The sequence below is a fragment of the Caloenas nicobarica genome, chromosome 2 (genome assembly GCF_036013445.1).
Source record: "Caloenas nicobarica isolate bCalNic1 chromosome 2, bCalNic1.hap1, whole genome shotgun sequence".
Classification (NCBI taxonomy): domain Eukaryota; kingdom Metazoa; phylum Chordata; class Aves; order Columbiformes; family Columbidae; genus Caloenas; species Caloenas nicobarica.
The window spans coordinates 140,436,961-140,725,318 of record NC_088246.1 but is presented as its reverse complement, the minus strand read 5'-3'; the positions used below and the strand labels follow the sequence as shown (position 1 = coordinate 140,725,318).

Sequence of the window (288,358 nt, the reverse complement as noted above, 5' to 3'; positions counted from 1 at the left end):
GTTATAAGCTATATTTACTGCTACATTATAAGTTTGAAAAGACTGCTAAGTGTTCAGTGTGGGAATGCAGGGAATTTCTCTTAGGTTAGTTTTATGGAGAAATGTGTTGTTAAACTGTAGGAAAGGTTACGGTCCTTTCAAGTCCTCCAGAGCAGAATGCCTATTAGGTGTTTTTAGAGTATTTATAAAATACCCAAACCACTCCCTCAGTATCATTCATTGAAATTCAAATTCGGGACCTTTACTCTGTTCAAGTCCCTTTGGTTTTAACACTGTAAACTAACCTGAGTGAGAACACTATCAAAAATCAAAGTGGGAGAATTTTCTTTTTAACTCTTGCCCACCTGTACTTTTTTAACTTTACAAGTGTTTCTCAGTGAACCACATAAATATAGTGCAGCCCAGTGAGTGTATAACATACTAAGCTGAGACTTCATCAACAGGAGAGAAAGGAGTGCTCTTAGTACTTCTGTCCTGATTTTGCCTGATGAGCCCAGGCAGGATACAGCTTCCTGGGTGCCTCACTTTCCCCACCTGTAAAACTACAATGATGGTACTGACTTCCAAACATGCTGAATCCTCTTGTGACCTGCCAAAGAACAAATGCTAAACAAGAAAAAGTACTGTCGCTCCACACACCGCTCAGCCCGCCCTCCTTCCCTCAATCCCTCGCTGCCTCTTCCAAGGCACGTGCCCACTCAGTTTGCAGGGTGGCTACACAATAAGCTGGACTGCCTGCAGACAGAGACCTAACAGGGTGCCTGTGTTGTGGAGCCAACCTGATCCTGTACAGTAAATCTAGTGCTTCCAGCAAGTGGAATGGCACTACTGTTATGGGACAGGACAGGCCACTTCATCTGCCCTGTGTAGTAGCTACATCCCTGCCTGTCCCCTGGATGTGCTCCTGGTCTGCAATGTGGGGGCTGCAGGGCTTGGGGCAGAGACAGCAGGAAAGACAGAAACCTGGCACTGAAGGCTATGCACTGCCCATGGGTACCTGGGCACCCCGTAGCTTCTGGTTTGAAACAGAGCACACCCCTGACTTTTTAAAAATCTCCTTTCTTATATCCACTTTTTGAAATTACATTTGTCATTCACATCTACAACATAAGATGAAGTTTTTCTCTTCTCCTTGTTGCTCACATCATTTTTACTGTAATTCTGCATTTCATTTTTATAGGGAACAGTTTATCATTTTTTACAGAATGTCAAAGAGGATCTCAGCCTGAAACAAGCCTTTGCAATTCAGCTTACAGCGTCATTTAAAACAGGAAAAGAAATTGTGTGAAAGAGACACTGACAAACAAATGTTTTCTCTTCCAGGCATTAGGGCTTTTAGGAGTGCAAGAAAAACTTCATTTTAGCTTTCAACCACAGAGTTTGCTAGCAGCATCTTTTGGTTTTAAATGACTGATAATCTACTCTCCCAGTGAAGATCATTAAAATAAATTTTAGACTAGTCAAGGAACCCCTTGAAGTTCAGTTTACCTTCTGCCAGATTGTCCTAAAAACCAGTAATTTCACCCTGCAATGCCCTCTGCTGGGAGGCACGACGTGGAGCTGGAAGGAGAGCTACCAGTTCGTGTTCTCAGGCAAGGGACACTTGCAAGGAGATGGACTGGATTTTCACCTTCTGTGTGAAATCCTGACCCCGCTGAAATCAGTGGGGTTCTAGCTTTTAATTTTCACTTTGCCCTTAATCATTCCCCTTTTCAAAAACTGCACTGGTATTGAACACATTAGAAGAAAACTGTTTATTTCAAGTCCAAATGAAAACCTCATTACTGACTTACAGAGATGAAGATCTCCTTTTAGCATTTATTGAGAACCTAGAGAGAGGTTTTCTAAAGAAGCTTTCAGCTGCAAAATACATTGTTCTTCTTGACATTCTTCTAAGTCACTTTAACTATAAAAGCCTGTACAAAATCACACATGCAAACAGCATTCATGTACCACAGGTGTGATTCTGCCTAACACACATCTTCACTGAACAGGATTCTTGTACTGAGAAAAGGATGTCAGGTAAATGCTATGCAGTAAAAGAAAGGAGTATACCTGGAACCTGATGCATGACAACACCAACCCTGTCAACTGCCACCTCCAGCTCCTGAGATGCAGCATCCCTGGGCCTGAGGAAGAAAAATCTGAATCAGCCCTGCCAAGGAGTTGGATACCAGCGTGGAGTTCACACAAACAGCAATCTCCTCCCACACATGCATACTGGTGCCACAACCCCAAGGCTTACAAGCTGGTTATTCCCAGCTCACAACTCATCTGGAGAAATCATCCCTGAAAAATATTTTCCAGCCTTGGCAAGGGAGATGTAACACTATCGCTGCTTTGGTTTCAGCTCCCGTGTCCCTTGACTAGGATGGTCTTGTGTGCTCTTTGTCTCTCACCGCAGCTGTGCAATGGGCAGCAAGTAGGAAGGATTTTTGCACAATAGCTCCCAGTCCGCTCTGCAGGGCACTTGCTCTCTACTACTCATGTTCCACAGCTTAGGTCCTTCCTGGCAGCCCAACTATTTTATATTTACTACCAATTATTATTTCTATCTTTCAAATGGAAACATTTTTCCCTTGTGATGAAATGTTTCCTCTGCATTAACCTGCTTTATCACCATGTGCCTCCCTCTACCCTGCTTTAGAGGGAGAGACAACCTTGGTGCCAGAGAATGCAGGTGCAGCAAAGCCACACAGTGCTTGGCAACACCATTTTTATTTGAAGTTACACATAATTATCGTTGATTTGGAAGTGTGACCTTCTTGATACACAGCCTTACAAACTAACAGATTTTTTTCCAGAAACTACTTTACAATGTTTGTTATGCCCTCATGGAGACCAAAATGTCATGCTTATAAGCAGTTTTCAGGACTATGCCAGGTTCATTAAAAGGCCCCCCAGACAAGTATTTCTTTTCTTTGTTTTCTCTCCTCAAAAACTTCTTCTTCCCTTGGTAAGCACCACACTGTCACGCTCCTTTGAAAACAGGCATGTGTGGCTACAAACACCCAAAAGTATGTTTATCCCTGACAGCAAGGGCTCAGATTGTCACTCTGGACACTTACTCACTCTTCTCAGAAAGATCTTCCTTTGCAAGAGAACTGGGTGGCCCAGGGACCAGATGGCAGGTGCTCACATACCCTAACCTCGAAATTATTAATTCAAGGGAAGGCTGGAAGTAACTGAAAGTTGTTCCAGTCCTGATGCCAGTCTGGTCCCTCACAGGTGAGGAAGCTGTGCCAGAAAACCAAACTGGCACCTCTAATGAAAGGATTGGCAGTGAATTCCAAGACTGCATTGGCCTCCAGCTTAAACTGTCCCCTGATCCAAGGCTGTCTCTCAACATCACAAACGAGTAACATTATAGGACGAATCTTGCACACACTGCTATTTTTGCTGCCAAGTGGTCTTTCAAGTAGTCTCCCAATCTGATATCTTTATACAGAATAATTTCATCCACAGAAATGCTTGCTAGTGGTTAAATTATGGCCAAGAATCTATACTCGGCCTGAATTTGCTCACGTTGATGCACTATACCACTACTGGAAACTAAGTGTGGTGTCACTCAAAATGGCATTATACTGGAGTGTGACCAGGAACAGGATTAAAGCAATATCATGTGACTGGGAGCAAGGAATTGAACTGGTTCTGCATTTGCTGGAGGCATCAGAACACCTTGGTGAGAGGTATCCACTGTGCTACCTTCATCCCAGTTTCTGGGACAAGAGACAAGAAGGCAGAAAGGGCTGCGACACGCCGTCACCACCATCAAAAAGAAGAGTGCCTCTCTGCAATCACTTCCCTCCAGGCTGGCAGCAGGTAGCACTGACGAAATGACAGCTTTGGTATTCCCTGGTTCTACTGACCTCTGGAGAGTTCATCATTCAAACAAGAGGGCTGAGGAAAGCTCTGCTCAACCTTAATTAAGGCTCTCTTTGATTCACAGAGATAACAGAGGAGGCAAATTAATATCCTGCCCTGGGAAGTTTTTTTGTCCTCATCACTGCAGTGGCAAAATCCAGTTTTATCAACACTGCTGAGAAAGCAAGCTTGCAGTGGCTTAAGGATTAGACAATACGATGGCTTCTGCCCAGGACAGCCTTCCAGCTTTCTGTCCTTTCTTCCTAAGGATACACTAAGAAAGTATAAAAGAACAAAAAAAGCATAATCATCAGACAAAGCCGTCATTCTGTACTTCTCCAACCCTCAGCAGTCAGTAACCTTGCTGTTTGCACCAATATAAGCCCCAAGCTGTCAGTGAGAGACACGATTTGCACAAGCAAATTCACTCATTTCCTAAGAGAGGGCAAAATTCAGGGTATGACCTCAATTCCTTTCTCCTGGCCACAGCTTAGCTGAAGGTCCAATATGCCAGATTCACCTCAGTGTGATTCCAGGGACTGGTCTGGAATCAATTTGACCCAGGAAGTCTCTTTGATTGCATCAGGCCCTTCAGAAGTTTTGAACAACAAGGATCTAAACAGCAGGCAGCAATCTGCACAAAAACAATCCTTGCAGTTCAAGGAATTTTTAAAGGTCTGTGCCTCTTTTTTTTTTTTTTTTTCTTTTTGGTTTCACATGCTTTCCAACTGAGCAAATGCTGCAGCGGGTTCATGGGAGAAGGCCTTGAGGCACCCCTGACTTTGGCACTGTTATCCCATAGACACTCCATACATTTTTGGCACCTTGCGGCAGACACATTGACAGCCTCAGGATTGATGGAAAGGGAAAAAAGCTGTTTTGCAGTCATAAGAGAATGTACTCGGATTTCTAAGGCCATTTGAAAGAATGCCAGAATGATACTGGATTTCGGCCTTCTTAAGCTCCTTTAAGATGATGCAGCAAGTGGTCTTATCCACATGCGATGATGTATTTCAGGACAAGAGTTTGTTCAAGATTTTCCAAGCCTGTGGGCTCCTGATCCTTTTTCAAATTACAGAGATGATAGCATACCGGGGAGAATTGTGATTAGTTTAAACTCTCCACAGCTGCGAGAGATGAATGTAAAAATTCCACCAAAAAATCCACTTCTTCTGGATTGAATTTACCTACATGACACCGAGTCCCAACCAAGGGACCACTTAAAAGAGCTGGAGCAGCATCAACACTATTTAGTTTCTTCCATCACATCAACCCAGGGAAGGCTCACGACTGTTCTACCCAACACATCTCTCCCAGCAGCACTGCCATCATATGGGCTGGGGTATTAATGAAGCCCCAGGATGCATGGGGAGGAAAATGGAACGATGAAATAAAAGCCGAAGTACGAGGGAATTCAAACACGGCTTGCAACTCATTACTTGGAGTACCAAGAGAATTGTAAAACACCTTGTAACCGAGAGGCTTTGCTTGGAACTGTTAAGGACTGCAGCCCCCACTTCATCACGGGCTGACAAATTTTGAACAGCCTTGGCAACGGGGGAGTGTGAGCGCTGAGTGTTCTGTCTCCGCTGACCTGAGGAGACGGCAATGCTTTGTTTTGCTTCACAGGCCCCCTCTCTCTCTCTTAATTGCCTCCTTGGGTTTCTAATCAAATATTATAATATATAGCATTCACCTCCATCGTTTGTCTCCAAGCATCAGCACTGACAATGCCAGCAGCGCGTCCACCTCAAGACATTGAACTCCCGTTTGTCTCTGAAGACAGAAGAGACCAGAGCACACATTGGCAGACCAGTCACTGAGACCCCCTACATTTGTCTGGATTTATTAGCACGGCAATAGGCGAGACCCTGTTTTATGTTTTATGGGACTTCCCTCAAAAATGCTAAATAAAGCACACAAAAAAAGAAAAAACAAACAAACCAAAAAAAACCACACACACACACACCAAAAAAAAAAAACCAAAACGCTTGCTTAAGTTATCTTTTTGTCAAAGAAAGGGAAGCCTGTGGCTCAACTGCACAAAGTCACAAAAACCCCATGGCCGGGCGGCAGGTGGCAGAGACTTCCCTCAGTGCCCGGGCTGAAACCGGCTGGAACCAGCCAGAACCGGCTGGAACCACCGCGTCATCCCCTCACCCAGCACCTGGCCAGCTCTGCTCGTGTGTCCCCGGCCGTGCCACAGGCTGTGGGGAACGTCTGCTGGTAATTGGGCTGAGGGCATTCTCTTGACATTACGCATAAACCCGATTTTATGTCTTTCATGCCACCCGGTGAAGAGATATGCCCGAAATACCAAAATGTGATCCTCACAGTTGTATCAGGTAACGTTACCCCGAAACGTTCCCGGCGCGGCTAGGCCGGGACCCTGCGACCCGTCCTGAGGCGGCCAGCCGAGGCGGAGTGGCCCGATTCAGCCCGGTGTGAGGCGGCGCGGCCCGGCCCGGTTCAGCCGGTTGTGAGGCGGAGCGCCCCGGCCCGGTTCAGCCCGATGTGAGGCGGAGCGCCCCGGCCCGGTTCAGCCCGTTGTGAGGGGGCGCGGCCCGGCTCGGTTCAGCCCGGTGTGAGGCGGCGCGGCCCGGCCCGGTTCAGCCTGTTGTGAGGCGGAGCGCCCCGGCCCGGTTCAGCCGGTTGTAAGGCGGGGCGCCCCGGCCCGGTTCAGCCCGGTGTGAGGCGGCGCGGCCCGGCCCGGTTCAGCCGGTTGTAAGGCGGCGCGGCCCGGCCCGGTTCAGCCCGGTGTGAGGCGGAGCGCCCCGGCCCGGTTCAGCCGGTTGTGAGGCGGGGCGCCCCGGCCCGGTTCAGCCCGGTGTGAGGCGGCGCGGCCTGGCCCGGTTCAGCCCAGCTCCGCCCGGTTCGGCGCGGGCTGTTAGAGGTAGCATGGCGGGAAAACAGTTACTAGCATGCGTAGTCGTGGCCGAGTGGTTAAGGCGATGGACTAGAAATCCATTGGGGTCTCCCCGCGCAGGTTCGAATCCTGCCGACTACGACAGAGCCTCACAGCTCTGTATCGATTTTTTTTTTTTTTTTTTTCGCTCACTCCCTTGTCCCGGGGGTAGCGGGGCGGCAGGCGGCGCTGCCCGAGGGCCAGACCGCCGACGAGCTCCGCACGCACCCCACAGGCACCCCCAGACCCCGGCGGGCACGGAGACTCCACCCCTGCCGGCGCCGCCGTGGCAACCGCTGGCGGCGGCAAGATGGCGGACGACTTGGACCAGTTACTGGATGAAGTGGAGCGGCGGCTCTGCCGCCTGCCGGGGAGCGGGACGGCAGCCGGCCCGCGGCACGGCGGTGGCGAGGAGGAGAAGAAGTCGGCGGCGAAGGAGGGCAGGTCAGCTGTCCTGCGTCGGTCCCGGCGCCCTCACCCCGCTCCCCGCCGAGCGGGCGGCCGCAGGGGCGGCGCGGCCCGGCCCTCCCCCGCACTGTGGGGCCGGAGGGGTCGGCGTCCGGCGAGACCCCTCGGGAACCGAAAATACCGAGGTTCGGGAACCGAAACGGTGGCCGGAGGTCATCCGCTGGCCCCTGTCTTACTTGTTTTTAAACCACCAAGTCGTGTGCCGATGAGCCGAGTTGGTTCAGATGGCCTTTGTCTCTCGGGAGTGTCCCAACCTCGGATTAAATATGGCGTTAAAAGCTGCGCTAATGTGCTTGTGAGTTAGGATCAGGGGTTACTTAGCTCCATAACCGACCTCATGATACATAAAGTAGCTATAAATTTTGTGATTTATGGCAGGAAGAACTTTAGCAATGGTATTATAGAACATTTTATTCTGTTGATACTTAAGTCATTTGTGTATTCTGTTCATACTTTTTCTACTAACCATATCTTCCGCAGTAAGCACATAACTTACACCCTACGCTTTCATGTATCCAATTCCAATTTCACAATTTTCCAAATGACGGTCTGAGTACCAACAGTTTCAGTCATGACAGGGTCGGTGCTGACAGGACTGCCAAGGCACTGCCACGTTGCTGCCATCCCTGCCCTCACAGGTGTCTTTGCTGCCCTCAGGTTTCCATCCCAGCCCTCACAGGTGTCTTTGCTGCCCTCAGGTTTCCATCCCAGCCCTCACAGGTGTCCCAGGTTCCGGTTGGGAGGTCTGTGGACCAGGGAGGCTTGGCCCGATGTCTCCACAGGTGAGCTGCTGAGCGCTTACCCAGTGGACATCTCAGAGTCCCAGGCAAGGATCCTAAGGAGCCAAATGACTAATAGAAGACCAATCCCCCTACCTTTGGGCACATTACTGGACTTACCTGTTGTTTGCATAATGGTTAGATGAGCACCTAAATTTAGTCAGTCTATTTACAGTATTTTTTAAAAATCGCAGTTTTCTTCTTTCTCAGGAGTAGACTTGTTCTTGACTGGTTGATGCAGCAGTACTACATTCCTCCCTTTCTTTGACAAAGAGCTAGCAAACAGCAGACTTGAGTGACAAGACTCCTCACTTGAGTGAAAGCAAAGTGCAGGTGATCTCTCTAAATGCGTACAGTTTGGCAGGGATTCCTCAGAACCCTTGCAGTTGTATAACATGAGGAGAGAACTCCCTCTAACCTTTTTATATTCCCACTGCTGAAGATTAATGTGAAAAATCAGGGCTGTCCAATTTGTTGCTCAGTAAGTGCAGCGTGGGTTATATTATTGTAGCTTTATTCAGGGTTGGAAGCGGTTGGAAATAAAAGAAGCAAGCAAAAGTTAGACCTATGATGGGACAGTTCAACAAGGCATCATCCTGCAGTTTACATCTGTCCAGTCATGATTTGGATGGCCTACCTTAGATACTACAGAAATATTAGAGGAAAAAGGCTGCAACTAATTTTATGTTTTAACTTAAAATTCTTAGAACTGCTCTGATCATGCTACAAAATGAAGGCTGATTTGTTTGTTTTTCAGGTCAGCTAAACTGTTGATGAGTGCTGGCAGCAGTGAAGAAGATATAGATGACATTATTGATGAGATCTGTAATGACAGCAGCTTTGCCAAAACACCTCTGGTGAGTAGGAGTCGGGGAGAATGCAGAACGGATGAGAAACTAAAACTGTTTTAAAGCAAAAAATGAACTAAAACAAGCTGTAGGATAACTTGGAAATAAAGCAGAAAGGAAAATGCAACATTCCTATAGTGAGGAACAGGAGAGATATATAGAGATGGCCTTACCCAGGCAGTAAGAGACAATTAAAGGAAATGTTAATTCAAGGTAGAGCATACTGTCAAATATCATAGAATCACAGAATGGTTAGGGTTGGTAGGGATCTCTGGACGTCATCTGGTCCAGCCCCCTGCTCAAGCAGGGCTACCTAGAGCTGGTTGGCCAGGACCATGTGCTGGTGGCTTTGGAATATCTCCAAGGATGGAGACTCTACAGCTTCTCTAAGTAACCTGTTCCAGTGTTCGACCACCCTCACAAGAAGTAAAGAAGTTTTTTCTTATGTTTAACTGGAATTTCTTGAATTTCAGTTTGTACCCATTGCCTCTCCTCCTGTCAGTGGGCCCCAGTGAGAAGAGTCTGGCTGTGTCTATTCTTCCCCATCACGTATTCTTATACATTGATAAGATTCTACTGACCCTTGTCTTCTCCAGGTTAAACAATTCCAGCTCCCTTAGCCTCCACCTGTATCTCAGATGGTCTTAAGTCCTCAATCACTTTCGTGGTCCTTTGCTGGACCCACTCCATTATGTCCATGTCTCTTTTGTACTGGACACATCACTCCAGACGTGTCTATGAGGCCATATCTGGAGTACTGTGTCCAGTTCTGGGCCCTCCAGTACAAGAGAGAGATGGAGCTGGAGGGCCTCCAGCAAAGGGCCATGGAGAAGATCAAGAGACTGGAGTATCTTTCATGTGAGGAGAGGCTGACAGAGCTGGGACTGTTCAGCCTGGAAAAGAGAAGGCAGCAGGGAGACCTTATCGATGTGTGTAAATACCTGATGGGAGGAGTAAAGAAGGGGCCCGCCGCTCCTCTGTAGTGCCCAGTGACAGGACAAGAGGCAATTAAATTCCATCTGTACACAAGAAAACACTGTCTTACTGCAAGGGTGGTCAAATACCGGGACAGGCTGCCCAGAGAGGTTGTGGAGTCTCCATCTGTGGAAATTTTCAAAATGCAGCTGGCCACAGTCCTGGGCAAGCTGCTGAAGCTGACCCTGCTTTGAGCAGGAGGATTGGCCTAGATGATCCCAAGAGGTCCTTTCCAACCAAAATGATTCCATGACTCTGGCTCACCAGTGCTGACTAGAGAAGAAGGATCATCTCCCTCAACCTACTGGCAATGTCCCTCCTAATGGGAGGGTGCTGTTGCCTTCTGTGCTGCAAAGGTACCCTGCTGGCTCGTGGTCAGCTTATCACTGACCGCATTCCCTGTGGCCTTCTCTGCAAAGCTGCTTTCCAGCTGGTCAGCCCCCAGTGTGTTCTGGCGCATGAGTTACAGGGGCAGGAGTTTGCATTTCCCCTTAGTTGAACTTCCAGGGATTCCCCTCAGCCCATTTTTGCAGTGTGTCGAGGTCCCTTTGAATAGCAGTGCAGTTGTCTGGCACACAAACCACTGCTCCCTATTTTGTATCATCTGCAAATGACTTCGGTTGTTTGACAGCAGGAGACAGAGATGAAACCACAAATTTACGTTGTCAAGACAGAGTGAGAGAAAACATTGAAAATAGATATTCCTTTAGGTATCATCGGAAGAAAATTGTGTTATTCATGCTTCATAACCCCCTGTGCAGATCCTCTTATTTTCATGAGTGACATTAGTTTTGGTTTTTTTGTCTTTGATTTCTTAGGTGAGTAAAGGTGAACCAACAAAAGACACTTGTATACCACTATATATATGTCTGAGTCAGAAAGAATTATGTCAGTAAATTTGTATAATTTTATCATTTATATCCCAAGGACTTCCCATTTAGGATCTAGAATTCTAGCATTCAAGATTTCAAATAACCTGTTTTATGCACTGCAAATAGCAAACTTCAAAAACACTTCAACGTTCTGAATAATAGAAGTTCTTGATATGTTTTCAGTAAAACAAAAGCTCAAAAACACCAAGGGAGAAAGTTCCTAATTTAAAACTGGTTTTAAAAGCATAATTATTAAAAAGAGGGCATGAAATACTAAGTCTTGATTGTAAAGTCGAAGTGATCATGTGGTGTTGAATTCCATCAGGCAGAGTTGGGAATTTGGTATGGGAAGAGAGGCCTCATTCCCCATTTATTTGTTACTTCGTCAGCTTTTGTCTTAAAGAGCCTCAGAGAAACACAAGCAAGATAATTCCCAAATTCTTAGTCCCCTTCTTCTGTAAGTGAGATTTTCTGGCTCCTGCTTTTTAAGTAAAACAGAATATTGTTACCTTCCTGTAATGGTGCCTTTTATTCTTTGGTTGTTTCTAAATAGAAATTGAAGTCTAATTCTGCAAGTTTCACACCAGAAAGCAATAGTGCTGTTGTACAGGCTTATAGGAAAAGGTAAGTGAAAAATGTCTTGGCTAGTTGAACATAGCTTGATTATAGCTTGTTGTCCACCTAATAATATTGCCGTTGTTTAATTTGTGTTGACAATAACTAAGAAAGAAACTGAGTACTTAGGGAAGCATTCATTTTAAAGAAAAAGATAAATACAAAGATAATTTTGAAGAATTACTAATGTGCTTTCATGTGGCAAAACCTATTTATTATAAATTTATTAATTATTTAAGTTATTGAATAACAGCTTCCTTTGCCTTATGGAAATACACATTTATCAAATGCTGCAATATATAGTCCCGTATATATTTAGTATAGAGAGATGTTGTCGTAGTGTTTTTCTTTGAACGTGTTGGTAATGAAATTTTAAAATTCTATAGCGTTTGGATGCTTTGCCTACATTTAATAAATATTGGTTTAGAAATACCATTCTCTTAAACCAGGAGAATCATTGTAGTACTATCTCCAAAAGGTCATGGTATAATTTAATATTTTTTCATGAAATCCATATAGGTGCTGTCCAGTGTACCTAGGTGGAAGCTCTTCACCATATGGCATAGGAACGAATATTTCAAAAAGGTATGAAACGTAAAAAAAATAGTTCTACTTTCTTTATCATTATTTTTATTCATACACATGTTTCTGGAGTTTTGCATTTGAACTCAACAGGACAGCCCTACATTGATCTAAACATGTGGCTGCCTGTAACTGCAGTTGGAGTCAGCTAGTTCCTTCCAGTCCTCTGTTGTTGACCACGAGATCTTTTGTTTGTTTGAGGAGTTGAAAGATGTAGGCAAATGAGACATGAGACTCCAAAAATCAAAACCATGTAGTTAAGGAAATTGCCGCTGTATTGTTATTTTTCCCTGCCTCTCTCCAGCTTTCTGTGTGATGCCGAGTATGTCACTTATCTAAGTGGGCTGGTTTAAATCATCCCGGAGCCTGAACTGAAAATAGCCAGAGTGCTTTGCAGCTGCAGCTGAACTTAGTAGGAGAGGTATAACACTTTAGAGATTTATCCCCAGCACCCTGTAGAACATTATTACATTTCCATATGGGATTTTTTTTGGTAAGTACTTATGCACTTGATGCATATTTGGATGCCGGTCAGATGCCATACCAGTGAGGAAGACCAAAGAGAATATATCCAGAGAATATCCGTTTATTTATGTGTTCAAGTGAGGTTAGGAACCCATAAAAATAATACATGATCATATCGTTAAAACATGTACCATAATGAATGAACCAGAGATGTAAAAAAACATAAGGTTACAGGGCAACCTTGCTTCTAGTATATGTGAGCAAGTGCTGTACTTTAAAACCGTTACGGTCTGTGTAGCTTCTGTGATTGTAATAAGCTCTTGGAACTTTCTGTTCTTTTTTGACCAGAACGTGTGATCAACTACGTTGCACTGCTTGTGACTTCCGTGTGTCACTTTTCAATGATTACATCTGGGATCAGTCCTGTGATTATCTTTTTTTCAGGTATGTCTGAGGTAGGTTTGGTAGTAGTATCATGTTACTGTGTTTTGGGGCTTGATAGGAACTGGAAAGATGAAAAGTCCTGAGCACTCCTGTGTTACCTAAAAAGGAGAATACATGCAACCTGTTTGGTGATCAGGTAGGAAAGTCTGGAGGGATGAAACACGTCCTATAATCTGTTTTCATACCTTTCCATTTACCCCATCACTCTTCCTCTCTGCTTTTAAAAAGTTTCATTAATCAAAAGGCAACTTCACTACTGAAATAAGCAGACAGTCTGTGTGATGGGTTGGCCTCTGGTGTGCCATTCCAGCATGCCTACAAAATGAATGCAGACTGTTCGGCATGAACTTCTCACCATACCTTCAGTCACACAGACTGTGATTGCTTCAATCAGATTTTCTTTTTTCCAATATCAAGTATTAAATCAAATACATTTGTTTCTTAACAGACTTCTTTTTGAAGCAAAGTATGATTAAATGAAGGGTGGGACTTCTTTTTTCTTCTTATATTGTCATGTCTTTGACTTTAATTATTTCAATTTTTTTGAAGACTTAAGGAGTTCTTACTTCCAGTTTCTCTAAAACTGTATCTAATGCCAAGACTTAGTGAAGGGTAGTGTAGTAGGCATGCTCCTAATACAGACATCAAATTTCAATTCCTCTTATTTTAGTGCAGTCTGAATGTGCCCATTAACTGATGGAGGTAGTGGTTGTACTCAGATTGTGTTTGGCCACCAGAGGTGTGACAGCTGTAGTAGAACAGTAATGGATACATCATCTCCTTTTCCATTATTTTTCTTGTATTACATGTTAGGTTTTTCCTGTATTTTCCTTCCAGTTTCAAAATTTGTGTTTTTCTTTGAATGAAAATCTTATGTTCATTGCAGGGGGTTTGGACTAGATGACCTTTGAAGATCCCTTCCAATCCAAACTATTCTATGATTTTCCCAATGTTTAAAGCAGCATTAAATATACAGTGCTGCACTAGTCTTCTGAGATGAGTTTGGTAGCTGGAAATGTTAAATAAAAATATGCTTCTTTTATTTGCTTAAAGTCTAAATTATTCTGCTTCTGAGATCTTGAAATTAATAAATTTTTTTTTAGAAAGACTTGAAAGGCATCACTACCAGATACTTGGAACATTGGTTAAAATCTGTAATCTTTAGCAAGATATCTAGCTATTTATTTAGAATAATCTGAATTTTTAAAAGCAAACTTGAAGATGAAACATTTGCTTTCCATGAATAAGTGTCTGACCTCTTTTTCTAAAAATTCTTCCTTCCATGTGTGTTTTGGGTTTTCTTTCTTTATCTGGGCTTGTTAATGTTGTTTCTGAGCAATTCAGTGGCCAGTAACTGGTGGTCAGGGGGAGGTCATGAGAACAGGGATAGTTAAAATGCTAAATTTTCTTCACTTGTTTTTTGAAACAACTTGGTTTTGTAATAGCCAGCCATGCTGATTTTTCATTTGTTGTGATTGATGCTTGCACGGGAGTTATTTGTGGTTTGATCTAGGTTTTGTTATGGCCATTTCATTTCAGTCACTTAAACAACCATCCTGGGTAACAGTTCCTGATGAAAAGTTTAACTCTCTAATTGTTCCCATTCTGCATAGGGATTTTAACAGTAAATTTGATAAAACACTTTTGGTAATTTCTTAACACAAGAATTAGCTCTACCTGGTTTTCTTCCCCGCTCTTCCTCTGGAGTCTCACACAGGGTCTCTAAATCTGACAGAGAACATTGTTTACAAAAGCATCAGTCTCCAGTTGATCTGAGACTACAGCAACTATGTACCAAGACTGGTCTCAGGAAAGGATTGTGTTCAAAACAGAATTTAAACATATCCCTAAACTCATTCATAACAGTGGTACTCAGAAATGTTCTTAAGAGCTTTTCTGAATTGAAATGGCCTCATGAATCTTTTTTCTTTAAAAAAAAAATGCGTGATCCTCAACTGAGTTCACTCCATTGACAGGAATAATATGCCTGAGCTCAGTAAACTAAGAGCGAAGATGATCAAGAAGAAAGGAGCACGAGCATACGCTTGTCAGTGCAGCTGGAGATCCATTAATGAATTAACCGACCTCCAAACAGACCAGCAGCTTCGGTGGGTTTGCGGTAAACATGCAGAATGAAGTCATCTTGCGTGTGGTACCTGCTTGTGTGGAAACAGGTTGTAGATGCAATTGTTTCCCACACAGTTTTCTGAGAACAGATGGAAACCTGAATACTTATATCTAGAAACAGATCATAACACCCAGACTTCAACCCAAAACCTTTTTTTTTTTCAACTCAACTGTCTTGCAAGCAGTAGGGGGAGTTGAATTATTAGAAGGCACAACCAGTTTGGAGGCTTGCTGGAAGGTAAATGAGGTTAAAGCTCATACTCAGTTAAAGGAAGAGGAAATTGACAGATTTAGCCATGGGGCAAAGCACCTTGAGGCTGTTCCCCATACCTAGCAGAGCACCTTATTTCCCGTGTCTGCAAAATCTTGGGTCTCCCAAGTGGTGGGTTGGGATGCAGCCGTGATACACAAGCATATGAATTTCTGCATAGAAATTAATACTGCTGTTCTGCGTTATTCGTAGCTGTTAATGAGCAAGTGGGTGTAGATCTCTTTAAAAAATTACTGCAAGATCAGCTCTCACCTTGAAGGTTTCAGCATACCCCAAAACTTTATTTTACCCACCAGTAGCCAAAAACTGCAGGTGCTGGAAATTTCCTTCCAGTTCCTACTGCTTTCTTCAAAGCACTTTCTGCTGACTCAGGACCTTTACCACAGTGAATTTCTTGGACTTCCATTCAGCCTTCACTGCAAGAGGTGAACAAGTTATTGTACCATTATTAAATATTGTGCAATTTTAAAGAGATTCTGAAGAGTATATGGCTCTTCTGTCATTTTTTCAAGGGAAATAAGGCTCAGGCTTTAAAGAGTGAGAAAATGTATATCCCCACTGGCGTTCAAGTTTGCATTTTTTCAGTTTCACTTAGCTTTCACTTCAGCTTCACTTCAAAATACTACATATTCAGAAAGCGTAACTGTCCTGTTTCAACACACTCCATTCTTCCAGTAACATCATAAAACTACTTCCAGTATCATGTTACTCGGTGAATTTTCTTGATTACTGTTAATGTCACTGTAGTTTACGAGCTCTTTCTTTTCATTATGTATAAATAACACAGGAGATGGATTTGAGTTTTGGGCAGGCAGAGAGGAAGGAAGGGATTACCAGTCCTGGCAATTGCTACATTGAAAAGTGTGTCAAATTGGGAAGTCTGTCAGTATTTTTTGCTATGCAGAATGTGATACTGTACAGATAAATTCAAATTAATTACTTTGTGCAATTCTATACAGAGCCATTTCTGTTTTTTTGAAGTTTTGCTCATGGCCCTAAATCTATATATTGTCAATCTGTTCTTTTTCTGAGCTTTTCCAAAAACTTAAGTGGTCTTTCTTATAGAAGTCATCTCTTGAATCTGTCGCTTTGTCTGTACCCCTCTGAAAGAGCAGATCCCTGTAGTGACCAGAGGCATAATGTCCTCCGCATCCCGCTCACCTTGCCTCTCTGCGAGTGTTTTTTTAGAACTGCAGAGGAGCAGCAGCATGGCTGCAGGCCTGGCAGCGCTCGTGTACGCAGTGCTGTGCCACTGCTCTGGAGTGCATGTTCCAGCGCCCCGTGCCACCTTGCTCGTAGGTTCAGAGGTGAGCTGGCTGTGGAGAGGTACTACCTGGCATAATGGTATAGACATATTTAGGGTCATGTACTGTTTTCAGTGCAACTGGTGTTTCAGGCTGAAGTTTCAACTGCTTGAGTCTAAAACTGCAGGTTCAGGAGACAGAGGGACCAGTTGATTGATGCTCCATCAGTACTGGAAGAGGTCTGCTTGTCTTTCTGTCCTCTGTGCAGAGATACCCTGTGTGGACTCTAAGCAGTAAGTGTTCCTGGGTTTTCTTCAGGTGGGCCTGGGTGATTTCCATTCCCAGAGAAACATCCGTGTTGAAATGGTAGGAGAAGAACCCCCAACAATAGGATGTAATTTATTAACAAGCTCCAGAGAAGAATAAACCTATTTTCCATTCCTTTTCTTGAAGAAGGATGCATTTCAAAAAGTGCTAAGCTGCCTTGACTTGCCTGTTCCAAGGCCATTTGAAACTCATGACCAAGTAGCCCCACAGGATGCTCTTTTGGCCTGGATTTGCACTGAACTTGTGCCACAATGTCAGGAACAAGTTAGGCTTGTGACTTGTGAGCAGGAAGCAGGGAAAATACTAAGACCCGTCTCAGTTCATGAGACAGAGTCTTATGTGACTTGGAGAAGGAGCATGTCTCCTGCACCCTGTTTTAAACAAACCAGCAAAAATAGTCACCCCTGCTGGAGCAGTTTGCGTTACCAAGTGTGTGGAGCAAATCGTGCAGAAACGAAAGTTCAAGACATCCGTTCTAGTGATTTTTGTGGCAAGAAGACAGCCTGGAGCACTTGGAAAGTGGAGACTAGGAAGGAATTGAGACGAAAGAATGTAGGAGAAGTAAAAAAGGATTAACACGAATATCTATTGACATTAGTCAGCATTTCTCCTAGGTCACCTCATCCCTCACTCTTCTGTTAGCCTGAAGAGCTGTACAAAGAGAGCTCGCTTTCTGGACAGAGATTGTTGTCAGGTGATTGTATCACTAACGACATTAAGACTGCACTCCAAGCACTGGAAATGTTCAAAGATAATCTTTATTGGTAAATATATATGGGAACCTGAGCATTCCCGTGAAATCATCATGTTTATTCAAGTGTAGTTATTTGTTTCTGGCCTTGGTCAGAATGGTGGGATAGGACAGCTCTTTGCCCAAGTGGAGTTTTAAATGTGCAGAAATAGTGCTTGTTGTATTGGTTTTCAGTACAGAATTTATCGTATTTTTAGATGTGAAAATAGTTACTATGTCATTAAATAAAATTATTTTGTTGGAAAGAGCAGTGGTATTAAGTATTTGATTTCCCTTCCTATGGTTTCTTCAGTTGCATGTTACACACCACTCTGAAGTCATAAAATTAAAATAATGTGAAGTAAGGTAAAATTTGAGCTTGAATGTTCATTTGATGAAGGTATTGTAAGATGGCACAAAGTTTTCAACTTGTAGCCCAGACCCTAAGTGATACTTCCATGTCAGTTATCTGAGACAGCAGGGATTGTATAAATAATTCTATTCAAAAATGCCATTCAGCTGTTGTCAGAGGGAACTACTTGAAACAGTTTTGCTAAGTGCATATGTGACCGCGGTTTTCCTCCATTATTTTGCTTTGGAAGTTTATAATACTATTTCTGTTTGTGAAATGGGCAAGGCAAGAACTTCAGACTTTCATTTTGCTTGGATGATATGCCTGGAAATTTTCTAGCCCGCAGCATTAGTCTGCAGCAGATCCCTCACCAAAACAAAAGCCAGGAAGGACGGCAAAATGAGAATCCACGCAAAAGCATTCACTTGGAAATGTACCCAGTGGTTTAATGTCATACCAGCTTTTCTAAATCTATGTTCCATCAGTACTTCTGGATAGGAATCCAAATGAGATGTACATCATACATTTTGATAGCTTTCCTTTGTCGCATTTTAATGTGCTGTTCTAACTATATCTCACTTGTTCTACCTACAAACTGTGGAGGGTGTCTAACCCAGATGGTGAATATATAGCTCAGAAGAGTCATTATTAAGGTTCTTGCCCTGCCATAAAATTTAACTTACAGAAGCCTAATAGCATTACATATTGCAAGCTCTACACTGTATAAAATTGAATAATTTTTTTTTTTTCTGAACACCCATTTCAGTTTTGTACTGAAGGTATTCTGCAAATGCCAAGTGCTGGAAGCTGCCACTTGTTGAAAGACTGCTCACTTCTCTTGTTTCCTGACATGTGAGTCTTCGGGTCATGTAACCAGCACTTGCGGTAGTCACACAATAGAGGAGAGACTGGGCTGGGAGCTATGCAGGCAAATTTTTCTTCCTTCCAGGCTCTTTTTGCACAAGATTTGACCAGTTTTGTCTGTTGCGTGACACCTGATAGCTGTAGACAGGCCAAGCTGTAGGGGATGTAGTAAAGGAGTATCAGGTGCTGCACATCTGTGAGGGCCGCACACGATGTCTGGGACTTGGCAGGTGTGCTTGGATAAAAGTATTCTTCAAATGTCAATACTTTAATAAAAAGTTGGAACAAATCTGTATTGTGTGTTGCGGAAATTCTACTGTGTTGTTCCTACCCAAGAGAAGCCTTATGAAAATGGTGTAGGACCATGTTTTCTCTGTCAGAAGGGTTATGAAATGCCCTTAACACAAAAGCATTGTCCAGCTCATGAGAAACAATAAGTACTGTTGTGTTTTCTCACATCAGAGAGGATGTAGCACATACCTGAAAAGGAAATGAGCTTTAACATTCTTTACCAGATAACATGAGGAGAGCACATTAAATTGGAAAGACCTCATAAAGGTAAATGCATTTACCACATACTTTGGATATTTACTTAGAAGAAAAGGTGGAGCCACCTGCTGTGGGAGGGGGCAAATAGCTGAAGTTCTTGCAGAGTGGGATGCTGGTACCTTGGTGTGTCAGTCAAGGCAGGTATCACTGGCATCATACTGGTGCTTTAGAAGTGGGAAATCAGTCAGGGAATCGCAGCATTTGCTGTCCCATGGATCTTGCTGTAGAAAACCTTTCTTTGTACAAAGAAGTTGCTCTACAATGATCCTCGTTCTCCATGATGGTGAAACGCTGCTTGGCACACATTAGAGTAACAGACACAAGTATCTCCTATACTCTGTTCTGAATTTGGACTCTAGGTGTCAGTGCTCTTCAGGCAGTAATTACTTCCCAGACTTAGTGTGGACTCAGTGAGAACACACAGAAAACGCTCACTGCCTCAGTACTCCTGACTTACCCTTGCAGTGTCACAGAGCACCCTCAGAAGGTAGTGTCCAGATATGTTTAATTCACATGGACAACTTTTATTCTGTTGGGTTTTAGAAGTGATTTGGGGTAAAATGTGATTATACAATCTAGTCTGCAGAGGGCAGAGCAACACCGCTGAGTGTTACAGCTCAGGCTTCTGCTTCACTAATACAAGCTCATACTTTTTTTTTTTTGAATAATGAATGTTTATATTCAACGGACCGAGGCTTCTTGCATTTGTTTTCTAATGCTGTAATTATAAGTGGGGTAGCCAGATCTGTGGCAACTCCACTTGATTTTTGTGTGACTTCATCCAAACAGTCCTTAAGTGTCCATGGCCAATACTGGAGCAGATTAACTTGTTTAGCTGTCAGCTAATGAAGCATAAAAAAAAAATCTGTGTGTATATATATACATGTAAGTGTATGTATGTTTATCCTCTAACAACATCAGTGAAGAACTAAATTGCCTTTGGGATTTGCCTTTTACCCAGTCCAAGTTAATTTTCCCTGAAATTGTTAAGTGGTTTTGGCGAGTAGAGGTTGTATACTTTAGAATGTCATAACGTTCAAAACAAAATTTATATAGCACATCATCCAAGATGTGAAAAGATGACAAATTTTAAAAAGAAAATGGTAAAAGGCCGAGATTTAAAAATACCAAAAAATTGTTTCTATGTCAGAACGGAACGCAGAAGCCCAGAGATACTGCAGCGCAGTCTGAGCCATGCAAGTGAGAATTGCCCAAGACCTGCACCCTGCCGTTTGTCCGCCCTGAGTCCTGACGTGCAAATGCCCACAATTTGCCCAAAGCAAGGACAGAACTTCATATGGGAGGTGTCCTTTTTAGGAGTCCTTTAGAATTGCAATTCTAGGGGCTGGCCCAGAAGCCGGGGGTGAATCCACCACCCCCCCATCCACTGCCCTTCAGTCACTTCCATCCCAGGAAGCTGAGCTGCAGAGGGAAGCGAAGTGCAGGAGAGACTCGTCCTCTGAGGGTACCTGCTTGCTTCCCCAGGAGGATGCTGTGGAACACGTTGAGCTGAGTATGATTCATTTGGGTTTGGGGGGTTGTCCTCTAAAATGTGTGAGGAGGGTTTCCTGCAGCATTTTGAAACCTGTTTCTTGGTGATAGGTTTTAGATACAAGAGCTAAGATAGTCACATATTTTATTTAGATATTATAGTCAGATATTACACTTAGATATAAGAGCTAAGACATTCAGGGCTGCTAAAATCCTCTTAGCCAGTGGTTTATAACTGTTACTCAAACATAAGCAAATAGTCTTGAAGTTTTTCATAAGAGTTTAGTGAAACTGAAACCCTTACAGCCTCAGAGCTTGCACCAAAGCACTGAGAGGCAGAGAGGAGGAAGACGTTTTCATAGTGGTCAAACAATATTCTAGCTCCAAGGACCTTAAATACATCTATTGAAAAATGGCATGGCTTACAGAGCGGAAAAAATGTTAACTAGCTCTTGAATGGCAGTGGGATATCTAATAAGTAGCCATAGAATTTTTCAATCTCTACTTAAAGGCAAGCGATATGGCCTTACCTAAGATAATGAAATGTATGTGATAGTAATTAAATAGAGCGAGCGCAAATCTTTCAGCTAAGGCAAAGAAGCTTTGGGCCAGTCAGCAATCTGACAGTTCTCGGCAGCCCGTGTCCTGCCCGCCCTGGTGTAAACAGCATTCACAGGAAGGGGGGAAGCAGCTACCAGAGACAGGAAGGTTGAATTTAGCATCAAACTCCTTATCTGGGAGAGCGGGCTGCTCAGGATGCTGGTAGGAAAAAGTGTACAAATTGCTCCAGCAGGCTCTGACAGCTGCCTGGCCCTTCCTGGGGAGACCATTCATAGCCATGTAATCAGGGTACAATCTTGCGCGTGCAGATGGATTTAGGAAGAGATTATATCCTGGGGACGGTTATCCAAAATAATGCTTAACATGGCATATTATGGTTTCACTAAGTCTCAGTTACCGACACTTGCAGGAAGAGACTGATCTGCAGGCTGAAGTAAGAGGCAGGGTGTCTTTTAAAAATCAAAGCTTTATCATAATAAGAGTTATTAGTTTTTAGCCCTAAAGAAATATAAGCTTTTCGTGAATCTTAACATGAACTGCAATATCTGGTTCATATCAGAGCTGGCACAGCTCTGGTTCCAGCACTTTAGAGATAAAAGTTGTCGCAGCATTCGTTTATGTGCTTTGAATCAGTGAGGTATCTTGTTTACAAGTAGAAGATAAATGGCTTCAAAACATTCCTTACAGAGTAATCGGTTGCTCATTAACATATGATGCCCAGTTTCCTTTTGATTTCTGTGTAGATCTTGGGAAATCCATCTGCCCTGAGCTTACAGCACAGCAAGGCCCCATTCAATCAATACATGCTCCTCAGTGGCTGAACAGTTAACACAAAATTGTAGTGTCCTCTGTATTGATCTTCCTATGAATGATGACACTTTTTCTCCAGTCTTCCCTGAAGTATACCGCAAAATTATTTCAGATTTTCTCAAAACTTTTTTCAAGCTAAGACTGAGAACTGGAAACACTTTAAAGCGGTCTTCTAGTTGCATCTTCCCACATATGTCAAACACCTCTTTTCACTCTTTTTTTTTTCCATCCTAGATATATATTTAGTTCAATTGCAGTAAGGAAGGCTGGAAACAAACTGTGAAAAAGGAGAGTGGTATAAAGGAGTCTACCCATGTCCCAAAGAGCAATAAAATATATCTGCCCTGGATAACTTCAAAAAGAACATTCTGGATTTGAATTGCTAAAACAATTTAAGCCAAGAAGAAAGATATCAAGGTCCATCTGTTCTGCCAGCTGAACGTGGGTACCGCACATCAGCAGTTTCCTGAGCGCAGGAGGATACGGTGACACAGCCGTCAGCAGTCTGGGCACCCAGAGTACCCAGCCAGGTGCTTCTCGCCGGGTTTGCTAGTGTAAGCTAAAATCCTTAATCGCTCTGTTTTTGCAAAAGATTTTTTTTTTCCCCCATGGTATATTGGAAATCCCTCCTAAAACCTGGAGAGTATTACTTCTTTATAAAGAATATGTTTGTAAAGCGGATAATTTCCAGATGTCAAATGGTTTCTCAGACCTTGCAATAACAATTCACTACTCGGGGTTCTCAGCCAGTGCTGGGCATGTGGTTACGCTGGGTATTTTCAGGATCCATCGTCAGGCAAATGACACCTTTAAATAGGGGAAAAACAAACAGCCTAATAGGCACCTCACGGCAGAGAGCACCTCATCAGGTTTGTCCCAACCCATTCTTACGTCATTGTTCCATAGGGTAACAGGCCATAAAAGAACAAAGCAGCTACTTTCCTTTTCTGTCAGATGTTGCAAGCCACTCATATTTCCTGTTCTGCTATTTAAAGGACTAAGGGTTGAAAATGGGAGTTCATTAACTTGTCTGAAATGAAGTATTTTTATTCTACAGCTGCTTTTGAATGAATGACGTAAGCGGCACAGGCCTGGAAGGCAGCTCGGCGGAGCGGGTTGCGCCTCCTGCCCTGGACAGGCCTGCCCCTCCTGGGAGCGCAGGCTGGCCCTTGCTGCCAGTTGCCACCAGAAATTTCCCTCCAGTCTGCAGGGGAGCTGGGTATAGCACAGGTCAAAGAAAGAGAGACCAGGAGGTTCCATGCCGGCTGTGGGTCCCAGGAGGGGCAGGAGGAACACCCCTCTCCCTGCGCGTTGGTGGGTTGGGCTGTATTTTAGCCAAGAAGTACGCGGGAGAACACAGGAAAATTCCAATAAACTTGCACCACTGCTATCTGGGCACCAAATCCCTCTGTATTTTTGACAGTCTCTCCTTAACTGAGCACATTCACACTTCAAACATTTACAAAGAAAACATTGCTTCCCACTCTTTTCTTTTCTTTCCTGATGGCTGTTGTTTTCTTTATGGACTTGAAACTATGCTTGTTCATCCTTCAGAAAAAAATCTTGTCAGTCTGGGAAAAGCTCAGGGCACGCTTGCAATGCAGGCTTTGAGGAAGTAAATTTAGTTTCTCAATGAGTCGAACCACTTCAACAGTCACAATTGGCAACCACCCTTCTAAACTTGGAGAAAGAGCTTGCTGCCCTGGGACGTGCAGCCTAGTGCTGCAAGCCCTAACGTAGCTTTGCACCCCGGGAGGTCACAGGCCACATCCGAGGGGCCCAACAAGGGTAACTAAGAAAAGCAAGTCTGTTGTCAGCAGCCTTAAATTTGCTGTGCTGGAGTCTGTACTGCTGAGAAAAAAAAAAAAATGTAAGGGTTTGGAGATTGAAATAAAGGTCTGAGAGCGAGGCCACAAGTCAGGCACCTGCAGCTGTTGTTTTTTTCAAAAGGCAAAATCTTCCTAAAATGCAAAAATGTTTGCAGGAAGATCTTTTCACTCTCATATACTCTGACTCAGCACCAGTATGTAAACTATAGACCATGAATATACTTGTGTATAATTGTCCTCATGTGAGTTTCTGCCATCCAGGTAGGTGTGGGTGAGCTCTGAGGAGTCTGCTCACTGGATAAACACACCTGAGGAGCTCCCTTTGCTCTCCTAATTATACTCTAGGAAGCCTCGATGTACAGCACCAACCCATCCTGCAAGCTACTGGGCTACATTTTTTAATTTGTGCACCTTAAATGCAAAGAAAGGGGGTCCCAGCAGGCACTCCTCCATGGTTGCTGCCAAAAGAGTAGCAATGGGTTTGAAAGGGGAAGGAGATGGAGGATGCTCTCTGGGAGATGAGAGCCAGCAGAGATCCTTCCACACATCCCCCTGTCCTAAATCGCACACAGGGAGCAGGGACTTGAGGCTCCACCTTGTAAGAAGAAGGAGCCTGTCAAGCCAGGAGTGCGCTGAGCCCAGGGAAGGCAGGCACCGTCAGCCGGAGACAGGGGGAAAAGGAGAGGGAGGAGGCAGGCTGCACTTCTGTAAAAGCCTGGGGAGTTCAGACAATGAATAGTCACATGCACTACTTACCTTTTAAAATCTCTCCATATACTGCTAGCCATTAAAAAAAAAAAAAAAAAAAAGGAAAAAATTAACGGTCACAGCTCTTAGTGAGGAAAGCAAACAAAAGATAAAGAACATAAGAATTAGAATAAGGTGCAGAGCCACAGCCTTAAATCAGCATAAACAGAATGTGCTCCTGACCCAGAGATTTTTATGTCTTATAGCCTTGAGAAATTATCTTCATTTGATTCATAAAATAAATCAACACGATGCGAACAGCGTCAGGAACTTAATAGTTCTGAGAGGAGCTGATACTAAAATAAGGTATGTGGGTGCTGAAGCGCCTCCCAGCAGGACAGCCCGACGTCTGGTTGTGTAATGGGGATAAGTACAGCATTTCTTTGGAGCATTAACCTGAATTAAAGGATGAAATCACTAGGTGGCTGGGCAGGGATCAAGTGACGCTCCTTGTCACTGCTGAGGCCTTGACAGCTATTAGAGAAATTGCCAGACCATGATTTAAGTAGGGAAACTCTCACTAAGGAGTGCAGCAGTTTCCTTGCAAGGGATTTCTTCTGCCTGCAGCACCAGATTGGCTCTCGGGGCAGCCGCAGCTGGCGAGGAGGAGGAGGTTCAAGAAGGGGGTTCAAGGAAGGGTTCAGCATCCACACCCCATCACATCTGTCCCCAGCTTCTGAAGAGCACAGCTCTGGTCTGGTCCTGTTTACCCTGCGGGCTTCAGTGGCTCTCTGCAGAGCCGAACGGTGCTTTCCAGGGACAGCAGCTGGGTGAAATGTTAGGGACTGATGCAAAATCAGTTTATTGTGTCTATTATGCAGCTGCATTGGGAGTTACATACCTAAATCCCTGTGCAGCATGGCGGGGAGAATGCTCCCTGCGCAAGGCTGCTTGTTCTCAGTAATCCTCTCAACTCGCTGCTCAAAATACAGCATGTGGCAGTAGCTGCCGCGCCATGGAAAAAACGTGATATGCACCAAAGTCATGTAGAGCCTGATCTTCACCTGGGGTCAGGCTGTGTAAACCGAGGCGATGCCTGCCCCAGGCGGTCCATCCCGCTGGAGGCATTCCTTCCCCTGGGAGCAGAGGCAAGGCCACACACCGGCAGGAGGCAGCGCTTTAAATTCAGAGCCCTTCGACAGGATTATTCCAGATTTTCCTTGGGCAGATAAAATATTAATTTAGCCAACAGCACATGTACAAATGCCATTTGTTTGAGTTAAATCCACCAGCTTTGCTTCAGTTTGAGAGATGTTTCCAAGGAATAACCCTCTCCACATGCTTTGCTACTTGAAAATGGATTTTAAGGTGCTACTGACTGCGCAGGGCCTGTAACAAAGTGCATCCTTGCAGGACTGCCTTGTACCTGGCAAACAGCACAAACTTAAACCCTCTCATCTCCAGGTTTACACACTAGATAGGCTTACTGCAAAGGATGCCCACTGGGGTAGTATTAGCCTTCGGTGAAGGGAAGACTGGTCCCTGTGTAAGCGTATTATACTCTGGAGTTGAGAGGAGAATGACAGTCAAAGGCCTTGCCCACTAGATGAGGATTTTGAGGCTCCCAAGTGCTGGCTCACTCCGTTCCCTCCCTGCACCAGCAGCCCCCGGTCTGACAGCTTTCCTCTGCTGCTGAGGATCATGCAGCTCCATGGTTTTGTTGCAGTGACTTTCATGCATGTAAGTTCTTGATGGGATGAAGAGGGCTGGTGCACACATATCCCCTCAACCATCACCACTGTTAGCTTCTGGGGGGCTTCTGCTCCCAAAACCAGCTCCCAGAATTGCAAAAGAATACGGCCCGAGTCAAATGATATTAACATGTAATTGCACACCGAAAAAATCTTCCTTTGCCACTGATTAAAGGCAACATGAAGACATTTGGATGATATATTTCCCTAAACTGATCATGTGCCTGAGCACTAAAACATCCTGTGACTAGGAAAGGCAAGCTGGCTGTAGGACAGCTTCCCACCAAGACCGGTTTAACATGTGCTAGGGAGCAAGTGATGGTGCCTTCACTTGGTTTAGAGTGTAGGGTACATCAAACCAGCTGGGATGAGTTTGCATCATGCCTTTCAGCACTGTCTAGAGCTAGGAAGCCAGAAATAAGAACAGTCATCCAGACTTCGATACTCTACTTAGAAAACTAGTTTAAGAGTCATACCTCAGGAGCTTATCTAAATGTAGAATTGCGTTAATTCAACAAAAAAAAAATAAACTAATTGAAGCTTTTGCAAAATGTTATTCACATACTCCCCCTTGCATTTTAACTAGGTGTCTTTTGTAGCTGTCTCCACCATTGCTTGCTCCAGTGATTTTCAGTGTGTGCTTCCTCCACCTTCAGACAGGTCACAAAAAATAACTGAGAAAAGCAGTTTGGCAACAGGTTTGAATTCCTCTGGTGTAAGCACTGGAAAGTATCTGGGAGAACGAAAAAAATTTTAAAAATAGTAAAAAAATCAGCTTCTTTAGTTAGTTAAATGTACATATAGCTAAAGCCTGGGGATAAAACCCACTGCTCCCTTGGATGATGAGGCCTCGGGAATGACCTGGCCAGCTCACACCGCGGCACGGGGCAGGGGTGCCACAGAAGGACACAGACCGAAAAGCTGCGAAGTGGGATCCCACCCTGTCGCTTATTTTCCCCATGCTGAAGGCTTCAAAAATAAAAAAGTCACAGCCACTCATCTCACCTCTGCTAAGCCCAGCGCTGCTCAGGTCTGCTGTGATTTCCAGAGCATCGCTGACCAGCTGCAAGCCTGGTCGTTGCTCTTGGGCGACCAAGCCCCAGCACACACAGGGCACTACATGGCACTGCCCTTCCCACTGTCCCCTGCCAGGAGACCTTCTCCTACGCATAGGACCGCAGAGATGTCCCCGCAGCGCTGTGGTTCGGCATCACAGGGAGCCCTCAGCCTTGCTGGCAGGTGGCAAGTTGAACTGGGCTGGCTCTTTGGGGGAGATTTTGCATGTGTGATTTCTTGTTCAGTGCTTCACACAGCTAAAACACAACACACTGAGGCTGCAGGGTTTAGAATCTGGGTCCATGCTGAAATGCACTGATTATTTTATAGAATTACTACTCTATTGAAGGGTACAATCCAGATTCCCTCTAAGGCAAATTCTGAGGTAGTGACACGTGGTGGGAAGCAGAAAGGCTTACTGGGGTTTCGCCCCTTTTTATTCTTTAAATGACATTTTCAAATTATAGAAATCATATCATGCATCTGATCAGATCCCAGACTGGCAGAACCATTCCCAATAGAGCAGGTCTCCTTAAAGTGTTCAACGTTTAGAAATAAATAGGTATATTATAGATAACTTCTGCCCAGTGAAGTGTCTGTTCGTTTACTCTACACTCACCACTTTTTCAATTTGACAGTTTTTTAGGAACTACTTTTGCAGAAGCAAGAAAGTAGCATAAATAATCAAGAATTTCGTTGTCTTTACCTGCTCAAAAATTAGTAGTATTTAACTACATGTTTAACAACCATCACTCCTAGATACATCAGTTATAGCTGAACCCATTGATGTGCTTAAATGTAGCTAAGAAATATGAGAAATATAGAGGGGAAAATCTAGCAAGAAAGAGAAACTTTGGAGTGTTTGTGTACATACATGTCCTTTTACCAAACTGGGATTTAGATATCTCATAAAAGAGAGAGTCTGGAGCAAGGAGCTCACCCGTTCCTGCAGTTCTTTAACATTTGTTTAAAGCATTGTGCATTTCAAATGCAAGAGGATCACCTCTATAATAGCAAATATCAACCTGCAGATGTTTCCTCTGGTCAGTGAAAGTGCCTGAAGCTCTGTCCTGGTTTCGGCAGGGACAGAGCTCATTTTCTTTCTAGTAGCTGGTATAGTGCTGTGTTTTGGATTTAGTGTGAGAAGAATGTTGATAATACACTGATGTTGTGGTTGTTGCCACGTAGTCAAGGACTTTGTTTCATCTCCCCATGCTCTACCAGGTGCACAAGAATCTGGGAGGGAACAAAGCCAGGACAGCTGACCCAAGCTGGCCGAAAGGGCATTCCTTACCATATGATGTCAAGCTCAGTATATAAACTGTAGTTGGCCAGGGAGCAAATACCACTGCTCAGGAACAAACTCATTGAATGGCAAGCAATTGCATTGTGCATCACTGGTTTTGTACATTCTGTTATTATTATCATTATTTTCTCTTCCTTTGCTGTCCTATTAAACTGTCCTTATATCAACCCACGAGTGGTTTTTTCCTTTCCCATTCCACTTTGGGAGGGGGGATGAAGGAGTGGCCGTGTGGTCCTAGTTGCTGGCTGGGGTTAAACCCCAATAAGCTCACAAACTTTTCTCTTGCCATCAGAGCAGATGGGCATTAAGGCAGGTGAGAGACTGCTTATTCAACACAGAAATAATCTATCAGTGACTGTGCCATCACTACCACTCCCGTATCACCTGCAGGCACTTGGCAGGGGGAAACAAGAGATGCTGCAATGAGGAGAGGTGTCACTGAGGAGCGCGGAGCATGACTAGTAGCCAAGTGGTAGATGGGAGATGGAATATGACTGATGAAGAAGCTTGTGGAGGCAGCACATAGCAGAGAAGAGCTGAAGTGTGTATGGGAAGTGCAGGACTGATCCGCCTTTCCAGATGAAACACAGAGAGGGATGGGGCAGATATTTGTGCAAAGGAAACCACAAGGGACAGTGATGTATGCGGCACAGCAAAGGATGACATAAATGCTCTTGGAGAGGACCACTGCAACAGCAGCACTGACCAGAAGAGGAGCTGCTTCATGTCCACAACAGCAGCCCAAGAGGAGCAGGCGAAATACTGGAGAACAGACCCCTTGGGTGAGGGCTGGAGGTGGCACGGTACCTCCTCACCTCACTGAGGTCTCTCAGCCTTCGGCCAACATGTCCCTCTTCTTCTCCTGGGCAAGGCTCTCCATTTATAGGGTCAGGCTTTGACCTTATTACTACACTTCCTCTCATTTTTTAACTACCACAGTGCAGGAGATCAGCAGTAAGATCTGGAGGACTATCCCGGCCTCACTCAGGAGGGACAAGAGGAGACATGAGGGCTTGTTTGTGCACCACATGCTGTTTCCTCCTGCATTAGATGGGTAATTCTATTTCAGTGCTATCAGAAACTGGGAAGGGGTGTTGGCAACTGAGAGCGTAGCTGCTCTTCTCCAGCTCCCTGAAAGAACTTAGGAAAAGGAAGGGAAATGAAGCAAAATGAGGCACCTATTTCCAAGTCCCCCTCAGAGTTCTCTTCCCTCACTCCAGCAGCTGGAGACACACTGTGAGCGAAGAGCATTACCCCAGTGTGAGCAGGGTTGTGCTTTACCAGGGCGTTGCACAAGTCCAGAGGTGCTTCCCTCCCACATCCCACCCATCAAAAGGTTTGAGCTGCCTCCAGTTGTTGCTTGTGGAGCTGCAGAAGAGCAATGCACAAGCTCTTTCTATCCCACCGAACAGGGTTAAAAAAAAGATACTTTTAAACATTGCAGGTTTAAATTTGCAGAAATTTATTTTTCTTGCAAAGTAGGGAGGATGCATTTTTACTTCCTATGATCAGTGCCAGCTAAGTGGCCGCCTTGTCCTTTTCTCCTCTCTGGGGCCCCAGAAGTGATGCTGTTCCTCTTGGCACTTGGGTGCACCTCTCCTACTCTTGGTCCTTGGCTCAACAGCTTTCTCCAAACAGCGAATTTTCCATGAATCCTGTAGCCATGTGGCCTGCACTGAACTTGACTGCAAGCAAAGGGGCACTCAGGGCAGACAGCCCCTTTAGGGCACAGTGGGATGCATGGCCCATGGATGATGCTCTGCCCACCACTGCATACTTACACATTAACACTGCAGCAACTTTGGAAACAGTAGCTTTAAGAACATGCTAGATGAATTATGTACAGGTTTGAGCTATTTCCAGTTCCCACTGTGAATACTCAGCTTGCAGAAGAAAAGCCCAGGTATTTCAGGAATGAGAAAAGCCACAAACCCTAAGAAGCTACAGATCTTAATTCATGCCTTTGGTGCTCTAGCTGCATGGAGATCCCATCCCTGGTATAAGCAAAAGTGGGATGATCAAAAATGTGAGGTGAATATCCCACTAAATGAGAAAATAAAAGCCAGCACCTGGACCTTTAAACCCCACATCTGCCTCTGCCAGGAATGCCATAGCACTGCCAAACACCAGGAGCAGCAGGTAATACCATTGTCTGTATAACACCGCTTTCATTGCTTTTCTAAAAAATCTAATCAAACCCTAAGCTCTGTTCTGAAACATCAGACTGCTGACAAACACCCTCTATTCCCACAGGGTGCTCATAACCAGGCACACGGGTGTAAAATGGCACGTGGCATGGTGAGGCCCAAAGTGCCCCTCTCCAGTAGACACTGCCCATTTGCCAGACCAAAACCACCCCCTGACGAGGTGAAAACCACCTGCTGGGCTGGATCAGGCCCTGCTCCTGGCTGGGGATGCTCATCAATGCCCCTTTCAGAGCAGCAAGTTTAGCATGAGACACCTGAGCAAACATCCACATGTTTCCAGGCTATTTGCACGCCCCGGGGTTTCCAGATGTCGCTCCCTGGCCTCTGCGAGTGCCCCCAGTTTGGCAGCACCCCCCTTCACACACCACAGAAGTGGGACACACATCTTTACCCAAACCCGTGAGCTTTGGAGCGGTTTTGAAGCAAGTTTAGTCTCATGGGTACTGACTGTGCTGGTCATTGATGGTTCAGCTGCTCCAATCTGCTCAGAGACATGAGCACTGCTCTTTTTTTGTCAGGGAAATGGCTGCAGCAAAAGAAAAACAATCGTTCCTTTGGTTTTCCTCCCCTCTCAAGAAGACTTTAAACCAGTAGAGTTTCTGTGGCTTCAGCCTCAAACCCTTCTGAGCTTCAACCGCAGCTTCTGCAATGGATTGTGTGCACCACAGGCGCTTGGCAGGGTGGTGTTTGCTGCCAGGCACAGGGGGAATGTGAGGTGCTGTATTTAGATTACTGCTTTCTGCATAAGCAAAGACACGGTGAACAAGGGACTTTCCTCTGAGCTTACAGGACCTACCCTTCATCCCCACTGGCGAGCCACTCGCCCCATGCCCTGCGCTGCCCCAAAGCTTTTCGAAAGTTCATGCCTCTGTGGGTGTGGGGCAGCGCTAGTGTAAATGTTAAGAGAGATGCTTTGGCCTGCTCAGAGGCTCTGCAAAGCATCTGTACAGCAGAGCTGCCAGGGATAGGTTGCTCTTGAAGAGCTACAAAATTGATTTTTCTTGTGCTAATGTGACTTGGAGGGAGTAATTCTGGGGAGGAAAGTCCACGCGTTTGGAGACAAGTGTAAAATGTGACTGTGACACATGTCCAAAGTGAGGTCTGTCCAGAGAGGCCCAAGCATCCATATGGGCTGAGATGAGGGGTTTTATTTTCCCCACTGGAGAAACTCATTTGGGGTGGCAGAAGATGCCAGGGAGGGGCAGGAGGCTGCAGCCAGCCACTGCTCCCCATGCCATGAGTTTAATAACCCAGTTTTCTGTAAGCACCATGAAAGACCAAGGACTGAAGGTACATGCTTGCTGTGCAGCTGCACAGGTATTGCAAGCTCAGGGGGGCAAACTGCACCCTGGCTTGGCTCTCCTACCCATGGCCCACAGCAGTGGGCGCCTGGGGCTCAGCACCACCCCTGTGCCCCGTGGGGACAGGATGAAGATGGGGAGCTGGCACCGGCACCGTGCAGCTCTTCACCCCAAAATACGTGGAGGAGGGTGGCGTGGGCTGGCCCCAAGTCACCACACAACTGCCCAGGCAGCTCCAGCTCTCAACCATCCCGTGTCATACATGCCTGGCTTGATGACCGCAATATTTAAAATTACCACCACCTGAAGTGCCTGTACATCAATGCGCGCAGCATGGGGAATAGGCAGGAGGAGTTAGAATTCTGTGTTCGGTCAGGAGATTATGATCTAGTGGCAATTAGAGAGACATGGTGGGACAGCTCACATGACTGGAATGTGGTCATGGATGGCTATGTCCTTCTCAGGAAAGACAGGCCAGCAAGGCAAGGTGGTGGAGTTGCCCTTTACGTGAGAGAGCAGCTACAATGTATAGAGTACTGTCCAGGGGCGGTTGAGGAGCGAGTTGAGAGGCTGTGGGTGAGAATTAAGGGGCAGGCTGGCACGGTGACACTGTTGTGGGAGTCTATTACAGGCCACCAGATCAGAGTGAGGATGTTGATGAGGCCTTCTACGGGCAGCTGAGCGTGGCCTCACAGTCACAGGCTCTGGTTGTTATGGGGATTTTAACTTCCCTGATGTTTGCTGGAAGGACTACTCAGCCAGTCCAGGAGGTTCCTCCAGTGCATTGACGATAAGTTTCTGGTGCAAATGGTGGAGGAGCCGACTAGGAGAGGTGCGCTGCTGGATCTCGTCCTCGCTAACAAGGAGGGTCTGGTTGAAGCAGTAAAGGTGGGGGGCTGCCTTGGTTGCAGTGACCATGAGATGGTGGAGTTCAGAATCTCCTGTGGTGGGAGCAGAATACCGAGCAGAATTGCAACCCTGAGCTTCAGTAGGGCCAACTTTGGTCTTTTCAAGCAATTGCTAGGGGAAATCCCATGGGACAGGGTACTCAAAGGTAAAGTGGCCCAAGATAGTTGGTTAGCATTCAGGGACTGCTTCTACCAAGCTCAAGATCAGTGCATCCCGACATGTAGGAAGTCAAGGAAGGGAGCCAGGAGACCTGCGTGGTTAAACAGGGAACTGCTGGGCAAACTCAAGTGGAAGAGGAGAGTCTACAGACCATGGAAGGAGGGGCTGGCCACTTGGGAAGAGTATAAAGCTGTTGTCAGTGGATGTAGGGAAGCAACTAGGAAAGCTAAGGCCTCCTTAGAATTAAACCTTGAAGAGGGGTCAAGAACAACAGAAAGAGCTTCTTCAAATATGTTGCAGATAGAACTAACACTAAAGGCAATGTAGGCCCACTGATGAATGAGGTAGGTGCCCTGGTGACAGAAGGCAGAGTTACTGAATGCCTTCTTTGCCTCTGTCTACTCTGCCGGAGGCTGTCCTGAGGAGCCCCGTACCCCTGAGGCCCCAGGGGAAGTCAGGACAAAGGAGGAGTCTGCCTCAGTTGATGAGGACTGGGTTAGGGACGAATTAAGCAATCTGGACATCCATAAATCCATGGGTCCAGATGGGATGCACCCACGGGTGCTGAGGGAGCTGGCTGAAGTCATTGCTGGACCACTCTCCATCATCTTTGTCAAGTCTTGGGAAACAGGAGAGGTGCCTGAGGGCTGGAGGAAAGCAAATGTCACTCCGGTCTTCAAAAAGGTCAAGAAAGAGGACCCGGGCAACTATAGACCGGTCAGCCTCACCTCCATCCCTGGAAAGGTGATGGAACACCTTATCCTTGGTGCCATCTCAAGGCATATCAAGGATAACAGGATCATTAGGGGCAGTCAACATGGCTTCACCAAGGGGAAGTCATGCTTGACCAACCTCATAGCCTTTTATGAGGACATAACCAGGTGGATAGATGATGGTAAAGCAGTGAATGTGGTCTATCTTGACTTCAGTAAAGCATTTGACGCAGTCTCCCACAGCATCCTCACTGCTAAACTGAGGAAGTGTGGTCTGGACATTCGGTTAGTGAGGTGGACTGTGAACTGGCTGAAGGAAAGAAGCCAGAGAGTTGTGGTCAATGGGACAGACTCTAGTTAGAGGCCTGTATCCAGTGGAGTGCCTCAAGGTTTTGTACTGGGACCAGTACTATTCAATATATTCATCAATTACTTGGATGAGGGAATAGAGTGCACTGTCAGCAAGTTTGCTGATGACACCAAACTGAGAGGAGTGGCTGACACGCCAGAAGGCTGTGCTGCCATCCAGCGAGATCTGGACAGGCTGGAGAGTTTGGCGGGGAAAAATGTAATGAAATATAACAAGGGCAAGTGTAGAGTCTTGCATCTGGGCAGGAACAATCCCAGGTTCCAGTATAAGTTGGAGAATGAGCTGTTAGAGAGCAGTGTAGGGGAAAGGGACCTGGGGGTCCTGGTGGACAGCAGGATGACCATGAGCCAGCACTGTGCCCTTGTGGCCAAGAAGGCCAATGGCATCCTGGGGTGTATTAGAAGGGGGGTGGTTAGTAGGTCGAGAGAGGTTCTCCTCCTCCTCTACTCTGCCCTGGTGAGGCCTCATCTGGAATATTGTGTCCAGTTCTGGGCCCCTCAGTTCAAAAAGGACAGGGAACTGCTGGAGAGAGTCCAGTGCAGAGACATGAAGATGATTAAGGGAGTGGAGCATCTCCTGTATGAGGAAAGGCTGAGGGAGCTGGGTCTCTTTAGCTTGGAGGAGACTGAGGGGTGACCTCAGTAATGTTTATAAATATATAAAGGGTGGAAGTCACGAGGATGGAGCCAGGCTCTTCTTGGTGACAACCAATGATAAGACAAGGGGCAATAGGTACAAACAGGAACACAGAAGGTTCCACTTAAATATGAGAAGAAACTTCTTCTCAGTGAGGGTGACAGAGCACTGGAACAGGCTGCCCAGGGAGGTTGTGGAGTCTCCTTCTCTGGAGACATTCAAAACCCGCCTGGACGCCTCCTGTGTAACCTCATATGGGTGTTCCTGCTCCGGCGGGGGGATTGGGACTAGATGATCTTTCAAGGTCCCTTTCAATCCCTAACATTCTCTGATTCTGTGATTTGTAGGTCCAGCTGAATGTGAGTTCCATGAAGCACGTGCCATACCAATTAGTGCTAATCACTGTTTACTCCCTGCATCCCTTCCCGTCTGCCCACTTGTAGCAAGTTCAAATAAATGAATACTATTTAAATAAATAGTGCCTTTGTGATTCCTAGTAATTTCCCTTGAAGTAGTTATGACAACCGCATTAACTGGTACTAATTCAACATGCTGCTTGTAACTTGGCCAGGATTGAGATGGGAGAACCTGTTTTCATAGCAGCTAATAAAAGGTGGTTTATTGCTGCCCTGTCAGGTGTCCCGTAGCTGCAGCCTCTTTCCCAGCACAGGAGCCACAAGCATCTGCTTCTCTTGGCACATGCTTCTGGTTGGAGAGACGATACTGTACAAATAGGCCGCATTGGTTATGATGCAGCCCTAACCACCACAAACAGTCTTTCTGTTTCATCAAGGGAAAACTGGGTGGAGCAAACATCTACTCATCAGTTCCACCTAACGCCGCGCAGCTCGGGCACATTAAATAGCACCTGGAGCCTAGGGTTGTGTTCATAGGCCTTGCCCTAAGACTCAGCTCAGGCTTAGGAAACCAAATTACACCGTGACCTTGCTTATGCATCATGTTCACAGCCATTTCAGTTTATGCAGGTGCTCCTGGAGTTCCCGCTGAGATCAGACCTGTGGCGGTGACTGGCCCGGCAGCACCGTGAGCCCCAACCCAGCCCCAGGAGTCGATGGCAAAATGGGAAGTTGAGGGAAAAGGGCTGCAGGAGGTTGGCAGGATCCCCAGGTCCACATAAGTAGTCAGGCTCTGCACTTACCTCAGCAAGGCAGGAATTGAATTAAAACCTGGCTTATGAAGGCTGTGTGGGCTCTGCTGGCTCATGATGGTGTGTCAGATGAGGGGATTTGCCCTGTTAGCCAGGGAAATGGCCAGGCTGGGAGAGGAAGCCAAGGCTGAGACTTCTCTTGCCAGCACACCCAAATGCTGGAAGGGAATGTACTCACCTGGTGACTGAGCGAGAACTGCTTAAAGGGACATAGAGTGGGATTTGCTCAGCAATAAGCCCCTGTAATTTGAAACGGCTTGTCCTGGTGAGGACGAGGACAGAGGGCACGTACCCTAGGGGATGTAGGAGAGTTTGTCTAGTTCCTCCTTATGGCTAAAGATGCTAAGCTTCTGCTAAAACCATCAGTTAACAATAGCTAATAGGAAAAGAAAGAGTATTGGGTTTGGTCGTCCCGATCAAGTCCTTATCAAGACCTGATCAGTGGTGGACTCCGAGCCAGCGATACCCTGGGGTTGGTAGTAGCATCATGGAAAGCTGCAGTGGGTTTGCTTTGGGCCTGCCTGTGTCACTGCGCAGCAGCACGTCCCTGCCCCGCGAGGTGCTGGAGCATCCCTGTCCTACCCCTCCACCCAGAGCAGCCAACTGCGCTTCATGCCTTGATCTCCAGCTGTCAGGCTGGGGGAAAAGCAGTTCAGCAGCAGCAGGAGGCACCACAAGGTCCTTGGTCATGTCTGGCTCTCCTTCCCCACAGGAACAGTCTCCTCGATGTCAAGTGCTTCTGACTTGAGAAGTGCTTGGCTGTGAGAAGCAAGTCCTGGTCCATCTGCTTTCGCTCACTGCTGGTGATGGACCACACATGCAGCAATGGCAAATCTTGTGGGTGTCCAGCCATGGACTCAGAATTTTAAAAGTCTTGTGGCTGCATGGCTACAGCAGTGACCCTGTGTGCAGTCAGATGAGGAGATGCCACCACCAGCGAGCAGCACATGGGGACTGTGCTGGTGGAGCTGCTGTTTGCAGCAGTGCTGGCTCTTCGCTTTCCAGCATTTTGGAAGATGCTCCGTGAAAGAAGGTGTTATTTTTTGGATCCAGGCTTGTTTTAATCACTCAGTACTCCTCACCATTTCAGGAAGATTGCAACCAGGCAGAGGATTGCTGGGGCATTACAACACACATGTAGCTTTGCCTTGTAGAAGGAAAGTCACTCCATGGCCTCAAGCAGTTATTTTGCTTGATATCTCCCCACTCAAAACCTGGGCAAGCAGCAGTGCAAAACAGGCTGTGGACACTCAGAGGGATGCTGTGAGTTTATTTGGTGCTTAGCCAGGCACCAGCTTGCCCCTGATGGGTGATCCGTCACCCATCTAAGTCAGGCGTAAATGTTAGAAACTGCATTTTGATTTCCTGCATGCTTCACCACACCTTCAGTAACCATGTCTTTATTTATTAAAAAAAAAAAAAAGGCAAAAGCAAACCACAAATGCGACTGGTGTGTTTTAAAGTGGGTGGTGATGGTTTATCACACACTAATGCAGACTTAGATTCTTTCTCCAAGATGCAGTTAATTTCACATTCATTATACTTGGGCATCTCCCCTCTTTCCCAGGTGCAGGTCTCATCGAAATTCCAATTTTCAGCAGCATAGCATAGGACTAGGGCTCACCCTATGCTGAGGGATGAGAAGGGAAATTTTATAGTCTGAAAGGCTACAGAAACCAAAAGCCTCATGCATTTATTACCGCATTGTCCTGATTTTCTGCTGTAAACTCTGGAGAGACCTCACTCCTGAAACCTCTTCTGTAAGCCAAGTTGTTGCAGCAGATAGCTTGCCTGGCCAAATGACTAATCCTCACTTCAACTCTGCAGGTAACACCACAAAGCAATCCTGCACCTCTCCAAGGGGCAGGCAGCGTTTGCTCACCTTTCCAGCACCCTCCATCCCCACCCTCCCTCCTCCTACCCCTGGGGCTGTGCCCATCAGTAAGTCCATGCCCACAGCCACATCACCCGCCACCTCCCTCTCCCCAGTGCCCCAACCAGCAAAGGGCTGGTTGCAAGCAGCAGCTCCTGGCCCAAGGGTGGCCAGGCACTGGTACGCACCTCAAAATCATACATGATGAAGGGCTTAAAAACACTTGTCTCACCTTAGCAACGGGGTTCCCATTGGGGCAATGTAGGTTGCAGGAAGCCATGTCTAAGTGGCCAGCTGTCCACGTGGCTACAAGAAGAGCTGAAAAGTCCACGTTCTTACTGCTTTCAAAACAGAAAATCAGATCACAAAAAATTTCTGTTCCAATCAGCATGTTTAAATGGTTTTTAAGCTGTCCAGAGGGAAAAGGGTTCCTTTGAGCAGGGGTTTTGGCTTTTGATATGAGCTGTGCTGGTGCCAGGCTCCACTCAGGGTACGTGATGGGAAGCTGAAGGACAGGGACAGCACGGAAAGGAGACACTCACGCTTGTGCAGATCCTCGTGCACCCAGAGCAGCAGGCCCACAGCCAGTCCCCAAACACCAAACAGGGATGGGGGCTCGCAGGATTCAGCCGTCAGTCCTGATGGTGAGGGACCCCATGCTGCACCCACGCACCTGCAGCTGGAGCAGAAACCAACAGTGCAGGCAGGCAGGGACAGGGCAGGGACAGGGCAGGGACAGGGCAGCAACAGGGCAGGGACAGGGCAGGGACAGGGCAGGGAGCGCATCAGCACCATCCCCAGAGGAGCACCAGACCCTCTGCTGCATTAGAACAGACAAGCAAAAGTGTTCCTTAGTGGAGCCACTCCAGCATCCCTCTCAGATAGTGTATTGTATCAGGAAATTTTTACTAATTTTTACGTTATCATTTTCTAAAAAAGTATGAATTTGTTTCTCCTGCCTGGGCTAGAGACCAGCCCACCAAGAGAAATGTCCAGCAGGACAAGAGTCATCCTAGACCAGTTTGACCACATCTCAAATCCTGGGGTTTTTGTTGTTTTTGGGGGGTTTTTTTGGTTGGTTTTTTTTTTGGTTGTTGTTTGTTTGGGGTTTTTTGTTGGTTTTTTGTTTGTTTGTTTTGTTTTTTATCCATTTTGCCTTTTTTTTTTCATCTAATCTATTAATATCTTACCTTCCTCTTTCTTATCTCGCTTCCAGGCCCTTCTCTCCCTTTTTCTCCCTTTGGAGCCCCTTCCCTGGCTGTCCTCCCCTCCCTTTTCGCAGCATTGCAGCGAAAACTGTCACCCCTGAATGTGGCTACTGGTACTCAGCAGTGCAGATGATGGCCTCATGTGCCCCCTCTGCAACTCTCACCTTGCAGGCTCAGCAGCTGTATTTCAGGCTCATGGCATCTGCATCCACGTGGGCAGCAGTTGAAGAAACTTTCTTGACCTTGGCAGGAGCCCACGTGGTGCCACCAGCAGTGGTCACATCACCCAGGCCAGCCCCAGCCCTCCCCTGCCAGAGCTTCGGCAATGAAAGATGCTCCTAAATTGTTAAGCAAGAAGAGGGGACTGCCCTGCATAAAAGGTTTTTACTTTCAGGCCATTATGCTATTTGCCACAGAGGCCAAGGGCAAGGGGATGACCTAGGGAGGAGAACTATAGGCAAGGAGAGCAGAGATGCACCCCAGACAGCAGGATCAGGCTTTGGAAAGGGCTTCAAAACCATTAGCTACACCGTGGCTTAACCAGGAAAGATACTGAAGCTGCCAAATAAAAGAGAAGACAAAAAGCAGGAGTAGGGTTGCGCCTTGCACAGAGTTGCCACCTCTCAAGAATTCAAAGATCACAACTCTGTGCTTAAAAAGCCAGAATGTACATATAATACATTTCGAGTCTTTATTTCTCCTTCAGATTGGGAGCCCTTAGGGTTCTGTTTCAGTTTTCCTCCCAAACCACTTACTGCATAATGAAACCTGACATTTTGATGTACTTCATGTTACTCCAGGGAGGTGGAGCTTTAGAAAAACACCAAATATTAATATATCAAGAGGCAGCAGCACCATTTTCATGGCCCTCTGCAGCCGGCTGCGATGCTAATAGCCAGCAAGAGGGTTCCTCCTCTGCCGGCTGCCAGAGCAAATTAACCGTCCTGACTTCCCTGCCGAAGGGGAAAGCTCTGCAGTGTTACCAACACAAAAGAAATGACAGCAAAATGTGAGAGGGGCAGAATCTGGTTGGGAAGGAAATTAATGACCAGCTGCGTCATTTGCTCCCCGCTGCTTTGCGGAAGCATCACTGAAGCAGCGCGCTGCCCTCACGCCAGGTAACGTTGCAGCATCGTCCTGCCCACCGGCAGGCACGCACCAGCCTTGCTTTGCACTAGGAAAACAGCACCGTATTGCTACCCAAAAATGAATGCACAGTGCTGCCAGGGGAGTCCATACACACGGCCTCCAGCCAAACTCTTGACTTCTCCAAGAGCTCTTCGCAGTCTTGGTTTCTCATCCTGTTTGTGTTTTGAAACCCAGAGGTTTTAGCCAGGACTTCTGCGTAAAGCATCCCTGTTCTCTTACACTGCACACACACATGCCTCAACAGCTTTTGAATCTGCTCACCATATTTTAACATAATTTGATAAGGAAAAAAAAAGTAAAAGCCTTGAAGCCTACAGAAGTCTTGCAAAGACAGAGATAGCAAATAAAGATCTTCCTGTCACCCTCGTGGCAGGACAGGCTGATAAATGAAGCCAGCTGGCAGCAGGCATCATGGAGTCTCATGGCAGAGCATGCCCCCAGAAATGCATCTCTCCTGGCTCACACAGCTGCCTGTTTACAGCACTTCTGTAAAAATCTTGCAATGGACAGTTACAGCATTTCAGAAACGCATGCAACGTCTATCTCGTCCTACGTGGCAACAGCTTCGCCTTGCAAACAGCAGCTCTGGCACCACATGTCAGCTATACGGGTACCAGCGGGGCTGAAGGGTTCAGTGGTGAGAGGCCCCAGAGGATATGGTGACTCCGCACGATGATCAGCAGATGCCCTTTGCACCACAGAAAGCACAGCATTAGTGAGGTTATGGCAATGAGCAGTTTTCTCTGTGTGCAGCACGGTCTCCCTGTGATGTTGGCCGCATCTAGGTGTCTACTCAGTTTGAATCATGAGCCTCCTGTCTGATTTCCCTCCATGATAAGGCTTTTAATAACTAACGGCCTATACAACAAAGTAAATATTCAACCAGCTAAGAGCTAGATTGCAGATCAAACATCTTCAAATCTCTCTTCTTTCCCTTTTAAATACAAAAAACCCACACATGCAGCCTGCAGGGGAAAAGACTGCTCGCCTAGCACTTCCCTCAGCTCATCAGATAACTACGTTTTGTACTTTACAAAAAAAATAGGCGAGGCAGCTGCTCCACTGCATACCATGGTGATGTGATGGTGAAGAGCTAGATGCCTGCCGAAGTCTGGCTCCTCTCCTGCCCTTGCTCTTTAGCTCTGTCCTCCAAGCCAGCACACTGGTGTGACAGCAGCGGCTGCCCCAGCTGCCTCTGGCCAGGAGAGGTGGCAGCTGCCATCTCCTGTGTCCTTCCCCACCGAGTATGAAGGCCACTTTCAGACTGAGACTAAGAACTCTATAGAGAGACCACAGCTACAAAGTGCAGGCTCAGAACAGAGGGAAGAAAGAGGGAACAGGAGCCACACCTTCTTTCCTGATTCTGGATCCTGCAAAAGCAGGTGCCAGCCCGAGTGCAGGATGTCCCTAGGAGGACCAGCCAGAAGTTGATGTCCTCCTAGTTCTGTAAACCATCAGGGCTTGCCAGGAGCATCTGCTGCAAGGCAAGGCAGTGGCTCTTGGTAAGGGGGGGTAAACTCTCTATCCCCCCTTGCTGGGGTCATTTCACCTAAGGTGGGACGTGGTCCCTGTGTAAAACATCCGCACGGGAAATGGCAGAGAGGGTTTGTGTCCAGTCTCAGCCAGACATTCAACAAGTCACAACTTCATTTGTGTCGCCATTCTGAGGAGAAAAAAAAAAAAAAAAAAAAAAGCACACTCTGCAAAGCACTTTGGGACTGCTAGAAAATTGCTTTATAGTCCCTCTCACCCAGGTCAGAAAACTTTTATTTATAAGAGCTATCAAACTGGACCTATGAATGGCACATGCTTGGGGCTGAGCAGCGGCACCTGATTTAGAGAAGCGCTTTGTTGGAAGCAGCAAATCTAAGATGAGAACGAAGACTTAAAGCTTTTCATCTGTGAAGAGTTGAAACTTGAGACAGGAAAACCTAAAATTAACCCTGCACTGCTAAAGCACAGCTTTGACTGCCCAGAGAGTGTTAGTGAGGGCTGTGACTGTCCCTCTACCTCTCATTCCGGTGGGGTAACAGAGCTGGGTCTCACTAACAGCTCGGTATTTACTCTGGTAGCAACAGGTACTGAACACTTTCCCCACGGGGCAGGTAACGACTGACAGTCACTTACCTCCATGCATTTTTTTCATGGTGGGAGCTCATATTCATGAGTTCCAAGTAGATTGTGCACCTCTGTTCACATTAGTTGTACGGCTACATATGCTGTTGGGTCCACAAGAATAAGGATTCCCTTAAAGGGTTTTGACTGTTATATCTATTAAGAACTGTGTCGCAAAACCAACTCGCAGCACCTAAAAATTAAAGTTTTCCTCCTTGCCCTCAGCTTACGGGCAAACAGCAGAAACCGGCTGCCTTTCCCTTCCCCTCTGTGCCTTTCCTGCCTTCCACTGCAGCATCCTAGGGCGAGAGCAAGCAGTTTTCTTTCACAGGTGCTCCTCTATGAACGCCTTGGGAAACAGCCTCCATTTCCACACCAGATGCAAACATTCCCTTGTCTGCGTTTGCTCCTCAGGTTGAAAGAGTTGCCCTCTCTCACAGTTGCAAGGAGTTTCGTGCCATCGGCTCAGCGGAGTGCATCGAAGCGGAGCCATCGCGCAGCCCCCGCCTCAGCACGAGGGGAGGACAGGGAATGGCTGCACACCAGACACCAGGGAGCTCCTGCTTCACAGCCCCCGACCGCAGTGGCTCCTGCAGCCCCCACTACCCCATCTTGTTCTTTGGACAAGCTGCCTTGGAAATCTGTTAAGCCAGGCTCAAGTTCTTGACAGTGCCAAGTTAATTAGCGGGGCGGGGGGGGGGGGCGGGACTGCAGCATGTGCAAGGGGAAAGGGAGAATCAATGGCATCTTTCATAGGGTGAACGAATCTGAGTAAAGCACAGGACTTGAAGATTTGGGGGAGGGTTTCAAAGGCACTGAAGAGCTTGGCTGAAGGCTGCATCACAGGCTGAGCTGTGAACTAGGCCCCACTCGAGCCCAGTCACGTCCCTGGGAAGGGCCCGTGCTCAGCCCGGGGACATGGCTGCTGCCAGCGGGTGGCTGAACTGGGCAGATGTCATCTGGGGGCAGGCGGGCTCTGACGCAGCTGGGATTTAGACCATTTAGAGCTTTACAGAGCACAAACTGCACCTTACATCCTCCTGCTGTAAAAGCCCTGATGGCTGCTAGCAGCCAGTGCAGAAAGGACACGGGAGAGCAGGCACGGCCCAGCCCGCAAAATCATCTCTTTGCCCCCATGGTCTGTGCGACTCCCAGCACAAGCAGTTACACCGATCACAAGAGAAAAATCCTATCTGAAGCATTTCTTTACTCTTCAACCTTGGTCCAGCTACCCCCATGCCAGGGGTCTAGAGAAACATGCATGTAGTTCTGTTTTGGCATCATGCATAGAAAGAACCCCAGTTGCTTGGTCACCAAGAGGAGTTTGCTTTAAACTGTACATACACTGCCCTCTCCCCACATCCCAACACCCCTGAAATGCAGTTCTTAACATCCAGATAGCACCATCATATGGGTCAAGCACCCTGTACAGTGGAGGACTAACTCAAAGAGGAGCCTGGTGCAAATTTCCTGGAGCCACAGCAGTGCTGAGGGTGCTCCCGGTGCACAGGCATTGCACAAGGGGGGGTGGATTTGCATTTGGATCCACAGCACTGTCATATCCCCACCCCAAGATAGCTGAGGGTGCTGCTTCTGTGAGAAATGGAAGGTTGGGCCTTGTCACCAGATCACTGTGGTTGACTGGAGGAGAACGCAGCAAACAGCTGAGAAAGGGAGCCAGGAGGAAAGGAGCACACTGACAGCCCTGGGCTCCTCTTGCACTGCCCTGAACCAGTTGTTTCTCTGTGACTCATCTCTGCTTCTCCTTTATCTGCCCTTTTTTCTTCCAAACTTGTTAGAGAAGGCAGGTCTAGGCATTTATATGAGGTGAAGCAACAGAGGAGCTCTTATCTCAGCAGGGATGCCGGGCTGTTTCGGGGTGTTGCCCCGCAGAGGCGTTGCAGCGGAGCAGGAGCAGCACCCCTCCCTGCTCCCCAGCCTCCTGCCCGCAGCCGGGCGATGCCTGCACCGGCACACGCTTCTGCTCCAGGGCAGGCAAGAGGGCAAACGCCTATCCTGATGTGCTCCACAGTTCCCTGCTTCAAGTTCCACGCCTTTCCCCAGCTTCTGGGTGGAAGCGCAGCAGTGTTGTAAGCCATGCCGGGAGGGTTATGGTTACCACAACAAGCAGAGTATTCCTCTGCCCGCGTTAAACTGCTTTGGGCATTAAGGACAGACACATTCAGTTGAGGCAAGTCCTCTTCCCACTACCATAAGCTGTCATGGTACCAACGCCCGCAGATGTGGGTCTGTCTATGACTAAAATAGCACAAGTGGGGCATGATGCACCGCGGGCCATGTGTCATCTGAGACACAACCCAAATGCAGCAGGCTATGCCAAGATGTTTGACAAGCAAACCAAATCATCACACTGTGCTGGCAAGGCCACATCGAATCAATGTCAGCACTTCTGCTAGAAAAGAGAAAAGTATTTAAGAGGTTGGATAATAATTTTCCCACCTAGAAATAAATATGGTATGGGTGAGAATGCACGGCACAGCAAAGGGATGGTAACAGGGCAGGGGAAACATCCTTGTGTGAAAAACCTGGGTATAAATAAAGAAAATACCAGCAACTTCTAGAATCTCTTCCTCCATCTTTCCAAACCCATGAAATTATAAGATTCCTTTCTCTTTTTTGGGAGGGAAGGGAGAAATACAAAACACAGGCGGGACAAACAAAACTGAAATAAAGAATCAAGTTACCAAAAGTTTACAGATGTAAAGCAGCACCTTTATGATCCAACTTACATGAGGCAGATACATGCCCTTTCAGCAAAAGCAGCTAACAGTATCCCCAGCAGGTTAAGGGAGCAGATCCTGCCCCTCTGCTCAGCACTGGTGAGGCCACACCTGCAGTACTGGGTCCAGTTCTGGGCTTCCCAGTACAGGAGAGACATGGACATACTGGAAAGTCCAACAAAAGGGCAAGGAAGATGACAAACACACTGAAACACCTCTCCTGTGGGAAGAGGCTGACCGAGCTGGGGCTGTCCAGCCTGGAGAAGAGAAACCTCAAGGGGAACCTCATCAATGTGTGTAAATACCTGAATGGCAGGTGCAAAGAAGACAGAGCCAGGCCCTTCTCAGTGGTGCCCAGTGACAGAACCAGAGGTGAAGAGCACACACTGAAACACAGGAGGCTCTCTCTGAACGTCAGGAAACACCTTTTCACTGTGAGGGTGACCAAGCATTGGCACAGGTTGTCCAGGGAGGTGGTGGAGTCTCCAGCCATCAAAAACCTCCTGGATGTGGTCCTGGGCAACCAGCTCTAGGTGGCTCTGCTTGAACAGGGGTTTGGACCAGATGACCTCCAGAGGTCTGGACCAGATGACCTCCAGAGGTCCTGCCAGCCTCAGCTACTCCGTGACTTCACATAGGAGGCAAACAGGCACTGTCTTCCTCTCCATTTACACAAGTACAGTGAGACAGAGAGAACAGCTCAAATATTTTTCTACAGCCAAGGAGTCAGGTCAGTCCCAGCCTTGTGTGACTGGCCCAACAGCCCACAGGACAGAGGAGCAGAAGGGACCTGCATGGTTGGCACTGTTGGTTCCTTGCTACTGCAAGCAATCACATTATATGCATTCAATGGACCAATACCCTCCCTTTTATCCCTGCTTAGGTTGTCACTGTGTGCTGTGATGAATAGCATCAGCTACAAAACTGGCAGGGTCAGAAGCCGGCCTCGGGCACCAGTCACCTGTGCACAGGCACTGACGCTTGCACAAGCGGGAGGACAACGTGCACCTCTGGCGCTCTTCTGACACAACCAAAACAGCCTCTGAACACAGGTACCGCCAAAGAGCACTGGATCCAAGGCAGAAACTGCAGATAAAGCTTCTCAGGCAGCAGCTTCAGTGCCAGGTATTCATTGTGAGCCCCACCTACCCGACCACAGCCAGGCGACGCGCACGAGACATGCTGACGCTTGCCCCAGGAGCAGATCCAGTCTCTGTACTTGCTCCACCGACCGCAAACTTCGCCCAGACCCATCCATAGGCCACGGTGATCCTCCCTGCACTCCCTCACCAGCTCTGAGCCACCTGGCCCGCTCAGGTGGGGTTTGCAGAGGCACAGCCAGGCAGCAAAAGAGCTCCCAGCATTTTTGAAGAGCTGCTGTAAAGCAGCCAACAGTGCTGGGCACCCCGTTCCAGGGCAGACGGGCACAGGGCGTTCGAGACAAGGCACAGTTCCTTCCCCATGTGTGGTTACCTGTCTCCAAAAATACACCAAAGGAGCCTGTGGCATTTGCAGCCTCTAAGGATCACTCATTGCACTTCTTGACATTAATCTGTACATACTGACCAGTGACAGCAGTAATTGTTTTTCCTGCTCAAATTGTTCCTGTCCATTGGAACAAAGGGTGACCGGGACCATGAGAGCAATTGTACTTGTCTGCTGCTCAAGACCTGCTGTCATCACCTGTGAGCCTGAAGCCACCAGCTTCCACTGCACAGCACGTTCTAGCATGACTAGAACTGCACTGTGCTTGTTTGAATCATGTTAAGTATTTCCTGCAACAAGTAAAATGGGTTTATTCACAAAAAGAAGAACTTTTCCTCAGACCTACCACATTTAGTTTCTATTAAGGGAGGTAATAAACTCTTTTCATTATGTAGACTACAAACACTAAGAAGCAAGTACCCCAACAGGAGGTAACTTTGTCTGCTTCCAGAGATCTCATATGAGAGGAGATACATCCATCACTAAAAGCCAAAAGATAATTGTATTCAGAATGGGCTTTTTCATGCATTCCTTCTCCTGTACACTGCTGTTTCAGTGCTGTGAAAAACATTACACAACAAACAAGAGTGTTTAAAAGCCAGATTGATCCTTCCAACCTTTAAGACTCCTCTACTCAAAATGACAAGTTATACGTAACAAAGGTCAGGTCAGATGCACATAATGAGTAATACTATTACAGGCCTATTGCACTTTTTTTTTTTAAATAACAACTTTAGCTTCAGAAGAAAAGCCTCAGAGCAAACTACAGGCTCTCTATGGTCCATTCTCACTGAAGCTATTTCCCTTTCCTTCTGCATCTGGCAGCAAGCTCCACATCACTTTGCATGCTCACAACAGACTTAGGCACCAGGTCTTTCCTTCCAGACAACGTTAATTTACTAGCACGTTCATTTTCTCAGTGTAGCAATTAGCTTTGTCGTCTTCCTTATTCCCGGCACACACATACACATCCCACAGCCCATCATAACACAGGAACAATGCTCTCATCATCCCTGCCAGACAGGAGAGGCAGGCTCAGCCCTCTGTTATTCATCTTATCTTGCATGGTAATTCCCTGATAAGGCAGGTATAAAGCAAGCCAGGAGGGGAAGCAAGGAAATTACCTATATATGTATATAAGCAGGAGTGCCAGCTCATTTTGAAGCAGTCGATTCTGGAGACACAGCAGAGACCAAGATGGGGCAAACAGGTACCAGAAGGAACCGACTGCTATTTCAAGCAGGTGCCCTTCCTTCGCTGCTAAGGCAGCTTTCTCGGAGGCTGCTGATGTTACACAAACCTGTTACACGCTCGCAGGTTAAACATGCTCAACAACAGCATCAGGCTCTGTAAAAACCAGCCAAAGCCCTAACTCCTACTACAATGCAGACTATGATTAAATTTGCATACAGGCAACAACTTTTGGAGAGAAAAATCTAAGTGGTAAGTCTAGCCAGAAGCTAAAATGAATTGCTAGCAAGCTACTCACACCTGTAACAGAGCTGACCACATCTCCTTTTCATCAGCAAAAAAGACTACCTAAGAAAGGTCAACAGATGCTCTTGAACATCTGACTGTTGAAAGATTTAAGCCTTTGAACTCATTAGCATTATGCCTCAGAACATCTGAATAAAATGAGCTCTTGCTTTCCGACTGAACACCATTTAGGCTCGGGGAATCTTCTGTAAAAGGATTTCTAAAGAAGGTTTCTTTTAGATGTGTTCTTACTATTGAATCCAGTTACCCTCTGTGTAACTGAGCATAATCCAGAATAGGGGCGGGGGGTGGAATCAGGTCTCTTTGCATCACCTTAGGTTTGTGCTGCTGCTATTTGGTAGCATCTATGCTTGCAGAAAACAACCTGAGACAGAGTTGCTTAAAATACTAGATACAAGTATCTGCAAGTTTTATAAACGTAAAACTTAATCCAAATGGAAAGATTATTCCACTGAGGCAGGCTAAACAAAAGTTAGATGCACTAAGTGACCCTGAAATGACTCCTGCACCTTAGCAGATTATTTCACTGTCAATTCAGTCAATTTACATTGTTAGTTTTTACTCTGTGTCCAAGTGCAGTTGTGGTGGTGTGATTTTTACTCTGGGCACAGGTAGGATTTTACAAACAATTAAAATAATTTAGAAAACAACTGAACCTCCAGTCTGAAGATCAAAATTCAGACTTCTTATGCCTGACGGAGCCTAAGAACACTTCCAGATAGCTGCAGGAGAGCAGGGCCGTCCATCACTGCACAGCAGACCCACCGTGGCTGTGCTGCACTCCCCAGCAGCTCCAAGCTCACTCATGAGGGAACAGAGCAGAGATTCTTCGCGGCGAGCGCGCCGATGAGTCACGGGAGCCAGCGCTGGCAAGAGACCGGCTGCAGGCACAAACAAGTAGCTCAGATTTCATCAAACGAAAGGCAGTAAACAGTCAAGAGACTTTCTAATACATACAACAATAATTTGCTACTGAGGGAAAAAAAACACCACAATAAATCGGTAGTCTAACTCTACTCCAATTGTATCGCTAGCAGAACCAGACATTCTTCTAAGTTACAGTAAAAACACAAAAATCACAATAATGCGATTCATAATCTGCATCCACTTAAACATTAACCAGCAGCAATGATAACCACCGTTTCATTTGCATTAAGAGATTAGCTAAAGTGTATCCCCCAGGGGGAAAGCCCCACGTAAATACAAGGTTTCTGCATGTCATTTTCATAATCTGCCTGTTAGAAAAGAGAAGGTAAAAGCCCAGCTGCAAACTCAGCACTCATTGGTCCACTCGCCCATTTTTTTTAACTTTATTTTAAACTCAGTTACAGCACTTGACCCTCACATATTACTCATTAGCTACAGGAAGTTTAGCTGCAGCAAACCTGAAGGGAAAACAGTCAAATTTATCTTAAGATAACAGTGGTTTGGGTGTAGAGGCTAAAATTAGTAGGTTTCAATTAAAACCTTCAGAAGAGACACTCTTCCTTTTCCTTTCATATTTCCAGGGAACAAACCATGAAGTACCGGCAAAGAGTGTGCAAAACGTGAACTCAGCTAAAGCAAATAAACACCTGTTTTTTTCAAAATAGCATCTTCTACAAGGCAGCCGCTGACTGCAGAGCCTTGCAAGAGAGACACTGCAGGCACGGCTGTCACTTTCCTTCCCTGGGATTTCAAAAGCTCATCAAAAAAGAGCGGGTGAAGACTACCACAAACCAAAAAACTGCATAAAATATACAGAGACTGACCATATTTAATCACCATTTTAAGTCCTTAAGAGTGTAGAAACTCCAGGAAAGCACTAAGTTCCTCTCCAGTTTGACACCAGGAGAAGCCTCATCCCCAGCGGTGCCATGACGGGGGTAGAGCTGAGCCAGCACCCCCGCGCCCGGGGGTCCCTCCAGCCTCTTCCAGGGGTTCACCTGCCACCGCTCCAACAAAAGCCAACTTTGTCAGCCTACTTCTTGTCACGCTTGCAGTCTCAAAGGTAAAAAAAAAACACATAGGCTTGAAGCTACACCATGTATTTGTAAATAAAATAATTTGACAGAACAAGATTACAAAGTATGAAACGAGCCCTTTCTAAGTACAAGAGAAGTTGATGTTGAGTCCATTTTGTAAAGTTTTAAACAATACCACTGAGGGATAGGAGTATTACCATAAAACATCTCTTTTTTCCTTAATGTTTTCTCAAAAAGCTTGGACCATATACATCAATTCCAGATGAAAAATCTCCCCCCACACACATTGGTTTGGTTACAGCTTCAGGGATCAGTGCAGCACAGTGCAAGTTTCATTCACAGATTAAAAGATATTTGAAGTAGGTACAAGAACATTCTGCAAAATATAGGATGTGATCTGTCAGCAACCCCTTTCCCACCCCTTAAAAAGTGCTGAAAAGTAAGCACGATGTTTAGAAACACAGAGAAAAGCACACAAGGAGATGGACTCTTTAACAAGACAAGTTAATATTTGACAGCTTGAGGAAGAGGAAACAATCACATCAGAAAGAAAATGCTTATTAATCATTAGAAGGTATGTACAGGGGAGGTTTGTACTTTGATTCGGTAGAAAAGCTGAAGCTGACAAAGTCTCCATTCCTGAAACATCAATATTGATTAAGAGAGGTACAAAAAGTAAGCACTATTAAATGAAAGTGCCTTATCAGAATAGTCTATTTTCCCCTGCTGCATCATTCCCTCATCTTTCAACAAATAAGTATATGTAACTACTTATTTCAGCTAGTCTTTGAGTATATACAATTGTCTATTGCTATCTGGCAGTTTTACAGAATCTTCCTGGTCCCTTGTCTCCATGAGAAAGTGTTGTCCCCTCTTTATGTTCATTTCAAAGTAGATCAAATACTCTTCAGTGCTTTTTAAAAAAAAAAAAAAAAAAAACACACACCACAAACCCTTGTTTTTAGAAACTACCCAAGCTAAAAATATTAACGCAATGTTCACCTGAAGCAATGTATTGCAGACTATCAATGCAGAGTGCCTCCCTAAAGATGCTAAGTGCATCTTTAGCTACCAGAAATCTCACAGAGGGCTACGGCTTTGAAGTGCTCTGCTAATTTTTATTAAAAAAATATGACTGACATTTACAGCATACGGAATGGGAGACTAGTGCAATATGCAGCATTGATTGTTTATTCAATAAATATTTAACCCAATTATTGCCAACCAAGGCAAACAGTGCAGAAATTGTCACTTAAAGAGATACAAAAGTTTAATAACATTTTTTTCTATAAAGTCAGTTGCTACTATATTCATACAACTATTTCAAAAAGGTTTTTCTGCTTCAAAATTGATGCTACTGTTATAAAAATATAGAAATATAGAAACAGAATTTGGGGGCTTAACATGTCTTTGCAAGTCTAACTTTTACATTTATATAGGAACACGACATTTCTGTATTCAAGATATTATTAAAAGTAAAAATGAATGCTACGGTAGAGACATTTTCTGCACTGATGATTTCATTATAGTTCTTAAATACATATTTCTTGGTCCTGGATATACATTTAGAATGAAGTAACTTGCATCTCACATTTATCCTGAGGTCAGCTGTGTAAAAAGGAAAGCCAATTTTATACGGATACTTGCAGGCTTTTTGTTCAAAATACGAGGTTATTTTTAAACAAGCCAATACAACTCTAGGGGAAGGAAAAAAGAAGGAAAAAACCCCACCAACCCTCTCACCAATGTTTTAAGAAACAATCTAGTGTCATTTTGAAGATTTTTTTTTCCCAAAAATACATTGGCTGTAACATCCAAATGCTATATCACCCAACTAAAATTTCAGTGTGCATTTGCCAAATTTTAAACTTAGAAACCGTTCTGAAAACACATAAATCCCTGTGAAGAGCCATCTTAAGCTTCTCATCTCAAGGTCCCGACCCTCAAGGCAGCTCCTGCGAGAAGAATCCCGCTGAAGCCTCTGGGAATCCGCAGAGTCTTCAGGTCTCCATCACCCACCACGGGGCACAGGTATGACCTTGTCAAAGCTCCAGTTTGGACACAGCAGTTATTTTCAATAGCACCAACAATCTCTCCAATACCAGCATCAGGCAATTACAGACGACATAGGTTTGTTTCTTCCTGAATCAGCACAATTGGTACAAGGCACCGCTTGGCATAGGAAGTCATAAATAAGAGCAAAACAAGACAATTTCCAAGTTTTGTGACATTTAAGTTTGCAAGTTATGCCACATTTCAACTCATTATATACCGTGGTTAAAAAAAAAAAAAAAAGATGGTCTAAGGGATTAACCAAAACATCACTGTTTCATACTTGCTTACAGTTTTTCCTCCCCATATCTGAAAAAACCCACATAACAACATATCAGTATGAAACATTAGGAAGTATGGGTTGTTAAATTAAAGTACGTATTATTCGCCAATCTTCCACAAAAGTATAACCTAGACACAACTCAAGTATGAGAAGTTGGAAAATATTCTGATAACATTTGCAACAGTCTATCCCTGCAGAGGAGTGAAAAATAACTATTGTCTAGAGAATTCATAGATTGAGGCACATTGCAATTGAAGATATTCAGGCATATTTTATGGCTAGAACAGGATTTTTCTGAGGAACCACACTATAGACTTCCCCAAAAGCAGCTCCATACGGTTTGAAACGCAAATTGCAACACATGGGAAAAAAAACATTTGGTCCTTAATCACTACTGTCTTCTTCATCATCATCATCGGATACGTCATTTAAAGATGATTTAGGTGACTGGCTGTAGGAGTCTGATCTCGTGGACTGACAAGCAGTCATCTCCCCAGTAGAAAGAAGATCATAGCAGAAGTCGCAAATTCGCACGGGCTTGGAAGACTGGCTCGGGAGAAGAAACCTCTTTTCGGAGCAGGGCCCGCACACAACAAAGCCGCACTTGCGACAGTGGTGACGGCGGTTGACGGGCGTGAATTTTGCTTTCTGACAGCGCATGCACACAGTGGCCTCCGAGTCTGGAACCCAGACAGCTGCGTGTTCGTTGCTCGGAGTCTTCCCGCTTTTGGAAAGCAAATCGGAAACACACTTATTTATGTGGTTCATCCACTCAGACTTCTCTGTAGCGGTGGCAGCGTAAACTGCAAAAGACTTTGTTGGCGTCTTGATAAGCCACCCGTTCCGTAAGTCTCCCTCATCCTGGATGGAATCAATAGTGACATTTTCCAATGGGATTATGTGCTGTTTATTGTATTTCTTCTTCTGGATGACAATGTTACCGTAAACAAGAATGTCATTGAACAAGAAGAACTGCCTCGCTTTGGGCTTCTTCCTACACAGCTTTGTCAGTACTCCCTCTCCGATCAGAACACGGCCAGGAATAGTCAAAGGTTGACCAGCTGCTCCAAAGCAGTTTTCCACTATACTTATTCTTCTAGTATTTGCCTCACTGTTTGCCAAGCGATCCACCATCTTTCACAAGTATCCTAAAATTAGGAACAAAAAAAAAGTTTGTTGTTAAAACAGGACTAATTCGACAGCAGCCTTCCCCAAGGAAGGCACCAACCCCGCATTTCTTAAAATATCTAACAGAACCTGCTGGCTCAGAGGCGCCGACTTGGGCTACATTTAAATAAGTATTAACACCTAAGAATTTTTAGCAACCAATTAGTATTTTTTTCAAAAGCAAAAATGTTCCCTCCAGCTGACAGCTATCTTTATCACACAGACAGCACCCACAGCACTGCTCAAGAGAGCCTCTGGCAACAGACTAAGAGGCTTCCCCTCTGGTAAGGTTACTGCACCCTGGTTTAATGCTCATATCTTTCTGCAGACCCTCCTGCACCTACTCTCTGGATGGCAAAAGAAAGTATCCATTGTTCCAAATTCTAACATCGACAGAAACAACTACTTAACTGAGCAGATTGGAGACCCATGTTAGTGTTAACAGAATAAAAATTATGCAATTGACGTTCACATAGGAAACCACCATCTCTAAGCTCAGTATTCCCTTTTTTCAGTACGTAAACCTTAAATCATGGGCTAAAACCATGAATCTACCTACTAGAAACATTTTGTACAGGCCACAGATTGCATCCCCCACCACCTGGTTCCATGGCAAACTCTTGAGCCAGGAGCAGGGAGTGAGTCACAGCTGGTGGCTCATCCCCTGCTTGCTGTCGTCTTCTTTTTGCAGGGCCACCCCGGTCCCTCCTTCCTCATCTACTTGAACCACATCTGCATCCATCACTATCAGGCGACATGCACAGGCAGACGAGCAGAGGACAAGTCACACAGCTCGCACCTGCTCCCGAGAGACACCAAGTGACCTGCACCAGCTGAAACTTCAGGCATGAAGGCTTCGTATTGCAGGAGGTGCTAATTAACCACAAAGTTCATGTTCCAGTTATGGATTAAAACCACCTCTTGTCCTTTCCCAAGTAGCAAATAGGATTCTCTTGTAAGGGTGAGATTCCTGAGGCATCCAACAGGGAACTGAGAATAAGAAGTTAATATAGTGATTAATACCTCGGCAAACCACGTTTCAGCCCATAGGCTATTTACCCATAGCCCATTTACCCTAGAGCTTCCTGGGCAGAAGTCAGGAAAAGGAAACTCCTGCCCGTCTGATCCAGATCTGCTCCCCCCAAGCTCCCCCTGACTGTAGCCACAAAAGTGTTTGACAGAGCAGTGAGACAGCTGGCAGAGGAAAGAACTACAGACACACCTGGCTCTGGCCACGCAGGAGACACATCTCCTGGGATTTCCCTTCCAGCTACTGCAGGTGCTCATGACACCCTCTGGTAGAAACCACTGCTTTGAACAGGCCTGAAGAACAGCTGAGTAACAAATGCTCCAGTGCAAACTACTTGTGATTCCCAACACCATCCCAGTTTGGGAAGTCCTCTGTGTTCACCAGCCTTTTAAGTCTACACCGCTTGCCATCAATACGGCATCAGCCCATAACCAAGACAACACCGGGCTGATGGTGGCAGAGAAACCTCTCATCGGGCCTCATCTAACTAAGTATTTACCCATGATCACACAAATACTCATGCCCAATGTTAAGTGTGATTAAAAAAATAACCTATAAGTTACTGCTCTGAGATTTTAATTAGTTCCATGCTAAAGTAGTCTGACAAGTTGGCTTTCTCAGATATAACCAAACTGACCTTTTTTTAAGCTCTGCACACAACATCATCTTATATAAAAGTCTGACACTGAAGACAAAAGAATCTATTAAAGATATTACTCAGCACTTCTTTTGAATTTTCTTCATGTGCCTTGTAGCATCAGTTACAATATGGGAGTATCATGGTTGGTAGAATTACGAAGCCACCAAATTGGAAACTATTTTGATCTGCAGAAGGTCAAGACAAAACACAAACTGACTTATAAAAAGAGTTCAAGACATTTAATTGTGCCGCATCAAGGCACACAAGCAAGTACACCTATGCTATTTTCACCAGGTATCAGTCAAACCTTAAAAAAACCCCACACACCACACAAAAGCTGACCTTCTCCAGTACCCTGTCCAGTGGTTCCCCATTTGATCAGTTAGAGAGCATTTTCTTAACAGTAAGCTTAAGCCATCTTTGCAGCAAAACAAACAGTTCTTTTTGTTCCTCAATCAGAATAAGCATCACTACCTTCTTCATTAAACTTTCTGAGGACTGAAATGCTTGTCACTTATCTGTAGAGAGAAGACCAGGTGTCTGAGTGGGGAAAAAAAAAAAATATCAAAAAGAAAAACCCAGTTATTTGCATCTCCTTCACCAGCCCTACTTCTTTGAACCATTACTCTTGTCAAGGTTCTGGAAGCTTTCTCCATCATTCTCTTTATGAGATGCCCGTAAGCGGACACTGTACCAAACCCCAAAATCCTTCTGCAACACCAAACTTAGCTGATAAGTTCCTGCTTTGCTTCCTTCTGTGGCAATACCAATTTATGCCATCTGCCCACCTCCCTGCTCCCTTGTGCCATTGCAAAAGCTACAAAGTAAATTAGATGAGAGGTCTGATCAATTTGAGAACAAACCAGAGAATTGTAGGGCTCGGGTTAGCAGGACAGCTGCAGTGAAGGGAGACAGAGGGATGGGAAAGAAGGTGTTTAGACAGTGCCCTGCACAGAAAGTACATTCGCTTAAACTGATCAGCAAACAGAAGTCTTACAGTATTCATTTTCCTCTCAGAGAGCAGCAGAAGACTCCAATTACATCAGTGCAATTATTTTTTACATTAAACCATTTTTTTTAAATGCTATGACTATACAGGCATATCCCAAATATACCTTTTGATAGACATCTTATTTCTTTTGAGCATTCCAAGCACTAACTTATACACATGGGGACACGTAATACCCACCTCTACATGTTTTATTCAGCATTAAGGAAGAAAAAAAGTGGCTAGATTTTTTTTTTAAATATACACTTTTCAACCAGCTGCTAACACATGGCAAGGAGGTACCACACTTCACTTCTACTACAGCCTTGTCTAATGCAGAGGTCCCACCCTGCAGAAATGTTGTTGGCTTGTCCCCACTATTATCTCTCTATCTACCAAGGAAAAAGTACTACTGAAGAAACACAAAAGATAAGCTAGAAACTTTTTGATGAGTATTTCCTGTAGTCCTAGGCTCAAAAATCAAATTCAGGTGCCTGACTGCCAAAGCTCAGGACTTGGAATGAGGGTTAAATTGCCCAATAACCATTCCCACCTAACAACATACCAGCAATAAACAGCCTTTGCAAGAGCCAAAGCTGAACCAACAGACTTAGAAAAAGCAAAGAGTCAGTCACAGGGTCGGTCTAAAGTTATTTAGTAATCCCATGTTCCCTGTGAAGCAGGGAAGGGAAAAAAAAAAAAAGTCAGCAGAGCGCAAAGGGGACAGACCAAACAAATACACTTTTCTGCAGGTACAAATCAACACGCACCGCTTCTAAACTTACACTTCTATACAAATTACCTGCAAATTACAGCAAGCTAAATGCTTTTGCTAGTGCACATGGGGGAACACACTCATCCGCCCCAAGCCCCACGATCATACAGATGAGTTTCAGCAAAGCAAGCTCTTGGTGTGAAGTTGCGGCGACCTGTGGTAAGTACTCACCGCTTCACAACTCCAACTCAGCACCCTCCGCACTCCCTGCCAATGAACAGCAAACTCTGCTCAAGGTCACCATGAAAGCTTTCAAAATACAAGTCGCTGGGAGAAGAAAACGGGGAGAAAAGGCTAAAGGTTTTAATTAACTGTTCTCTAGGATGACCTAAGAGAAAACAACTCTAACCAGCATCATTTAATAATCATCCTGGCTCAAAACCAAGACACATGACTCCAGAACTTGTGCTGAAGACTGTACTTTCAGCTTGTTGTGAAAATAATGACCTACTGGACTTCAAGCAAGAATCTGGGGCAAGTTAAAGACCATTAAGGAAGACAAGATAATCACATCTCTTCTAGATTAAAACTTTATAACATTCAACGAATTCTCACCTACCAGTCTCAATTCAGGTAGTAAAAGCCACAGACTGCTGATGAATTATTCCACCTTTCCATGGCATGAATTGTATTTTCCCACACAAACAGATTAGACTTTTTAAAATTAGCAGTCTGACATTTTTAAGTTCGTAGAGAACTGAAAATCAAAAGCCCACCTGAAATCCTGCGCAGACTAATGCTCATTCACCTTCACTAGCCTTTTCAGAGAAAGGAAGTTCAGAAACACATAATGAGAAACTACTTGGAAAGTATCATGATTATAAATAATAATGAATCACGGAAAAAAATAGACCAGGAATACAAAAGAGAAGGCATCCCTAAGTTGTAAGAGCTAAAGTTCAGAGAAGAGGTGCACCTCTTCTTCTCAGGAGCACACAAACCAAGGAGAATATGTTAAAGACTGTACATACAAAGGAACTTTTAACCCCAAGACGTCAGAGTCCATAAGCTATGCAAGTTTATCAATTATCAGTCTTTTAAAATTACAACAATCTTTTCTTAAAGCGTATTCAGACACATTGTAGAAGATAACAGCTCATACTCTGGAAGTCGGTGGCAATTTCCTCCTCTCTGCCAGCTAAAAACTTTTTTTCAGAAGTTTCTGCTGTTAGCCACTACGAGAAGCGTATACTGGATGACTGTCCTCAAGATGAAGGATCTCAAAACCTGATCAAACAAAGCAATTCCGAAGTGATGGCAAATTGCTGAAAACATGCCCCAAAGCTTCCCTAAAGCAAGTGAGGAATAGACCAGAACCAGGGGTTTCAAAATGACAGGCCAGGCAGCTCCACTTAAGGGAAGAGTAGAGCATCTTATACATAGGCTCAGTTTATGGATGCTATGGAGTCAAAAACCTCAGATCTACTGTTCAGACTTTTATGTTTGACTCCAGTTTCACACTTTTTGCACACAAACTCCCAAGCGTCCCCAGGCCCTTATGCAAGAAGGACTCCATTTGCCTATAAGGACCATCAGTCCATCACGTCAGATTCACTATCTGTGTCCTGACTGCAGCGTAGTACTGGCTGCCAGGCTTAACATTGCAAAAACAAACAGACCACCTTGTAAGAAAAATTAGCTACACAGAGCTGCACCATGAGCAGGCTTTAGCAGCCTTTCTGAATAAATAAACCTCAACTCTCAAAATGCTGCAATGCCTTCAGTTTGTGCTCCTTCTCACACACATACTCTCAGTAAGCCCATTTCACGATGAGGGTGCTGGGCAAGGACTTTCATCTCCATAGCGTAATATGCTATTATGCTAAAAGTGACAAAATATTTCACGACACAGAAAGACCCAATTCCGCTACTATATGCGGAACTGTCTTTGACACTAAGTTATTTCTACTTTTACTCACCAGAAGCTTCTACAGAAATTACAATTCTGTTCAAGATATCAAGATCTTCTTGCTCCTCTATTTCACTGCAGTTTTATATTTGTATCCTGTTAGGGGGAAGAGTCACCTTCAAAGTGAGCAAACGTGGATGCTACTGAAGAATTAACAAGTTACCCACCTACCTAAAACACAACCCATGTTGAAGAAGTAATGTAGTTACTCCAGTTATTAACATTCCAGACTAATGCAGCAGGAAAACAATTCAGTTAGGGTTGCTGTGCACTGACAAGTCACTTCCCACATAATTGCTTCTTTCTGCCACTGTATCCTGGTGACCAAACCAACAACCTCCCAGGACTTAATGCTGCTACAGGTCTTATTTAAAATAGGAAAATGTTTATGTGCCAGCTCTGCTCTTGATAGAGGCCAGATTAAACTGCACAGAAGAATAACTCTCGTTGAGGACAGACATAAGGAGTCAACTAAAAAGAAAGCAATCATGACTGACACAGCTACACCTAATTCAACACTGCCAGGAAAGTCTTCTACTACTACATTACCACTGGTAGCAGTTGGTGTGATCGTCAGAGCAGAACCACAGATAACATAAGGGTGCTGGAGGGGAGAAACGTGATGAAAAAAGCTATTCTGGTGTAGTGGCGCAGACTGCACAGAGCTCAGCACAAAAACCTCTCCTCACTCCAGCTCAGCACATACTGTCGCAATGACCAGCGCTCCCTGCAGAGTGCAGGACAGGCGCAAAACGAGTGCAGGAGAGGGACACAACCTGGATTCCAGGTTTCTTCAGCGATACAGCAGATCCAGCAGCGCTCTGTTGCTTTCTGGCCTGGGCAAAAACAAGTCTTGTCCAGTATAAAGTCCCTGCTAACAAGCATTAATTAATAAGCATCTAATTTTTAGCATTATTTTTCTTCAACACGCCTTCAAGGGAGGGAAACGCTACTGGCTTTGCCACAATTGCCAGTTCATCTGTAATCATCTTTCCAATTAGGCTGTTAATGATTATATTTAACACATTGAGAAATCTCACCTGGCTGGTTTGTATTAATGCAGAGTCATAGTACAGGGCTCATCCATTACTACGTACATTCACAGTTAAGGTGAAGAAAAAAAAAAAGACAAAAAAATAAAGAAAAAAGTGTATTTAAGCTGCTGGGGGAAGTACAGGAGCTCAAAACCAAGCACACAGAGGCCCATCCAGTCCCAAAGCAGCAGCACATCCTGGATGTGTCCAAGCCAGACTCAGTAACACAAGTGCAATAAAAAAAAAAAGTCACTAACCACAGTATCTGATCGCACCATTAGGACAGATGAAATGAGATCTAGATATTGCTGCAGTGAAGCAGAGAGAAGATAAGAGAAAAAGACTCAAAAATGGAGAAATGCAAAAGGAATTAAGAAAGAAAAGGTACAAATAGCAGATCTAAATTAAGGCACACAACTCTTTGCCATCCAATAAACTTCTAACTAATTATCCAGTTGTCATACAGAGCCCTCGTTCTCACACATACAGACAACATCAGCAACTCTGTTCCACCAAGTACATTTGAACTAACCCATTTTCCTTCTTGCCTAAAAGTAACATATGTTTCATAATAAAAGTTTCTGTTTAGAGTCACTTAATAAAAGGCAAAAGTTAAAGGTTTTATCATGTCTGACTCTGCAACTCAAAGGCTCTGAATAGAGATTTCCAATAGAACTGTTGTTTTATTATACATATATAATATGTGAAAGGTACAGAATATCAATAAAACTTCTACAGGACAGAAACAAGTAAATTGTGAGCTTAAGACAGACAAGGACTACCTACAGACTAGATATCTAATGTGCTTTAAATGACTGGTTTGTAAGATGACTCATCTTTTGGATCTACAGAGGGAAGTATCATACTCTCCTTAAAGAGAGTTCATCTGGCAGAATCAGTCATTTAGTACATAGTTATGTATATTTTTAGTAATAAGTTTCAAATAATTGTTATACGTTATACTATCACATCAGACCAATTCAGTTTTCCTCTTGCACTTGGCCTATGCGAGGAAGACATACTAATTTGACTTACAGAACAACTTGACTTACTAACAATTAAGTTACCCAGGGTCCTCCTATATCCCCCCTCTGATTTAAAGCTGTCTGAAGTAGTAAAACCTCTACTCTCTGCGGACAAACTTTCAGCTATTAAGGCACCTCAGTACTCTAATACAGCACTCTAATCTCTAGTAATATTAAATGTCTTAATAACAACACTAGACTTTTTGCACCACTGCTAAGTAAAACACGATGTAAATTTCTGAAATGCAACCTGTTCAAGGGAACTTACATCTAAGGCTTTGAAAATAGCTTTAGTGTTGAAAATTGTTGAACTAAGCATGTGCACAGGAGACATTCAACGTTTCTGATACACATCGGAAGAGAAATCGGCATAAATCTTAAATCTTACTTTGGCTTCACCAGTTCCAACTCCTACGCAGCTCCTTCAATACATACAGAGACGGATGACACCATTGCTTGTCCTGAATGTTTCCCCGTCTCAACTTTGTTGGAAAAGTTAAGCTTTCTATGCACCTAGATCTGATTAGCTGTAATCAGAATCCAAGTGTTCATGCACAAGTCAGCACTAATCTGTCAAGTATCATAAAGGTAATAACAACAGCTGGATTAAAGATGATATAGAAATACCAGCAAGAGATATGGAATTAAACTTTATTTCTATTCTTAGGTATGTATAATAAATATTGAGGAAAATGAAGTTTTAAGTATCCATTAACCCCTTTATGAATTCGTTAATATTTCATTCTATATTTTAAAGTTACTTAAATACATCTATAACAATTAACTAAAGGGGGGGTTAATATTAATTTCATATTTCCATTATTCACCAATTGCTTTCTATAAAACAGCAAAAGGGCCAATTTGACCATAACATTAAGTAAAATTAAAAGAAATTTCACCCCCAAAAATGCTGAGAGCAGACCCAAGTATGACGAATGCTTTCTAAAGGTCTTTATCACTGCTGAAAGCTGACATGACAGCCACAACTAGACGCCTGTGCCGTGCTGGAGCTCGCTGTCCTGGATGCCATTTAAAACATCAGACAACACCTGTCACTTAAGGAGAAATACAGCCTTCTCACAAGCAGTTCTCTAGTAATTCCCTTCACAAAAGTATTCCCGAAAATGCTGTATTTAGCAAACTGTCCCACCATCGCTACTGTAATCAGCTGGTAAGGCTGCCGAGGATAACCTGGTAATATCTGAAATATATGACTATCAAGAATGACAAAAAGCTACATCACAATACTTCAAGGAAATAAGAAAGATCAAGAGATTGAAGAGATATATCAAGGTAGAGATGACAGCAGGAGACTGTAAAATCCTTCTGAACTTCTTCACCACAGTCTTTATCCAGAATCACTTTTGACTAATCTAGTTAATGACTGCAGCATTCAGAAAGGCAACAGTAGCAGAACAGAAACTTTGACTTGATTTACAAACAAAAACAAACAAACAAAATTTCCTTTTCCCTTAAGGTAATGTATGATGATGCTTCTTTGCACCATTTTCAGCCCCTTATTAATTATTGGCATTTAATAAAGCAGCAAGATAAAACACCAGAAAAGGATGATGGTGATACCAATGCTGCTTTGGGTTACTCTAACGAAGCAAAGACACTTGTGACATTTTCATCTAAACACTGTATCAAAAACATAGCGTAAGCATCAATCAACGCTACACTGGCAGGAAAGTGGAAGAGATGATATTGTGAACCTCTCCCAATTCTCATTTCTATGATTCTCAATGTAATGTTTTCTACATTGATGTGTTTGGGTTTTTTATTCTTCCCCCCTGTGAAGACATGGCTTCCTGCATTGCACAAGCCTGCAGAGCAATGGTTGCAGCGTGGGGAAACACCCAGGAGCTCACCCCACTCCCTTACTGGTATATCCAGTACAAACCAGCAGGTTTAACCTTTCATTTGTCTCAGCCTGTTGGCTGATGTTCTAGCATCAGCCACAGACTTGCACAAACCCTGCTGGAAATACATGAACAGCAACCACCTTCCTCCGTCCTGTGCGACCTGTGAATACTCGGCCTTGCCAATATTTTAGAAATCCTTAGATTATTTCTCAGTCCAGCATTCAGTCATGTCCAAAGCAAATCCATGCATTTGTCTAGTGGGATGTCATCATAAACCTGTAATTACCACAATAACACACACAGATCTGTTTGGTTTTTGCTTTTAAACTGCTGCAAATGACTGTGAAGAGTCTAGTGACACTAAAACTCTTCCTGAAGGTACACCGTAGAAATCCCTTTTTTTACTGCCTAACATCTTACAGTTTAGTCATTCTTTCAATACATTACAGTTTAGTATACTCTAATTTTCAACTTCCAAGGAAGGATTGCTGTTTCCCTTTAATTGACTGGTTGTGTAAAAATTGCTCATTGAACGTAAATTCTAAACGAAGAACAACAACAAAAAACAACTTTATTATCAAAACTACATGGCAAGTGCACTCCTCTTCCAATTTGCAATAGCCATTATCCAATTGAGCTACAAATGCCTAAAAAGGCCAATTCGATTTGGGGACAGAGATAATTTCTAGGTATATCTTGCAAGATGCATGACCTTATATTCCTCAACCCACTCTGAAGCTCGTTTGGGTACAGAAAGTGATTTTTAACAAAAGGCTATGAGTTCTGCCAAGCAGCATATGTACTAGCACAGCAAGAGCAGAGCAATGCTGTTGCACTATCCAAGCTACTCTGCTGAGCAGTCAGCGCCCTGCCGGAGCTGCTGCATGCAGGCAAAACCATCCTAGATCTGCACATGTACTTCTCACAAGGTTTGGTATTTAACACAATAAACCTCAGCCGTAAAGAGAACACCAATTCAACCTGCTTGTAAACAGAAAGACCAGCTCCCATGTCCTGAATGACTTATAATGCTAAATAATCATAGAGGAGACCAGAGGAAAATCAAGGCGAGCAGAGCGGGCTCCACTGCCCGACAAGTTCGGCCAGTCTTCAGCCCACCCCAGGCCAAGGGCCAGAGGAACCACCGTGGCCGTAACGCCACGTGCCGCAACACTGGCACTCCAGCTCCGAGCAAGAAACGTGGGGCACACACTTAAGAGACACAGAAATCCAGAATTGTCAAGTCCCAAAGCTGTTCCTGCTACCTCCTCCTGCTTGGTAGTAACAGAAAAGATAAAAGGTGGAAACCCAAACAGCATTGAAAGATTCAAGTACATGACCATGAGAGCCTCAGTCTACTCCTAGACCAACTGGAAGTGGTCGGATTTTCTGCCCACCACCAGCTTCCTTGGAAAAAGTCCCTGACTGCCTCTTAAGGGAGAAGAGACCTCACTGCATTAGTCCAGGAGCAACATTCTTGTAAGAGATCCAGCTTTTTAATGAAATCAGCTGCTTATTGCCACTGTCAGGCTTCTATTTATAATAAACCATGGTAGCCTGGCACAATAGAGACAGACCCGCTGCTGGAAAGAAATATGCAGATCTCCATCCCCCAGCTGGTAGTCAAGGGTTGGAGCAACATAGGGAGCAAATTCCTAAACTCGGTTCATCTCTGTGTCCTAATGCATCTGCTGACAAGCTGAGCACTCCCCAGGCACCGATACAGGCTTACCTGGCTCTGAACAGCACCTGAGAAACACGGCACTGCCATTTGGATGTGAAAATCCTTAAGGCCTTTCAAGAGGCAGAGGAGGTAGCCAGCACATGCATGCTGAAAACAGGCAATGGCTGGAATTAAAGGAATTTTAAAAAGAAAAAAACCTGACAGAACACAACGACAAAAGCTCGAGTTCTGCAAACAGAGGTGAACAGGCAGGCCTGACCCACCATGAAGAGTGTTTCCAACCTGACATCAAACTCATTTGTCAAAGCACAGAAAGCAAGATCCAGGCAACTATGGGCACGTCAAATGCTTGCAGCTGTCAGCATACTAAAATTGGTATATGTAAAAAGCTGAGTTTTTCTATGTTTACATAAACATACAATGTATTTATAAACTATATAGCACACATGTCCCCTTTTAAAGTTATGATCAAACAATTAACTGGAGAAAAAAACCTAACACACAATATTTAGATCAAATCTTTGCTGCCATGGGAAAATACCCTAGTATTTTAACTTTCCATTTGCATGCAATTGGGAGCACTAGCAGTGGTTAGCTTAGCTACCAAACTGCATCTTTCATCTTAACCAAATTGCTGGAAACATACAACAGAATACCATTTCAAAACCAGCTTCCACAGATCTTGAGGCCAAAAAAGTTCGAGCTCCTCCCAAAGTTCTCTGCAGCTCCAAGTAGCTAAAGGCCATCAGAAGAACAGCAAACAACAGACCAACACCTTAGAAATGTGCCCCAGAGTCAAGGGCCGAGGACAGGAGTGTGGGATCCTGCTCCAGCTTGAGAAGCTCCAGACGACACCAACCCCACATGCTGGGCCAGTGCTTAAAGGATCACTCGGCCAGGCTGCAACACCAAACACTGTAATATATTTTTCTGTTCACAATTTAATGTTTCCCTACTCCAACCGTTCGGCTGCCTGAAGAGTCTCTCCCAGCAAATGTTGTTTTCCAGTTTGGCAGCAGCGGCTCACCCCTCCCTTCCAGGCTGCCCTTCCCATCCGATACGCTGCCTCGGAAGGAACGGCTTAATTAACGACAGCCCGCTCACAGCGCCGCGGCACACATCTGCGACAGCAAATGACACGTACAAATACTACCACATCACACTAAACGGACATCGCATGAGGGATACGAAAACTCCATCAAAAGGATCTGACCAATTTCAGAGCAAGTTAGATCCTGCCTTAAGTTTCGCTAACCCAGCACGACTAAGAGAATCCACAGCGTCAACACAGCTTTTAAATCTTGAAATAGATGTATATAAATTCTTCTGCAGGGGGGGACACAGTATCATTAGTATAGAAAAAACAGATCCAGCTACAGCTGTTACACTAGAAGTGTTGCCAAATCCATCTTGCAAGCAGTTCCCTAAAACCAGGTTGGTTGTGTGGTTTGTTGTTGTTATGGATTATTGTATTTAGAGAACACATGGAGGCAACTTGCTAACGGCTAGTTAGGCCATTTCTCAGTCTATGTGAAAAAGGGGATTTCATCTTTGGTTACTGAAATAGATAGCATCTGCCAGCATGCTTCTTGTAGCATCTTTAACCTACAAGTAGGGAACATTTACAGAAGGATTTCCAATGTGTATCTCTCATACAGAAGCATACACTAAAAATAGCACCTCCTAGACTTCAGAGCACCTGCATGCTTTAGCACTTGAGAGCTACCAGAACATCTACAGCTGAAATGAGCTTCCTCGAGTTCCGAGATTTTTATTTCCCCTTTGTTCATGAATGCACACCTATGACACACCTGGCTGCTCACTGCCTTATGTCTTTTTACTATGTACGGGTACTTAAAACAGCCAGTGTAAAAAAAAAAAAAAAAACACACACAAAACGAAAACCTGTTTTAAGTTTTCTTTAGTTTACTTTTGTTACCATTATGAGAGAAGCTACTGAATTTTACTAACAGTCCAACAAGGATGAGATTATAGCATGCTCAAACTACAGAGAGTGTTACCAAGCCAGGCAAGAGCCATTAACTACCTACAAATTACTGCAACACAAAAGGGTTTTTGCCTTGAGCGAGCCATGTTTTAAAACAGAGTGAATTTCTCCCATGCAGTCTCACAATTTACAAGCACAGCAGTATAACCACATCATCACTATCTCATTTTTTATTATATCAATATTCATTATTTTCACATTCATGTGTCCTTTAGATTCAGATATCCTGTTACAGGAAAAGAAGCTGCACGATAAAGAGGTGTCTTTTACCAACTCAGCAATTCCAAGCATTTCCACAAAACTAAACAAGACATAAGCCAAGCAACACCAAACACTCCTCCTTCAACCAGGTGCAATCATCTCTTCTGCTGCTCTTGATCTAAGTGAAGAAATCTCCACTTTAGTAGGCAACCCTAATACTATACTACAGAAATACTTTCAGGAGGCCAGGCAGCTGGCTGCTGCCTAACACGGTAAAACGAAGTGCTACTGCAGCACATTGTCAACATTATACCAGAAAACCAGAATATTCAGACATACTTAGGTCCTTGCAATTCTTAACTTCTTAAAAAAAAAAAAAAAAGCCGAACAACTTTACTACTAGTTTACCAGCAAGAACAGACTAAGGGCAAGTATTTCTGGCCGCAGGGAACCTTTTTCCTACCATTGAAACCTTCTGAAAGCAGTTGCTCCAACTGGTACCACGAACGGCTCCAGCCCCAGCACTGATGTGCACAGCAGGGCTGTCACCAGGCTGCAAACCAGCAGCCCAGCCGAAACCAGGGGCACACGGGCAGCTGGACACAGCTTGGGATCAAACCACGTGTGATGATTTTCAGGAAGCTCCATGACACTGAAGTGCTGCAATCACGGACCTGTCACAGTCACCCCCGAGCAGTATTTAAAATGTATTTATCCGGCGATATTTTAAATACATAAGCCAAGCATTGAATTGATCCTCTGGAGCAAGTGACATAAGCCCTTTTTTAGGACTAGTGACATACGGGTGGACAGCAAAGACCCAGAAAACCAACATTTGACAGTTACTGACAAAAGCCAAAAGGAGAGCTTTAACAAGATCATAAATAGAACTTGTCAGTCTTCAGTGTAACCAGCTTTTCAGCCATAACCTGTGTGGTAAAAGGGCAGTTCACTTGCCTCCATGCTGCTAGCCTAGATCGGAATCAGGAAAGAGGAGGAAAAAAATATAAAAATTTTTTAAAAAGTCACTGTCACACACAGCTTTCAGAACAGAAGTACACTGAAAATCAGTCTCTGAAGTTTTACATTACCAAGTATTGACAGCTAAGTCAGGAGAAACGTAAAGGCGAAGAAGGGAAAAGCAGTCATTTCCTGCAAGAACCCCGTCACCGCAGCGACTGACTGCAGGTGGCTTTCCTGGGAAATGCACTCACTGGCCTTGCTCCCTTTTGCCGCTTGTCCGATGCGTTTGATGCATTTCGAAGTTATATGGAAAGCACTCTGACTACAGACATTAGAGCACTCAGCACAACCCAGCCCTTTGAGTGCAACAACAGCATCCAGAATACCGCAGGGCTCCTGCTCCTCGTGGTTCTCATCCAACGGGCCATTTTCCTTTGCTCTCACACCCTTATTGCTGCAGCAAAATGACACGATCTAGAGGAAACTGAAGAGCACACCAAGGTTTGCACTGAAGTTAACCTGCACAGCTCACTGTTCTGAGAAAGATGCTATCTGACAACATGAATGGCAGCAGGTGCTGTACACTCTTTAATATTAATTTGCATTAACAAATTACGCGTACACTTTAGAAATGCAAATGTCAAAGAACATGCAGTACTGTGTACTAAAAGGCAACACAGTTACATCTAAATTATATGTTTGAGGTACAAGAGGTATCTAGTGAAAGCTAAAGCTGCAGATAGAAAGATCAGATAAATTACTGTATAGTAACTCCCTGTATCTGTTTGAATCAGTACAACTTCCTAAGAGATTTCATTTGAACACAGTAACTGCTTGCATGTCACCTTATTACATTCAGGAATGCAGGAGGTGTAGATGGAATATTCCTGCATTTGAAATTCTTAAATTTCAACTGGGTTTTTTTGTCTTTTACACTTATAGAAAATGCCAAAATTCTGCTATATTACATACAGAATATGCTTAACACAGTTTTTTTGTAAAACATAATGATATAAAGAAAAAAAAGAAAGCCACTCTTCCAAATAATTTTAAAACCCTTAAATTATTTACAATCACTAGTAAGCTAAAAAAATAAAATAAAATTTAAAACTTCTGTTCAATAACACTTCTGCACGATAATATTTATTTTCATAAAAGGAGAATCTTCATCCTACAACTCTCAATCAAGCCACTTCTCATGAGAGCACACTCACTTATTTCGACACGACCACTCATGTGGGTCAGAGTTTGCAGGACTCTCTTGCTAACAGTTGTCATCACATCTTAGAGCTTATGACAACGCTAAAATAATCCTTAGTATGGCAAACATGTTCTACCACACCTATCTACAGAGTAGCTTTTCACTCCCTCAACTGTAAAAACAAGTCCTCCACTAAATCATTAAAACAAAAGTTATTCTACAACAGCAAACCTTGCGTTTGCTGCATAGTGAGAAACTTTTTAAATACACATTTCTATTTCAAAAGTCCATTTTTGCACCATACGTATTCTCTGTCAGAATAATCCCCAGCTCATCATTCTTCCATCAAATTACTGAATTAATAACTGAAAATAGAAAAATACACATATATGAGCTATCATTTTAAAAAATACATAAATTAAAAGGGAAAGCTTGAATATGAACAAAGTTTGGAATAAGTCACAAACATACCTTTAGAACTTAAAGTGGTACAGAATAAGGTTTAATTTCTTAATACAAAAATCAAGATGTTAACTCACTTTCTTACCTACCAACATCTAAAAAATGTAACCCTTGTTAATGCTGGGGTTTCCTTATTTGACATCACCCGCTAATAAATGGCCTTTAAGAACAAAAACTTTCATGCTCTTTGTGTGCTTGACCACCACATCCAACATTTTACCTAACAGACATATTTTCAGAAAATTACATCTGCAAGTATTTTTAAAAACTTCAACCCTCCCTCACCTGCACGTCCTTTGACCCTAAGCTTTCAGTTTTACACCTCCAGCCCTGTTTGGTGAAGACAAGTCACCAAAAACATTGCAAGTGTAACAGAACTGGTATTTGTACCCTGGCTTTATTGGCTCTTGGCAAGATAAATGAGATGTTTAAAGCTCCATCGTATCACGCCTCACCTGGAGCTGCAGTTCCACCTCTCTCTGCTGCTCTCAAACCCTGCCGCATCCACTAACCACAATGGTAAAAACCCAAAAGTCACAGTGCCATTTGAACATAACCATTTCACCAATGATCATTTCTGTAAACTGAAGGGCTTCATGATGTTACAGGTAGATGTTCTGTTAGTCCAGGGACACATGTAAATACTAGAGTTAAGCCTCAGTACATAATTTAAGGGACACAGAACACAGCTCTTGCTAAACAATGATTTCATCACTGCATCTAATGACAACTTGCTGCTAGGTGAAAAGACACTACTCTGCCACTCTCTAGAAGATACAAGAGGAAACCAATCCAGCTTCTCCAGCTCAAAATTTCTACTCACCAGTTTTCATTTAACATTTAAGGGACTTCATCTCTGGGGGCTTCTGTGCAAAACAATATTCACAGACACATCAGAAGGCACATGGCCCATTTGCATTCAGAAGGAAGAATTTGGGACTTACAACACTCCACTTTCACTGCTGTTTTGCACATAAGCAGCACGACACCTGGGAAAAATTTATTTAACAAACTCAGCTGATATAGGTGGCATTTACCTACAGAGAGATTCTTATTTGACACTTGATTAGTCAACAATATTTAGATTATATAGTTTAACAGCAAAAACATTGCCTTCTGGGGTAAAAAAAAATTCCTTTCTGCGTGTTGATGAGTGCATACAAAGCAAATAACCTGTAGGATCTCAGCACTGATTACATTGCTTTCTTTAAATATTTCCCTTCTTTCAGACAGCCATCCTTAAAATAATTCGAGTCTTAGAAGCTGAAAAATTTAAGTTCTCTTTATTTTGGGAGAGGAAGAGGAATTAGCAATGTCAGTTCTAGAACTGATTCCAGTGTTGTGGGTTTGATTTTAGACTTGCTTTGCCCACTGTATTAACCTGAACTGAAACTGCCAGGCACATCACAGCCTCCGATGTGGTGTGTGTCAAATAAGCATCAGTCCCTTCAGTAACCGGGCAGCCGGAGTCAGGGCGTAATGATCCTTCCGGAACCACTCACCAATTCAACCGAAAGACAGGCAACGGCGTCCTCGATCTTTGGTTAAAGATACAACAGTTCGCTTTGGTTATCAAAACCTTGCACCGACGCTTCATGCCACAACTTGAGCTATAACCTCCTCTCTTAGCGGGGACAAAGTCGATGCCAAGACGTGCTGCTCAGCAGACTCGCTCATCGCTTTCTTGCTGCGATGAGCAGATTTGCATTTATAAATACCGGCGTCTATGCACGCAGGATTTCAAACGAGGCGAGAGGAAAAAACACACGGCTGTCTTTTCCCGAACCGCTTTCAGACACCACCTTATGTGTCACACGTACCTTAAGCAGACCAGTCTCATTCCTCTCCAAAATACACGAATTTCACAGAAAAAACACAGTACCTCATGCTCACAGCCGCACCACTCGAGGTTCCGCCGCCTTTTTTTTTTTTTTTTTACCACAGCATCCAGACTTTTCAGGCGAGTCGCTCCGCGGACGAGGAGCCGTTTCCCCGCCGCTCCCGTCCCGTCCCGTCCCGCCCGGGCCCCGGCGCGGTCACGAGTTGGGGAGTTTCGGGCACTTATGTAACAGGCGCGGCCGGGGCCGCTGCTGTTCCCCCCGCTCCCGCAGCCGAGCCCGCTGCCGAGGCTCCGCAAGGCCCCCAGCGCCCCGGGACCCGCCGCCGCCCCGCTCCTCCCTGCCCAGGTCCCTCCCGCCGCGGCGGGAAGCGGCGGGAAGCGGCGGGGCGCCCACCCCCGGCCGGCAGCGCCCCGGCCCCGCGGCGGGACGGCCCCGCACGGCGGCCGCCAGCGGAGCCCGGCGCCGTCTCCCGCTGGGGGAAGCTCCTTCCCTGCCAGGCAGTCCCGGCTCCCAACATGGCCGCGGAAAAGCGGCCGGAGCCCCGGCGGGGAAAGGCTCCGCGAGGAAAGTTTCTTTTTCCCCTCTCTCTCTCTCTCCCCGGCCGGCCCAACCCCCCTCACCCAGGAGGCGGCCGGACCCACGCTGCTCACCGAACCCGCTCCGCTCCGGCTGCCGCCCCAGCGCCCGGCCGCCGCCAGCCCCGCACCGCCGCGGTCATACACCCCGCCGCCGGGGGACGGGCTCCGGGACACCGCCCGCGGGGCGGGGCCGCCGCCATCTTGGGAGGAGCCAGGCGGCGGGAAGCGCTGGGGCGGGGCCGCCCCTCCGCGGGCCGTTCGGCTCGGGCCGGGCGCGGCCCCGCGGAGCCGCCCTGCGTGGGGAGAGGGCGGGAGGGCCCGGCGCTCCTCAGCCCACGAGTGGCACCTCGTGGAGGAAGGGTTCTCAGGGCAGGGAACTGCTGGAGAGAGTCCAGCGCAGGGCCACAAAGATGATTAAGGGAGTGGAGCATCTCCCTTGTGAGGAAAGCCTGAGGGAGCTGGGTCTCTTTAGCTTGGAGAAGAGGAGACTGAGGGGTGACCTCGTCAATGTTTATAAATATATAAAGGGTGGAAGTCACGAGGATGGAGCCAGGCTCTTCTCAGTGACAACCAACAGTAAGACAAGGGGTAATGGGTTCAAGCTGGAACACAAGAGGTTCCACTTAAATTTGAGAAGAAACTTCTTCTCAGTGAGGGTGACAGAGCACTGGAACCGGCTGCCCAGGGGGGTTGTGGAGTCTCCTTCTCTGGAGACATTCAGAGCCCGCCTGGACGCCTCCTGTGTAACCTCATCTGGGTGTTCCTGCTCTGGCAGGGGGATTGGACTAGATGATCTTTGGAGGTCCCTTCCAATCCCTGACATTCTGTGATTCTGTGACACGGGAGCATTACCTCAGTTCATTTTTAAAAAACCCCACATTTCCATTCTTTGTGCACCGTCCCCAGGCCGTGTGTTATGCCCGTGGCTCCAAGCACGCTTTCCCAGAAGCCAATGAGGATGGTCACGTTTTTCATTACCTGTCTACATTATCACTTTTAGCATCTACACATCAAGTCATCCAGAGCAATATTTTCCAAATTTAGCTAGCTGATCAGCAGCTAACCCAGTCCACCCCAGACCTCCAGCCGCTGATGGGTGCTGCCAGCATGGGAGGGTGGCTGGGTGTTTTGGGGAGCTGTGGGGCAGGAGGGAAGGGGGCACGTCTCCCCCATTTCGGCGGTGGCGCCATGCACTGCCGCAGTGCCGCTCCGGTGCCAAAGTCAGTGCCCTGGAAAATGGCCCAAGGGGATTTTTTTTTTTAAGAAAGTTTCACTTACATGCAATACAGCGGGGTTTCACTTTCCAAATTTCACATTATTGGGCAATAACGCGGTTGGTTTTTCTGGGGAAATAAATAGACTAGTTAGGTGGTGGGGCTTTCCAGTGGCAATAATGAACCCACCATTCCTGGCATAGGAGGTTCCATCTGAATATAAGGAGAAACTTCTTCACAGTGAGGGTGCCAGAGCCCTGGGACAGGCTGCCCAGGGAGGCTGTGCAGTCTCCTTCTCTGGAGACATTCAAAACCCACTTTCCTGTGCGATCTGCTCTGGGTGAACCTGCTTTAGCAGGTGGGTTGGACTAGGTGATCTCCAGAGGTCCCCTCCAACCCCACCCATTCTGTGATTCTGTGAAGGTTCTGGATTTCATCTGCATTTTTTATCCCAGCTCAGACAGGGGCACAGGTAAGTGAGGGCCGCATCACCGAGCTGGGACTCTCCTGCTGTGGGAGAGGGACATGGGGACGGGAGCAGGACGTGGAGGGCTGAGCGCACGTGTCCTCCCACCCTACAGCATGGCAGCCTGGCCGTCTGCTGCTCCCCTCAAATCCAGCGAATGCTGCCCTAAGGGTTTGCTGAAAGACAGAGATGAAGGAATGGTGCTCTTTCGTTGTTGCAACAGACGTAGCTTCTGCATGTGGGGCACATTCAAGAGCTTCTGCGTGGGGATGTGACAAGTGACACGGACAGCTGTAAAAAACTCAAGTTCAGATATGCTCCCAGCTCCGGGAGTGAATTTCCTACATAACCAAAGCAAGCAGGGCTGCTGAACCCACATCCCTTCTGCAAGTAACAGATCTGAGCCCTCCCGATGGACCCTGATAAAGAGCCCATGAACTGTGCTAAGAAGAAAGCACCTGGTGAAGGAGAGAAATCTCCCACCGAAACAGGAAACCCATGGCAATCCACTTGAATTCCATGCAGAAAGCAAGCAATAGCTAGAAAACCGAGTGTGCATGAAAAACATCTTTTTATTAATGCTTTTTCTTTCTCTAAACAGTGTTGCGGTAGCTTTTTAAACCCTGATGTAGACTCATACGAGTTGCCTGTCAAAAAAATTATTGTTTTGGATCATTTCTGCAAAATACGTGAGTTTTCTTTATCACTCTTATCACTTCCTCATTCCTTTTTGGGATATGTTCATTTTTTTCTAGACGAAAAGAGAAGAAAAAGTTCTGTAATGCTCAAAAGACACCACTCTGTTCTTGAAACCCAAAAGCAGCCATAAGAAGTGGTGTTCGATGGCCGTTTGACTTTGTGCCCTGTCCCCAACAGTGACCACTAGTGGAGGCTTAAGAAAAAAAAACAGAGCAATTATGTACTTACCTCATTAACTGAGCATCTAATAAGTCTTCTTTTTGGGGGAGGAGGGAGGAATGTGGGCTTCATGTGACAGAGGATGTAATTAATAAGTTCCTTAGTAGACACCAGCTAATAATGAATGCCTAAATTTATCTAATTACTTTTTTCACCTTCATAACGTGTCAACTGATTAATTCTTTGAAAATTCATTATTCAATGATTGAATTAATCAATTATTTTTTTAAAATTTATATATATATAATCTAGAAATACACATCACTAAATTTTTACTGCCATCTATTTCTATTCATTCGATAGGATCCATCACACCTAAGTGTATAGTTTGTATTCAGAAAATTATGGCACTTGCTTGCTAACCTTTGAGCTGTTAGTTCTTGGCAAACCCACCACAGCCAACTAAGCAGCCAACTAGAGCCAAAGATGACCCGCGGAAACTTGCTGTTAATCATTTCTGAACATCTTGGTTCTCTAAACAGAACTCCAGCCGAGTGTTTTGGGTCATCTTCAGTTGGGTCAACGTGGGTTAGAATTTTACTTTCGGCACAGGAAAAAAAAAAAAAAATGTTAGTAGCAAACAGACCACAGTTGCAATGGAAATAGCCAAGTAAGAAATATTCTCAAACTGTTTTTATCAAATTGCATTTAATGCTCATGAAATTGATATATTGTGGTTCTTATTTTCCATATAACATTAATGAGAAAAGGCAGTCAAAAGAACATAATTTGGTAATTGGCTTTAAGCATTTGCCTTTTAAAATAAAAACATGTAAATGCATGGGCATATTTTTTTTTCCTGTAAAAAAAGCACATTCGTCTGTCTCATGTATTACAAACATGTCCCATAAAACAGGGCCATCTGTAATTTTATATCATTTAAAAATATTTTGTCAAGCTTATGTTAGTAACATGAATTTCTGGCTGTTAAATATCTTCTAAAAAATTGTTGCGAAGGTTTTGAGATTTGCATTAAAATGAAGAGCTTGCACAGATATATTATTGTGAGAGCCAGTATCTGTACATGTACAATAGAAACTAAACCTGAGGACTCAAATTCAAGACTACAGGCTGATTCCAAACTTCTCTGAGTTAAAATTGCTTAAATTTGTTCTGTAAACTTAGCCCCAAGCCATGAACTTTAATTCAGATGTGGATATCTGTACTTTTTGCCTCCGTTTTTGGCTGAACCCAGTCCATGTACCAATATTACCAGAGCTTAACATTTTAACCTGCCTTAAACACTAAACTGCAAATTGATACAGCTCATTTTCTGATGGATTGCTTCTCTCACACTGACAGAAATGGATCGCTGGTTTTGACACAGTAAGGATTTCTGCTCACCATCTGTATACTCAAAATCTCTTTGGAACTTGAGGGCAATTTCTGGTCGACCGAGGGAAAACTAACAAAATCCATCATTTGTGATCTGAGTTTTCGTATGACAAGAACTGATCATAACCAAGAGGCTGCACTCATTATACACCTAAGGTATGAAAGAATTTGGCAAAGAAACAATAACAACAAGCAAGGCCTGTCCCTAAAAATGTTTATAGTAGAAATTCATATAAACATAGAATGAGCTTTCATTCATTTGGTGTTCATCCCATTTTCATTGCAGAAACTCAGTTCTCTTCCAAATAGCATCCTTCTTCCTCAGTTTCCACAGCCAAACTGCTAGCTAACAGCCTGAGATGAAAGGGCTCAGAAGTTGAACCAGAAATCCCTCTTAGTTTCTGAGGGATCAGCGTGTCTCGTTCTGTCCTTGCAAATGTTCATGTCATTTTTAACTTTAGCTTTGATTAAATAATCTGTAATGCTGAATTATAAACTTGCACTGTTGAAAGCAAAAGATGATTCTCTACCCCTTATTAGAAATTAATCAGATAAAATCGATTTTTTTATTTTTAAGGCAAAAACTTCTTCAATAGGTGCTAAGCTTTGTACTTTTTGGCTTTCCAAGTGCCATAAAGGCATAGCATTTTTCCAGCTGAAACATGTTCTCTTTCTAAAAGTTTAGACTACAGGATTTGTTAAATATGCAAATCATATTAATCTGGCTTTGTGGAGGGTTCTACAAAATACTAAGGCAGTTCAGTCCCATGTGTTCATTTCTGAATAAACTGTTCACTGAAATTTGGAATTCCATCCTTGAACTGTCCTGGTCAGAGCTACGGTTTAAAGGGGGTGAACTGTATTCAGCTGGGGCAGTAACGAGCAATAGCTCAATTAAGAACATGTGGATGGACAAATCTTCAGGGTGCTTTTACACCCCCTGACGTTAGAAGATGACAAACAGATGTTAACACTGTATTTGGATCTCTGGGGGTTTCTGGGCAATTACAGTGTCTGCCCGTGGGCTGGCAGGGAAGGAGTTTCAGACCTCCATCCCTCCAGGAAGGGTTTGCAATGAAGCTTCCCAGCAGGCTGAGGCCCAAATCCAGATCTCAAAGCACGTAAACACCTAGTTCCCGGTCTCAGGAGCGGACACCAGAGCTCGTTGCTCTCCTCTCAGAGGTGACAAATACAGCCACTGTGCCCGGACGGTCACGGTCCCTCTCACCTCTTTCCAAATGAATCCTGTGCTGCATCATGGAATAACTCCTATGGAAAAAGCCGAGTCTCGCAGAGCAGCCTGTTTACATCTGTGATAGCTTCAGGTTAGCTGTCTCCTGGTGGACAAGGCACCTTCTGCATGATGAAGCCTTGAAAGTGCTACAGGCTAGAGGGAAGCTGGGTTGGGGTCTCCATTCCTGGGGTGCCCGTGAAGACCTGCAGCCACGTCGGTGTTCTGGGAAAGCCCAGCCATGATGTTATGCCCATGGCTTGCCAAGGGGTTTAGGAGGCCTCGGGAGAAGGACACTGTATATCCACAGCCTGTATGACGTGGCCATGAAAGAAACATCAAACTCCCCGTACTTGGCCAGCTTGGGGCCTGCCAGGAACAGCTGCAGGCGCCTCCAGAACTCAGAAGACAGGGCTCTGTAAAGATCAGTGGCAGCTGTTGGGCGGCAGTCACTTGCACTGCGATTTGAGATTTATGGGGTAAATTTCTCTTCTGCCTCACATTAGTTGCTTATGTCCTTCGCTTACACCACACAAAAAGCAGTATTTGCAGGCAGCCAGATTTCATGTGACTTCTGCAGCTACAGTTCAGACCTCTCATTCCCAAAAATGGCACCCATTATGAAGGCCCTTACATGTGTCCACCGTTGGCCCAGCCCTCCCATGGAGTTTGGTTTGGGAGTGGTGGGCAGGTGTTGGGTTGGTTTTTATGGGTTTGTTTGTTTTTGTTTGGGTTTTTGTTTGTTTGTTTTACTTAGAGTGAAAATATCTGTGGGAGTCTGACTGAATCTGGGAATTTCTAGATTTGTACCGACTGAAAACAGCAGCCAACCTTTGCTTGGGTTTTTTGGTTAGAACAGAGACAAGACTTCTAAACCAGAATGCCATATGAAAGACTTTGTTGAAGGAACCAGGGTCTTTCTGACAATGAAGAAGCCCAGGAGTTATATCTTAACTATTTTTCTTTCCTCTTCATTTAATTTCATGCTTATTTAAGCATGGCAATCTAAATAGGCATGAATGTCCTAGACCACAATGTTTTGCTCTGCCTGGGGTAACTAAAGAAGGTGTGAAATTACAAAATCTAAGCTTTCACGCTTCAGCCTTAACTGATTATATGCCGTAATACGTCAAGGACCAGCATTTAGATACACTCTGGCAAAACTAGACACACGCTCTGAATTTTTAAGCGTTTGAGGTTTGAGGTTTGGTTTTCTTTTTTTTAAACTATAGGCTGAGAGATGTCTAAAAAATCTCCCCAGCCTAGCCTCAACATTTTGGCTTTGATTCTCCAGAGCACTGTGGTTTTGATGTAGAAAACCATACAATCAGCATACAAAATTTCTCCTCCCTGTTACAGCCCCTCTCTCATTGGCACAGATTAAAGACCAAGAAGGAGCAAGCAGCAAACATGATGACAGTCACCATGTGACGAAGAGTCACCTGTGAATGTATTGCCCTCCTTGCTCCACTGGAAACCAAATTAGTTAAAATATTGTTTATGTTGCTTTAAAATAATCCTGAAGAATAGCTGAGAATCCTTAAATAACAACCCAAAAATTATTATGAGTCCTTTCTGTCATCTTCCTAAACTAGAATAAATTATAAATTCAAAATCTCTGACAATAAAAAAAATCATGTTATTTAATGCAGAGTATAATCAATTTATGCATAACATTTCGTCCATAAAATGGGTAACTGGATGCTATGGCTATAGCTGATTCTGCTTATAGATGGACTGGTACTTAATTACTTCCCAGGGTCCCTTTTGGCCCTCTTTTTATGATGCTGTACTGAATATCTGAGTGAAATCATCAAGATGTTTGCATAAGAGATCTGTATGCCAAATTGACCCTATTTGTTCCTGCTAAGATATTGCCTGCAGGGAAAAGCAAACAGAAGACATGCATTTGTGGCTATTTGGGAAAAGTAGATCTTTCAACCTATTAGAGCAAGTCGTCAGTGAATATGAAGGTTAAGTGGGCATGCCGATTCACTAGGTGCTTAAAGAAAAAAAGTATGTTTAGGCTGATGAACCACAACTGAGCTAATGTAATAAAACGACAAATCAATTAGAGCTGAACTGACTAACCTTGTCTTGTCACACGCTGCCTACCTGCAACTTGAAATATGCTGCGGATTTTGTGCATTATATACAACCACAACAAAAAAAGGGTTTCTGTTTTTAGGCAAGTTCCAGCCTTCTGGATAGTGTCTATAAAGACAAATAACAACCAAAGTATTGCCTGAAGCATAAAGGATTCTTGTATATTTTGTCCTGATTTATGTATCTGTGGATGTTATTTATCACAATTTTTTACTGGATCAACTTCAATGGATTCAAAGTGGTTGAGGGTCAGCCACATTTTAAAAAAATGTGTAGACTTAGAGCAAGATTCGTGAAAGCTGAAAAACAGATGGAGATGTTTTGAGATAGAAAGACAAATGTAGTTTTGAGAATGCACAACTGCCACCAGCAAATGCAATGGCCAACGGGTTCTGAGAACATTCAGCGTAACACTCCATCCCCTTCTAAATGCTTTTATAACTAAACATCTGTAGTTCTTAACCTGGCATCAGAGCAGTACGAAAAATAAATCCTCACTACTTTGGCAAACTGTTCATAATTGTCTAAAAGGTTCCTCTTGTATCTTCCTTTGAAAAACACAAAGACAAATGTGGGTTTGAAAAACACAAAAAGTGCACGGCCCTCAACTTCCCCAGTAGAGCAGTTCCTATGTTTATGGCTGGGAAGCATTTTCTGGTACTGTTGATAATTTTGACAATAGAGAGGACCAAAGTAAAATGCAGATATTCAGATGTTTAGCTGTGAGGGAAACTGGGACAATCTGCAGGATGCACTTCTCAAAAGTGATAACTGAGATTTTTCCTTGAAAATAAAATATCGTCTTTGGTTTGCTTTTACTAACACTGTTATATGGCTAAGTGGGAAACCAATTAACCTGCAAGATCACTGGGTAAGTGATGTCTGATGTGTTCCCATTCATTCAGGACTTTTGATCCCATAGCTGCTACCTACCATGGACGACATGCCATCTGTTACAGGACTAATGTAATTCTTATGCTTTGCTAGCTTAAACCTGCAAGTCTAAGTGGAAAGAGACTCTGGAACAGACTCCAGTGAACTGTTCTGAAGAGAAAGATGAGGATACAATTCTGTGTTTAAGCAAAAGCAAGACCATAAAATCAAAGACATATTAAAAATGTAAGGTCACTGAGGAGGATACCCGCTAGAATGCTGCTTTACATGGACCAGGCTAACTAGACATGGAAATTATTTTCAAACGTAATTAGCAGCTAGCAATAGATTTGCTAATTGCTTTTCTGATATCAATGACCAGTAGATTGGGCTCAATAAGAAAATATTTTGCCAGATTAAAAAACAAAGGAGAAATAGGACAAATTTTTGTCAGATGTAGAATTATAAATTATCAGGACTGATGAACAGAATTTCTTATATGGCGCCAATTGCTATTGAGAAATAAAAGGAGATAACACTAGTGAAAACAGACAAATTAAGACTACCTTGTTTGGCAGGTATTTAATGCCTCCATTTACAACATTGCCCCTAAGGGCAGAATCAGGCATAACCATCCAAGAGAGCCAGCTGCTCCCTGAAGGCTACAAAGGAGACATAGATTGCTTATTCCAGCAGCCTCCGAGCATTTGCAATTCAAAGTGCTGCTTCACTTTCTCAAAACTCTATTGCAACAATTTATTTATTCCAGATCCCGTTTACTAATTCACTGATAAGTCCCCTCTCACCATGCCAACCATTCAATGCATCGCATGGCTGCTTCTCTACACTAGAGCAAATCAGCCCTTGCATTGATGCATTGTAAGCACGTTGTCAAGATTTGTTCCACTTCAACACCGAAGCAAAGCACCGGCCTTGTGGCCTGGAAGCAAGATATCACTGTAGCCCCTCGATGTCCTGGTGATCCTGCATGGTTTCCCTTCTCTTCCTCCTCGCTGTGCTGCGCTCCTGCCAAAGTTAACTTCAGAGGAGAGCGGCTCCTCTGGAGGAGGCAGACAGGGCTGCCTCTGCTGTCCTGAGTCAGCACACTTGGGACAAAATGGGCACCAACTGCAGAAAGGGGCATTTGTAATGCTTTCTCCAGAACACAAAATAAAAGAGAGTGAATGCACAGCTGCCCCGGCAGGCGCGACTGAGCCTGAGCCGTTGCTCTTCGTCTGGCGGGCAGAGCTGCGGTGCCAGTGCAGGAAGGAAGTAACTTTTCACCAGACCTCTCTGCCACATTCAGCACCAAAATGGTAAGTTATAGCAACCGACTTGAGAACTAGACAGAACCTGTTAAGATTTAATTTTTACAAAATAGCCAGTATACTCCTGATCCAGCATACATGGATCTTTCTAGGTTTTATCAGTCTTGATTATGACACCTCTAGTAATACAGAAACCAAGATCCTGAGCTGAACACATTCAAAGAGAAATGTCTGACTCAGGATTAGGACACTGCAGAATTAACCAAGATCTGTATTGTGAACTGACTTCAAACATGTAAAATAAAATCACCAAATGAAGGATTTAACATTGGGTTCCTAAAATTTCTACCATGCTGACAGTTTCCGTGATCAAAAAGGCCATGAGTCTTGTTCTCAGAAATTCATTATATAGCATTGTCCACTAAAATATGGGATGCTGTTACACAATCAAACATCTGGGGAGATTAACCGTGATTAAAAAAAAAATCTCTGGGAAAAGCAGCTATTTAATAGAACAAGGATGACAGCAGAATAAACTACCAGATTTGTGCAATTGAATCAAGTTGGATGTTAAGAAGTATTATTCTACCAAACAACAAATAAACCAGAAATATTTACCTTGATCCTAAGAGATGCTGAGTACAAAGCTCCCAGTAACCTCCCACCAAAAAAACCAGAGCAGTCTATTTACAGAGAGGGAGGACTAAAATGACCTGGAACATTGAGGAATGTGTTTCTTCACAGGACCGAAGAACAGGAATTGAAGAAAGCCAGGCAGGAGGGTGTCCTGAGAGACGTGGTGAACATGAACGAAGGGGCAGTCGAAGCCACGTTGCAATCACAGCTGTGGGCACAGGCAGAGAGACGAGGGACCGGGGGGACACACAGCCCAGCTACGAGCGGAGTGAAAACGCCTCTGGCTGAGCTGAAGGTCAGGACTGTGTGAGGGTTCTCCTTCCTACGCTGTAAAGCTGTCCTCACCTGACCTAGAGTCACTTCAACGCTCCATCTCAACACGCAGTTCAATCATTTCTGTACTACAGCTCTGTTTCACCATTCTGAAATTCTACATAAGCACTACGTAACTGAAACAGCTAAAGCTTTTCCTGACAGTTTCTTGCATTCAAATATATGTGCTCATTCTTCCAACTATGAAGCATCACTAGTACTTGCAAGAAGTCTGCTCCTTGCACTAAAAAGAATTGCTTGGCTGATTTGTAAGGCATTTACTGTAACTGCACAAAGCAGTCTTTTTTGTTTTTGTCTTTTTTTTTTTTGTCTTTTTTTTTTTTTTCAGTAAAGTGTCAGAACTGTCAGAAGTATCCATTAGCACAGAATTTGTCCAAAAAGAATTCTATCATATGGCTGTTATTACAGGAAAGACAAGAAAAGTAATCTCAGACAAGCACAGATGACTTGGCAGGCATGTGAAGCAAAGATATCAGCCTAATATTCCAAGAACAAACTTAACTACTGCCAGCAAGCTGACAGCTACAGTTCATGCGCATCTGCTGTTTCTCATGAACTGCACTTTGCAGAAGTGTGAAGTTAGACACTTAACAATTATATCAAGTTAAGACATTAAAGAAAATCTCAGCACTCTGAGCCCATATTAAAAAAAAATTTAATATGTTTTTTTCCAAGATCTAATATATAAATGCAATGGTAATAAGGTATTCTTCTTTTGTAAGCTTGGATGAAATATATTGAAGTCCACTTTTCGCATATTACGTAAATAATCATCTAAAGCAACCTAGAAAAGAAGAAAAAAGTTTATTCCATATGGTGCACACAAATAACTGGGCATTAAATTTAAAAAGCAATACATGAAACTGAATGGGGAACTGCAAAAAAGGCTTGACAGCTTGCCTGGTTTATTAAGTGGTAGCATAACCATCACATTCAAAGGATATAAAAAAGGCATGTTTTGTGAAGAGAAGCATTTTTTACTAGACCAATCAGCATACAAGAAAATTAGACAGGATTTTGGGTTCTTGCATCAGAATGATGGTTTATGAATATCTTGGGTGAAATCATGTAGTTAAAGAAGAACGATTAGAAGTGTTGATCAAAATTATGAGGTTCCACAGTGAGACACACATTATGATATTCAAAAGTTTTAGGTATAACACCCTCCCAAAAGAGACACATGAAGCATTAGTTAATCATGCTTAATTTGGTACTCTACTCTTCACAAACATATTAGCACAGAAATGAATCCATCACTTAACGAGTGCATGATATCACACCCACCGTACAGAAAAAAGCAGGATATGCCTTCACAGGAACTTTCTTACTGAAAGATCTAGCCTGAAAGTAAATGGGGTAAGGTGGGAGAAAACAAACAAACAAACAACAACAAACAAAACAAACTTATTAAGAGAACATAACATTTGAGATTAAACATCAATTACTATATATAATGGTTAGAGCTAACAGACTGTATTACAACCTTCGTCCCTTTTTATTTTAACATCCTGAAACTATAATTTTACGTTATGTGCAAGCCAGCACCACCCCTCACTGTATGCAATAGTAATTACACAGAAAGTAGGTAATACTGGGAGAGACCTGCTAAAGTTCTTGTATGTTTTGACAGCCTTACAGTTTACAAATAATAATAAACCAATGTAAATTAGCATCTATTGTTCTGACAAAGTTCCAAGTTGCACCTGATTTAGTAAATACAGTGCAACACTTTTTCCCCCCACCAAATATCACTTCGCATCCCAAGCGACAGAAATGATGGAAGACCAGAAATGCATTTCTGAGTGCATCTTTTTAGTCCGGTGTTGTTTTCAGTCCCAGAAGTCCAGTTATGCTCCATTTACATTTATGAGACTCTGAAAGGATCTCAACACCTCACGTCCACAGTATCTAAGTATAAACAGAGTCTAAACCATGGCTGAATCAAATCTATAATTTAAACCCACGTACAACTCAGGCACACCTAATAGAGCTGAAGCAAATCTTCCTGTAATGCTTGTTTATAAATACAAAATCCCTCATTTTGCCTTATTTTTTTTACAAGTTAAAAACCAAACCAACCAACCAGCCAACCCCTTATGAATACTGATGAGCATGCATGAGTTTCTATTTGTTATCCACGGATCTTTCCAGACAACTGAGAAAATCAGGCTGAAACTTCAGTAGGGAAAAATACTGTATCTTTTCAGAGGGAAAATCTTGAGATGTAATAACATGTGCGTGTGTATGTCTATATATACACAAAGGAAAATCCTCCTCCCTGATCTAATGCTCTGCCTTACTATTATTAATTGCAAGATGAAAAAAGAAAGTAACCTTGCTTGACCTTCTTAACCCAGAATGCATTTTATCTCATTCAGAAAGCATTTTATCTTCCTTGGTAATTTGAGTCCCTAATGACCTGGCATTGAGATAAATGCAAAAAAGCCTAAAGGAGACCTTCTTTATAAACAGGAATGGGAGAGGGAATGCTTAAGAGAGGGACACGTAAATGTATTCACAGGCTTTCAAAAGGATCACCGTGGGACTGACAGAGCACATTTATTATATGCTTTTAGTCTAATAAAACACACAATTCCTAAAGAAAACTCCAGTCTCCATTACCTAATTTTGCCCTCTGCTGGTCATCAGTCGCAGTGTCAAGAAGAGCTGACCACACTTCAGAAACTTTTATCCCAAGATTAAGTGCCCCATTACTACAGTATGCTCCATATAATATCGCTGAGAATTTAGCATTTGAGGATAATGTTTCTTCTGACTGTGAAATGGGGCTGGTAACTGTTACCCTCGTGCTCCAAAATATGTGGTTTGTGGACCAAATGCTGAGATTGTTGAAACCTCTCTGCAGGGTTTAAACTTTACCCTACCCTGTAATTCCAACTAAGACAGAGGGCAGGTGGCTGTAAAGACCCTCAGGCAAAACAAGACTGATTTTATACAAGAGAACAGATGCATTTAAAGGCACCAGCCCATTACATACACCTGAAGTCTTGAAATACCGAGCAAATGTTGCCAGCGAAAGCCCATTTCATCCATTAGGGGAGAAAGTATCTTTACCCTTGCATTAGCAAAGACCATCTGATTATCAAGGAGGCTAATACTCTGTTATTACTGCCAGTTATTGACAGTTCAAGTGATTTGAACACTCTAGAGATCCTGCACTGTCAATTATTCTTCACTGATTATGATGGAGGCTGGAAGCAAGTATTCAGAGAGGATTTTTTAAATTTTAATTAAGGTGATATAACCCATGCATTTAAAAAAAAAAAGAGGGAGGGAGGGGAAGGATGTCAAGATCAAGCTTCAATTTAATAAAATGCTAATACTGCCCTAATCTGGTTTCCTTGTGTTTATACTTTTCTGTATATTCTCCAATTACATGATCACATTGCATATTTTCCATAGGACCCTCCCAGTGCATAACACAGGCAGGGCTCTAGGAATGGAGTGGGAAGGAAGGGGTTGGGAGGCAGGGGGGTCCAACACACTAAGAATTATCGGGTTATCTGAAAGGCTCTGAAGAACTGAATTCTCTCCCTGCTTCTGTCCCAAAGTTTCCATGCAACACCAGCAACCAAATTTTAAGCAGCTGGACAATAAATACATGTAGTTCATTTTCCATGCCTCCCATCCCTGATATGAGGCATTTCAGGCCAGGCACTTGGCATTTTTGTAAGCCACAAGTGCAACCAAAGCGAATGTGTTGTATATACTGTGCGTTATGGGTTGAAGGGTGGGGAATAGAAAAAGAAGAAAAATCAAGGTATTTCAGCTTGAGCGAAGACAGTGGACGGTTTTGACCTTGGATTTTTGTCTCTGTTCCCTGCTTCTAAATGGAATAAACCATCCCCCTGGGCATGTGACAACAAAAACTGAGACATCAGGTGAAATGACATGAACAGGAATGCATTAAGTGCAAATTACAGTCTGTATTAAAAATAAAGCCCAAGGCTAAAAATTATTAACAAAAAATAAAAACATTAATCAACTAACTAACCACTGACTGAACAAACCAGAGCTGCCTCATTTTACCTTCAGAAAAATGAAGAAGGGCTCTCCTGTCTCTACTGCATAAAAAACAGTGTGATCACAGGTCAATGCTGCAATTGAGGAATTATATTAATGGTGTAAATACAGAGATAAATCTGGCATTTCTTTCCTTTGAAGTGGTATCTTTTCAGACCACCTTGACTGGAAGTACTGGATGCAATACTCAAAGTATATGCATACACAACTTGTAGACATAAGAAATTCTTTACAGTGCTTCTTGCAAGGTTTTCCAGACAAAGGCAGACACAACATCGCTGACAAAAAATCTTTTTGCTTTTTTATTATGTACCAACAAGCAATTCAGAGTGTAGCTTTAAAAAAAAAAGAGTATAAGAGAAAAATAGAGTACGACTCTGCAGTTCTTCAGGATTCATTATCCACTGGTCCAATCAAATAAAGTCTTTCTTAATTCACTTGGCTGTGAGACAGGAAAGAAATAAACAGAAAGCACCTCTCCCAACATAGCTTTGAGCATGGCTGGTCACGTCAAGGAACGAATCCCCCCTCCCACACACAAAGCAGCAGTTAAAGGCAACACGCTCTGCTTGCCTGGCAGCTCTTCCACCATCCTGTGAAGTACCATATGCACAAGTGCTTTATATGGTGCTGATTCTACGCTGGCATAAAGTTGCATTTATAAAAGTCTGCTTGAAGTTTCTCTCCCAGTAATCAGGCTTTTAGGCAGTATTTACATATATGCAATTTGACCTGGCTGTCAGTAAACTGCCTCCTGTACATACAGATAAATATAATATTAACACAGAAGTAGTTGTAATATTTAAAGGTTTTGTGTGGCCGTGTTGTTTTGCTTTGTGTTTGTTTGGTTTTAATTTAAACTCTCAAAGTAATTAAAGGTAAAACATTTGAAATTAAGTACGCAGCTCTAGGTCTTCCTACAACACATGCACAATGCTTTGTGAAGATTAGAATCAATTATGTTTATTTAAATAAATAAAAGGGAAGGAATCTCACATGTTCTAGATGAATATGGGCCTGGCTGGCAATGTCGTATATTACATCTCTCACATTTTTCTCTTGCTTGCCTCTTATGAAATCCTCTTGTGAAACTCCATGCTAGACATAGGAAGGAAAATCAAAAAGAGAAAAAAACCTCAATAAATATCAAGTTTCCATTTTAGGTTCTCAAAAACCTGTCCCAACAACCAAACTAACGACACAAGACTGAACCAGCCTAAATGTTTTAGCATTGCCCCCTCCTTTTTTATTTCCCCCACTTGGAAAAAAAATCAAGAGAACAAAGAGAACAGTCGGTACATACTCTGTCTGCATGAATTTGATCCCCAAACACTTTGTGGTCAGTCAGATAACCGAGTCAGATTTTAAAGTTTTGGGAATTTAGATCAGTTTAGATGCCCAATTTCTAAAACCATACTCCAGGAATTGATATTAAGCAGCAGAAAGCCAGTAACGGCTAACACGGAAGCCATGCTGGCTGATGAAGTAAATAATTATCTTGAGGTTGGTGTGCACAATCAGCTTCACAATGAAAAAACCCAAAACCACTCTAAATAAACCCAACCAAAACATCTCAACAAAACCCCCCAAAAAACAACCTCAAACTTATTCTTTGACTGTAGTGACCAATATAAGACATAATATGGTATATTCAGAATTGCACCGGAGACAGGGACTTCAGTGGAACTGCGATACTTGCCAGCAGCCGAAATGCTTACAAGACACTCAGTCTGCACAGAAGGTACACAAGCTGTTTTTGCAGTTTCACTGTAGAACACCTTCCGTGGCAAGGAATGACTGTGATTTTTTAGGATATGTTTGAAAAGCTGAAAATTTGGAAGGCCTCCCGTACCATCCAGTCCCAGAAGGGCTGAAAGCAGGGTGCAGCTCCTCTCTGCAGTCTTATAACCCTGACCTATGTTAATATCTAAGTTTTTTGCAACTACCTAAATAACTAACTTCAAATCAAAACTTTCGATTGTATTGAAAAGATATCCAGAAAACACTTACACAACTGCCTTAAGCATCACCAGCACTGCAGACATTTTGGTTAAGTATAAAAAGAACAGCATTAACATTTAAAAATATAGATTGGAGATGAAGGAATAACAGCTGCGGTGCCTATAGATATAGACCGAGAACACTAATAAAAAAATCTGAGTTTTAATCCCATTTTATCCAAATTGCAAGATCTGCTAAATTCCAATGCAAAATAGGTGTACAGTTTAAATTGGAGGACTATACCATCTCCTACAGCAACATCTGGAAAGTATGCTTATAGCTATCAAATATGTAACCAAAAAAAACCAGAAAACCACAACCAAAAAAACCACCAGTACATTTATGAAAAGGGAGTAAAGAGAAATCCAAGCAGGTTGTTCAGAAGTAAAATTTCTCACAATGCTTCCTTTATGGGGATAGGGGGAAAAAAGACAAACCAAACCAAATCAAACCAACCCTCCAGACAAATGACACCATATGTGTATCTCTACACGTTAATGTAAAAATTCCTGAAAGGTAAAATATTACTACATTTAATAAAAAATAAAATAAAATAAAACTTAGAAACCCTAGAGTTCCATGAAGGTCACTCATCTCACCTCCCAAAGGATATAAAACCATGACAATGGTAGGCACAACAGAAAGAAGTAAAGAAAAAAGATGTTCTGTTTCTGGCCTAATAAATTATGACCTCATATCTAGCATTGAGAGACACAGTCAGAAACACTATATTGTTCAACTCCAGACAACTTGCTTCTCTTACCAACATACAAATGTCCATGGGAAGAAAGACCTTTTGTCTTGCGCTATGATATGGAGTTGCTCTCAAACAGGTAACTATGCCTTGTGCTTTCCCGATGTGACTGGCTGCATGGTCGGCATGGATGTCCCTCACACCTAAAATTGCAGAAATTACATGTTCAGAAAGATAATTTTAGGCCTTTTGAGGGGTATAGTCTTCCCTGATGTGTACCACAGTCATATTTAAGGAAAACTGTGTTGCTCCATGATAGAATTGTCTATGTTCATAAACTGCCTTGAGATCTCATCTCAGAGGTGCAAAGCAGGAGGCAAATTCATTGGTTTCCACATTTAGGAGCAAGATGCCTCTTGGCTTGTTGCAGTTTCTGCTGCAAAGGGTGGCACCTGTTCAGATACAATACATCAGTACACAAACTCATTTTCATTGGCATGTCCTGTCCCAGAATAACTGTATTCCAAGAACTGCTTTTCTTGCCAGAAAAATCATTCAAGTGTGAGATTCCTGACAAGCAGTAGTGCTTACAGCACGTTTTCAAGATTAGCTGCAGCTGATTCAGCAGCATACTGAAGCCAAAGAGAAGGGTCCTAAGCTTCCCCCCGAACCCGTATTTCTGCCACCTTGTGCTGTGACTGGCAATGAGGCAGCAGCCCGGCAAACCGAATCAGATCACCAAAGCAACTGAAAACTAACTTTAGTTACTGCATGGTCATGCAACAGTGCGAACTGTGAGAGGGAAATGAGAGGGACAAAGCAGCAGCATTGCTCTTCATGGCGAGACCATACAAGTTTGTCTTAGACTGATCATAAAGCCACAATGTTTTCACAGGATTGAGAAAAGTTAAAGGAAAATGGAAATTAAAATTAATAAAAGAGCTAACAGAAGCAGCGTTCTACAAAGGAAGGAGGATACAAGAATTGCAAACCAATGAGCCTGACACCCAAAAATCATTAATATACTGGGCGTACCAGATTCACTTCCTGAGCCTTAGAATCATAGAATCATTTTCATTGGAAGAGATGCTCAATATCGAGTCCAACCATTAACCCAATGGTGGCAATAAACCATGTCCCTAAGAACCTCATCTATATGGCTTTTAAACACCTTCAGGGATGGTGACTCCATCACTTCCCTGGGCAGCCTGTTCTAGTGCCCAACAACCCTTTCCATGAAGAAAGTTTTCCTAATATCCAATCTGAACCTTCCCTGGCACAACCTGAGGCCATTTTCTCTCATCCTATCACTTGCTACTTGGGAGAAGACACCAACACACTCCATGCTACTCCAAGTTGCTGTGATGGCAACTACATCATAGTTTTTCTGCAGCACGACCCTTGCATGGGTCTCAGAAACCCTTTCAAAACAGTGGCTATAAGACTACACGGACTTATTTTGGCAATGGCAGTAGAAAGCAGAGTGTGGCTAGGAGGAATCAATGGATATAACTTACTGATACTGACTGGGCAGCTCAGGCTTTACATATAAACTAAGAATAAAAATAAAATAAAATCTAAAAAATAAAAGAGCAGCTGAAAGAGTTACTATAGCAATGACTTGTGCTCAACCTGGAAATACGTCCCAGAAGTGAGGTTCTGAAAAAGTGTAACAAAATTATTAGTGGAACCAGACTCCTAACTACTCAGGCAAGGAATCAGAGACCACAATATTAATATTTTTAAACGACAGGAGCTAGGATGAAGTACCAGGATGTTGGACAAGATTATCAGTCAAAATGAGCTTGACAAAAGACATAAACGGAAATCATGAAGAATAAAGCAGCACTGCAACTAGGAGGGATACACACAAAATGGAGACAGGTCAGGAATAAAGAAGCTAAAAAGCAAAAGAAATTTAGCAAACATGACCTGTAGTGAAACCAGGTCCACTTACTCTACAAAAGACTGCTGATAGGAAACAGCCAGAAAAGGGCTGTGTTCAATTAATTTCTCCATTTGTGGAAAAAAACACAGAGTTAACTGTTTAATATGCAGTGAAGGACTTTTCCTTAGATATTTTGTAACATTGGTATATTTAAGAGAAGTTCAACATGACAATAGGGAAACTAGAAAATACAGAGCTCCCATAACAGATTTTCAAGAACAGGATCATCTGACTTGTATCATGACTAAACTTCTTCAGGATCGAAGACATTTCTCAGAATGGAAGACACTGGTATTTCTCATGCTCCTACATTTCTTCAGTCAGGAGTTCAGGACGACACTTGGAACATTTCACTGATTTCCTACTGAGGAAGTGAACATCAGATGTTAAGAGACTGGTTCCTCATTTCTTCCTAAGAAGAATGTGCTCACCGTATCTTTTTACTTCTCTCTCTTTTTTCTTTTTAAACTCTTTTAACCTCAGCATTGGCCTTTCATCAGACTAGCAAGAGGAAAATATCACTACTACAATACTAAATACTACTAAATAGTAGTAATTCTCACATTTCTTTTATGTCTGAGATCATACAGGGAATGCTTTCACAATGCAACAGACACCTAAAAGAAAGTTACCCTTTTCTTCACTGCAAATGAACATTTCTTTTCCAGTCTGTGACTCTTGTGTTAGACATGACACAGATACTAGCTCTTAACCACAGGGATCATATCAGGAGGAGGATTCAGACCCAAATTTAAATCACCAAAGGAAGTTCATAGGTTGGGAAGTAAGCTGTTTAAAAATAACCAGTGTACATCACACAATATAGAACAATGGCAGCAGAATAACTACAGCACTTTGTATTATGACAGGTGGGACAATCAGAAAATATAGTGAAGAGCTGAATTTACCACATGCTGAAACAGGAGCAAGAAAAGAGAAAACAAAGCAACAAAGAACAGAGCAGTAGGAAACCGTACTTCAATGAGCTTTCCGCTGAGCAGCTTCTAAGGAAAATACGTAGTTCTAGGACAGGTGCAGTATGAGTCCAGATTTATGGTTAAGCATTCAAAAGATATCTGAAGTATTACCTAAGACAACCTCTACTGAAAGTAAACTCCCGTGGAAAAAGAGTGGGCTTCTTGAAACATCAATAAACGTTCTACCTCCACTAATGAGTCATCAACAAAATCTAAAAAGGGGAAAACACCTACCCAGCATTTCCAAGGTGAGGTACAAGAGAGCACTCTGAGTGTTCTCAGCATACGTTTCAAGCTCCTGGATGTTATGGTATGCTCTGTCATCCAAATTCTTCTCCTGTAATATGAACAGAGAAGTTCAGTAAAACATAACTGCTATTTGTACAAATTTATTACTACAGTCATGTCAGCCTAATCCACTGTTAGAGGAAAAAAAAATATATAGAAAGACAGTATAAGCTCAAATAGGAGTTGTCATTAAAGCTTACAGCAAATGCAACATAGCCAAATAACTACATGCAACTGCAGCCAAGTCTGGTTGCAAATGTAATTTTTTGCAACAATAAGAAATCAGAATTCTTCATTAAAAAAGATACAGCCAAAACAAAACATCATATGGTATTCTTACACTATGGGGCTGCTAATTTTAATGCTTAATTTGCATATGAAGCACAGAGAAATTTAGATAAATAGGAATGTATTTAAAATATGCACAAAAATCAATCCATCTTGTATGCGCACAAGTTTCAGCCATATGCAAACACTCCCAAAAATATAACATCCTCCATCATTCTTTCTGTCCTCGTTGCTTTTGTGGTTGAAACATATCAGTCTTAAGATTGAAACCCATCCTAAGATTAAAAAACTCTTAAGTCTTCCACAGCAATGACACTATGGGAGTAACTGACCATCAATTTTCTCCAGGTGTAACTTCATGAGACACTAACTCCAGCAGCAAAGCTAGCTTAAGAAATTCCTGCCCTCGACTATTCATTCTTGCCCTTGTGTGAGAGTTAGTAGCAGCATCACTGTACCAGTGAAATTCTTCCTCTTGTTTTTTCCCAGAAAAAAGGGTGGATATTTTAAAATTCATGTGATTTGAATGCTCCGATTTACAGCACTGCTTAGAAAAATCTCTACAGCCATCATAAAGAGAAGCAGCAAAGTGTGGCAGAAAGGTTCAGATGGGTCATTTAATTTTTGAGATTTTATATCCATGACTAATCACAAGAGGCGGCTATTTAGGGGCAAAATTCACATGGTAAGAAAAAAGCTGAAGAGTAATAAGATTTGTGTGACTTTTTGCAATATGCAAATGCTCTTTCTCTTGGGGCAGGATTGGAATGGCACAAAAAGAGACCATGTATGAGTTTCTCTTCTTGCACATCTTCATTTCCATTTCTATTAAAATGTAGTTTTCCAGACTTGTTAACAGTTGCATATGGAGATCTTACTACTTAACCTCATAGGATGGAACATCCCTCACTTAAGTACAGAAAAGGTATTTAAATGTAACTCCTGATGGATTACCTCTAGGGGTAACAACTTCAAATCAGGAATAGAGACCAGGAACAGAAAACATGAGCACAAATACACTGGTTATCAGAGCAAGAAAGATGTGGATTCTCAAACTACATCTATTTAAAGCAAAAATAAACACAGGATTCTATTAGCCATTTTGGCCAGAAAGAGCAGAAATTATGAGCGGGAGCATCAAGGGAGAATTAAAAGGAACTATAGCAGTATCATTCTTAAAGAGAAATACTACTGTCTGGAAAAGATTAATTACTTGAGCTTCTGTTTTACACAGAAACACATAAAAATAAGGGGAAAAAAACAAATATGACTAAAACCAGAATCAGTCTTTGACTGGTAAATACTTACTCTTTCATCAATGATCTTCATGAACCACATCTTAGTCAAGTTATGCCTCTTGACAGCCTGAAAATTACAAAATAAAACATCCATGTTAATGTACACAAAGTGATAGTAGTACTGCATTCTGAAGGCTGAAATATATTTTAGATAATCCTTTTCTTACAAAGATTATATTCACTGAGTTAAATCAAGGTGGCGTGTCAGTAGAAAACAAGAATCTTCTTCAAATACAAAAATTTTCAACCAGCGTTTGTTACAAGTTGTTGCACACAAAAACCGAAATCCTGGACATCAAGCCAGTTAACTAAAAACATCTAATTAAAAACATTTTTGAGAGTAATTTATCCTTTCATGGAGTTACATGTTCCCACAAAATATTTGCAGATAACTATATTCACTCTCCAAATAGAACACAGCTTCCTCCAGAGTCAAGCAAAAAAAAAATATTTCCCCTGTAAACTTCCAAGAAAACGTCAGTACAACATACCAATATGTACTGTCAAGACAGCATCCTAAAAACAATATTATGAATATTATGGCTTTGTTTAAAAAAAGTATCCCACAGTATCTCATATGCACACATTCTTCTTTTTGGCACTTACCGTGTATTTGACACTGTTCAAGTACTAGTTCATTCTATCAAATTACCTTCAGTCCTCTTACATACACTAAGTTTTGCAGACTACACTGTAGGAAAGGCTACAATCACACATATAGGTATTTATAAACAAAATTTAACCTTACTGCTGAGCAGAGCTCACACAGTGTCACAGCCGTTTCTGCTCCTCACACTGCCCTGCCAGCAGGTGGGCTGGGGGTGCACGAAAAGCAGGGAGGTGACACAGTGGGGACAGCTGACCCCAGCTGACCAAATGGAGATTTCACACCATACGACATCGTGCTCAGCAATAAAGCAAGGGGGGAGGCTGGTGGGGCTGGGGGCCTGCTGCTCAGGAACTGCTTGGGCATCCATCAACTGGTGGTGAGCAATTGTTTTCATTTGCACCACTGTCCTGGGGTTTATTTTTCTATTCGTTATTTTTTATCTCTTTCCCTTTTCTCCTTTCCTTCCTTTCCAATTCTCTCCCACATTCCACCGGGGGAGGCTGAGCGAGTGGCTGTGTGGTGCTTATCTGCCAGTTGGAGTTAAACCACAACAATGTTTTGGGTTTTTTAAAAGTTAGTCTTCTGCTAATAAACATTTCCACCCCACCTTGATACACACACAAGCAGCCTGAAATTAAAAGTGGCTGAAAGAATAAATACAATCATACCTGACTCAATCAGACAACTAAATGAGAGACTACCTTCAGAAACAAAACAAATTAAGCTACGCTAAAGCAAGTACAGCTCCTTGGAAAGGAGAGAAAAGCATTTTGAGAGAAAACAGTCTTGTTCCTTGGAAGTTTACTATATGCTGGAAGAGAGACAGAAAGAAGGAAATAAAAAGCAGAGGCACAGACAGATTGACATGCAAAATGAGCAGTTCTGCATTTTAGTGTCTGCATTAAAATATCAACCTAGGTGCGTCTTTAACTGCCATAATCCCATAAAAAAGCTCACAACATCTGCTAGTCTTCCTTCTAACTGTACGAAGGCTTTGTTGTGGCTGAAGCACACACTTTATCTGAGCTGGAGACACCTATGAATAGCCTGGGTCCTCCTAAACGTGACTGTAACAGGTGTTTTTCTTTTATTTTACTTCTTAGGTTTACCTATATTTTCTCTTAGTTAAACAAACTGTATCTTGTTTAAATCCCGATTTTAATGTAAATGCAAGTGTTGATAGACAGGAACAAAAGCTCACCTATGCTTTATTTCACATTTAAAGGAGGAAGAGTCAGCGAGAGGCTGCAGTTTCAACATTGCCAAAAAACACTGGAAGAGGATTTGGGAAGGATTCGTTTTTGTGGTCCCAGAGGTGCAGCAAAGCGGATGCAAAGCAAAGACGGCAACAAGTGAAATGCTCTAATCCCGCAGGAATTGCATTGTTTTAACCCAGTGTTACAGCGAGTGTCCTGCTTTTCCCAGGATTTCAACACGAAGAATGCAGATGAATACTTGCATGAAGACTCCGTGTTTCACTGCCTATTTTTCAACAGGTCCATAAACCTAACTGGCTATGGGATCTATGTTAACTGTATTCAGCTACTGAGATCTAGACAAACTGCAGCTTTTCCTGTCCAGAAGCTCAGGGATCCTTAGTTTAAATGCAAGTTGTGATCTTACAGAGTAGATGCCTTACGGTAGCTGCTCTTTTGGAAGGTTCTAAGCCACTTGCTTTGGCCCATGGCCTTAAGATAAGTTAGTATGGAATTTCCATCCCCAAAGAAATTTAAAATTCAACTCAATGTGACCCTGACAACCTAATCTAGCTTTGATGTTAGACCTTCTTTGAGTGGCAAGTTGGACTAGATAAGAGCCAGAGATCCTGACCAACTAAATTATTCTGTGGTTCTATATCAGCATTAAGAAGAAATCCATTTATACTGCCTTCAGACCTCCAATCATCCATCAAACGTATCAACGACAGTCCTAACTAGAAATAAAAAAATGTTGCAAGAAAGCCTCTGTTTCTTTGGCCGTGTCCAGCAGAGGAACAGATTGGTAGGTGTACTTCATGTGTAATCTTCTAGTGCCTGCAGAACTCTGACATCTTAGTAAACTTTTAAACAGTTTATTTAAAAATAAACTGTTAAGTTCACAAGTACATTCCCTGTTACTCAATGCACACAAAAGGATTTGTGCAAAACATAATACATAAATAGAAGTCAGCAAGCAACTTGTGATGTGAGGAGAAGAATGTGTTAAGATTCTTCCTGTTATCCTAGGTATGAAGGTCTTGGGCTTTTCCTCATATCCTATCTGCTACTCTGTGCTTAGGCTCCTGTCTTTTTGTACAGCTTAATCTCTTCAGGTAGGACTAGCACTGGCTCAGGAAAGAACGCTTATGTGTTTCTCTTGCTATCAACTTACAGCTTACCAAAATTTCCTCTGTCCTTCATCTAAACAGAAGAGAAAAAAAGAGATGGTTCACAGAAGTCTGACCCTTCACATAGGTCCTACCTAAATATCCTCCTTTTCCAACTCTGTTCTTTCATTGTAGGTAACATAAAACACCAAACAGACACAAACGCAAGTTACATTACCTCTTTTTTAAAAAATAATGCTGTTAACTATGCAACATTAGTCACACAAAACGATGAAATTTTTCCACACAGTAATATTTTAGTTGAGTGAACTTTAGGACAATAAAGGTGTATTTTACCCTCCACAGTTCTGTAGCAACTGGCTGATGTGGTGGGTTATCACAGTATATATTTTCCACAGCCTCCCTCCAGAACTGCATTCGCATCAAACCTGTAGTCTTCTGAGTTATGGAGTCTTTAATCTGGAAAGGATACATCTGGAGTGAAATTCAGAGTGTCTTTAAGGCACATGGTTTATCTACACTGAAAAGACAGACACAGGACATAGCCAAACTCAGTAGAGGAAGCACTCAGTTCTGAATTTATATTTATTCCTCATAAAGCGTATGAACGTACAGAGAGTAAAACAAGTCTTCACCACAACCCAGGGAGATTGAGTCCTGGGTGACGATCACCTTGGCTTTGTCCCCAGCAGGACAAGCAGCAGTGGTGGCAGCAGCAAGAGAGGGCAGTGCCAGCAGCACAGCCCAGAGACTCTGACCTGGCATTTTGCTCGGCCAGCGCATTTCCTGAACTGTTCCTTTCTGGCAGGTGTTACCAACTTTCCCAGTTGCACCGGCAGCTTCTGGGCACCTGGCAAAGGGGAGAGACTGCAGCCACTCCCCTCCCACAACTCTCTAATTATTGTACACACTTCCCTCTCAGCAGCCTTTCCATTACCTGCCTTCTGCCAACAAAGACCTGGAACTGATTGTATCACCCAAGTTTCTGACAGACCTTCTACAGATAGGATTTGGCTGCACTTTATCAACTTGGTCACTGCATGAGAAGCCAGGACATAGATGCAATCACACAACGGTGTCAAGGACCACAGCCTGTTTGCTATAATTTAATTTTAAAATTCACAACAAAGAGGAAAGTCAGAAAAACTATATACCTAAACAAAATAAATTGGGAGAGGCTGGCTACTTTCAAAGGACCATTCAAAACTAAAGGTTTGTATTGCACTCCTCATAATAAAAAAGTTATTCTTGGCAGAACACCACCTGCTAGTGTAATTTAGGATATTGAAACTGTTGTTTTAAATTTCCAGAGTTCACAAATATATTTTAATACCTGCCTGAGCCAGTTCCACATTGAAGGCTCTCAAGGCAAAAGCAGAGGTTCGAGATTCCGCAGGCAACAGCAGAGAACACAGAAACCCTTCATAGTCACGCTTTCTATAAAAGGATGAAAAATACATTTATTATTTATAGCTCCATGTAAATTGGGCATGCTATTGCTTAGCAATGAATTCCTAAAATAGTAGCGACAAGTTGTAGCTCAAAATTCTGACTTTGCGAAAATAGCAGCTTATTTTAAAATAAGACATACTCCACAAGAGAAGGGATGCTGTCTGAACTTTCAGTGCACCTCTCAAATCCAAATCTCAAGATATTTGGCTAAAGGCATGGAACAAGGCCGTGGCAGAACTGCAAATAGAATCCAGATTGTCCAACTTCCAGACTTCTGTTCCAAACATGAAACCACATTTCTTTAAAAGATCGTGCTTTGGAGCTTGGCAGAAGAGCACTTGCTGGACCAGTAAGTTTTTGTAACTCCATTAAAAGCATAAAACCTCTGTGTCGTGGCAGCTTCAGCACAGGTAACTTGTTGCCAACCTAGAGTGATATGCCTTTGTTTGGCCACTTGGGTGTGCCACTCAATTTAAAAAAAAAATAAAACAAAAAACCACAGCACACAGAATCATCAGTTGAAAAATCGTACATAACTAGCTAACAAAAACACTTGGTCACCTCTGAAAAGCTAAATTGCTTGTTTTGAACAACATTTTTGTGTACTTTCTGATAAGCCTGTAACCTGATTCTTCATTAGAACAAGACTAGCAACTCCAAGTTTTGCTTCGAGAGTGGAAAAGCAGGTGTCCAGGAAAACACATTTACTCATTGTCATGAAGTCTGCTGTTCTTACATGTACTCATATTTCTTTGAATATGAGCTTAAAATAGCAAAGCCACACTAAAACCAAGGGTTATTAGGGTGGCTACTTTCAGCATTGAACAAAAAGTGTTTGATATTTAACAGAGGTTCTTACCCCTACGATACACAGCAGCTGCAGGGGTAAGAATTCTCAAGTTGCAAATGCTTATTTTCACAATAGTTGTGAAACTTGTTTTAGAGCTTGATGCAAATCTAGAAGCATCAACAAAAAAATTATATTTGCAAGTTTCAGCAGGCTTTAAAGGTCACCTTCGTATTAACAGATGCATCAAACTTCCCTCAAGACACTTTCTGAAAAGCTTTATCAGCTCAAAATGTGGTATTTTTTTCAAGGCTGACTGTAGTAATACCCAGTATTGCCCACCCTGGGCAGGGCTGCAAGGTTTACAGACACATTTTCCCAGTTCCAGTTACGCAGTTTGCCTGGGTTGTTCACACAACACAGAACCAGCTCTACTTCCAGAAAGGAAACAAAGAAACACGTTACACAAAGTAAACAGCAGCACAACAGAGAAATTTGTCTTCCCTCTAGTAATGGTGTTGGCATATTGGTGGGTTTTTTCCCCAATTATTCTAAGCTTAAAAATTAAGTGTAGCAAAAAATAGCTAAGGAAAAAAAAAATCACAAAGAAATGTGAATTTTATGCTGACAGTACACCCTTGGACATAACAGTAGAAAATCAAATCCATTAAGACTCAGCCTTTAAAATAAACTTGATATTGCTATAGCTCATGTTCCACCTCAACTCTCTTTGTGTATTAGGGTAAGGAATGAAGAAAAGAGGGATGACCTTAAGTCTGGTATTGAGTGTTTTTCATAGTTTTCCTCTCGAGTAAGTATAAGCTTACATATGAATCCACAGATGGAAGAAAAGTTGGTTATGACCATTACTGGACTTTCAGTATAATGAAAAATTTTATGTCTTAAAAATAATTTCTTCCACATTACAAAACTCCATAATACCACGAAGTCGCAAGCTTGTCTTCCAGAGCAGACATTATAAACAGCAAGAGATGGAAAACATACCTACCAGGGAAATATTTTTAATCAAATAGCTTAAAGCTACTTGTAAAAGAATTATTTAACATAAAATGGAAAACCCAAGAGAAAGGACATCTTGCACACTGCAAAAACTTGTACAAATCTACATTATTACGGCATAACTCAGTTGTTGTTGTTCTTCCTAATGTGTGGGAGACTCAAATTCAGTACCGGGGAGTTGCTGATGCTTGCATAGCCCCAAGTGTTTTATTTCTGTTTGAATAGTAACTCCTTCCTTTTCCTCTTATTTTTTATAAATTTTGATTTCCATGCAATATATTAGCTACTGTGAACAGCAGCTTCAATTAAATGATGCCAAAAGCATAACTACCTGTAATTTTATTATTTTGGATGCTATTATACTTTTATAACTAGTCTTTTTATAGTTTAACAAAAACAACAAGCTTAAATTAAACCATCTCAGCTTCTCTGCCCTGGAATCTAACTATTCTGTTCAGTTATTTGTTACTGAAAATACTAGTATTATGTTAAGTTTACTTGTATATTAACCGTGTATGCAGCCTCTGTTCTCCTGACTAACAGGCAGACAAATCCTGGGCAGAGTAAGCAGGACAACAAAGCTGTAATCTGAAGTTTTACAAAGGAAAATGCAACCTGGCTATGCATTCTGATGGGTCTATAAAGGTCTGCTGCTTGGTGCTGCACAGAAAATTTAAGATTGTCACATTTCTTTCCATTAGTTTTCCTACTTCAGACATTACTGCAGACCACGCACACCTTCGTATTTTTTTACAAGAAGTCACACAGAATCACAGAATGTTAGGGATTGGAAGGGACCTCAAAAGATCATCTAGTCCAATCCCCCTGGCAGAGCAGGAACACCCAGATGAGGTTACACAGGAGGCGTCCAGGCGGGTTTTGAATGTCTCCAGAGAAGGAGACTCCACAACCCCCCTGGGCAGCCTGTTCCAGTGTTCCGTCACCCTCACTGAGAAGAAGTTTCTTTCAAATTTAAGTGGAACCTCTTGTGTTCCAGCTTGAACCCATTACCCCTTGTCTTACTGTTGGTTGTCACTGAGAAGAGCCTGGCTCCATCCTCGTGACACTCACCCTTTACATATTTGTAAACATTGATGAGGTCACCCCTCAGTCTCCTCTTCTCCAAGCTAAAGAGACCCAGCTCCCTCAGCCTTTCTTCATAAGGGAGATGCTCCACTCCATCATCTTTGTGGCCCTGGAGAAGATGATCCTGTTTCACTCTTTCCACACTCATTTGGAAGCCTTCTCCCTGCTTTTGTCAATCATCTAGGACAACTATATCCAAAGAAAAATTAAGTCTTTACAAAGAGACTTGTTTCATTTTTTACTTTGTATCTCTGAACTTCTGCGGACCAGAAAGCAGCTAAGGGGCCCTGCATGCTGGTTATGGCCCAGAAGCCAAGCAGGGAACGCTGTCTGGGCTGCAAGTGTCTGAGCTGCGCTCCTGCTTCTCCTGGAGCATTCTGGATTTGACCAAAAATCCATACTTTTGAAAACCAGACTTCCTCGTCCTGCTGCAGTTAGGTCAGAGAAGCTACTTGAGCTGTCTGCCCAGCTGTCAGATTTCCTCAGCTTTTGCTTGTTTTCCAAGGAGCACTGGCGAGGCTTGGCCATTTCTCACTAGCCAGGAGCATCCGAAAACAGCCATTATCTTCAAACACCCACTTCGGTGATCTTTCTCTTCAAAAAAGCCCAGGAAAAATGAAATGGCAATGCTTTTTCAGAAGAAAAGCAGCTGTGAAAGATGCGGGGGAGAGAAATTGCCGTTTACAGCTTAAATCGTCCACGCAGCTTCAACATTTATGGAGTTTCCGCCGCTCCCACCGGCCCCGCTCGCCTCAGGCCCGCCGGGGTGGCGTTCGGGGCCAGGCGAGGCCGAGGGCGGCCTGGGCAGGAGGGGACAGCCCTGTCACCTTTCCGGGGCGGCTCAGCAGCCGTTCCATCAGGAGGGAAGCGCTCGCCAGCGTTCCTCTGACAGCCCCCCCGAGCCCTGAGGAGAGGAAAACCTCGGCAGCCCCCCCCCCGCCCCGGCACTCACCGCACCAGCTCGGCGCAGTACTGCACCTCTCCTCCGGGCGCCGGGCGGCTCCAGCCCGCCGCCGCCGCCCTCCCGCCGACAAGCCCCGGCAGCCCGCCCCTCGGCGTGCGGCGGCAGAGGCGCTGCCGCAGCCCGGCCCGCGCCACGGCGGCCGCCATGCTGCCCGCCATGCTGCCCGCGCCGCGCCGCGCCGCGCTCCGCCCCGCCCGGCAGCCACCCCGGCCCCGCGGGGCCGCGCCGCTGCGGGCGTCTGGCGGAGACACGACCGGTAGGTGGCACCCGAGAACGCGCGGCTTCGGCCCCGGGGTTTGGTGAGGGCCGCACAGCCTATTGTTGCCGTGAAAATGGCGCCCGCTGTGCCGCCCGTGCCTCAGTTTCCCCCGGTTGCCGCGGCGCGCGGTTTGAGGTGAATTCCTCTGCTCCCTGCGGAACCAGGGACTTGCGGCTTTAAACCTAAAGCCGCCCCCCCCACCATGAGGAGGCTGAACTGTAAAAGTGTCCAAGCTGCGGGCAGTGTGGTGTAGGAGTCTCACAGGAGCAGCCGTAGGATGCGGAAAAGCCTCTGGGCTGTTTGTGTGTGAGGGAGCAGAGCTGGGCAGCCGACCCTGGGCTCAGGCCTCTGTGAAATGTGTTCTAAGTTTTGCAACAGAGGCCATGGTTCCTCCTCTTGGCTGGGAGAGGGACTCCATACTGTACGGCATGGCTGGAGTTTATTTGGAGACAAAATGGTTCTGTTAATCCTGTGCTCATGGACAGAGTAGCTGTGCTCCCTCGGAGTTTAGCCTATGTGTGGATAAGCCAGCAAATACATACAGAAGTGCCACCATGCTTAAAAACAGTTAAAACAAAACAATACCAGCCCAACCTAGTTATTATGACAAGCGACAGCAGTCCGGCTTTTCCTTCTGTCCCCAGCCTTGCCATCCTCTTCCCTGGTGCCAGCTTCGACTTTCATCTTACAGCACAGCCAGTTGGTTGAAGCAGCAGAAGCACACACGTCCACTGCTCCCTTTTGGTTTTCCTGAGTTCGTTTTTCTGCCAGTTCGGTTCCTTGAATCAGTTCACTTCATGGGCAGCTGAGCATCAGCGGCAGCAAAGGGGCGTTAGCGTGAGCGAGGGGCTGTGGGGTGGAGAGGGTGTCTATCTCCCTGTGTGTGGACAGTAATACACACGTTCATTAGCTTAGCTGTAAAGTGAAGCCATGCAGTAAACACAGGGAGAATTTTGAGTGGGCAGCGACGTTCTAGTGACAAGGTATCTCTTTGGAAATGAGGGCAACCCTTTATTTTGTGTCACAGAGATGAGGAGGACACTGACGTTGGGGATCTCACTTAAGCATTATTTAATTTATTGATTAGTGCCTCCTGTGAGTTTACCCTGAGCCTTTCTTCTTCCCTTCCCCTTGTCTCTAAAGTTCTCTTTGTCTTGAAACTCTGGACCTTGTTTTAAACCCTTGCTGTGCTTTGAGCAGGATTTATTGTTTGTCAGGGCACCCAAAGGAGGTCATTTAGCTTTGGGTGGAGGCTGAAACTGCTGTTGTTTAAGTTTTCAGAGAGAACTCCTAGATAAATGAATCCAGCTCTTTCAGCTGCTGCCAATTCCTGGCAGAAGGGTTACATAAACATACTCTAAACCTCAAGGGTATTATAAATAAATCGTATAAAATATTAACTTTCATTAATCTCTGGATGAACCAAAATGGAGCTAAACTGATTTGAACCCATAGTAAGAGAATAATAAACCAGGTGTTGTATAAAAAACGATAATCCCAACCTCTTTCTCAGTGTGCTGAGATTTGTTTCTTATTGTTCCATACCTTTACCGTTCTCAGTAAATTACAATTTTTTTCCTCTAAGCAAATATTTCATGTGTCATGTATAGTTATTGAAAAACTTCTTCAGGTCTGTATAGATTCTAGTAAGTTAGCCTTTTGTTCTGCCAGCACAGTGGGAATAATGACTTGGCTTAATGTTTTAGTGAGTTTTTAACACTGTATATGAAAATTTAAGCTTAATAAGGGGTGTCTACAAACTTTTTTAAATGATCTCATTGTGTTAAAGAGCACATTTCATTACCTTTTGCATATTTCTCTCAGAAGCTGAAAGATGACTGCCTGTTTCTCTGATGCATACTTCTTACTGAATTATTTTATCCCGCTCACCACCTCAGATAAAACTCTTGAAATCCTTGGGCAGCAATGCTAGTGACAGCAACAGCTGGTTTAGGTAGAGATAATTCTGTTATTGCTCCAACCTGGAATTTCTGGAAAAAAATAAAAGTTTTGTATCAGGAAATACCGATCTGTTATAGCCAACCCTTGTTAAAAGAACATCCAGATATTATGTGTCAACATATAACTGAGAAAAAGAGATCCTCAGCTGTCCCATGATGGCCAAACAGAGGCTGAAGTTTAGGAGGTTTACATATATTCACATAAAAAATCTTAATGTAGAGGTGATTGAAGGGAGAGAGACCTGTCTGAGAACATCTGGTGAACGGAGGGTGAGGTGTTCACTGGGGTATGGGAGACTGGCACTGGGAACCCTCTCTGTAGTGACGACAGCAGGAATATGAGCAGTGATCTGACAGGTCTGTTCTCTACACTCGCATGGACAAGGATATACTCTCTGTCTCATTTTCCTCTTCTGAATAATCGTGGATTCATTCCAGTCCCAGAGTTGAGGAAAAATCAGTGTGTAGTAACAGTACTGTTTTCTTCCAGTTCCATGCCACAGTGAGCAGGTGTATGCAGTTATTTTTACCTCAGCTGCTAAAAATATTAAACCAAAAATCTTTGTTTAATGGAGTACACTAAGAAAACATGTCTAACTGCAGTTCTTTCAGTCCTGGCCACAGAATAATTCTTTAATGCATGCGGTAGCAAGCACTGGGCCACTTTAAAACACAGTTTTCCCATTTTCCATGGTTTAAGCATCTAAGTCTTTGATTACAAAGTAGACGGAAAGTTCCAAAAGGATCTTGCAGTGAAGGGGTTTCATCTTTGTTGCTGCTGCATTTGTTTATTTTTTTTAGGTTTGTGTGTAGGTGAGTTGCAGGTAAACTTTCATTTATTTCTTGTTACCATTGTGCTCTTTCACTCCCCACTTTCAAGCACAAATAAAGTTGGTAAAAGTTGCTATGCTGACAGCAGTGGAAGACAAAGGTCTCAGGGATTTACGGACTATGGGACCATTGCGTGCTCCTGGGCTGTGTGCTGCAGGACTGAGCTGGAGCGACTGTCCTTCAGAATGAAACAGCAATTTTTCCTCATCCACCGGCACCTTTGTCAGCCGTGGCCATAATCCGCTGCGCTCAGTAGGAATTGCTGCTCATCTGATATTCTCAAACCTCCTGTGGTTTTTACCTGAGATTCAGTTTTACTCCCATGAAACGGATGGATTTGTCAATGCACTTTTCATACACCATCAAGTAAAGGCCAGATATTGCCAATTTTCAATTACTCCTGATTCAGACTGCAGACTTGTGAGTGAAACAGTGGGTATTCAGGTCATGCAACTTTGTTTACATGATACTTTTTGATACCCATCTTTTGTTAGGATAGTCTCATGTCTTTTTAGCCAGTGAGAGAGTAATTCTGCATAAGGACATAGCTTCAGCACTCAGATCGTGCTAATTAACCTTAGTCTCTCTACTGGTTGTAGGTTACTGTAGGTTACTGATCTTCTCTGACCAGGAGCCCCTCCACAGCTGTGCCACCTTCTTTGAACACACAAACAGGCAGAGGAAGAAACTGGGGCCAAGTTTTCAAGGGCTTAGCGCATCTTAACAGCTCAGTTTCCACTTTGACATCAAAATAAGACCTTCAGAATTAAGAAGCCTTTGCTATTAACCTAACAAGTTCCTTTTAAAATCCTGCTCTCTGTGGGGGCAAGGCACTCTCTTCAGAATTTTGTCTCTAGTTTTTCAAAAGCCATCCTAAAACCTCTGTACTGTCATGGGAAGAGGTGACTTATCTGGCTGCCCTTGCACAGAAGCGCAGGCCCACGCAAACACAGTTTGGTTCCGTGTTGTTGCCTGGGGTGACACGCATACAATATCAGATGCAAATAAAGTGAGTATTTGAATGGAATTCACAAAGCGTATGGTTTTAAGATAAAGTAGAGCCAAGTCCTCCTCCTGCTGCTTTGGATGCAGATGTATTTGTAATGAACTCTTGTTTTTGTATGTATCCCTTATCTTGCACCTGTTATCATCTTTGTTGTAAAAACCTTAGACATAAGCTTGCCAAATGATACGCCCCATCTGTGCTACCTGGATAAACAGCAAGAAAGATGCAAACTGAAAAGCCATAAGTTCTTGACGGACAGGTACCAGCGCTTTTTGTCTGGCTAGCAAAGACAAGGTCTTTGTGTTCTTTCAACAAGCTGCCAACCCTTTCTTGTTTGAAATTCTTGTGAAGTTGTTGGGAGGGAGATGAGACAGAGAGGAAGCTGGAGGTGTGCAAACTAATTTTTGGCATGCACATGAAGTCAACTGCAAATATAGCAAGGATTTCAATAGAATCCACCAAGTGAATGTTTTTTTACCAGAGACAAAATAGAGCTAAATGTTGTGTCTGCTGTGGTGGAGGCAAATGTATTTGTTGTGAATTCTGCTCTTGTTTATATCTGTTTGCTTGGACCCCTGCAAACCAGACTAGAACTCAGAGGGAAGGTGAATAGTGGGAAACTGCATCTCTGGGACTTGTCCCTGACAGGTCTGGAAAGAAACGACAGCAGATGTAGCAAGGTGAGAGCCCACAGGCATTTTGGTAAAGAGACTACTTGTTCTAGAACCTTTATCATGTTCTACTGAGATCTCTACATTTTCCTATTTGTTCTTTCTTTGGGAACTTATAGGAGGGAGCGTTATTGAGTAATTAAAGCACAAAGCTGGCAGCTTGGCTTCTGAAGTCCTGTCATTGAGTTCCTGTGGCAACACAGGTCCTGCCTGCAATGGTCACTTCTGAGAGTGACTGGTCCCTGGGCCAAGTCATTGTAACTGATTTGCGTCTTTAGTGTTCACATCTCAAGGCCTTTTGGGTGCACAGGACAGATCACTGCCACATATTAGCAGGGACACAGGGTGGTATGAGACCTGTCCCACAGGGAAAACATCCACAGGCCTGTTTCCAGCTTTGCTACCGGAGATGGGGGATGAGACCAGCAGCCCCTGCTGTGCTGGGTATGGACCGCTCCTTCTTCTACCATTCACCTTCTGCCTTGCTCTCCCTGCACAGGCATGCTGGTGCTTGCTGCTTTTGTGTGTTAGAAGTAAAGAGTAGAACTTTGCATCATGAGTGCCTGTCCTAGACCCTGAACTGTAGGGGAGTTTGCCCAATGCCATTTCACCAAAACAAGAGACAGAAGTAGGACCCACATTCCTATGGCTGCCTGCTGCATGGGGTCTATATCACCAAGAACTAGGAACAGTACGGCACTCTGATTTGCCCAAGCCTTGTCAGCCAACGAGGATTATTCATATCAGCTGGTTACCCTGGCAGAGTCAAAGATGTCGGCGTCTTTTGGCACTCGGATACATTCCACCAGACACAAGCCAGGAACCTCTGCCTTCTGCTATTTAAAAAAATGGTGGCCTGAGGGATCTCTCTTCATTATGGTCAATTGAGCCTGGCCCCTGACCTGTCCGGGACCTTCAACCAAGCTCCAAACTCTGGCAGGGTTGAGTGTGCTGCCAGGCAGCTGAGCAAAACATTACAGATTTACTGGCAGTGCTACAGCAGCCCAGGCACCCTGGCTGCCTCCAGGGCCATTGTAACAGCTTGTAAAGGGCCTCCGAGAAAACTTTCCATGCAGAACAGGCACTCCTGGGGTGTTGCAGGCGAGGCAGTGTGCCAGTCTCTGGGGATGAGACTGCATTGGGAAGCTCACCTGTAACCTACGGCTGCCAGCAACATGTCCAAAAGTTATAAAGCTGCAAGAATGCAAACATGGGTTCATTCCACCCTGACTTTTGCTCTCTGCCTCCCGGTGCCAGCCTCCTTCCCTGCTCCTGATATTAAGCTAGCATCATCTCCTCTCTCCTGTCAGCCCTGCCCCTCATGGCAGGTGCCCAGTGGTGCAGTGAGGGCAGGCCATTAGCTCAGCTGCTTAGCAGGAGCATGCCCCAAACCCTGCAAAGCTTCTTTTTGAAAAAAGTTTCTTTTTGAAACCCATTGTGCAAGGGCGCAAGCCTGCCAACCCAACCAAAATACCCTTAAACGCTTTGACGATTTTATACAGTGCAGACCATAGGGAACAATTGTAGGGACAGAACTGCAGAATACAGTGTAGAGACACTGGCGTAGGCTCCTGAGACACTGCAGCGCTTGTTCTATTTATGCTCATTTTAAAACAATTGTTGAGAGGATACAGGATTTCCTGGGATTGGTCCGTGAGGTGAGTAAGAGAAGCTGACGTGCAAGAGATGCTATGATGGCTGGCTCTAGCAACATAATGGCACTGACAGCCATGTGCAGAAACAGGATCTTGGGTGGCTATGTATTTTTCTTGTCAAAATCTTAGGCACTTACAGCTCTTCAGATCAGCAAGCAGGGCCTGAATGTCCATTCAAACTGCTTTCTGCTTAGTCTTTACTTAGCCAACCATGTCCCCTCTGAGACTCAGCCTAGTTCCTCAGAGGTCATACAGAGTGCTTCTGCCCAGTCACATTGGTCTGCTTCATCTCACATTGCAGTCCTACTCTTTCAACGATCCACATGGGCACTCATGTTTGCGCATTTTCCCCTTACATAACAAAAGGAAGACCAAGTATGGGGCAGAAAATAGCTCTAGTTGGCTCTGATTTGGGCAGGGGGGGTGAACTAGACAATCTCCAGAGGCATCTTCCAGCCTCTGAACTGAATCCATTGATTTTGTCATTCTGTGACTGTGAAAAATGTCCTCACTGGGTCAACAGAAAGCACTCAAGTATCCCTGGGCAGAGGACGTACAATGTTGTAGAAATTGAAAGTACTGAAGAAACCTGCAGAGGAAACAAGGAAGCTGACATTTTGTTTGCGGACACCAAACTGAAGTAACTTACAAAATGCTTCAGAGAAGTGAACAGATAGTAAAATATCCATGTAGCTAGGGTGTAATGCTGAATTTATTGTCAAGGTTTGGTTTGGTTTGGTTTTTTCCATCCCCTGGCCCTGAGCATGCAAGGAAGCTGCAAAGCAGAGACTTCACAGGTATGGAAACGTCACATCGTTCCTCAGTTAGCATCCTTGCTGGTTTACAGGCGGCATTCCTACTCCTCAGAGAGAATCTCTCCCAACTCTGCTTGGCCAAAGTGATTTGCCAGATCCAGGCAGCCTAGGAGGGGGGACACACTTGGGCAGGAGCTGGGAAGATCTTCTGTGGAGGACTTCAGGGCCCAAACATACATGGGATTTGTAATACTGAAATCTGCAGTAGCAGGTAGAAACGTTGTCCCCCAGAGGTGCCCCTTATCAGCCAGGCATAATAACTAGCTAAGTACAGCAGTGGCTGGAAAAATGAGATGCCTAGCTACTGCCCTGCTTTTCACTTCCCCACGTCTGTCTGGTGATGTGGGATCTGAAAGCATTTCTAAAACACCTTTTAAAACCCAACTGTTTTCAAATCCACAAACAGTCCAGAGCTCAGTTCTGAGCATTATAAATGGTCGTGCTAATTAAATGCAGCTAGAATAATGAAAAGAGTTGGAGGGCAGACGAGATCAATGACAAAACACCCTTAGAGAGCACAGAAGGGGAAAAAGTGCTGATGTAGAAAGGTGATTTATGGTGATTCTCTGGTTGCTGAAACAGAAGAATTATTGAGAACCTTAAGGAGAAAGGAGCTTTAGGTTGGAAGATTGACGACTAAAAACCATGGGGAAGTAATCCTTTCTGCATCAGTATGGCAAAGCTTCAGTTCTGGAAGGCAGGTCAATACAGGTCAGCGCTTGCACTGGAAATGCTAAGCTGGGGAACTTCTCTGATCGCCTCCTTCCTCCACATTGCCTCCTCCCCACCCCCTGTTTGACAAAGGGAAGCCAGTGCGTGTCAGTGTTGTGATTTCACATACTGAGCATTCAGCTCCAGGGTCTAATTCCTAACCAAAGACTCCAGTGCAGGGCAGCCTGATGCAAAGATAAAAGAAGTTGCTCGGAGTATGGTGACTCTTATTTTAGCCCAGAGTTGGCAAGTTAATAAATGTGGCTGGCATTGGGATTTGGCATCTGTGATGGCAGGGAGTCCTTTTCTTGCCTTTTATCCTATGTAGGCCACTGAAATCTTTTAACATAAAAAACATTTCAAGATCAATCTCATATACATATCCAGTTGTGAGTTATTCATACACAACTGTGAGTCACTTTGTAGCCTCACAGTAATGGTGTTAAAAACAAAGCAAGGATAAACCCTTATTCAAAGTGTCTTTTTTACACTGTCCTATAACCTGAAAACATTGTGTGGAAAGACCATCACTCCATATTCTACACAATAACTAGTATTCCAGCATGGTCTGTAATTCCATTGCAACACAGGATGAGAATCTGGGAAGAGTTAGCATGTTGATTTTTGAAACTTTTACATTTCTTTTGGATGGAACGGAGTTACATATCTGAACAATCATACTGTTATGTTTGGACAGTTATATTATTTTATGACCACCACAGACTGTAATTAGACATAGTTGTCTCACTTTAAAGATACCATTTTCTTTGTTTCAGGAAGTTTCAGCCAGCAATTGTTGCAATTGGACGGCATTTCAATAGGCAGTCTCCAGCAGACTCCTATGGTGAGTCACAGCATTGGCAAAACACGGCAAGTGTGGTGGTGTAATGTCAGGTAACAGCAAGTCAGTGTCTTCTGCTAATATTTTAATGACAACTGTCTCAAGTAGACCAAGTTTTCAGAAAGTGTTATTCACACATAATGATCTGGGTTGCAAAAATGCCCTTGGAGGATAGAGCTAATAAAATAACCAGCTAGTTAGTACAAACTTCTTCATTTAATTTTATTGTGTGGAAAGTGGCATAGTTTTCTTGCATGAGAAAGGCACTGCTGTTGTCTGGAAAGTTTCCATATGGCCCTGGAGCTTTCAGATTGCTCCAGTCAAATATGTCAATCAGACATTTGCTGCGCTTTGACTGTTTTTGACTTGTATGTCTGTATGTATTTCAGAGACTGGCTTTCTTTGAAAAGTAATGTATAGCTGTAAAGTATTAGTCATTAATCTGGCATGATTTAGCTGCAAAGTATTAATCAATAATCTGGCATTGTTACATGCTGGTTTTGCATTCTAATTTCCCTTGTCTTGATTATAAAATAATGTCATTGCAAACAAAATGCAAGATCACTTTTTGTTCCAGAGATGCATTTCAGAAGCCACCCGTTGTATGCCTTTGCATTGGAGAAGCAAGAAAACCTGCCCAGCTCCATGAGCCCCTGTGCTGCTACCTGCTTGCCATGACTAACACAATTACACCAGAAGGAAGTTTAAACTAATGTCATTAGTGTTTGGAGATGAGGTTCATCTTGAGCCAGACCTCAGACTGTGCTCTCCACAGTGTTTGGATCACTGAAATACTCTTATATAAGCCTAATTGACACAATTAGAAGAATGACTCCTTACAGATGTGTGTGTTGCTGTAGCAACCTGGGAGCAGGGCAGCCTAAGTGCCCTCCATATTTAGCAAAATAATATTAATCATAATAGGGAGAAGCACTTTATCCTTTTTATAAGGCACTTGCTTAGGAGCCAGGTGCCTTAGCGTGTTGCAACAAGGATCACTGTAATGGAGTTGAAATAATTTGAAGGCAAGCTAAAATTCTCTCAGTAATAACCAAAATTACATGGAGACAGAAACATAGTCAAATGTTGCCCAAATCTCCCAGGATATAGGCAGGAGGATTAGCTGTTCAAGGCTTTGATTCTGCTGCCATAGGAACACTGGGGGAAGAAAAACACTGAAGGCAGCCATGGATGCGAGAGGAGGCCTAAATTACTGAGCTTGTCTCAGGTTTATCCTACCGAAAGGCCCAGTTGTCCAGTGGGAGCACTGTGGCCGGATTTCAAATCCATCTGCCACCTCCTTTGTGTTGGAGGGACTCCAAGGCACTCCGTATTGCTGGCCATGGATATGGATATGGATATGGATATGCATACAAGTGTTGATAGGCACCAGCAGCGTGGTGGGATGGGAACAGGTCTCCTGCTTTCCCTGCGGCACACCAGAGCGGGAACAGCTGCTTTGCAGAGGGCATCCACATGGTTTTGTTCATGACTTCATCTTGCCCATCCCTGGAAACGTGGCATATTGCATCCAAACAGCATGGTCTCTTTGAAGTGTCAAAGGGACCACGCAAATTACATGAGATTCATGTCTTAGGACTTGTTTTCAGGAATCTTTTGATTTGAAGCCAATGAGAAGTATTTTGACTAGTATGATTGTCACTTCAAAGTTGTTTTAACTAACACCATTTTAAACTTTGTCTTGATGTCTTTGTAACTTGAACAGTCACATTGTGTTGCTACAGAGTACAAGAAAAACCTGAAGTCAGTGCTGACTGGGACTGAATAATGGCATTTCCATTTTCAAGATGAAGCAGCAAGTGAATAGCATGAATAAACAAGGAAGTCTGAAAAAAAACAAGCACTCCTCTTTTGGATGATCATGGAAAATACAGATGAAAAGGGATCTCAAGAAGTCATCTATACCATCCCACTCTCTACAGATGTATTAATTTTATCTCTTGTCATTCCCGACTAAGTTTTATCTGATCTGTTTTTAAAAAGATTTACAATCCCCAGGCAATCTAGCTTAATGGATCACTAGCCTTATTTTTAGAAAGTTTTTCATAATGTCTAACCAAAGTCTATTTCTGCTGCAATGGAATGTCTTATTAATCTGCAATATCTTTATTTTTGAAGACTGCTTTCATATTTTTGTCAGTTTCCTCTTCACTAGAGCCAGCACCCCATGTTTCTTTGATCTTCCCATGTAAGTTGTGTGTTTCTAGGGCGCTGATCATACACATTGCTCTCCTCTGTGGCCTGATGAGTGTTTTATCTCTCCCAAGCATGGTGCCCCAAGCCAGGCTTGCTGAGCTTTGCCAATACTGAGAAAAGTGGAAGAATTACTACATGTATTTTATAGCCTCTATTTATATTTGTACTGCTCAGTATGTAGTTTGCTTTTTTTGAAAGAGTATGCAACCTCCAGAATATTTCTGCAGGGCTGCTCTCTACTCATTTGCCCTTCAGCCTGTGTTTTTGCAGTGGATTACTCTTGACCAGACATAAAATCTTGGATTTCCTGTTCTTAAATAGCATCTTTTTTTTTTCACCAACAATCCCAGCTATGCAGTTAATTAATGTGACATTGCTCTGTTGAATAGTAGACTTACATTTCTTCCAACTTAATTTTAATTTTTTTAAAGCATTATCATGCTGGGGTTTTTTGCCTGGGTTCTATAAACCTTCAGCTTTGCTCTAATTATGGTTCCAGAGCCCAGGTACAGTGTGTTCCTGTCCAGCCTGCACGTGGCCCCTTCACATACCCTATTCCAGGTACGGTGGTACGATTACAGCTGTTTGACCTGTTGCACCATTAGAAGCTCAGCTTGTCCTGATAATAGTGCAGTTATGTTTACTGTCCTTGCAGCTCTGGCAATTACAACTCATTACACCACCTTAATTATTCAAGTACTGACATTTGAGTGATAATTTGTCTAAAATTCAGGCACAGAGAAAAAGCATTCCTTCAACTTTAGTGTATTTTATTTAGCACTGCTCTTGGACTGCCTGTTATAACACCTTTCTCACTCTGTCACAACCAGTCATGATGTTTTTCCAAAAACCCTGGAAGATACTCTAAGGCCCTGCTTCTGCCAGAAGTTTTTTATAAAAAGCATTTCTAATACTTGAGCACTTCTGCCACAGTGGAAGGAAAGAGATATATTTAAAATACATACAGTAGCATGTTTTGAAGCATTGTCACAGGTAAGGCAAATGGATCTTAGCACATCAGCATTTGGGGTTGAGCCCAGGTGCTTGGAGAGTGAGGGCAACATCACTGTCAAGTTGTGACATTCTGTCACACTGTCACTCATAGCCAAGGAAGTGCCATTTTGGGGTATATGTTTAAGAACTGAACCATAATAACTTTCTCTAGGTTTTGGACCTCACACTGGCTGAATCATCAGCTGGAAGAATACTCCAGGAGCAGCTCTACTTCACCTTATCCAAGAACCTCTCCAAGAACTTACAGCTATTTGAAAAGTTCTTAGACGGCCTATAGAGAAAAGAGTTAAGTGCAAACAATTCTCTTGCATCATCCCGATGGAGTGCCTGGCCACCTGACCACATCCTCGTATGAGGAACTTAGGCGGAGTTACAACGTCTGCTCAAAGCCACGCAACAGGTTAACAGCTAAATCTGGAACTACAGGTCTCTTGCTGTGATGGCTGGACAAGATGATCTTGCTGGCAAGTTTTACTAAAATCTTTGCTGTCATCTGTGGAGTTAGATTGTTATGTGGAGAAGCTATACCTTGCTGTGAACACTAACTTTTCCAAACTGGAAAGGCATGTGGCAGGATCTGTCTCTTGCCTGGAGGCTTCATTAGCACAAATCTTGCAGAGACTGAGACCTCATTAATTTGTTATTGTGCAGAGCCAGTTTTAAAATGTTATCTGAAAAGAGCTCTTCAGATGGCTGTAATACCAGATTCTGAGTTGCAGTGATTCAGTATGCAAAGATGACTCTTGCACCTGGCTTCTATGAAATGCTTAGCCATACAGACAAGACCTCCCACGCTATTTATTCATCCCGCAGAGCTCAGCTGGCACAGAGCACTGGTGTTCATCATGTCTGACCTAAGCAAGAAAGGGAACCTGTCAATAAGTGCTTGGGATCCCAAGTCGATTGCTCCATGTCTCAACTACATATACATACATATATACTGTAATACACTGTATAAATAATTTGTGAAATATAGAGACACACTTATATATTTGTATATATACCATGTTAAAATTAGGTTTGAGCATATGAGTGAAGTATGTTGTGAAGTATTGATTGTCTTTGTTACCAATGCAGTGCTTGAGACCTGGGATCAGGGAAGGTCACATCTTTTTTTATCCACTGTGATCACCTCAGGCTCCATTGCAATAGACATTATTTGATCTTCTCTCAGAAGTATTTGACCTTTTTTTTTTTTTTTTTTTTTGCTGTTGAGGCCAGTCTGAGCTATCTTGTGAAATGTTGGACTCAGTATTTGCAAAAAACATCCATGGCTGGAAAAAAATAACAATGGAGAATCATGGTGTGTGGCTTTGTACCCTGCAAAGATTAAGAGACCATTCAAAAATAATGGTAATTTGCAATTGGATGAAATCTTATCAAGCACAAATCCAAGCACATCCAAGCATATGATGTGATTCGTATTACTTCGTGCTAAACTGATGTTGCTAATTTTGTAACTCGTCACAACAGAACAAAGATAGTGCCCACTATTTTAGGAAGCATATGAGTCAGTGGGAGAGCCGAAAGGAAACAAATGGATCGCTGGTGATACTAAAAATGCCTCAAAGATGTGAACAGTGTGTGTCTGCTGACTCTACAGTTGTACAGAAAAAATCAAGGAAGGGTTTTAAGCATGGCTAGCCACAGGACAAAGCACGCTTTGGGCTGACCGTTTAAGGAGGAAGCTCTCTTGCACACTGTCTGTCATTCCCACATGATTTAAAACACAGATATGCTACAGACAGAGAAACCTCACTGAACATTAACTGACGATCATTACAAAGATGGATGATGGATCCAGCATAAGAAAATAAATTGTGGCACCAAAGTTCCTCTGAAACTCAACCTGTAGTAGTTGATCCAGCAGACTTGCATATACATTGACTGTGGGATGCCCATCATCCTAACATCACCACTGAAATAAAGAACAAAAAAATGAAAGGTTGATAACCATAGTAATAACCCATCAAACATCTGAATCGTGTAAGAATTTCACAAATGTAACAAACGCATGTTCAGTGCCATAGTCAAAAATTCACGGGTCATTTATCCTTTGGATGATAAGAACACTTTACTTGATTGTCTTAGGTGGGAGTTGTGCTTCTGGAAAGCCTCTCTAACCACAGGGCAAAGAAGAAAACAGTAGAAGACCATGATTCCTGGTTGTACCCAGAGATACAATATGATCTTTTAGTACCGAGTGCTGAAGGAGAGGACAGATTCAGGCAGGAGCAGTGAAAATATGCTGGACTTCTGCTAGTACGAGAGACAAATATGAAAGAGGACAGACAATCCCCATGGAAAACGTTTGCTGAATGCCTCTGGGCTCAGGAGAGAAATCATTCACACAGTAACACAGTCCGAGGCACCTGCCCCTCACTCTGTGTGGCTGGCACCGCGTTTGGCACTGTCTGCTGAGACACCGACATGCTCCCAGGTAATGATTCCAGTGCTGTCACTGAAGGTGCTCTAGAAAAAAGCAGAGTTATTCAGACCGTGGAAATCTATGCTGACTTCTGAGAGGATTTTTATTTTGATGGAATGGAGGACAAGAGTTCAATGTGTGGCTAAAGCTTACTGTTATTTTTTTAATCTGGCTATGATTTACAATGGCTTCCTGCCAATGGCAATTTGAAGACAGAGTTATACCTGTTTTTTCTCCGGAACAATATGAAAAGCAGGAATTGCATTTTGACAGTTTCTAAGGGAAAAGGTTTTTTTCTAACCAAGGACTCTTTTCTGAAAAAGATGACAGGTTTAATGTTTTAAGATAGTAGTTCTTACACAGAAAACTGAATCCCCCAACTTTTTCAGTCTGATTTGGAGGATCGTATCCAGTAATTTCTGCCTCCTTGGATCTCGCTCAGCCAAATCATGAGACTCCTAGTCATGTCAAAATTGGATTCTTGAATTTGCTGACTTCATGCTCTAGAAGTACAGAATCAGGTCTCTAACACCTGTTTCGCATAAAAGTCTGGAAAGGCCTGCTCTTACTCAAAATTTTAACTTGCTGTTTGGGAAAATGACATTAGAAACTTGTGGCTTACAGCAGGAACAATCCCTCTGGTCTCTTTAAGCCAATGTTGCAGAAACCTCTGCACTAACAAGGAAGAAGAGCAGAAAAGGAAGTACGCGTTTTCATTGAGACTGATGTTTAAATCTAGAAGTCCACTTTCAAAAAAGGGATTGACATTTGTGCAAGGACACAAATGTCAGGCTGTGCTTTTTTGAGCTTGGATCTGTTCTGACCGCTTGTGCTTTAAACAACGGGTTTGAAATGTTTGTACCTAAATTTGGACAGAAAAGCTTGAACTTTTTGAGCAGCAGCTAGTATTGTTTCCATAGGGAACAAATAAATTTTAAAAGGTATTTCATTGTGTTAATCATAAACTTGTGATATTTTTAAGATTATAAATGCCTGCTATTTCTGCATATTGCATTCAGCAGGACAGACCAAGACCTATCTTACAGCAGTGATCTTGCAGACTCATGCAGAATCTCTTCCTATACAGCACAGGACTTTCTGCCCCAGCCAGATGGAAGCTATCTTCCATGGAGCAGAAGACATTAGACTTGGTTTTAATCATTATTAGGTTCAAGGCATCAGTTTTTAACTGAGCATTAAACTGAAAGTTTGGTTTTGGTAACTGTGCTGCACTGGCCTTAAACCAATGACACACGTCAGCAAAGGTGAACAGTGTGGAGGTTCCTGTACAGGTATTGCCAGGTTTGTGCTGCATGGGAACGATGGATTTGTTCATGCAAGCCACTCAGAGTGATATAAAGTGGTTTGTTACACATCGTTTGGCAAGAATTTTTATTTCTCTTTGTCTGGAGGATATATCCTCTCCAAAGTTTAGAGGGAGTTTCTTTTTTTAGTCTGTGCAATCTCTATTTGGCGTAGTTCTCCCTCCTGCTACTTAATGTTTCTAACACAGAGATAGATCTGCATGCTCACCTACCATGTTAGCAGGCACGCCTGCAGAGCAGGGCCTCTCCAAGAGGCACCACACATGGCCGTGCTTTGTTACAACCTCAATGTGCTCATTGTACCTCGCAGGTCTTGTGGTAGGAAGGTCAGTGGTTCTGTACTCCATGGCCAGACATGCATTGTGCCTGCTAAATACTGCTGGAGTATTTCATCGCAGTGGGAACCCAGACAACAGATCATGCCTTGCATTAATGCCCAGGATCTGGAAAAATCAATACAGTTCGAATAGCAGGGGACCGCTGCCCAGGCGTTTACAATTCCTGTGACACACAAAGCACTCTGGATGCACAGGGAAAATTTTGCAGCCATGGCTGTGCCATTGAGCTGCTGCTGAGCACACAGAAGATACAATAGACTCTCTCTTAACTCCCACCAATAACTCAGAATCATGCAAGGGCACCTATGATTGGGAATAAGACTGGTGCCCCTGCTCCAGAGATCGCTTCAGAATTTTTTTCTGTAATACAAATACAAATACAATAGAAGTAAACTTCCTCAAGGGAAGACCAGTCTCTGAGTCAACTTTTGTGTCCAGCAAGCCCCAGGCGAAAGTGACTATATTTCTTTTGCTGTCTGGGGGACAGATCTAACAACCATTAGAGTCAATAGAAAGGCTAATTGACTTGAAAGACTTTGGATAAAGCATCTAAGGCCACAACCTGCACCATTGAAGTCACCAGAAAATTTGTCATTGACCTCTGTGAGTGCAGGATGAAATACCCAGGCCCTCGGTCAGCAGGTATTTAAGTCCACACATGTAATTTATTTCATTTGAAACCATTCATATGCCTAAGTACTTGCCAGGTCTGGAACAAAAGTGTGCTGGCTGCCAGGTTGAGAAGAGGGGTGGCTTTCAGATCTGCCTCTCTCCTGCCAACAGCAATGCAATTTGGAGGAAAGAATAAGCAAGCCCAGTGTTTCCACCATTTTGTGACAATAGGAAATTAAGAGATAAATGAAATGAAGAGGAAAGAACTTAAGAGCAACACTACAGAAAGAGAAGAGCTTCTATCCCTTTAATTACTTCTCAGGGGACTTCAAGAAATACAAACACTGACCTTTTAACTTCATTAGGAGTTTGTGTCTGAAATACAACCCAAACCTATCTGGAGCTTGCCTACACTGGAAAAATACATAATGTTAATTGATTAACACTTAATGCTTAATATAACAGCCAGTATAAACAAAGACTACTATGTTTAACATTTGTTGTTGACCCCAGGTAACTCAGCTGCCAAACATGACAGTTCTTGTCTACACTAGGTGCTTTGTATCGCCTTAATTAACATGTTCTAACACAATGTAATTTTGCAATACAGATAAATCCTTTAGGACATTTATTCTGTAAATTTAATTTTCTGTCTTGCCTATCTCGAATTCACAGACATGCGCTGCTTCTGCCATCTCCCCTCCCCCTTTTCTCCCTTCAATCTTGGAGCCCCTATCACTGAAAATATCGTTGATTTTGTGGGCTTTTTATGAGTTGCTTCCATTTATAAACCGAAAGTTCAATCAAACATACAGTTTACACCCTTTGATAGTTCTGATGTTATAAAAATAAAGTTGATCTCATAATTCAGGAAGGGTTACTTCAGCCCAGAAAAGTGTTTTCAAATACCAGACATTTGAAGTTTTTGCAAAAATATTGCAAATCGTACAGCTACGCAGTTTGTCAGTCAAATTACACAGCCTATTCCAAGCCACAGGAAGACACTTTACAGCATTTTTCCAAAATTTACTTTCTCCATTTTGTTTCACATAGAAAAGCTTTGTCCATACAAGGGAAAAAAAAAAAAAAAAAGTACAAAAAAGATATTATTGAACACTGAGGTTAAAAGATCAAGAAGTTTATCTGGGCTCCAGCAACTGTAACACAATCATGTTGCACACCTTGTGTTTCAGTAGAAAATGTTGTTATTGCTTGCTACAAATCAAGTTACGCAACAGTACTGAAACCACAAAAAATCCTAAATTGTTAAGATGTATTGCTTGTAAAATGCTGTTTGGCCGCACATCACCCGTTTATTTCATTATCTTCCGAAGGACGCAGATACTTGCCTGGCCTGCAGTCTGAAGTGACTATTAACACTCAGATATATTCAGAGTTGTATTAAGCGACCGAAGGTGTGCAGCACGGCTCTGCCAGCTCTCCTGGACCATAACCCCACCGCCTGGAAATTCCTTTCCTTTTAGCTGCTCCTCTCTCAGAATAGCACTGCATTTGTGTTCATCTTCTTTTCCTTAAGGAGGGAGTGAATGGGGTAAGTGACCTAATGCACAAGTTTTCTAAGGCTTCAGATGTGTGACTTGGGAACTGTGCAACCCAGATAACATGCTTCAGCCTAATAATTGTTAAGGGAGGTGGTTCTACCCCTCTGTTCCGCTCTGGTCAGAGCCCACCTGGAGTCCTGTGTCCAGCTCTGGAGCCCTCACTGCAGGAAAGACATGGGCCTGCTGGAGAGGGGCCAGAGGAGGCCACAAAAATGATCAGGGGGCTGGAACAGCTCTGCTGTGAGGACAGGCTGAGAGAGTTGGGGCTGTTCAGCCTGGAGAAGAGAAGGCTCCGGGGAGACCTTATTGCAGCCTACTTAAACGGGGCTTAGAAGAAAGATGGGGACAGACTTTTTACCAAGTAACAGTAGTGACAGGACAAGGGGCAATGTTTTTTAACTGAAAGAGGGTAGATTTAGATTGGATATAAGGAAGATGTTTTTCGTGATGAGGGTGGTGAGCCCCTGGACCAGCTTGCCCCAACCAGCTGTGGATGCCCCATCCTGGGAAGAGTTCAAGGCCAAGCTGGGCGGGGCTCTGAGCAACCTGACCTAGTACAAGATGTCCCTCCTTGCAACAGGGAGGTTGGACTAGATGCTCTTTGAAGACCCCTCTCGACCCAAACCACTCTATAGCTCAAGACTGTGCATATTTAATTACTAATCAAATACGCATGTTCAATTAACTTGCATATTTTGTTGCATTGTTAATGAATATTTTGTACACTTAACTACCTCTGCTCCTAACCACCTGCTTTCCAAGTTAACCATATAACTACCACCTTGATGGAATTTCACAAGCAGCCTCCCACACCGTGTCCAGCATTTTATTTCCCCAAATTTCGCAAATTTATTCGCAGCCGACAGCCACCGTGGGGGCGGGGCGAGGGCGGGGCGGAGGCGTGGCCAGGCGGCTCGGCCCCGCCCCCGCCCCGCCGCTCCCCCAGCCGCGTCCCTGCCCGCCCGTCACGTGCGTTAGCGACAGGCGGCAGCGGCGCCCATTGGCGGAGGGGCGGGGAGGGGCGGGGCCGGGGCGGCCGGTCCGTCAGCTGCGCTCCGCGGCTATAACAACAAAGGGCTCCGCGGGGCGCGGGAGTTTGCGCGGCCGCGGAGCCGGGAGTAGCGCGGCCCAGGTGAGTTCGCTTAGCGGGGCTGGGGCCGGGCTCGCTGCCGGTGTCCCGGCTCACGCACGGCGGGGCGTAACGGTGTTCTGTGGTCTGAGCGCCCGGGCCAGGCGCTGAAAAGCAGCAGCGGAGCTCCCGTCTCCCCGTGCGCCCATCCCGGCTTCTCTCTCCTCGGGAGACACCGAGGCCGGGAGCGTTTTGCCGTTTTCGCGGCTGTCGAGCAGCCGGTAGCCCCGTCCCCAGGCCCAGCGGCGGGCTGGGCTCGGGGCGCCGCCGGGAAGGTGCGCAGCTGCCGCGGGCTCTGCCGGGTCACCCCCGGCTCCGCGGAAAGCGGCTTGTTGGAGCCTCCTGCTGGTAACCGAGCGGCTGCGGAGCTGAGGGCGCGGGGGGTCAGCAGCCAGCGGCGAGCACAGAGCTGGCTGCAGAACGGATTTGGGAACGGTGTCTTTTTTTCCTTTTCTTTTTTTTTTTTTTTTTTTTCTGTGTGTACTTAGAATGCACTCTATCTCTGCTAGGATAGAATGAAAAAAAAAATAACGCAGCAATGCAATGTTGTTGGCATGCATTGGATGTGTTATCTGTAACAGCCCTTTATCGCTACTGTAGCTGAGTCAGCTGTTCCTGGTCTTGTCCTTTCTTGCAGCTGGTAGGTCCTGTCTGAGACGGGAGCACCCCGTCCCTCTCTTTCAGCCGCTGTCTCATTTGCTTCCCCTAACGATGGCCCGTGATAACAGTGTCACTTCTTGGTCCCCGTCTGACTTACACAATAGCATGGAAGTGTGGCATTTTTAAAAGCACTTGTCCAAAAGGATGTGAAGACATCAGCTAGTTTCTAAATGATTCAAATGTGTGGGTTTTTTCAGTCCTCCTTGGGGTGGGGGAAGGGGAAAATGGGACAGCCTGCTTTTGATCTACAGGAAGATATTTATGGGTCAAAAGCTGTAGTTTGTTTAGCTTGTGTTCTCAGGAACAGTGATCTCCCTTTTCTTTGTTAGGGGTTAATTATTTAATGTTGCTGTGATGGCTATGGAGCCTTAATGTAGGAGTGAGAGCTCTCATCTTGCTCCACTGTACGCACAGAACAAAAAGACAGCCCTTGCCTGAAGGTACTTCCAGGCTAGATCTAGGAAAGCAGCAACGCATGCGTGCGGCAGTGGGAGTACAGGGAAAGCCAGTGCTGACCAGCAATTATGCTATGGCTTGCTAGTTTGCCTAAAGAAAAAACCAAACTCTTATGTTAATAGGCCTTGTGCTGGAAGAGGGTTAGGGATGGATGTGGAAGATAACTGGAAAGCTACAGACTTCAAGCTTTCACTTAGAGTCTGCTTCTTTATCCATGGCAAGCTCAGTCTATATCTGAAGTGCTCAAACCTTCTCAAGAAGATGCTTAGGAGCATTGTGGGCATTTGGCATTTCCTTAGGTAACCCATCTAGGGCTTAGCAACCTTAATGGTTAAAAGTGTTTCCTGCTAGTAACCACTGAAAACTGAACTTTATTGCAGTTAAAAGCCACTTCTGCTTGCTGTGAATGTAGAGGGGAATAAATGTTTGCCTCTTTCTTCACATAATTGACTCCTGTTGTCATTTTTTCCCTTCCCTCTGTTAAGCCTTTCCATTTTAAAAATGTTATCACTTTTCTTTAAACTTCTGATCATTCTTGTAGTTCTCTTAAAGAGAGACAAGATGCTTCATTTTCAGGTGTGGTCCTGAGGAACAGTCTTTTATCACTACTGCAGCTGAACCAGTTGTTCCTAGTCTTGTGTTTTCCTGCAACTGATAGTTCCTGTTGAAGAACTAGAGTGAATAACAACTCTTGAGTTAGCCTGCACCTTTCCATATTGCTTCTGAAGTCTACTTTAAATTCTAATCTTATCGTTTTGTGCTGCTTGAGTAAAGAGGTAGCTGCATAAATGTTTCTAGGAGCAGTATTGTATGGAGCAGGTGCTTGTCTTTGCATTGAAGAAGGTGGCAATGGGGTCTGCGGTCCTGGGGTAGAATGATTTATTAGGCTAAAATGACTCTTCAGTGAGAGTTATAAGGTGAAGCAAGGTATGCTGGCCTTAAATAATATTCATTATGGGTTGTAGTCTGGATTTGTCTGGTGTACTGTGTCTTATTCTCTTTCTCTTTCTGAATGCAGGCACTCATACCCTCTAGCATGCATATCTTCTTCCCTATTTAATTATTAAGCAGGTATTTCATCTGTAATAATTCTGACATGCTATGATAATTCAAATATTACTATGGTGGAATTAATTTGTAGTTCAATTGATAAATATTTTTCATATATGAGTCTTTACTTATTCAGCTACTTTAATGGCTCTGTTTATTGGCTGATACATAAATATTCAAAGGCTGTAAGCATGCTGATCTGAGGCAGTTGAACACTCAGCTTCTCAGCAGTGATGGGATTTTTCATCTTAACTACCAAATGTAGAATTTGGGCTTATGGTGACTAATTACATGTAGATTTAGGGAAGTGTATTGAGAAATAAACATCAGTTTTAATTAAGCATACAAATTACTCTTCCTTGTTACTCATACTTACCATAGATGACTAGTTGGGCACTTGCTGTGAAAATGATCCCACCATTGACTATGTAGTGCGCTTTGAACCCGAAGAGGGGACGTGCCTTCCTATGGTGTTCAGGGCAGCGGCCATGAACTGTGTGTGATGGGGGAGCGAAGATGCGCTGCCCTGGGCACCCCCGGGAGCCCTTGCAGGAGTCTCTGGGGGAGCTGTGAGGCTGTGTCAACAGGGGAGATGCCATGTCTGGAGCAGACAATGTGCACTTGCCCTTCACACCTCTCTGTGACCAGGAGGAAGACAGGTGGGGAGCTGGGGGAGCATCTCCGTGCGTGTAGGTGCAAGACTCCTGTACAAAAGTTCTCTCCTCCCATAGGAGAAGGTGGGGATCGACAGCCGAACAGACCTTTGCACTAGAGGAAGGCACTCAGCTTCGAGGAGAGACCTAGGCGTTTTCTGTGTGTATCTGGGTGGGAGGGAATGGTGAATGCCAGTGAAGCTGCCTCTTCTCTTGGGGGAAAAATGTTCACTGGTGCCTCAGACTGCACTAATGAGAGGGTTTCTAATTTGTTCCCTAGGGATGTTACATATTGCTTTGTCATTAAGACCCCTGTCATAATTTTTTGCAGGTTTCACATAAACTGTTTACCAGTCATGCCTCTGCATGTCCTGTACCTAAGCTGATAGAGCATCTATGCACTTCAATCTCAAGTCTGTGCCACTCTGCTAGTACAGTGTGAGCTGTGCCTTGAACCTTGGATATAAAGACCTACCAACCAAAGTCTTGTTCCTGCCTTAGTGATGTTCCAGAGGTTAAATAACATGCTCATGGGAGAGATTAATAGCTTGTCCAGCCAAGAGCCAGAGTTCAGTGAGAAAGAAGATGACGAGTGGATTCTGGTTGACTTTATAGGTAAGGTGTCTATCAAATGTAAGCTCTGCCTAGAAGCCAGTAGCTTGGGAGAAACTTTACTTAAGAAAAACCAGTGTGGATTAGATAGTAGGGTGTCTTCCAAACAAATGTAGCAAAACATGTTATGTAAACTGATGAGAAAAATGATGTCAGGTTTATAAGCCTGACACAGGCTTCAGCAGAACAGATAAAATGTATTTGACTTATTACACAATTGTCTTGCTTTACTGATAATAGTTGTTTTATGTGTCTAGCATGGCCTGTCAGGGAACTCCCTTTTCACCTGCCATTTAAAAAAAAAAAAAAATTGTACATGCTGATAGGGGTTTATTTCTGTTTCTTTGTTTTGTTTTCAATATCCTGTTTCTGGCTATGTGCAACCTTGTTGTTTTCGACCTCCTGCAATCACCAACTTCCATGGGTTCCTCTCAACTGACTAATGGCCACCTACAGCAGACGCTTGCACTAATTGCTCTGTGGAGGAAGCGGACATCACTGAAGCATCGGTCGTGGATGGCTCACCCGTCTTCTCTTGTTTACCGTCCCCCTTGGAACACTTGCCAGAGGCCAGCGAGTCTTGCTTCATCCAGTTTGAGTCATGTCCCATGGAGGAGAGCTGGTTTATCACCCCACCCCCATGTTTTACTGCAGGTGGATTAACCACTATCAAGGTGGAAACCAGTCCGATGGAGAACCTCCTCATAGAGCATCCCAGCATGTCTGTGTATGCTGTCCACAATACCTGTCACAGCCTTAATGAGACTGGATGTGGCGATGAGGAGTTTCACAGCCCAGGTAGTCCCAGGTATGTCTGACTTCTCTTGTCAAGGAGCTCTGTTGCTGAAAATATCTGGTTTCTACTTGATCAGTGTAGACACTTAATACTGAATTTTCCAGCTTATTTTAGAGCAAGTGAATAAAGCATGAATACACAAGGTGGGTATGGTGGTCGGGGCTGCCTGCTTAGAAAAATGTTATACAAGATGACAGTGTCAGGAAGTGGTTGAGTATGCTATTTTGACACTGCAGTGAATATTTATGGAGCTTAATTGTTCCCTCACAGAATACACTCCAGTCCTGTTGAAACCGGTGGCAGTTAACTGAATAGCTGATAGCGCAGGTTTGAAAGTACTTTGCCCCCTCCATAGCTGTGTATATTTTTCATAACTATTAGTCAGAACCCTTTCAGTCATCTTGTGAGATGTAAAATATTACTTTAACTATCCTGACAAGGAAGTCTATTTTGATATTTTATGTTCCTCAACCTAGTGATAGATTAGGGTAGGATTAAATTCTTCCACAGATGGCTTGTGGAACAAAAGCAAACAGAAATATTGCGCAAAACTTACCTCAAGGTGAAAAATTGTGCTGCAAACTTCTACTTTCAGCAAGGTAAGAAGTTGTGCAGTTTGATTTCTTTTTTTTTTTTTTTGAGAGTCCTAAAGATCTGACCATGTGGAATTATTGCAGATGCATGTTTGCTGTGCACTGCTTCTTTGGTAAATGCCCAGAATATACAGCTATATGAGTATAGTGATATATGATAGAATAGACTATTTCAGTTGGAAGGGTCCTACAGTGATCATCTAGTCCAACTGCCTGACCACTTTAGACCTGACCAAAAGTTAAATCATGGTATTAAGAGCATTGTCCAAAAGCCTCTTAAACGCTGACAGGCTTGGGGCATTGACCAGCTCTCTAGGAAGCCTGTTCCAGTGTGTGACCACCCTTTCCATTAAGAAATGCTTCTTCATGTCCAGTCTGAACCGCCCCTGGTGCAGCTTTGAACCATTCCCATGTGTCCTGTCACTGGATCCCAGGGGTCAGAGCTCAGCACCTTCCTCTCCACATCCCCTCCTCAGGAAGCTGCAGAGAGCAATGAGGTCGTCCCTCAGCCTCCTGTTCTCCAAACTAGACAAGCCCAAAGTTCTCACCTGCTCTTCACAGGACATTCCTTCCAGCACTTTCACCAGCTTTCTTGCCCTTCTCTGGATTCATTCAAGGACTATGCATGTATTCGAGTATCCATAGATGCATACAAATAGAGTATTTTTGCCATCATGACTCCACACTTGCCCATGTATTTGTGGATTTGGAAATAAAGGGGTGTTTTGTGAATCCTGGTTAATAACAAAGACTAACTTGTCTCCCTGTCTGGTGCCTACACTTAGAAACAATTGGGGAAAAAAAAAATCATAGTATGGTAAGCTTTGTTACACATGAAAAAAATCAATGTAGTGGTAGAGTTGCTGTAGGTAGATGCCCATTGACTTTTCTGACCTCCTTGCCATATTTGAAGTTCTTACGTCAAAGTAGTGCATGACTCTGAGATGAAGTGCTGCTGTATAATATTGAAATATAGTGCTGCTCCATTAATCTTGGAGACCGGGGGATTTGTATAAATATTTGGAGAGGGCAGTTTGTGATGTTAAGCATCAGGGGTCTAGCTTAACTGAAATCGAGGGGAAGCTGTGAGCACATAGCACCTTTAAATTGAGGGTCTGAAGGAACCTGCAAGAGAACTGTAGGCCACGAGGCATACCCTAGTGAAAGATGGCAGATCAGTTTATCTAAAATACCAATTACAGGGGATAGTAACATGCAAAGTAAGACTCTGACTTGTGAACTAGGGATAGTGGTATAAATTCCTCTAGAGAAGAATCTTGTTATGCTGTACATTTAAGCTGCTTTAATGTGTAGCAAAGCTGAAGGTGTGTGATCCTCAACTGGTGTGTAAGTTTCTTCACATTTAATTCAGTGCTGTTGCTTTGTCAGAGGATCTAGACTTTTGTATGAGAGTTATTTAGGGTGGCAGAACTGGGAGTAGACTGAAGTCTAAAGCTGAGGTAAATTACAGAAACTGGGAAAATTACTTAGTTTTTGAAACTTACTGAATTATCAGTCTGTTTTGAAGTCATTAGTGGTTTAATGGTTGGCCATTTAACATTGTAGGGCCAAGAAAAGCTGCTTAAGGCACACTGGCACAGTAAGTACTACTGTTTTGGGACAGTGCTTTTTGTTTGATCAGGCTGCTAGCAACACTGCTTCCTCTAGAGCCTTGTCTGCCGAAACAATACTGGTTTTAGGACTAACCTTTGTGCCAAATGATGTTACTTGATCAAGCCTAACTACTTCTGCTTTAATGAGCCAAAATGCTAAGTGCAGAAAAAATTACTTAAATATTAATTGGGGTGGGGCCTGAAGCCTTTAATGATTCTTGTGAGGTCTGGCTCTATAGCGCAACCAGCAGAACACTTATGCTTTCTAGCAAAATAGATGCCGGGGACATAGCAGCAAATGTATGTAGCGGCCGTTTGCCTTTGCTTTTAACCACAGTCCCTCTAAAATGGCATTTTGACAACACTGGTGAAGGCTCATCAGCCCTGTTCTCTCAGTGTCCAGGGCTCACTAGGGCCAGGCTACCAAAGGCAACTACTAAGATACCAGAATGCTACATTTTGAAAGAGTATGTGGCCTTCTAGTTAATTCAAACCACCTCTGCTATCCCAGTTTCACTTCAAGATGGCAAGTAGGAGAGTGTTGGTTTGCAAACCAGTGCTGGAAGGGTATTTGATAAGAGGGGGAAAAAAGCTTAAACATCTTCAACTGGCAATTTTAAACCAGTTTTTCTGCTTTTGCAAAGGAAATCTATTTTCTCCTTTTAAATTCTTTTCAAAGAAGAAGGATGTTGTATAAACTTCTCCCCTGTTCGTCAGGCTAGTGATTTTTCCATAATAAACCACGATCTTTTGTATTAGCAGTTGATTCCTTTCACTTGCTAATGTCATGCAGCAAGGGCATGCTTAGGAAATATGGGTTCTAATAACACAATGTGGTGTGGCTTCCCAGCTCCTTACAGCTTCCTCAAGAAAGCCTTTGGCTGAAGTTCCACCTCTAGCACTGTTGAACTTGTTAAGGGATTGCCCCACATAGAAAACAGTAGCTCCATGCTTGCAGGCACACTCATGTAAATTAAACCGGTGTGACATGTTGGTTTTTCCCCTGTTTACTCACTGGATGCTATCCTAACGGGAAAAACCAACATGTCACACATGACTATTCTGGAGCCTGTAGGCTTTAGTCAGTCATCTCAAACTAGCCAAGGAGCCAAAAGCAAGTGAATTTGGATATTTAAAAGGAAAAAGTAGAGAGGAGAGAGTACTCCCTTGCTGAAACAGAGTGCTTTGCTCCAGTGTGGAGTGCGGGGAGGCAGAAGAGCTCAATTCTCTGCCAGGCACCTGCAGGACCCCAAGAGCCAGGCTACAAGGGTGTAGTGTGGGTGCAGCAGATGAGACTTACATCTACAGAGACATCATACAATACAAGCAATTTAAGCTCCTCCAGAGGAGATTTTTATTATAGAGGTGTGTTAGTGCTGAAAAATGGACTTCCCAAGGGGCTTGTTGCTCATGCCTGAGCAAGCTCCTGCTTTTGCAGACACCCTTGCAGGGCACCACTGAATTGAGAGCTGGGAGTTGGGTCCTGGGTGGGGAGGGGGGAGGCAGGCAACTCCAATACCGCTGGTCTCACACCAGCTGTGGCACTTGGACTTGGAGTTTGCTTTGCTTTTAAAACTCCTAGACTATTTTTAGCTTCGCTTTGAAAGTTTCAGGAAACACGAGTGATTGTTCTGTCAAGTAGGGAAGTCCTTTTTCAGTATGTCGGTCCCTGCTTGCATAGGCTGCTGGTTTGTTTTTTCAGTAGTGCATGATGGAGTAAGGATTTTCCAGAACTGCTGACTCTTTGCTCATAAAATCTAGAAGGCTGGCTGGGGAACAGTCCTTCTAAGTTATTTCCTGTGTGTGTCACAACTGGTCTATCTTTTCCCATTCCTCTGCATAAACATTGTTTGGATTTTCTTGTGTAGCTGGCAATCTAAACACACTTTCATCAGTGTGCTGCTGTTTTCAGGCTGAACCACCTACGTTCAAGGTGATTTAAAACCAAACTTCGCCTAATGGATAACTCTAAAGTCTTTTAAAGCTGGAGCAGTGTGACACATAGTGCCTTATGTTTCTGATCTATTTTGCATCTTGGCCTTAGGGTGGTGGGGTGGGGAAGGGTGCAATAGCATAATACATCAAGAGTCCAAAGGCTATCGTCGTGCCTTAACACTAAATGTGAGCTAGCAGCACTATGCATTACTTACCAGGTGGTTTTCCTAAACTGGCTTGACCTCGCCTCAGCCCAAACTCCTGTCAAGTAGGAGGGTGCCCTTTTGAAATGATGGATGTTCATGTACATGTTCTCCTACCCTCTATGGTTTGCATGTCTTTCCAGTGCAATTCAGTAATGACTGATACCTGCTTGTTATGTTTCTAGACTGGAGGCCCAAAATGAAACGGGACAGCGTGTTCACTGCTACGTCACAGCTCTTGCTACTCGTTCAGCTTTTCTGGAAAAAAACAAGAGCTTTCGTCCTACCCACTGGATAAAAGAGCATAATGAAAGACACTATCTGAACAGAAATGGTCTCCGTCGCCAAAACCTTACCAGGGATTGCCACTCTCGGCAAATCAAGCACAATGGACTGTTTGTTCACCAGCCTTGCCAGCGTCAGTTCAATTACTGATGGCTCCTGTGGTTTTAATCTATGGTCTAATTGTCTTAGGTTGCTCTTGTTTTCATGCGTAGGTAAGTGTGGTCAATCTGAAGCTGATCATCAATCCCTCAAACACAATCGTAACTAGCATTGAATTTGTTTGAAGTTACACATAAATCTCCAAACATCTTGCAGCAAGCCCTAAACATTGATTTTAAATATCAATGTCTCGGAAGCCTGTCAGTACAACAGTTTGTGTGCTGTTTTATTAACCGTGATGTATAGATGGGTTCTTAGTTGGTATTTTAAAGAAACTTAACTGAGATGGAGATCAGTTACATTTTGCATTAATCAAAGTGGAGTTAGAAAATTTGAGGTTAGCTGTATGCTTTAATGACCAGTACTTGGCAGCTTGTGTATCTGTATTCGGCATATGATTACTGTCTAACAAGGAAATACTATAGCTGCTGGCGGATATTGTATAGCTATGCTGAACTGTTACAAGAAGGATATCTAATCTAAATTACCTAGTACCTACTTCTGTTAGTAGAGTCTCTGTAGGTGTGTTGGGTACTTAATATGTGTATCAGAAAGGGGTTAAATGTCCCCCCGCAATATTGTTGCAGAATGATATGGCACTGGTGTTACAGATGTAGTACCTCACAGTGGAGTGGAAGGAAAAGTGGACCTGTGGGTTAAGTGCAGATGCACAACCCAGAGAGCTGAACTGGGTTTTACTTGGTACAGTTAGAGTTCTTGCTCCCTTTCTCTAACTAGTTCTCTTTCTGTCTTTGAACGATGTATTTCCCCTACCCTATTTCATTTAATCTCTAGTCTAGTTAAAGGAAAAAGATGGTGGATCAACCATTCTTTTAATCCCGTCAGTAGCTGACTGCTCTTCAAAGAAGTCAGGCTGATGGATAGCTATTTCTGAGCTGCTAATTGCTGTTAGATTGTCTCATTTTTACAGACTGAGGGTAGCTCAAATGTAGCTACAAGGAAGATTTTATCAGAAGTTCTAATTTTCTCTCTTTCTCTCTCTATGAAAATGAAGTCTGAGTTAATTGTGACTGGAAATAAAGGGCAGTGTGTGGCAGGGAGAAGTGCATGCTGAAAAGCAGTCTTACAGAACTAAACCTGGTGATAACAAGGTGTATAAAAATCGAGAGAGATCAGCAGTGATTGTTCTTCTAGCCCTTTGGGTGCAGAAGGACCGGATAGCAATTCTGTGAGCCAACAGGAAAGAAAAGCCATTCAAAACTGAAAAGTAGTTTTCTTAAGAAGACTGTGCAAGATGCTTTGGAAGTTGGCAGGCCCTTAAAAAAAAAAAGTAAAGTTCACCTGTTAACGAAGAGTATGTGTTTTACACAGCAGCCATATAGCATGCCAAACTCTGATAAATCAATCTGGGAAGTAGATGAAATGGCTGTGAAGGTGAGGAAGCAGAAATCTGCACAAAAAGAAGGGGGGAAGTATAAGTAAATTTACCCCCCTTTCTGTCAGTGCTTAATGTAACTTACTGTTTGTTTGTTTGTTCATTTGTGGGTTTTTTTTCCCTTTGTGTTTAGTGCCTAGGGCATTAAAGTGTTAACATGACATTCAACCCTGTCTTCCAGTAGTCCTTATACAGAAGTTAGTATGAGGAATCTTTGAAATCAGGCAAGATGAATAATGTGAATTATTCCAGACCTATGAAGTATTTTAAATGCAGCCAAATGCTTCAATTTCACTGAAGCAAAAGCCCAACAATTTGTATTGGCCTTGATGTAGTGATACTGTTGCACATTCTGCAGCTGGAATTGTTGTGGAACATATTTAGTGTACAGGAAATAGTGTTTATAACTTCTTACTGCAGATGTGCTGCTTCACTGGGATTAGTTAGGATTGTTGCAAAGGGATGTTGACAAATGGTTAAAAGTATAAAAGCAAGTGGTGCTTTCCTGGATACACTAGTCTTTTAAGACACATGAAATTCACATGGACAGTGAAAGAGAACAAAATTGGTCACATCTTGAGTTTCCAAAACAGATTTGGTTACTATTCTTTCCAGCAGTATGTGCCCATGTCCATACAACAATTCTTTTGTGGTCCAAATACTCTGATTTATCTGCAAATAGCTGCAGTTTCACCAGTCGTCATGTCTTCACAAATACTCTTACTTTCCTCAGATTATCTACTTTTATCACTCCAACTCTTTGCCCGGCTCAAACTTCCTTCTCCTCACTGCCAACTTTCTAGCTCAGGAAAATCTTTTGCTTTCCTGTATCACTTTTCTTTATATAAAGGTAACTACTTTCCTTCAGCTTTAGTTTTCTTAAAGTGAAATGAAGGAAGATGGAGTCTCCACCTCCTCATGTTGGAAGGAGTAAGTAATCCTTTAACTGTTAATGGGGAGATGGAGTTGAGAGTATAAGGCTCAAAGGCATTACAATGAGAGCCTTGGTCTGTTTTTCTCCATAGGCAAGTAAGTGCAACTTTAGACTGCTCCTAGAATTGGGAGATACTGATCTTTTTATACTACATTACTAGATGACTTTCTGGTGATGAAAACCTATATCTTTCAGGATATAAACTGTTTTGTTGCACAAAGCTGTGCTTCTCAATTTGTAATATTGGAAACCATATTATTGCGTGAGATAGTACTGCATCAATGGCTTTTTATTAATTTGTTTTACATATTTATGTTGGTCTAGCCCTGTTTTGTGCCTGGATCTATTGGGCAATTAATTTGTTTTGGTTTTCTGTTTTAGTAGTGAACTGTGTGGCTTTTTATATGGGTTTTGAATTGTATTAAAGTGTGTGTGTTTTCTTGTGAAAGTGGAGGCCTTGCACTGTCTCATGCTGATTGATATTCATGAATCTTGCTGAAACTGTATTTTCATATGTATTGGTCAATAGACAGATTTGCATTTTAAACTGTGCCTTCTACACAGCAAACTTGAACATTCAAAAGGGACATTTCAGTTAGGATTAATACTGTACATCAGTCTATGCATATATGGCAGCTTCTCTCCAGAGCCACTTTTCTATTTGTAGCAGTTCTTTTGATACGAAAGAATGTCTGGCTCTTATTTTTAATAGTTTAACACAAGCTGAAAACCAACAAAATACAGCACTTTGCCAAAAAGTAGCATTGCTTAACCAGTGTGTATTTTCTAAAGCAATCTTCTGTATTTTGTTTTCCTAGTACGTTCTGCTCACCATGGGGAGGACATGATCTTAACTCTCAATAAAAAATGGCCTATTAAAAATTGTCAGTCTGTTCTTTTATGTTACAGGTCAGTCAAAATGCAGATGCCTGAGCACCCTATTGAGGTGTGGTAGGTACAGGTACCGAGTATCTCGGAATGCTTTCTCTGGTACAGAAGTTCCTCTGGGAATCAGTTTGCATTGCTGATCAAGTGACCATGTGTGGTATAAGTAGTGTTTTACACCTCTGCCAGCTGCTGCATTTCCTGATCAGCATGCAGAAGTGCCATAGGTGAACAGGACGGAGAGAAAAACTCACTGTCACTTAAGAGTGTGCACGAGGTGGGGAGAAGGTTTTTCCTTATCTAGGCTGAAACTCTCCTGTGTCAACTCATACCCATTGCCTTTCATCCTCCTGTCATGCACCACTGTGAAGAAGCTGCGTGGAAGGCGGCTGTTAGCATTCAAGCTGTGGAAGCAGGGACAGGTAACCCATGAGTGACACAGGGATCCTATGCAAATGTCCAGGGGTTAGGAAAGATGAAGCTGAGCCACCTGCAATAGAACCTGGCAAGGGATGCAGAGGACAACAGGCCTTCCACGGATATATCAGCTGCCAAAGGAAGATAAGAGAAAATGTGAGCCTGCTGCTAAACAGGGCAGGAGTCATTGTGACAAAGGATATGGAGAAGGCTGAGGTCATCTTTGCTTTGGTCTATGCTGGTAAGACCAGCCTTTGGGAATCGCAGGCCCCTGAGGCCAGTGGGAAAGGCTAGACCAAAGAAGATCAACTCTTGGCTGAGACAGAGAAAGTTAAGAAACACCTAAAGAGATGGAATGTACACAGATCTGTGGGACACAGCCATGAATGGTGAAGGAGCTGGCTGATGTCATTGTGAATCTGTTCTCAATTATCTTAAAGGTGATAACAATGGACAGGATTCCTGGGGGGGTGGGGAAAAAAAAAAACCAAAAAACCCAAGTGTCCTTCCTATTTTCAAGAAGGACAAGGAGAGCTACAAGACAGTCAGTCTCATATTGATCTCTGGGAAGGTGATGGAGCAAATAATCCTGGAAACCATTTCCAAATGTGAACAAGAAGGTGATTAGGAGTAGCCAGATTAGATAACCAGCTCAGTGGTTGAGGAGAGAGCAGTGAATGCCATTTATCTTGACTTTAGCAAGGCTTTTAATGGTGTCCCACATAACACCCTGCCAAACCAATTAATTATGGACCATGTAAGTAGATGGTGAGTAGGTGTGTTGAGAACTGGCTGAACTGTTGTGCTCAGAGGGTTGTGATCAGTGGCATGAAGCCTAGCTGGAGGCCAGTTGCTATGAGTGTCCCCTAGCAATACTGAATCTCACACTGTTTAAAAACACGTCGCTGCCCACCAGGCGCTGGGAGAGTATCACCCACACTGTGCTGCAGCAGCGGGTGGGGTAGCTCGTGCAGTAAGGCGCAAAGATCATCACTCCTTCCTTGTTAGACCCTCTCAACTACTGCTAGTGTCCCAGACTGCTGCCAGCCATGGTCTCCTCCAGGAAGAGAGCTTGCCTCAAAAAGACTGTGGCGACTCAGAGCAACTGCCTCGAACCGTGGCTGTCCAGGCGTCCAGCTGCAGGGAGTGCCAGAGCCTGCTGCTGCCAGGGGAGGGAGGGCAGCATTCTACCTGTGTGAGGTGCGAGCAGGTGCAAGATCTGCTCGGCATGGTTGCAAAACTTAAGGAGGAGATTGAGACACTGAGGTCCATCAGGGAGTGTGAAAGGGAGATCGACTGGTGGAGTAACTCCCTGGCGTGCCAGGCAGAAAGGCCCCAAGGGGGAACCCCCCAAAAGGTGATGGATGCCCTGCCCTGTTGGGGAGAGAGGGAAGACCTGAGAGAGCCCCTGCCCTGTCGCTGTCGGGCAGAGGTAGGGGACCAAAAAGCTGAGGAGGGTTGGAAGCGAGTTCCAGTTAGGCGTCGCGGGCAACCCCCCTCCCTACCTGCTTTGCTTCCCCAGGTGCCCTTCTGTAATAAGTTTGAGGCCCTGGATATTGAAGAAGATGCAGGTGGGGATGTGGTGCAAGGGCTGTCTTCAAGGTCACATAGGAAGAGGCGATTGACTCCACGCCTCAAGACTGCCTCCAATAAAAAAGAAAGAAGGGTAATTGTGGTAGGCAATTCCCTTCTGAGAGGGACGGAGGGCCCGATATGCAGAGCTGACCCTCATCATCGGGAAGTTTGTAGCCTACCTGGAGCTCGGATCAGGGACATCACCAGGGCGCTCCCCAACCTTGTGCGCCCAACGGACTACTATCCGCTGCTGATCTTCCAGACAGATGGGGAGGAAGCGGCATCCCATAGTCTGAGGGAAATGAAGAAAGATTTCAGGGCCTTGGGATGAATGGTGAAAGAGTCTGGGGCTCAAGTTATCTTCTCTTCACTCTTTCCATTTTCGGGTGATGATGTGGGATGGAATAGAAAAATTAAGTCCGTAAATGATTGGCTTCGGGACAGGTGCTACAGGCAGGGCTTTGGGTTCTTTGATAACGGCTGGTTTTATAAGACACCAGTCCGATCAGTGATATGTGGGAAAGGTTTATCCCACAGGGGTAAAAGGGTGCTGGGACAGGAATTAGCAGGGCTCATTTGGAGGGCTTTAAACTAGATTTGAAGGGGGATGGGATCGTAGCTGGGCCTGCATCAATGGGGCAGCATGCTGGAATCAATAAAGACCGGGAGGCCCCCCAGGCCCCTAGGGTGAAATCGGTGTACTCGGCTCGCTCCCTGAAGTGCCTGTACACCAATGCGCGCAGCATGGGGAATAAGCAGGAGGAGTTAGAAACCTGCGTTCCGTCAGGAGATTATGATCTGGTGGCATTAACAGAGACATGGTGGGACAGCTCACATGACTGGAATGTGGTCATGGATGGCTATGTCCTTCTCAGGAAAGACAGGCCAGCAAGGTGAGGTGGTGGAGTTGTTCTTTATGTGAGAGAGCAACTACAATGTATAGAGTACTGTCCAGGGGCGGTTGAGGAGCAAGTTGAGAGTCTGTGGGTGAGAATTAAGGGGCAGGCTGGCAGGGGTGACACTGTTGTGGGAGTCTATTACAGGCCAACAGATCAGAGTGAGGAAGTTGATGAGGCCTTCTACGGGCAGCTGAGCGCGGCCTCACAGTCACAGGCTCTGGTTGTTAAGGGGGATTTTAACTACCCTGATGTTTGCTGGAAGGACTACTCAGCCAGCCAGCCTCAGTCTAGGAGGTTCCTCCAGTGCATTGACGATAAGTTTCTGGTGCAAATGGTGGAGGAGCCGACTAGGAGAGGTGCGCTGCTGGATCTCGTCCTCACTAACAAGGAGGGTCTGGTTGAAGCAGTAAAGGTGGGGGGCTGCCTTGGTTGCAGTGACCATGAGATGGTGGAGTTCAGAATCTCCTGTGGTGGGAGCAGAATACCGAGCAGAATTGCAACCCTGGACTTCAGCAGGGTCAACTTTGGCCTGTTCAAACAATTGCTGGGGGAAATCCCGTGGGCAAGGCTGCTTGAAGGTAAAGGGGCCCAAGATAGTTGGTTAACATTCAGGGACTGCTTCTACCAAGCTCAAGATCAGAGCATCCTGACACGTAGGAAGTCAAGGAGGGGAGCCAGGAGACCTGCATGATTATACAAGGAACTGCTTGGCAAACTCAAGTGGAAGAGGAGAGTTTACAGATCATGGAAGGAGGGGCTGGCCACTTGGGAAGAATATAAGGCTGTTGTCAGAGGATGTAGGGAGGCAACTAGGTAAGCTAAGGCCTCCTTAGAGTTAAACCTGGTGAGAGGGGTCAAGGATGACAGAAAGAGCTTCTTCAAATACATGGCAGACAAAACTAACACCAGAGGCAACGTAGGCCCACTGATGAATGGGGTGGGTGCCCTGGTGACAGAAGATACAGAGAAGGCAGAGTTACTGAATGCCTTCTTTGTCTCTGTCTACTCTGCCGGAGGCTGTCCTGAGGAGCCCCGTACCCCTGAGGCCCCAGAGGAAGGCAGGGCAATGGAGGAGTTTGCCTCAGTTGATGAGGACTGGGTTAGGGACCAGTTAAGCCATCTGGACATCCATAAATCCATGGGTCCAGATGGGATGCACCCGCGGGTGCTGAGGGAGCTGGCTGAAGTCATTGCTGGACCACTCTCCATCATCTTTGCCAAGTCTTGGGAAACGGGAGGGGTGCCTGAGGTCTGGAGGAAAGCAAATGTCACTCTGGTCTTCAAAAAGGGCAAGAAGGAGGACCCGGGCAACTATAGACCGGTCAGCCTCACCTCCATCCCTGGGAAAGTGATGGAACACCTTAACCTTGGTGCCATCTTAAGACATATCAAGGATAAGAGGGTCATCAGGGGCAGTCAACATGGCTTCACCAAGGGGAAGTTGTGCTTGACCAACCTCATAGCCTTTTATGAAGACATAACAAGGTGGATTGATGATGGCAGAGCGGTAGATGTGGTCTATCTTGACTTCAGTAAAGCATTTGACGCAGTCTCCCACAGCATCCTCACTGCTAAACTGAGGAAGTGTGGACTGGACGATCGGATAGTGAGGTGGACCGCAAACTGGCTGAAGGAGAGAAGCCAGAGAGTCGTGGTCAATGGGGTGGAGTCTGTTTGGAGGCCTGTATCTAGCGGAGTGCCTCAAGGGTCGGTTCTGGGACCAGTATTATTCAATATATTCATCAACAACTTGGATGAGGGAATAGAGTGCACTGTCAGCAAGTTTGCTGATGACACCAAACTGGGAGGAGTGGCTGACATGCCAGAAGGCTGTGCTGCCAGCCAGCGAGACCTGGACAGGCTGGAGAGTTGGGCAGGGAAAAATTTAATGAAATATAATAAGGGAAAATGTAGAGTCTTACATCTGGGCAGGAACAACCCCAGGTTCCAGTATAGGTTGGGGAATGACCTATTAGAGAACAGTGTAGGGGAAAGGGACCTGGGGGTCCTGGTGGACAGCAGGATGACCATGAGCCAGCACTGTGCCCTTGTGGCCGAGAAGGCCAATGGCATCCTGGGGTGTATTAGAAGGGGGGTGGTTAGTAGGTCGAGAGAGGTTCTCCTTCCCCTCTACTCTGCCCTGGTGAGACCTCATCTGGAATATTGTGTCCAATTCTGGGCCCCTCAGTTCAAGAAGGACAGGAAACTGCTGGAGAGAGTCCAGCGCAGGGCCACAAAGATGATTAAGGGAGTGGAGCATCTCCCTTATGAGGAAAGGCTGAGGAAGCTGGGTCTCTTTAGCTTGGAGAAGAGGAGACTGAGGGGTGACCTCAGTAATGTTTATAAATATATAAAGGGTGGGTGTCATGAGGATGGAGCCAGGCTCTTCTCAGTGACAACCAACAGTAAGACAAGGGGTAATGGGTTCAAGCTGGAACACAAGAGGTTCCACTTAAATTTGAGAAGAAACTTCTTCTCAGTGAGGGTGACAGAGCACTGGAACAGGCTGCCCAGGGAGGTTGTGGAGTCGTCTTCTCTGGAGATATTCAAAACCTGCCTGGACGCCTCCTGTGTAACCTCACCTGGGTGTTCCTGCTCCGGCAGGGGGATTGGACTAGATGATCTTTTGAGGTCCCTTCCAATCCCTAACATTCTGTGATTCTGTGATTAATGACTTGTCATGGGCCAGAGGGCACAATCAGCAAGCTTGCAGAAGACAGGAGTTGTTTATACTCCAGGGGGCTGGGCTGCCATCCAGAAGGACTTCAACAGACTGGAGAAATGGGCTGACAGGAACCTCATGAATTCGACAAGGGGAAATCTGGAGTCTTGTACCTGGGGGAAAAATAACCCCAGGCACTAGTACAGGCTGGAGGCCAACTGGCTGGAAAGCACCTAGTCAGAAAAGGCCCTGGGGGTCCTGCTGGATACAAAGCCAATCATGAGCCAGCAGTGTATCCTTGTGGCCTCAAAAACTAAAAGCTTCCTGGGCTGCATCAGGTAGAGTGTTGCTAGGAGGTGGAGGAAGGTGATACTTCCCCTCAGTGCTGCTGAGTGTGTCCAGTGCTGATCTTCCCAGGATAAGAGACACATGGACATACTGGAGTGTACCCAGCAAGAGGCCATGGAGATGATAATAGAGTTGAAGACTGAAATAATGGGGAGAGGCTGAGAGCTGGGATTGTTTAAGCTGGAGAAGAAAAGGGGGGATCTTGTCAGGGTATATAAACACCTTATGAGGCAGTAAAGAAGATAGAACCAGACTCTTCTCTAGTGATGCCCAGTGAAAGGACAAAAGGCAATGGGTGCAAGCTGAAATATGAGAAATTCCATTTAAATGTAAGTAATAGGCTCACTGGTCTTATATGGGTTGTGTTTTTCTAGCTTTTGCTGAAAATGTGTGTGAATAGATATATACTTTTTTTTTTTTTCCTCTCCTCTGGTCATCAGGGATCCTTGATCTCTGTGGCTTTTGAAAGATCGTGGAGAGTGGCCTTGCAAGGTTATCAGCTAGCTCTCTCGGCACACTGGATGCAAGCTTCTGGGCCCTATGGACTTGTATGGGTTGAGTTGTTGCAAGTAGTCCTTGACTTGATTCTCACCCTTTGAACAAACTGGATGACAAAACGATCTGTTTATCTGACAGTGATGAAATGAAATTTGTGCAACAAAGCCTCTATCTTTTCAAATGTAGATTTTGTGACCCATACGTTTATCAAAACAGGGTCTATGCTAAAAGCTGTACAGTGTTCTGCAGGAGAAAGTTTGACCAACTATGCTTGTATAATCATGTCCATACAGCTAGTCTAATGTAGCTATACTGAGAGTATTCCTCTTGGGGGCGCTTATTTTGTACTTAATGCAGCTTTTTGAATTTAGGTTGGGCACTTTCCAAAACACTGTGAACTAGCACTTTTTTTAAAAAAACCTCCGTGCCAAAACAAAAACCTTGATATAAAGGGTCATATCAATATACGCATATTGACATAAGTTTACACTCTGCATTCTAGTTTTCCTGTTTGTATAAATCCTTGTACACCTCTGATGAGGCTAGCATACAAATTACTACTCTCTGAAACAACACTGATGGAAGAATCACTCTGTTTCCTCATTGAGATGTTCAGTATCTACTTTCTTTGTCTCATTAGCTTCTTTTGGTGCATGTTTATAACCACAAAATGCTGCCACCTCCATTATTCAGTGATGCTTGCAAGTAGGGTTCAGGCTTTTTAGCACGCATAGAAATGACTAATCAAAAGAACAGACTGGTGCTGCTGTGACACTGCTGTTCCCATGCTGTGGTCACGACACATCAGTCTTAGAATAAATGGGAGTGAACTGAGACTTAACAGGATGTGTATAAAGTTTTGTTTCTCAGCCAGCCTTTTTCTTCATGAAAATACTGTCCTGAAGGTAGTGCTGTATAACTAATACTTCAGAAGTTAAAGTCCCTTGGGTGTTCCCAAGTTTTCTGGGCAGGTTGACAGTTGAGCATTCAAATATCTTAATTAAGTGGATAACTATATTGCAATTTAATGGGCAAGCTAAGGAAAAATAATAGTAGCCAAAAGAGAGAACCCAGATAAGAGCAACAAAACTAGGCTAGTGGCCAGGAGCAGACCTCAGATCTCAACTTGCAGGTGTGGGCTGTGCCGTAAGTCTATACTTTCTCCTGAAGTGCAGCCTTTACATTGTTGTGTCCAAGCAAGATGACCTAGTCAGACATTATAATAAGAAATACAATTGTGCCCCCAAATCAGCCTGAGCACTAAAAGGAGCTCTGCAGAGAACTAGTAGAGGCAGAAAGAGGTGGGAAAGAAGAAGCCCTCAGGCTTTTGGGGCATGTGTGTAATGGGCAACAGCTGTCAGTTTTGCAAGGTGAATAAAGAAAATTAGATCACAATTAAGAAAGGAGGGGCTGACATGGGCAGAGATCTCCCCTTGTCTACTCCCAGCACTGAATTTCAGCTCTAGCTCTTCTGTCTGTGGTGTGAGACTGAGGGATGGGAGATGTATTAAATGGGGAGGAGATAAAGGAATTTGTCTTTTGTGGCTCTTGACAAATCACTGAACAGCTGCATTAGAAGATATACCTTTACCAAATATCTGCTAGTGCTGGGCAGTTTAGGATGAGGTACGGTGGGTCCATGGTGTGTCCTAAACATAGCCAAGATTGGAGCTATGGAGAGTCATTGCTCTTAGTCTGCAAGTGCTGAAAAAGTATTTGCTATGGTGCTTGGAAGCTGAAGCATCAGCAGCACACACTCCTCACCTTGCATGCTTGGGAGGGAAAGCCCAGAGCCCAGCAAACTTTACAGTTTGGGAAGGGTGCAACTTCCTACTAGGATTCTTCTTCAGGAGGGTTGTAAAGCTTTAACGGTGCTTTGCTTAGGCTCTGTAGCTGGAGCCATTCTGCATTAGATAAGTTTAAAACTCCCCTTAAAAACAATGAAGTTCATCCACACCTTTTCCTTAACTAAGTTATAGAACAGCTTTGACAACGTGGCTGTGACTTGAAGGACAAAGCCTAGCAGGACAAGCAAATGACCACAGTAAAATATTTACTGCAACAAGGTATAAATACAGAGGATGATAATCTGTGTTGTTTTGTGCCTGGATCACAGTGGACCTGTGTGCAAATATTTATAATGAAATTCTGCTCCTATCCTTGAGAACAACCAGGTGGATTCAGAAGCTTTGGGAGAAACATTAAGCATACTCACTAAATGGATTCATCCTCATGGCTTTCAATCTGTACTTTATAGATCCCCACTAGACCCTGGGCCCCTTAAGAGATCCACAAAAGGTTAACCAAGAAAACAACCTCAGCTGTTTAAACTTGTAAGGAAGGCACTGTAATTCCTGCCTTTCCAATGGGCTTCACACATTCTCTGGAGCATATTTGGAAGTGGTAACTAGAAAAGAAAAAAAAGGAACCCACTAGACTAATCTAAAAGGACTTAGCAGATCCTAGCACAAATGCTGCTTAACAGTTGTAGTGTAATTCAAGAAACTTAAAAGTATTTTCTCTTTTACACTCATCCCCCCTAAGGAGGCATCCACATAAGGAAAGAGGATGTACTGTGTGTTAACTCACCTGGAAATGTCCCAGTGTGGACCAAGTCACTTTAGTTTTATTGCCACATCAAAAGGTCAGTGTGTTAGCTTGCATTAAAATGATAATTTCATTGTCTGCAGCAGGCTTTTATTATGCACTAACCTCTGATTTTTAATTTTTTTTCTTCTATACTGCTGAAAATTTATGGGAGAAGTTGCTAGCAGGGTACAGAATGCTTACAGGACCTGATGCGTTTTCCCTTACTGAGGCAAAACCACAAATATGATGGCACATGACGTGCAGCAGGTCACATCAAAAGGTGTGGAAAAGTGAGAAGTGGGGTTGTCACAGTCTTTGTGCTGAGACCTAGTTGTGGCAGACCTGGTCCATTCGATTTTCAGCTACTATTCACTTTGCAGTGTTCTCCTTGCACGGTGTGCCATGAAATTTGTTCCTGAGCAAGCCCTAATATGAAGTCTGTGAAGGCTGGAGGTTTTTTAGGGAAAAAGATACTTTGTCTCTCCTGTCCTGCTTGCCCCTTTGTGAAGTTTCACTTCTTTTTAACAAGTTGCCCATAGTAGGGTTTCATCTTCAGCAAGTCTGTTAAAGGCCTGAGGTTAAAGTTGGGTCAGGTTTGCCCAGATTCAGACCACCTTCTCTTTGTAGTCTGTGGAGTGGGTGAAAGCAGGAAGTCTCTTGCTGGTGGACTTCCGTGGAGATGAAATAGCAGAGCTACCTGCTGAAGGCTACATCTCCTTTAGGCAACCTGAACTATGACATGAGCTAGATTTCCTGAAACGAGCTGGTGCAATATAGGCAGCTGACAAAGATTGTTTCTAAGTGCTAATGGGCTTGAATAGGTGACAGTGGTTTGAATGGGCTTTTTTAATGTCTCTTTTTGAGCCACAACGAGCAGGTTTTCTTCATTATAAGGACTGAAATAGGCATTTTGCAGAGCTGAGAATGCCGGGTGGCTGCAACATCCATCTTGTGCAGCTGCCTGCATGCTGCTTTGCTTGAAGTTTGCAGGAATTGTTGCCCCCACTCCATCAGGAGCTGTAAGCACCAGCACTCGCTGCCCAAAACTTACCTGTTAAACTGCTATTAGTGACCCCACTGTAACATCTCTGCCTTTGGTGGGCTGTGCTGCCTTCTTTCTCTTGCCCTTTAAAAGGGCAAAACTATAAGAAGGTAAGCACCAAAACCTGGTTATTGTGCTTGATTGTGCTAATATGTATTTGGAGGCAAAACCAATGTTTACTCTTTAATAGTGTTACACTTGGGAAAAGAAAAAGCAGAAGTGAAAAAAATGATGAAGTGGTGGATTTACTTGAAGGCAGCTGCAGCTTCTTTTACACACTGTTTTGCAACACGTGTGCTCTGTGCTGTAGGAGAGGAGAGGGATCATACGGGTTGTTTTTCATCAGTAAAATGGCTGCAGGTGCCCTGCGTTGAGGTGAGGGCCTGCCTTCATGCACATCCCCTGCCACGGGGGTTTTATAGAGAACGGTGTGCTCAGAGCATTGCTAAGTACATGTTAGTGCAGGGTTTGGTTGCTTTTGGGGCAGTGTGGACTTTTTTTTTTTTAGGATATGAAGAAAGCTCCATGCAACCCTTGAGCGATGTCACCAGCGACTGGCGGGTGTGCCTGGCACTGCGGGTGAGCTTCCGTCTGCTGATGGAGCAGGGGTGGCAGGGTGGGTGCTCCTGCAGCGGGCACTGCTGGCCTGGGACGCGGGGGAGACCCCGAGGGGCAGCGGTGGGCCCGGCTGGCAGGTGCGGGAAGCTGCCGGGCATGGGACAGGGCTGTCCACAGGACACCACGGAGGCTGCGCTTGGAGGAGGCCCGTTCCCTGCTGAGGTGAATTTCTGTGCAGTTAAACATGCTGCAGAAACGGAGGGAGAGAGAAGGGACCTCGAGGAAGGTTTCAGATGTGAAGGCCCAGGCCCCCCGCAGCAGAGCCGGGTGGCTTTGTGGGGCACAGCTGCGTGAGGACCATCCCTGTGTGGTGAGAGGGGTGACGGGCAGCGGGCTGGCACCCCCACCCGTGACAGGGTCCCACAGCAGCGGGGTGTCGGTGGGTCAGGAGGCTGGTGGCACAGGGAGAAACGGGGTGTCGCAGGGGGGCCGCGGGCTCACACTCCCGAGTGGTGCCGCTGGCGGGCAGCGGGCCGCTCCGCAGCCGCACGGGGTGCCGGGGGACGCGTCCCCGCTGGCAGGAGCGGCGGGCGGGCAGGTGCCCTCAGGCGGGCGGGAGGAGCCGCCCCGCGCTCAGGCCGCGGCGGGAGCGGGGCGGGGCGGTGCCGGCCGCGCGGGGCGGGGCGCTGCAGGGCGCGCGCGGCGGGGCCGTGTTTACATTCCGCCGCCCGCTGCACGTTGCCGCGGAGCCGCGCGCTGCCATTGGCCAGGGCGGGCGGCGGCCCCGCCCCGGGGCGGGCGGGCTGCGCTCTGCCGGGCGCGCGGCGCGTGTGACCGCCGGCGGAGCCGCCCGGCGGGGCGCGGGCCCGGCGCTGGGTGCAGCGGATCCGGATGACGGTGCCGGCGATGCCCCGTCAGCGGCGTCGGGGCGAGAGCGAGAGCGGACGGGGCAGCGGGTGGCTCTGCCTGCGGGGCGGCGGCAGCTCTCCTCCTGGGACGCCTCCGCCAAGGAAGCCGGCGCGGGCGGGACGCAGGAGTGTCTCAGCAGCGGCGGAGGATGAAGGAGCCGCTGGCCCCGGGGCGGCCCCGCGGCCAAGGGGCGGCGCCGGGGCGAGCGGGGCGCTGGCGGCGGGCGGGCGGGCGGCGGGCGGGCTGTCTGCCGCCCTCGCACATGCGCAGCGCGGGCCCGGGCCGCGCTATATAGCGACTTGGCGCCGGCGCCAGCTGAGCAGCGCGGCCCGGGCGGCAGCGGCAGAGGTGCGCGGGGAGTGGCGGCCGGGGGTCCCGCCGGTGGGGACGGCGGGGCGGTGGCTGTGGTGATGATGGTGCGGATGATGGGGATGATAGTGGTGGTTATGATGGTGCGGATGATGATGATGACGGTGGTGGTGGTACCAGTGGTACCAGGAGTTACGATGGTGATGCTGGCAGTACCGGTGGCAACGGTGCTGGCGGTACCGGCAGACCTGGTGCCGGTGTGGGGGGATGTAAGGGGCGCAGTGGCGGCGGGGTGGCGCGGAGCGGGAGCGGTGAGGCGGGCTGCCCGCCCGGGCACGGTTTTGGAGGGAGAGCGACTGAGGAGAGCTGGGGGGTGGGTGTCCGCGCTCGGCCTGTCCATCCCGCGGTGCCCGCCCGCCCGGGGCAGGCAGCGCTGCGGGGCGCCGCTCTGAGGGGCCACGGCCCGGGCGGGCACCGCCGGCGGGAGGCAGCGCGGCGGGCCGGGGTGTCGGCGGGAGCCCGCCATCGCCTCTCGCCTCCCCACCCCCACCCCGCCCCGGGGCCACCCGGCGGCGGAGAGCCCCGTGGGGGTGGCGGGGAGCGGGCTGCCGGGTTTTGGAGGGAGACGGGCGCGATGGGGGCGGGGAAGCCGGCCGAGCCGCTTGGCGGGCTGACCCCGATCGCCGGCCCGCGCCGCCCGCCCTCACCCCACCCCGGCGGGTCCCGGCTCCCCCCGCCCTGGCCTTTAGGACAGGGGCTTGGCGAGGAAGGCGCCTGGTGGGGACACCCTCTCACAACCCCCGATCTCTGAGGTGTCCCGGCCCCAGCCCGCCCTGAGGGGCGCTGGGGTGTCCCCGCCTTGTGTGGGATCCCTCCCCGATACGGGATCCTCCCGAGGGAAGGTGTCTGGCCGGGGGGGGTTGATGTCCCCCTGTGCGGGGCTGCCGCCCGGGCAGGCCCACCCCCCACTTCCCCCTCAGGTTTTGGAGGGAGCCTGGCTCGCAGCAAGGCGGGAGCGCGGGGGAGGGGGTGTCGCGGTCCTGCCCTGCTCCCTGCCCCCTCACGCGTCCCCGCAGCACCCCTCGCCTCACGGCGGGGAGGGGGCCGGGCGGCGGCTCGGCTGCTTGTGGAGCGAGAGCGATCGCGGGCAGCGGCGGTGCCCCCCAGCCCGACCCGCGCTGCGCCCCGGGGCTGGCCGAGCCGCCCCCCGGCCCGGCGCGGCGCAGGCCGCCGCCTCCCCGCTCTCTGCAAATTGGCGCGGAACCGGCGCGGCGGGAGCGCGGGCGGCCCGGCCCGGCTCAGCTCGGCACGGCACGGCCCGGCAGGTGTGGGGGGCCGGTGGTGAAATCTCCCCCGAGGGAGCCGCTGCACCGGCGAAACGTGTGTCTGCGTGGGTGCCTGGTGGCTGCAGTACGCAGGCTGTAGAGGGAGTGGGGGGGGTCACAGTCTCACAGACCCGCCCCACGTCTTCTTGCGTGGGAAATATTCCTTTACAGTCGTGTCCTCCCCCTGCCCCATCCCCATGGCTAGATGAGCCCAGCTCGCCTGAGCCAAACTGCCCGCTGGCATGTGAGGGCATCCTTGTGTAACCCCCTTCAGCAGCATAACCCCCAGCAGCATGTGGAGCTGCCGGTGGTTAAATGCTAGAGAGTTCTCTGCTTGGGCATTCCTTGCTTGTGCCCTTCTGTTTCAGTTGTCTTATGATGCAAAGTGCGGAACTTGATCCTAACTTCCTGAGCGTACGTTAACTGAGTTTATGCTATTCCTTTGATCCAGGTAGAGATCTTACAACCCAAAGAAGATGTCAAGACGCAGGTAAACTGTTAAGCATTGTAATATACCAAGCTTATCTGTATTCATCTAACAACTGCTGCTTGCTAATGTCTTTTTGCTCTTTGCAGTAGCCGGTTGCAAGCTAAGCAGCAGCAGCAGCCACTGTCATGTCAAGAAGAGTCTCCACAAGAACTGCAGGTGCCAGAACATCTTCAGAGCAGAAAAAAGAGAACAGCAGAGGTGACCAGTTTGGGCAACTTGAAAAGTTTAATAATATTGAAAGTTCTTCAGTGCATTTGGATGGGAGAATTTTTGTTGAGTTAGAAAGGGGGGCAGGGGTAACAACAGTTTACTTTAGCTTTAGAGGTGGGTATGCTGGTCATTGTCAGTGCATTGATGTGTGTCTCCCTTCTCAGCAGGAGATTAAGAAAAAAGAAGATGGGAAAATTGCGAAAAAACATCAATATGAGATTAAGGTAATTCAATCCTGATTACCAGTTCAAACTAGGTGAGAGAGTCCATCTGTTTTTTGTTGGTGGGTGTGAAGTTGTGCATTCCACATTAGAAAGTATTGAATAGGGGAAGTTTCTGTCTTCAGATATTAAAAACTATGGGAGCTCTGCACCTTAGCATCTTTTTATGTGTTTTCAGCTTTTTTTACACATGGCTTTGTTGTTGATAAAGGGTCCTTCAGTGTGGAAACCACTGCAGAGTAAGGTTAGGTGTAAAAAGGAGAATAAAACCAGATATTTCAGAATAATTCCACATGCAGAGCAGGTAAGGCCTAGAGGCAAGCCTAAACAAGATCATTGCACTTGTTTTAACTTAAGGTGTGGTTTCACAGCCATTTAGTTAAGAAGACTCATAACCACAGAGGCCCTATTTACTTACATCTATCAGTTCTTTTTATTGGCTAAATCAATTTAGGAATCTGTTTTAACTAACATAGGCTAGTCCTAAATTGAGTGAGGGACTTTACAGTTGTTTATTTTAAAGTGGATTAGTAAAATAACGTAACTTTCTCTTGCAAGCGATCCTGTTTGCAGTTATTTGGTTTGTAAAGCAAATGAGACTAGCAACTATGCTGAAGCAAAGTTCTGTTTGTGAAGTTGTCTTTGCAAACTTTATGTAGGGAAAAATGCTATGTAAGTAGGTCAGCTGTATTTGGGGTGGAACCATGTGTCACAACTTACCTTTGCCAAAAGAGGGAAATCCTGCTCCCCTTTCTTTCCTTCCTTTATAGCTGTCTACACACTCCATCCCCTGCCTTACTCCATTTTGGTTCTCTTTAAATGAAGAAATATGTAGGTTCAGCTTGCTGATTTGGCATTACAAAATGAGTTCTTGTTCTGCCAGGTTAGTGGGTTGAATCAACCTAAGAGAGGGTCTGACAAGCATCAGAGCTGAAAAAAGAAGGAAGGGGTGGGACCTGGGCAGTGAGGATCACAGGAGAGAAGAAGGAGCAGGATCTCCCTGTTCTTGTGGCTGTGTGCTGTTAAGATCAGTTCTGCTGGAATACATCACTTCACTCTGGGGGTACTTTGGTCTGGCTATAAACAGGTTTAGATATTGTATGTGGTTTACCTTGCAAAACAGCTAAACAGGAAATGTTTCTGTGTTCAGGGGCAAGCGTTGCCATTCTTTGGGAATGGGATCTCCCTAACTCCACAGGGCATAATTAAAGTTGTGTCACCATTTTGAAGGCTGTCAGCCATTAAAGCATTGCATATGTTCCATGCATTTCATATCTCCTTACTTTTTTTTGCTTACGTGCAACCAAATAAGTATTAGTGGAACAAGTTACAGAGTTAACTAAAGTGATCTAGAATTCATTCTTTGAGGCTTTCTGCTTGAACAGCTCTGGGCTCTTCTCCCTTTGAGTCATTGCACCCTGTATTTGGCATTGGCAGGCTGAGAAATAGTTCACAGCTCCTGCTTGCTCAGTGGATATCTAGCTCTGGAGCTGAGCTGGGTGGCTCCTCTCTGGAGTGCTTAATTGGAAGATAACAAGCTGCTGAATTTCCACTGAGAAGACAGTAGAACCTCCACCCTCTCCTTTCTTTTCCCCCTGAGTAGATAAGTAGATAGGACCAGCAACCGCATGTCCTGTGTTTTAGTAGCAATGAGTACCTTTGCCCTATGTGCTGTGACTGAGCAACTCAAGCAATGGACAGGTTACTTGTGGGTTCATACACTAAAGACAGTTGTCTTCCTCAAATCTGAGTTTCCCAAATTTTTCAAATCCGTTTATACATGTTCCATCTTGACATTTAATATCTGTCTGTCTTGGTTTCAGTACTTGAATTGATGCTGAGGTCCAAAAAGAAAAATATACATTAGATATACTATGTTGTTACTGTAATCTACTTCTTGCCTTTCTTGCTCTCATAGTAAAATCAGCATTTAAAAGATACCTTGTTTATGTTGCAGAGTTGTTGGCCGCCCACGATAACAGGAGGCATCTCACCTTGCATAATTATTGAAACACCTCACAAAGAATCAGTAACAACTGACTTCTCAAGATTCAAAAAATACAGGTTCAGAAACCTCTTCATAAATCCATCACCTTTGCCAGAACTCAAGTAAGTTTACCAGATACAGCAGTTGTTGATATTTTATGAAATATGCTGAACTACTGTAGTAAAATCTGTTGTTGTATTGTGTTTGTATAATAGTGGTCAGTATTCAACCCGTACTTCTGCTTGTCTCCTCATCATCAACAATTTTATGTCTAAAAAAAGACAGAAATTCTGTAGGGTTTTTTTCCCTCCCAATCTTATACAGACACACTGGGCAGATAATTTTCTCCTTTCAAAGCTGTCCTTTTATAACTTAACACTGGAGACACTAAGAGATTAAGAGGCACGTAATGGTTAAACTAACTTCTTTCAGTGCTACTGGAACTGAGTGACCAAAAAAATACTAAGCAAAATTTCCTTTAAGAACTTAAAAATGTACAAATACGCAAATAAATGTGTGGCAATATTGCTGTGCAGGTAGCTTGCTAATGCAATGTGATAAGTTTGGTGCAGTTCCAGTTCCAGAAAGTTTCCCTTCTGCAGAGGAATAGATTAGCTGACTAAATTGGATTTTTCAGTTTCTGAATTTCTTAGCCATTCAGGTGTGTTAGATAAGTACCCTGTTTGCTGTTTATATCAGCCTGGTGTTTAATGAAAGAGTTGTTAAATTTACTGCATTGCATTAAGGAAGACTTCTGCTGAGGAGGTGAGTGGGAAGAGAAGCAGAACATGAAGCATTACCTTAGAAGAACTTTCCTAGATACACCGTGTTTTTATTTGTTCTGGCCAAAACTTGGCCAGAACTGAGAGATACTGCATGGTGATGTTTTGCCTCACTGCAAAGCAATGGGCCTCTTAAAGTCTCTTTCACTGAGTTTCAAGCTCAACTGCTCTTCTCTTTCAGCATTACTCCCAACTCTGCTGAACGGTGCTTTAAAGAACAGTATGCTTTTCTCTAAACCTAGCAAATTGCATATTGGTATGTGTTGGAAAGCTTAGTGCAAAGTAGTTTTAAAAAAACCAAACCAAGCAAACCAAAAAAACCCCCAAAATTAAAAAGATGGTGAAGGAAGGAATCTCATGCACTCCTTTAGCAAGTTGTTGGAAACTGCTGGATCCCAAAGATGTGTTCAGATACAGAATTTCGTGTAAGGAGTTTAATCTTTGATGTTTACCTCTTGCCAATAGGCATCCAGTAAAGCTGAGCTCCATCCTTTCTGATGAGCTGAGCAGGAGTTTTATTTACTGTGTCCTGCCTTTTCATACTTTCTAACTGCTGCAGCAAGATCATAATAGGAGATTTCTTGATGCCTGCCCCCTTAAATGGCGAGACTTGTGCATTAAACAAGCAAGTGTCCCTCCAGCTTTTAACTTATGATGACAGCAGAATGGAACTGATCAGGGTTAGAATTTGAAGGTGATGACAATGATGGTGTCTGCTTCTGCTTGGGGAAAGATAAATAGATAACTCCAATAATTTCAGTAGGAAATGAGCATTGTATTGATTAACATGCTGTCTCCTTTAGGAACTGTAGGATTTGAAGTATATCTAAGAAAAAACTCACATAAATTCTTAGTAACAATAATTACAAATTAAACTCAAGCTACATTAATCATAGAATCATTTTGTTTGGAAAAGACCTTTAAGATCATTGAGTCCAACTGTTAACCTAACACTGCCAGGTCCACCACTAAACCATCTACACATCTTTTAAACATCTCCAGGGAAGGTGAATGAACTGCTTCCCTGGCAGCCTGTTCCAATGCCTGACAACCCTTTCCTTGAAGACGTTTCTCCTAATATCCAATCTAAACCTCCACTTGTGCAACCTGAGGACATTTCCTCTTGTCCTATCACTTGTTACCTGGGACCGGCAGCCTCCATGCTATAGCCTCCTTTCAGGTAGTTGTAGACAGCGATAAGGTCTCCCCTCAGCCTCCTTTTTCTCAAGGCTAAACAGTCCCAGTTCCCTCAGCTTCTCCTCATCAGACTTGTGCTCCAGACCCTCCACCAGCTTTGTTGCCCTTCTCTGAACTCTCTCCAGCACCTCAATGTCTTTCTTGTAGTGAAGGGCCCAAAACTAAACACAGTATTCAAGGTGGGGCTTGACCAGCGTAGACTACGAGGGGACAATCCCTCCTCTAGTCCTGCTGGCCACACTATTTCTGATACAAGCCAGGATGCTGTTGGCCTTTTTGGCCACCTGGGCACACTGCTGGCTCATGTTCAGCTGGCTGCTGACCAAAACTCCCAGGTCCTTTTTCTGCTGGGCGGCTTTCCAGCCACTCTTCCCTGAGCCTGTAGCGCTGCCTGGGGTTGTTGTGACCCAAGTGCAGGACCTGACACCTGGCCTTGCTGAACCTCATGCAACTGGCCTCAGCCCATGGATCCAGCTGGTCCAGATCCCTCTATAGAGCCTTCCTGCCCTCAAGCAGGTCAACACTCCCACCCAACTTGGTGTCATCTACAAACTTACTGAGGGTGCACTCGATCACCTTGTCCAGATCACTGATAAAGAGATTAAACTGAACTGGCCCCAATACTGAGCCCCAGGGAACACCACTTGTGACTGGCCGCCAACTGGATTTTACTCCATTCACCACAACTCTTTGGGCCCAGCCCTCCAGCCACTTCTTTACCCAGTGAAGAGCATGACTGTCCAAGCCATGAGCTGCCAGCTTCTCCAGCAGAATGCTGTGGGAAACAGTGTCAAAGGCTTTACTGAAGTGTAAGTAGACAACATCCACAGCCTTTTTCTCCTCCACTAAGCTGGTCACCTTGTCATAGGAGACAAGGTTAGTCAAGCAGGACCTGCCTTTCATAAACCTGTGTGGACTGGGCCTGATCATCTGGTTGCCTTGTAAGTGCCACATGATGGCACTCAGTACGATCTGCTCTATAATCATCCTCCTTCTGGCCCCTCTTGTAGATAGGTGTCACATTTACCAACTTCCAGTCAACTGGGACCTCCCTGGTTAGCCAGGGCTGCTGGTGAATGATGGAAAGTGGCTTGGTGAGCACCTCCGCCAGCTCCCTCAGCACCCTTAGGTGGATCCCATCCAGCCCTATAGACCTGTTTGTGTCTAAGTGGTGTAGCAGGTCACTTGGGTTATGGAGGATTCATTCTGCTGCTTCTGGCTGAGGGAGCTGGATACTCAGAGAACAACTGGTCTTACTATTATAGACTGAGGTAAAGAGGGCATTAAGTAACTCAGCCTTTTCCTCATCCTTTGTCACTATGTTTCCCCTCACATCCAATAGGGGATGGAGACTCTCCTTAGCCCTCCTTTTGTTGTGCATATATTTATAGAAACATTTTTGTCTTCTGTGGCAGTAGCTAGATTAAGTTCTCATTGGGTTTTGGCCCTTCTAATTTTCTCTCTGCACAACCTTATGATGTCCTTTTAGTCCTCCTGAATTGCCCGTCCCTTCTTCCAAAGGTCATAAACTCTAATTTTTTTTCTGAGTTCCAGCCAAAGCTCTCTGTTCAGCCAGGCTGGTCTTCCCTGCCAGCTCATTTTTTGGCACATGGGGACAGCTTGCTCCTGCACCTTTAAGATTTCCTTCTTAGAGTGACCAGTTTTCCTGGACTCCTTTGCCCTTCAGAGCTGCCTTTCAAGTGATTCTGTCAGCCAGGGCTCCTAAACAGGCCAAACTCTGCCCTCTGGAAGTCCAAGGTAGCAGTTCTGCTGACCACCCTACTTCTCTAAGAATTGAAAACTTTCTCAGTTCATAATCACTGTGCCCAAGGCAGCCTCCAACCATCACATGGCCCACAAGTCCTTCTCTGCAAACAACAGGTCCAGTGGGCATCTTCCCTACTTGGTTCCCTTACCAGGTGTGTCAGGAAGGTGTCTTCTGCATGCTCCAGGAGCTTCTTGGACTGTTTCCTCTCTGCTGTGTTGTATTTCCAGCAGACATCTGGTAATTTGAAGTCCCTCATGAGAACAAGGGCTAGTGATTCTGAGACTTTTTCCAGCTGCTTATGGAATATTTTGTCAGCCTCTTCATCCTAGTTGGGTGGTCTGTAAGAGACTCCCACTGTGATCTATCTGCCTTGTTGGCTGTCCCCCTGATTCTTACCTGTAAACACTCAACCCTGTTGGTCACCATCATCATGCTCTAGACAATCAAAGCACTCCCTAACATACAGGGCTACCCCACCTCCTCTCCTTCTTTTCCTGTTCCTTCTGAAGAGTTTGTAGCCATTCAGTGCAGCACTCCAGTTGTGAGAGTCATCCCACCATGTTTCCGTGATGGTGACTATATTGTAGTTTTTCTGCTGCACGATGGCTTTCCAGCTCTTCTTGTTTGTTGCCCGTGCTGTGTACATTGGTGTAGATGCACTTCAGTTGGGCTATTGATCCCATCACCTTTCTGGGGAAAGAAGCCCTAATTCTTACGTGACCATTCTCAGGCACTTCCATGGTTTCTAACACATCAATAACCCTTGTGCCTTTGCTACTGCATGGCTCTCCATCCCCTACCTGCACAGAAACAGCAGACTGAAGGGCCCCACTAGCACACCATCCCTCAAATATTGCTGTATCGCACCCAGGCTTATGTTTAGAGAGCCTGGTTTTATCTGTTTCCCCCTTCAAATCTAGTTTAAAGCTCTTTTAGTGAGCCCTGCTAACTCCTGTGCAAAGATCCTTTTCCTCCTTTGAGACAAGTGTACCTTGTCTATTGCCAGCAGGCCTGGGTGTTGTGTAAACCAACCCATGATCAAAAAACTCAAAATTGTGCTGGTGACACCAACATCAGAGCCAGGTGTTTTTTTGCTGCATATTCCTGTGTATTCCCTTGTTGTTCCCTGCAACTGTAAAGACAGAGCACTCTACTTGTGCTCCTGATCCCTTAACCAATCATCCACAAGACCTGAAGTCTCTCTTGATTGCTCTCAAAATTCTCGTTGCAACTTCATTGCTGCCTACCTGAAAAATCAATAATAGGTAACAACCTGAGGGCTGTAGCAGGTTGAGAAGTTTTTTCTTCACATCTTTAACCCGGGCCCCAGGGAGGCAACAGACTTCCCTGAGAAGTGGGCCCAGTCTGCATATTGGGCCTTCTGTTTCCTTCATAAGGCATCTCTGATGACAATGACCCATTTTTTTTTCCTTTATGGAAGCAGTTTTGACACAGGATGTAAGCTGACTTGACCTCAGCAACACCTCTAAGCTAGATTAACCATCATCCTCGTTAATTTTTGGTTCCACTTGCAAAGCCTCACATTTATTCTACAGGGCACCTGGGAAGGTGAGGTAGTCACAGAGGAGACCTGCTGGGCAGGAACTTGTCACCATTGTCCCCTATCCCTTAAGTCATCCTGTTAGGCCAGGTGGAGAGAGGACAGGGAATCCTCCGCACCATGTGTCCTGTCTGCCTGCTGTTTTTCTCACAATAGCCTGTTTCTGAGCCTTAAGGTAGGTTAGAAAAGGAAGGGATGGATGAGTGACTTTTAGACGCTATCTGTAAATGTATTTCTCAAACCAAACCAGACAACTTTGTGTTTCCTGGGGAGTGGGCTGTTTGGTGGTTGTTGTTGTGTTGTGGTGGTTGTGGTTTGGTGGGTTTGTTGTGTGTGTGGTGGTTTTTTTTTTTTTTTTTTTTTTTTTTATGGGGAGGGTTTATTTTTATCTTGCTCTCTGGACAGCCACCTAACTAGGCAAACTAGGAAACTGGTTGTATGTGCAACTTTGGGATGCACACATTCAGTTTTATTGGCTGTTCTGTAAAACTGGACTTGCTGATGATCTTGGCAAACTGCTGTTGTGATGATGTAAAGTGTTCAAAGTATACCTGCAGTTTTCTAATTACCGTAATGATCTTTTAGTATGCCGAAGTTTTCTTTTTGTTCCTGAATATCTGTAAACAATAAGTAATGTTTTTATACTCCTTTTGTGAAAGTACATATACTTAACAATGCTTTGTGTAACCTTTTTCTGTAGCTGGGGAAACTCCAAAGATGTCTGGCTCAATATCCTGAAGAAGGAGAACAGATACGCTCATTGCAAACATTTCACGTCACTACATTCTAGTTTGCAGCCTCACATGAGATCGATACTGTTAGACTGGCTCTTAGAGGTATGTTCTTTTAGTTACTTTGCTGTGTGTTGTGTCTGTGAAGCAGGCAGATAAAAGCACAGCTTTTACGTAAAGGTCTAATAGCCAAATGTACTGTAATGATAAATTATAAAACTAGTTTGCAACAAAGGGGTTACAAGTTACTACTTTTGATCCTCTGGGTGAGCTACGTTCAGTCTTGCCTGGCAGGAGATGCTGAACCTTCCACACAGGACAGTGAGCAATAGTACTTAATTTTTGCGCTTGCCATACCACTTCCTGGGAAGGGGAGAAATCTAATTTTGAGACACTTGTATTGAAATTGCTATGGACAGATTCGTTATGGAGCCCTAACTTTACATCTTAGACTGTAGCTAAGCCACGAGACAACTGCGTCTGTATTGAGGACTTGAGTTATCACCCCCATCTACATCAAGACCTCTTAAATGTCTGCCTCTAACACTATTTTCTGAGTTATGAGTGAATTTTAAATTCTATCCTATGAAGAGAGAGAGCAGAGGAAAGTAGTGCTTTCGTGGCTGACATCTGAAGGTTCTTGATGTAGACAGGTTTGTATTTGAAAAAGATTTCAAATAAATCGTATCCATATTCCAGTCTAATTACTGTACTTCAGACTATTCCAGTTGTCAAACAAAATGGAAGCTCTCAGTCTTGGCAGCCTGCGCGAAGGAGTAGCGGTGTTGTAAATAGAGAGCTATGTTCTGGAGGCGTTTCCAAGAACTTTATATTGAGCACATTTGGTCATCTCTGCCAAGAGCAACCTTTGACTCATTCAGCCCTTGCCATCCAGCTGAAGGGACCTTGCTGGTTTACTGATTCCATAACAAGTATTCCGGGGAAGCAGATGTTGGTGGCATCTCACTGTCTTGGTGGGACAGTGCTAATAGCAGGGGATTTCAAGGGAAAGGAAAGGAGCGTGTGGCTTTCCTCTTCCTCCAAAAATACGTTGTGAATATAAAGCTACTTCAGTTGTGTACTTCACTGGTTCATCTAATGTGTAATTTACATACTGCCATTAGACTGTATTTTGTTGCTTTTTTTGAAAAATCTTGAACTTGGAAAATAATCCAATTTGCAAACAAAAATGTCAACAAGGGCCTTGATGTTGTTGCCCAGCTCGGTGGTTCTGTATGCCAAAGTGCACTAAAATCCCAGAGATTTTGAGTCTTCCAGTAGCTCCTAACATTTTCTTCTGTAACTTCATAACTGAGATGCTATTTAACGTGATTAAGTATTATTATTTGTGTTTGGCCAATATACTTTTATAAAAATTGTGCCATTTATTCATGGGCAGGCCTGGTCTGTACATTTTGCCACATCAATTGGCAAATATTAGATCAAGTCTGAAAGAATGAGCTGTGGTGTTACCGCCAACCATTTGCATTTTTGATGGTCAGGAAGGGTTTTAATTTGCAAATGGCCTTTCAACCTTATCTTAGGGAATAATAGTAGTGAGATTTTATACTGGCTTTGTATTCAAGTGAAATAATGAAGCAGGGCAGGAAGCTTGGATTTGGGATCTATTTTTGGATATTATTTCCTGTTGACCATAGGTAGATTATAAGCAATTTATAGATATCTAACTAATTTCTAGCTGTGGAAGGGATACAGAGTTGCAGATAAGCTGGAGTTGTGGTAGACCCACCCAAACTCACTTAGAGATCAGAGGGAAAAGTAGGCCCCTGCATAGGATCTCCAGGCCCGGGCAGTCTCCTTTCCTTTTTTGTTGAACTGACATCTGAACCACTTTGATACAATGCAAGAATTAAACCTTTTCCCTGCCAAGGGAACCATGTGGAGCAGATGGTCGTTCTGGCAGTTTTGTTCCTGCTTAGCGGGGCCGCCTGTGCCCGAGGGGCTGCGGGCAGTGCTCCTGCCTTGCCAGCAGAGCCGCCTCCGGTAGGAGCTTCCAGGCTTATCTGCTGTACAGCCAAAGACTTTAAAGTTTTCCAGTGGTTCTGCCCTGGGACAGACCTACTAGGAATACAGGGAGCATCTGCTTGGTGACTTCAACTTGAGGCTTGAGCCCAGAGTGTTCTTAATCAAGCAAATAAGTGGTTGGTGGTTGTTTTTGTGTGGTTGGTTTTTTTTCTTCCCTCAATGAGCCTTTCTTCTTTTGGTAGAAAATCGTACTCGTTTTTAGGAAAACAATGCTATTTAGATTGGAAAAAGTATACTTTGGGAGTATGTTAGTGCATCATAGCCAATCCATATTTAGGTAGGAGTATGGGAAATACTTTTCCCAGTCCCATGCTAACCACTGCATCCTAACGCACCCAGGTGTGTGATAGTTTGGATAGTTAGTGCGTGCCAAAGATAAAATTGTGCATACCATGTTTTACTATTAAAGCTTGAATACTCCAATGTGCGTACATAGTTTTTTAGTAGAAAACTGAACGGTTTGGGTTTTTTTTTCCTGTTTGTAGGTATGTGAAGTATATGCACTCCACAGGGAAACCTTCTACCTAGCTCAAGACTTTTTTGATAGATTCATGTTGACACAAAAGAACATTAACAAGAGCATGCTTCAGCTCATAGGAATTACCTCATTATTCATTGCCTCCAAACTTGAGGTAAGAAGCTCTGTTATGGGGAGGAGGATATTAAGTTTGTAGTAACTAAAAAGATAGTGATAACATGTTTGTTTATTCTCGCTGAACTCTTTGGGCTTGATGTTGTACATACAACACTGCAGGTCAGAAGGGGAATTTATTTTCTCTTCCTTCGGTTGTGCATATGTCAATCTCTTGGAGTGTAGTCTTTGTCCTCCCTTTCCTCAGCAGCAGGGAAGGAGACCACAAAAACTTAAAAGGTATGCAAATGTGCTAGGAGTAGTTTTGTTTTGCTTTGTCTTTTTCCAAATATACAGCAACTGGCAAACAATCTCAGGAATGGGTGTGTGGGACTTGAACAAAACCAAGGCTGTCTCAAACTGCCTGTACATCAGGCTGATATCCCTGTAAATCCATTTAGTGGAGGTTTTTCTCTTTTAAAGATAGTGCAACCAGTGCAGGGGTGGTGATACATTACATGGCACACTACATGTGTGAGCACAGAGCGTAATTTTTTTTATGTCTCCTTTTGTAGGTCATGGTAGGCTAGAGGAAAATTTGGGATATTAAGTTTTTATACTTGGAACCCCTCGATCCAGCTATTGTTCCTAAGGCCAAGGCACTGCACTACAAGCAGTTGTCTGTCCTAAGGAAGTGCGTGGGGCATCATGCTGTGGAGCCAGCAGGCAGAGAAGCAGTTCTGCTGGCAAGTTCTCTTTTGCTAACACACCTACCTACACATGGCCCCAACTGGCATGACTGGATTGGCAAATTTCTTTGTTAACCATCCCTGCACCATGAATTTTGGCAGCTACAGTGGCTATGGGATTTTTTTCTCATCTTTTTCTAGCTTTTTTTAAATCAATGAGACTATATCAGCACTGACTGACATTGTGCATAACCTGCACCAGCAAGACTTTTCTGTAACTCCACAGTGTGCTGTACATGAATTAGGATGGTGTATGTTTTTACATCGAATGGAATAGCTGAGTAGAAAGTGGTATAAATGGAAGGCTATTCTGGTTGCTTGGTCAGCATTTATTTCCCCAAGAGCTAAAAAAGTTGCAATACATCTGTCATGTTTTACAACAGATAATGTATAACCTGCTTGGTTTTAGTATTTCCTGATTCTGTAAGATTCAAGTCACGTCATATAATGAGAAAAAGACTGTTCTTGCATAAGAAATGTTAATATTCCAATATGGACTGAAAAGTATTTGCCAGTATCTTCTCAAGCTTGCTTAGAATGGTAAGGCACTATAATTTTCACTTTTCCTCTCCCTCCCTTTAAAGGAAATCTACGCTCCTAAAATACAGGAATTTGCTTACGTCACTGATGGTGCTTGCAGTGAAGATGATATTGTAAGAATGGAACTCATTATGTTAAAGGTAATAACTTTGCTGTGTTTTAAGTGCTTGTTGAGAGACTGTCCAGCTGAGCCTTGCTTTCTAATGTCGTTTATCGGCTTAGAAAAGGAACATGTTTAGTATGTCCCTCTTTCTGCAGAACAGTGAAGGCTCCATTGTTTGTGCAGTGGACCTGTAAAGGCCCTGGCTGGGGTGAAGTCCGTGTCTGTTAAAAAAGGACAGGGTTCTCGTGGCTTGTAGGGAATTGAAGGCTCTTGACGGGTACAGCCCCACAGGCTGTCGCTGCAAGGTGGTGCACTTGCCACCAGGGTCCTTTGTTGGTCAGGAGCAGGCGTCACTAGGAGAGCAGGCAAAGAACTGACACTACCCAGTGCTCCTTGTGTGGGAAAGGATCCACCTTTATCATCACAGAACTCCTACATTTATTCTTTGTTAGTCGATATTTGTTGCAGGTTCAGGCAGGCAGCCTGGAGACTCGGGAAATCTGCTGCTTTCCCAGCTTCTGAGTGGGGAGGATACGTAAGATCCAACTGCACAGGCACAGAGAAGGGGGGTTGAGATAAAACATTTTTGTGCTGATCGTAATGCAGCCTGTTCAAAAAACAGTGAGAATGCAATCTAAATTTGAGTATTTGTACTTGAAATTGTACATAATCTTTAGTGTCTTTCGAGGATCTGTCCAATAAGCTGAGCGAACTCAGAACAGGGTGGGAAAAGAGATCAGGGCGCAGAACTACCCTTCTGTGCTAAACTGTTTGTTTAATATCTGCAGGCTTTAAAATGGGAACTCTGTCCAGTGACAATCATCTCTTGGCTGAACCTCTATCTTCAAGTGGATGCGCTGAAGGATGTTCCAAAAGTGCTGCTACCTCAGTATTCTCAGGAAAAATTCATCCAGATAGCACAGGTAGGTTGTAAACTCTATCAGAAAATGCCATTTGGAGTGATTAAAGCACAACTGAACACTATGCTCCAAAAACTGATTCAGAGAATGCATATCCTTGTTTTACCTCACCTGTTACTTTTTAAGGGAATGCGCAAGTTTGACCACCAGAGAATCATACTCGGCTTTGAGGGGTAGCACCCATGTGTTTCTGTTTCTCTGCTTTCACGCATTTTTAGAATTTTCTGTACACTGGAAAAATAAAAATCCATCTTTTTTTAATCACTACAGCAATCTGCAAATAGTAGGCAGTGGCAACAGCTCTGAGGATGATAATTTAAAATAATTCAGGACAGTTAACTGTTTTTACCTGTATTATTTGTAACAAGCATTTCTGTGTATTTGCCTAGAAGTCACTCTGAGAAGTGTTTTGACTACTCTGCTTCAACTTTTATGGGCATGTGTTGTGTCCAACCTCACAGAGGTTTCCTGAAGAGCAGACTGGTCTAAGTCACCGAGCTGCTGCGTAATATTTTAAGAAAACACCTTCCTGGAGCTCTGTTAAGAGATTAAAGGCACACTTAAATTTGTCCAAGCAAAGTGTCTTTCTTGCACGTTACTGGGAAAAATGCAAATCAATTTGAGTCACAACTAGGTGAGACTCACTTCAACTGAAATTGGTGCCAAAAATAAATTAGATGCATGCATTTGATGCTAAAAAGGTCCAGCCATGTTATAGAGCGTAGACTGTTGCATGCATAGCAATTTCTGAGACAGCTGATGTACTAAATAATAATATTAAAGTAGTATCTGGTTCAAATTTGGAACTTATTTTCTCCACTCTATTTCCTCAGCTCTTAGACCTATGTATTCTAGATGTGAATTCTTTGGACTTCCAGTATAGAACACTAGCTGCTGCAGCGCTCTGCCACTATACCTCAATTGAAGTAGTTAAGAAAGCTTCAGGTAAGAAGCCTTTGTAAAGCTTGGTCTTGTTAGGCAGGGAATTCTGAAAGCTGTTAGACGCCTCAGGCTGCTAAGAGTGTACCAGTTTACCCGGCTGCCAAAGAGCAAAAGCTATATGAGCACGAAGTTTGTTCTTCTGTTCTGTGGGAGTTCTTTTTCCCCCTATTTCACTTCTTCCTACTGCTATTTCAGATGTTACAAAGACTCAAAAAAGAAGGAAACACTTTCAGAAGCATGGTCTTAGCCAAGGAAATGAAGCAGATTTATCTTTGCTTTTGGGCTGATACTGCTGCTCTGTGAATTCCAGTTGTTTAGGGAGTTGTTAGCTACAAATTATTTGGCTACTTTTTCTCCTAAACTGTAGTTATCAAGCAGTCATCCTTGTCTGCCAGAAGCATTCAATCCAATTAACCTTTCCACTAATTCTACCAGCCTGTCCCTTATAAACTGAAAAAAACCCCCACATTGAACTAAGATCAGCACTTGGGTGTTGCCATAAAGGACTGTGACAATAGTGTATGTTTTTATAGTGTGAACCAAATTTTGTGCTTAAGCTGAAAAAGTCAGTTCAGACTCCCCCAATAAGCAACAGGAACCCTCACGGCTGCAAAGCTGCTTTGCTGAGGAGACCTCTGCTCACCCCCCTTCTGCCACAAGGCTTTTAAGTAACAAACACAAGGAAACACTGGAAGTTTCTGGGAGGATGTTTCTGAAATTTTATCTGCATTATTATGTACTGTTATTTTTAAATTTATGACCATATTGGAACACAGTGCAACTCCCTCATGACTTCCAAATATACTACTGTGTTCTACCCTCCAGGCTTAGATTGGGACAGCATTTCAGAGTGCGTAGAATGGATGGTTCCCTTTGCAAACGTGGCCAAAAAAGTCCCTGTGAAGCTGAAGAACTTTAAGAAGGTTGCAGTAGAAGATCGACATAACATCCAAACGCACACGAACTACTTGGACATGCTGGTAGGTGGTCTGTGGAGTTGTTCGGGCAGTTGGGAACACACTACAGACTCCCTGCCTGAGGCAGCCAGCGCTGCCCCAGCTCTTTCCTGCTCACACCTGGCCTGGTTCACCTCAGCCAGCATGGCCAGCAGTGCCCAGCCATGCCCAGCCTTGGGTTTCTTGCTCCTCCTTGATGGTGCTATAAACTGAAGTTGTTTTACTGTAACACTCACAAGCCATAAGCAAAGACTTAGATTAGAAGTACTGGTGAAGTGTTTAAAAGATAATCATCTTTACTTTGTCGTGTAACATTGCTTTGTTTTTTTTAATTCATTATCCTAATTCTGGAGTACTTGAATTGTACTAGCACTGGGAGGAAGCACTGCTGAGATGTACTAGTGAAACAAAAAAGTAGAACTTGTCACAGGTATTGACTGTCTTCTTCCTCCCCTAACACACAGGAAGAAGTTAACAGTGGAGCAGCATCTAGTGCCCCAGGTCAGTTATCACCTGTGTCAACAGGAGGAATAATAACCCCTCCCAAAAGTACAGAGAAGAAGTGAAATAAGGACAACAAACATCACAAAGTTTCAGAAACAGGACTTGGTGCTTCAGAACAAGACCACACTAAAGGTGATTCATGCTCTTTACTGCTACTTGAGACCAGGGCAGTAAAAGCAGCATTCAACAGAGCAGCAGCTGGAAATTGAGACCAGTGTCCCCCTGCAGACTTGATACAAGATGTAGACCAAGCATCCTTCCATGCTATCACAGGAGCCTGGGCTACTTTGCTCCATTCTCTCACACAACTTTGTTCAACTCTGACCATTCCTAACTTAAGAATTTCAAAACTTTTTAAACATGGCTGAGTAGCCAAGTTTGTCCACTCAACCTACATGTCAAACTTGCTTTAACTCAGGCTAGCCATACAGCTTGTACATATGACCTCTTCTTGATTATTATTTTTTTTTCCTTCTTTTCTTGGTAAGGTCAGTTAGTCACCCATGAGCTCAGGTGCAGTATTACAGAGTTTACTTTTCTGAAACCACTCTGCTCTTGCAGTACAGTGTACCCAGCCCTGTATGAAATTGTAGCTCCACAGGAGGCTGATGAATTTAAGATGGCCCCTTAGGGCTGCTGTAAACTTCAGTTTTAGTGAATCACTGACCTCAGGCAAGAGTACAAGCAAAGAACCTGTAACTGGAAGAAATGCAGTCCTTGAAGGAGTTCTGTTTTATAAGACCCAGCCACCAGCTTTCAAGAGGAATAAACAGCAACTGGAGAGGGTATGGAAAAAAGTGAGCTGCTGGTACTCTACAACCACTCAAGTCATAGGAACAGTATTTTAAACTAACTGTGGAGTTGTATTTTATGAGTGTTTCTACACAGCATTAACTACTGTGTTTCCTTGGGATATTCACTACCTCTGAATCACTTCTGTGATGAAGGGACAGTACTGGGAAAGATGGGTATCGGTCCTCCTTCCTCTTTCAAGATGCTCGTACCTGTGCCCCATACCCAGGGACAAGTTACATGGCATCAAGCAGTCCACAAAGCTGCACTAGAGCATCAGGTGCTACCCACATCCATCTTAACCTCATGCTCTTAGCAAACTTGAATTCTTCAAACAAGCCATTGTGGAACTAGCTGAAGTTGCTTCCAGCCTTCTGTACAGTTTGTGAAAATAAGGGGTTTATTATAAGATTTCATCTATTTCTAAAAAGAAAGATACTAGACTGTAAATGTTGTATAAAAATTTAAATGAATTTTTAAAATAATAAAGTCTTGAAAGATTTTTTTCACTTCTACAGTTTATAATAGTCTCCCAGCAGTAGTCTAGAAGTAAAGTTTTGCCATTGCTTGAAGAAACTTCTTTTTTCTTCTCTGCGCAGCAAGCTGTAGGACTTCCTCAGGATTGCTGGCATTCAGCTCTGTCTGGCCAATGGCTTTTATCTTGAAACAAAAGCAGAGACATCACTGGCAACAGCCCCTCCAGTAAAGCTGGTTTATTACAAGGCATTATTTTCAGCACTAGTTCAACAGGGGTTTTTTTTCTGTAATGTGCTATGCCACCCCACCCCACCGCCATCCAACTACAACTTGACACCAGCATGCAGACACTATGAAGAACTACGTAAATTTAAAACTGGAAGTGGCAATTCTTTTCAAAGGAGGTTTCAAGGAGTAAAATAGACACTATGGAAACCCCATGCCCCAAAGCACCCCATGTTAACTTACTGCGATCTGCCGCTTGTCTGTCTCGCCTCTTTTGTGGTGGAGATCTGAGGGTGAGTCAAGAAAAGACATCTGGGTAGGAAACAGATTTTTTCCAGCCATGAATATCCAGAATGACCTTTCTGTAGTGGTATTCTAGTGAAAGGATACATGTCAAATATTCCAAGATGGTGACATCCCAGATGTATTCATAGTAAGAATCCATGGCATCGTGACTGAAAGAGAATACCAGTTAGATGATCTAATGCATTCCCATATTGTGTATAGATATTTATAAACTTTGTTGTAACATTTACCTGTTTTGTTCCTGCAGTGCCTTAAATGCAGTTTTATAGTCTACTTCTCTGAGGAACTGGCATAGAATAGCTACCTGTAAGGGAAGACTCGGGTGATTTTCACAGCCTTATTTCCCCACAAACTGAAATCTTCCAGAGATCACCTCAGTAATCCCACCCCATTTCTAGACCTAACCACATGCTGCTTTCTACAGTGAGTGCTGAGCACCCGAACCTCGACAGCATACACAACTCATTCTGAAAGATCAACAAAAGTAGTAGCTGAAAGGAAGAAAAAAGGGTTTTTACTCAAATCTGAAAGGATTGACCTGGCTTCCAGGTTTCTAAATGCATTTAATAGCTCTTAAAGTGAGAGCCTAATATAAGCCTTGTTAATTTTGGAGAATGAACAATGCCACTGAACAGCAATGGCCACACGTGGTTATCGTGAAGAACAAGGCCAGGTTCCCAACAGCACCCCACAGACACCATCCCCTCGCACAACTACCAAAAGAAACAAACCAACCAACCAACCCCACAACAAAACACACACCTATATCCTAAGAGAAAAATGAGGCAAAAAAACCCCAGACTATTTCTGCTTCTTACAAAATTTCCAAGCCTATGTTTATTTACTTGTACTTTTGGTTCTTTTAGTGTCCTAGAAGCAATGGTAACAACAAAATATTTCATTACAGGTTGCATTTACAAGGAAAGTTGGATTTAGTTTTACTTTCTACAAAAAGTTCCCCCTCTTTTAACATCAAAATATTTATAAAACTAATGTTTTATTTAACAGGATGTTTCACCTCTTACCTGAGTGTGACAGTTGAGTAAAGAACAACACTTGATCATTCTTTTTATCACCTACAGAATGGTTAAAACAAACAAACACACATCAAAACGTTAAGTTTTGAAGTGCTAGTATCAGAACACAAACAGCATTTTTTTTCCTTTTAATACAAGAGAGCAGCTAAATATTTACACTCTTCTAACCCCTCCCAGCAATTCCTGGGTTTTAGCACATCTACCAATCACCTGAGCTTTCCCCACTTCGGAGCCTTCGCAGGGGCACGATGTTCCTGGTCAGTGAGCCAGCCTGTGGCCTTTATCTCCTGCGCCCACAGCGAAGCCTGTCCTGAGTGGGGACAGCACAGCGAGCGGGCACTCACAGCAAGGCACACACGTGCTGGCGAGCGGCAGTGCTGCTGTGGGACAGGTCCCAGCCAGGACGCCTAGAGCAGGGCAGGCCGGCACAAGGCACGGCTTCCACGGGCTGTGAACATTCGGGAACCCAGCCAGGGTCTGAAGCTCCCACTTGCCGTATGAACAGGAACATGACAGGAGTGGCAACCGGACAGGGTATGTAAATAACACCCTTCCCTGGGTCTAGACGGCCATGACAAGCGGCTGCTTCCCACGGCCTACCGAATTGCAGGCCACAAGTGACACCGTGGTGTCCTAATGGACACAACAAACGTCAAAGTGACTGCAAGGTGTCACTGGAACCCACTGCGGCCAGGATTGAAGGTTCCTTCCCAAAACACAGCATTATTAAGGGGCTCTCACAGGCACTTGCAAGTGACAAGCCACTTGTTACGCCAACTCGCAAAGCACACAGGTACCTATTTACAGAATCCAAAGAGAGATTTTTTGCACATCTAAATGCCATTTTACCTCACCTGGTCTGTGTACACATCTGGTGGTACCATCTTAATGAAGAAGTCTGAGCACACAGCTCCTGCCTGTAGATAGTAGTGAAGGGCTGCTGAATACTGATTTGTTGCTGCAGTGAAAAAAAACCCCAACAAAACAAGGTCTTAAAAGTAAATACAGCAGTTATTTCTACGACTCAGATAAATTGTTTATAGAATTACTCAGATACATGTATTTCATAGCTGAATTCCTGGAAACATTCAAGGCCAGGCTGGACAGGGCTCTGAGCAACCCGATCTAGTTGAAGATGTCCCTGCTCACTGCAGGGGGGTGGACTGGATGACCTTTGAAGGTCCCTTCCAACCCCAACCATTCTATGATTCTATGAAAGTGACTTGCATATCATTGTTTAAAAAGCACAGCCACACAGGAGATGGTTAAACAGTGATAGAAAACCACACAATCAGGAAAACTAGCAACGCAGGCAAAGTTCTGCCTTTTAAGAATTACTTATTATTTTTCAGGTATTTGATCTTAAATCCATCAACCTTAGAGTGGAAAAGAAGGGGCGCTCCAGCCATTGCTCTTTCAGGTACCAGCTTCTGAGGCTCCCTACACAGACACTCTTCTTCTGGGATGCTGTTCCGCTTTGTACGAACAGTAAATATTGACAGTTTATAGCCTTGAATCACTCTCCCGTATCTATGGTGACAGCCCTAAACATGGGACAAAGACCCATCCCCTCACCCCAAGGGTGATAAAGCATCTTCTAGACAAATTTGTCTCCTTTGGAAGCAACAGGCTAGAATTTCCACACTACATCTTACTGCACATCACAGACATCTTTCCAGTCCAAAAAAAAGAGACTTGGAAACATGCACCTTGCATTCTGAGATAGCACAAAGCACCAGCAAGTCAATGGCAGAGGCACAGCACATAATCCCGTTTTATTGCCAGAAAAGAACAATCTGGCTTAAATACTAAATTTCACTAGAGTGGTCTCAACAGATAATTTAAGAAATGCCCAGCTACCTTTGAGGATGGCTATGGCCATGTCCTTCTCTAGCATGTACACCAGGTAGTACCATACCTGTCTGGCTATCTCCTGGAAGTTCATTCTTCAGCACCTACCTCTCTGCACTCTCTTTACTCACACTATAAAGTAAGTCCCAGGAACTAACTCTAGATTGGGGAATAACAAGGCACAGCATCACGTGGGCTGGGCAGGACTGCCCCAGGCAACCACTGCCCTGGTACAGTCTGGGTGCATGTCCTGGTGCCCAGAATCCCAAACGCTTTGCATCCCAATCCTGCCGGCTGCTCTCAGCTGAGGAGCAAGGACGAGAACTGGGGCAGGGACAGGCGAGGACACAGCTTCCCATCACAACCAGTACTGGGTCAGGAGTTCACGTGTCCTCTTTGACAAATCCTAGATGCTTCCCTGTATAAAATACAGATCCTCTCTACTCTGCCTGTCTTCTGCTCCGGTGAAGCTGATCTCCACATTTAAAAGCAAGCACTATTCACACAACTTTCCATTCACTTAATAAAAGACTTGAATGTTAGGCATTTGCACAATTATACCACTTAAGGACCAACTGCGCCCACTAAAAAGTGAAGTTAACAATGACCCTTACAGTAAAGTTCCCCATACCCTAAAAGCAAGTCCACATGGCACATCAAAATCTCAGTCTTTCTGTGGGCTTAGACAACCTCCCAGACAAATTCAGCTACATTATTGCATCTGAAGATTTTAAACTCATATATCACTTAAGCTTCTTCTCATAAGACAAAATACAAGGAGGGTTATGTCAGACAAATCTCAGAGAAGCAAGGTACCCCTACATGCATGCCAAAACCAGACACTGGTTTCACTTACCAAAATAAATATCTGCCTGAATAATTAACCAGAAGTGGTTGTTTGGGTTGATAGTCAATGCGTAGCTGACGAGCTCTTTTACTGTAACAGCCACAGCTTCGAAGTCCACTGACTGCAGACTACAGCAAAAAAGGGAAGAAAATATAATTCCTAAATGATTATTTTGTTTTTTAAACAGTAATCTTATCTTACATCTAGATGAAGTCCAAAGCACCTTTCTTTAAGTATCAAACAAAAATAACTCCAGAAAAGGTTTAGTGTTGACTAAGACTACTGTTAAATTGTTTCAATACAATAAATCTGACAGAACAAATACACCCTTCATAGACTCACACAAAAAGTCAGGACTTTGTCTGTGGCTGATACCATCAAAGGGGTTCTGTGCAAGAATATATGTTCTTGGTTTCAAGAAGTTTAAAGACAACACCTGAAACCACTTCAAATTTATCAGAGCATCTGCGTAAATGGCCACAGACAGCAATCTCAGGAAACTGGTGGAAGTAGCTTATAAAGAAAGGCTGGGAATGGTTTGGGACATTGCTTGGGCAGTCCTTTCCAAAGCTCATGTGGAATCTCCATTTTTAAAAATACATTTTTTCTCATCCTACTGCTAAATTGTGGTAAGATTGAAAACTACTTTCTTCCGCTTGGCCCTATAATACACACTGAAGTCTACATCAGTAACCATGAGACTATTCAGACCAATTAAAGACACATTAACCACACTAAGCTTTACACGCTCGCTCCTTCTCTCACAAGAGTCATTTCTCTCGATGCATACATGAAACCTAAACCAGTGAGGTTCTAGCCCCACAGAGCCTCTACAAGTCATTGGAGAAACACAGTTCAGTCCAGACAGAGCAAATCAATACATACCACATGTCACTTAGTACTTTGTATATAATTATTCACAGTATATAATTGTTCAAGTATATAATTATTCAAATGCACCTCAAAAAATCTTAATTATTCTGTATTACAATATTATATAGTTCACGTAGTTACATACAGCTCAGTAAAGCACAGGGCTAAAAAACCCCTCAGTTTCTCATACAGGCATCTCCACCAGGACCATCAAATTAGGACCAAAAACCTTCACGCAATCAGACCAATCTGCCCACAAACAGAACGGGGGTCAGTGATGCCCTTGCAGGGCAGAAACCACATAACACGTGATAACTAATACACAGTAACTGGAAATAAATCAATTAAATGTGTGTTTTGAAAATTGTATTTTTCATTATCATCTTACTTGGGGATGGATGAGGGCCAGATGGAAATGTGCTCTGCTGCAATGTCATTCACAATATCTTCCTAAGAGTAGAAAGATGGCAAGAGAAGTTAGAGACAGAAACATTTCAAGAAAACCAAATAAGATACATATGATATATACTAACCCGAACATTATGAAGCTTGACAAACAGGGACAATATTGTGGTTAAAACCAATGGTTCCTGTACAGGAAAAAAAAAGTATTCTCATTAACTAACAAAACTCCACTTTCCTCCCTAAGCTTTAAAGCTATATAAGAAATTCTGACATAATTATAATTTCATATTGAAATGGGGCAATATTTTGTTAAGAATCCTGCAACACAGGAATACTGCAGGAAAATTTCTGTAGGGAGTCTTTAATTACTTCTGTTTTTCCTGAATAATTCCTTGGATATAAACGTTACCTAGGTTCTACACACCTTTATGTTGTTTCTGTGGCTACTGCCTAGCCTTAAACTTAACCTAGGTATACTACAACTTTCTACGCATTTACAAACCCACAAGCTATAAAACAATTTCTTTTCTTCTTAACTTCTGCTGCTTAGTTACAACACAAGTAGCAGCTTCCTTCTCCTCTCGAAAGGAACACTTTGCTTCATGAGAGCTGGAATAAAACAAACTTCATGAACTTCATGATAGATGCATCAAAATATACTCCTAATGTTAACAGATGTGTCACGAATTCAGAAGCGTTTTTTCACAAGCTCTTCCACATTGCTGTCTGGCAGGCAGAGCAAACTCAGAAGTTCTTCAGCCATATTAAACACCTGTACAGCTACCAGATTTTCTGAATGTAATAGGAAAAGTCCAGAAAAATATTATACAAAAGAAAGTCCTGGTTGCAAACACATTATGGAGACCACTGTAACTTACCCGAAGTTTTTTGATGAAGGAAAGCAATTCACTCCTAAATTAGGGACACAAATACCCATGTAAGTAATCATCCACAGCAAAGAATATATGCAAACTTAATACACTGGAAACGAGATTCGGTAATGCAAATTCTAAACCCACCAAATTATTCCTTTACCTCTAAGTTTACGAATGCAGGGTATGTAAGTGAAAACACTCAAACAGGTCATTCACACCTAATACAGTCGCTGGCAAGTTAAGTTTTACTTTTGCATTTAAAACAGGTTAAATAAGAGGTATCTGTTATGCCATCAAGCTATAAAAGGCATGAAAATCATTTCCTAGTAATTCAGCCATTGACTCTAAAAGGCAAAGCAATTGAACTGTACTGAAATTCTCCAAGCTAGCATTGCCACAATGATCTACAGACTTACAAAAGAGGATATACAGTAATCATCTACAAAGCACATTGATTTCCCTGTCATATCACATCAGAAACTGTCACCATAAGACAATCAGACAAGAACAGCCTGTTTGGAAAAGGTTGCACTGCTTCTTTTCCATAATAACAACATGGTCGCTGTCCTTTAATGTTTGAATCAGAGGGGTCAGAAAAGGTTCAGTGTCCTAGCGTACATCTGTACTGCGTCCTTTTTTCTTACTAGAGTACACAACTGAAACGTACAGCACACATGTACCCTCCTCCACCCATCCCACAGCAGCATAAGCAAAAGCAGTTGGCACTTAGGCACTCATTAACCTGATTAGCTCAAGAAAGGCAAAGAAACAGTCAACAGTTTGACAGAGGTACTTTTTTCCAGGTTTTTACCATGGAAAGCTCTTCAATATAATCACACATTCCACAATTTACTCTAATAGGCAACTTATAATCAGGCTTGGACTTAAGAACAGGCTAAAAACATTTACTGACCAGACAAATCTGGGTCCTGAATCTATCAGCTAAGATTGACAGAGGTTAGATAACTGAGAGTGAAATTACTCCACCCAACTATATTGTCTTCCTTTCCCTCTCCTCAAGGGCTGAGCTGAACTAGATTGCATTTCAAGACTGAATAACATCCAGCTTTAGGTTCAGAAACCTAAAGCTAAGCTTAGACACCTATGCTGCGAGCTAGGTGTTTTATCCAGTTATCAAAGTAGATAACTGATACAGTCAATGGAGCTTGCAGAGCAATTCTATTCAATGTAAAGCAGACACCTCCAGATGCCACTGACTTTATTGGAAGATCTATATTGATTATAACGGGAGCACGGGCATATACGCTTTGGTGTCTGTATGGTGACCTGAATCCCACATGCTCCTTTTCTCTCTCGGAAAAGGAAACTCAGCACATCCCCGCTAATACCCGGTGCTGCCAGTAAGCAGACTGTTCACTCAGTGGAAACCTTTAGTTGCTGCTCCCACTTTGATACCAGAATCCAGACAATTCTTGAAGGCAACGTGGGGTCAAATATACAGTTCAAACCATCTTCAGGAATAATTTAAGAAAACACACCTGTACATAATGCCCAGTGTAGACTCCCTGTGTTTTATCAAACTCACTCTGCCATCATTCCCCCGTTTGTGCTGGTTGGATACACTGCAGATTTGTACAACAACTTCCCAAAGGTCTTTTGCTGTCCGTCTACTTTCTTTGGGACCAGGAAGTTCTTTGCATGTCGCAGCCAGCAACTGTCCCAGCTATGAAATGCAAGAGAAGAAAAACATAGTAACTACAGCTTCTCTGAGTGTCGACTACAGCAAAGGAATTATTGGTATTTAAAATGGCAAGTGATTTTAAGTTACAAACTGCAAAGCAATGTGACTGAACTGTGCAGCAGAGGACACTATGAGGAACCTGGAAGACAGGAATTAAACAACAGTATTTTTTCCCTTTGTTAGTTTCCTTAGGGCTTATTTCATTACTACAGGCTCCATAAAACAAGATTTATCCTCAAATATATTACATAAAACCTACAAAACAGAAACCAGAGTTTTACGAAGACCAGCTCCCTAGAACTCCCTTAATTTTCATATAATAATTAATCTGAACTCAAACTGGCATCCTCTGCGATACAGAAAAAGCTGAACCTCAAAATGGAAGTTCGGAAATCCCACAGGTAGATAGAGCAGGCCAAAAAAATAATCTGACCTATAATACAATCTGCATTCAGCTTTACTGACTCATTTTGAAGTAGAAACATTGCTGTAAAACCACTTTGAAAGCAAAGTTGCAAAAATGGCAGAAATTCAACACTGGTGTTGGGTTCACCAATGGAACCATTACAGCGCATTTGGAAAATAAGAGTCTTAGGAACAGAAAGACAACCAGACATGAAGCCTGCGATCTGCACACTTCTCAGACCTCCTACACGAATCTAGGCTAAGTTCCAGTTGAGAGGAGAGTCCTTCATGGAAGGGCTACAGGGGTTCAATCAGCTTCTGGATCGTAACCACACATGCCTGATGCTCACAGACTCAGCCTCAGTTGGCAGGCAACAAGGGCTACCATGCAGTTTGTTTCATATGTTCTTGCCGCACAGCCCCTGTGTCTTGCCAACCATCAAACACACTGGTTGCTTCACCCTGCTGCCTTCTACACCACACTTAATTCATTACAGCCACGAGACCCAACACTCTTGAGACAGAAGGGTATACGCTTCAAAAGTACAAAGCCTTCAACAGGAAAAAGTCAACTGCAGCCTGACAAGGTTTTGAGACTGAGTGTTCATTACCTTCACGTAAGGATTAGTTTGAACCAGAGGTAATGGAACTTGCATCGTCAAATACTCATTCTCACGCCAGTTTAGCAGGAAGGCAACACACTCTTCAGCTATAACTTGTCGAAGAGGAATATCTGGAAAAAAAAAAAGAGTTCTTTGCTTTTTTTTTTTTTGAGAAAAAACAGTATTATATGAAAATAAGCTAAACCCATTCCCTCTAATTAGCCATTTCTGTTTCATATCTTCCATGACAGAAAAACGTGCTGCTTAGCCCTACAAGAGACTTGACCTTTGAAAATTCAGAGCAACAACAGCTTCCTACAATCACAGCAGTCTGACATTACTCCCTTAGTGTGAAACCATGTGGGTTGCTTTAACAACTAGCAAAACTTTTCAGGTAAAAATGTAGAATGTTCACCCTGTTCAAGTCCTTTAAGCGGCACTAAACAGAAAGTGTCAGTGTTTAGCAACATACAGGCATTATGATGTTGTTATTCTCATTTCCAGCTTCGAAAAACTAACCAAACTTCTAAAGACCCACTAAAATCACTGTCAAACTTCACTATTTTTTTCCAATTATACACCTAGCTGGTAGATCTAAAAGCTTTGTGCTTTACTGCATCCCAGGGAAGACAGCAACGTACTTACCTGGTACTCTCATTTCCAAATAGCCTCGGACTCTGCTTATAAGATCAGAAGGAGGACGCTCTCCAGAAGCGCCAGCTCCAGCTTCATGAGTGTAGATGTCCAAAAGCAGCATTTCATTCAGCATGACTTGACGGAGTTTTGGAGAAAATTCTGTCACGAGCTCCAAACAAGCAGCGAAAAGCTGTTTTGCATGAACAAAATCCTGCAATAAAGAGGATATGCGTTAATGGTTCCCAACGGATTCATAAGTGAAAAGACTAAGAGTTAAATGCTGTTCAGCGCTATCCTGGCTGAACCAGCCTCAGCATCCATTCTCATCAGCATTGCTTAAGCATCTCACAATTAATTCTTACATTTTTGAGTCCTTTGGACTTGCTACTAAGCTTAACAGTTCCAACAGTTACAGATTCTTCAAACAAAACAAGAAGTTTGAGCAAAACCAAGTAACTACTGGCACATTAAGTAATGAGTTCAATTTTACCTTGTAGTTTAGCAAAATACAGCATTGTCAATTGCAAGGTAAATAAAACCACATTGCAATAAATCCCTCGTGTAAAACAGTCATCAAAAAGGACAGCTCTTCATATCAGTAAGTCAAATCACCACTGGGTTTAGATGCAACGTGATTTAGTACATCATAATCAGAGCTTTGTATGAATGAAGTTATCTCCAGGACCAACTCACTGGAAAGCCACTATCCTTGATCTACTGATGGAACTTTGAGAGACAGAAATATTTAACCATTATACGACACACAGAGCTTGTTATTATATCTCCCTCACCTCCCAGTCTTTAAATTCTTTTCCATATTTTCAGTGTTGTTAAAATCCAGTTGCCCAAACTAATTCACCAGTAACTTCATATGACTTGCTCACCTTAATTGCACAGCAGTGTAATCCCTTTGCCATAAGGATGTAGACCAAATCCCTAGTCAGATTGTCTTTGATTCCTAAAATAACATTGCCGTAAACATTTGGTACTTCCCACTGGGAGAGAAATACATAGGACATTTGCACAGAAACAGGTTTTAGAATTCACATTACTGCTTAAAACATTAAAACCAAAACTCAAGTATTGAAAATTATTGACATCTAACTGCCAACTCTTTAATCTTGACATCTAATCAGAAGTAATGTATTGCTCATATAGAAGTACAATAAAAGTGACTAGATACCCCAATTTGTTCATACTCTGAAGATGCAATAATTGGGAGGGGGAACAAAAGTGAAGACAAGAAATCCTTACATAACAAAAAACCCAACAAATGTCTCTCCCGCTCCCAGCTTGTAATTACAGGAATTTAACTAAAATAATACTGCTAACTAGTTAGAACGCTGAAAGCAAAAGCTACAGAAATTTGTTTTCTCACACAAAAAGCTTGTGATACAATCAGTAATTCTTTAAACAAAGGTTATAGATTTTGTTGCCATACCTAAACTCACATTCTGTATGAAAAGTAAGTATCATCGTTCTTATTAAACCACCACTATGCAGAGAGGTGGGGAAAAAAAAAAAAAAAAAAATCGCATTGAGGATCTATGACAAAATGTTCACTGTTCACTGCAGTCTAATAGCTAACCAGTCCTTGAACCACGCTCTCATGACCACATGAAATAAATTACCTTATTTGAAACAGTCCAGAATTGGCGTTCTGAAGTCATACCATGCAACTCAATTAAGATCTGGCGAATCCTCCAAGGATCTACTGATAATATGAGCTGATGTTCAAGCTGGCCAATATTGACACTTGCTGAAGCTAGAAGAAAAGCAATCAGATCTCCAGCACATTCCTTCTTAATGTGGATGCTTACATTTCTTTAAATGTATAACATTTTAAACATAACACGGTAAGAACAGCAGATACATCAATGCTTTTGTAGGCCCCATAAATCCTTCTGTGCCCTTCCACAAACACCTTGTGCCAGCTTCCCAGCTCCCTCGACCCCAAGGTTGCTTGCAACACCCCCTTTCCTCACACCACCAGCTCCAAATTATCCCTTACCCTTGCTATCGTGCAGCAATAGGTTCAAGACCTGCAGAAAAAAAAAGTGTTCCTATACTGCCCTAGTGAAACTATGCATTTCCACAACTAGCTTAAGTCAATGCAAGACTGTATTAGAGCTAAAAGGTAAGCTCTTTCCAGCTCCAGCCGGCACCTGGCACCTCTTATGTCAGCTTTGACTTGTGCAGCTGCACAGCCAGCCAACTACATCTGAGAAATGAACTGCCAAAGAGATCTGGGTTTCACTTTGGTAGGTTTAAAACCCCATCAAGACAGTACTCCTGGTCCAGTTCACCACATAGTCACGAGTATGAGTGCTGGTGTGAGTCCAGAGGCAAGGTGCCCTTTGCGGGAACAGTCACCACAGCAGATTTGTTTCACGCCAACCGCCACAACTCTATTTCACTTGGTCAGCTAGGACATGTCCATTTGAGCATATCTATCATACTCAGCTGAGATACAAGCAACATAAAAGCAAATAACAGCCACTTTCTTGAACAAGTAGGACATTTACCAACTAAAAATGGGAAGTATTTTCTCTAAAAACATGATCTTCAAACTTTTTCTGAGAACAGACCCGCACATAATAATCTCAAGCGTGGAAACAGGCAAGGCCTGCATATAAGTTAATGGAAATGCTGTGAAAATTACCTGGGATATCATAAAAAGAAGTCACAGGTTTTGTGCATAGGTTGATTCGAGGAGATCTCTTTCGCATCTGATCAATGAGCAGCTTCCGTTCATCATCTTTCAGCAGTTTTATGAACAGCTCATGAGATGAAATCATGAAGACAAGCTGAAGATCTTCCAAACCCAAACACAAGTTTCTAAACAAATAAAAAAAGTCAACACATGAGTAGGAAGAAGCTGCTTATTTTGGCAGTTATAAGTTCTCAACACATTTATTGTGCTACACGGCATTGCTCACAAAGTGTAAATTCATGTTATCTTAACACAGGCACATACTTGAGAAATGCTGCCATTCTTCTCTTCAGTGCTTCAGAAGCATTTTCCAAGTTTATTGATCTTGAACAAACCTGGGAAAGAAAGAAGTAAATAATTAAGCAGACCCTTAGAACTCTTAAAATATTTAGTTACAGAGAGCGTTACTGCCCAGTTTTCTGCCTCACAGTTAGTATCAGGCAGTAACTCTCTCTCCCAAGGGAAGCAACAAAGTTATCTGATAAACACTGTAGCCATCACAGATGGACCGGGTTTCTTTCAACCTGTACACAAGACCGGCTGTTTCAGACAACGAGATAGCTGAATTTAAATACCAGCTTGCAATATTTTTTCTTTGAGAAATGTGTTTAAATCCTAATATGAGCAGTTGATGTAACAGCTTTTAGTTGCTCTGAAGTACAGAGCACTGTCAGTCAATTTTTTGCCACATGCTTGAATAGACAAGCAACAGACAGGGCTCAAATTAAGCAGGTAAGATAAAAAAATAACAGCAAAGCAACAAAAGGAGTAAGTTTAGTTTGAGCAATAATAATTTCCTAAAATGCTTCACTGAAGGCAACAGTTTAAATCTCACACATACAGTAACTCAGGACCATTTCATGACACGCTAACTTTTACAAGAAAGCTGGTAAGGGAAAGTGGTCCTCTTCAACAGATATTTCTTTTTCTAGTATATTCCTCTGTCGTGGAAAATTTGTTCTTTGAAAACAACTATTCAACAATATCTCTATATAATTTAATGATGTCAGGAATCGCAGCAATTTCAAATCCAAACTGAAGCAACAAGTCAACATTGGTTCCTCCCCAACAGATGGAAACGGAGCTAGGAACATAGATCCAAGACTGATTACACGGAGTGTAACTGTACTAACTACAAAGAACTTGAATGAAGTTTGAGAAGTACCTTACGAAGTATTTTTCTCTGCTTCAGAAATTTGAGCATTACTTGCAACAATAATACAGTTATATGGGGAAAGAGGTATCTCACTGAACATCTTTTCCCCTTCTAATTTTAGATAATTCCTTACCTCAAGGAGGAAGTCTATTTTCTCTTTGCTGGGTTTCAGGAACAGTAGACAAAATTGAATATCAATTATTTCACCCTGCAACACATCGCAGACTGTGTTGCACACACAGACTTTGAAACAAACTTCATCCAGAGCATCATTCCTGCATGAACACAAAACCAAAGATCACAGAACTTATCTGACAAACACGGAGTTGGTATCACAGCAAAGCTCCAGGTGACAGATCCAAAGACAAGTTTGAAGCACATGCCTTTGCCCATGACTGCTCTCTGAAAAACCTTACTCAGGGTCTGTTTAAGTTTACCCAGGCCCTCACTTTCCTTTAAAAGCAAAATCCCTCCCTGTCCACAGCTCTGTTTCACACACAGACTTGATTATCATTTCAGCCTGAGCATCACTGGAACTTCAATTAGAGCAGTGCAACCAATACAAAGGTGCATCACTTCTTGGCAAGCATGCCCTGAGCATGGCTAACAGCCCAAAAGACTTCAGGAATATTTATGCATCTCAGAATGCACAATCATTGGACAAAAATAAAAACAAATAACGAGAACCTATGGCTTCCTTCTCTTAATCCTTCTCTGTGTGCCTTAACTAGATTTCAAAGTCACGCTCCTCCATCCTTCTCTGTTTAGTACTCATCACCGAAAGTGCTCTGTATCAGCAGTATCAAGAGATGACAACAGCCCTACACAGTGCTAACATACAGGCTCTAAGATCCTCTTCTAAGAGATGGTTACTTGACTCCTCCCTGGCTGAAGTGAAAGCTGAATTCAGTGAGTACTTAGCTCTTATACAACAGGCTGTCACCATCAATATTTTTTCCTCACACGTGTCTGTAAAACTGAGCCTCTCTCACATCTTCAACTGAAATACTTGCAGGCACCTGCCCTTCAGAGAAGAATTACTATCATGATTATATGGAGCTGCTTTCCATATAGTCCTGATTCAAGTGCCTAAGCTCCACAGAAGGCTGAATTTTGGACGCAGCCATGGGCTCAGCATTTCTCAGTTGGGAGCCATCCACAAGCTGCCCTTGTGATGTGCCTAATTCTTTCTGCTAATTATAATTTTTTTGCTTATTTTAAATGTACCATACTAATCCTTCAGCCCTGGGCTAGTTCAGCAGTGCACAAGGCTCCTAATGACAGGTAACCACACTCCCAATGAAGTACATGGCTCCTACAGTATCACTGCTTGGTATGGTTAACCTGACCAGTTTTGACTTCAAGCTTTAGAAGACCTCTAAAGAGGCATTAACTTAGTCATACTCATGCATATATATGATCAATTATGACTTTACCACTTCACTGATTTATTTATATAAGTGTTAATACTCATTACATTTTTCCCATATATGGCCACAGTGAGATACATCACAACATATCTCTTTAGTTGAAAAGTGTAGTTTAGAATATTGCTAACAGAAATAAAGGCTGAAGTTGTTGGCAGAAGATTTTGTATACTTTCCAAGAAAAACATAAAACTCATTAATATTACTTTTCATCATCATCAAACATATTATTTAATGTCTCACCCTTGTTGAGCTTTTTGGAAGAGTTCTCTTAGCACTGACTGCCTGAACTGAACAGGCAAACTAAGGGTTAGATTATCTTCAAGAAATATCTTCACTAAGTCCTATAACATAAACACAGTTAGAATAGTCAATGGCTAATGCAAGAGATACAGATAAAGTAATTTTTATCTGGTAAAAATTATCAAATAAATGGAAGCAGCTTGCACCCACAGGTAATACTAAAATTCATTAAACAGCCAGAAAGGGACCAAACAACAGAAATGTTCTTTAATATCAGAGAATCAGAGAAAAAAAAAACCCAAAATTGCACATGTCAACAGCAACATTACTGGAAACTAGAAAAGCTGGATTCTACCTGAAATTTCCATACATCGGCTAGTAGGAATTACTTATGCTGTACGGAATCCAAGATATTTTAATGTAATATACGTATCAGATTATGTTACATTCCTATATATCTGTTTTAATAGTTAACTGGAACACATTTGTTAAAATCCCTATCAGTTCAGGTGGAATCATCCACATGGAATGATAAAAAGCCCTCAAACATATGTGGGTTGATTTAAGTGCCCTACCTGATAGTTGCCAGATTTCATACAGCTATGGATTTGACTGTAAGGAGTTGCCTGTTGAGAGGAATCATCAGAAGACGAGGTAAGAACTCCACAAGCTTGACAGTACCCAGCTAAGCGCTCTTCATCAATGGTAAAATGAAGTGATGATGAACCATTCTGAAAATGAATAGTTAATCAAATCTTTGAGGCCAAAATATTATCAAATATAGGCTTAACTTGGAAACACAAAGAGACTCACAATTTCCCCAAGTAACAGCAAAACAACAAAAGAATGTGTACGTACACACTTCCTTTTTAATAGCATACTTTTATATGTGCTCTTGACAGCTTAGACCATGTGTCTATTTAAATTGTGAGTTTTGCAGTTTTGGGAATACAAATGTAAAGCAAGATTTATAAAAAGCATACATCAGTTGTAAATTAAAATGCTATATGTTTAAAAAGGTCAGACAACCTGATTTCCAAGGGAAAGGGGAAAAAAAAAAGAAAAAAAGTAAAAGTGATGTATGCTTCCTCAAAACCACATCATCACAATCAAAATACCACAATGGACACAGAATGTACTGATAATATTAGCACCAGAGATGTTATTTTTGCATTGTTTTCAATCAATACAATTTGTGTAGGAGAATATTCATTACAAAATTTAGAGTAAAGAAGCAATATACTGCAGCTGATTAATATCATTTCAAACAAGGTACAATGTGAAAAAACAATTGCTGTCAAAATCCCATGAAGTTTCTTTAAAGACCATGTGTACCATTAACTATTAAATTGCTAAAGGAAGCAATAATTTAGACAAGTTTTTTTAGAGGAGTTGACCATACATGCTAATAAAACACTAATTACCTTTGCAATCAACTCCTTTGTTCTGAAAAACTTTTCTTTGGCATTTTCATGAACAGCTGCATTTGTAGATCCTTGTTGAAAATAGATTGCACCCAAATCATAGCAAACCTGCAAATAGCATTGATACAAAACACATTATCTTGGAAATTTATATAATTTTTAAGGTCAAGATTAAGTATTTCAGCTCCAATTTCGCGTATACTTTAAACTATTCCTAGTTTTAGCTAATGACCGATGACATACACTGCATATCTTTCCCCATGTACAACAATTGTTTCCTGTTTAACTGCGACCTCAGTACGAGTAATTCTGCACAGGCATTGCGACAATACAGAATGATTTCCACATGCTCATTAAGAACAGTGCAATAAGCTGTCCTTAACATATAATAGTTTACTCCAGGTGGGGAAGCAACAATACTTGCAGTGTTGGAAGAAGTTCTAACACTGTGTCTAAAGACATAGATATAAATTAAAGCCTTAGTATAGAATGTAAGCTACCTGGCACTCTATCTCCTCTGCAGTGATTTTCAGTCCAGCTGTGGAACTCTCTGTTTCCCCATTCACCATACCAGGCTCCATGGCTAATAAATCCAGAGTTCTTATAGTGTGGACATAAAGATCTTTGTTTAATTTCAGCGCTCCTTCTAGGACCAGAATGGAATCAGCAGCCTGCTCTTTCAACTGCAATAGTTCAAATGCATTGAAAAAATTAACCTCTTGGTTCTGAGTTTAGCTCTGGCTTAAATTAACATTAGAAATGTAACAGTACAGTGAAAGGATAGTAAATAAAAGTCCTCATACACCCATCTTATTGCTATGTAGAGTATGCCCTTGCATTTCTTGTACAATAGAGGCACTTGTGACTTCTCTGAGAAACAGAATCAAACCCTTACTTCCAAGTGAAACAAACCATTTTTCTCTGTTTCACCTAAATGTTTTTGTCCATTTTTGGACCATTAAGTTACGCAAGGGTCAGATTGTAAATTTTGAGTTACTATTTCGCAGCTGAAACATAACCAGCTTCCAAGTGAGCAGCAAGATTTTTTCAAAAATGTTAATGAATTGGTAAAAGAGTTCAACATCACTCACGTTCAGCTATTTGAAAATATATGAAAAAGTAAAAAATTGTAGAAAATGTATAATACAAATTATTTAACTGATCGCAAGTAATACGAGAGCAGGAAACTGATCTAGGCTATTTATGGAAGTAGAGGGTTTGTTTTTCCTCTTTCTTGCCTCTCTCAAAGTGGAACACTAGGCACAACTAGCATTCTGTTGAAAGCTACATACAGAAAACACTCAGCTACTAAACCTTTTAAAAACAAAATGTTTTAAGTGTTGAATTTCACTGCCATTATGATTTTGCAGCTCAAGCATGGTATGGTCTTAATTACTAATCACACACTGATTTTACAGGGGCTTGCTTAATTCATACGGCTCCAAGGATGGGCTGTTGAAAATACTTCAATCACACAAAATAAATTCCATACTACGTGCAGTGCAGAGACAACACTGTCCAAAACACATACAGTGGAACTGCAGCAAATACTGAAAGGGGCAAATATAATACAAATGTACTGAATCCAACAAAACTGTGATGCACTTGTATATTTCCTGTCCATTCATATTTACATGTAAATTCAAGCAAAAATAAGAGGGGGGAAAAAAGTCTCACCACTTTCAAAATATTTTCAGTTAGTTCCTTTTCTTGCTGCATCTGGTTCATCCTGGAAAATGAAAGAAGAGGTAAAGATTTCAATTAAAAAGGAAACCTGCATGTCATTTTACTTCACATTCTAGACCACAGCAATTCACTTCTAGTAAGTTTTGCCTAATTATATTTTAAACATCATTATGCAGGACCACTGACTGCTCTTATCTACATCTGAAATACAGATATAATTAGTTTTGGATGACAATGTGATTCAATAAAACAGAAGTTACAAAGTTTTTGTTGCTTTTTTCTTTAAAAATCAGATTGCTAAGATTAGCAGAACTATCATGAAGATATCAGCTTCTACAGCCTCAAGTCTCTTGGAGCTTCACTATTTAAATCTTCTCAAACACGTGTCAGGTGCAGAACTGTGTTCATGTGTTTATGTAAAAAAAAAAAAAAAGTATTTTTAAATTATGTCCCCATACAGAATTTTGATACATATAGGATGTTTTGATACATATTGATACATATAGGACGAGACAAGATTTATAGTAAAACGAGGAGGAGGAGGAGTATTTTTAATCAACATAGTTAAGAGACTCACTCAAACAAGTATGGCCTAATACTAGCATATAAAATTCACATAAAACACATGAAAAGTACCACTGAGATACTCCCAACTTTATCAGATAAATTTGTAACATAAAAGTCAATTCCAAGGACAGGTTGTAACAAAAGCCACACAACTTCTAGAATGCAAAATGAATACTGACTTTAAATTACAATTTATTGCCTACTGAAGCAAAAGAATTGTTTCTCAGGTTATCATACATAATGCAGAAAAATGCTATAATAAAACAACTGTATTAACCAAGCTACTGTAAGTTAAAACAGGAAGCAAGAAATGTACCCTGTTTAAACTAGAGGACAAGCATTCTGCCCAGGCAAACTGCCATCTCCCTTTCTCCCATGGTTTTTCGTGCCTCTACAAAGTCACAGAGATTGTGACATATTCAAAGAGAAGTTAAATTTCTGATTACAAAATACACAAGAAGTCCAAATGAATTATACCTGTAACTTACACATTTAACTGAGGTGGACCGGGTTTCACTTGTTTTACAGGAAAACTACTTTGAACAATGGTTCTTATGGCCCTATGTAGAGGAGAAAATGAAGCAAAGAACGATATTAGCCTCAGAAATGTAATAAGCAGACTACACATCTCTTAAAAATATCAGTTTATCCTAGTAGTAGAATGCATCTGAAATGACAGATCCTCTGCTCAAGAGCACATATAGTATTTAAGAAATGCTCTTATGTCCAGAAAAAGCCAAAAGACAGTCAGATTATCTTTATAAGGTGACAGTTAAAACCACTACCTTGACTATTTTTTAGGGAATACAACCAGCTGTAAATTGCTTTTCAGACTCAGCTCCTCACTATAACCTACCTACAGATCACAAAGTTGTTATTACTTTGAGATTCTTCCTTCTATGTACAAGCATTATAGATAGAAGAAAACATTGTTTTGTTCTGTCACGACTTTAAGATTACAGGCTTAATGTAGTTTACCATCTGTTGTAGAGTAGTATTGCCATTGCAGTGGTTGGGGGTAAGCTGGACAGGTCTACATCCACGTGTTTAGTTCCGGGGGGAACTTTGCTGATACACAGAAGTTCGTTCAGTAGCATGTTCAATACAGGGACGGACAAGCTATTAGGTTAAAAAAAAAACCAAACAAGTACTTCATATGGTAATCCTAGATCTGGAATGTTTAAGTAATATACATTACTATTCAGTACTATATGATTACTTAACATGCCATGGAAGTAAGGGTAGTATGTTTATTTAGCATAATGAAATGCTCTAGATTGTCATCTGATACAGATCAGGTATGTAAAGCAGGTACCAGTATTAGCAGCCTAAGTTAAGCCCAAGTGGAAGGCTGCTGTGACAGCTGTACTACTGTGCACCACTGATAGTCCACGTAAACGCATCCTGAAAATAATCCAACCACCTACAACAGCAGGTCCCAACTAACACAAAATCTTCTGAAAGTGGTCTCAGATCATATTTCCAGAAGGTAAACAACAACATTTCCTTTGCAAATGGAATTTCACTCACGTAAAGGGAACATTTCTCTATGCTGTCACAGCTTATCTCCCTTTCTGCAGCATCCACTAGCAAACAGTGAAGACTAGGAACTGGAACAGAGCACTGCAAGCAGTATTATGTAAAATATAATTAGCTGGGACAGAACCTTCCTTGATAAAAGGAGAAGGCACACAGGCTGAACTGCATTACTCCAAGCTTTTGAGGTATAATTAAATGCAACTGAAACACTACTACTAATTTAGATGTTATTTGAAATTAGAAGAGCTCAGCTACTGTCAAAGTACCTTTGACCTTGTGAAAAATTTTCATTCTTTGCAACCAGCACTGAAAACAACTAATGAAACCACACTTCTAGCAACCAAGCTAGAATTCCTGTTTAACAAATTTTAGGTCTTGTGTACTGTCAGACTCCAGGTCTGTTATCAAGCCACCATTTTAAACTAACAAACACTGTTTTTACTATGTGAGGTCCAGTAATCTTGTTTTCATTGGCAAAAGTAGAACATCATCGAACTGTTTATAACAGCAGAAGTTTTAGAAAAAGAAATGGGTTTAAGCTATTATTTTATTAGTTTTTAACTAACATGACTGAACCCTTAGGTACAATCAGTTGAAGACAAAAAGCATGTTTCTTAAATAAGAACAATCTTAGGCTTCACAAGCTAACAGAACAAGAACTCTAACTACTATCTAGAGATGCTAAATTAGTAGTTGAAATGACTTCAGATTAGTTCTCTTTCAAGAAAAACACCACAGATGGACAAAACAATCCTACCAAAACCCAGAATAAGCCAAATAATGTCAAGCAGTAGGGTTGATTGTTGAATCAGGATTATAACTGCATTTTAAGAAGGTACTAACTGCCAGAAAATACGCCACAAACAAATGTCAGCATAAACTCCTCCTGCAAGAAGAGAAGCAGCCAAAAAAAAAAAAGAAAAAAAGCCCTCTTGAACACATTCACATACATCTGCTTTCAAAGCTAAAGTGTGTGTGTATATATATATATATATATATAAAAAAGTATCATATACCAGATACTGTTGTCCATACAATATTTTCACAACCAACCACAATAAAGGTTTCTGTTCATTGTCTGCAGTATCTTGTAAAGATATTTTGGCAAGCAGTAATCCCACCTCAAGACACTTGACTAAGGCAGACAAATATGACACAGCTTAAGAGATGACAAAAATATTAAGGACCTGGGGGTGTTGGTCGGCAGCCGGCTGAACATGAGCCAGCAGTGTGCCCAGGTGGCCAAGAAGGCCAACAGCATCCTGGCTTGTATCAGAAATAGTGTGGCCAGCAAGACTAGAGGAGGGATTGTCCCCTTGTACTCTACACTGGTGAGGCTGCACCTTGAATCCTGTGTTCAGTTTTGGGCCCCTCACTACAAGAAAGACATTGAGGTGCTGGAGAGAGTTCAGAGAAGGGCAACAAAGCTGGTGAAGGGTCTGGAGCACGAGTCTGATGAGGAGCAGCTGAGGGAGCTGGGGCTGTTTAGCCTGGAGAAAAGGAGGCTGAGGGGAGACCTTATCACTGTCTGCAACTGCCTGAAAGGAGGTTGTAGCATGGAGGGTGTTGGTCTCTTCTCCCAAGTTAACAAGCAACAGGATGGGAGAAAATGTCCTCAGTTTGTACCAGGTGAGGTTTAGATTGGATATTAGGAGAAATGTCTTCAAGGAAAGTATTGTCAGCCATTGGAACAGGCTGCCCAGGGAAGCGGTTGAGTCACCATCCCTGGAGGTGTTTAAAAGATGTGTAGATGTGGCACTTAGGGACATGGTTTAGTGGTAGACTTGGTAATGTTAGGTTAACAGTTGGACTCAATGATCTTAAAGGCGTTTTCCAACCTAAATGATTCTGTGATTCTACGCAAGTTACAACTGGGGCAAGTATTGCCCCCCCTAAGCTTTTAGGCTGCTAAAATGCAGTTCCCTGATGCGCTTAGCACTGTCAGAGTAAGGAAGTTCTCAACTGTTCTACCTCATTAAATCATTCAGCAGCTGAAATTATTTGGGTTAAAATAATTCAAAGAAAAGATGCAAATGTGGATTTTGCCTGCTTTGAACAGTTCGGTGATCTAGTTCACAGATATATGGAGTGCTTTACAGCAACAAAACTGGAGCAAGACCTCAATCTTCAAGCATGTCAGAATGGGGAAACTTAAGACAGTAACATAAGAAAACGTAACCTAAAACCTAAACCTTTATGCAGTTTAGATGTACTCATCTTAATGTCTAAGGCCCACTATTCTTCCTCTCTAAATTATAACCAGTATTGATTTGTTTGCAGACATTGCTTTTACCAAAACCCTCTTCTAACTCACAGATTAAATCAAATGTGATTTCTGTTGTTACACCCAAGACTCTTCTTAATGTAAGAAAGATACTGTCAGAAAAGGGAGCAAGAAATATTTCCATTTGTTAAAATAAAGATCTCATGCCCATTCATTTTAGTAATTTCAGCATGAAGATATACAGGCTATACCTTTTCTCTAATACATCCAAATCCCACTTCAGATGAGCAGCAACTTTAAGAGCAAGAAGTTTCAAAATGCGGTTTCTTTTGTTATCAGGTGGTGGCTGGACTTGGTTCTGCTCATTCACTGATGGTTTCGAAGCTTGTTCCAAGAACTGGACAATCAGCTGTACAGGTGGTGGATCTGCAAAAAACACAGCCACTCCTCAAATTCTTTGCAAGCCCCAAAATTAATTTCTTGTTGCAGCTATGAACGCGGATCTTATCTCATTGTCCTTTATACAGCTGACATTGTCACCTGGCAGATCCTAATCCCAAAGGGTTTCCCTATCCTGCATCAAATAAGACTATAAACACATCTTCATTTAACCTTCACGTTTACTTGGGCACGGTAAACACACTCTCATACTTTTATTTATTTCCACTATTTTCTATTAATTATGTTTCAGTACTTCCATCTAGAGAAAATAAATGGTGCTTATTGAAATCACAAGTTAGCTGTTGTAAAAGTATATACTGTCTTGTAATTCTCCTCTGTATTTTAAAATACATTTACAAGCAACTGCTGGTACTTCTGCACATGTTTAGAAGATACTTTTAGACTGATTAAAAAAAAAAGCCCCCAAGTGTCTCCCTTACAATAAGACAGTCTCTCCACTACCTTTTAGCTATTTTGAAAATCTGAAGCCAAATCATAACTATTAAGGTCCCACTGACCTTGGTGAAACATAAGACCAGTATTAATTATTATTTTTAATTGCAAAATAGCAGTATAAGATCTAAACACAAAATATATAGCCTGACTACGCTCAAATTTACTTTTTGTAGAGGCAATACTGCCTCTACGAGTTTTCCTGTTCCCACCACCTGCTTGTAGAATTCAGGTGCTAAAAAGGACGATTCTCATTTATGATTGTCAAAAGATCAACTACTTTTAAATATAGTAATTTTCTCATAATACATCAGACTAGGTTTCTCTTCATTCCAAGCGTAACAATACAAAGCAATTTCAGCACTGGACTCAGGAGGACTCCAGTTCCTGGCCCTAGCAAGACTTTAATGGCAGAAAACCAGCTGCAAATTGTAATGATTTTTACAAACAGCACTTCACGTTGTAGAAATAAGCACCTTGTAACATTTCCACAAACAAAATTCACACATGCAAAAGGGATCTACCACAGAGGCAAAAATACAGCAAAGCAAATTATTAAGCAGGAAATATAATGCAGAACGAGACAAGCACGTTCCTGCCCGCGCCAACTGACGCTGCACAGCCCCGGCCGGACGCCCCCCGGGCCTCGCGTCCCCGCCCCAGCCCACAGCCCGACCTCCCCGCGCACCCCCCGGCGGCCCCCCCGCGCCCAACGCTCCCCTCGCGGCGGGGCCTCGTTGTCCGCGCGGCAGCAGCGCGGGGCAGCGACCCCCGCGGCGCCTCCCGGGGGAAGCGGGAACGAGGGAGAGGTGAAGGAGGGCGGGCGGGAGGCGGCGCCAGCAGCAGGCCCGGGCAGGCGGCGGCCGAGCTGCAGGCCGCAGCGGCGAGGGAAGGGGCCCGCAGGGAATCGGGCCACGGCTTCTTCCCCGGAGCCCGTGAGGAGCCGGGGAGCGACGCCAGACGGCGCCCGAAGCCGAGGGGCGGCGGCCGCCAGCGGGGCCGCGCCGCGCCGCACGCACCGGGAGAGGGTTTCTGCAGGTGCTGCTCCAGCAGCGCCTCCTCCAGCAGGAACTCGAACCAGGAGGTCTGCGGCGGCGTGCAGGGCCGGCTGGAGGTGGCGGCTTCCCGGTCCGCCGCTTCCGCGCTCATGGCTGCCGCTCGCCCCGGGGGCGCCCCCGCAAGCGGCCGCACAAGTCGCGCCCTCCTCCGGCGCGGGCGGCGGCAACAAGATGGCCGCCGGCCACCGCCCCCTCGCTCCGGCGGGGGGGAAGCGTGGCTCCGCCCCTCGGCGCGGAGCCCCAGTCGATAGGGCAGTGCGGGGAGCGGGGCTACGTGAGCCCCCTCCCCCTGGACGCGGAGCCCCAGTCAATAGGGCAGTGCGGGGGGCGGGGCTACGTGAGCCCCCTCCCCCTGGACGCGGAGCCCCAGTCGATAGGGCAGCGCGGGGGGCGGAACTACGTGAGTCCCCTCCCCCTGGACGCGGAGACCCAATCGATAGGCCAGCGCAGGGGCGGCCCGGTGGTCGAGGCCCCGCCCACTACGGAGGGGGCGGGAACATCACGCTGCTCCCCGACACGCACGGCAGAAATAGAGGGACTCGTAACTCACCGCTGGACGTGTCTGTCTCTCCTTGTTCTGCGCTGGTGCTGTTTGATCGGGCTAATACATTTTTTAGTTTGGGGCGACTAGCAGTTATCTGGAGGGTGAGAAGGGAATGCGCAGAGCTGGGCGCTTCAAGTGGCCAGAGGGGGCTGCCGCAGCTCAGCCAGGGGTAAAAGCCGAACCCTCCGTCCTGCTGCCCCTGCGCACCTCGGCGCCCTAGCAAAAGGCAGAGAAGGGCAAATTCAAATCAAGTGGCAGAAGCAGCTCCCTCCTTCCAGCATCAGCTTGTGCTGTCACCGAGATGTCCGTATCTACACAGCTCACGTCTGCCTGTGCCACTCGGGCGGCAACAAGCCAGGGGCTGGTTCCCAGGCTTTTCAGATATCCCCATTCCTATGGTGTCAAAGTCTGGGGGAGAAGCAGGATGCCTAGCAGAAGCTTGTAGCTGTCTCAGTCATTTGGCTGAATTTCTGAAATATTTTGCCAAGAAAAGAGTTCACAAAGGCACAGCAGGTTTCCAATGACGCAATGCAAATCTCTTTTGCCCGTCATTGCTGTAAGTGACTGGGCTGTTTTTCCTTTCCTACAGGACGGCTGCTCATCTACTCCACAGCCACAATTTCCGCAGCAAGCGAAACAGTGGATACTGCAACAAATCAGTGCCAGTGTGGCCCTGTCTCAGTCCATCTAACTGTGTAGGCCAGACAGTGACCTGCCAGTCATAAACGTTCTGCATTTCACTGTAAGTGACCCAAGAAGACAACTTTCCCATTTTCTATGGGGACGGAAGACCATGACATGTCCTGACTGCAATGCACTTTGTTACCTTCTGTTGTACGTGTTACTTTGTGTCTTCAGCTATTTGAGGGAAAATAACTTCAACTTTCCAGAGTTATTGTTGAATGCATCCATATGTAAAATGTTCAGTTTCAGAATACAAATTACAAAATAATCCTCTAGGAGATCATAGGTAGCCTGTCAGCACTACTTGTAGCACATTGTTCAAATTAGTCTCTTTTGGAAGAGACAGTCTACCAATAATTATGCTACGCTTTATTTGATACCAAGTTCAGAAGAGGCGACTTAATAAAGAGCAATAAAATATATAAACAGTTCACGAAAATGTTATAGAGTTCAAGACTCTAAACAGTTGCCTTACTGAAGTTCCGGGGCTCACCAGTTTTCATTTGCAGCACATCATAGGTAATACGCTCGGATGTAAGAGATTTTGTAATTTCTTACAAGACCGCATATCTTTAGAAAGGAGGGAAAATTTACATTAAGCTATATGTTAATATAGCTAAAATATTTTTTTTGTATGGCTTTTTTAGAACGATCAATGCCCAGCTGTGTGAGACTTTGGCATGAAGGAGTGGCACATACTGACTCTTTGCTCCAAATCACTCCGATAAATATTGCTATTTTAGTATCATTTATATAAATAATTTTATTAAATGGATTTTGTTCAGTTCACATGGTGTTTTTTGTTCAATCAATTTTGAGTGTAAATTATACTTGTTCTAACAGTATCAAAATCTTCCTTCTAGGTACAAAACTAATTTACATTTGCTTTTTTTATGCCATGTAAAATGATGAATGGTGATGAAAGACTCAATTTTAAAACAATATTTGTAAATTAAAGGAAGCGTCAAGACTTCAATAAAAAAAGCATGGAGTATGGTGTTGTACTGGTAATTTAAAAAGCACTGAGTAGAAAACAGACAAACCTGAGCACTTCAGAGCTGTCAAGCACTCTGTAAACACCTGTTAACATTCACACATCACCCCAGACATCGGGAGCTGACTCTATTTCAGAGACATAAGAAAGAGAGGAAGGGAAAGAACAAGGTGATTTACTCAGGGTCACAGAGGTGAGTGTTCAAGTCAGTGTTCCATTTCAGAAGCTCCTGACTCCCTTTTTATGCTCAAACCATAGTCCTTTTGGGGGTAGTGGGAGTAGGAGGAGGCAAAGGGGAACAGGGTAGAGGTTTCCCATGATTTCTCTTTTGAGGATCCCCATTTTCACAATGCTTGTCCTGATTGAAAGAGTTCAGTTCCAACTTTTGCTTGTATTCCTTTCTAGCTTCTCTTCACACCTGCTATCAGCTCTTTTCCAGCTGCAGACTGAAGAAAGGCTCTGTGTAGAACGCTACGCTGGAAATAAAAGCTTACTGAATATAAACTTTTCCTAACTCTTTACCCCCGCTTTTCAGAGTGTAAAACTGTCACACCAACAAAGTGCCATTCACACCTAGGATCTTTCCACTGTTTTCCCCTCTTTACAGGTAATTAGAAAAAGGGTCAGACAGAAAAAGTCTTCCACGATTGGGCAGCCTGTAATAGTGAGTGAGGTGGTGTGTGTGATGTCAAAGGAGATTACAGTTTAGAAGAATAAGACGAAAGCTGACAAGAAAACGAAAAATGTAAAATGTTTTATATTTAACATTTCTAACAATTATTTCACAGTCTAAAATGAACGCAACCGTAAGAAAAATGCCCTACCCATTGCTACCCACCTGATAGGAATCATATTAATACTAGAGAGAAAATAATTCAAGTTTTTGCATCCAGGACGAATCTAGTAAGTCACTGTGGTCTACACAAATAAAAAGGGATACTATAATGTTATTAAATACAAATCCTACATTCCAAAAAAGAAAATTCATGCTTTAAAAACCTTCGCACTTCTATTATTAAATAGCTGTTTGTACAGTGCATATAAAAAGACTGTTCAGGTTATCATTTCCGTGAAAACTGAGTATATCATACTACTATAACTAAAAACTTGCATCAAGTAAGTTATTTGAGGTACCTTATATATAAAAGAGGGCATTTTTAAAAGTAGTGTCCATATGTCATGGCAATTTGTCAAGTTCCTTTAACTCCGGTTATGAATGTTCTTTTGAGACCTCATAGAGTTCTTTAAGCTTGTCAAACTTCGACCCCCACTCTTGGAGGCAATCATAATTTAGATCTTCATCGCCACAAATGGAGTCTAAGGAACTAAGACTCCCCGCTAGAGAACATTGCCCTTCTAAGCAGTAAAAATGAATAGTGTCAACTGGAGGACTCTGTAGATCATTGTCCGCCTCCCAGATGATTTGAGAAATATATTCCTTGAAGTCTGGGACACTGGTAACAGCAGATGTTGATTGTTTCTGATGTGCATGTTTTGGGAGTGATTCTCTTTTTGGGCCAGTGGGTGTCCTGGAGTGTGGAGCAGCTGCCCTCAAGGAGAAGTGGGGAATGGTATGGAGAGGTTTCTTCAGTTCATCTATATCATAAGCATTCTGGAGAGGAAAAAAAAAAAAAAAAAAGAATGTAAATAGCAGAGAGAAACAACACAAAAGGAAACAGGTCCCAAAAAATGTTTTAAAACTCAGTGCAACACAAAACTGGATTCTGTGAGTTTTCTACAAACTGAAGAAAAGAGAGGGCCTAGTTCAGAGGGCTAAGTTCAGGTAACACCAAATCCCTTTGTGTAACGATAGTCTTCAGCTAAAGCAAGAATGCTGTGTCCAGAGCTGCCCCTTCAAAGGTGGCCGCAGATGACCAGTGTCATGAAAAGTACAGATTGGGTTGAAGTAGAAGGCTCCCACTCAAGAGTGCTTCAGGTTAAAAAAAAAAAAAAAGCCAGTTGGATAAGGACAATAAGTTAAATAAAAGGTCTGTGAAACGAAAGTGAAGAAAGGTTGGATTTGCAAAGATTGGACTGAAACTGCATCGTACCTGGTCACGTTCTCCACCTCCTTCTTCATTATAGTTGAAGACATTTTCTCTAACATCCTCCCAGCTTTCACGCTCCTCAGGAATGTGGTAAACTCCTCCTTTCCGAAACCCTGAACTTCCCCACTGACTCCACACCGTGTAGGAGACCAAGAGTGCTGGAAGAAATAAAGACACATATTTGTTTTATGACAAATGACAAAGTACAATGCATGATAAATAAGTAGTTATATGACTCTCGAGATATCAAATCAAGTCTTAATTTGACAACCAAATTCCCAGGTAAGAAATGCATAATTGTTAATATGTAAACAACTTATATTCAGGAATGTAAAGAATAATGTATGTATATTACATTATAAACTTCATTAAAAGGGTATTTTACTTACCTAAAGGAATCCATTTAAATAGAAGGCATTTTGGCCAATCTCTGGCCTTTCACCAATCCTGAGTAAATAAGATACCCAAAGTAAGTAAAACACTATTTTAATGAAGGTTACAAGTGTAATATAATCATGGAGCCTTTACTATTCTGAGATGTGTATGCGATTTTTCTTTATCAACATGAGAAACAGTTTTGTGGTGTTATTAACTTTTCAGCCAAAGTGCACCTGAAACTGGACACACCATGACCATCTCTTTCTGCCCCACACTTTTAACGAGGCTTGCCCATTAGTATCATAAATGTTCTAGAGAAAGATCTCTCTCTTCCTAATATGCGAATAGCACGTACTAGTTGTAGGTCCTACCTATTACACATGTAAGGGCTCAGGGCAAGTGGGAGTTTCAGATGCTGCGGCTGCACACAGATTTGCACACATAGATGGAAAACTCTTATTTAAGGACTGAAAATAAGTTATTCTGAAAGAGAGAAGTCCTAAATTTGCTTGAACTGTTTTCAAAGCAAGTAAATGGTAACTGCGTGCTGATGCCTGTCTTTCAGCAACCTCAAATGAACTCCCTACTGGTGATCTCCAGAAAAAGTGAAACACAGATCACAACATCCAAGGGTAAGGCAGACTTGAATCAATGGAGCAAGGTACAAGATTAAAAAGAAGAACAAAAAGTACTTGCTGTCCTACCTAGGAAGACAAGGAGGCACATGCTGATTGCCAGAATAGAGCCAGAGCTGAGTCCAATAGGTCTTCCAGCTTTCACCTGGCTGATTTCACACCATCTTCCTTTGTAACCCTCAGGGCACTGGCAGATCGTCTTGTCTTGGGACTGAGCCACACAGGTACCCCCATTCCTACAGGTCCAGTGTCCACAAGGTGACGAGGTACAGTGTCTGAGCCCTGTAAGGTTGTCAGTCACTTCTACTTTCCCAGCTGGACACCTGAACAACAAAAGCAGAAGATACCTTTTAGGCAGGCAAAGCACCTGGAGTTGTATGTTGTTTTGTGCCGTTTGTTACTATGTCCTTAAAGCCAATAATTGAAGTCTTTACAAGCAAACCACAACTCCACGTTGAGAGTATGAAACAGATGTAAACTCTAACGTAGTGAACTGGTAAGCTTATGAAAACATGGAACATATACTCTGCTTTCCCTGTCCAAAAGATATGTAGAAGAGTTTCACTCCTTTCTTAGGAAAGGGATCCATCAGCTTCTGAACAGACTAACCCTTTTCCTACAGACTGTTCAAAACCTCTGGAAGGAAATGGGTAGCTGAGATGAATGTGGTTAGCAAGCACTTAGTATAAACTTTGTAATGCTCATTTGGGCCTTTGGGAAACAGACCACATTGACCTCCTTGGAATGACCTATCTTGTCTTTTAGGACTTGAGAAAGTGATTTCTCCTGACATGTAATTGGAGAGGCCGTGGAGGAATGCTGTGAGGGGCACAGACCTGCTTTCTGCAATCCAAAGAAGAAACACTAGTGAATAAATGGAAGAGCCTTCATACTGTTCTGAAGAAGCAAGTGTCCCAAGGCACACTCGGGACTATCTCACAGCTCTTTCAGCAATGAATCACCAGGCATCAGAAGTTCAAATTTTGGCTGAATTGAAGGAATTCAAGTGGCATATGCTCCCAGTCCTGCGTGTAACCACATTTCTGTTTGTTTGTTTCTCTGTGTTTTGTTGTTTGTTTTTAGTAGAGGTAGCTGCATTTTGATTTGCATATTTTAATATATTTTTGAAAAGTTTCTGTAAAGAGTGGATCTTCTCCAAGGAACTAACTGCATAGGATACCAGCTGACAGGCTTTGGTTCTGGCCCTGGGCAGCTGATTTTAGAATTCAGTTTTGTGACAGTCTAATTTTGAAAGTCTCATTGTTTCATATGAAGTATGATTAATTTCACCTTCTTTACAGAAAATACATGTGCATATACATATAGTATATATGCAATATATATTTTTTACAGATATATACACATAATATGTATAGACTATATCAAAATATATAGAATTTTCGCACAGAGGAGCAGAGACCAAAGCTTTTGCAATTCACCTTTTATGAAAGGGAATTTCATTTCCTCACTGGCCTGTGATCTTCTCACCATGGGAAAAAATAGTGGGGTAAATAGGATCCATATCAGACTTGCAGGAAAAGGCAAGTTTGGCCCATGTTAGGAGAAGAGATGGAGAGCAGTATTTGCCATTGGGATGGCTCTCTCTGGCCAGCAGCAGTGGGGATTTTCAACGTTAGAAGCAAGTTGCCTGGGAAAGAAAGAGCTTCCCAACCACCCCTGGGTGAAAACAAAAGCTTAAGGTACCTGCATTCGTATTTTCTCCACAGGTCTACACAAAGAAAAGGGCTGTAACAGGGCTGGCTGCTGCAGGCACTGGAATGGCATCCCATCGTGACACCTTGCCGCCTCAGAATTAAGCCAAACTCCGTGCTTTTGCCTTCCACGAGAAGCGGCTGACCATTCAGCTGGACGTCACGCATACAACCTGCATCAAAGCAGGGGAATATACAGTTATATAAGGAATATAAGTTAGCAATTTCCCCACCTCAAGCCTTGCTCCCAACACATATACAGGAGAACTTAGAGCATTGTAGAAAACTTAAAACGTTTTTTAAAAAGATCCTTATAGTGCTTATCAGTTTCATTTTAGAAGAAGAGCTACGGGACACGTGCCTATGTACCCTGGCCAACATACAGATCGACAATACTTCTCCAGGACAGCTTGGTTGTACCAATGCAATGATTTAGCATAATTGTGCTGTGAACCAGAACAGCTCCACTACATTAATCTACATTTAAAATGTAATCATAAATGAGGGGCTGAATGAGAAGCAACGGAACGGAAAAACTCTCTTGCGTTGAGCCACAATCTCCAGTTCCAGCATCCCACCCCAGGAAATGAAGAGTGCACCATGAATTGCCTTGCAAATCCTTCTCCTACCAGAAGGCGTTGTGTCTGTTCCTGAAACCCTTCAAAGGCAAAAAGGGAGTGAAGAGCACAGCATGAGTTCACCAGGTGGGGCCTCTGGCATGGAGAAAAAAAAATCTGAAGTGCTATTTTTTAATATCTACAGGAAATCTCACATCTTCATGAGGACTAGATACAACAGCAAATAGGGCTTTCATTCCCTCCTTTTAGGAACCCCTCATATTACTCACCTTGGAAATCGCCCTCTGAATGATCAGGAAGGCGGTTTCCGAGCACGATGCTTGCCCAATCCATTTCAAACCATCTATTTGTACCCAAGACAGAGGTCACTTCTTGATCACCTCCACCACTGTTAACACGCAGGGTAAATTCATTGTTGTAGCGCTCCATGGTCAGGAGAACCCACTGGCCATTGTTTATTCGTAATGTGCTCATTCTCAGAGAGTGATTTTTATCCCCTAAGCTGAAGTTAATGCTAAAGAAACCCTCGGTCACCTAGAGGAAGACGATAAAGACCTTTAATAACAGAAATGCACTTCTAAATGTTTTTACACAGTTTTGCCTCAAGAAATGGATGTGAGTTTTTAAAATGAAAGTGGCACTCTTGTTTTTAAGTGCTTTATTCCCAGATAAAAATTACCACATGAAAACTACGGGTCCAGGAATTATCAACTCTTTTCTTTATAGGCTGCTCTTTTAACTCAGATGAACCTTTTTATCCATCTCCCTATTGATGTCTACCTCTAAGTCTTCCCACCTGTCCCTCATGTTAAAATTGGAATAATTAGCCTCTGTCTAGCTAGTATAATCCAGACAGCTTCTTTCAACAACAAAAACGTAGAGACAAGTTTTATAGCCAGAGACAGATCAAAGCAAAGGGAAAAGGCAAGCATGACAAAAATTCTTCCCCATTCATGTGTATCACATGCACCTATCTGTACTTTTTGCAGAGAAACTACTAGAATCTATGTTATGAAAAGGTGATACTGAGACGGATAACATGAATGAAAGTAGCTACCTCCATATGGAAAATGCTTGCTTTTTATTACTTTAAAGAATAGGTGTCCTTAATTGAAAACTGCAGCCTTTTCTCTTACTGAGGTATTCTGTGACGAATTAAGAGCACTGAAACAGAATGGCTTTTGGGCTGCTCACCTCCAGTCGGATGTACCCATTCCCACCTGCCGAGGCCAAGCTGAGCAGGGTGCTGTGGGAGATGCGGGTGCGCACCATCAGCTGGATCCGAGTGCTGTGACTGCTGAGGATGCTTCTCAGCTCATAATGGATCCAACTGTCCCTTCCGAAAGCCCATTCTGGAAGAACTAAGCAAAAAACACAAAAAATCAAAGCGCAAGTCTCATAAAAAACTGCTGACTCAGATCTCTACTTCTTGAGAATTAACCAGTTCTGAATGTCAGCATTTTACTTCTTAAGAAGCTTTCACAATGTCATAAAGCTTCATGGAAAGCACACCCCCACTGCCAAGGGAATTAAGAGACAAAGAACAAATCAAGGATACAAAATTTAGGCAGGAAAGGGACAATTAGATAATGTCTCTAACATTTTGCCTGTCACAAGGTATATGTTCTACCCAATCACTCCTACACTGAGCCAAATAGCTCCTTTTTTTTTTCTTTTAAGATCTGAAACATTATTTCCAATAAAGTAATTGGTACTGATCTGAAGACAAAAATAAAAAAAGATAATCTAACGTTTCTTTCAGTAGTTTAGTCCTGTGGTTAGTAAACTTCACTGTTAGAAAATATACACTTTATTTCCCATTTCAGTTGGCAGGAGAGAAAGCCTTGGAGCAGGCACAGAGTCAAAAGTCATAATATGTAATTTTTTTTAATTACAAGGAGAGATTAAGTCAGTGTTTATTATCTTGACTAGGGAAAATGCACTGAAATTAATTCTTTCCCCAGCAGCCTGTGGAATCCATCTGAGAGTCATCCAGCAGAGACCTGCGCTGCACTTTTGTGGAAATCAAAACCCACTAAACCTCCTAGACCCTGGTGCTCTTATGCAGCAAGCACCCATTTCAGTCTCACTACCTGACAGCAATCCTAGGTCTGCTTGTTCTGGGCACAGCTTAGTTGAAAAGATGAAGTTTCTTTTTACCGAATAAAGACGTAGTCCAAGTTAGTAACTGGGTAGGAGTAATGTTGGGTCACCAACAGCTAATCTGAGGTCAGTATCATGCAAGTAGAAATCCAGAAAGTGCCCAGCTGATGCTGGGGCACTTCATTCGGTTCCCAGGACATAGAATAGTTTGGGCTGGAAAGAATCTTCAAATGTCATCTAGTCCAACCCCCCTGCAATGAGCAGGGACATCTTCAACTAGATCAGGTTGCTCAGAGCCTCGCCCAGCTTGGTCTTGAGTGTCTCCAGGGATGGGGCATCTACCACCTCTCTGGGCAACCTGTACCAGTGTTTCACCACCCTCATTGTAAAAACTTTCTTCCTCATATCTAGTCTGAATCTCCAATCTTTTAGTTTAGAACTGCTACCCTTTGTCCTGTTGCAACAGGTTCTGCTAAAAAGTCTGTCCCCATCTTTCTTATAGGCCACTTTTAAGTGCAGAAAAGCCACAATAAGGTTTCCCTGAAGCCTTCTCTTCTCCAGGCTGAACAACCCCAACTCTCTCAGCCTGTCCTCACAGGAGAGCCGTTCCAGTCCTCTGATGATTTTTGTGGCCTCCTCTGGCCCCTCTCCAACAGGTCCACGTCTTTCCTGTACTGAGGGCTCCAGAGTTGCATGCAGAACTCTAGGTGGGGTCTCACCAGAGCAGAGTAGAGGGGCAGAATCACCTTCCTCAACCGGCTGGCCATGTTCCTTTTGATGCAGCCCAGGATGCAGCTGGCTTTCTGAGCTCTGAGTGCACATTGCCGGCTCATGTCCTATGTTTATCCACCAGTATCCCCAAGTCCTTCTTGGCCAGGCTGCTCTCCATCTCTTCATCCTCCAGCCTGTATTAATACTGGAGGTTGCCCTGACCCAGGTGCAGGACCTTGCAGCTGGCCTTGCTGAACCTCATGAGGTTCACATGGGCCCACTTCTTGAGCTTGTCCGGGTCCCTCTGGATGGCATCCCGTCCCTCTGGTATGTCAAATGCACCACTCAGCTTGATGTATCAAATTATCAAGAGACTTAATTTCCATGTTCTCTTTTCCTCTCACCGTTTCTCCTCTCTCTTTTCTTTCTTGAAGCATATTTTCTTTGCTCCCCTAGAATATTGCCCTCAAATTATTCTTCCCAGCTCACTGTTCTCTCTTGTTTGCTATCTCTGCAGCTACAGGGTCTAGCTGATGAGCAGGGGTGGATTTTCTTGGGACACTACAGTGACTCCTGTCCCCTGCTGTCTGCTCCTTTGCTGCGAGTATGGCTCAGCCATTCATAAAGCACCAGCTGAACACCAGCATTTGGCAGCCCAGTATATTAGAAGAAGCTGGAACAAATTGAAGTTTTCCAGTTACATCAGGATATGACTAATGGATTTCAATTACTTTCTGAGCACTTGGTTTGTCCCGCAGTGGTGAGGGATGGGAGCCAATACAGCAGCTGGGCTTGTGAACCAGCATCCCAAGGCAATGCAAAACAGAATAAGATTTAAATCTATGCAGATGTTTAGAAACCAGTATCATCTGTCTGCAAAACATTAATATAAATAACTGAACTATATGAACCATTTCCGTGGTCATTATAAACACTTTAAACAGTGAAGGCTCCAGGCCTAGAGCACACCGGTTACAATTCCAGTCCCCATGCCATTGGACAGACAGAGCTTCCTCTGAGTAAATTGCTGTCACATCTTTTAAGCCTTGTGTGGCGGATGGAGAAAGGGAGAGAAGGTCTGGCTGCCTGCATAGGGTGTTGTTCTGTATACAAGAAGGAAAAGTGAGCGCATTGAGCTGAAAGGATATGTGTAATACACCGCCAGTCCTGTCCGTTAACCACAACACATCGACTCAATGCCAGGTTGCATGTGCTCCTTCCCAGCTGCTCGCTGCTGCTCATCCTCACCTGTAGCTCATTCACACCAAATTATCTTCCAACATTACATGAAGCCCCCAAAGTTATGGGGCACTGGTGCTCATTACAGACTGTTATGATTAACCCTATTGACCTGGTGGGAGAAGGCAGACACAGGGCAGGTGAAGTCCCAATAAACACCCGTAACTCACTTCTGATTTCTGCTTCAGAGCAATGGCTGCTGAAAATATTAAGATAGGGAAGACAGAGACAACTTCGAGCGTGTGTCCCCTGAACATGGCTGTGGGCTACTAGGAATTAAATCTTATTTCCTAAATGTTTTAATTGTGCTAATTTTTTTCACTTTCTTACAACATCTCTGACGTTTTCATTATCACCTTTGCATGCTTTTGTTCTCTGACACATATTTCATGCTGCTTTTGTGCAGGATAGCACATTTGCTGGCGCCAGCCTCATATTGTGTCCTCACATGAACCCACTGCTGTGGTCTAGGGGCATTGCACAACCTTCAATTCATTCCAGTGACAGAGGCAAATGCAATCATCCTCATTTTATAGAGAGCAAACTGGACCTGAGGACATGAGGGTTATGTCCCCAGGTTTCGCAGAGAGAACATACCAAGCTGGCAACCTAATCACTCTGACAACTACTGCAAGGTGACAAATAGCACCCTGTTCATTAAACTACATGTTGTGATCATTATGATCTGAGGAAGAAAGCATAAAGCAGAACGTTTCTTCTTTCACCACTGTGAAATAAGATGCTATGATGAAAAGGACAAAGCAACCCATCTGACCACTCACCTCACCCGTAAAGCAGGTTTCAACAAGACCCTCATCTGTGACATTATCTTTATTCAACAAGGGTTAGAAAGATCTTTACGTCGCTACTGATCTAAATAATTCCCAGAGTACAGCACAGTCCTATTAGGCTACTCAGTTCAACGTTGTGGCAAATTTAAAGCAATATGCTTGATGCTGTTCCCGCAGATCCTCACCATTAATTTCTCCCCAATACCTTTTTCACACACAGGTCCAGCATATCCTGGGGAACAGTCACAGTGAAAAAAATCCCAGCCACCAACACACTTTCCATGGATGCCACAGGGGGCCATCCCACCCCTCTGACACATTTCATCCGTAAGGACACAGCCGGGAGCGCTGTTCAAGGACTCTGCAGGGTGCTCTAAATCATAGACCTGGAAAAGGACACAGAGAAGCAACACATCAGGTGTCTACAATTAACAGCAGTAAATTAAAGACTGGTCTTAGTAGCCCTACCTTACTGTCAACAACAACATTGCGGATGCAGCCAACAAAACCTCTGAAGCGCCTTTGTGAATCGTGGTAAGGGAAAGTCGTCTTAACTCCACCCAGCTGCAGGGGCCGATGGCCACTGAAGAGCCTGCCCATGCTGAAGGGAAGGGAGGGAGAGAGAAAATTAGCAACTTGGCTCATTTTCCCGCCCTTTTTCCTTAGCTCTTAAATAATTCTGTTTCCAGTTCTCGGGGTTTTTTGTTTGTTTGTTTGTTACCTTTGAGATCCTGCAGTCTCTCCAGAGGCTTCACAGGCAGACAGATCCATTTGGGAGATCTTCTTAATGACACTGTCATTGTCTCTAACTGAGACATTTATGCAGTGGTCAAGAATCAGCTTCACTTTCTAGAGAAAGGCATTATTTAAAACAATTGCATCCAGAGACATGCATACATTTAAACTACACATTTTCTTTCACTTAGCAGAAGAGGGAATAGTAACTAGCAATTACAGTACAGGAAACTTTATTAAAATAATAAAACACTTCCACATAATCTGGAAGGTTATTGTACATGGTTTATAACTAAGGAGCTACACAAAAGAAAGATCTGACTCTACCATGACTATGCCAAGTCACTGACACGGTAGAGGGAAGATGGGATTTTCTTGGAGCTCTCTGCCAAATCAGAACCCAAAGAGACAATCTAGCAGAGCAGACAGTCTGCCAGGCTCCCCATCCCAGATCCTGACATGCCCCCCAGCTTGTCTTATGGGGGAGAGGAACGGGAAGCCTAGCAGATGCCTTCACCAGTGTTATATCAGCAAGGTATTCCCATTACACAAAAGCATATCTATCTCCTTTGTGCTGTGTGTCTAAACCCACTTGGTGGGGCAGGATTTCCTGCTCAGAGAAATTAAGGATATTTCACTCCATCAGTCCAGGAAGCATTTAGTCCCTGGATTATCACAGCTGTGTAGTCTAAGCAATAGACAGGATCATAAAACACAGAAAATAGCAGGGCTAGTTTCAAAATAGGGTTGGACTTTTCCAGGCCTTGTTCTGCTTCACTGCTTCAGGACTAAGGGGACACCTGAGCTGACAAATTTCAATCCCTGCTGTTGCAGAGATTGTGAAAGACTGATTGATAAAAGAGCTCTACAGAAGAGAGGAAGGATTTGGAAGGGATAACTAGGTACACAAAATAGTGCTTCCACAGGAGTGTCTATATTTACACTTGCCTTTCCATCATTTATAATTTTAATATTGTGCCAGCGGCGATCTGCAACATTAACTTTTTGTGACAGCTGCAGGAAAAGCTCACCAGACCTGTGGCTCACAGTCAGCGATGGGACACCACCGGAGAGCTCTGCAAAGAAAAGTCTCTTACACTTGATACCCATGAACCATGTTCCCACACAAACCCAGTTGAAATGACTGTTACGGTTAGATTTTACTTGGAGGAGTTCTTTAGCTAGTTCCAAAAAAATCCAGCTTCTATCACAGGGGCATGCTGGCAAATTGTTCTGCATTCTCCTAATTCTCCAAAATCAACTTTTTGAACCTTTTACAAAAAACCTGTCAACTAGTACTTTCAACAAGTAGAATCCTACAAATACAAAGAACAAATACTCTTTAAGGTGCTTACCTAATGCAAAGAAATCTTCCCGTTCTCCAGGCTGCCCTCGTGCCACCGGCCCGTGGTACAGCAGAAGGCCATCAGCGACTTCAGTGATAAACTCTAAGGAGATGCGGCTCTCAAAGCAGGGCTTAAGAGGAGGGAACCAGGCATAACCGTGGCCTCTGAAGCTGCGTTTTGTCTGCTGGCAGTCTGGTCCATGGAAATTTGCAGAACATTTGCATCTATTAAAAAAAAAAATAAAAGCAAAAATCCACCATCCAAGCAGAAGCCATGAAGGGCTCTACCCACAGCAGGACCTTCCACTTTAAACACAGGGGCCCATGTTAACTGGTTCAAGCACTAACAAAACTGTCACAATATGTTCCCTATTGACTTATTTGTACAAACACAATTTAGCTTTAGTTCTAAATCATATTATGTCTATGAAAGAATAATTCTGTGAACAAATGACAGAGACATACTATACAAAGCACCTGAAAACCTTTAATCTCTTCAGAAAAAAAAAGAAACCTGCTTTGCACTAGGCTTAGTTATCAGCTTGTTTAAAGACTTTATAACATTGGCAAGGAAAGTAAAGAAAGGGAGTGGGAAGGTAATATCACCCAGAAAAAGTGAGAAAGGGAATGACAGTCATAGATCTCGATAACTTCACTCTTATTGCAAGCTACTTACTGGTTTATTTCTTTTAAACTAGCAGAAATAGATGCTTGGAGTTCTTTCCTTAATACTCTGGGTATTCTATAGAAAAGATTAATCATAGCATGACAACACCAAAAACTTTAAGGGGAAAACCAGAGGGGCAACAGAAATGGGCAAGAAGACAGGGAGGGAGACAAACCGGGTCCCTGTTTCTTAGTTTCTACTTCCCATGGGTTGCTTTACCTAATGAGAGGAGAACAACAGGAGTGGGATGCAGAAAAAGATCACTCTCAAAACCACTGAAAATGGAGCAGAAGCAGCCTCAGAGTTGAGAAAATGACAGGTGGCAGAGCACTGCCAAGGGTTTCTGGGCAGCAAAATTTCCCTGGTTCATTACCTCTGAGCAGCAGGGCCAGGCTCAGATCTTTACCATGACCAAGGCTTCTGCATCTTCAGTCTGAGTCCTATCACCCATACCAAGGGTTCTCAGTAGAGGCTGGCTGGTTGTTTCTACTTTCCTACATTGGGATGACCGTTTTTAAGCAAACATGCTTAAGGCTTGCTTCTGAAAGGGGACCGGGCTCATTCAGAGCTGGTGTAATCCCATTATTATTTTCATCTTCATACTACTCTGTCTCTGAGATGTCATTTTTTGAGAAAACATGAAGCCAGGAATGTGGGGAAGAGGTTATTAAGTGACATAAATGACATGATTTATGTGTTTAACAACAATTAGGTAGGCTGCACAAAACAAGAGCATTCTGCAGGATAACATTAAAGGAACCAGTGCAGTCTGCAAACTTCCCAAGGTTTTACCGGAGACTATGATGAACCTAAATACCTACCTGAAAATAGAGGTTTGTTTGCAAGACTTGTACATGAATTATAACAAAACTCAGATCCGCCATAGTGCGAAGACATGTAATGACACCTGCCCAAGCTTCCAGTCCCCCTCCTTACAGACTGAGCTAGAAGTGTTTTGCTTGCACACCACACAAAGCTTTACCTACCTGTAGCCCAAATCAGTATCCACACACGTGCCACCATTGAGACAAGGGTTTGTCTGGTATGAGGAGCAGGAGAGATGAGGACTCTCCCGAGCTGCACAGCCACACAAGGCCTGACTCAGGACCGTCACGGACACCAGTGAAACGCTTCCAGCTGTGGTTATTGTTGGCATATGACTCTGCTCATGCTTGCTGATGCATCCGCTGCTATGAGTGCAGTTTGCAGTCACACATTCATCAATGCCAATCTGGGTGATATTTATATCCAAGATGTTTTCCAGCTGTGGAGAACAACTACTTGCATTCATCTGCCTTTCTCACCGAGGGGAAGCTCACAACGACAGCCACGAAAAGATCAGGTCTTATTTATTCTCAAAACTGTGCCACTTCCTTCCAACATCTACCTCAATCCATCCAGCTAAAGGCAGTTCAGTCTGGTATCTATCTGTTAAGGCCAAAGCCCTGGTAAAAGTCAATTATAGGATGACCAGGCACTTAGAGGACAAAAATATCATATTCATCATAAGCTGAGTGGATAAATTTGAATCACTGATGGTTCTGATGGATTATTTACATAGCATCTGAACTGTATTTTTGATTTAGACTTCTGTCTTAAAAATAGTGGGAAGGGTGGAGAGGCATTGGGCAATGAAGAAATACATTTTCGGGCAAGAGTGATTTGGTACTGCAGCACTGATTCTAAACATAACTCTTATTTCAGCCACTGAGTACCAACAGACACATTTCCAAAAGAGCGAGTTGTTTAACTCTTATTGATACTCTTTTTCGCAAGAGGTGCAGAAACTTTACTAAATTGTCAGTTCACATTTCCAACCTGGTTTTCCACCAGAGAGTGGTTATTTTAATGCTTTGCCGTCTTAACTCAGAAAGATGGAAGTTTTGACTGGTTTGTGAGTTTCAGCTACAGAACATTTCTGTGTAGTAGACTAGAAATTGAAACATTAAGACACTACGTAGAAATGCAACTGCCAAACACATCCTTTATACAGAGTTTTACAGTCTTTTTAACAGTAAAAATATGTTCCTATTCCTAAAAGCTATTTGTGGTTGAGTGACTTAATATGTATTTATAGGCTGGCTTTGAAAACATTCATATTTGAAACTTTGAATGTAAGTGCTAAAGGACTGTTTGACTTCACTGATTAAAACTATCCATTTTTCTCACACATTACTCCCTTAGTAATTCTAAGTATACACATTCACTAGGCAATGGATATTACCTGAACAGACACAATGAGAAGATGCTATGGTTTCATATATAGTACAGATACTTACCCACCCTCTGGAGGCTGCTACATTGCCATTAAGTTTTTCTGCTTTATAATAGGGTGGACCATAAACTGCAAACCAAACATCAGTTCCTTGGGTTTGACTTGGGCTATTTAATACACTGAAAATGTGAACATTTTCCAGTTGGACTGATATAATTTGTGAAAGCAGCTTCTTCAACTGGTAGTATTTACTCTGTTTTTCAGGGGATTGAGATATGAACTCCTCTGGAGTGATATCTGTAATAGAAGTTAAAAACCTGACAAACACATATCTTGCAACTGTTGTAGCAATAAAAGAGAGGAGCACCACAGGATAAATATTAAGATTGCAGAAAATGCACTCATCTGTAAATTCAGGAGTATTTTCATTTTTAGGTTCTGAAATTTTCCATGCTGGCTTCTGCTTAGGGTTCGTGTTCTGAAGCTTTTTGACTCTAAATATATGTTTTTAAATTCTTTTAAAACAGAAACATGTTTAAGAAAATTTTACTTTTCCACAACGAATGAAATGATGTGGTGAATTTCAGGCAGACACTTGTTCAATTTTTTTTTTTCCTGAGATATAAATTAGTCTTTTGTTAAAAAGTTGGTGCAGAAAACTTCTGTCTTTGTCTTCTGCATCAGACAAGAATTTCTTGCTATCTTTTTTCTCCATAGCTGCGCCTCTACATGCAGTGTCAGAGGACCATGCAAACAAAGATGCATTTTCAAACCCTTAACTAGAAAACTACTAAGTATCATCCCTTGTCTAAGAGAATTAGAATTCTAAGTAACACAGCAGTAACATTAAAGAGGTAGATTTCAGTATTACAATGCTAAGGTACTTCATCCCATTGCTTACCTTTCATTCGCATAGAACCAGCATTATGGAGGGCATCATCTTTTATTTCCTTCACTATAACCTTCACGGTTGAGACAACATCTGGCCAGACTCCATCAATGACTCTAACTTTTATGTTGTATGTTCCTGGTGGGGTTCCTTCTTTCATAGTCAGCAAACCTGAGGTATCATTAAGGATAAAGTACCTGTAATAAGATTTAAGCCAAGGAACAAACTATGAGAAGTTCAAAAGCTAAGTAGTGATTATCATCACTGATGGTTTTTATGATCCACTTTATTTTGGAAAAGCTATCAAAGAAAGCAGATATGCTCCCTCATGAAGGGACAGGGCAAACCAGAACTTTTTTACATTGCCTTCTGTTGGCTTCTAATGACTCTTCACCAGTATACCAAGAAGGCTTCTTCCCTCTTCTATGCTATATTAACTGTACTAAGACTCAGGCTACTATAGCTATAACTTCGGAAATGGTGCAAACTCCTATTTGAGAGTGACACCTCTGTCAAAACCTCTGAATAGCACGTGTACATCTCAACCCTGGTCACAACCCAGACACTTTGGTGTGAACACATCCAATGCAAATAAGGTCTTAAAACCAGTGGTGACACAGAAATAACAGCTCTCCAGGAGCTTGGATGAAGGATGATGGAAGTTAGTGGGTATTTTCTCTGCGGTGGCTCACTGATACTGATTATGGGTACAACTGTGAACAGGAATTTTGAACGGTATTCTAGCCCATCGGACAACAGGAAGCAGACCCATTTGCCATGCAGCATTATTCACCGCAGCCTCACACTCAGAGAAGTTTTTGGAGAGCTACATGCAAGTGTCTAACCAACAAACTGCTTTCGCACACTTGTTTTCAAAAAAAGGCAGTTTAAATACTTTTTGTGGTTTTGTGGTTTTGTGTGTGTGGGCAAGTTTTCCATACACTTCACCCGACTCCCGTTTTTCTCTCCAAATACCTTGATGTTTTCCCTTCAAATTGGTAGATTTTGTGATCCCAGTCGTCATCATCAGGGGCGCTGACCTGGCCCAGTACAGTCATGGGGAGGATACCTAAACCAACACAGCATGTAAGTGGCACAGTGGGACCTCTCACATATACACTAACAGGTTGGCCATTCAAGTTTTACTGGTTTGTCTTAAGCCTAAAACCTCTACAAAAATAGTTGTGATGATTGCCTATAGAAGACGTGCATCAGTTTGCAAATACCACATTACGTCCTGCATATTTGCTATATGGCCACATAGATTCAATTCAACAGGTGGCTGCAATTAAAAGCAGTCAAGAAGGAGAAAAGACAAGCCACCTCTGAGGAAAGATGTAAGAGATATCCAGAAAAAACATCAGAGCTGCTCGTTTTCACTGTTTTGGCTGCAGTATCCAACAAACTTACGGAGTGGTTTAGACAGGGATTGGGGTCTGGCAAGATAAACAACAAACTGTTGACTGGGCTATAAAGGGCAAAAACCAATAGCAATTTGGAGGAAATCACAGCAAGATAGAGAGGATGTCTAAAGTAGAGTAACCAGGCTTATTTTGAGTAGATGGTGATGCTTTGGGGTGAGATGAAAGCAGCATGTGTTCTGCTGGTTTTGACTCCTCTCAGCAAGGTTCACAAATTAGTATTTTTTTTTGTTTTACAAAAACTATTTCTGAAGCAAAGATCCACAGGTATCTGCATTCATACATATAGTAAGTAAAGAATCAAGGATATATAACTAAGTGAGAAAAAATATAGGACTTCACCTTGTGAAAGGGAACAGCACAAACTCTGACAACTGAGGGACTGCATGCAAAAAGGAGAGAAAAGTATACCTCTCCTGTAATTGTGGCAACATTCACTGGATATTTTGCAGGAGCCAAAGTACAGGTTGCCCTGATGTTTGACTCCCACATTATATGAATGTAACACAAAACATGATAGTAGTCTTCTGATTCTGTCTCTCCTTAATATTTTAAATAACCAAAGATCTGAAGATGTGATTAGTCCCTCCCAGAAACTGATGGTACAGATGAGTTTAACCTTTAAAGCAGCAACTAAAAGGGAACTCAAGCTTAATGAAAATATTTGGTACTTAGGCTACAAGGAGAGCTTCTCAGCAAATAGCAGTCAGACTTGGTTTCAACTTTACAATAAGCTGAACTTGAGAGTGGGCACACAACAGGCAGAACAACATTTCAGTACCAATAAATGCTCAACAGCATCTACACAGAAGTGGTTTATAGTGTGCCCACAACAGACAACCTATTTAATGTGTCAAACCATAGGATACACAGCAGAGTAGAAGAGGAAGGAACGGCCTGAGCCTATGTGTACAAGTATCTAAAAATCTTCTCACCTGTGTGGTTTATTTTGTTGTTGGGCTTATTACATGGGGACCCTGGATCACAAGAGAACTGCTAGCTAATTGCCAAAACAAGAAGGGAAAGGTGGCTTCTCTTGCACTGCCTGCAGCCAATATTCACAGAAAATTCCCCTGTAAGAGCATTTGTCAGCTGAAGGCTTATATGAATGTCTCAGGCAGTTTACACATGAATTCAGCTTAAGCTAATTGTTAAATTTTTTTCTCTCTGGAAAGTTAATCCTGCTGGAAAACTGCATCTGAAAACAAGACCATTACTCAAGTTTGACAGAAACATGCATAGAATACCAGCCAGCTTTGCTCTTCCTTCAAGGCTGGCTCAGTTTCTTCCACAAAACAAGTGGCCTGAAGTCTTGTGCCCCACACACCTACTGCTCTCTGGTGGGGCTTAAGCAAACTTCAGCAGAACCTCTACTAAGATCTTAGCTTATGTGGAACACGAAAGAGTCCTTTTGTGAATCTCGCAGCTGCTCCTTTGACCTTACTGTCACACTTGGAAGAAAGCATCAGGGAGTGATTTACCATCATAGCTGTAAATGAGACATTCCATGTAGCCAGCAGAATGCGGATGGTCATTTTGGTCCCCGATATTCACGGTCAGCGTGTTGGTGGAGCTCATTGGTGGGATCCCGCTGTCCGTGATCAGGATGGGCAGGTAGAACACCTTGTGCACTTCCCTGTCAAAGGTACGCAGCGCGGTGAGCAAGGCACTTCCATTCTGGAAGTCCTGCAAGTTGAAGTTAGTCAGACTATCAAAATCACCAAGAAGGTGAAAGGAGAAAGGTGCGCCATTAGCAGCAGTGTCTCGGTCCTTAGCGTACAGCAACGCAGAGGTCTCGTTCATTTGGACGACCTGTGGAGAAGCTGTGTTTTCCCAGACCACTGGGTTATAATGAGCCTCAAACTCTGGCCCATTGTCATTTATGTCCTGCAGAGACACTAAAACAGTGGCACTGCCAGTCAGAGGGGGCTGTCCCATATCAGTGGCAATGACAATGAGCTGGTACTGTGTCACTGTCTCATGATCCAGCAGTCCTGCAACTACCACCCACCCATCACTAGCCACAGAGAACTGGCCACCTGGGTCAGACTTGTTTAGCAGGTGGAAAGAAAATCTTCCGTTCAGACCAGAATCCGAATCAACGGCAGAAACCTGAACAACTTTGGTGCCAACTGGCGCATCTTCCACCAGTGCAGCCACTTCGTAGAACTGGGGGTAGAAGACAGGAGCGTGGTCATTGGAGTCCTCCACATAGATCACGCAGTGAGCGATGCTGAAGAAATCCATGTCCTCTGCTTTCACAGTCAAATTGAACACCCTCTCATGAGGCTTCTCAAAGTCAATCCGCTTTCGTAGTCGGATAAACCCACAGTTGTTGACTTCATCTGTCTCTATGGAGAACTTGCGGTCGTTGTCCCCATCAAGGATGCTGAACGTCACCATGGCATTTTCTCCCTCATCTCTGTCCACAACAGACACCACTGCCACCTCAGTGTTAATACTTGCATTCTCAGAGACAAACGCTGTATAGATCCTTTGCAGGAAGACTGGGGCATGGTCATTTACATCAGTCACCAAAATAGTGGCAGTGCCTGTTCCAGTTAGCCCTCCTCCATCTCTGGCCTCAACCACTACCAGGTACTTGTCCTCCTTCTCCCGATCCAGGGACCCGAGCACCGTATAGATGGTGCCGCTAACAGAGTCGATTGAGAACAAGTTCAGATTAATTTCATTTTGGACATTCTGAATGATGCTGTATGTTAGTACAGCATTCGTACCAGCCTTTGGGTCATCGAGGTCCACTGCTGTCATTTCGATGACAGGAGTGTCTGCCGGAGAATCCTCAGCGATGTGGCCCATGAAACAGCCATCCAGCACACAGAGGAAAAGGGGTGCGTTGTCATTCACATCCCTCACTTCTATGATCACGTCTGCAAAGCCAGTCAGTCCCTCTCCGCTCTCATCCGTTGCAAGAACAAGAAAGCGCCACGTTGATCGCTTCTCGCGGTCTAGCCTTTTATTTGCGCTGATCTCGCCCGTGTTCTCGTTGATGCTGAATTCACTACTGGCCCCCTGTCCATGCAGTGAATAGTTAATGGCATTTTGATCAGCTGCTTGGTCGGGGTCTGTTGCAGAAACCTGGAACAAGCCACAGCAGGTAAGCGTTTATGTAAAAGAAAAGGGGAAATCACTATTCTTTTATTGATGGCAGTTGGTATTGTGGAGACTAAATAAATAGCATGCATTTTAACAGCAAACGTGTTGGTTTGAGTGACTCAGGTCAAGTACTCTTTCCATAAAGATCATGCACAGACTAGAGAAACAAAAAGATCATGTTTAGACAGACCAATACATTCTGCTTCACAGTGTATTTTGGAAAGGGGAAATAACTGCAGGAAGAACCATGCAGAAGTAGTAACAGATCTGCTGAGCAAATGTTTTTTATGAAACTGTTCAGAGCTGGAATACAAAGGCAAACAGAGGCTGCTCCTGTCTGAGTACACAGAAGGCTGAGAGAGCAGGGTGGCCTTGCATCCCCGCTGACTATCAGCACAGGCCAGCGAGAACTCCCGGCTCCTGATCTGCACCCAGGGATTGTTTGGGAGACGGCTTGTTGGGCCAGCCCAGCAGTACCCATGCCAGGGACTGCTCTCACAACAGAATGAAGATGATCGAGTTCCAGAGTCAAAGAACGACGCTTAGTAATGTTTATTTGGTAGTATAAATGCAGCCAAAGTGTCTGTGACTTAAATGCATGAGGTACACATACCAACCATGCTATGCTTATACAGTTACACAGAACATGCTAACTCTGCTTTGTAAAGGAAAGCCATCACATTTTTCAACATTTATGCTGGTCAAGGGAGCAAGTCCATCACAGAAATTCAACCAGGCCCTCTTTATCCTCCTTTTTACAGAAAGTTGCTAGCTAAATGCTAATACCAGGGCTCACCCATTCTAACAGAACTATCTCTTTGGATTAGAAGGAATGGAAGGGATTGAGCTGAACAAAAAGTCAGGTTTTACCCTGGTTGTGCAAACTACTTTACCTTTAGTACAAGTACAGGCAGATCTGTGAGCTCCTCCAAGACACTGCCCTGATACTCGTTCTGCATGAAGACTGGTGCTTCATCATTCTTATTGATGACATCGATGATGATAAGAGTGTGGTTTTCCCATTTTCCATCAGAAGCTACAAGCCGAAGCTCATAACGTTGTTCTTGTTCGTAATCCAGAGGCTGAGTGATGAAGACAGTTCCAACCTCAGGTTCCACGTCAAAAACTCCTTTCAGATTTCCTGATGTGATCTGATACCTTAGTTTGGCATTTGCACCTAGAAGAGAAAGGAAATGACCACTGCCTGTCCACTCTCTGAATGCTCAATGCAGCCATGCACAGTGGACAAGTATCCAAGAGAAACCTTATTTACCCAGACTGTTAAAGTGTGTATGTGAGATAAAACACAGGCAGAGCCACAAACAGCATGATCCATGTATGTAATTTGAAGGGGTTGTGTAGGGTAAGTAGGGGGTTAGGTCTGCATTTATATTCACAAATATAATTCTCAGTCACAGACAAGCACGTGTTTATTGATAATGAAGGAATCGTGTGCCTTTAATTTATCGTGCATTCATTTGCCAATAATAAAAAATTAACACACGATTAAAATACTAGAAGCTATTTTTTCTTAATGTTTCCTAAACCTCCCATTTAAAATGCCGACGTTCCTTGATTGTTGGGTTTTTTTAGCCACTGGATGGTGCTAAAATATAACAGAAGTCCTCTATTTTGTGCAAGAATTTATCTCTAGAAGAACATTTCACCTGCACAACGGCTGTTGTTTGACTGTTGCAAAACATTTAGAAATTAAAAACAACAAAAAGTTTGGTGCTCCATGTTTACTTATTTGAAAAGGAAAAAAAATACATGACATTGCATTCCAGGACAAAAAGTCATTTTCCAAATAAAATAGATGATAGCTAAGAGTAGAAAGAACATTCAGTGTTTTAAGTTGTGAGTCATCTGTGGATGAGAAGACTAGAGCAACGTGGATAGCAAGAAAGTGAAAAGGCTGTGCTCAACCTTGTTTAGTGCTTGGAAGAGCTTTTCTGCCTTTGCAGCCTGTCTTTCAGCATCACTTCCTAGCTGCTTTTACCAAATCCTCTCAAGTGCAGCAGCTGAGTTTAAAAGACCTCTTCTCCATCATGGGCACCAAGAGGCACTGGCATTAGAGCATGGCCACTGAAAGGAATGGTCAACTCCCACCTGCTCTCAGCAACATGCTCCTCTGGTGCTCATTTGGACTCTATCACCAATCCACCAGCTTGCTTTCTTTTCTACCAATGAGTTTGTTTTCCTCCAGCAAGTTGAGCTGGACCAACTCAAGAAAGGAGCAAAACGGCCCCAGCAGAAGCAAAGCTGGGAACCGACTGGTGCATGCTGTTGGACTGGCTCAGCACGTCTGGCCTCGCCACACCGCAGAGGCAGTTTCCCACCATCAGAGCTGATGTAACACTGTGAGCCCAAAGAGAAGGTCTAGCTTTCCCCTTTTTTTGCCTGCCTTACTCTTGCCTTCTCCCTGACTTCACTTCTGGCCATAAACTGTTCGACAAATTATTACACAAGCAGATTCAACTCCTTTATTTAAGAAAAAGCACACAGGTTTGGTTTCCTTGCAATAGCAATAAGTAAAACTGGCTCACAGGCAGCTCTGGAAAGAACAGGAGTCAGCACAAAGCAAGCACATGATCAGGACTGAGTTTTTGTGTTACCTCTAGTGAAGTTACAGCAGGGTTGTGACTCCAGGTGATTTCATTCTGCTCCAAAGAGATTGCCAGCTAGCTTAAGCTTTGCACTGTGAACCTAAGCACCTAATAGAAGAAAATGCTGCCATGTGCCCAGAACTTGTCTCCTCACTTTTACAAATGCTTAATAATTTCTTGAATGCAAAGATTTGTTTGCCCATGAAGGAAGTAGCCCTATACACAATACAGAGTAATACTAAGAAGACTTAAAGATGTGCAGGGCAGGCCTACTCACCTTCATCTTCATCATCTGCTGTTGCTGTCACAACAGGACTTCCAACATCCCTGTCCTCATCTATGCTGACCTCATACACTGATCGAGGAAATGCCGGAGCATTGTCATTCACATCACTGACAAAAATCCTTACGTAGGCTGTGTCTAAGGAGATGCAAGAGGAACATGCAGACTAGAAATGGCAGAGGTAGAACACCTTGTTCTATTCCAGACAGCTCACATGCCCCTCAATTCCAGAAAAGTTAAGGAACCCAACCTCTAATATCTTTTACCCAGTATATAATTCCTCATTTGTTTTACCTGTGTTGGGATGCCCATGAACACCAGGTCTAGCAGATTCTGAAGAGTCCTGAGACTGAACTTCAATCAAGTAAGAGGCTCTTTTCTCTCTGTCAAAAGATGCATGGGTGGAAATAATTCCTGTCTCAGGCTCAATAGTGAAGAACTGGTAATCCTCGCTTGCATCTTTCAATATTAAGTAGCGAACCTAAAAATGAAATAGTTAAGAGAGGCTGCGTTTTCCACTTCCATTTGTATGTCCAAATGCTGTGAGCTCCCCCTTCCCTAGTAGCCTCCCGGAGCTGGCAGCAAAGTAGCAAGACTCTAAGGAAAGACAGCTCATCTGGACAGAATTTTTTGTAGTCTTTTGCTCATTTTGAAATTAAAAACCCTCAGAATTCTCAAACATAACAGGTGTACCAATCATATCAAAGCCCATCAAGCCCAGTATCTAAACTCCAACAGTGGCCAGTAGGAGCAGTTAAGAAAGATCATGAATAACAGAAGGACAGAGAATGCATGGAACGACATCTTCCTTGGTGTCTCCTCAGTTTCTAGCAACCCGTTGTGCTTCTGATCTCAAAAATATAGGGCTGATAGTTTGGGTCTGGTTCAACAGGACTGAACAAATGAAAAGCTCCAATGATGAAAGCTGTTCAAACTCTTCCCTTTAACAAAGATTTGGCTTCCTTCTCTGAAAGAAAATATTTTCACCCCCACCCCCAAGTCATGCCCAGAGCACCACCAGGCATTGCTACCACACAGGTTGTTCTTCGGAAGTTGCACAATGAAAGTTTCAGAACAGCAAACCTCTACTAGCTAGAGTTCCCTCCCAGAAGAGCTAGTAAGACTTTTGGAAAAGGCTCAGGAAAACGCACAGAAAATGAGCAGTTGCCTTCATAACACTGCGTTTTCCAAGGGGTGGGTTATTATGACAATGATGGTTAAATGTTGGTTTGACCAACCATTTGACCAATGATGGTGAAATGAAATGTTATTTAATTGACCATATTTAAACAACCGTATTTAACTGACCACAATCATTGATGGTCAATTAAACGATGAACTGAAGAGGCAAGAGTTTGGAAACACATTCTGCAGCCACCTCCACTTGTCCTGGGAGCTACCCTGAGAATCATGCAATAGTGCTTGGTCATGGTTGCTGGATTGGGATGAGCTGCTGTGATGCAGTCTCCCAAGATCATGAATAGCATCTTCACTGCCTGCATCCCAGATTATGCACATCAACCATATGCTAGACAAATGCTTGACAAGTGCAGTAACAAGTGTTCGTGGCTTATTACCCTGTCACTGCTGTCTGTGCACTCTCACTAATTGCAGTACTAAAACTTGCCTATTCGGAGGAAAAGAATTGAATGTAAGGTCAAACCTGTCCATGTAGGCCAGAATCCGAGTCCGTAGCTAACACCTGAACCACAGAAGTGCCAACATCAGCTCCTTCTGGCACTGACACCTCATAGTTAGAAGACACGAAGAATGGAACATTATCATTGACATCTGCAAAAGGAGGTGAGGGGGACCATGGTAAGAAAATGTTTGAAGACTTTCTTTTACTGTATTTTTTCCATAGTCGTAATTTTGCTTGCAGAAAGAAGTTGCATTGTTCATAGTAAGAAGAAATCCTGCTTTGAGTCTTCACATTTTCATGGCAGCTGTCAGGAAGCATTTTATAGACATTGAACAGTTTCTGGGAGATATTGGCCTAATCTCAGCTAAGATACTAGCTAATGATTTAACCAGAGATCTTCTTATGAATGCCAGGACCAGGAGGCCTTTCATCCACAGACTATAAAGAGCTGCTCATCTACAGCAGTAGTTAATTTCAGCATTTTAATTAAGGGCTGATTAACATACAATGGAAATTAAAATTGCTGAGTCTATAGAGTTGACAAAGACTGTGTGTAAAACAGCCTTTCCTGGCCTCTGCAGGGCAGCACAGCCACAGTTATGTTAGACTGTAGGACCTAATGATTATGTAGGATGCAAGTTTCACATTAGGTCCCCTCGTCTAACTCCTGGCTGATGTCCAAAGGAAGCACACTGATCTTCCCACTCTTGTCATCCTGCTCTGAGCCATAGGATCCCCCTTCCCACGAGCCGGACCACACGGCCCCATGTTGACAGTGCTCATTTTGTTGCTCACAGAGAAGACCGACTTTCTGGAGACAACGGGGTAACTGATCTGACACTCTCTGCAGCTGCACATCGCCAGATCCAACACGAGGGACATGGTGAAGGAAAGGAAGGGCTGCCCCAGTGGTGGCCATCTGCAGGCAGGTCAGACGAGGCACAACACACGGCCAAGTTAAGCTTACATCAGTCCTGGTCCCGCTTGTCTTCCTTGCCTGACCTCTGCAGAGAGCTAAACTGGAAAAGGCACATCCAGTGTTTTGAAGAACCAGTTTCTGACACATTTTCTCCCTAAAACTGCTGTGCAGGAGCAGATGGGCACAAGGGAACGGCAGGAGAACTGGCAGCACCGACTCGGATCCGTTTAAACTGCTCTGGAACCATGTCCTCCTGCTCAACCCATGACAAATCAGTCTGGTGTCCCTCTTTGTCTGTGAGATGACTAAACTCAGAAATGCTGCGTAGTCCCCTACATATTTTTGCACTTTTCACAGTTTAATAGCCACATTTTAAGAAATTGATTTTCCTCTGTTGTGTCACAGTGCCAAAACAGAGGAGCCATAACGACAGTTCCTCAGATCTATCTGTTTTTACGAAGAGCAAACAAAATTCTTAATATCTCATTCTGAAAACCCTTAAGTACACATTTAGTTCTGCTGCTGCCACATGACTCCATTGATTCTGACACACAACTATTTGCACAACCAGTGTCTTAAATTACTTTTTTTTTTTTAATTTAAGTTGTTGGTGTGGGCTCCTGTAAATCCCAATTTTCTTTCTCTCATATGCATAATCATCTGTGAAAACTTCTAAGACTTTGGGGTTTTTTTCCACTCCATATTTTATAGAAGAGAGTATGTCTTGTTAGAGATAAATTTCAACAAATTCACTGAGCAAGGTAAGGAAAACAAGATGCTATAAAAGACTTATTTTTCTGTGTGGTTGTGCATATGAAACTTTCTGGTGGTTATTTCTCTCTTGAAGGTGTTTAACTTGCTTTTTTCTCCTGCTAATGCATACGTGTGCGTAAACCTTTTTTCCTATGAAATATTGAGTTACTGAAAAAATATTTTTGCTTGTGAGCAAAATGAAATTTCTGCCAAATTCTGATACCAGTAACACCACTATAGGAAAAAACTTTTGGGACAGGGTCCATAATCTACAGTGAGGCTCAGACCCTGACTTGAAGCACTCTTGCTCTACAAACCTGAAGGGTTTCTGCATTGGTGGATTGTGGAAGTCAGGACAATGCTGTGATAAAGTGAAGCAGGGAAGTTGGATTCCCATTCAAATTACCACTTAGGTCTCTCATTTCCATGGTAGTGAGTGAGACAAATATTTTTGCTGGAGACTTCACTTATTCATGTTTTAATCTAAATGTCTGTATACGAAAAATAACTCCATTAATGCTTCAAAAAGCAGGGATTAAAATCACATGTGTAGTTTCATATGCATCTATAGTAGAGCCTTACAAAAAGATCCCACTATAAGGAGGGTTGGATCAAACTTTTTGGAGACTGTACCTATTGTCAGGATGCTTGCATTTTCGTTTCTACAGTTCTAACCTCAATGTTAAACAGAAAATTCTGAATGTAACAACCACCTTTAAACAGATTTGGCTTCTGTTTGGTATCTATCTGAGCTGTTTCTCTTTCTATAGCACAAAACATTTCTAGTAATACTTGTCTCCTTTCAATAGCTTGGGGACATTTACTAGATTGTCCCTCATATCAAAAGAAAACCTTTGCAATTACACTTATAAAAGCAGGCACTGGTGTTGTGTAAACATTCACACAGGCCATTTTTGCATTATCACATTTTCACATTTTATAGTTGCATGCAGAAATTGTCTCAGACAGACTTTTCCAATGATGGCACAACTTCCTTCTACAGTATAGAAATGTACAAAGTGTTCTTAGGTAGCTTGGCGTGTCACTGGTGGTACCTTAATTTGTGGTGTTACACTAAATAAGTAAATAACAAGACTCTTGCTCTGAATGAGCTGTTCTAACAGCAGAAAAGCTTACCTGTTACATTCACACAAACAGTGGTAAAGGATGCTAAAGGGGTCATTGCTACGTTTTGTGCTCGGACCGTCAGGGTGAAAAACTTAGTTGTCTCAAAGTCAAGTGGTTCAGCGACTAGAAGAGAAGCAGATCCATCAGCTCTGTTTGGCTTCAGATAGAAACGAACTGGCATGTTAGTCTCTGGAACTTGACCCTCCTCCAGGTTATACGTAACCCTGGGATCACCAAGCGGGGTTGTGGCTTTGATGGTCTGAAGAAGAAAAGAGCCACGACATATGTTCATGAAGCATGGGAGTGTAAGTGTTAGATGTTCAGCTTGATGGCAAGAACATACACGCATATATGTTCTTCAAGAACATACATGTCTGTATGACTTGGATAACAGTTTACAGAGCTGACTTTCATTTCACAACATTTAGGTTTGCTGCAGGTCTTCAATCAGCAGTAAATTTACCTGCCTGTAAATATGTCAAGCAAAACCGGCATCACCGGCTAAAGGAAATCCCTACTCCCTCCTCCTTCCAAAACCAAAGCAAGCCAAAAGGAGACTGTTTCTCCACTGAGTGGTTCATTCTACCAGGCAAGATACAGACACAACCTAAATTGTTTGCAAGTGCTTGGACATTACATGCAGGAGGAGGAAGGCAGGAATTATCTGGCAATTTATGGAAGAGACTATCCTTAAAGAAAAATTCTGTACAGGTTAAAAAAGAATCGGTGTGGATTAGAAGAGCCTAAAGCAAACTACAGACATTCTATGGTGCAGTGCTAGACTGAGAAAAGCTGTAAGAAGGATGCAGGCAGGCAGCATGGTCCATGAGGATGGAGCAGTGAGGAGCTGGCCCTTGGTGGGAACACTCAGGGATTTCCCACACAGGCAGGACATGGGTCTTGCTTCTCATTCAAAGCTGCTGCCTGCAGGAGCACACCCCAAGGGCCGTCGGTCACTGGGAAAACTGCTGCCTGCTGAAACACCAGCCTGTTCTGCAAATAGTACTCACACGCTAGCAGAATACACAGCGGTGAAGGCTGATAAGGAAACAGCACAAGGCAGTAAGGTTGCAGAGGGAGCATCCATGCACTCTTAACATGGAGACAGAGCACAACAGAGGAAGAAGTTGAAATGAAGAGGGAGGGAAGTAACTGTGCTTTTAACATACCACTATCTTGGTGTCACGAATGGTGTTTTCGGGGATGGTTACCCAGTATCTGCTCTGCTCCCACCGGGGCGGCTGGCTCAGAGCATTAGTGACCGTTACCGTCAGCTCCACACTGCTGCTTCTGTTCCCTCCATCTGTCGCTACAATATAGCGACTAATGCGCGTTGTCTGTGAAATGAAGAAGATCAAGGATATTTGCAAACCATTTTGTAGAAATCAAGAAATTGCAATTAACCCTTTGCAGTGGATTTGAGAGGTCAGAGGTTGTGCTGTTCCAAGCACAGTTACTTTACCTGGGACAGCGGGCAGTTCACGTACACCCAGCCTGTGCTGGGGTTGATCTGGAAGTATTCGAGCTGATGCTCTAACACTGAGTACGTGATGGCAGCATTCATGCCTTGGTCGCTGTCATGAGCTGCAACACGGAGGAAACTTGTCCCCACTGGAGTGTCTTCGCTGAGGAAGTCTTTGAAGAGACAAAGGTATTGTCAGCAGGTCCTGCTCTGGTTTACCAGGCTGTGCATAACAGAAATACTACTCATAGTCCCCTTCACGCGAGATCAAATGTTTCTGCAATGAGGCAGGTTATAAGTACTGCCATTAACAGTGTCTACAGCCTTCTTTCAGCTTCTCCTTGCCTTTCCCCTGACATGTTGGTTGTTAAGCCAGATGCTGGTGAAGCAGGTTTAGTGATGATGCCGCTTCCAGCACTTGTGCCTCTTCATAGCAGTGCTGGCAAACCCCAAAGCCACCCGCCTGCTGCTTTAGATCACAGCCCAGGCTGCTGGGCTCAGCTGCTGATAAAAGTAGGCTGGCATCAAAACGAACCTCTTGTGAATTGAATTGATCCTAAATGTGAGCGGCGGCAGCATCGCCAGCAGGAGGCAGTAGGTAATCGCAAAGCATGAAGACTCAGTGAAGTTTCCCCCAACACCCCAGTGTTTTGGAGAAGCTGCCCAGGGCAAGGGCAATGAGCACTTCATAGAATCACAGAATAGTTTGACTTGGAAGGGATATTCAAAGGTCATCTAGTCCCACCCCCCTGCAATGGGCAGGGACATTTTCAACTAGATCAGGTTGCTCAGAGCCCCATCCAACCTGGCCTTGAATGTCTCCAGGGATGGGGCATCTACCACCTCTCTGGGCAACCTGGGCCAGTGTTTCACCACCCTCATTGTAAAAAAATTCTTCCTCATGTCTAGTCTGAATCTCCCCTCTTTTAGTTTAAAACCATTACTCCCTGTCTTACCATAACAGGCCCTGCTAAAAAGTCTGTCTCTGTCTTTCTTGTAGGCCCCTTTTAAGTCTAAAAGGCCACAATAATGTCTCCCCAGAGCCTTCTCTTCTCCAGGCTGAACAACCCCAACTCTCTCAGCCTGTCCTCATAGGAGAGGTGTTCCAGCCCTCTGGTCATTGTTGTGGCCTCCTCTGGACCCTCTCCAATAGGTCCATGTCTTTCCTTTTCATACGTGTCCCTTTCTTTAGGTCTCACTCCCTGTTCCCATCAATCCACCTGAGACAGAGGCTGTGCCTTTGTGCCCATAGTCATAGACAGACCGGTCCCTCTTCGAACCCGCTTTTATAAATATCTTCTAAAAATCTAGTGGCAAAGAGTCGCAGAGATGAAGTACCCATTGCATAGAAAAGTAATCCATTTTGTCTTTCTATGGCCTGATTCCTGGCAGAGACATCAACGAAATGATGGGAAATCATGAGAAGTCATTTCTTACTCCTCTCCTGTCTGCGAGGAATCATTTCATACAAAGCTATCACAGCACTGCTGGTTGCATCTCTTCCATACCCCAGTCTTTAGACTGCTCTGATCTGACTTTGGTGCTGCTCTTACCCCATCCTCAGCCATCCAGCCCCAATTCCTCCTCCAAGTAGGTACGGGTGCTTGCCTGATCAAGTTTGAGCTATTTCCATGCACTGAGGCTCCATCAGCTCAGTGTGTTGAAACAGCCGTGGCAGCGAGAAGGCTGTTGCAGTTGAGTTTAGACAACCCTGTCAGTCTAGTTAATCACTTCTTGTTCAGAAACTGTTCGATATCTTTGATCTCCCTTGTATGTGTCTCCTTTAGCATTTTTTAGATGACACAATCAGATTTGTGCACTATTTATAGAGTGGAGTGGCCATATTTTCTGTTTTAATATATACAGTCTGTGGCAGTGGGGCAGTAAAACCTTTAACCACCACAACCGCTTGGTCCATTAACACATATTTGAACTTTAATTAGCTTCTGTCATCCCCCAGGATATTTAATTGGCCTAGGATTCCTGTCCCTGGTATGTCAGTAACAGCCAAAGCTACTCTCAGAAGAGATTTACTTGCACTAAAATAGATTAATGAAAATAGATTTTTTTTTTTCTAAGAAACACTGTAAAATATGCTTTTAATGTTTAAACTTACTCTAAAAGAGTCAAATCCTGTGGAATCGCATGGTAAGAAAAAATACAAAAGCACTTGGAAGGGCCCTACTCTCTCATTTCATGTACTTCTGCTTGCTGCTAGCATAACTGTGACTTACTATATCATCTCTACTGCACCAAGATAAGCATTTCTTTAATGTCTGTTTTGCAGGCAGATGGTAAGATGATTTGACCAAGATCCTAATGCAGAGGAATAAAGAACCAGCGGTTTCCAGGAAGAACAGAAACCTATGACTAATGGCATTTGATCTTGTTAGAGAAAAAGCTATTTTTAACTCTGTGACGTACAAACATTGATTACTTATGTATAGATGCTGGAAAAGTGCTATGCATAAAGTGACCTCATTATCTGCAGTTTCCCCATCCCAAAGGGCTGTCTTTGCTTTAGGACCTTTGATGGTTCCCTGTGCATATTAAAACAAGAAAAAAATCTGCCTGTTCCTCAGAAGTGCCGAAGTCACCATGATTACCAAATGCAACCTCTCAGCTTCACCACTTTCGAAAAAAAAAAAAAAATCCTGGGAAATTTCACCTGAAACACATGTTTGAAGGTAGAGTAGAAAAGTTCACCTTTGCACAAACATTACCTTTACCTCACGGACTTCTCTGCTCTGTCTGAAAAATATTTCTCTCCAGTGGGATCACTCCCACCTGGTTTCTCAGTGCTGCTTTGGCCAGGTTTGCAGAAAATCCTGGTAGGAATGCAGAAATGCCTATTCCTAATCTGCATATTTTAACCAATGTGGCACTTGGAGTTAGTCACTATAAGATACTCTAAAAGGTGCAACACAATTTTTTTTCCGTCCTTGTGCATAACTCCAAAGTGTAGATGTATATTTCGACTGTTTCCTAGCAGGTCATTCGTCCTTGTTAAAATCCTGCCATATAGCCATCCAACCTCTTTTTGAATCCTGCTGGCCTCTGCAATGCTAAAGATTACTCATTTATGAGCCATATTCATTTAAATAAGTCATTGGTCACTACTTGACATTTCCATAGAACTGGCAGAACATCTCCAAATTGGAGGAGTTGTCACATTTTTTGCCATTCTTGGTGAAGCAATTACACAAGGAAGGGCTTGTCCCCATCCAGCAACTAGGGAGTACGCTCGTCACTTGTGGGTGACATCAAGTGTACAGAGTTCCAGTGTAGTGAAGTGCAGGATTTTACTGGAGAAGCATCAAGTAAAATTAAAGACCAATGAAAAGCACATCATGTGGGGAACGGCACCAAGGCAAATGGGCAAAGCCAGCTCAGCAGTGCAATTACAGGAGGCACCAGGGCTCCCAGTCAGTTGCAGGCTAGAAGCCAAGGATTTTGGGCTGTATAGCACTCCAGCCTCTTCGAACAAAGGTCCTGTGTTCCAGAGGCACAGATGACAATTGCTCTTCTAGTTGGGGCTGATGACTTCTCAGCTAGGATGCTGTGTTTTGTTTTGGGACATCGAATAAAAATTCAGTGTGCAGAAAAACTGGGCAATGAAAAGTCACAAAGGGAAGGGATCACATCTGCCTAATCTGTAGGAGCGAATACTGTCAGTATTTTTTAGAGTGTTGCAATGAATAAGCCACAAGGACAGTGATCAATTCTGCCTATTTCCACTGCTGATGGATTAAGAGGTAACTGGCTTAGTGGAAAAGGAAGACTGGTCACCTAAAAAACTGACCATTTTTATACGCAACTACTAACCAGGTTCACGTTGTGGTACTGAGACAAGTAGTTAAACACTTACACTGATAGCGACTGTTCTCAAACTTGGGATCGTTGTCGTTGACATCAGCAATGAGGACGGTGACCTGACACACGCCGATCAGTGGTTCCTGTGCCTGGTCGGTGGCAGTGACAGACAGCGTGTACTCCCTCTGCTGCTCCCGGTCAAAACTCTGCGTGGTCGTGATGACCCCTGGCAACACAGACACCTCCTGTCCTGCGTGTCACAGCCTCGGTACTGAATTTGCAGAAAGGGAGCAGCACATCTCCCACACAAGAGGAAGCTCTGACCGCACGCAGCACAACCATCAAGTTTAGTCCACACCAACCCCGCGATGCGTGTCTTGGACAAGACCAACTCCAATTCCCCTGTCTCTCCTCACATGCCACACACTGCCAGGACTCAACAGCTTTCTCTCCTGCTGCCCTGATAAGGAACTTCAGTCTGAGCACCTTGTTATCTCATTCCTCATGGAGCAGAGAGGGGCTTTCTCCTCCTCATTGAGAAGCTTCTCTTAGGTTTACACCAGTGATAGTCCGAGTAACCAAATATTTCAAAACCAGCTCATTATTTCTCTGGGGAAGAGCCACCACAGAAGGCGCAAATGATGTGACCAAAGTCATCTCTACCATGGGAGCTGGAGGCTGCTTCATCAAACAGATTGAAATGGTGTAGACTCACATAGCTCAGTTAATAAATTGAACAATTTTCTCCCAGTACACAGCTTTGCCTCTCCACTGAGCAGGTCTCTCCCTGTCTCAGCTCTTTTCTTCTGTTTGGGAGACGTTAAACCAGCCTTCTGGAGGCCACTTCCAGACCTGTCTCTGCTATGCTAGGTACTAGGATTCTGCTGCTCTTTTGTTGGTCCTTCCAGTCACCTGTACAGTCTTGGACATGCAAATACCACACCTTACTGTTTTGGCTATAGAAACATCAACAAGTTTTATAACACCTTCACCTGAAATGCATCAAGACCGTCTGTCACTGCTCTGTTCTGGCAAGAGAGTTTTGCCTCTATATGCACTGCCTGGACCTCCTATTTGTGCATGAGATGAGAAATAAACCATTTTAAAGAACTGTCAGGCCACACTGAAGGGAAGAATAAACTCAAGCTGTTAGAGTCACACTTTGTGCTCTGCATTCTTACAGCTACACTTGATCCAGCAGGAGGACAACTGATACAGAATAGCTTTTCATCTTATTGTACTGGTGTTTGCTTCCCTACTTAATGTGTCATTTAAATCACTATCATCTAAATTTAATGTATTTTCATGGCTATTCCTATAGTTTCAACTTTTTTCATTGTTTATTCTACAAGCTACTATAGGTAACCCTGCAGTTACACTGTTAAAGCATGAGCGCACATGGACACACTCATACAGTGGCGTTCTCATTACAATTCAATAGCGTTTTCATTTCATCTCAGTAACCTGAAAGCTACTGACCTGTGTCTGGGTCAATGCTGAAGCCTTGGGAAGCTCCTTCTTGGTGCATGAGCCCGTACTTCACCTCTCCGTTGATGCCGAGGTCTGCATCGTGAGCTTCTACCTGTAGCACGTACGTGCCTGGAGGCTGATTCTCCAGAACCCAGGTGCTGTCGCTGTAGTAAGCACACTAAAAACACACCCAAACATCCAACCCTATACATTACACAGAGCCACATGAATTTGTTGCACAGCGTCAATATATCTTCCAGCACATGAGAAGAACTCAGAAGAAAATAACTTCTCTTTCTTACACTCACAAAGAAATCAAGCTCTAAGGGAGAGGATAGAAAAAAGGCTTTACACTTTCAGTGTGAAGAAAGCTATTAATAGCTGTGTGTTCACTTACAGATTCATTCTGCTCTGCAAACACAGTCCTTTGAGCCCCCTGGCAATCGCCAGTAGCCAAGAAGAGTCTATAACCCCAATTATGGATGGGAAAAGAATAGCCGCAGAGAGACACCTTACCTCTCTGAAGACAGGCTTGTTGTTATTAATGTCATTAACTCCTACAATAACCTCAGCAAAGCTGCTGAGAGGGGTGGGTCCCCCCGAGGCGTTGTCATCTATCGCGGTGATGTTCAGTGTGTATTGTGGCCCTTTCAGGTTGGGAGGTGGGTTTCTGCGGAGTCTAATGATACCTAAATTTTGAAACATAAAGTGTCATTTTATTTTGCTATGTAAACAAGCACACATAATGAAGTGAGCAACACATTTCCCTGCCGCTGTATTGTTGGTTCAGTTTGTATTTTGGTTTTAAAGCATAGGATTCAGTCATCTTAGACCACACAGTCCTAGGATTGGGACCCCAAATTTTGGCTTCTATTCGGAAAATGACCATCAGATCAAAGAGCTAATTCTCACTGATATGAAGCATCCCCATTTGCAGATTATATGACTATGGTGCTTTGATGAACACACAGGTGAAGCAGAGTCAGTACAGATGAGACAGTAAATAACTGCATTCTAAAAGCTCTTCCCTTACCTTTCTGACTATCCAGTTCAAAGTTGCCCTCCTCGTTGCCTCCCGTAATTAGGTATAGCAGCCCATCTCCATCAGGGTCCTTTGCCCGAACAGTAGCCACTAAGGTACTGGGACCAGCATCTTCCGAAAGGAAAGTTCTGTAACTGATGCATATAAAGGAGGAATGGCAGCACATTCCGTACCAGAATAACCATCACCTATTAACTGTTAGCCAAGAATTGTAAATCCATTATGAATGTAATTTTTTTTAAGCTCTGGGCATGCAATCATGCAGTCTTTAATCAGTTTAAGACAAGACTTCGATCATCATTACACTGCAAACCAGGATCGCTTATCTCTTAAAGATGAAAAAGGACCAATATCTGTCACACAGTGCTTCTTATGTCACTGTCTACTAATAGAAAGCATCAGATACTACAGAGGTGATGTAAGTAAGTATTTAGTTTTGTAAACAAATATATTTATGTTTTGTATTCAAAACATGTTCATGCTTTAAACTTATTGAAAAAGGTAGAAATTGTATTCATTCAGGAAAGGAAATAAGGCATTTGAAACAAGCAGGGCCTTATAAAACAATCTGCTGACGATAAAATTAAGTTTTAATGTTTGCTAACTACCATCTTAATCTGTTATATATGTATACATGGGCAATCACTTCGAGACCTAGAAATCAAAACAGTCAAATTTATTCCCTGTAGAGTTAAATCATGTATTCATTCTGTTCTCTCTAAATAAAACAGTTGCTCCATAAAGTCAATAAGCTGGTATCACAACTGCTGTATTTTTTTGATACAATCTAGAAATGAAGGGTCAGCTTCTAAGCCTTTATTCATACAAATTATCTCTGGATTTCACTGGTACTTATGGCTGCACAAAGCAAGTAACCATTTAGCCAAGTGTTATTAAGGTTACACATACAAATAGCATCTTTAAAAACCAAAGCAGGCGTTGAAGCTGGCTTACACAGACTGGGAGAAGACAGGAGCCTCATCGTTCACGTTGGCCATTCGAATCCGCACCGACGCCGTCCCCGTCCGAGGGGGATGTCCTTTATCGACAGCTATCACCACAAACTCATACATATGGTTTGCTCGCTCAAAGTTCAGCCTCTGGTTAGAATTGATGACCCCATGATGCGTGATGGAAAAATCAGTGCTCTGGATGAAGTAAGTGATCTCAGAGTTGGAGCCAGAGTCACAATCTGTTGCAAGCACTATTAGAGAACACATTTAGCAGAACGGTCATGGTACAGAAGAGATTTGGTTATGCTATTTCCTACCAAGTCAACTTCAGATACTACTTTTTTTTTCTTTTGAGAACAGACATCACCTAAATCTGTTTTATCCATAAAAGCCTTGTTTTTGTGGTAAAAGCCTGGGACCTCAGCAGGAGTCTGGGAGTAAAAAAAGCAAAACAACTCTTCCCCTCCAGCCTGAGCGATCGCAGCAAGGTGGGTTTGCAAGAGAGCCGTGATCCTGACACTACACAACATGCTTTGTACAAATAGCAGTCAACACTGGTAATTACCGCACAATCACTATGCATGTTAGTAGAACATTATCAGTCATAAACTGTGTCCTCACTCTCTCCAGGGATGCTGTTCAAATTTAATTAGCTCCCAGCTATGTTATAGCTAAAGTACTTTTTAATGACCTGCTTCAAGGTACAAGGAGTGATTAAACATTCCTCCCCAGCAACTGTTTATTCAGTACCTGGGTGTCCCATCTGCTCAGAAGCAGCAAATCAGCAGAACAAAGAGCTGGAGCTCACAACGTTATGTCAAAAGTGATTTTAAAGAGCAGGAGCTCACCTCTTTAATTACCCTGCCATTTTTCTAGACAAACAATGAGGCTTCACATCACACCCGCACTGCCATTAAACAAACTCTTTATTCTACCAGGAGGATATAGATGCAGCCATCGTGTTAGCACAGAGCCTTTTGGAAGTGATTTTAGTGCCTGTAACAAGCACATGGACACCCTGGCAGGCAGCTACAGCATCATCCAAACATCAGATGAAGGAACAATGACTTACCACTCTCAGAATATTAACTCAAAACAGAAAAGTGGAAGAGAAAGATTTCAAGAAGTGCACAGAAATGCTGTGCTTAGTTGCAAAAAACCACCAACTACCTCTGTCCGCAGGAAGTTGTTAATCTGGGTTTGAAAGGACATTTATGGTAGTTGTAACATCTTTTTTTAAACATCTCTCAAAATCCTGCTGTGAATAAATATTTGTTTGTCTTATAGACTATAAAAGCAAGGGTTTAAGAGTTAAATCATTATCTTGATCAACTGAAAAATGAAATATATTAAAAACTCAAGAAAGACAAACTAAAATGACTTCAAACTGTTACATTTAGTGGTCAATTATTGTTTTTAGAAAGACATGCAGAAAGCAATAAACATATTCGATTCGAAAAGTTCTGATTTAACCTACAGAGTCATTACCAAGACATTGTAACCATTTACAAAAACACGTTTTATGTGCTTAATGATCATACATTTTTTTTGCCCAGATGTTTTCTAGCAAGCAGGGAATGTGATGTTTACTTGTATATGGCATCCTGGGGTGTATTAGAAGTGGGGTGGTTAGTAGGTCGAGAGAGGTTCTCCTCCCCCTCTACTCTGCCCTGGTGAGACCTCATCTGGAATATTGTGTCCAGTTCTGGGCCCCTCAGTTCAAGAAGGACAGGGAACTGCTGGAGAGAGTCCAGCGCAGAGACATGAAGATGATGAAGGGAGTGGAGCATCTCCCTTATGAGGAAAGGCTGAGGGAGCTGGGTCTCTTTAGCTTGGAGAAGAGGAGACTGAGGGGTGACCTCATCAATGTTTATAAATATGTAAAGGGTGAGTGTCATGAGGATGGAGCCAGGCTCTTCTCGGTGACAACCAATGATAGGACAAGGGGCAATGGGTACAAACTGGAACACAGGAGGTTCCACTTAAATATGAGAAGAAACTTCTTCACAGTGAGGGTGACAGACACTGGAACAGGCTGCCCAGGGAGGTTGTGGAGTCTCTTTCTCTGGAGACATTCAAAACCCGCCTGGACGCCTCCTGTGTAACCTCATCTGGGTGTTCCTGCTCCAGCAGGGTGATTGGACTAGATGATCTTTGGAGGTCACTTCCAATCCCTCATTCTGTGATTCTGTGATATGACAGACATGCCTTACTTCCCAATAGCAACTGAGAATTCCATTCCCCTTCCATTTACTCTGTCCTGCAAACTGATCTGCACTGCAAAGGTATTTCAGGGATCATGCAGCCACCTCAAACAGGTCTATGCAGGCTGTACCCATGCTCTGAAATAGTTTAGTGCAAGCTGACTCCAGCTAAAGCCTGGTATGTTAGCACGAGGCTGCCAACTACCGCTCTGAGCCCTGCTCTGCTGGCACAGCGGTGCAGCTGAAGGAGCACACTCACCTCTGCTGAGAGCACTCCTCTCTGCTTTGCGATCATGGCTCGTTTGCATCCTAAAGCACATGCAGTGAGCATAAATCTGCCCATACTGACTAAGTTGGCAGACTGACTCAGCTAGCATAGCATCAACACTACAAACATGATATGAGCCAGACTTCGAGTGTGTTACAATAAAAATGCTTGATGGCTAAAATCTACATTTAAATCATCCACAGTTTCAACGAATGCCATATCTCACAGTATTCTGTTCACTACCATCAATAGCAACACAGTCAGTCACAGAATAGCAAAAAATTGTCTTTATTTGGATTTCTTTTTGTTTGTGGGACACCCAGAGGTTGTAACTATCCCACCCCTCGAGGAACTATATAGTCAGAGTAAGAGCTGCTTTTTTTTTTTTCCTGAGATGATTCTTGCTTTGGCAGTCAGAGTTCATGGCTCAGCACTCATCCGGCACAGGGGTACAGGTGACTGCACATATGGCTTCCTTGCTACCAACGCTGATCTGCCCTGCAATGCCAAATGAGCGTTCACCCACCCATTTTTACTGACTGCCACCTCGCATTTTATTTTTCTAGAAGCCCTTCTAAATGTACCCTGTGTGGGAAAGCAACCAAATGGGATGCAATTGCAAACCATACTGCTTAGCTTTGCTGTTCTGCTTGTTGGGGACATGGGGTGTACTTTTCTCCCCACAACTGGGTGAACTTTGATCAGCTTTACAAGTCTCCTGGAGAGAAGAGCATTCATCTTTTTAACCAAAATCACAGCCTAAGGAATTTTTAGGAGTTGATCATTCCAATCAACTAATTTCTTTTCAAGAGCCATTAAACCAAAAAATGAGCCACAGTAAGCTCTGAACTCTCTTGATAAGTGTTCAGAGAAAGCAGACCCTGCAGCCCTTTTATCAGCATGTGGCTGTGCAAGCAAAGCCACTTTCTTCTCACCACTGTGACCTTCATGCATTCAGCTTCAAATTCAGGAAATCTGCATCGTTATCTTCAAAAGACACACCGTAGTCATGTAAACTTTTGCTAAGTCTCACCTTGGCACTCACACATTTCTCACACAGTTCATAAACCCGCTGAGGTCTCAGTCCACGTTCCCATCACCTACCCCAGTCCTGGCCTCTACTTCCAGTTTGAATACTGGCAGCGAGCCCGTAAGTGTTCTCTCAGTTTTAGGCAGAACACATCTGTGGCATGCATCACGTCACAACAGACGTCACTCTCCAGACATCTTTGAAGGCATTGAACTGACGCCGGTAAAACAGGCCGGAAAACAGACTTTAATTCCTTATCTGTTGGACTCCATAGACTAAGACAAAAGATGCAGCATCATCCAAGTTCAATCCTTGTTTATGAAGCCATGGGATTTTGAGAGTGACCTTGAAGCTTTGGTTGGAATTTAGGCTTAAAAGAATTTCCAACAACTCTAATCTTTCAACAGGATACTAGTCTAGCCTCTAAAAATGTTACCTGCGTACTCAGGGCTTACGTGCAATTGATATACAGCCATCTTAAACACAACAAATTTGGAATGATGACTGGTAAGCCACAACCACGAATATAAAAGTTCACAGGCTTTTCAAAGTCTTCTCCTTTAACACTTTATAAGTCAATTATACAGTGTCAATACCTATTTGATAAAACCAGCTGCCTATCTAAAAACCTCTTTTTTTTTTTCTTAACACATTATGAAAAGAAAAACTAGTTGCAGTTGCTTCCACAAAAAGGACACAAAAAGATGACCAAGCTGAGTTAAAAGACAGCCACAAGATTTAAAGGAAACAAGTCATGGCAACCCAGTAGGTCACTGCCTGTCAGCTGCCTTAACTGCTCCCGGGCCACCACAGGATCCCTCCTTGGGCACAGCTGCGTGACCCAACACAGTGGTCCTCACCTGAAGACACTCACAACTCTGCTTCCAGGATACCCAACAGCCACCTCCAGCCCTCCAGGCAGGCAACCAGCCACGTCTTACAAGAGACAGCCCTTCCTCATGGTGAGAACACAAAAACGTAATGCAAACTGGTAAGTTCATGTCAAGACTGCAACGAAAGGTACGAGGATGGTCCTCACCTTGCAGCAGAGATGTGCCGACAGGAATGGTTTCGGGAATATCGTCTCTGCTGTAAATGGAGTGCTGGAATTCAGGTGAACAGTCATTTTCATCAGTGATGTGGACCATGACCTGAGACAAAAGGACATGCTGAGAGGGAATTTTAGTTTCTACACTTTGAAAAACAGGCATCCCATTTTTGACACTGCCTGGGAAGTCATTGCTTTTGCTGCTGTCCTGTCCTTACATCTCTGATGCTAAACTTCTTCCTCACGCTTCTCCTGTAACGCAGAGAGGTATTATCTCCTCCACTTCCACGCAGATGGGAGGCAAAACCAAAGAGAAATAATAAAAGGTATCCACAGAACCTAGATCTGAACCCAGCTCAGAGCCCAGCCTTCTGCCTGCACCATAAGGCGTTCTCCCTCCCGAGCATCTTCACAAGTTTTCTGGGCAATCCATGTGCTTAACTAGTCCCGTTAACAAGGTAACCAAGATTGCAGAGACAGTGGGTAGAAAGCGAAGTGATCCACGTACCTCAGTCACACTGCTAAGGGTGGTCTCAGCTTCCGTGGCTTTCAGCAGGAGGTGGTAGAGGCGGTGCTCGCTCTCGTAGTCCGCGGGGTGGGTCAGGCTGAGCTCCCCGCTCTCCTGCCTCACCCTGAAGAACCCGCTGGGGTTTGTCAGCAGAGTGTACGAAAGAGGCTGGCTCTGGAAAGAAACAGCCTCAACAACCGCCACTCTGTAAAGAATGAGAGAATAACCCTTTGCTTTGAAACGACAACAACAAAAGATGTCTCCTGAGCACCTAGAGGAAGGTGAGAGGTGAAGCGCTCCCTGTCAATGTTGGGCTTAGCCTTGTATTCAGCCTGGAAACCCCCGTGTCACAGGGAGCCCCCCTGCCCTCCCTCCTCTCACCAAGCTGACACCCTGACGCAGCAGGGCTCGGGTAACAACCCATTTCAAATGCCATTAACATGAAAATGTCTTTTTCTTCCCTTTTGCACCCTTCCAAATACTTGACAGCAGTTACTGGTTTAACTTCAGTTATATAGGTAACGGAGCTACTATACTTTTGGCTTTTTTTGAAGCTTCAAATGATGGATGGAAGACCTACGAGGCACAGGGCTTTTCCAGATCCTGCTGTCCACCTTGGCAGGACATCAAATGAATGTTTCCCACCCTACCGCGACTTATGTTTTGAAGCTCCATCTCTCACAGCAGTGTCTGGCCAGTGTGATAACACACTTGAAGCCCATCTCAGTGAAAGCTCTAAGGAAGGAAACAAATTTCCCTCCTCCTCCTCATTCAGTCTTTTTTAGGGGGTAAGTGGCACATCTCCAGCAGTTTTTCCTACTTCATCAGCTTATTTTGAGATTTCCTGCTCCTTAAAGGCCCTATGGCACTGCTCCACCTGCTACGTGGTACCGATGCTGCTCTCCAGCAGCTGAGCAGCAGCAATAAAACCAGAGCCAGCTCGGCAGCATCTCCCCGCTGTGGCTTGGCTTAGCAACTCTTCACTCAACCGCAGAACCCCGCAGAGACTCAGCTGTATCTATTTGCACTTCACACGTGCGTTGTTATCTCAAGAGTCTGGCAATGACTGCCTTTCTGAAAACTTATATTTAAGTTAAACAACTCCAAGTCCGGTTAATTAAAAGGCAGTACTTTTCAAACACTCATATCTGAAGTGCTCCAGGAAATGTGTAGCCAGGAGTTTGGTTATTTTGATTAATGATGCAATGCAGTAAGACCCCAAGAACATTAAAATAATCATTTCAGCAGAATTCCAGCACCCCAGGCTACACCATGTGCCACACTGGAGACTCTCAAGCACCAGAAAAATACATAATTTCTTTTAGAAAACACAATGCTATCTTAAAAGTGTAATAGGCAAATACATATGCACAGCCCTGACAAGCAACAACACCAAAAAGCCACTTTATTGTACTCTGTGAAGTTCCCCTCAGACTGCAGGGGGGGAGCTCACCTAACAAAGTCCAACTTACTTTTCTCCTGCTGGAGTATTTTCAGGGACGAACACACTGTAGGACATGTTAGTGAACTGCGGAGGCCGGGAACCCGCCAGGATGGAAACGGAGGCGTAGGGGCTTTTGTTGCCGTATTCGTCGCAGGCTTCCACCGTAACCACGTACTCCTTGTTCCACGTCAAAGGCAAGCCAGTCGTCATGATAACACCGGTATCCTTATCTACTCGGAATCGCTCTTCACCACCTATCGACATATGCACAAAGCTGATCTGAAAAATGCCCCACAGCAAGAACATTTGCATCTTCAGTATTTTAACATAAGCCATCCTCAAATTGTCTGCCTGTGTCCTTGCAGGAACTTCTTTTTTCCTCTCCAGTTGTACACCTTCTCTCTCACTCACATCATGCTCTGTTGAATGGTGCAGGTATAAAAGAGACATGGATGGGTGAAAAATGGAGCCTTAAGCTAATGGTAAGGCTGCAATTGATTTCAAAATAGAAGTAAAGCGAAGAAAGTGGCAGCAAGAAAAATTCCCATCCACATATCTGTTTTACCTAAAGCACCTCTAGCTTCTACTTGCTGTATCTTTAAGGATTCCCCAAGGGATAAAAATCAAGCAACAAAATTATAAAATGGGAAACAGTTAAGAAAAATCTGCAATTTAACAGAATTTTACCTTTTTTTTTTTTAAGAAAAAAAATATATTTACAGGACAGACTTACCTGCAATGAGTGTGTAAGTAATCCCAGCACTGGTGTTTTCATTGTTATTGCAGTATGCAACAAGCTGGTAGACGAGAGTGCCTTTTCGGGCATCTGGATCGACACGTGCCAGGTAGGGGTACGGGTACATGGCCCAGGACAGAAGCTCCTCCTCTGGGGCAAGGAGTGTCACGTGGCAGAGGTACCAGTCGTTATCTGCAAACAATGCACACATCTCTAGACAGCCTGTTCACAAACTTTAGTCGGGAATGTTTAAGATCTTATCCACTAGTATCTCTAAACCAAACTGAATTGTCCAGTACATTCATCTTATCACATGCACAAAAGATTCGGTACAGATATGGACTTCGGCAGCTCGATGTGCATTAAGTGCAGTAAACAACTAATTAAAAATATATTCAATAACAGCTTTTAATTAGTTAAATATGCATGTTGAATACTATGTCGGTTACATCTCTAGTCATGAAACAGTTTTAAGTGCGTATTTATCCAGAGTCGAGTGAAATTGGGCCTTTTATTTTCAACAAATTCAACATAAATGTTGCCAGTTTACCATATCGGTTCTAGGGTTTATTAAAATATTTTCTCTTAAAAATCAGCAGAAGTGGTAAGCAATCAAAACTTCCTAAAATTCTTCCAGCTCAAACACGAATTTGTTTAATTTTCTCAAACCGCTGGATGTGCCTCCCCTTTCTGCCTCCCGGTAAGGGCCCACAGAGGGTAAACACTGCACAAGGACACAGAAGCAAGCACAGCTCTTACCTGTCGGACACACGAAGCAACACTCTCACTGAACCTTGGTAAAACCGTGACACTAGCAAAGCCTCAGACCAGACTCATGGGACGGCTGAGGCCGGCAGGGACCTCTGGAGATCATCTGGTCCAACCCCCTGCTCAAGAAGGGTCACCTGCAGCAGGTTGCCCAGGACAATGTCCAGATGACTTTTGAATATCTGCAAGAAGGAGACTCCACAACCTCCCTGGGTAGCCTGTTCCAGCCAACTAAAGTTTTGGGGACCGGATTTCAAGAAAGATGTGGACCAGCTGGCAAATGTCCAGAGAAGAGCAAAGAGCACAACCAGGAAACAGCCTGTCAAGAAAAGTGGAAAGACCTGGGGGTCCTCAGAAGAGGAGACTGCAAGGGACATGCTAACAGTGCTATAAGATGCCAAAGGACTGATGTACAGAGTCAGTCAATTGTTCCCTACCCCATGAAGCAAAAAGTAACATGCATTCCTCAGGAAAAGATTTGCATTAGCTGCTGGGGAAGGGGGAAGTCCCCCAGCAACTTTTGAATTATAAGGATAATGGAGCGCTTGATAGCAGCTGGAGAGGTAAGAGAGCATCCGCCAATGAGATCTTTTAAGACCTGACTAGACAAATATCTGCTGGGAATCACTTTGTTATAGCAAAGCCTGCCTCTAGGCAGAAGCATGGTACCAGCAAGACTGTTAAATCCTTTCTATCGTACTTTAATCCCCCTTTTGCATCTCATTGATTTCTGAAGCTCACATGTTCACATGTCACTTGTTCCCCAGCAGCTTGAGGGAATTTCTAGCATAAACATTCTCTGGACCTTGTGGTTTTCTTTGCTGTTCGTTCAAAGATAAGAAGTGAGGGAAGCAGCAAACACCACTCCAGAAACAGCCAGCACTCCACTTGAAAGGAAAAAACACAGGATGGGGCCAAACCTGGAGGGCTGTGGTACAACAGCAGGTGGTAACAAACTTCAGATATCAGGTAGAACTTCCTTCTGCAGCTGAAACCTGGCTCACTCCTGTAGCCCGTCAGCATTTAGTTCTGCTTTTCAGGCTTGAAAGAGCAGAGCTATTCTCTCTGGGCAAGTAAAAAAAAACTTAACTGAAACAACCTGCAAGCACACTGGCAGAACAGTCTGGGTTTTCTACATACAGACATCAGAGCTCTAGTCCCAGCAGGGAGTAAATGGCTGTAGCATGGAGGGTGTTGGTCTGTTCTCCCAAGTAACAAGTGACAGGACAAGAGGAAATGGACTCAAGTTGCACCAGGGGAGGTTCACGTTGGATATTAGGAAAAAATTCTTCACAGAAAGGGTTGTCAGGCATTGGAACAGGCTGCCCAGGGAAGTGCTTGAGTCACCATCCCTGGAGGTGTTTAAAAGATGTGTAGATGTGGTGCTTAGGGACGTAGTTCGGTGGTGGACTTGGCAGTGCTAGGTTAACGGTTGGACTCGATGACCTTAAAGGTTATTTTCCAACCAAAATGATTCTATGACTCTATGAAGCAAAGATTGTTATAAAGGTCAGGTCTAAGTTGGAGCAAGTCCCAAACTTGAAGAAAAGCCATGTTGGACAGGTACTGGACTCTAACTGGAGGCCAGTCAAAGAGCACTGTTCTGCCCTATTATTCAGAAAGAGCTGTTCAGAAGCAGCACTTTGGGCCTTCACTACTCAGGGGTAAGGACATTTCTCTTCTGGTAGCTGTCTCCTCTTTGCACACACACCAGGAGTGAGAAACTCAAGGATTTTAAGGTGTTACAGATGCACGGCATTCAAGTACTATTGAAAATTATTGCACTGACTTGAAAAAAGGCAGTGAAACAAAACCAGTCTTGATAAAGTAGGGTTTTTTTCCAGCAATGCATTGTTTTATCAACTGTCATAACTGTAAAAGCATTAACAGATCAAGCCTCTGAAATCAATAGTGTTTTATTTTGTTCCACTGACACAACCGCAGCACCCTATTAAATCAAAATGCAACATCACCCAGTGATGTTACAGTTCACTCATTTTGTCAATATGAATCACCGGCTGAAAGGAAGGAAATAATCAGGAAACCAGGCTCCATAGCCTGTGAAACAAGACTATCAACAGGATAAAATACCTGGCCTCTGAACTACACATTGGAAAGAGTCGTGGTATGATCAGTCTTCTGGACTGGACTGGACTACAGGGGACTGATTTTCCTGGAGATACCAGCATATCCCCAAAGCTTCAGCTTTACCTCTTGCTTATACACAAGAAAGGCACATCAGGGATGGTATGAAAGGGATGTCAGTCAACCACCAGCTAAGAGGAACCTAAGTGAAAGGGTTAGGATGTAGCAAGTGCAAGGATGGGGGAACGCACCACATGGCCATCCATGCAATGAAGAGCTGCTAATTTTCTGTCTTTGACGACTAAACACACCTCAGCAGACCAGAGCAGATATACCTGTGGCATCTTTGGACAAGAGCATGAAAGCAAAGAAAAAACTGGAAAAACTTTTTAAACTCTAAGTGGCTATTCCTGTAAGCTTGTATCAACTCTGAGTTCCTTTAATCATATATTTTCCTCCCTTAACGGAAGGAGGAAATGTGACAGAAGTAATTTTCTTCTGCCGAGATGAGCATTAGAGCTGCACCAATTGATATGGATTTGACAGGACTAACGCTGGGAAGCTGAGAAGTAAAAAATGTGCATTGAAAAATGGTAGTTTTTGTTTTACTTATATCCCCCCTGGTAAAATGAATCATTTGAATGTAAAAGAGACAGCACGGTATGCGAAGATGTTTCTGAAGTATGCACCTTGAAACAGGACATCAGGGTGGGATGCCTACACAGCCCCTTGTTGTGCTGTCAGTCACAAATTCTAGGAGGATTCCTAAACATGTCTCATAAGGGCAGCATCACTAAAGTAACTCAACATCCTTCGAGAAGCCTACGACTGGGCAAGCTCCCAGCTGCTGTCTCTGCCTTCCCATCAGACCACGCAACACAGCACCTACTCTTCCTCTTTAAACTGGCACTTATTAAGTTTAAAGTAGCTTGTGTGGGGCATCAAAACCCCTCTTCCTGAGAGGCAGATTCCAATGGCTGTGGTGGTTAGGAATCACCTCGCTTCCAGCCCCAGTTTTTCTGCAGAAAAGCTACAGGCATTTGTTCTTGTGTCAGCATTGTCTTTTAACAAAAATAAGTCTCTTCTTGAGGTTTGTTCAAATGGGTTTAAAATAAAAAGTTGCTTCCTGAGGCTTTATGCAATAAAAGCTGTTCCTGTTACCATACTTCGAGTATACTAACTTCTTTCCAAAGACTTAAAATTTATCATTACCAGCAAAATACCAGTATTTTTTTTCAGCAGTAATAGCATGTTTTATATGTACAAAAAGATGCCAAAAAAGTTATAGCAAGATGGATGGAACTATAAGAGATGCACCTCAGACCCAGCAGCTCATGCAACTTTGGCCAAGGTGCACAGTGGCATTTAGAGGCGTGTTTGGATTAACCAGGGCAGCAGCCTCCAAAGGAGCAGCATGCCAGGTCCTGTGCTGTGGCCTAAGAAATGAGAAGGTAAGAGTCCATAACCTGCCTTCCAATTTGCCTGATATACTAAATTTCTAAACAGATCCTCCTCCCCTTCCACAGACATATCCCTCACTGCTTTGCTACTCCTGTCCTATGTAGCAGATGTCTATTCCGTATGTATAGCTTTTGTTTACTCGGTCAAAAGCTCAGCTATCCCATCTGATATAAAGCAGGTGCGTCCATAACCATATGCACAAACCACTCCCGACTCTGCTCCACCAAGCGCTGCTTTTAGTCCCTTCTATCAGCAATGCACAAGACAGCGAGATCTGTACAGTTACTGGAGCAGAACCCTGAGTCCTTTCCATCAGCCCATTTCCTAAGGCCGAGCTTTTAAAGGCTTTTCTTAAACCTTCTGCCTAACTTCCTCTTGAATTTTGGACAGTTTTCACTAGCATGCCAACCTCACTGCTTGGGCTAAAACTCCAGTACCGTCATGTAACACACAAGCCAGGCTCTGATGGCTTTAGCGAGGAAACACCAGCTCCTGCTGAGCAGCCCCCGCCACGTTCCAGCAAGGACGGTGTTCAAACGGGAGCAAATTCAGTCCCACTTCAGGGTCATATTCCCAAACAAGGAGGCTACGCACACGTCTGCCTAGGGATGCTTATATGAAAAAACTGCCCGTGCAAACACGGTAGGTTTTAGTTTTGGGCCTCCCATGTGTAATGCGGGTGTGAAAAGCCAGACACAGATCAGGCAGCTCATGTCGATACACAAAAATTAAACCCTGCCGCGTACCGCGCAGGGCTCTTGGAGTGTAAAACGGCACTGGGGGTACACAGGGATGTTTCTGGTGTGATGCAGCTTTCATCTGGGTCTGAAACAGATTTTTAAACGTCTTCCTGCTGTTGTAATATAATGAAAACTCAGAAATATTAAATCATAAGCTGTACAAAAAGATTTAAGATGTTAACATTAAGAATAAAGGGTGAAATATTCTATTTTGAAGGTCTCCTATTGCTTTTCTCTAACTTGTTATAATAGCTTCTTATGTACCTTACTAAGAATACTTGTACCATAAACTTCAGATTTACCTCTTCTGTTTTTAAGCTTTTTGTTGGTTTCCCAGTTATAGAGTTTATCAGACATTCTTACCACTTATTTACTGTCTCTGGGTACTTATAGATTTTTACATCTAGTTTTTTTACAGTAAGATTCTTCCGAAGATACATACAGAGAGGGTAACACAATAACCTTCATCCTGGAGCTTGCTGTTTTGTCTAATGATCCCTGACCATTAAAATGGTTTCACGGTTTAAGTGAAGCAAGCTTTTTCTCTGTCAGCACCTGAATTTGAAGGCATAGCAATGACATCCACAGATGGTTTTAATCAGTCTTGTACCAGGATGGAAGAAAAAAAAAAACAAAACCAAACAATAAGCCAAAAACCTAAAGGCAGCACATAGCATGACCACAGCATGACCTCTAAACCTGATTGCCAGGCCAGATTTCTGTTTCTGGAGTCAGATTCATTTTATTCTAAAATGTCAGGGGGTGCCAGGAAGCAACAGGCCATGACTGCCTTCATAAAACTAAACAAAACAAACAAAGAACCCAAAACCCACAAAACCAAAACAAAAACCCAAACCAAATCCAACCAAAAAACCCAAACAAACAAAAACAAAACAAAAAAAAACCCCAAATCACAACCAAACCAAAAAACCCAAACTCTAAGCTTTGTCTTGATTTGAAATCATAGCCAGCAACATGTACCTATTACTTGTCAGTTTTTACAGAAGCTGTATTTAAAGGCTTTCCTTTCCCAGTAGGCAACCTGGCGGACGTTTTTTTAAGAGAGTGCAAGGGACTCAAACCACTTAATGTTTCCATGTGCAGTCTGGGCTGTATTTTCAGGAATTTCAAGATTTGACAGATGCCTTTTTAAAATGTAGTTTGCTTCCAGTGAGCCATAAGGGTTCGATACTTATCATATTCTACCATAAGACACTACACGTGAGGAAGAGCATTTTGCTACAGCCTCCTCAGTCAGATTTAAGATCTATCTCCTTGGAGTTCAGTTACAGTAGTAAATAGTTGCTATTCCACCTGAAAGAGAACAAGTGCAGAGGCATCCATCTCAATTCCAAAACAGGAAAATACTGAACAGCCTTGCAACTATTTTATTCATTTCAGTCGTAAACTGGCTGCTGGTGTTTACCTCAGTTTGATGTCCTGAGGCATCCCAGATTTAAAGGGTTGCCAGCCTCAAGCTTGCTCTTCAGAGCACTGCAGACAGGCTGGAGGGGGCAAAGATTTGTCCGGCTGGGCATTTGAGTCTCCCTTGTTTTCAAAGAAAAATAACCTTTGTAGGTTATAGAGTGACTTCTTAACATGTATGTTTTCAGTTTGATACAACATGGACTGTATCTGCAGTGTCAGTGTGTGCAGGAGCATGGAAACCATGGTGGGGGGGTCACTATTCCAAGCTAACGCAGCATGTGCTCTACAAGACCTTCGTGGCAGGCTCTTAAGAATAAAACAAACAAAAAAACAAAACACCAAACAAAACAGAGCTGAAAGTCCGCTAGAGTTGAAGCGCAGGGGTAAGAAATTGTGTTCCTTCACTTTCTGAAACACGATAAAGTCCTAAACATAAAGTTTCTACGCAGAGTGTGCCAGTAGATATCCCCAGCTGCAGAAAGGATGGATGTGGGTGGAGGCAGAGGGGACAGTTGTGTAACTGCACGTGTCCTACCCTTTGTAAGTCAGTAACAAGTATGAGAACCTACATTTGTGCTTGCAGGCGTGGGCAGGTGTGCAAGAACAGTCAGACCTGGAAGGGGAAAGGAACTACAGCCCTTCCAATCCTTTCCCACCACCCCCAGCCCTTCCATGCTCAGGCTACGCGCTGTTCCTCTGCCTTCCGATGGCATAGTCTGTGTTTCCAGGTTGCCAAATGGCCTAGAAGAAAATCTGGATGAGGAAAGAATGGGTGAGTAGCTGCTATCTTTGTGTAAGATTCTTGTCGCAGCTCCAGATCCCAATCTCACAACTATGCTCATGCAGAGCCCACAACAGCAAGGCTTTGAGAGACAGAGGCAACCTGCCAGATTCCTGAAGAAGATGCTAACTGCTTTGTGTAGGTGAATAAGACAGTTCACAGAAGTGCAAAACACTTTGTGATGTACCAAGTATAAGCTTAATGGAAGAAGGACTATATTTTCGCAGCGGTGACGTCCCCGCAGACCAGACGGCAGTGTCATACACATCACTGCTACAAGTACTACTGAGCAACAGGTAGGATTCAGGAGGTTATTGTTCCCCACACTCAGTTTATTTCAGTATTACAACTGCCTAACACTGTCTCTCTAGGACTACAGTTGCAAGTGACAGTGCTCTAAGTTACTAACTGACCTCCTTTTTTATTGTTTAAGTGCCAAAACAGCTTTGCTTTTCTTGAAAAAATCCCAAACTCCAATACACAAGCTTCACTGGAGAAGCAGCACCTATGAAATACATAAGTCCGTTTACAGTTTTTACATTAGAGATGGCAATTAATAAGGGTCTGGTAGTTTTGTTTTTCAATTAATGAGAGGATTAAAAGTTTGGCACACGTTCCATAATATTGATTGCTATGTGACCCGCTGTTAATTATTTTTAGTAAGAGGAATGAGGAGAAATGAGGAGCAGACAAAAGTTAATTCTGTTTGGCTCTAGACAGTTCACCAGGTTTGTTCAGATAAAAAATGGATGCTCAAAGCCTCCCACTGTTTCATCATCTTTCCATACAATAAGCAGCCAGAAAAAGATCCGAAGTTTGTTACTGTACAAAGTTATGAGACAGTTTTGATTTTAAAAGTAGCTTAAAGGAGTGTCTAAATGACCTTGTCCCACTTGATCATCGAATTCCTTTCTCCCTGAGGCTCATCTCTTGTCAATACAATATCAGTGCATAGACAGTGGTAAAAACATGTTGTACTGCACCAGATTGGAGAGGACAACATGATTAATCATTTGTACAACACTGCTCACAAGGTTATTTGCTTTCGTTATAAATAAGCAAGGCAGTCAAACAACATGTCACCTTCCCAACTCCATCTTCAGCTGGAATGAGAAGTTACACGTGCAGTGTCAGATGATTTGTTTGAAGTTAGTACCTAGAAATACTGTGGAGAGTTTTTATTATGCTAAATGTTTCTCACTTTCACGACACAGCCCATTCCTGCAAGAATAAGTCTCTGAGACAGGTAGTTCTGGGATTCTCAGTATGCACACAGTGCAAGATGGTAAGGGGGTCACAGCTTCCAGCACGCTCCAACATATTTGTTTTCCTCCCTGCTGTATGTTTCACATTTTCTGAAGATTATGCTGTAAAATCCATTTAAAGAAAACTGTAAATATTCCCTCTATAGTGAAGATGTACACATCCAAAGAAAAAACCCAAATAAATAAACAACACAAAAATTCCACAAACAAAACCACACACACAAAAAACAAAACATAAATGATAACCAGTAATGTTATCAGACACCTGAGCTGCAGTTACAAACACACTATAAAACTTTCTCTAAGGTGAAAGTAACACACGGAAAGGACAGGTCTCATAGCCATAATGCACCTCAAGTTTAACATGGTTTAACAAGTCTAGCCATTCTCTTCGTTGCGTTATTAGGAGAACTACGTTCAGTATACAAGCCGTTGATGTATAGAGGATTTACACAGTGGTATAATGATATCGCCATTTAGCTCTCTGCACCAACTCCTAGGATTTGAGATTGGGATAATTTTTTTTTTTCTTATCCCAAGCCCATTGACCCCTATGTGGCAAGAGCTTCTTCCCCTTCCCATGCACTGCTCTGTCCATGCTGCAGCTGCCGTCCAGCCGCCCCTCGGTGGGGCTCAGCGCACAGTCACGCAGGATGTCCTGGCACGTTGGGCTGTAGCCTCTGAGCGCTCACCCCCAGGGACATGTCACCTCTGCCTTCCCAGGTCATGGGGGACCACAGGGAGCAAAGAGGCTCTCTGGTAACTCCCCACGCTATAAGACAACCTGTCTGTAGTGATGTGCTTCCCGCTTCAACTGCTTGTTAACCCATAAGCAGAACCCTCCGGTCCTACAGAAGTGAATCTGGTGTGACAGGAACTCCTTACAACACAGCATCAACCAAAAAATCCTCCATTATCCACATTTTTCATCTGTTCCTTCAAAGGCGGGAGGTGGAAGCATTTCTCGCTACCGGAGAACACCCAGCACATCCCCACGCCACAAAACCCAGTTTGGGAGGCAGCCCCCACAGCCGCCCTCGGCTCCCCACACCCCAGGGAGGGCGGCAGCAGCGCGGCCGCATCTCCCCGAGTGATGAGTGCCCGGCACGGCCGTGCCCGCTCGGCATCCCCCCCGCCTCGGGGCGTCCGTCCAGCCCCACCCGGCCATTTCGCGGCCATCCCGCCCCACCCGAGGCAGCGCCGTGCGTTGGTGCGACCGCGTCCCTGCAGCCCGTTCCGGCCCCCTACCTCGTCCTCCGCCGCGGTGCACCTTGACCAGCACCTCCGCCCGGCCGCCCGCCCGCAGCTCCCGCCGGAGGTAGAGCCGCCCCGACGTCCTGTCGACCCCCACGGGGGTGGCGCCGGGAGACGCCAGCTCGAACCAGCCGCCCGCCGCCCGGTCGCGGCTCCGCGGGACGGTGAAGACAGTGTCGCCCACCCGCACCCCGGGGGGCAGGCGGGCCGTGTAGCGCTGCGAGCCGGGCCCCGGCGGCCGCTCGGGCGGCGGCAGAGATCGCGCCCGCCGCCGCCTCCCTCCGCCGGCTGCCGCCGTCCGGCCGCGCACGGCCAGGCGCAGGCACCGCGCGGGGCTGCGCAGCGGGCGCGGGCGGCCGTGGTCGTGAGCCGCGACGCAGAGGCGGAGCCGGCGCAGCCCCAGCAGCGAGCCCACGGTCAGCACCTGCCCGCTGCGGGGCACCACGAAGAGCCGGCGGCTGCCGGCGCCCGGCGGCCAGGGGCGGTAGGTGAGACGCGCGTTGGCGCCCTCGTCGCCGTCCGAGGCGCGGAGCCGGGCCACCTCCGTGCCCAGCGGGGCCAGCTCGTCCACCTCCAGCGGCCCCGCCGGCGGCAGGCGCGGCCGGTGGTCGTTGCGGTCCAGGACCCGGATCCGCAGCAGCGCCTCCCGGGGAGACCGTCCCGCCCGCCGCCGCAGCTGGAGCCCGTACTCGGGCTGCGCCTCCCGGTCCAGGCGCTCGGCCGTGCGGAGCAGCAGCAGCCCCCGCCCGCCACCCGCCCGCCGCTGGAGGCAGAAGCGGGAGGCGCCGTCACCCTCCAGCGCCCACTCCCCGGGCGGCTCCCCGGGGCCCAGCAGCCTCCGCAGCGGCACCCGCAAGCCCCGCACCCGCGTCCCCGCCGGGCTGTTCTCGGACACCTGCCCGGAGAGGCGGAGCAGGCGGGGAGCGCCGCCGCGCCCCAGCCCCGCCGCCCCGCAGAGCAGCAGCAGCAGCCGCAGCAGGACCGGGAGCCGCCCGCAGCCGCCCCGGCCCATCCCGCCGAGCGGAGCGGGGAACCCCGCGGAGCGGCACGACACTGCGCCGCGCTCCCGCCGCGCACACCCACGCCACGTGGAGACCCGGCCCCGCCCGGGCCGCCGCGGCCAGTCAGAAGCGTGGGCGGGACGGGACGAGCCCGTCCCCGCGTGGGCAACGCCAGCGCCCCGCAAAGCGCGCAGCAATGCCGGGCAAATCCCTTATCTTCCCCAATTCCAGCGCTTTCTGCTCCGCGGGCTCCTTTGCCGCTTGCGTGTAACGTGTCCAGACGCTCCCGCCCGCTCCTGCGCCAGCGGAGCGGAGGCAGGAGGAGCAGCAGCGCTTCCCGGGGGGACTTCGGGGTAAAGGGGCAACCTCCTGCTTTCCTGAGGGTATATGAGAAAACCCCAGCCAAGCTAAAAGAGCAACCAGCAAAAGAAACACAGGAAAAAACATTATTGCATAAAGGAGAGAGGGCCTTGGGACACTTGAATCATTGAAGAACAGTTGTGACCAAGGAAGGTTTTTTTCTGATGTCAGTTGGGCTTGTCTTGTAAGTGTGGCCCCTCAGAGTGCATGTAGAGGCTGCTGCCTTTTCAGGGAATATGCAGTTTTGGCAGAAGGGGGAAGAGCAAAATATGTCTCAGCATTAATGTGAACAATAGCACCAATTATCACATTTAAAATTTCAATCTTTGGGTGAAATAGTTTTGGGAAAAGAACGTGTGCTACTCTTGAGAGTAATACTGAAATGGTCTTTCTGAATGCATCGGTCCTGCTCAACATGCGTCAAACAATCTGAGCATAGGAATCATTGCACTGGTTATACCATGATCAATGGAAGCGTGAATCCAAGCCAGACCATTCCAACGCCAATTGGTCCCCACATCGTCAAACCAAACATTACTCATGTTCTCCTCGCTCCAAGCGCAAGTCCCAGCAGCGTCTTCCATCCCTGCTAATAAACAAGAACAAAAATATCTCCCTTTGCATAGCAATGGTAACAGCTTAGGAGCAGGCTTTGGCCAAGCCTCTGCATCCAGTTGGTCAGGCTGTGCTATTTTGCCATTAGAAATGCTCCCTCTTGCTGCTTTGAACACAGGTTTGCTATTTTTACTAACAGGCTGTTAGGAACACAGGGGTGTCTGTTGCCAGCTGTGTTATAACTTCAGCGATGACACATCTAGGCTGGAAGTGAAGCTTTGCTCAAGAAAGTCAGAAACCATTTCAATCAACTTTAGTCAAATATTACGGGCAACAGTGAAAGGTGACAACCAACTGCTACATCTGCACTTCTGCCACCTGGGGAATCACCAGTTTAAGGAGAGGTGATCGCTGGGAGATCACAGCATGTTATTACAAGCTGTCAGTCTTTATTTTTACCCTAACAAGGTGAAGGGATGATAGTTTCTAAAAACTGACACAATGTGAGATCTCAGACTGGGAAGGCAAAAAGTTAAACCAAGTATTTTTAAGGAATGGTTTACCAGTAAAAACAGGAAAGTAACCAGCAAGATCCATCCATGGTTCACGTGCTGTAGCAAGCTTTAAGGACATTATCCTCACTCATTGTGCCCTACATAAATTGTGAATAATTCCCTGCCTCAAAAAGGCACTAGAAAGCCCATTGACTTCCAACACTTAATGAGCAGCCAGACCACCCAGATGAGCCTTCAGTTTAGGACAAGTTTAGATCAGTACTGAGATATGGTGTGACATACCCTTCTGACATGCGATGTGTCCTCCTGGCCTTATGCAAACTCTCAACAAGCAAATTAAATCCTCTCAAAACCAAGTGCCCAATTTTAGCTTTTATTACAAGATGTGCTGCCCTTTCTATTCTCTTATATTCACACATTTAGAAACATACAGTTTTGTCTATAGCCTGTAAAGACACAAGCCAGATTTTATTCACAGTACTCCCTCACACCTGTGAACCCGTGTATTGTTAATACGTTCATTAACACATCATTTTGGTGATGCGAATTTAGGCTTCTCCTGCACATCAGTCCCATTGATGGAATTTAGGGTGCACCTTACAGAGCAGAACCAGCAACAACCTTGTCACCATGGGTACTTGCTAGCACAACTGTGGTATTTTCAACATCCAGTTGCACGCACAAAACCTGTGCTATGACAAAACAAATACACATATATTTGTGGAGACACTTCACACCCTACAATTTAAAGAGACTCAAACACACTTGAGGTGTGCTTGACTGCGATTACCATCTCTGAAACTATGTGACTGCATCTCAACCAGGCATGGCTGAAATATTGCTCCTACTGGTGTCAGGCAGTTATATAGTTGTTAAATACGTGTTTTGAAATGGTGAAAGTTAATTATAATGGGCTGTTCAGATGTTCTTCCAAGCTATAACCAAAGGAACAAACTGCATTATTTTGTTGGAAACAGGACAGTATTGATGAAAAGACTAAACACCTCCATCAGTCTTTTCAAAGAAACCCATTTTTCTGCTGGCATCCGGGGGTGGGGAGGGAGCTCCAATTCAGCTGATGGAGACTGGGGAAGTCAAAGCACAGGCTTGTGTTTGGGTCCCTTTAGAGTCAGTGGCTGATATTCTGTGCAAGTAACCACTTCAAAAACCAGGAAAAAAAAATCCAGTGTTCACAGTTGACCTACATGCTCATCAGGGATCAACAGGCAGCTAAACAGCTGGTAAGCAATTCTCAAAAGCTGTACTATATTTGTATATGTATGAACAGTACATATTGAAATGCTAGAAGATGGACCATTCTGGAGCAACCTCATTTCCTTCTCAGGACACTGCCAAGAAAATAGCGTGGCTCTTTCTGTGTGGCGGTATTTTTCAAAGGAACTTGACTTTTCCTGTGAAACTGAAGCAGAAACCACAGAGATGAATACAGTATTAATCCAAGAGGTGAAGAAACAAATATAAATAAGTCAAATAAGCTCCTTAGATATCTTCAGGTCACTATCAGCTTCTGTTGCCAAAGGATCACAGCGAAATTTGTTTTGAGGATTCTTCTCTAGCACATCTTATCTGGTGAACTGTGAATTGCAACCACTAAATCTAAGAATTGCTATTCTGAGGCCAAACGACCAGCAAGTCCAACAGTCTTCCTCCAGCCCTCCCTCGCAGCCCAGACGGGGCCCTGGAATGCAGCCAGCAGTTCAGCCTGCAGCACGAATCTTCATTAAATGGGCCAGACTGGGAAGGGGAAAAAAGTAAAGAGGGGGGGCAAAAGTGGGGGGGGAGAGGGGGGGAGGAGAGGAGGGGAGGGGAGGAAAAGAGTGGGAGGAGGAAAAAAAGGGCAGCATTTATCTAGGTGTTAACCATGTGGAAATAGATGCAAATTACACTGTGTGTTTCAGAAAAAAAGTTTTCATGATGAAACGAAAACAAGACTTGATGTCTTGATTTTAATGTACCCTTCTAAAATTGCGTAAACAGGTCCATCACTCCGGCAGCAGCGATTTTGTATTACTGTCCAGAGCTGGGGTCCAGCCGACAGCAGAGCCTGACGCAGCCAAGAGCAGGTGGCTGCGTTCTTGCCACTGCTTTGTCAGCTTTCTTCAGAGGGTAGAATGGCTTAGGGCAACATTTTATGTTCACTCTCACCTTGCAGAATATGCTGGTATTTATTGCAACAGTGTAAATAAAAAAAGTCAGTCTTAACAGGGTTTTGGTCTATAACCAGTCAGTATAGCACCAGCAGGAGTCAAGGCTTGACAGCGGACATTACAGTCCTAACTTCGAAACAAGTTGAAGTTCCGAGGCATTGTAAAGCTACTCAGAATCCTGAAGGTAAATGTATATACTGCTGGTATGTTATAACCTACTGAATAGTTCAGTATCAGTCTATACTGCTTTATGTTTGTCTATTCCCTATATGCTATCTAATTCATAATGAAATGCATCTCATTACTACTAAAAATGTCTATCACATTTGTTACCTAAGCAATCTGAAAGCACACAGAAATTGAAGTATGCTAGTCTGGGTCACAGCAAAAACCAGAAAATCTGGGAAACTAGGCCCTAGAAACAAATTACAAAGCTACCATTTAGGGGGAAAAAAACCCCCAAACCAACAGTCATTTTACCTAACACCTTTCAAACACTGATTGTAATCAGAATATGTATTTCTTAGAGGCATGTATTTACACAAACCCCACATTTAGATTTTTTTATATACACCTACTTATCTACATATATACATTATTTTATATATAATAGGATATTGTGGGTGTCACGGCTGGTAACCATGGTCTCGGTTTTGGATAAAGACATGGCAGAATACACAAATGCCAACACATGTTTCACGGTGCCAAGAAGCTCCATTCCCATTTCAGCTAAGCAATCGCTAAGCCTGGGTGCTCAAAGAATTCATGGATAAACCTGAATACTCCAACTCATCCTTTTAAAATTAAGCTTGTTTCCTGATTGGTCTTAAAGGAAGCAGTCTGATACATTGTTCAAACCCATTAAGAATTAAAGATGTAAATACTTATTTTTAGGTGCTGTATGATTGAGTTTTGGAGAAGCACTTTATCAGCTATTTCTATCATCTTCAGAATTTAACTAAAATAGTCTTGAGGTTTTCATATAATTATATGGTAAATTATCACAAAGTAGTCTGCATTCAATGATTTTACTCCTACTAATACTATCTTATAAAATGCTAGAAGGCTCCAATACATGTCATAATGATCTGTAAAAATTCAAGACAGATAATACATTAGTTGACTAAAAAAATTTTTAAAAATTGGTAAGCATTTGATGTTGCACAGCAATTTATTTCCAGGTGACATGCTTGCTGTAGGAGGATCTTTAAGGAGAAAGTCAGAGTTCAGTAACTCCATATAAAGCACCTCACATTTTGCTGCTCATCCTCACACCAGTGAGGATGTCTCGACAGGTGGTTGCAGCCAACATGACATATGGATCCAGTCTGAGCAGCTGCGAATTCTCCAGAGCTGTAAGAGTATTTATGCTGCCCTGCCGAGACAGATATTTGAGCTACAGCTACGCTGTGCAGTTTTTGCTTGGCTGAAAGCTGCATACACAAATAACACAACAGAATACAAAAATCATTTTATTACCGCAGCAGAGGAAAGAGGTTAGTTCATTATGAACTACATGGTTTTTGTGAAAAGGTAGCAGATTTCTCAAAAGAAAGCATAAAGTGGGTAGTGTCCCAAACAATCCATATTTTCTGGACTTGGCTTTTATTACTTTTATTTTTTTTCCCCCACAGAGAAAGTTTGTCACAAGAGAAAAATATTTACTATGTACACATTATTTCGATTAAAAAAAACTGACCAAGACAACAAACAGGATAAAAGGAATTGGATTCCTTAGATTTGTTATTAAATACCTGCACGTAGATATGTCCATATGCACTACTGCTAAATGCCACTGATAACAAGTAAAGCACCAACAATAATTCTTCTGCATTCCTGAAGTAACAAAGTTTGAAACTTTGAAAGGCATTAAACACTCCTCTCTTCTCCATCAAAAAATAGGTAATTTTAAGCATCACTTGAAAGGCAGAATTGCATACATTTAACTGTGTCAAAACCAAATCATTGCCAGATTAATTACACATTTAAACGTCTAGTCAAGGTACCAAACAATTGAGAAGACCTTTAGGCATCGCCAGCTCTGCATTTGGCATAGTGAGAGTGCAGCAACATAACGGTGGTATTTTTTCAGCTGTACTAAGGAAATTATTACTAAAATAGCACATACTGCAAGTTTTAGAATTCTCCCTTATTTCCTCGCCCTAAATTAAAGTTTTAAAAAAGAGTACTAAAGGCATTATACAGGTTGAGGTATTGTTTCACATGAAATATTGCCTGTGTTGGAATAAACTCAGGTTTTCTTTCATCTCTGATACCATAGTAGTCTAGAGTCCACCTGCCCATCAACATTTGGGAGATTTATAGATTCAATCACCATTAGAGATAAAAGAAGTTACTCATTACATCTCCAAAACAAAACAGTAAACCAGACATCTCTAAATGCAAATATAACACGCACACCCATGTATTCACACGAACAACCTGCGCTTTCTCCTATTATTCATAGATAGTTGGTTAAAGAACGGGTTACACAAAGTTAACATTGGCCATTAAGAGGTATTTCAATGACAACTTAAATCTCTATGACCCTATGACCTGATCTCGCAGCTCCTGTTCATGTGAATCGCATGGGAAAGCAGGTGGAGGCTCACAAGGCTTGGACATTTGCAGATGACTTAGTAAAAATAAGGTAGAAAGAACAAGCTTTGGTCCCTAACCTTCTACATTTCAGTAAACAGTAATGCCACCAGAGCAAATAGTTTGAAAAATTGTCAATGCCTCCTAAACCTTTCAGTCCTCTTTCTTCCATATTGGTGTATCTCCTCCTTACCCCCGCAAAAGAAGTTGTATTTAAGGTTGTATTGTATTAAATTGTATTTCCATTTACTTTGGAAGAAATAAACCCAGTATTTTTTAAATAATATGAATAGAAGCTTATGTTCTGAAATGCCTTTACTTAATTAGCCTCAAATATCTCCTGATGAATCTATCAACTGAGTTTGAGTATCTGGTAGTTCAGGATGTGAAAGGGCATTTTTTTTTTTTTAAAGCTTAAGACAAAACTGTACATGTCAGTTTAGCTGTGGCTTGATTAAACTTTAATCCACAAGTCTAACAGTAACAGGTGAGTGCCTGAAAATACCATACTCAATTTATTCTTTCAAGGTAATTTTTTTGCATTTACTAAGATCAAGCATATCAGAAACTGGAAGTGTGAAGGAGGAAAATAAGCCAGCAAAACAGCAACACAAATTGCTATGCAAACTCTCATTCTTCCCAGTGAACAGCTGGGAAGACGGCTGGCAGACACCCTAGCTGCACTACTTACTGTGCAAGCATCCTTGGAGGCTGGGGTATTAAGTCCTAATGGAAGCTCTAGAAATCAGAGGGACGGGAATTTAAGAGAAAAAAAAAATCTTCACAAAAAGAAACACCAGTTGTGGTTTTTGTTTGTTTAATAAAAGCTTGCAAGGCACATGTTTCAACTGAATTGCAACATCTACAGCAAAACAGATCAACATTTGCAGAACATTCCTCCAGACCTTTCAAGGAGTTAAACCTGTGACCTGGTTGAAAACCAGGCTAGGGTTGTGCGTACACATCCAATGAAATTATGCCCTGCTTGTTGTCCTTCTGAGGGATATCACAAAACTTGCTGTTTCTTTTTCACAGAAGGTGGAGATCAGAATACACAATAATATTTTTGCTAATTCATAGCTGGATAAGAAATTCAAGTTTATCACTTTCTTTCTAAGAAATGATTATTTTAGTCAGTCATGTTAAACGTGACACCTTTTTACTGGAACAAGAGAAGTGTCTTTCCCACATAAAAGGCTCCTCCTGTTAGTTAAGGCTGCTGTGCCAATGGTGCTGCAATACAATTTTCTCTATTATAAAAAGCAAGGTAAAAATCTTAAATGATTCTCCTAAAGCAGAATCAATCGAAGTATCAAGAATACATCTTAAAAACTATGACAAAACTAATAATAACAACTATGTCACAGTTCAAATAAAGTTCAACATGTTTGTTTAAACATGTATAAAGGCCAACATGCTACAAGACAGTTTTCTTAGATGTATGGATTGCCTTGTTTGTGGTTTTTTTAGTGTGTACTCTACACGTAAGTATTCAAACTACGTTCTATGTGGTAACACATACATCCAGCACGGTGATAAAACAAGAGGCAGCCAAAGACAGTAAATGTTGCATCTTGGCATGGCAGTCTAAGGCCTGAAGCCGTAAGCTACTCAACTTCATCCACCCAAGTGCAGTTCGGACTCTGAAGTTTGCTACCTGGAATGTCTTATTGCTGTTATGAAATGCTATTCATGAATGATTAACTTCAGGCGAGTAAGTAACCTACACACTGACATGTAATTCCTTGACAGTAATTCAAACAAACTTAAACTGCATAAGGAACTCTAAAGTTAATTCCAAATATCACATCCACATCTACACTAGTACATACAGAGCAGGTTCCTGCCGACCTTCCATAGCTCAGGTTAATACACTAACTGCTCTTGTTACATGGTAACTGAAAATCTGAAACAGTCCAGTGCAGTAAAACACATGCACTTGTGCATAAGTAAATAAATGCAGACAGCATTTGGCTGGACACACATACACACTGTCCTCAACACAACAACTATATCCCCAGAAAGGATATTTACTTCTAACCTCTAAGTCAGTTATACCGATAAATGTTTCTCTCAATGATCACATCCAGCATATTTGATGGATTTATCTGAACATTGGTTTCAAATAAAATGGATAATTTAATATCTTGTCAAGACTCATATACCTAAAAATATAACTGAAAGTAAAAAAACAGATTACAGACATGTTGACTTTTACAACAATGAAGTTTTTTTTTCTTTTAAATCACTCCAACAGTGATAATAGGTATTAAAAAAATCTCAGCACTACCTGTTAGTGTAAAGTAAGCAAATGTATCTGTATTGATCAGATAGGAATTGCATGTATACACCAACATGTTGCAGTTCCTTCAGAGTTAAAAATTCTGAATTTGCATTTTATCAGCCAGTGCAGTAAGGATAATTTTGCAGCTTTCACTTGCAGAATGGTTTGCAGATTATTCAGTTGAAGGTTCAGCTGTTAGGCCAGATCCTTCATTAAAGACATCTGGGCTCCAAAGAATCATTCCCACATGCCCAACAGACTGGTCTCTGGACCAGGTGTTAGAATCTGTAACTGCAGGTAACTCCTAACAGGCGAACGACCTCTTCCAAAACTTACGTCCTGGCTTTTCATCCAGCTACACCTACGTAAGCAAAGCTACTGTTACCTTTTACTGGATTTTCCATACACAACACCACGATTAGGTCCAGAGCTAGAATTAAAGCATCATTCTCTTGAACATATATCAGCCAGCAACATACAGGATGAACAGATAATTTGTTAAGAAAAATAGTTATAGAGGCAAAGGGGGTCGTATAAGGAAGACGAATTTTAGAGGAAAGAAAGACTGCAGAGTACTTTCCCAAATTTTCAAAGACTTCTAGGTAGTTGCTCAATTGATATAAAAATAGCTATGAAAAACTGTACCATTATTTATTAATGGTGGCGATTATAGTGTTTTAAATTACAGTTGTGGTACTATCTTAATATAACTATCACATAACAAGTTGAAGTGAATGACTATCACCCATCCCTCCCCATACACACATGCACACATTCCAGCACGCACACAGGGTGGACCTGAAGTGCAGAAGTCTCAGTAGCAAACCTCATTGTCCTGCTACACTTCTCTAAAAACAAGTCTGGCATATAGTTGTATAATGGCCCATTTCACTGCTGCTCTGACGCACATATGCATACACACATACACATTTAGGCATGGAAAAATCCTGAAGACAAGTTATTTCCAAACTGAAGACCTGACCTTATCAATTCCTAGGTCTAAGTCCAAGCACTTACACCAACATCTCCAATATCAGAGATCAGTGCTTTAATCTATGGAAGTGTTGTTTAAATAAAATCTTCCTTATTTGATCTATAAAAACACTCTACCTACACATAAGATGTATGAATGTGTGTTTGATAAATACAGAAATGTTTACAGTGGAAGATAGGAAGAATCAAACCAACAAAACAACAAAAAAACCCCAAACAGTTTTACTTGAAAAGACTCAGGGTGCTGATTGCTTTCTTGATAGAAAATAAAAGCTATATGACTTAAATGAGCTCTTTAAATATTTTTCTGCATTTACTGGTCTACCCACATCAGTTCTCTAACACTAATGTTAGAAATCTCATATGCATGCAGATAATAGGATTTGTAACGGGAAGAAAAATGCAAAAACATGGAAGACTGTCCCACTTTGTAGAGACTGTAAAAATAACAATTTTTTCTGTTTCCTTCAAGGATGGCATCTGTGTCTGTTGATCTGTAGTTCAAAGAATTCCAGTTTGGTAAAATAAAGTTGTCAATACACTGCATATGCGCACATGTATCTGCAAAAATAACTTCCTTGATCAAAAGGAACTTTTCCAGCTGAAATTCATTCACAATCAATCCTCAGAAAGAAGCCTGTACGCTTTTTCACGACTGGAAGGATATCACAGTGTTGATTCTATATACAAAGTAAGACCTATTCCAGTATACTCGAGTAAAATAATTCACATAAGGAGAATAGTTCATTTTGATTTCATGACAAAATCGTCCATATTTTGAGTAGGTATAACTGTCGCCTTCCTCACAAACCACCTGTCAGAAAAGAAGATGATCTAATTAAAATACCGAAGATAAGGGGTTACAGAACGTAATTCTGTACATTTAATTTACTTCTGTATTCTGTAAATTTCATTTACAACAGACTTTTAATTTCCATACTGTATAATTCCAATAAACTGAAAACATACTCCCATATAATTTAACCATCTAAAACAGCCTTTGTGAATTAATATCTTTGTCAGGATAGCAGACATTAAAACGAGTGTACTTTATTAATATAATAAAGAACAATGTCAGTGGAAATTATTCACATACCCCATTTGCCCAGTACTTCAAACCTGACCTACACATAGGGAAGAAAATTCCCAATTACCTTTTCCAGGCCAAGTAAATTTGACATACCTAGTCAGACTGAAGACACACACACATACTGCCCTATAAATTCCAACCAATTGACTTAGAAGCAATTTGCATGTGCATTTTAGCACCTGCTATCTGATACACTTTAAGAAATCCCTTCTCTACTCCTCCCGATGGCACAAGTTGACATGGGTTTAAAAAAGCTAGTAGGACAAATTCATGGAGAAAAACCTATTGGTGGCTACGTAACACAAAGATGTTTCCCCTGAGCTACAGTCCTTCAGCAACAGACTGCTGGAAAACACCTCTGTCCTACCAACAATCATATACTCTCAGCGAGTGTCAGAAACAAGGTATCAGACTAGAACTACAGGACATAGTCCAAGCTAGAAAGTAGTATGTACTTCTCAAACACAGCAATTTGGAAAACACATCCACAGACCTGTCAACAGCATAACAGGCTGTACACTGTCTCACTTACTCTGGGAATGAGTAAATGCTGCAGTCTCCAACTACATATGCACTAGCTTTCAGTAGTTTGGAAAGTCTTGATAATTTTTCAATATGACTTAAGACAATTTTTGTTAGCAAGCAAACCCAGAGTTTTGTTTCAAAGCTTCCTGAGACAAGACACTATATGAAGTTTCAAGAATAAACTATGTAAACGTTCTGAAAAAAATACTTTATTCCTGTTGGCCATTCCAGTACTTTTTCCTCCGACCAGCATTTTTAGCATCCAACCCAGGACAGACTCAGCCACAAACATGAAGCATAAATGATGTTCACTACTAGCCAACCACCGTTTTCAGAAAAATATTGAACACTCAGTTGTCTACATTTAAATGTATATACCAGTTGGTTTGTTACAGATTTAGACTACAGACATTCAGCAGAACAGATTTTAACTGAAACTCTCACCATGAACCTTCTTTTCCCCTTCTTAATCACTTTACTATAAATAAAGACAACCCTTGTCACTTTGACAACCCTAATTACACAAAACCAGTAAATGACTGGTTTTATGTACTGACAATGCTGTGTGTGGCATTTATCAAAGACAGGCTCCTTGCACTGGATACCGTCTTTTCATGTTTTTGTCCACCCCCTTTGATTGAAATGATCATTGCAAGCAACAGCTGCTCTGAAAAGTACTGGGAAGTGTTCCTTACGATGAACTGCTGAATAACTGGGTGTTAGGAATTAAAGGAGGAAGAGATTAATTTTGATACATGAATCAAACAAAATCTTAAAAACCTGGCAGTAAAACTGTCCAGCTGAAGTTAGGATGAGGTCAGGATTATGTGTGAGAGAAGTATGCAGGAAGCATGGAGATGAGAGATGCAGGAGTATGAGGGAATGGAATTCTGAATTTGTGGTTAATTGTTCCAGCTGACATCCTAAGTGTGAAGAGGGAACAGGAACTTAACTCATGCAAAAACAGATCTGGGAAGAAAGAGAGAGAACACGTGCCGATTATCAATGATGGAGGTTATTCATATGCACACTCTGTTATGGTATAGTATATTCGTTACAACATGGAATAAACATAGCATCCGTGATTTTAGCAGCAAGGCAAAGAAAGAAAAAGGACATATTTCAGCAATGATAAAAAAGTGAATAGAAAAAACAGAGACAATATCCTCCATGGATAAACTGGCCGGGAAACCTACAAGTTTGTAGGGGAAATTAAAGAGTAATCCACTAAAAACATATCAGGCCTGTAATTACTTCCTGTGAATGAAAGCAGCTACAGAAATGAAATGCTTGCATTACGAGTTGAGACATGTAAAATTGAAAGTAGAGCTTGTAAACTACCTAACACAGATGAACAGCTTGGATTTTTCCCCAAGAATGGAACATAAGACTATATACAAGAAACATTTGTATCCTTTTCATTAAAAAAAATCCAAAAACATTCAAACCAAGGGTTAGCTTCCTATAGTTAATACACAACAGCCTGTAACATCAAACAGGTATTTAAGTTCTTAGTCAAGAAACCAACTAAATTAAGATAACCTGTGATTCTTAGAAGTAATTGGTGACTCCCTCTCCTCTGTTGACCTGAGAATAAGCAACCAAATCCTAAATGAGTTTAGGGCCACTCCTGCCTTTATAAAATCAAAACTTTTGCTAGATTCCCAGGAAGCAGATGAACAAGTGGTAACGAGATCATGTTATAAACCCCACCTCACTCTGTACTTCAGCAGCAAGAGCAACACTATCAGCATTCGGAACAGACACAGCATGGCAATCACTGAAGTAGCATTCCTGGATATCTTCATAAGTCTACAGCTTGTTCAACCAATCTTTCTACCAGCTGTGGCTTAAACTGTCTATTGGGGTGCTAACCTATCTGCAAGGGTGAACAGAACAGACTTGTAGCCTGCTCGGTACCAAACAGGCTGCACTGAACTGAATGGCAAGCTGGTCCTCGTCCCAGGTGGAGTTTTAAAAGAATGGAGCTTATCCATTTCAAAATTTCATCTTAAAGCTAGTGAAGAATTCCTTCTGAAGCAGAGCTTTACTGCTTTTGTAATAACCAGGTGTTACAGACTTAAACATTTATATATAGTTAAATGGTATTTAATGATTGGTAGAAAAGCAGAACAGCTGGATACTAACGTATTAGGAGGGATTAGGGCAGTTAAAGAATAGTATGGGGTAAGCTTACAGATGTACAAGAAACAGACAACCCAAAACTTAATTGATCATTTCTGAAATTTATGAATCTTTGTCTACATGTCAACTGCAATCAGGAAAATAAGATCAGCAATACAAGAATATTTTTAAACGAATTATTTATGCATTCAAACATTCATTTTTTCTTACTGTTACTTACATGACCATTAGCAATATCCAATAGATCTTTAACTCTACATCCTCTTACAGGTCCCACTTCATTGCAAATTGAATCTTCAATAATCAGAAAATTGGCTTTGTAAGATGTGAGTATCTTATAAATATCCTCTGCTGACCTCTTTGAATAGATCTGATAAATCTATAAATTAAGAGAACATGTTCATGCAATGCAAAAATCAGTGAAAAATTAAATACTTGGAGTTCACAGTACTTGGAATGCCACTCCCATGTAGTGGCAAATAATTTGCATTGTCTTATGGCCTGGGGGGCACAGAAGAGCTATGCAAATGTGTGTGTCCTGAGGAATGTTACAAGGTCATCTTCTCTGGAGCATTAACATTTACAGTACTCCCACACATCTCAATCAGGCACTTCAGTATTACATGATGGAATGTGTAACGGAACATGATGGAAGTCACTGATGATACACACATACTTATGGAACTGGATACTCACATTTTCATTTCTTTTTAGAAGATCATCATCATTATATAAAGGCAAGCTCGACACCATCCATCCGGTACAAAGCTTAATCACACCCATTAACTGTGGGCTGCCTGCAAACACAGCAGCCACAGGAGCCTGTCGTCTGCAAAAAAACACCCAACGTTTTTAATTTTAAACACAGTGAAAATCCTTTAAGGCGCTATGACATGAACTGGAGTGCATGAAGATATAATTGGGGGTCCAGCTACAATTGGTGTTAATGCTGCAGTGGCAGTAGTTTCCTTGCCAGGAAAAGCTCAGACCTGCAGCAGTATGGAGTTTGCAAGGAAGGTATCCTGCAGGGGCAGGGGATGGTGGCCGTTCTCCCGGGCCTGCAATCCATGGAGCACCATTCAGAGTGGTCCTGGAATGCACCCAGCTATTGTTTTTCTGAATGGTTGCTGACTTGTGACAAAACAAGCTTGGGAGAGAGGGTAGGTAGAAGGAGAAAGAACACAATATTATCTTGTAAGGGAAAGATTTGTGATTATACTTATTTGATCTCTAGGACCATGTATTTCATCATCTAAGAGTAAATAGTGTCATGATACAGAATAACATCTACAGTAATTATGTTTCTGCATTTGGTTTCATCTTTTGAGCATTTGTATTCCTGCATTAGTGAAAGAAAACAGTCATTGTCACACTTTATTACAGACTTGGGGCAACTTTTCCTGCAGAGAAAACTCAAAATAAGTTTATTTTATCACAGAGAAATTTTTAAAAAAATATACTATAATAATGACATTCAATTAAAATTCCAATATGGGTGTCTAAGTAAGTCCTTAAGAAAAACATCCTTATTTTCATTAAAAATATGAACAGCTGCTACAAATAAGAGTAGTTGAATTGCTCTTAGCTGAGTGAGTCTCAATGCAATTCACCATGATTAATTATGTACTTGAAGTGTAATACATGCAAACTAATGTGAAAGCCATTAGGTATTTGGCATTATTCCACTTGCTGCCTTGAAGAGCTACAGCAGTGACAAACAACATACGCTACTATTAACAGAAAGTAGAAATTGTCTGGAACACCATAATTACCAGCCTTGTCTTTTCTGAAGATGAACACGTTGACATTAAAGACTACATAAATACAGAAAACAATATTCTAAAAAAGATATAGTTAAAGGTAAGCAAGTTATCTGAGCACAGGGGATAGAGAGAAGTGCAGTTCCTAATGACATAGTTCAAAGTTAGATTGAATGAGGTCAGAATCCAGTTCTGAAACGTTTGGTGAGAAGAAAAACACATCTGTGAAAATAACTTGACTCAGTTTTAGCCATGTATATGGCTCAGTATGAGCTATATAACATAGGCCAGTATTTGCTATGCCCTGCCTAGCTAGCCAGATAAGAACATCTCCAGCCTCCTGGTCAAAGGGGAAGTTTGAATCACACGTTACACTCTGTGTTTCTTGACTGAAGTCTCTGAGTCCTCACATTCTGGCATTTCATTTACTGGCTCACACACACACAAATTAGTGTTTCTGTCCCCTGAGGAATTATGATCAACATGAATCCTCTAATCTACTGAGAAGTTAGCAGGCAGAGAACCAAGTACTAAGATGTCCACCTTTATTTGAAAATTAGGTCTAATAATGATATTAAACATGATTTGCTTGCATGTTTCAGAATCTTTGCCTCTTGTAATCAATGACAAATTCTTGGTTCTTTCCATGGGAATAAAGCCAGACTTTAAATACACATTTCTCCTCCCATCTCTGCCTACATCGTGTCATGACCTAGCAAGGGAAAACTCACGATTCATAGAGGTAGCTTCACAAAATGCTGAGATAAAAACACCCTGTCATAAAGAAGTAAAATACAAATGTAGGACTTCATACTTACTTTATCCATGTCATGAGTTCTACCGTATCGGGATCATAGAATTCTTGTAGTTCAGAAAGCTCTGTCATTATCCTAGGGAAAAACTGATGGAAATATATTTTTGGTTACTTACAGTTAAAAAGATCTATAGAGCATCTCATTACATTAAGACCTTAAGTAACACAACAGAAATGTGTTTCATCTGAGTTTTCCCTCCTGCTTCATATTTTTGTTGGAATATTTTGTAAAATACACTGTTTATACTTACCTGACAGCAGGAAACTTTCTCCAAAATAAGTAAGTTAAACACAAGTTCTCATCTCTATTTGACTAAAATATTTACAATTTAAGAAAAAAACAAAACAAAACATAACACCCCCCCCCCCAAAAAAAACCAAAAAACCCCACGAAATCCAAACCCACAGCAACGTGGTAAAAACATTGATAAACTTTAGCTGGCCTTAAATGCATCAAAACCACAGTTCAGGTTTTCGTATGCAAATACATACGAATAAGGGCACTGAACCAATAAACTGACAAATGTCTCACAGTAAACCTGCTAGAGCAGGTGAGGGGTTGGACTGCTGTGACTTGATGGAAGGGTGCTGTGCAAGCGGGAAAGGAGAAGAAATTTCCAGGAAGAGCATTATGTGGGCAATCTGACTTCCCTGTGACTTTTACTTCAATTGCTGCAGTGAAGGAAAGTACACTATACTGTATGAAGTAGGACATCTCCGTTTATGTTCTTGAAAAACATTTTGGGATAAGGAAGGATTCTGGGAAGTCAGAGAGAATGCCAACTCCTTGAGACCAGCCCAGACTGCAAGCCTGCCCCACAGCTTCCCTGGTCTGGCAGGTTTGGGGGTGAAGGAAAAACAGGTCCTTTAAGATGGGCAATTTTAGAATTATAGAATCATTTAGGCTGGAAAGGACCTTTAAGATCGTCGAGTGAAATAATAAACCTAGCACTGCCAGGTCTACCTCTAAGCCATATCCCTAAGTGTCACATCTACATGTCTTAAATACCTCCACGGACGGTGACTCAACTACTTCCCTGGGCAGCCTGTTCCAATGCCTGATAACCCTTTCCATGAAGAAATTTTTCCTAATATCCAATCTAAACTTCCCTCAGCACAACTTGAGGCCACTTCCTCTTGTCCTATCACTTGTAATTTGGGAGAAGAGACCAACACCCTCCATGCTACAACCTCCTTTCAGGTAGTTGTAGACAGTGATAAGGTCTCTCCTCAGCCTCCTTTTCTCCAGGCTAAACAGCCCCAGTTCCCTCAGCTGCTCTTCACCAGACTTGTGCTCCAGACCCTTCACCAGCTTTGTTGCCCTTCTCTGAACTCTCTCCAGCACCTCAACATCTTTCTTGTAGTGAGGGATCCAAAACTGAACACAGGATTCAAGCTGTAGCCTCACCAGTGCTGAGTACACGGGGATGATCACTCTCCTAGTTCTGCTAGCCACACTATTTCTGATACAAGCCAGGACGCTGTTGGCCTTTTTGGCCACCTGGTCACACTGCTGGCTCACGTTCAGCCATTTTTTAAGTCCTAGAGCCATTTTGAGCATTTATCTGAAGAAGACATGACTGGCCAGCCTTGAGGGGCTGGAGCATGTTCATGCTGTTGTAATGGCCAAGTGAAAAGGATAAAGTTTACAGGTTATGCCACATTAAAGGAGCAACTTACTTTGAGACAGTCATAGTGGACAGACAGATGGAAATGGGAGCCTGCTTTTAACTGAGGAGCTTCCCCCACCACCTGGACAATCCAGTTGTCAGGTGATGGCAGCCTACAAGCAGACATGTTAGGACAGCACAAGAACAGCTGCCATATGTCTGGATCAGGGCGGAAAGCTGTAGCAGTGTTGTGACACATAATGCCTGAACTGCCACCAGAACAGACAACGACAACAGAAAGAGGAACCACTACTGCCACCCCAAGGAGAACCAGCTTTGGTTATCCTTCAGAGCCCTTGAAAAATCTAGTTAGGTGAGGGACTGCGCCAGGCTGAGCCAGAAGGCAGCCAAGCAGAAAGATGCTGAGCTGTACACTGAGCCGTTTATAGCCACAGTAGCAGATTAAGAGCCTCAAGGCATTTGCACTGTCCATTTACTATTAATCAAAGTTTCCAAGCTCAGGGATGAGTTATGAATCTGGAGAGCAAACGGTTCACCTCTGCTTAAAATCTGCAATGGATGAAGCCCTCTAGAGTCCAAACCGCCACACTGCTTGTACTAAAAAATAATCTGAAAAATAATTATTTGGTCAACTAAACTAGTTCCCTCTACTGTGATAGATTTCATACCTCTTTCGAGCAACTGTACCTTTTTTTTTTTTTTTCAGGGGAATATCTATTGCTTTGGCAGAAACGTGTAAAGAGTCAGATTGCATTGCAACTAAAATTTCTGTTATAAGACAGATGTTACAAAATCTATTAAAATACTGTTGGTCAAAACTGGCTTTTATATTTGCATGCTTCTTCAAAAAATAGTGATTTGACTTCTTATAAAACTACTCTATTTTGAGGCTATGTCAGTATACTAGAGGCTTATACTTTATGGGTTATTTCCCATATTTTTTGTGCTTACAGAAGTTTAAAAAAAAAAATTTCTGAATATCCCAGTCTGTCTGTGACTTGCAATAAAGAGCTAAGTATTTATTTTAAAACACTGAAACATCTGTAGGTTTTTTTTTCCCCTATATTTGTAGTATATATACACCTCTGGACAGTGCTCTGCACAAAGGATTTAACTCTATTGTAATTCGATGAGAGCTTTTCAAACAGATTATTTGTGTATGGCCTCCCATCGTTTTACCTCCATCTAACCTCATTCCCTCTCAGTAAAACCAAGATTGGGGCAACACAGTTTTGAATATCCTGAGTTTTTATTTGGCAGTATTTTCTTTGCTGAGTCAGTTTATATATCCAAAGCACAACAGCTGAATATAACACGCTTCATTTAAATTTAAACATTTCTTAATCACAGTTAGTGATTGTTAACAAATTAAATGGTCAAATACCTCACACTGAAAAATCAAAATATTTTCAGTGGATGACAGCTTTTATTTCATCACATATATTTCATCTCACCAAGTACATTTAATTATATTTGCTCATCATTTTGACTCATATTGTGCCTACGTACAAAACAAAACATCACAAAGGTACTTTTCCTACCTCTTTCCACAAGCTGAATCCAATTATTGTGGGAACTGCCATGCTCAGAGTAAGAGCCTAGAAAATACATGTTAGAAGAAATGGATTATGGACCGTTCTCCAACCTTGGACTGTCGATTCTGTTCATACAGTAGGCTACTTTTATGCCTGAAGGTGAAAATTTGTGGTTTTGTATCAGCCAAAACCTCTTGGCAAACAAAAGAATTTGCCTAATTTAGCATGAAAGAATTTGTTTGACCCATGATAACTTCACCGTCAATCTTAGGGAAGGTTAATTACTACTCAAATAACAAAGATGCAATGTGCACATGATGTAGGGAACAGAAGAAGAGTAAGTACCTCACATACAAATGCAGTAAGATAATCTGAGAAAGGAATAAAAGTATGAAACAAGCATTTCAAACCTCTGATCTTCTTGATGCCTTTGTTCAGATTAGCAATATTGGTATCAAATCCCAGAAACTCATTCTTCAGCACATCATCATTCTAGCTGATATAATTTTTGCTTTGCAAAAAGGAGAAAATAGCTCGTGTGGTACAGGGAACAGTTGGTAAGGAATGTACACAAGGCATTCTCTTGATAATAAGCTATTAACACATCTACTGTGTTAATAGTAAAAAAGCAGGTCTATATAGCAGAAAGCATGAGGTATATAAACGAATGTGTTTACCACATACACGAACATTGTTACTCCTTTATTGGAAGAACACCGTTAATGTTTCAGATGTAACGGTGTACGGCATTTCACAAGCGACATAGTGAATCTCTAAGTTTAAAATATTTATTCCCATAAACCTCTTGAAATTAAAGTAAGTAATATTCTATCCTTGTTTTATTAATAAAACAAATGCACAAAGCTGCTAAAAACTGCACAAAGCAACTCTTGGCATATTAAGAATAAAGCTCAGGTTGGAGTGGGGGAGTTGTTTGCACTGTAGCACAAGCTCATCTTCAGTCCCACCACTTCTCTGTAACAGGCACACATGAATAAATCTTAAGCAAAGTAATTCCATTTACCATTTCTTATAAAACAGCTTGACTCTCAGAAATTAAATACACCTAACTACCACATTTGTAGCCTCATTTCCTAATGAAACAAGGCTTACCTCAATGCTTGCCTGCATGTCTGTACTTTTTCTCCTGCACTCCTCCTAAAAAGTTCATGACCTTGGCCAATCTCAACAGGACAGAGAGCTTCAGGTCTCAAAGATTTGTTAAAAGAAGTTTAAAAGATGAGCAAAAGAGAGAGATGAATACAGCTCTGCTTCTTATGAAGAAAGGCTGTAGTGTGAACAAAATATTATTATACCACCTACCAGAGAACATGTGAAAGTGTGATATTAAGAACAAAAGACAGAAAAAGCAGACTACATGATATCCACTGCTCACAGAACTACATGTTCTCTTAATGGGTTCTTTTACAGGTTTTAAGTAGTTGTTTGAAAAGTTACATGCTTGCTATCTGTAATTCCCAAGACACTGGCAACAGCAACTCACCAGCAATATCGGGTGCACAGCTTTCAGTCGAAGCCACTTGAAAAGTGTCATCCAAAGTTCAGGAGAGCACACACCAAACGCGGCAAGTGTGCAAACATAAGGTGTCCATAGATATTTCATTCTGAAAAACATTGCAATAACTTAGTTGGGACTCTGCATGCCTCTGCATTCAAGCTCTTTATAAAAATAATCAGATTTTTTTTCTTATGTTAAATACGGTCTGGATGTTCAAGCAATCTGAGGTCAAATTTGATGGCACTGAAGGGCAAACCAATGAAATCTCTAGCAGAAGAGCAGGCACCTGATTATCTGCTGCGAGATGTAGGAGCAAGATCCAAGGTCAAAGATGACAAAATCCTTCACAGAGTTCAGGGGAGGATGAAAGAAAAAACAAAGAGACTAGTAAAGTCACTTGGCTGTTGCAGTTTTCCAGCCAAGCAAGGATAAAAAGCAGCTATTCAGCAAAGCCGTACAGACACTGTACTATAAGGGAGTTCCTGAAGAAAGGAAAGGAAAATATTTAATAAACAATTTACGATTTACTGGTACTGTCTGCCTCTTAAGGATAGACAAGTCAAGTTAAGACAACCACATAGTAACACAACAGTCTGCCCACTTTAAGAATCTGTGAATATTCAGATTTTAGGGCGATGTGCATAATACAAACACAAGGCTGCCACCTTCAAGCTGATTTAGCTGAGAGCCAAGATTAGAACAATAATGTCTTCCAAACATTAGCTTCTGTAGCTTTAAGGACTAACACAATACCTTAAAGCAATAGCAAAACTATTTTAAACATGTCAAGCAAAGGTATACTTGATGCCAGCCTGGACACAAGAAGGAATCTTCGATGTCTCAATATGCCAGAACATACACTGTTCCTCAAAACACTATACAAGATCTTGCAAGGATACAATATTAAAATAATTACAGCACAGTTCTACACTTAAATACCAGAAAGAAAGTGATTAAAATTTGCTTCAATTACTATCTCAGATTCTGGCTGCATTAAAGCTTGGAAAATGTGTTAAAGAGACGAAGCACAATTCATCATGTACCTGGTGTCCCATTTCTACTCAAAATGATCTTTGCTCTCTCCTCCACTAACTTGTACCACTATTTGCCAAATACATTTCTGAAAATGGGTTAATTTCAAAGAGGTGAATGGTGTATCATGTCCAGTTAGGAACTCTCTGTTGTTTTCAAAAGAGATATATCAAAATCAGACTTACCCTTCCAAACACATCGCTAGACAACCAAGTAAAATTGTGTGAATTACATGATAAACTATTTCTGGCCTCTCTCCAATTCGACAATCCTCAAGATTAACTGTCTCTTTCAGTGGTTCACCACTGTAGTTGGAGAAAATGAGACATCAACTTAATTCAGACATTATCTCAGGCAAAGGTGCCAATAAAAATACTTTTATGACCGTTAAGTCAGCAGTACACTGCAATAATTCTGTGTCATACTATACAATATTGTTGCACTGCTTATCTGTTTTTTATACTTCATCAATGATCTATCAGTACCCACTCTCCCTCGTTTTAGACTGTAACCTCTCTGGAGAAATGGCGGTGAATGAATACAATGGCATCACTGCCTATGACCATAAATGCTACTTTAAGGTAATTCAGCAATAAGAGACAGTCTAATTTAAGAGCATGCACACTCCGCAAACATTTAGAGGAAGCATGCTGTACACACATTCTAACTAAGTTTCTTCATATCATTAGCTTAGTGAAGAATTATGGAATCTGTAGGATGACAGATGTGTCTAGAACATGTATAGCATTTTATGACAAAGCAAGGTAACAAAACCAGGTTTCAGTCACAGTCTTATAAATTCTAGTGCTATATTACAAATAAAAATCATAACCAAAATCTTACAAGTGTTTTTCTACAAATGAGACAGCAAGGCACACAACAGATAACATTTTATTCAACCATGATGTGATTTCAGGATACAACTTTATAATGCACTTCATGACAAATGGAAACATATTTGAGATTATTAACTGTTTCAAAACTTAAAAAAAAAAAAAAGAGGGAGGAGAAGGTTTATTTTAACGCTTTTCTTTAAAAAGCTGTTGGATATATTGGAGCCGCTGCTCATTACAAAGTAGTAAATAGCTATTTCGACCACTGGCAAAAAAATAGAAGTTTGTTTTGTTGCTTTGAATATACCACCATGCATCCAACCTGACAACATTTTTATTTATAGCAGTATAATCCTTATCTATTAGGAGTCTTGTTCGTTGAAAAAAATCTACTGATTTTTTTCTGCAGACAAGTGAGAAATTTGCCGTAATATCTGAGCAGTTAAACCATTCATTTTCTACCAAGAGGAGATAATTTCCTAGCCATTGAGTTCCCAAGACAAGTTACACTAGGATCTAGTGCTGCTGTTCTTAGTCTGTAAATAGACAGCTCCACTACTCCTTCTCCCAAGGGAACTGTGAATCATTGTGAAACTAAAAATAATTGAGTCAGTTTTACTTCAGCTCTGTTCTGAACAGCAAAGGCTGATGGACCTTATCACAGTAAACAAGAGTTAAAAAAAAAAAAACCCAAAGCAAAACCAAAACCACGACCAACATAACCCCAGGGAAGCACCAGAAATCTGAAATCCTCACAACTCCATTCATCTCATCCCTCAAAGTATGTAAACTTGGGAAAAACAAACAAACAAACAAACAAACCCCCAAGCAAACCAAAACCAACACAACAACAAACAAAACAAGTAACAAACAAAAAACCAAACCAACCAAACAAAACCCAAAACCCAACAAAAGCAAATCCAAACCTCAAACAGAGAAACAAATTGTCTAGCAACCATCAGATAACTTTGCTGTTGGAAGGGGAAAATGGACAAAGCATCTTTCTCCCTTGCAATGGGAAGAAACATAAACATATCACAAAACATTAGCCAGAGCTCTGTAGCAATTGCACCCATGGGGAAAAAAAAACCAACGACAACTCCCTGTCTTGACTGGATGGATGGTCAAGAAGCTCATCGCTAAAGGACTTTCTTTAGAAGCCCCTGGTGGGCCTTTCCACTGGTGCTTACACCCTGCAAACTCAATGGTGCAACAGATTTTGGAGCGACAAACATCAGGACCATTCACTTAGACATTCATGAACCACTTATTTTTAACTTCTTATTTTTCAGTATAAGTAAGTTACTTACCAAATTCTCCTAAAAATGACCTGAGTTATAGAAAAAAGGCAGATAATGAATACAAAAATATAGAAAGGCAACAGTGATGATTGTGTTAGTCGCAAAAAAAAGTCTTGGGAGGGTGCCTGAAGAGATTCTTGACAAAGGAGCCAATTCATTGTAAAATTCCTAGTAAGGCAAAAACATCCCATTAAAAACAATAACAATATGCCATAGATTAGAAAAAAAAAAAACAACTACAATACAGCACACAACCAATCACAGTTATCACAGTTTAACCTATTCATATTATAAGAAACTATTTGAAATTAATCTTTGAAAAGTTATCTTTTTATCATTTGAAACCACTTTGCAAGTACTCTTTAGAGTAACTGTCAAAAGCTTATCTTCCAAAAAAGAATCTGTGATCTGAAGAGACCAGACTACAACTGTTTCATATCACAAAAACCCAATCTCCCACATAACTCCATTATGGGGACCACAAAGCACTTCATTGTCATAGTGGATTAAGATTTTGAAGATATTGATGCAAGGTATGCTTGTCCTCATTCCAAACGTGGAGATGAGGAAGGGAAAGCGGTCATGCGAGATCACAAACCTGCCCGAGGCACTGCCAAGAATAGAATCCTTATTGCTGAAATTCTAGTTCTGTAGCCAAACCCATTCAATCATTCTTCTTTCTCAACTAACGAGCAGAAAGATTATATAGTCTGCCAAGAAGCACTATCAGTGTGTGTTCTCGACTGGAATTGGTGCAGCACGTGATGCCATGAATGCACTCTTGTCTTATTTTGTTTTGCTTTCCTCCCAAGGGACAACCAGAGAACTGAACCACTTTCAGTTAGAATCAGTTTAAAGATTAACAGCCGGGCATGTCCAAACTGGCCTTAAAAGACAGATCTTGAAGCTTTTGTTCTGCAAACCATAATTCCAACCTACAGCTACACAACTTTCTGGATGTAGTTCCACCCAGTTTGTCTCGATCACTGGCTTCACTGCAGAGTTTGACAGCCTGGAAAGTAACATGTAGCAAGTCCCTAGGAAAAAAAAAGTCCATAATACCTGGTAGCTGAATAAAATGAAATCCTGACCAGAAGCAGTCCTTTCTTTTCTTGCAAAACGCTTACGAATGTGCATGTATGTGTGTTAAACGATGCATCTTAGTCCATGTCATTATATCTTGTCTTTCAAAAATTCCCCAACAATTTCAATTATGTGTGATGTCATTTTCCACTTCTTCCCCTGAAAGGCTGCGAAGTAGTTTTGTAAGAGAGACGCAGTTCCCAAGAGAGAGTCTCAACTACTGAACAGAACTGCAAGTGTTGGCTTGGGTCCAGGAGGTGTCTCAATCCTTATCAATACTCCATTTTCAGTTCTCCAGAAAATCTGTAGCCATTATGTCTTCTTGTAGACCAACATTCAACTCTTTTACAGATGCAAACAGTATTTCTTAGAATCACAACAACTCCCTCCGACTTTTAAGTTGTCCTTTGTCCCAGTTTCTTCCAAAACATACAGGGTTTTTTGGGGGCGCTGTTATTCTTACAAAACTAAAAATAAACCCGCCCAACCCTGTTTCAAGATACTATTGATAGTTCATTACTCTCTTCAGAGTCCTATCTTTTCCAGGCTATAAAAAGTTAGTTCCACCACCTTTACCCTATTATCTTTGCTTTCAAGTCTTATTAGAAACACTAGACAGGGTACAGAAGGTTTTTGCTCTTCAACATCAAAGAAAACAAAAAGCTACAAAATGCTTTCATCAACAGGCATGAAAAATATTGAGGTGCCTAAGAAACCTCAAAATCCTAAGTAAATTCTGTATAGGTATCTCTTTTTAATTCAATCTTAAAACCAGGTGACAGATAGAAACTGCTTCCCTAACTCACCTATAAAATTCTTACAAGCCACAGAAATTTTGTACTTCTCAGAGCAGTTTCAGAAGTTTGGTTATCTTAGAAGGCGTAAGGAGCTTAAGAACTTACTTAGTTGTGTTTAAGCCAAGTTTTACTTCAATGAACTTCAGCAAATGCTCATTTTCTTTATGGGGAACAAACATCTGAAAATTAATTTAGCAGAGAAAAATCTTATCAAGTGATGGAAGCAGCTTTCACAGTCACTACATTCAGATGACAAAATGGCAGGGAACAATCAACTATTCAAGATTTAGGTAAAACTAACAAATTGGATTAAGTGTGCCAATTAGGGCACTGGTATAGTATTGTAAATATTCACTTAAATCTATATTTTGGGTTTCCTTGAGAATATCATTCGCTTAATTTCATTCATGTACCTTAACAGGAAGGTAAGTGAAAAGCTGTCAACAAGTTGTCAAAAGACTACTGAGCGGTGTACAAAGGATCACGAAAAACGGGCATAACTTACCCCCAAAGCAAGCCAAAGAACATTGCATTTGGCTCCACTAAACAACAGGTGTGCAGCCTAGCAAAAGTTACGAGCATTTGTAATCTTCACATAAATTAAGCAGCCAAAAGTTCTGTGTGCTGTCTATGTAATTTAACTGATATTTTTCAAGGTTACGTTTTATTTTCCTGGAGATACAGCAAGGCTAGCCAATCTGAATGGCACAAGAAAACAATCAGTTCTGAGCATTCTCTCAAATTTTTTAGGGTTCACTAGGTTCTTTACTTTTAAGTCAACACGGTTAATTAACACAATCAGAGTGAATTTGAGTCATAGAGGAAAATCACAATAAATTATATAAAAGGCTAAAGCCAGCAGGAGGCAGTTGCTAATTAAAATATAAGATCAAGCTGAAATCCTATTCTGTAACCTCAGCTCCGAGACGACTCCTACACTAAGTGAAGGTTTTTGTTCTCATGTTCTAGCTGAGATTTAATTGAAAATTAAAATCTACCCTGAGACTACGCAGGGTAGTTTCTGGCTACTAGGTCTTTTCCATGCAGAAGAATATAATTTTATTATTCAGACCAGTTTGTAGAGGCCATCCAAGTTATAACAAAAACCACATTTATGAAATAGCAAAAGCGTGATTTAAAGAGTATTTCTATATACTATGCTTTAACCTCAATCCAAAAGACCAAAACCCCAACAAAAATCAGCTGCTTGAGTTTGTAAAGAATTTTTATGTAGACATAAAGTGACTCAATTTTTAGTACTCCAATTTGCTATGAATTAAACTATGAACTCTCAGATCGATAAGCAACACTTCAAAAGATTTTTCCAAGACACATCTGCAGCTTTCCATTTCAATTTTGACAATTAAAATCACTTTTTACAGAGGAATCTTACCTTTAGTAAGAAGTTTAGTGTCACTGTTATTGTAAGAACCAAATAAATGTACATTATTTTCAGCAATCTTGACATAAATGTACCCTTTTTCATATTCATCTGCAAAAATATTTTAAGAATGCCATATCATTTGGAGTTCAGTTTAAATAATAACAACTACACTTGGAGTAAGAGGAGACTCAAGTTACCTGAAGGCATTTAGAGAGCATTAAAACTGCTACAAGGCTCAGTAATGGTGACACCAGTAAAGCTGAATTTTCAAACTGTAAAAGGTACCCCAAGAAGAGAGAAAACAAGTAGATTTTGTATACTTCATGCACCTATTGAAGAAACAAAACACAATAAAATAAAATTACAGTGGGTATACATCTTGCTTTTTAGAGCAGTAGATCATTCACTCCATTCCTGTGTTAATCAGGAGATTAATGGATCTCTACCCTCCACCTCACAAATCTAGCAGTGTACTGCTTGGCTCTGAAAAGTGTTCCACATCGAAACGATCCTGGTCAGCCTCAGTAACTACTGCACAATTACTTCACAAGAATTCTGTAAAAATGCCAAAAGTAGTAGTATTTTACCAGGCCAGCATGAAGCACTGACCACAATGCAACAGTATGAAAACACACAATCTCTGTGAAAGAGCTGACTACTGCTTTCCTTGCCCTCACAGTAACTTCTTCATTTATCCTCGCTCAGGAATACGCAAACTGTTACTGATATTTTCTGTTATTTATAAATTTATAAGCACATCTTATAAACCCTGATAGTTGATTCTTTAGACTTTTACCAAAACACTCATCTTTTTCCCTTATATTTTAAGTACCTTGCTTTGAACTAAAATTAATCAAACATTTCCTACTACTGAGGAACAGAAAAAAAGTAATTGAAAGAAGTGACAAATTAGTATTGCACTCAGTTTGAAACGGAAGTTACATCTAATAAAATTACAAGGTACATGTGTACAAAGTAGCAACAGGCAGAGTGAAAACGCCTTATTGTTGCAACATTTCTAAAAAAGATTTTGCAGAATAAATTCAAATACTTTCTTGCATTGAAAAATAAGTTTGTCTAGCATCTGCCTAGCCTGTTTATTGGCTAAACCAGTACAGAGTGGGCCATTCAGGGTGAAAATGAGCCTCTTAACTGCACAGAGCCAACAGAGCAGTTTTTTGGTCAGCCCCACATTACTGTGAATAGGGAAAGGAAAAGAAGAGGCAACTAGGCCAAAAAGGATGCATGACTGAATATCATTAATGATATTCATTCATTCATTCATTCATATCATTCCTGATACTCTTTCAGCTCTCCAAGGATGTTTCAGGTCTCAGAAGCTTTGTTTAGCTTCTGACCCTTTTGTTAGGAAAGCTGTCCCAAAAACAATAGTCCAAAAGAGAGTGAGTTTAAAGCTGTGTTATTCTTCCGTTGGACATGACATGCACCTCAGCTGGACCCAGGCTGCAAGACATTCAAGTCATTGCTTAGTCTGCACCCTTTGGAGCTCCTGCCCAGTTATGGCAGGCATCTCTGAGGCTGTATTTAAGTGCCCAACTATCAGTAGGTTGAAGAGTTCCAATACCTTCTCTGTCTGTGCCAGGGCAAAGCTGTCTAGCAGAAAAAGAGAAACAGCCTGGACAAACAGGAGATAATGACTGTATTCCCACATCATCATGAAGGTATATGTTGAAGCACTCACCAAAAGGTAACAAAACTTCTAGAGAAAAACAAACAAACAAACAAAAGCATTAATTTCATACCTATGCATCTCTGTCACTAAGTAATTGAGAGGTCATCAAAACAGAAACTATGGAAATTAATTATTATTTTAGGAAATAATTAAAATACTGACTTCAGACATATTTAAAATGTTCTCAGATGGAACAAAGTAATTACTGAAACCTCCAAAAACATTTAAAGCCAATCAGAAGAAAAGCCAATCAGGGAAAGGAAGTTACCACCATCTTCTGCAAGCAACAGGAAGAGCAACAAATAGTTTACATGGTGAGAAAAATTCTGCATCAGTTTATTTTAAAAAGACAGTACACATCTAATTACACCACTGTTCTCTCTGAACCCTCACGGGGGCATAACAGGGCAGGGCACAAGTCACTAAGCAAAAACTGCACAGGCCTAGGTGACATCCAAGTGGCTGTTTTGAGAAAAAAAGGAACATTACTGTTTTCTGCCTAGTAGGGCGATAGTGACAGAGGTAAATACTCTAGAGCACAGTTCTACCAACAACTCTTTATTAAGAAATTAATTTTGCTTTACCTCAGCGGAACAATTTAGGGTTTTTTTTAAATAGCCTGTGAGAGCTGCTACTTGACATGCAAAATATGGCAAAGCCCAATTTTCCCTTGATGGTATGGAGTAATCAATTCTTGTTGTATCTGTCCTAGAATAAAGTACAGACAAACAAAATTATTAAAAGATTTATGGAACAAAAATATCAAGGAAAGCCTAAACGTCACTTCTAGTTATCAGTGTTGCCTTGCAAGCAAGCTATTCCTCTATTATGTGTAAAGTAACACTGAGACAATTTTGCTGCTGATACAAGTCATAAAATTTAATATCAGCACAGAAGGTCCAATCTTTACTCATTTATTCAGGTGGTCTGCTTACTAGGTGGCATTTATAGGAGTGAAGCCAAACAGCATCTGCCTCCAGCCTTTTCTGACCCACTACGACACTGTGTGAGCTGGATGCATCACACGCTGCTTCTGCCAACCTGCACTGACAACAGAGCCTTCTTTGGCCAAGAGCAGCGCTACATGGTCTCATATTCACAGGCAGGGGAACACTGCCATAAGAGCAGCTTCTACATTACAATGAAAATCTGCTCATAGGTGTGAGAAGAGACTCCTTCCAGTTCTCATACAACATGTTTTAAATAAGTGATTTAGGCAGTCGAGCACAACATACTTAGATTCCAAAGTAGTGCTCCCTCATAGCAGCAGCACCAGCAGATACTCTGTCTACAGAGAAAATTCTGCCCAGCAAAACAAGAGATTAAAGATGGATGGGGAGCATGGGCCAAAACAGCGGCAGGGTCTTCTCATGGAATGACTTGACAGTATCTGCACAATTAGAGCTGTAGGAGAAAGTTTTTAAAAGTGCTAAAGTGACTTAGAAGCACAAGTCACACTTTCAAATGTGATCAAAGGCATAAGTTTCAGAAGTGCATAGTCTTCTTTGTGTCTACTACGCTTTTAAAAACGAGCCTCAAGCTCCTTTATCATTTAGATATTTGAAAGCATCACCTTTCATTTTTACCTCTGAAGTCTCTTACAGAGGGGTATTCGGAGCTTTTTTAACTACTGGACCTTTCAATTTGTTAACATTGTTTAATCTTCTTTGCTGTTGAAAAGAAATACAGATTTATTCACCATTTTTCCTACTTTCCACTGTTCACACCAGCTTGAACAGTATTTTTAGCTACTAATCACGGATTTGGTCACAACGACTTCACACTCCTAAAAGACGCTTCCCAACAGTTCAGCTTTAAAGGTACATCTCTACCATTTTGCTTCTCCATAGTTCTTTTCTTTCAAGTGCTCTCAAGTTCACAGAAAGCCCCAGAGCTACTTGGTGACAAACTAGGAACCTGAACACAAATTCTCACTGCCTAAATGAGGCTCCCTATTATTCTGGTGTTTCATAAAGGGAAGGGACATTTTCTTGCAAGTGAAATGTTTTTAAATAAAAAAAAATTGAGATAGGGATCACTGAAGAAGATTCCACTTTGCACAAAAACCCACTACAAAAAGCAGATTTAAAAAAGTATCAAAGACTCTTTACAAGAAAAATGCACATGGTCATTTCCTTCTAAGCAACAGAACAACCATCACAATATTTACAGCTGACCACAGACAGCAATTCTGTTTTACAGCAACTTCAGAAATTTGTTTTCATTCTTTACCAGCACAAAACCAAAACATTCTGAAGAATGTTTTTGCAAAATGGAATGGTGTGAGAATACCCTTATATTCACACACACACACAAAATCAGTTCAACTGGCAGCTGGGCTGGTTTGGACAACAGGAGGCCTTTCCATTAATAAAAGCATCCTGAGAATCAGTGCATCTCTGGGAAATGTTTTGTATTTGGCATAAGAGCTTACCCTCACAATGAGAACACAAAGTTTAATAGAAAGAATTTCAATCCGTTCTAATATTTTAAATGCCTTATTGACAAACTAGATTGTAAAAAGATGTTTTTCTTACCTGTTAATAATGAACCATGCTACAGTCAGCATTCCTGCCAGCCAAGTCCCACTCATAACCCAACTGGTTACAAACAATGCAGTCACATAAATTCCCTGCAGTCCAAAAACTATACCAATGTAGAAATACACTGGTTCAATAACTTCCTGAAATTACAAATAAAAACGAAGAGACATAGCGGCAACTGAGCTGAAGCTGGAAATGATTACTATTTACATCCTGCTAACAGTGTGCTAGGTGCTTTAAAAAAACAGGTAAGAGACAGCCCCTGTTCTAAAAAATTATTGAGCATGCTTTTATTTTGAGCTCAGGGAGAACAAAGCAGTGTGAGTTAAGAGCACAGTTCAGGACTCAGCTTGCTAGTGCCATGATTTTTGTATTTGCTTTAGCACGAACATTGTATGTGTCAGATTTAATAAATCTATACTATAGTGAGATACAAAGTTCACAGGACTATTGGAAGAAGCTATATAGAGAAGGAACTTGGAAAAGTAAAGATGTGGCAAAAATGGTTCCAAACACACAGAAGCATATAGAGAATAAATAAATAGTAAATAAAAAAAAGAAAAATGAGAGAGGACACAAGTATGCAGCATAAGCATAACAAAGCCTGAGTAGAGCTGAAAGAGACAAAAGGTTTATCTGCAGAAGTGTTTTTCCCATTTATCTATATGGGAATGAGTAGAGACAGGTAGCACTACAACAGACTTCTATACTCCGAAGTAGCTAACTTCCCTGTTTTTAACAGATAGCACAGCCACTCTCCACATTTCTAAGCCATTTGTAGAAATAAAGAATAACAGACAGAAAAGTTTAGTGCATATAAACCCCCCAAATCCTACACCAGAGACTGATCAGAACCAAGAAGAACCTGGACCCGGTGAGAGCCTTAGCTGAATTCATTCAACAAAAAATTGCATGTATTTATTGTATACAGCACAGGAAGTCTCATACACACACTCACATACACAACCATAACGAAAGCACAGAAAGCAGGAGAAATGCACATACTTCGCTACCAGACGCTTGATATAAAACACTGGCAATCAACTCGGGGTACAAAGTCATTTGCTGGACTGCATTTATTGTCTTCAGTGATATTGTCTTATTGTTGTGTGTCAACTCATAAACACCTATAGACAAAAAAAAAAATCTTGGAATCACTTACTGTTGCTGTTCTTAAAAGACGTGAAAGTGTACTCAAAGGTAGGGAGATGTGATCATTAAAGCTATTGACTGATTCATCATTCCTAATTTGAAAGGAAGGAGAAATTTCTGTGCCAGATGCCGTTCCACCCTACTGATTTAGCAACAAAGTTATTACCATTTTTTGATCTAGTCTATAAAGAGGAGGCCCAAAACTAACCAGCTGAAGCAGAGTCTTCTCAGTAACACGCTGATACGGCCCTGGAAACAGCTACCTACAGATAACCTTCACAGGAGGTTCTTAAGAAATGAGACAAAGGTCTAACAGGATGAGCAGGGTGTATTAAACCTGTCTCCACAAAGAGGTCAGATGTGATGGCCTCATCACCCTTTTCAGCCCTGTGTTTCTGAGACTTGTAAGAATTACTCAACACAATACGCCTTTGTATGGGATTGAGATGAAACTGAAGCTGGCATACTTGAAGGATACATCATTCTGAAATGTAATTAAAGACTTGCTGTTACTTAAGACAATAAAGAGGAAAAATAATCCAAATTAGAGAGGGGAAGAAAAAAAGAACAAAAATTCCAACAACAATGGAACATCCAAACAAGATAACCATTTCCAGCTCTGAGCATATTGGTGTGTGGTCTGCAGCTAGTTCTCTGCAGGCTAAACCAGGTCTTGCAGGACTTATAACTGGGTTCAGCACAGCTACGATACACCCTTGAAAACTGGGTGCCCTCATCATACCTATCAGACATAAGTCTATCTGTTTGCAGAGGTGGCACGCCTGAATGTGGCAGTCCATCTATTCACAGCACAGGTAATCTCGCCAGAGATAACAAGGAACTAATTTTAGTAAAGAAAATTTAGTAAAGACTAATTAAAGTAAAGATATGTTGCTGACAAGCTACACATCAGCTGCGAAACTGTTCAACCAATAAAAAACTACACCTACAAAGTTTAACTGGCTTTGGATGAGGTTTAATGACAGGACTGATGTAATTCAATGGCTGACCACTGCGAGACAGGGCTGTTCACCCCATCTTCTCTCCTGGACTTCTCGTGTTTTCCGCATGCCAGCCCAGGTGCCCTTCTCAACTCTCTACACCAGCACAAAGGTGTTCCGTCTCCTTTTCATTGCTTTACTTTTCTGCTGGTCCAGGGATTCAGGGTCAGAGAGCTCCAGAGGCAGGGCAGGATAAAGAGCCGGCCCACAAACGGAGGACAGACCATTGCCACCTAGTTTGTTCTCCTTCCTGTTGGTTTCTGTCCCCATCACTCAGTGCTCGTCATCATTCATCACAGCTAACAGGAGTAAAAACCTTTGGCAAGGCTGGGATCAAGATCAGCTCTTGACAGAAACTGTTCCATCTTCTGACAGAGGATGGAAAATGGCAATTTCCGTCCCCCATTCCCAAATTAAACATCAATTATGCTTACATGAGAGAAAATCCACTATGTAGCATAGGGAAATCCTACGATAGCTTCCAATATGGGGAGAGAGTATGTTACGAGAGTAACATTAATCCTATTCCAGAGCATGGATCAAAGGCAACCCACTGGAATAGAGGATAATTACATATTGTTTTTCAAAAGGCACTGAAAAGTTAGGACAGCGTGCAGTTTTTAATTAATCTGACTGAAATACCTACATAAGAGTATAAAATCAGTCTCCCTGGTCTGCAGGAGTTTTTTACTGTCTCCAAAAGGAATAGGACTTTTGAAGATTAATAGAACAAACGGGTTTTGTACCTCTTTCAAAGGAAGGAGCCTTTAGCAGTTCTTTATAGAATGAGTAATAAATGGCGCTGTCACCCTGAAATGTAATTTCTCGTTCAAGTTCCTAGGGAAAAAAAAAATATATATATTCACCTCCTGCAATCTTTTTCCACAGAAGACTATATATTTCAGATAGACTGGTTTTGTAATACAGCACACAGTTATGACTTCACTGTACATCTTCAAAGTACTCCACAAAACATTAATCTTCACCTCTGTCAGGTATGTAATACTCTCTATAACTTAGCAAACATGCTCAGAATCAGAGTAACTCAAATCCACAATGTAAGTCAGCACAAGCTCCACAGGATCCTTCCATATTCATAAACCTGAATTTCATTCAGCTTTCCACACTTCACTAAATAATACAATTCTTAAAAAACAAAAAACACCCATACATTGCTGTTGTTTAACTTATGCAATCCCAGTATGCTTCAGTTTTTTCTACTGATTTTATAAAAGTCTTTCAATGATAAAGGATGGCACGGAGAAACATACAAAGCATAACGAGATTACTGTCAGTAGGAATTACACTGAAAAGAAAAAAAAAAAAGGAGACTATATCAAAGACAGAGGCCTGAGTAGAATGACATGGGATTCCACAAGCAAGTAGTTCCAACCTGACATGGGTCAGCTTTGATTTCAAGGACACGATTTGGCTTTTGTTTCAGTAGTTTAGTTTTTTTCTTTACCTGCCTGCTGGAAAACCAGAATTTCCGTTCATGATATGTTGAGAGGTACACAGCATACATCATTCCACTAGTGACTGCTGCAACACAGCCAAAGAAAAGTTTTGCGAAACGCTGAATTAATATATCTGAAAAGGAAGAGTGAAAAAGCTAAAATAGTCCAGAGGGCTTAGAAACAAACAGTATGCCTTAAATATGACTCACTTCTGAACAGCAAGTAAGTTTACTGGCATCAGAATTATCACACCGTCATCAGTACAGACACATCGAGAATTGTTTTCGTGTTCCTGTCCTGCAGTTTCCTTTCCCAGATTTTACCACTGCTTTGTAGGACTCTCAGATAAAATACTCACACACTGCACTGCAAATTTCTCTCCATTCTAGTAAGCTTCATTTTCAAATTAATTCCAAGAAGGAAAAGTATCTTCCAAATAAACAGAGCAAACTCTAGATTTTACCCAAAACACCACTTCTTAAAGACATTAACAGAAAGAAGTAGCAATGCCACATCTAACATCAACACTGAGACATTCTATCCTCCATTCTGTTTTCAAATATAAGGAACTAATCTGAATTTTACAAAACTCCTTCAATGGATGTCTACTTCACCTGCAGCTTTCTCAAGTTAGTATGCACTTTTAGCATAAAAGGTTTTGGTAGCATAGTGAGCACTTGCCTAAAATTACACCTGGTTTTAGTTGTGTTTCTTGAAAAGCTGTAAGGATTTTCAGCTTCTCAACTGAAAGATCATTCCAGGCACAATTAAAACATATATTGGTACTCAAATAGTAACAACTATAAGATTCTTAACCCCTTTGCCTCTCACCTTCCTCTCCCCCGCAACCTGAAACAAACCAGGACTACCATTTTAATCTGCAATACATAAAATGTCATTATCAAAGAATTGTAATGTGCATGCCTGTTTTTTCTTGAAATATTCAGAGACCTAATTCAAAATAAATCTGTTGCAAACTACTGCGCTACAAATATCTTCCCATAAAATGTATAAGAATAATGAAAAAATATCATAAGTTGGCTAAAAATTCTGTAGCTTACATTTTGGCGATCTTCCCAGCTTTGAGTTTTCTTTGTTTCTCTCCTCTGGAGCCATTTTGTCAGATTCTGTGCAGTTTTGATTCTTTCTCTGTCGCAGGTCTGCTGCCCCTGAAGACATTTTTTTTCAAGTTATTGCAACACAATACCTAAAATCACACTCTGAGAAATCCACACAGCAGCAGCTAACAACCAATTATTGCTACTGATTCAACCCCACAGCAGATATATTTGACAAAAAGACTCAATTAAAGTCATATGCATAACTAAAATAACAATATAGAAATCAATTCCTTAGAAAATCCAATAGTTTTTTTCTTGACATCATACTCTGGGATTATCCAGAACCCAAACTAGAAGCTGATTTATTCCACGGTGAATGTATTAGACAAATGAAGGAAAGCAGTAGTTTAGATGAGTTGATACAGACACTGTGAGAAACTGGTGCCAATTTCATTCAACTCTTCTCCTGGTTTTACATTGCTATAGTACAGTAGTGTACTAGGCACATTATTTTTAATTAGGCTGCCTGTTATCCATATGGTGAAAGCTTTTATAAAGTAAATATAATGTCACTTTTTTCTTCCTGCCAGCTGTACTGGAACTTGCAGATTTATTAACTTTTAATCTAACATAGAATTAAAAAGCTCACTCTGTAGGCCACATAGATCGCTTCAGGGCTTCTTTGGTTTCTATTAAGTTTTCTGTAACAAACAACAGCAGTTCTAAGCCCTGGTCCATTTATTCTACAGCCAGAAAGGCAGCCAGGCTAGTTCAGAGTGCAAGTCTCCACACAAAAAGACTCCTTGCAAAAAGTCTGTTATAATTACTATATTAAAGATGACATCCCACAACATCTACGTCATTTTAGAAGTGCGATGAAAAGGTTCAACTGTAACTCACACTCCAGAAATTTTAGCTCTCTGGTTTGAACTACTACACAACATAGTTTGAAATTTTGTAGCCACTGATTTCCTCAGCTCTTTCATAAAGCCATTCAACTTCAAACTTGAAGTGTCAATCTTCACATCCCACAAAGCAGCTTTTAATTACTCTGGTTCAAGTCTAAATCTGGTTTAATTACTCTGGTTCAAGTCTAAATCAGTCTACTTTTAACTTGCCACTATTAGATTTAAAAGTTAGAAACTAGAAATAGTTAAGAAATAAAAGTGGTGTATGCCTGTATCAGGACACCTGTACTTGTGTTTTAATAGGATTTTCAAAGCAATTTATAGATTATTCTGAGCAAACCAGGATCTCAATGATAACATTTTTCATGGGATGAACAGAAAACATCTACCTTGTTAAAGGAGACAAGAATTGGAAAGATATTAAAAAAAAAAGAAAGAAGGTTTAAGGTGTTCAGTATCACATTTATCATTATGTCAATCCATGAAATATACATCAGTATCTCTTTATGTCATGTATATGAAGTTAATCAGCAAAACAAACACCAAGTGCACTGCAATTTAAAATCATTTGTACCACACAAAATAAAATGGAGGGAAAAAATAATCTAGATCACCAGAATGGGCAGATATGTGCTTGGAAAGACAACTGTCTGCCTTTGTCATTCTAGTTATGACCAAAGCAACAGCGGTGAGAACCCTGGAGGAAAAGGCATTTATTTCATTTTTCTGCCAGATAAGTGAGCCACAGTAGAAGCGTAACACACTTATAAAGTCTAGAATTCACAGCAGTAATAGAAAACTCCGAAACAAGGAATAATTTAAAATTCTAATTGTAAAACAACTATGTCTCAGTCAGCAAATGATCTTCACCTCGGTTTTGAAGACTGCTCAGCAGATTCCTCCCCTCAAAGCAATAACAAAGAAAGATCCAAGTATGCCACCTCTGTTTCATTTGCAGCTCCCTCGATCAAGAAAAATGCTGTTTCCACTTCGGTGAATCCTTTATGTCAGGTGAAATGAAAGTCAAACAAGGTGACAACTAAAAATAATCTAGGATTTTGAACTAATGACATAGCCTCTAGTACCTCTCTATTCAGCACACAGTTTTTCATCTGAGATTGCTTTCTAGTTTCTTTTAAGGTCCTGGTACATTTTTTTCAACTCTTGTTCAGACAACATGCATTCCACTTATTTCTGTGTACCTGTTGCAGAAAAGCATAACTCACCACTCCTGTGTGCCACTATATTAATCCATTTTTCCCCTGCAAATTGAGCACTGCCTGCAATTCTTGTCCCCTCATATAAAGAAGAATAAGATAGAGCTGGGAAATATTCAGAGAAGGGCCATGAGGATGACCAAAGGTGTGCAATGGTCCCCATACAAGGGACAAAGAAGCAAGTTGAGGATGCCTCAGTCTGGAAAAGAGGATGACCAACAGGAACATGCCAGAGGTCTACAAGCTGGTGAAATCTACAAACAGGCTGGACAGAGAGCAGCGATTCACCTTCTTTTCTAGAACTGGAACAAGAAGTTATCAAATAGAACCAGTGAGTCACACTAAAAGGAACCAGCTCATCACACATCACCTTCATGTAGACCACTCCTACTCAAAGAATGTTCTGTAAACAAAGTGTTTACATAGATTCAAGAGAAGATGGACACATTTGTGGAGGTCAATTAACCAAAGACTACTAAATACACAGAAACCATGTCCAGCTCAGAACAGCTGAGAACAGTTGGGAGGCTGGAATATGCCATGGGACAGTAATGCATGTGTTTGCGTTCTTCTGAGAAGTGCTCTTGCGTTTCTGTGGGTGCCCACTTACAGTCATGATTCTGCTAATTTCCCTGAGAAAACTAAATGCCACCTCCTAGTCCCTACAAAGGGGGTTAGCACAAAAGAGACCTGGAGAGAAATGATTGTGAGGGGCTAAAAGTGAGAGAGGAGACAGACTAAAACATACAAACTGAGACATGAAGGGATGCCAAAGAAAAAAGCCCCGGGGCGCCCAGCACAGGGGCGATGCCGGGCGAGGGAAGGGAAACACCCCGACTTTCTGGGCTCCCACCCGCTCGGTGCTGCAAGCGACGGGCTGCCCGGGGCGGGGAAGCGGCCTCGTCAGGGGGGCTGGGGGGCGCCGAGGAGGGGTCGGTCTGGACTGAGCCGGCTCCGCCACCAGCCGTGTCCTGCCGGCGAGGGTTTTACCTTCGCACCTGCGGTACCGTCCCGGCGCGGAACGGACAGAAACCCGCCAGCCGCAGCCACACTGCCGACCTGCGCCAGGGGAAGCGGCCCCGGCCCGGCCCGGCAGGACAGGCGCCGGCCGGGCCGCAGCGACCTCCCTGCCCGCCCCCCAGCTCCGCGGCCTCAGGCGGCGGCGGCCCCGCCGAGGCGGCCGTTGGGCGCGCGCCCCCTCACACGGTCCCGCCGGGCGCGGGACGGGGCAGCCGCGGCGGAGGGGGATCAGGGTGACACACGCGCCGCCGCCCCCTCACCTTCCTCCATCGCCAGCCTGCGGCCGCCGCCCGCCGCCGGGCCCCCCCGCCGCTCTGTCCGCGGCGACACCGCCCCGCCCGCGCTCCTGCCGCCGTCGTCCGCCTCTCGTCGGCCCCGGGGGCGGGAGCGCTCTCGCATAACACGGCGAGCGGAGCGCAGCGGCCCCTCACTTCCTGCCGCCCCGCTCTTGCTCCCGCCGTCGGGCGCCTTCTCCGGCGGAACTGTGGCGGCAGAGCGAGCGGGGGGGGCCGGAGCGCAGCCGAGGCGTACCGAGGCACAGCCGGCCGGCCGCCCGCGCTTCCGGCGGGGCGGGGGTGCCCTGCAGCCGGCACCGGCCCCTGGGCAGGCGCGAAGCCGCGGTCTCCTGTCAGCCCGCCCCACCTCGCAGCCTCCAAAAGCAACAGCTCACGGACAGCGGAGTGCAGCTCCTGCCGCCCCTGCCCGCCAGCTCGGCTCCAGAAGGATCGTACCCTTCAGAGGGGCCCGCCCTGCCCGCGGGGGCCTCGTCAGAGCATCTGCTGTGGGAGCTGCTCCCTCTGCACCTCACCTGCCCGCTGCGAAGAGCCTCCCTCCCCGGGAGAGGAGGGCTCCCTCCTGGCACCCCGCTCATCACAGCTTTGCCTGGTGTGACCCTGCAGGTCTTTAGCTGCCAAATCCAGCTGCACAGCATTATCTGGAGAGTCCAGGCTTGATGGTCATGAGCAAAACTCTGGGCCAGCTGCAAGGGCCTGGTGAGGGAAGTGGTTGGTTGAGCCTCGACACACGCCTGCTTTGAGTTCCTTTTTGCGTCGCGAGGAGCTACCAGAGCATGGGACCAGCAACCCACTGCTGCAGAGGCTGTACAAATGCCGGACAAAAGGACGCCCCCACCCTGAACAAAGCTACAGTCTGCTTTTGGGAAAACAGGCTGTGTTTGGGTAAAGGGAGGCCAGTGAAAGAGCATAAGGAAGATATGAAACATCCTCAAGCAGTGGAATAGGTGGGCATCTCAGCATACCAACCACCCAATTATTATTGTGGTTATTGTCAGCACCCTGGCAAAAGAAGGATTTGGAGTGGTAGGGTAGTTTTGTGCATGTGAGCTGGGCATGCCTTCAGAGTGTAAAGGATAGCATGGAAAAGTGATTTCTCTAAGTTAACAAATGAGCTGGGTAAGCCAGTATGGTCACTGATGGACACAATTAGAGGTAGTTGCTAAATTAGTGGGGTAGGACTGGTGATGAAGGATCTTTAAGGTAAAGATATGTAGTTTATGCTTGGAATGACAACAAATGAAAGTTCAAGGAAGAGACAAAAAGAATGGGATGACGTGGCTACAGCAACACTCATCTCCCGCATTGTTTATTGCAGGAGCCCTTACAGGCTCCCCCACTCAAGACCTTGTCATTTGGGGGAGTCTGTGAAGCACAGTGTTCGGTTGCACCAATCCATAAGTAGTGGTGCTGCAAGAAAGAGCATAATTCACCCTGAAGCAGCAGCAGCTTGGATTTTTGGTCATGAAAATCCTGAGTTCTGATCGTGACAATAAGCTGAGCTGATTATATACAGGGAACCGGGTTCATTGCAACATGACAATCCCCTGATTTTGCATCTACAGTAGCATAAGGTATTTCTATGCAGCACTGGGGATGTTGGGCCAGGGGAAAGGCTGGCACCTTGTCTGACCTCTGCCTGGGGACACACCTCAGGAGGTCCTGCTAAGAAGGAGCCTTGCTGATACCGATTGCTTCTACCACTGCAGACACCCTTGATTCTTGGGTTGGGATTGTCAAGGACAGAAGTTCTCACCCTACCATGCCCCAAATCTGCTTGCAGATCTCAGGCCTGAAGGTTCAGGGCGCTGCTTGGACCACAGGGGGAATTTGTGTTTCAGTGGTTGGCCACAGCCCCGGGGAGGGCTGGGGAGGGCCTCCAAGCCTTGCTCAAACCTGCTGTGCAGAAAGAAGGTCAAGACAGGTGGTGCAGGACCCAGCCCAGGAGGAAGGGTGCTCATGACTGAACAACATTCCCTTGTGGCCAAGAAGGCCAACGGTACCCAGGGAAGGTTGTGACCAGCAGGTTGAGGGAGGTTATCCTCCTCCTCTACTCTGCCCTGGTGAGGCCACATCTGGAGTACTGTGTCTGGTTCTGGACTTCCCAGTTTCAGAAGGACAAGGAATTACTGGGGAGAGCCCAGTGGAGGGCTATGAAGATAATCAGGGGTCTGGACCATCTTTCTTATGAGGAAAAACTGAGATACTTGGGTCTGTTCAGCCTGGAGAAGAGAGGGCTGAGAGGGGATCTTATCAATGTTTATAAATATCTCAAGGGTGGGTGTCAAGAGGATGGGACCAGACTCCTTTCAGTGGTGCCCAATGATAGGATGAAGAGCAATGGGCACAGACTGAAGCATAGGAGGTTTCTTCTGAATATGAGGAGAAACTTCTTTACTTTGAGTGTGCCAGAGCACTGGAACAGGCTGCCCGGAGAGGCTGTGGAGTCTCCTTCTCTGGAGACATTCAAAACCCACCTGGACGCCTTCCTGTGCAATCTGCTCTTGGTGAACCTGCTTTAGCAGGTAGGTTGGACTAGATGATCTCCAGAGGTCCCTTCCAAGCCCAACCATTCTGTGATTCTGTGAAAGCACTGGGGGGAGCTTTCAAAGTGGTTTGTGGGAATTGCCCCTTGGGGACTGCGTGTCTTTTGACAAGTCTTCTGACATGCAGTTGGGACAATGGCTGATCAACTGATTTGGTTACTTGTCTAGCAGCTGAAAGAAAGAAATAACCCATTTCCGTGTCCTATTGTAGCATAAAATGAGATTTATACATTTCCTGGACTTTTTAATAAAATCTAAAGTACTTCTGTAATTGTTGATTTATTGGATAGTTAAAAGAGTTTGCTTATGTTTTTAATGATCCATAAATTATCCATTGCATTTTTAATGTAACTAGTTTTGATCTAGTTTACTTTTTACGTAACTCGATTCTGTGTAAGTTACCAGAATAAGCACAAATAATCATTGCAATCAAAACAACAATAATAATTTTAAATATTTGTACTCAGACCATCAACACATGGACAGGAATAAAACAAATGACTGCTCAGTTATGCTCTAAATTTTATTTTTCT

General features: G+C 43.2%; 8 protein-coding genes and 1 non-coding gene across 19 annotated transcripts; 4 read left to right on the top strand and 5 right to left on the bottom strand.

Annotated features, from left to right (window-relative positions):
* Positions 1-6,789: 6,789 nt before the first annotated feature.
* TRNAS-AGA (transfer RNA serine (anticodon AGA)) lies at positions 6,790-6,871 on the top strand. The gene has a single exon. It is a non-coding gene; the product is annotated as a tRNA-Ser (tRNA).
* Positions 6,872-7,079: 208 nt separating this feature from the next.
* CFAP418 (cilia and flagella associated protein 418) lies at positions 7,080-18,240 on the top strand. The gene is made up of 6 exons (XM_065629090.1): positions 7,080-7,213; positions 8,774-8,873; positions 11,265-11,335; positions 11,846-11,911; positions 12,722-12,817; positions 14,794-18,240. Exons 1-6 carry the CDS (start codon positions 7,080-7,082, stop codon positions 14,951-14,953), a joined length of 627 nt encoding a protein of 208 aa, XP_065485162.1. The 3' UTR covers positions 14,954-18,240.
* Positions 18,241-50,356: 32,116 nt separating this feature from the next.
* PLEKHF2 (pleckstrin homology and FYVE domain containing 2) lies at positions 50,357-72,127 on the bottom strand. Of its 4 annotated transcripts, none has more exons than XM_065628905.1 (3): positions 72,046-72,121; positions 54,569-54,759; positions 50,357-53,750 (listed from the first exon to the last, which is right to left on the bottom strand). In XM_065628905.1, exon 3 carries the CDS (start codon positions 53,734-53,736, stop codon positions 52,987-52,989), a length of 750 nt encoding a protein of 249 aa, XP_065484977.1. In that variant the 5' UTR covers positions 53,737-53,750; positions 54,569-54,759; positions 72,046-72,121; the 3' UTR covers positions 50,357-52,986. The 4 variants fall into 4 exon arrangements, with proteins under 4 accessions (XP_065484977.1, XP_065484978.1, XP_065484976.1 ...); XM_065628906.1 differs by lacking the exon at positions 72,046-72,121 and adding an exon at positions 71,375-71,464; XM_065628904.1 differs by lacking the exon at positions 54,569-54,759 and having other exon boundaries at positions 72,046-72,127.
* Positions 72,128-83,008: 10,881 nt separating this feature from the next.
* NDUFAF6 (NADH:ubiquinone oxidoreductase complex assembly factor 6) lies at positions 83,009-102,294 on the bottom strand. Of its 2 annotated transcripts, XM_065628220.1 has the most exons (9): positions 102,125-102,294; positions 98,165-98,264; positions 97,164-97,286; positions 93,902-93,958; positions 92,252-92,354; positions 89,162-89,295; positions 87,394-87,495; positions 83,638-83,694; positions 83,009-83,137 (listed from the first exon to the last, which is right to left on the bottom strand). In XM_065628220.1, exons 1-9 carry the CDS (start codon positions 102,292-102,294, stop codon positions 83,009-83,011), a joined length of 975 nt encoding a protein of 324 aa, XP_065484292.1. The 2 variants fall into 2 exon arrangements, with proteins under 2 accessions (XP_065484292.1, XP_065484293.1); XM_065628221.1 differs by lacking the exon at positions 102,125-102,294 and having other exon boundaries at positions 98,161-98,259.
* Positions 102,295-121,414: 19,120 nt separating this feature from the next.
* TP53INP1 (tumor protein p53 inducible nuclear protein 1) lies at positions 121,415-133,723 on the top strand. Of its 5 annotated transcripts, none has more exons than XM_065629829.1 (5): positions 121,415-121,514; positions 124,662-124,945; positions 125,402-125,750; positions 127,898-127,931; positions 130,268-130,371. In XM_065629829.1, exons 2-5 carry the CDS (start codon positions 124,834-124,836, stop codon positions 130,283-130,285), a joined length of 513 nt encoding a protein of 170 aa, XP_065485901.1. In that variant the 5' UTR covers positions 121,415-121,514; positions 124,662-124,833; the 3' UTR covers positions 130,286-130,371. The 5 variants fall into 5 exon arrangements, with proteins under 5 accessions (XP_065485901.1, XP_065485899.1, XP_065485900.1 ...); XM_065629827.1 differs by having other exon boundaries at positions 125,399-125,750; XM_065629828.1 differs by lacking the exon at positions 127,898-127,931 and having other exon boundaries at positions 125,597-125,750; positions 130,268-133,723.
* Positions 133,724-147,327: 13,604 nt separating this feature from the next.
* On the top strand, positions 147,328-164,057 carry CCNE2 (cyclin E2). The gene is made up of 11 exons (XM_065628241.1): positions 147,328-147,362; positions 147,449-147,560; positions 147,740-147,796; positions 149,751-149,902; positions 155,789-155,924; positions 158,351-158,497; positions 159,770-159,865; positions 160,617-160,751; positions 161,582-161,693; positions 162,516-162,670; positions 163,111-164,057. Exons 1-11 carry the CDS (start codon positions 147,349-147,351, stop codon positions 163,210-163,212), a joined length of 1,218 nt encoding a protein of 405 aa, XP_065484313.1. The 5' UTR covers positions 147,328-147,348; the 3' UTR covers positions 163,213-164,057.
* Positions 164,058-164,392: 335 nt separating this feature from the next.
* On the bottom strand, positions 164,393-189,276 carry INTS8 (integrator complex subunit 8). The gene is made up of 27 exons (XM_065628240.1): positions 189,076-189,276; positions 187,414-187,588; positions 184,378-184,518; positions 183,888-183,959; positions 182,824-182,875; positions 181,647-181,829; positions 181,147-181,254; positions 180,298-180,453; positions 179,723-179,823; positions 178,186-178,327; positions 177,161-177,231; positions 176,846-177,021; positions 175,815-175,948; positions 175,068-175,178; positions 174,193-174,394; positions 173,557-173,678; positions 172,338-172,522; positions 170,842-170,875; positions 170,092-170,148; positions 169,947-170,008; positions 168,695-168,813; positions 166,842-166,945; positions 165,976-166,026; positions 165,181-165,254; positions 165,035-165,099; positions 164,888-164,931; positions 164,393-164,602 (listed from the first exon to the last, which is right to left on the bottom strand). Exons 1-27 carry the CDS (start codon positions 189,203-189,205, stop codon positions 164,486-164,488), a joined length of 2,988 nt encoding a protein of 995 aa, XP_065484312.1. The 5' UTR covers positions 189,206-189,276; the 3' UTR covers positions 164,393-164,485.
* A 3,270-nt stretch (positions 189,277-192,546) lies between these two features.
* On the bottom strand, positions 192,547-246,071 carry LOC135985710 (neural-cadherin-like). Its single transcript, XM_065629272.1, has 33 exons — positions 245,006-246,071; positions 235,227-235,421; positions 234,522-234,747; positions 233,050-233,254; positions 232,533-232,644; positions 227,993-228,242; positions 227,030-227,172; positions 226,513-226,685; positions 226,006-226,174; positions 224,582-224,752; positions 220,714-220,886; positions 220,421-220,588; positions 219,261-219,510; positions 216,473-216,600; positions 215,104-215,290; positions 214,804-214,947; positions 212,814-213,097; positions 210,285-211,902; positions 208,358-208,451; positions 207,395-207,579; positions 206,558-206,790; positions 205,265-205,542; positions 203,622-203,836; positions 203,215-203,342; positions 202,253-202,380; positions 202,000-202,132; positions 201,737-201,917; positions 197,882-198,048; positions 196,957-197,221; positions 196,102-196,282; positions 194,467-194,720; positions 193,388-193,542; positions 192,547-192,948 (listed from the first exon to the last, which is right to left on the bottom strand). Exons 1-33 carry the CDS (start codon positions 246,021-246,023, stop codon positions 192,547-192,549), a joined length of 8,613 nt encoding a protein of 2,870 aa, XP_065485344.1. The 5' UTR covers positions 246,024-246,071.
* Positions 246,072-251,135: 5,064 nt separating this feature from the next.
* Positions 251,136-285,574, bottom strand: DPY19L4 (dpy-19 like 4). Of its 3 annotated transcripts, none has more exons than XM_065628258.1 (20): positions 285,247-285,296; positions 283,620-283,749; positions 281,842-281,949; positions 280,789-280,913; positions 280,070-280,160; positions 278,176-278,297; positions 277,165-277,310; positions 275,212-275,335; positions 274,520-274,654; positions 273,132-273,263; positions 272,944-273,042; positions 271,656-271,729; positions 269,680-269,838; positions 267,722-267,841; positions 266,490-266,610; positions 264,992-265,048; positions 261,824-261,906; positions 259,942-260,074; positions 259,466-259,624; positions 251,136-256,299 (listed from the first exon to the last, which is right to left on the bottom strand). In XM_065628258.1, exons 2-20 carry the CDS (start codon positions 283,699-283,701, stop codon positions 256,135-256,137), a joined length of 2,235 nt encoding a protein of 744 aa, XP_065484330.1. In that variant the 5' UTR covers positions 283,702-283,749; positions 285,247-285,296; the 3' UTR covers positions 251,136-256,134. The 3 variants fall into 3 exon arrangements, 2 of the variants coding, with proteins under 2 accessions (XP_065484330.1, XP_065484329.1); XR_010605764.1 differs by lacking the exon at positions 283,620-283,749 and adding an exon at positions 257,881-258,069 and having other exon boundaries at positions 256,253-256,299; positions 285,247-285,574; XM_065628257.1 differs by lacking the exon at positions 283,620-283,749 and having other exon boundaries at positions 285,247-285,574.
* Between the last annotated feature and the right edge of the window lie 2,784 nt (positions 285,575-288,358).

Bases quoted from the DNA above. Each gene is read 5' to 3' on its own strand.
- CFAP418 (XM_065629090.1), top strand. From the start codon at position 7,080: ATGGCGGACGACTTGGACCAGTTACTGGATGAAGTGGAGCGGCGGCTC. The intron at 7,214-8,773 runs GTCAGCTGTCCT...TTTGTTTTTCAG, and splicing joins TCGGCGGCGAAGGAGGGCAG to GTCAGCTAAACTGTTGATGA. The intron at 8,874-11,264 runs GTGAGTAGGAGT...GTTTCTAAATAG, and splicing joins GCTTTGCCAAAACACCTCTG to AAATTGAAGTCTAATTCTGC.
- PLEKHF2 (XM_065628904.1), bottom strand. From the start codon at position 53,736: ATGGTGGATCGCTTGGCAAACAGTGAGGCAAATACTAGAAGAATAAGT.
- NDUFAF6 (XM_065628220.1), bottom strand. From the start codon at position 102,294: ATGGCGGGCAGCATGGCGGCCGCCGTGGCGCGGGCCGGGCTGCGGCAG. The intron at 97,287-98,164 runs GCAGGTATTAAA...TATCCTTTCCAG, and splicing joins TCAATGTGGAACTGGCTCAG to ATTAAAGACTCCATAACTCA. The intron at 93,959-97,163 runs GTAAAATACACC...TGTAATTTTCAG, and splicing joins TTGCTACAGAACTGTGGAGG to GCTGTCAAGAGGCATAACTT.
- TP53INP1 (XM_065629825.1), top strand. From the start codon at position 124,834: ATGTTCCAGAGGTTAAATAACATGCTCATGGGAGAGATTAATAGCTTG. The intron at 124,946-125,398 runs GTAAGGTGTCTA...GGCCACCTACAG, and splicing joins GATTCTGGTTGACTTTATAG to CAGACGCTTGCACTAATTGC. The intron at 125,751-130,267 runs GTATGTCTGACT...TTATGTTTCTAG, and splicing joins CACAGCCCAGGTAGTCCCAG to ACTGGAGGCCCAAAATGAAA.
- CCNE2 (XM_065628241.1), top strand. The intron at 147,797-149,750 runs GTAATTCAATCC...TTTATGTTGCAG, and splicing joins AACATCAATATGAGATTAAG to AGTTGTTGGCCGCCCACGAT. The intron at 160,752-161,581 runs GTAGGTTGTAAA...CTATTTCCTCAG, and splicing joins AATTCATCCAGATAGCACAG to CTCTTAGACCTATGTATTCT.
- INTS8 (XM_065628240.1), bottom strand. From the start codon at position 189,205: ATGAGCGCGGAAGCGGCGGACCGGGAAGCCGCCACCTCCAGCCGGCCC. The intron at 177,232-178,185 runs GTAAGGAATTAT...TTTCTTTCCCAG, and splicing joins AAATAGACTTCCTCCTTGAG to GTTTGTTCAAGATCAATAAA. The intron at 174,395-175,067 runs GTGAGCAAGTCA...TCTTTATTGCAG, and splicing joins TACACTGCTGTGCAATTAAG to GATTTTGTTCATGCAAAACA.
- LOC135985710 (XM_065629272.1), bottom strand. From the start codon at position 246,023: ATGGGCCGGGGCGGCTGCGGGCGGCTCCCGGTCCTGCTGCGGCTGCTG. The intron at 207,580-208,357 runs GTATTTGGAGAG...ATCTTATTACAG, and splicing joins TTTGAAGGGAAAACATCAAG to GTACTTTATCCTTAATGATA. The intron at 202,133-202,252 runs GTAACAAACAAA...CCTTCCCTTCAG, and splicing joins GAGACTGCAGGATCTCAAAG to CATGGGCAGGCTCTTCAGTG.
- DPY19L4 (XM_065628257.1), bottom strand. From the start codon at position 285,385: ATGCGAGAGCGCTCCCGCCCCCGGGGCCGACGAGAGGCGGACGACGGC. The intron at 280,914-281,841 runs GTAAGCTACAGA...CTTCCTTTTCAG, and splicing joins GCTGGGAAGATCGCCAAAAT to ATATATTAATTCAGCGTTTC. The intron at 274,655-275,211 runs GTAAAGCAAAAT...GTTTTTCTCTAG, and splicing joins CCCTAAATTGTTCCGCTGAG to AAGTTTTGTTACCTTTTGGT.